Source organism: Sciurus vulgaris (assembly GCF_902686455.1).
Source record: "Sciurus vulgaris genome assembly, chromosome: 9".
NCBI lineage: Eukaryota > Metazoa > Chordata > Mammalia > Rodentia > Sciuridae > Sciurus > Sciurus vulgaris.
The window spans coordinates 85593627-85881984 of NC_136469.1; the positions used below are offsets into that span (position 1 = coordinate 85593627).

A 288358-nucleotide genomic window follows, 5' to 3' on the forward strand; every position below is an offset into this window, starting at 1 on the left:
CCCCCTGGGGTTGGCTGGGGACTCCATGGATGGAAGGCGGTTGCCAGGCGGCACTAGGGTTTATCTGCTGGCGTCTGATTGGTTGTTCTTTGGCCCACGCGGGCTGACTGATGCCCCGCCCCCATACAGCTGCTCAGACCTCCCCAACAGTTGGAAACAAAAATGAGAGCTTAGGCCTTAACAACAACAACAAAAAGATCTTCTACTAGAAGCCAGGATCGTATAGTAATCTTAGTAGTAAAGACGAACTGGAAAAAAATTAGGTCTCACCTTTTACAGTATAGAAACCAAGGCACAGAGAAATTAAAGTGACCAGGGTCTTGCAGTTACTAGTAGCAGAGTTGGTATTTTAACTTGGCCAATCTGACTCGGGAGCTGATGCTTTTTGCCACTTAACTACAAGACTAAGCCTGTATAATATTGACACTTGTAGGGAAGTTTTAAATTTACTCTTTTCCCTCTGAAATTTTGGCTATTTTAGTCAGAAAATTAACTCACTAGATAACAAGTAAAGGTACACATAAATTTTATGACATGCCAAAGCCTGGTAATTTAGATTCAAAGGGCAAAAGAGTTGGCCTTTATATAGTGCTTAAAGTGATTGGGTCTTGGACCTCTGGGCAGAAGGGAGATGATACAGGCTTCTTAGGCTCAGGGAGGACATGTAGTGAGCAAGGGTCCTTTTGCCATGCATGTGAAGTCTCCCAGGTTACAGTAGCCTGCCATAATCTGTCTGGGTCAGACATCAGACCTCAGTCTCTTCTTGTGGACAAATGCCTCCTAGGCAGAAAGGGGATATGGGAACAGAAAGTCCTTTGTCTGCATTTGCTATTTACTAATGTAAATGGATATAGACTTTTTAAATGAAAAGATAGCTTTTCAGAGCTATTCCTATGTCTTCAGAGATGTACATTTTTGTGAATACCCAATTGAAAACATGCCAAAGAAACATATTTGGGATGAAGTATTTTATTCTCTCCCATTTGCAAAGCCAAGAAATGAGCACAATTAAATTTCAGGCCAAAAAATTGATAACAATAATCTTAAGGGAAAAAGGAAATTCAGCAGCACATTGAAAAAATAATATAATGAAAGCAGATGTGATTAATTCCAAGGGTGCAAAGAAGATTTACCATTAGGAAAATTAATTTAATTCAACAAATTAATCAAGTAAGAAAAAATATAATTTTACAGATACTATATATTATTTTGATAAAATTCAGTATCCATTCCTGATTTTTAAAAATATTTTTTTCTAAAATAGAAATAAAGAGCTGGGCACAGAGGCTCACACTGATCCCAGTGACTCAGGAGGATATTGGGGTGGAGGCCAGCCTAGGGAATTTGACAAGAGCCTGTCTCAAAATAAAATAAAAAAAGAATGGGGATGTAGTTCATTTGTAGAGTTCCCCTGAGTTCAATCCCCACTGCCAAAAAACAAAAAAAAAAATAGAAATAAAAAATGTTTTTATTATAAATACTTAGATCAACTTAATGGTTCATACCTTATAAATGAAAAATACTAGATATAATCACATTAAATCTGAGAATGAGACAAATTGTTTCTAACTAGAATAATGATTTGCATTAGATGAAAGACAGAAATGAGGTAAAACATTTGAACAGTAGAAGGAATGTTATATTATTAATCAAGAAATCATTTTGGATATTTAAAAAGCAGAAGAACCATGAACAATTACCATCAAAGAGGTATTTAATTAAGATACCCCAAACCAAATTTTATGTAAAAATTGACTTTTTTATATAGAATCAATAGCCAATTTGAATATAAAATAAAGCAAAGGTCCAATTTACATTAAAAATATATATATAATATATATATATAATTTTTGAAGTACTGGGGATTGAACTCAGGGGCTTGTGCCTGTGCCCTGACACTAAGCTACATCCCCAGGCCTTTCCTAAATATTATTTAGAGACAGGGTCTCACTAAGTTGCCCAGGCTACTCTCACACTTTTGATCCTCCTGTTTCAGCCTCCCAACTAACTGGGATCACAAGTGTGTGCCACTACACCCAGGAACAACAATGATTTTTAATATCTCTGAATAAATTTAAAAAGAAATATTCAGGAGTTTTATGAACAAAATACCAAAATGCTTTTATGGGGATTAAGAAAAGACTTGAATCAATAGAAAGTGTACCTTAAACTTTTATAAAAACACTCAACATATTAATAATATAAATTCTTAATTTTCTCTAGAATAAGGCTATACATTTAATACAATAATAACAAAATAATTGCAGGTCAATTTTAAAAATAGATTAGTCATAATAAAGCAAAACAATCCAAAAAAAGTAGCAGTGTATAGCACTAAGTGAGCACTGCAGGCTGATGTTGAAGAATATGGATTACTCGGCAAGAATGCTGAGAAATTGGAATAGGCGTATAAAAAAGAAAACTACTTAACTTCTTCTACTAATGTTTTAGATGGACCAAAGGCTTACCATAAAAATGACACTACACAGATAGTACAAGAGAAGATAAAATAATTTTATTTAAAAAAATTTTTTTTCACCAAATGAAGGATTGAAGTGTGGACCAAAAAAAAAAAAAAAAAAAAAAAAAAAAAAAAAAAAAAAAAAGAGCGAGGGAGAGAAGAATGAGAGAGAGAGAGAATCATGTGTCCTGGAAAATTATTTTCGTAATACAAAGGTGGATAAATTCAGACGTACAAAATGCATCAGAAAACATCGTAAACAATTCAAAAGAAAAAGAAAATATTTACAAGTCCCCTTCAAAGCAAAGGACTAATTTTCTTTAGATAAAGCTTGCCTTATTTCTGATTAATGGGATGGGGCTTGCCTTATTTCTGATTAATGGGATGGGACTTTTGTTGACAAAGAAATGGAAATATTAGTACATTTTAAATACAGGGAAAAAAATGTGTTCCAGAAATCAGCAACTTCTAGGAAGTAGCAAACTCAGTTCTATGAACTTATCTTTTCTTTTTTTGAAAGTGAGAATTTTTATTTTGGTTGATTTCTCAATGTATACTTGAATATAGTGCCAGTCTTTAGTGGCAAAAATTTGGTTTTGCTGAAGCTCCATAATGCTACAGAGGGTTGCTACTCTTTCCAGGAGGTAGGTAAACAGCTGGAAAGAGAAAGCACAACTTTCTAGCAGCATACTAATTTGAAAGACAGACCTGAGAGGTCTTTACAGATATGCTTCCATACCTGAAACATGATGTACATGTTAGGATATTTCCTGCCACATGTTTGTTGTAATAAGAGGTCAGAGGCAATGTTAAATATCCATCATCACATCATTAAAGAGTAGCTAACTAATATGGTGAATTAACCAAGGCAATATTTCACAATTCTGTAATAAATAGCACAGCCTTGGATGTACTTATGTGAAAAATATACAAAGATATAGTTTTAGATTAAAAAAAAAAACCAACAACAAACAGTGCATGTAGTATAGCCATTTTCTTTTTTGGAAAAATATTTGTAATTTATTTGCAGAACATTTGCAAATTGGTTTCAAAATAATTTGAGGCCTAGGATAATTTTTTTTTTTTTTTTCAGATTTAATTTACATTGGCCTCTATCAGGAGCCTAGACTTATAATGTTAGGATTTCATTAGCCTAATTTCAAGCACTGGGGCCTTTGTAAGGGCCTACTTTTCTGACTCACCCTGTTCTTATGGTACAGTCCTCTGTGTTCCCACTCACAGTAAACCATTATTAGTTCCCTCCTACACACCTCACCACAATAGGCCTTGAACTCCAATCTATGTCCCCAAGTCCCCTGAGGCAGTCCAAGGATCTGCTCAACCACTTCAGCCTTCTGCTCTGGAATTGCCAAATGACACCAATAGGAAAAACAAACAAACAAACAATCAAAGAGAAACTCCAACTACTTCACTGGTTGTTGTTTCTCCTGTAATTCTCCACGTGTTTGAAAAGAATGTTTGCATCTTCTTTGTGGAACAAAATTTATACCTTTTAAAGTAAATTTATTAATTGTGCTATTCAAGTCTTACTTTTACCAAGGTTTTGTTTGCACAGTTTTTGAGAGATATTTTAAACTCTATGATTACGTGTTTGCTGATTTCTCCTGGAAATTCTGTCAACTTTTGTAAAGTTTGGGCATTACTTTTTTGTATCTTTAGGAAAAAATTCTTTAAATTCCAATTAAACCTTTTTTGACTTAAACTCCCTTCTGTTTAATATTTGGTATTATCTCTCTTACAGTGACAATCTGAAATTTAGGGATCTTCCATTCAGTTATTACATGTATCTTTTGTAAATAACTGAATTCCAAAATTTTATTTTTTATTCTAGTATTCTAATATCACTGACTTTCAACTGTTAACAATGAACTTAATTTGTAGGACATTTCAACTTATATCTACCATCTTATTTTTGTTTTCTAGTTAACATGATATTTCTTTCCATCTTTTACATTTTTTTTTCTTCTCTTATTGATCCCCTGGAACATTTTTATGTACTCTGCTCTTTTAGAAGTGAGATATAATATTTATCCTTAACACTTAAATGTTTAATGACATTATTAAACGTTAACAATATGTTTTACACTCATTCTTAATTGTTATTATTTTGTAACATGCTCTCTTTTTAGAAAATATTATCTATTTGAACAAAACTTGGCATACTTTAACCTTTTTTCCGAATTTCCCCTCCAAGCTTCCTTTTTGTTGTTGTCTACTATTTAATCTTTATTCTTATTAAATGTGACAGAATTCTCTGTTAACATTGGTTTTTCCTAAGCATTTTGTATATTTTTTACATTGTATTATGGCAGATGTATTTTCACTGATGGAAAATTTTCCTCCATTCTATTTCTTAGGCAATATATCTTTTTTCTTGTTGGATTTTAAGATATTTTTAACCATTGATATTCTGAAGTTTTATTGTGATTTTTTTATGCTTAGATTTTTTTTTTGCTCATATTTTGTCTACCTAAGACTAGATAAATATCTTCAATTAAAGATTCATGTCCCATTTTAATTCTAGAAGTTCTTAGTTTTATTTCTTTAGTATTTTCTTAATATTTAAACAGCTGGCATGAGTTATTATGAGTATCCTTCCTAGATAATTTTCCTTCCAGAATTCATCCTGGAATTATTTTTGGAAACCTTTATGCATTGTCTCTCTTTACTTCTCTGTGCTGCATTCTAGATGAATTCTTCAGATCTTTTTCCACATCTCTAATTCTCTTTTCAGCTAGATCTATTCTAGTGCTTAATCTACCTATAGAAATTTTTTAAACTGCAGAATATTTAATTCATTTATTTTTTAATTTCCTACTCTTATTTTATGGAATGATCCCTTTTTTGTTCTATTAGAACATTTTAAACTACCCTCCCCCTTTTTTGTACTAGGAATTAAATCAAGGGCCTCAGGCATGCCAAGTACTTGCTCTACCACTGAGTTAACCCCTGAATACTAAGCTACATTTCTTAAAAGGCTTTTTTTTTTAAAAAATTATATCTATTCTAATTACTTTGGTGTGAATTCCATGTCTCTTGGGTATGTGAACTCTCTTCTCCCTAAAATTGTTCATGTATTTTATGATTTTTGTTCACGAAGCCATCTTAAACTGGAAATTGTTCTCTGTGAGGCCACTACATTCCATTTGTTATGGAAACTTCTCTATAAGTACATTGGAAGTTTAACACTGCTTAGTTGCCACGAAGACCATTGATTCTGAATCTTTTATTTTATACTGGATTTCTCAGTTTGGAATTCATAAACCATTAAGTAAAGTGATTTAATTTCCTTTTCTTCAAGTTCTGATTGCATAACAATGTTTCTTTTTCTATCTATAGTCTTAAGTGGGTATCTTTTAATTTACTGAGACCTTAACTGTCTGTCTGAGGTAAATTTCTGGTCTTATACTAATAATTTATGGACAGCTTCATCCAAGCAACACACAGCAAAAGCAAGTGGATTTCAAAATATATTATCCTGCATATTGAGATTCAATTGGATCTATAGGATTTAATTAGGAAAACACCAAGAGAACACCACAAATAATACCAGGCATATACAGAATGTATTTTCTAGCCCAGGGCTCTTAATGTCTTCTCAAGAATTCTTAACATCCTAGGCCCTGAGACATGTCTGATACAGATATCAATGACTATTCTTTTCTCCATATGGCTTCAAATTCTGCCCTATGACTCTCTCTTAAAAATGTGAACATTTCTATTTTTTTCTTTTGAATTCAGTCATGCAGTAGCAATTTCTGACACTAAAATAATTTTCCAAGTTAAAATGTAAGCAAGAAAATATTATAACTATGATATCAGAGACCATAGAAAAAGATGTTTATAAAGTTATATTTGAATCCCAATAATGGCATCAGATTCTGCTGCTGTGCTAAGTAAGAAATATGCAAATTTGTAATGTACAGTTTTATTGTAAAAGAGTTGCATTTGTGGTGTGAAAAATTAACATTCTCACTGAAGTGATATTTATGAAATTCAAGCTATCTTATTTTGTACTTCAAAGTTTTCAATAGAACTGATATTTGAATATCCATCTTTACTTTTGTATAACTTTACTAATATCCACACAAGATTTGACATTGACATTTCTGAATATTGTCAGATAATGTCCAAATAGGGAACTTTTTTTCCCCCTCAGATAAGCTGGTGAGAATGACTATAATCACATTTATTATTTTTGTTTGGTGGTCTCAAGCTAATAAAAATCAGCTTATGAAGAACTTTATATAGATGACATATAATTTTAGCAGCAATAATTTTTTTGTGCTTCCTATTTTATTCATGCTGCTGTTCAACAAGCTAGAACAAATGTACTCACATTAGTCTGAAGCCAAGAGTCCACTGTGTTCTCCCTCAGCCCCTCACCCAGAGTACTGGAGAATGAACCTGGAGATGCTCTACCATTGAACTTTTTATTTTAGTGAGACAGGGTCTCACTAAATTGCAGAGGCTTGCCAGGAACTTGTGATCCTCCTGGCTGAGCCTTCCAAGGCACTGGGATTACAGGCATGCAATTCAGCTTCCAGCTGAAGCCAAGAATTTATTGTGGTTAAATTTTACATTAACATTCTCTCCATGTACTTTGAAGATGTTTTAAAAATAATCTGTTAGGAAATCTCACATGCGAAGGATTTCAGAATTTTCATATCTTGAAAACATAAATTTAAAAAGTGACGAGGTAAGAGTAATATTCAGCACACAAAGAAAAACGATCATTTTGCTTGATTTTATTTCTTTCTTCAAAGACCTCCTGATAGTGTCCTAAGATTGACGGAATTAAATATGATGTATAGTACTATTGAAAATATAAACTTCTAGACACTTTCTCCTAGAATTCTGATTTTCTTGATTTCTGTTGGAACCAAGAATCTTCATTTTAATAAAATTTCCTGGCACATGACTCCTGTATACACTGAATGTTGAGAACCATCAATACAGAGGCTGCATGTAAGAACATGGCAGTCAATATATCAAGAAAGGTGTTTGAAGCACCCACATTTCTGTGGAAGTTTGTCATTATATTGAGTACTTCCACGTCATACTCATGTATAGAAGAACAACTGATAATAGCAACTCAATGAACAGTTTCATCCAAGTATATGTGGCAAAGGCAAGTGGATTTCAAAATATCCTGCGTTGTTCTTCCAATCAATACCAAGGATGGTATTATTGAAAAGATAAACTCCTAAGCACTACTTCCTGGAATTCTGATTTTCTTGATTTGTGTTGGAGCCCAGGAATCTTCATTTTAATAAATATCTCCTGCATATGATTTCTGTATTCACCAAATTTTGGTTAGGAGAGTATCTAGAACAAGGACAGTATTTCAAGGAGAATGGCAACACAAAGGAACAAATAAATTGAAAGAAGAGTTTTAGGACCAAAAAGGGACTTCAGTTATAAATAACACTGATAATAGTTGATGAAAATTGCTCACAATTTCCTCATTGATTAGATTAGAAACACACAAATTACTAGGATCTGGAATTCAAGTAATCTGATTACTAGAATATCATTGTTTAACAAAGTACATAAAACAAAAGTCCCAAACTACACATAAAAGTATTAATCACAAAAGCATTTGCATTAGTGGATTTGAGCATTCAGTCTCAAAAGCATTATTTGTTAAATAAGCCAACTTTAAATATTATAAGCCATTGGTTCATTTTCACTTATTAATTTTATTTTCTAGATTATACCGTATTGATGTTATACTGTATTATTATTATTATTATTTGTATAGAAAACTGATTAAATTTTAGGTTTGAAGGTTGCTACACATCCATGCCCCTCTAAACCAACTGTTGTAGATTGGATCTGGAATCCCCTGAAGGCCCATAGATTGAAGGTGTGACCCCCAGTTGGCAGTGATATTAGGAAATGGTGGAAATTTTAGGAGGCGAGTCCTAGTTGGAAAATGTAGATCAAGGGGGACATGACTTTGAAGGCTGTATTTTGTCCCTAGACCCCTTCTCTCTCTCTGCTTCCTAGCTACAGTAAGTTGAGTGGCTCTGCTCTATGTGTACCCTGCCCTGCTCTGTCTTGCTCAAGGTTCAAAGTGAGAAGACCAAGTGAGTGAAAAAAAAACTCTGAAACTATGAACCAAAATATGTCTTTGATTTCCTCAGGTATTTTGTCACAGTCACAGAAAGCTGACTAATATACCAGCTTATTCATAGAATGTGTTTTAAGTCTTTTTATTACTTCTTAATTTCATCTTATTTTATTTAAAATTTGCTTAAAACAAAAAATTCAAACTGCTGTAAATTTTTGTTTCTTTTAATTAATTTTTATTTTCATAGAACTCATTGAGCACATTGAGATATTTCTAAAGCAAAATCTTTGAAGTAGGAATTAAGAGTACATTGTAGCTCATGTGGCTTTGATGTGAGCTACAGTACCAGAAAATTTTTGTGTCATAAATTGTATCATAAGTACAAATATTGTACTGTTTTCCCAGAGGATACGAAGGATGGGCAAGGACATTACTGATACATGTTGGTAAGCCGTGGTTATTGTATTTAAAATTTTTAAATTGCCACTAACTTTTAAGGTTACAAACTAGTTTTTTAAAAAAATCTATCTCTAAAGTCCTCATGGATACATCTAGAAAGCATACTTCATGGCACAGCATATGGGTTACTAAATGCAATGTTAATATGTAAATCCTCCCAAGATAAAACACAAAAACAAAAAAAAACAATTTTTTTCTGTGACTATATTGAATGTGCAAAATATGGGGTTTTGAGCTTGCATTCAAAAACAGGACTTGGATCTATAGATGTTATTTTTGGATCTGGAATATCCCCCTAAAGCTCACGCGTTGAAGTCTTGGTTCCTAATGTAGCAGTGTTCGAAGGTGGTAAGTGACTGGGTCATGAGCACTCTAACTTCATCCATGGATTTATTGCTCAATAAGCTATTGGGAGGAGAAACTGTAGGAGGTGGGGCCTAGTGGAAGGCAGTTGGGGCATGCCTTTCAAGGGCCTATTTTGTTTCCAGCCCTTTTCTGTTTTCTCACTACCATGGACATCTTTCCCCTGCCATGCCTTCCCACGATGGTGTTCTGTCTTACCATAGGCCCAGAAACAATGGAGCCAAGTGGCCAGGGACTGAAACCTCTGAAATCATGACCCAAAATACATCTTTACTCCTTTTAAATTATTGCAGGTATTTTGTCACAGTGATGGAAAACTGACTAACACAATATGGAAAAGTAATACTGTACATGTCTTAGAAAACTTTAAAGGAGGCTGAATTTTGGAACTTTGTGTGTGGTAATCCTTGAGTGAATTTGATCCTCTAGGAAGATGGCTGATGTTTAAGTCACAACTAAGTTTATCTAAAGAAGCCCAATGACAGAACTAGAACTTCAAAACCTAACTTGAATTTGGCTCCAACGATGTCACTGGGACTCTGATTCTCTTCCAATTCTCTATGTTGTACTTTTCACTCTTGAGCAGGCTATTGTGGTAGCACAGTTACCACATTAGCAAATCTAAGATTTTTATTCTGTTAATTTATCAATGCAATCTGAGTTAATCATCCCTCACCAAAGAGTTCCAATAAAAGTCCCAGAGCCAATTTTCATTTGATCGAGCTTAGGTAGAATGTCTGACTACCATTTACAGGTAACAGTTCATTGGGAGAGTAGGGTAATGCTCTCATGGCCCCTGGGATTCATGCTGAAGGACTACAGCAGAGGCAGGTGCAATGGAGGTAAAGGCAGATGATACTCTGAAGAAAATTTGGAGTGATCTTCAGTGAGGGCATGGATACTGAGAAGGAAAAAAAAAAAAAAAAACCGCTTACAACATGCTATACAGACACAACCACTGAAGGATTATCAATTCTGGTCAGGTTTGAGAAGCATCTGAAGGTATGCTCACTAACCTATAAGAGGTTCTTCAGTTCTGAAAGCAAATGGACTTCAGTTTGCATGAAGCACAAATATGCAGAGGAATCTGTTTGTCCAGCCCACTGAGACAGTCCTGAACCCTGACAGTTACATGTTTTAGGCTCAGGCTGGGAACCCTAATACATACCAATTCACTTCTCATATAGATTTCCTTTCATTTAATGGTTCCTTCTTTCTCTTAAATATTTAATTCTTAAACAAGTTCTTGCTGCTTGGAATATCTTTAATTTGGGTTATTTACTTTTCCTTTTGTGCTGGGGATTGAATCCAGGGTCTCATGTATACTAAGTATATGCTACACCCCAAGCCAAGTTTGGGTTAATTTTCTGGTTAGTACAGCCTAATGAAGGAGATCAAACTATTTTCCTCTGAATCATTTCAATATTTCTGATAAAAAATAACAGTTTGCTCAGAAGATCAAAATGAAGAGAGAAATAAGTCATCATGAGTAGACGGAGAATTAGAACTCTTCACAGTAGCACAGTAAGGTGATAATATTAAGATGAAAGTAATCTTGCAGTGTTAGTTTACCTAAGAGAAAAAACATAGCCCTGAGGATTTCTGTTCATTTATTGCTTGACAAGTGACAGAACAAATAATTTGATAACAAGAACTTGAATCCACAGTAATATGAGGCCTTGAAATTGTGTTCTTGGCACACTTGTTAAATTTTAGGTAGAGAAATGAGGGTTATGATACATTCCCCCCATCACCAGAGTCTTGAGTGGACAATATAATAGGAATATTTCTAATGCTTCATAATTATAATTAAGGTTTAGGTGTAGAAACCAAGATGGTGATAGTTTCAAGGTAGAGTCAGTTCTGTTTTAATGTGTGTTTTGAAAACATAAGTTTATTCTAATATAAAGGAACAATTTGCACGAATGTTGTATTACACATGATTTCATCTGAGAGAAACACTAGATGAATGTAGAAAACTGTCGAGTGGAACAGTGTGGGAATGCACACGGGACAGACGTGCACAAATGTTGAGCACATGCCAGCTACCTTGGCTCATATCTGTTTTAGGAGCTGCACCATCTGCAACTGCTGTTACAGTTTCCCATCCAATGTCAATAATCCTGCCTATCGTTTGACAATAATTCCTAAGCTACAACTTTGCCAATATCCACTTCCACAAGCAAATTGCAGGTCTTTTTCAAGATAAAGTGTCATATTTATTGTACCATTTATGTACACCTTAGCCATCTAAGTTATATAAGACTGTCATTGTTTTATTAAGTTTCCTTTCGCTTATTTGTCTTTAATGTATTACTGATGAAGTTTTTGAAGTTTTTCAGTATTGTCACCTTAAAATAAGATCAAATGTATTGAATGTCAATAAGAATTTCAAATATTTAATAATTAAATTATATTAATATTTATTGAATGGGCACTATGTTCCGGGTATTCTATCTATACTAGCTATGTGATTCAACGTAATCCTAAAATGAGCCTAGGGTGAATTCTCCTTGTTTTTTAATGAAAGCAACTGTGATATAGAACACATATATCAGAAGGGTTAAATTATTCATTCTCAATCACAAAGCTAACAACAAGTTGGAATTCCAAATATAGCTGTTTTGAAAGCAGATCCCACTTCAGACAACAATAGTCAAGCTCGGTGGAAGCAAAGTGCAGTGGATTCAGAGACTAGCTTGGCATGCTTTCCTTCCTGTCCTGGAGACCCTGGGGCTTGAAACTGGACAGCCTTGTGATCAAATCGAGCTACCACCACTAACTTAAGGTGAAGCAGTTACTTACACTTTCTAAATTTTAGTTTCCTAATCTGAAAAAAAAATATAGACAATTGCAATCAATAGCTGACATTCATTGAGCACTCACTGTTACCCTCAAAACATTCTATGAGACAAATACCATCCCTTCATCCAAATGACAAAATGTGGAAAAAAGTAAAGAAGTATGATTAAGGTTGGACAGATAGCAAGGAAGAAGCTAACCCTTAGTCAAACTCCAGACACTCATCTTGTTAACCCCTATTTGCCACAACAAAACCTTCCTCCTGGCTGTCTCTGAGGATTGAGAAAGATACAATATATAAATTTCTTAGCACTATGCCCAGTCTATGATATACACTTAACAAATAAAGTTGATGAGATGATGATGATGATGATGATGATGATGATTACTACCATTGGAAATTAACCAAGAGCATAAATAATTATAATACATGGCAGAATGTATGTACCATCTGAGGGGTACCCAAAAAATAAAAGATGCGAAGGGAGATCAAATGGCAGAGAGATGACATTTGTAAATTAACACTATTCTTCAAGGAGGAGGCAGCACTTGAAAAACATTGTGTAGGATCTTGACGGATACGGATGAGAGGATAATATGCATAGAGAGAACAGTGGAGACCCTAATACAGAGAAGGCACTGTGGAGTCTATTTGGGAGCATAAAGCATCTGTGAGCTGCCCCTGGTGCTAGGCATCTGGAGCAAGGAGGGAGACTAGAGGCTGCCCACCCTAGTCTCCCTGGAAGGACTTCTCGCTGCTGAGTGAAGAGTCCTTGCTAAGCATGGCGCATAATGGGAGGTAACCTGAGTAGGGCTGTGTGCTGAGAGAAATCTGGCAAGGATTCTAGCAGAGAGTGGCTGAGGGTGTGGGCAGTGTCTGAGTCATCGATGCCTCCCTGCCAGCTTTCAGGTGAGTGTGGGTTCTCCTCAAGAGCACATTCCAGGGCAACTCTTTGATCTGAGATTCATTTATGGCTCCTGAGGTTTGCAGTGCAATAGAGCCCTCTGCAGGCATCATCCTGATTAGACTCAGAGGAATTTAGATGAGGAAAGATCTTCAAATTAATCCAAAGAGCCAAGTTTGCAGGTTTTAAAACCCATAAGAATCCTAACTTGGCAGCCTAAGCAACTGAAACTGGTTGGTGCTGAGGACACACTCCTTTTCAAAGCTATGTGGGAAGATAGGGCCATTGTTTATATGATCTATTTTTCAAGGGAAGTTAGATTTTTATAGTCAAGTATCTTGGTTTCTAAATGTGGGCTTGATTTAAAACAAACACCATGAAAGTCAAAGGAAATAATATGACTGTGGACTGGATCTGGCTTCCAGGCTTCACATTTTCAACATACACCTTCCAACCAGGAAGGGAATGTAAAGGTCATTTTTAAGACTCTAAATTTTTCACTTAAACAAAAGCATCATATCCATAAATATATATGTATATATATATTTTTTTTAACTTATTATTTGCATACAAATCACTCCAGGTTCACAAAGAAATTAGTTCCCAGAGTGAATATTTCTCATAAAATGTTGGGAAGCATTATCATCTACAGCTTAGATGAGGGACTTCAGCATTGACTCTAACTCCTTTAGGACATGGCTGTGCCACTTAAAAGCTATGTGACCTTGAACCTTCTTGAAACCTCAATTATACACAGTTGTATATTAATCAAAATGATATAAACACCTTCAAACATTGTTTAAGTGCTCATAAATGGTAGCTCTCAAACTATTTCTTCAACTTGATATTTAAGGAACTTAATATTGAATCAATATTTTTCTTGCAATTTAAAAAACCTAGAGATGTCATTCTTTCCAAAAGATGTGAGACCTAATTCACATCTTCTTAAAGATCAAAAGTATTCATTTGATAGCTGCTGTCCTTTGTCTGAACCAAATTTTGATCGAGGCATTTTTTTTTTTTTTTTAATACTGGAGCTTGAACTCAGGGGCACTCAACTGAGTCACACCCCCAGTCCTATTTTGTATTTTATTTAGAGACAGGGTCTCATTGAGTTGCTTAGTACCTCACCATTGCTGAGGCTGACTTTGAACTTGCAAAGTTCCTGCTTTAGCCTCCTGGGCTGCTGGGATTACAGGTGTGTGCTGCTGTGTATGGCTTTGATCTGAGCAATTTATATTCCAATATCTGAGACATAAAAATGACAAAGAAAGGACATGAAGGTTTTAAATAAGGCCCGACTAATGAATCCAATTCTTGTTGTTATCATACAATCATTTTTGAGATGTTTCTTTGGAAACTTCAGGTGTTGCCTGTAATCTAGAACATTCATCATGTTTAGCTTTGGCAGAGGAGTGAAGTGAAATGATGGGACACATTTTTGTATGTTGATGTTCTCAAGAGCTAGCCTTGGAATTCTTAGATTAACTGCTTAGGCTCTTGTACTCTGGGCTGGGTATTGATTGACTGAATTATTATTAACAAATCTCATAGAGAATTTGGAAGATATGCTTCTGAATGTGCTACTGAATTGGTCTGCAGCAAAGGTTTGGACAGAAATGTGGACTTACCCAGATCAGCAGTGTGACAAACTAAATTTCAACACTTCCAGTTCATCTTGGCAGATGTTCACATCTGATGTCATGCAGTCATGATGTAAGCCAGAAAGAGTGGTATTTTGCAACAGAGAGATTTTGGTAACCCTTCCCATGAGTGTGGGTTGCAGGATATCAATATTTATATCACACACAGAAAGCATGTTACATTTTGTAATGCATAGAAGTTAGATGGCTTACTCATAGTCTTCTGTGTACATGAATTGTCCTTATGTTCAACATCAAAAGCTTAAATTGCTGATGTTTGTCTTGTTATTTTCTTAAGACATTTTTTCAATTAAATATAATGAACAAAAATCTTATTGATGTCGCCAAAATGGATATGTGAAAATTAAAGGATTAGATCTACATTGTGAAAGATGAGCTATGTTATAATTTCATCCTCTTCAAACTTCACAAATAATGATTGCCCAAAATGATAATTTGGGGAGAGAGGATACAATGACAAGCAATTATGACTTTTTTGGAAATTTATTGGCTCAGAGATGAGATTGTAATGTTTGTCCCCCCATTGTATTCTAAAATGTTAAATAATGATGCACTCCTCAATACTGATAATCTAAGAAAGTGCTCTCAAAGAATTGAAGGATAGACACAGGGAGGAGACAAAAAGGGGACTGTAAGAAGTTGATGAACCCCTTGGCCAGTTTGATTTAGTCTATGATGTCAGCACCACATCACCATTTCTTTCCTAAATCATCCACCCAACTTAATAATCCATGGTTGATGACTGAAAGTGGACTTCTGATGCAAGGAGTTCACTGGTAGACACTATCAGGGTCTTACTGCATACGGGAGAAAAAAATGTACAAGATGAAATAATTTGCAGATCATTTCGTATTTATGCATTTCCCCCATACAAGTCCTCTATGTGTGCAAATATTGCCAGGTGGAACTCCAGATCCAGGGAATGCTAGAGATTTCTTCCTGCAAAATTAACTCTTAGAGTTATGGAATCACATTTTTTTTCATATGACAGACCATAAACAGATGGCTTCATAAACCATTTTCTAAGTTTCTGTATGGTCTCACTGGGTGGATTTTATATTGTTAATGAATACTTTTCTATAGGTGAAAAAAATAATTCTGTATTAGCATTTTTTTTCATTAACACTTTGGATTAGCAACATTGGGAATTTTAATTGTGATATTATTCAAATTTCAATCTATTGTGTTTAAAAATGACAAGTATTTACAGACTGCAAATATTTGTTACCATTTAGGTTATCACTTCTGTAGAGTCTATCATTACTTCCTCTTTCCTTTCATTAAGAGGCAGTCTTAATTAATTAAAGACAGGCCTTCCTGGACTCTCCCTGGCAGTTTTACATCTTTTTGAAATGCTCAGGAAGAGCGCAGCTTTCTAGGTGCGGTGTTGGAGTTATGGGAGGAACCTTGGCTCCCCACCCCTTGGCATGACGTAACCCTTGCACACTGTGTGAAGGCAGGCAGAAAGTGCTGACCTGTGATTCATCTGCATTAAATTCCTTCTGAAGGAAAAAACAAGCAAGTGAAATTCCCTCTCCTCAAAGGAAAGCGGAATGGGAAGTTAGGAGCGAATAAAAATCTATAATTTAATGCAAGTGAAGGCTTATTACTAGGCTGCCACTGTACAAGCACAAGTTTGATTCTCTTTCAACCAATCTCATGATTAAAATTATTTTGTTTAACTACGTCACAATAGGAGTTCACAATACTAGATTGAAACTTAAAAATCATTCGTGTCATTCTTTAATTTCATTTCATATTGCTCTTAAAAATAAATTATTATTGTATAAATTGCACACTAAAATATACACTTAAGATAGTGTGTATCCAAACACACAGTGATGTGTTTGGGGCTTAGAGGTTGGTTCGATGATAGAATTGTCCCTTCTGTCTGTCTCTTGCAGAGCAGATAAAGAAAATTTCCTTCTTCTCTTACTGTCAAATTCTCGAACCACAACAGCCTTGTAGAAGACGAAACTAAAGCCCCAGGAAATTAAGGAGCCTGCACAAGACTGTTGAATTATGTAGAAGAAATATAGTTAAAAAGGAAGGACCTTCGTTCCCAAATAGTTATTTCTACCATTGCTTCATTTTTTTTTTTTTCTGTGTGCAAATCTGTTCAGAAATGGTGAAGTTTCCCCATGCTGTTGGCTGGTGAAAAAACTCTCATATCTAGTTCTTCAGTTTCTACTTCAGGACCAGTTGTAGACTTTTAGTCATTAGCAGAATTCTTGGGTTTCAGTTCAAATGGATGGTCACCAGTTAATTCCACTGATAATCCGTGGAAGTGACAAACAAGTGTATTTAGGGAACAAATAAGTCCAACAGAATATTTTATAATCCATATGGAAAAGAAATGCTTAGCCTACTCTGGATTTGATATCCAGATAGCTTTCAGTCCTGAGAAAGTCTTTTAGCTTATTCCATGTTTCACAGATAAAAGTTGCACGATATTGTCACAAGGTAGGTGTGATTTGTGTTTGTTTTGGTCATTCATTTCTTTTCAATGGTTTAGACTTAAAACACATGATTGGTTCACTCAAGATGCCATAACACTGATATCACCCTAAAAATTGAGATTAAACACCTTTAGATACCATAAAAACAGAATGCTTGGGATTAGGTCCATTGAGTGAACAGAGAGGCATTTAGGTTGTCCAAAAGCTGGGTAGCAGGCTGAATTTGGAATAGCTGTGGCTTGCTCCAAAGTTGACAGTTATTCCCAGGAAAACCTACATCTGATACGGTCAGAAGTATCAAACACAATTTTTCTGCAGTGAGAACAATAACCACACAACAACAAACCCAGATAAGGACTACAAACTTGACCTCTGCCTTTGTAATTCATTCTCTTGGCTTCCATGGATTCTAATGATGGCAAAGTCTAAAGACCAATATTGAATCTTTTCCTCTCATTTCACTGTGATCCCAACTTTCATTCTTTTCAAGTCTAGTCAGCTGGATGTTTTTGTTGTTTCAATTGAGGATTTCAATTTGGGGTCCACTGAGTTTCACGAACAACTCGATGAAAATGCCCACAAGGCCTCACAGTGGTCTCCCTCCAGAACAGATGTTGTAAGGTGACTTCAGTTTTAGACACCTAAAACAAAGCATTGATTTCCTTATGACTGTGGTTTGCACTGGTTATTGTGAATCACAGAATGCACTGGTGTAGCAGTTGCTCTTGGTGCCCTGCCCAGATCCCCTTCACCGATTGGTGGACCCATCCTTCAGTGACTGTGGGCATTAACAAGCTCACAGCACCATCTTTTTCCAGAGGATTGTCATAGTCAGTAGAGCACCCTGCCAGAAGATTCCTGGAAGATTACAAGTCCCTGCCCACCAGCCCATCATGAATAGCTTGTGGCCTGGTTGACTCAGGTGGTAAACTGAAAATAAGACCTCTCCCCTCCTTGGGAAGGTCTAGGATACCATTCACCTTCTCCATCTCCCTGTGGAATCAAGCTAAGAAGACAGCTCAAGCCACATCTTTGTTTAGCAGATTCTGCGTTCCTTATTTCATCACAAGTTTCACCTTAGAGCCCTCCCTCAACCTGTCACGTGCGCTACTCTCCTGTCAGAACCGGATCTCAAACAGCTAGCTTATTACCACCAACAGGTCTTTCCTCCTCCCCCGCTGCCTGCTCCTCCACCTTCTCCTTCACCTCTCCTCTCTTTCCTTTTCTTCCTCATTATTATTATTGGACTCTTACATAAATATGCGACTTATATAATGTAGATTTGATTCTCTCATAAACAAAACAAATTGTTATGTTTTGGGATGGGCAGTTTTAGTCATGTTTAAAATGATATCTTAGTAAAGTACATCAAGGGAAATGTATTTGCATTTTTTAAAATTACTGTATCTTACATGATATCTTGATTTTTCCTAGTTACACAGATTTAAGGAAAAGAATTAATGATAAACTAGAAATAAGAATGAATACTCATTTCTTGATTTTTTTTCATTCAATGAATATTTTTTCAGTGTTACTTTGTGCTAAGCACAAAAGTAGAAGCTAAATGTATACTTGTAAACAAGATACACTGGGTCCCTACCCACTTGAGGCCCGCCGTCCTCCTCATTTATAATTTTGACTCAAGAAGGAAAAGATAGGAAGAAAGGACATTGTAAATTTGGACTATCCTATTGCAACTGAAGGTAAACTTTTACACTTCTCTGAGTTTATGAGAAAGGATATTAAAAAAAATGTTATGGAGGAACTGCTCAGATTCATCTTCTTCTCTTCATTAAGAAAGCATATGTGTTAAAGCCTGTTATGTTATACAGGCTCAACAGATATTGTCAAATGAACACACATAAAGTAACTTCCTATTTTGTCTTTTTCATACCTTTTTCTTATGTAGCAGTAAAAAATTGCAAGAAAACCACTTAATAATAATCCAACACCAATCCCAATTGCAATGTATTTTTCATAAGAATCCACAGCATATGAAGTTAAGGTCAAGTGCTCACACCTTTCTCCAGTATAACCAGTAAAACACCTTTAAAAAGAAAAAAAAATGTTTTAAAGCCCACAATGATGGAAATACAACGACATATTTCAAAAAATGGGGGAAGAAAAGGAAAGGAAGTAATTTAAAGAGGCAAACACCAAAAGAAAGTAAATATGTTAAAGTAAGAAGTAGCTCGAATTTCCCAATAATCATCTCATTAAGACTTCATATGTTCCCCCCAATGGTAGACAAAAGGGTAATATGCTTGTGAAGAAGACTGAGCAACAAGGAGTGATATTGGTCAAATTACATTGTTTAATTGTGTGCATGTACGAAATATGTTAACAGCAAATCCCATCATTATGTACAACTGCAATGTACCAATAAAAATGTGGGAAAAAGGAGACCAACCATATCGATGATTATAAAATTTGAGAACTTTGCTTAAACATTTTTGCCTTGCTCTGTTTCATTTTATTCTACAAATCTGCAAAAACTAGGACTCACCTTTGCATATCATTAAAATGAAGATTCTGTTTTAGTAGTTCTGAGGTGAAGTGTAAAATTCTATGTTCCTAAAAAGCCCCACCTTCCACAGATGCCGCTCATCTGGTAACTATATTTTTAAATAATAAAGATTAAGCAGAAAAAAAAAAAAACCCTCCTTAGATAGTCAAGTACAAAGAGGACTGGCAAGTCACATTCAGATCAAACACCATTTTAATTAGATAAGAAAGAGAATGGCACCGTACTTTATAGAACAACAAAGGGATAAGTTCACCTTCTTCCGTCTCCAGGACTTGGAGAGTTCTTGGCAATTACCTGCAGATGGCTTTATCTAGCTCGTGGTGGAATGCACACACCCCATTGATGCAGTAGCTATTATGATCTTCCAGGCAAGGGTGGGAGAACCTCAAGGCTATGGGTCCTTCTGCATAGTCGTCTAGGAAAAGGAGATAAAATACTAAAAGATAAAGTGCATCCTACTTTATGACTTTCAACACATATGTAACAAGACTTTTATTTTAAGATTATTTGGGGGGCCGGGGTTGTAGCTCAGTGGTAGAGCGCTTGTCTAGCACATGTGAGACACTGGGTTTGATCCTCAGTACAGCATAAAAATAAAATAAATAAAGGTATTGTGTCCATCTACAGCTAAAAAATATTTTTTAAAAAAGATTATTTGGGGGGCACTTTGCCCTTTGAGCTATTGATTCCTTTGGTAGGTTGGTTATATTCACAAGGGTTGTGTTAATGTCATCCAGAAATGTAATTCATTATTTAGAGTGAAGATGTGTGTTGATTGTTCCATTCTTCAGCTACCTAATAAGGTATAGAGGCAAGTTTGCCAAAAGGTGGCAGCATTGGTTCTAATCTTAGCAGGTTATTTTGAGTAATGCTTCCCACTCCTGTGCCTGAATGCTGATAAATGTAGAATATCTCAGACAATGTTTGACTTTTTCTCCATTACACTGAGAAGTCAGCATGTAGGAAGGTCTGGATTTATGCTTGTGAGAAAATAAACAATTTTTATTCCTTCCCCAGAGGAAAAGCTGGTAAGAATTTCTCCTTTCTCTTAAGGAGGAGTTAATTCAAAAGGGGACATTCTCTCTAATTGATTTTAGAAGGAGTATGTGTTATGATCCATACAGGAAGCCAGAAACAACTTATGGCTCAGACTGAAATGTTAAATGACAATACCATAAAATATTAATTAAAATTTTAACTCAGTTAAGAGGCATTCTGAAGGAATGGTGAAAGCCATGAACCTGGGATTAAAAAAACCCAGGATTTTATTTCTAGCTCTAACACTATGCAATTGAACATGACTAGACACACTTTTTGCAGTCAAGTGTCCAGAAACCTCCTTGGGGGAAAACCCTCTTCAGGAAGATGTGTTCTGGCAGCATGCACACATCTCAGGATGCTTCTCCTCATCTTCTGATGTGCTAAAGACAAATCTAGACCATCCTTACTATTTATGCAACGGGAATGACTTTTGCATAAAATTGCAGATTTGATTCTTTTTTTGATATATTTTAGTTATCAACTTTTAAATTTTTCTCAAGCAGTTTGTGGCATTTTACTTTGTCATTGCTTTGAATAAATGTACCTCTCATTGTTATTATATGGCAAAACACCATATTTGCCTTGCTATTAAGGAGATTAAGAGAAACCTATTTATTCATTTTTAGGAAAAATAGATATGACAGACATTTTATATTGAAAATACTAAATCTTTAGGTATTCAGGTACCAACAGGATATTATGTTGTATCACTTACCTTCTATCATAAACACCCAATATTCACATTCATTTTGTTAAATGTGATGTATTAAACACAATTTACAATTTTAATAATTAATTCTGAGGCAGTGAGAATTTCCCATAAAAAACTGTGCTAGGTTCTTCTTAATTCAAGACTACCCAAATTCAATTAGCCAAGCCTAAAACAGGATTTGCTGGAAAATGGAGAATTGAAAAGAAGCCATTTCCAAAGAAAAGTTATAAGAGAGAGACTCATTCTTCCTCTAGGAAGAATATTAGTTATAACTTAATAAAAATTGTTCTGAGATCCTGGATTCATATTTTCAAGATAAATAAAAAGTGAAAGAAAAACTAAAGTTGTCCGTCAAGAAAGCAAAGAAAAAAATATAGAGATGACATATTCCATTCTACTTTTCCATTCCTATTGCCTATAATTCAGTTAATTTTATTTGCAGTTAACTATTAAGGAAGAAAAAAGGCAGTATTGGGAATATTGCTATGACATCAGTCACTGAGAGAAAACCACATTTCTTTAATTTTTCTATAGTATTATTGATCATATTCCAATAAAAATATTTTCTCTTTGCTCAAAGACTCAGAAGACATGAAGAATTTGCCTAAATGTTACTCTAAGACACACACTGATTTTGTTTTGCAAATTGATGCTCAAAAAATCAAATAGATAAAATATTTTCAGTTGTTTTAAATTTTTAAATTATTGGTGGAATGAGAACACTTAAATACTACTTCTTTCATATTTGAAATATTTGACTTCATTTTTATTTGCTGGGTTCTCAGAGTAAGATCCCATGTTTCCTGTTCTGGATCACATGACCAGCATTTACCTCTGGGGGCCTTATGTGATTTGCATGAGAATCATAACCACTCAGTCACAGGTCTTGACAGGCAACAAGCTTTCCAAGTTCACCTCTAGTTCAAACAGGTTTGAAAACAATGCTGATGCTCAACAGCAGCCAGAAGCCACTGCAATAATAATAATAAAATAGAAAAGAAAATACATCACCATCAATAATAAAAATCGGGTATAAGTGGTTAGGAAATGTGGCACATGCTAAAAAAACAAACGCCCCCCCCCCCCAAAAAAAAAAAAACAAAACAAAAACAAAAAAAAAAAAAAAAAACAGGAGAAAAGATCGTTCTAAAGATGAAGGAGAGTGCTTCATTTTGTCCATAATTTCTTTGGCTGCTAAGCTTACAGTCATAGATCAAAATATGATGTCCCATCAAGAATGCCATAATGGAAATGAGCTGTCACCGGACACACATGGGTTATTGGGAGCCAAGCAGAAAATATGGTACACTTCACATTCAGGACAGTAGCTGAAGACAACTTTTCTTTCTCTCCTTTGTTTCACTTCCTCCTTTTAAAAGGGCAATTCTTGGCTCACACATTTATCTGTCACTTCAATTTAATAGCATCTTGCTAAAAGTGTTGATAACCCTATAAAACATATAGTTAAAAATTTCCAATGTTGTTTCTATCATAATCCAAGTTTTTCTCAAAGGTTTAAAAGAAGTCCCGTAAAACAGAAAAATGAAAAGAAAATACCTTCGGTTTTGTTCACTGTCCAGTTACTCTGCTGGACTGTGCTTAGAGGTGTCACAATCATGGCTGCCTCTTCAGTCAGTGCTGTCATTGCTGTAGGAAGGGGAAAGCATCTTTAGCAGGTGTGCCTCTGTCCAGGTGCCAGCAATAGATTCAACGTCATTCTTACTGATTTTAATCCTATTTCCGTTCTGTTTTTAATTTATTCCTTGTGAAATCCAGAACCTGACTAGGGCAATTTCTCATCTGTCTTTCCATTGACTATATCATAATTATGGGAAACAGAAACACACACAATTTCTAAGAAAAAGTGAATGCATTTGTATATTAATTTAATCACAAGGATATAATACACTGGTATTGTAGCTAAATGTTATCAACTACTCTTCAATTGTATAAAGCAAACATTTTGGAGTTCTCAAAAAAAAAAAAAAGAGGAATCAAAATATACAAGGCTAGGAACATAGGTTTCATAAGAAACTAAATGAATCCACAGATTCAATTTTCTGATCTTTATCATGAACAGCTATTACAAACCAACGTCTCTCTAATTTAGAGAAAATAAATTCTATTAACATTTACATTATATTTTACCTTGGTACAAAGTTAATAAGACAAAAAGGAAATTACCTACCATTGAATAAAAGGCAGACTGATATTGGAACTCCCAAAGCCATATTCTGCAGTTGATTTACTTTCTTTCTCTTATCCTCCTAGACTGACGGGTGGAAGGCTTTTATTGAGCTCTCTGAGTCTTTCTTGCATTTATATTTCATGAAGCGTCATCTCGCAGTTCTTACCAATCAAAAAAATATGTACTTCTGGCAGCAGCATGAAGCCTTGGGGCGCTCACACACTTGTTTGGGATGCCTGTGTTATCTAGCAATGTGATCAAGTTTCCTTTTGAAACACTGGTTTCCTGTTACCTGTGGGCATAATCGTATATGTAAACGTACTTAAAACACCAAAAAAGAAAGAACATGAGTTCAGAAAAGTGCCCACTGGTGTGAACAGAACTACACAAGTTGGACTAGAAATCGATGAAGCATTCATTCTAACAAAGGGATCTACAAATTAGGAAACAGCATAACCTGTTAATAAAAAAAAAATTCTGATACTCTAGTAGTTACACTTTCTTTCATCACAGATTATGAGTTCCATAGTAAATCAAAATGTTTTGTTAATGTGGATGCAGGGTGGAATAGTGAAATTAGTATAAAAATAGGTTGAACATTCCATTTCAGGGGATGGGAATGCATACCAGTGGAAGAGCACCCACTTAGCATACATGAGGTCCTGGGTTCAATTCCCAGACAGCCAAAATAACAAATTCCATTTTAGTTTTTGTTACCTAGTTTTACTTATGACAAGTTCTGAAAATATATTTTTAATAATATAACATTTGCCTTTATGTCATTCTGCCATTTAATATTTTTCTGAGTGAATGGAATGAACTACCATATTTCAGGAACAACAGGGCTCAGGTCTGTGCCCTGATGATTAAGCTAGAGAGAACTGATGAAGTACCAAATATTAATAATAGTAATAATAATACAATTCTCCATTAAAGTAAAATTAGGATGACATTTAGTTTAGATATATCTAATGAATAGAAAGTCTTAATAATGAGAAAGCCTTTTAAATGTTAATTGAGTTATAGTTATTAAAATGCCACTCTCAAGGACAGAATGTGTAATTATTGCTCGTAACTGTTTTTATGTTTTCTGACTTTAGGGGCTTCCCATAAGTTTTCACTTGCCTGAAATTATTATTAACATATTTTTGCTGAAGTGCTGTGCCTTTCTGCCTGGAATTTCAATTGCTCATGTTTTCTGAACTTTGAAAATCTGTTCAAGTGAAGATAGGTTATCATTTTTATCTTGTCCACCCAGTGAGTTAGATTTATCAGAAAGGATCCCATTCTGTATTCAAATATGACTTTGGCTTTAGAAATCACACAAGAATGAGCTTGCTGTACTCATTATAACTTGGGCAATCACTTACCACAAGAGTCATCATTTTAAAGTTAAAAGAAAATGTAGCACTTGACTCACTTTAAATGTGCCTGCACTTTGTGTTTTTACTTTAAGTTTTTTTTAAACTGTTTATTTTGCCCAGGCAAGTAATATTTGAATTATAAATCAAAGAATCCTTCTAGCATTGTTGGTGAGAACTTAGAAATCATTTACAAAGGATCAAATAAACCATCACAAATCCATTTGTAGTTTCTGGAGGGAGATGCTAGAACTCACATTAAATGTCTTTATTTGCTTTTTCTTTTGTTGTTTTGTGGTGCTGGGGATCAAACCCAGTGCCTTGTGCATGCTAGGCAAGTGCTCCATCACTGGGCTACATTCCTAGCACAAATATCTTTATTTCTACGACTCAGATATGGAAGCATAATGATCATCTTTGGAGCTATAACAGTTCATTTTATAGATTTTCACACATATCTCAATTCTGTGTGTGTGTGTGTGTGGTACTAGGGACTGAAACTAAGGGTGCTCTACCACTGAGCTACACCCCATCATTTGAGTTTATTTATTTATTTTTTCATTTTGATACAGGATCTTGCTAAGTTACCCAGGATGGCCTCAAATTTGTGATCCTCCTGCCTCAGTATCCAGAGTTGCTGGGGTTACAGATGTGCCTCATCACACCTGGCCACATCATAAGTCTTTCTTTAGAAATTCTGGTCCATAAATGCAGTGCCAGATGTACACTAAATACTCAATGAACATCACCTGAATGGATAAAGAAATAATGGGGCTTATTTTAGTCTCAGATGACAAATGAGGAATGGAGGCTCAAAAGAATTAAGTAGCAGCTGAGGGTGTAGCGAGGTGATAGAAGACATGCTTAGCATTTGCAAGACTCTGGATTCAATCCCCAGTCACTCACAACACACACACACACACAAAGTGATTTATTGATCTGTCAACTGCATGCCTCAAAGTCAGGATTTCAATCCCATTTTTCAGATTCTTTTTTTTTTCTCCATTCTTTTAATTTTATTTATTTATTTAAAAAATTATTTTTAATTTTTTTAATTAAAAATCATAAATTTACATAGGGCAATGTTGTTTGATTCATTGTTATTTTTTTCCCTCCCCACCCCTCCCACCCCTCTTTTCCCTCTATACAGTCCTTCCTTCCTCCATTCTTACCACCCTCCTTATCCCTAACCCTAAACCTAACCCTAACCCTAATGCTAACCCCTCCTACCCCCATTATATGTCCTCATCTCACTTATCAGTGAGATCATTCGTCCTTTAGTTTTTTGAGATTGGCTTATCTCACTTAGCATGATATTCTCCAATTTCATCCATTTGCCTGCAAATGACCTCTCCATTTTTCAGATTCTTAATCAGCTGTCCTCTGATAGATGTTGGTATACTGATCTCAACAGAAGTCCCTTAATTATCTCCAAAAATCAAGTTTTAAATAAATTATCACATAGGAAACTAAATATTAAACCATGGCTTTCATTCATATCTGGGCTGAGATGGATGACTACCTCTCTAGATGTTTCTCCACTCTGGCAGAGATTAGACCATATCATATAGAAACCTATCTCCCATTCTGGTTTAAAGTTGAGACAGAAAATGGTTCTAAGTCATTCCACCTGCTTCTTTTCCTTTGGGGCCCGTACAATAAATAGTAAAGCAAGTTAGAGTGAGAAAAGAGGAGTCTCCATTACCACTTTCCCTCATTCCATATTTTTTTGTCTTTAATTTATTTATCTCTCTCCTCTAGTCATTAGTCCATCTAGAAGTTTTTTTCCATTTCCTTTTCCTTTTATTCCTTTCTTCCCCTTCCTTCCTTCCTTCCTTCCTTCCTTCCTTCCTTCCTCCCCTCCCTTCCTTCCTTCCTTCCTTCCTTCCTTCCTTCCTTCCTTCCTTCCTTCCTTCCTTCCTTCCTTCCTTCCTTCTCTCTCTCTCTCTTTCTCTCTCTCTCTCTCTCTCTCTTTCTTTTTTCCTGTTTTTACTAAACTAAATCAGAATCTGTAGCTGGTCATTGGCAAGACATGTCCATTCATCTATTGCTTTTCTCTCTAAATTTTTCTGTAATTGTCATAGCTTTAGTTGCTATGTATTCATTCATTTGGAAATTACTCATTGTCTACTATATCCCTGGCGCTGGGTGTGATAAGGCACATGTAGATAATGCATGTATTCTGACCTCAGAGAACTAAAGAGAGCTAGGGAAAGTACCACATGCCAACAGCACTGGGTAGGAAGTGATAAATGCCATCAGTGTGTGCATAAAAGGCCATAAGAATTGAGAGGTGGCACTTAATCAAACTCTCAAGGTGTTTTTCATGGGTAAGTTTCATTTGAAATGAATCTTTAATGAGTAGGATTTAGACATGTAGCAAGAGAATGGATTTAGAGATAGAGGTAATTGAAGGGAGGCAGAGAGAAGTGTGAAGAGTGACCTCTGACTTACATTATCCTAACAGACCTTATTTTAAATTCCAATTCTTACTTTACATGTGTCCTGAGCTGAGTGAGATGTTTTAATGACCAGGAGAGGCAATTTCTTCATGTATCAAGTAGAAATTTTTAATAAGGAAGAAACACACACACACACACATACACACACAAAGGGAAGTATTTGGCACATGATAGGTGCTCAGTTAAGGATAGTGGTTACTACTGAACAAGTATAGAGAGACACAGTATGTATAATGGTCACAAAGAAGGTCAGAGGTTTAGTGGCTATGATGTGGTAATGAATCCTAAAATTTCTCCACCAGCCAGAATTGCCTATCCTATTCCCAGACTGATATTACATCAGGACACTTATTTACATATTGTCATCACCTCAAACACAACATGTTTTAAATGGAACATATTATCTCTTCTCCAAAATCATCTCCTTTTTACAACTTCCTTATATGAATCCATGATAACATCTTCTCTAACTACAACTCTCATCACTCAGTAAATTTAATATAAATTTCGATTTAGCATGGTTTCCTGTAATCTATCTTTGTATATTAATCCAGCTGCATTTCTGCCACTTGGCACTTCACACTTTTCATTTTTATCTGACTGAGCCCCTTACTTTCATAAGTATATGGTAAGTTCCTTATCACCTCCATATATTTGTATTATTGTTAAATTCTCATTATTTCTCAAGGATTCTCTTTATAGATACTGATGGAATAGGAGAAGAAAATGTATGTCTCAAAGCTCCTCTACAAGTTCAACATATGTGTATATCTTATGAACTTCATATATGCTTAATAAAGACATACTATCAATGCATTGGCTTCATCTCTTTCTATGTGTTGACAAAGACTCCTTCACTCCTTACTTCATCAATCTCAGTCAGGTGCCTCTGGGCCCTCTTCTTGCTAAGGTCTTCTTGCTTAGCAAGAAATCCTATTAATTAATTAATTAATTTATTTTTTGGTACTGGGGTGCTCAGAGCCACATCCCCAGTCCTTTTTTATATTTTATTTAGAGACAGGGTCTTGCTGAGTTGCTTAGGGTCTCCATCAGTTGCTGAGGCTGACTTTGAACTCACAATTCTCCTGCCTCAGCCTCCTGAGCCTCTGGGATTACAGGTGTGCACCCAGCTCCTATTAAATCTTCATAAACAATCCTCCGCACCCTTCATGTCTGATCAAATTCCTCATCCCCTACCCTTGATATCAAAAACATTTTTCTGCTGTTATCAAAAATACTGATAAGCTAGTTTCATCAAAAATTTCCCTATCCTTGATATTAAATCCAGTTCTTTCTAATTCCCAACTACCAAACCCCTTATTTCTGGGCATTGGCTATAAATCCTCAACTCTCTTTGCTATGGAGAGAGTTAACTTCAATTTCTCTCCCCTATAGTCTGTCTTTATAATGTTCTAAATAGAATGGATTCTGGGAAGGCTGACTTCTGAATATAATTCCAAAATAACCTTTCTTGCACACTGTAGAGGAGCAGCTCGAAACCATATTCTGCATATTTTTCATGTACATGTACTTTTGGTTTGGGGAGTTAGGCTCCTTTTAAGTTTAAAGAAGATCTTTCTAAAATGTTGGCTTGCAAACTTTGAATTTAATTTTTTTGTCAGAATTGCTGCACAAAGATTGGTCTGGACAGGTTGTAGAATATGTTATACTGTTTTTTTTCTTTCAAGTTTATGAAACTTGCTACATTTTTCTAGTATGCAGTAAAGTGGGTAACAAAATATGAACAAAGAAACAGCTGTTTGTACAATAAAAGAACATATCTATCCTTCTTCAAATTACTTTTTATTATTTTGTTGAAATGTTATTAATTATAAACATCGTCTATTTTCACACAAATGGTCAAGAGAACATGCTGATAAAAACATGCATTGAATATGAATCATTATTTTTACATAAACATAATGGGATTTGCGCATGAAAACAGAACAACATTATATGGCTCCAGTATCCTCAAAATAGCCTTTAACTAACATTCACATGTATTTCCTAATTTGAATTGTGTTAGGAACATTACCTCTATTTTGAGAACAAAATGCCATAACAGAAGAGAGAAGAACTGAGAGAACAAAACAATAGAGTTTTAGTCACATCCAAAAGTTTTGTTTTGGCACACTGAAATGTATTACTTTTTCTTATTAGATTGCTGAATCTGTGAATAAGCATATCAGTTACTATTCTTTAATGATTGCTTCACTCATACAATACGTTAATTTTTGATACTTTATTTAGTTTTATTTTGATATTATTTATTTTTATATTTTTCCATCATTTTTTCAGTGATAGTGTGGTCCAAATATTTTTTATAGGAAGAAAGAATGATATATAAACCTAACACAATCTTCATATATTTTTATTATGGCAAGTAGTTATTCACAATGTGATATAATCCTTACTTTTACAAGTTGCAATGTACCTTTTGCCTTCCTTGACTACTTTTCTTAAAGAGAACTCCATTTCTCATTAGGGAGGCCTTGTAGGTTACATTTGGGAAGATTTTTATTTTCAGTATTCCATCTTTCTTTTATCATGTAAGGCCTTTCTCAGCATATGACATAAAACATGGAATACAGCAAAAATTGAGCATGCCTATGATAAAACCCAAATTACATTGTATGTGGGTACCCATTTGCCAAAATATTTGTTGAAAACATAGTGTGTGTAATAGTTAATTGTGTCAAAAATATATTTATTTATTATGAACCCTTTAATGTTTTAACATTATGAACAAATATCCATAAAATAAGAATTTGTTACCAAAATTTCACTGGAATTATTTTGGTTTTTCCTAAAACTCAAATCAGTTAGCAGGAAATGCACAGAGTTGCATGAATCATCGGATCAACAATGATTTCATCCATGAAAAAATAAATATAATGTAGAAATAAATAATTTTGTAGTAAAATATAAAGGTTTTTGCCCTATATCAAAGAAATACACTGCATGACATCAGTTGCTTGATTCTCTCACATGGTCTAGTAAATGATTTTTTTAGCTGCCAGAAGAGTATTTTTCAGAAGCATCGCCACCGTCATGGGTCCCACGCCTCCTGGAACTGGAGTGATAAAACTAGCTTTCTTCTTAACAGCTGGCAGAGGAAACAGAAAAGATTCTTTATTTCTAAATTTATCTGAGAATTTCACATTTCTAAGCATGCTGTACATAGTGGATTTTTCTGCATTACAAATATAAATTCTAAAAAACTCTATTTGTAGCATGAAGTGGGCTAATAACAAATACGTGCGCATTTAGACAAGCATGCCTGTGTATAATGTCTAATATGGATAGAAAAACATAATGGGTTCAAAACTGTTGGTTCATTCACTGCACAGCTCAATTAGCTTTACACAATGAAAATCTATAAGCCATGGTTGACCTGATTACCTGTAATTCTAGTAAACTGCTTCTAAAAGACACGATATTTTCTTTATCTATTATCTATTCATCCACTGATGGACGTCAAGTCTAGTTCCATAACTTGGCTATTGTGAACTGTGCTACTACAAACATTGGAATGGCTCTATTACTCTACTATGCTGATTTCAGCTTTTCTGGTCAAATTACAAGGAGTTTGTGATGTATATACACAATGGAGTTCTAGTCAGCCAAAAAGAAGAAGGAAATTATGGTACCTGGTAGTAAATGGGTGGAACTAGACAACATCATGCTGAGTGAAATAGAGACAAATGCAGAAAGTCAAGGATCAATGTCTTTTCTCATATGAGAGGAGTTAAAAAAACAACAACAAAGCTCTGCCTCATGAAAACAAGGGAGAACAGTAGTGCAGCAGAAGGGGATGAAGTGGGCCGGAGGAGTGGGAAAGGGGAGAAATGGCAGAATGAAATTGACTAAACTATGCTATGTGTACGTAATGAAAAATGTCACAATGAATCTCACTATTCTATATAATTATAATGTTCCAATTCAAAAATGTAAATAAATAGAAGGAAGACCAGTAGAATACAGGAAAGGATCAGGGGGAGGAGGAAGGAAGGCAAAGGAGAAATACTGGGAGATGAAATGGAACACATTATGTTACACATGTGTATAATATGTCACAATGAACTCCACTATTATGTATAACCCTAATGCACTAATAAAAACAAAAAGACATGATATTGATTACAAAGGGGAGGGTATATAGGCAACTCAGCTCACGCCATGCATTAAATTGATTAATGCTTTTTTATAACATAACTATCATCAAATATGTGCATAAAAATACTTTAGAGTCAAGTCTAATAAAACTCATCAAATATATTTGAATTACTGAGCACATTCACATAGTCCTGTTTAAAGAAATGAAGACTTTTTATTCAGTTAATATACTCCAAGGAAATGACAGTGAACTCAGAGCAAATTTTAAGAATGTGTTCACACCCACAGTATTAAAGGTGAATGGTTCCATGCATTCATTGACTTGATGGTTCATTCAGTTTTTTTTACCATGTGAATAAGAGCAATGCGATTTTCTCAGATAACTTTTAAAACAAAGTTAGCATAGACAATACTTATTTAATGCATAATTTGACATTATTAACTACATGCCACTTAGATATATTCCCTTTTGTACTGTTCATGTATACTTCTACATGAATCAAAACCAAGAGAAGTTTTCTACATCTTGTACTATTTTCAACAATTTACATTGCCTTATTGAAAGATGGTCTATACAATTTACTTTTACCTTGTATGAAGTAGAATGATACATTGAAATACTTCTTTAAATCATAGAAAAGCAAAGGAATAATATTGTTTTACTTGAAGAAAAGTACTAATAAGCTTAAATCTCTCTGTCTCTCTCTCTCTTTCACACATACACACAAATCCAGTTAGTATGTGTCATGCATTTTCTGATGGTATGTGCTATGGTTTGGGTATGGTTTGAGCATATTCCTCAAGTTTCATATGCTGGAAGTATGGTACCCAATTATTAAGAGGTGGTGAAAACTTTAAAAGGTAGGGCCGAGTGGGAGATAATCAGATCACTGGGGGCACTGTTTTGGAAGGGATTAGTGTAGTTCTCAGGTGACTTTGGCTAGTTCCTGTGATTCTGAATTGTTATAAAGGGCAAGATTAGCCCTTCCTGCTTTCTGATTTCCTATCTTACAATGTTGTAGTCTCACAAGTGTTCTACTACAAGACCCTCACCAGAGCCAAGAAGAAGCTGGTGCCATCATGCTCTTAGATCTAACAAAAAAAAATTTTTTTTTCCTCGAAAATCACTTGGTCTCCAGGTATTTTTTTTAAAGCAATGGAAAACAGACTAACACAATATATTATAAAGAAAACAACACTGTGACTTGGAAGGTAATAGTTCAACTTTCACAAAACCTCTGCGTACATGAATGAATCCTTTTCATTGTCATACTTCCATACAGTGTACTCTGGAACCAAAACATTAGATTGGGTAAATAGCCATTCCACAAATAGCTATACTTTTAAAATATTCTTTCTTTGATCTAGGTGTTCCTTCTATTTGAAATATTTTTCCACCTTATCCAAATAAGAAATGGCTTATTATTCTTTGAAATTGAATTAAATGTCACATGTCTATGATTTTTCTCAAAAATTCACACCTCCAAAATTGAATTAAAAGTTCTACCACCTGCATTTCCAGTTTTTTCTTTCTCCTTTCCTCCTTCCTTCCTTCCTTCCCTCCTTCCTTCTTTCTTTTTTTCTTTCATTCTTTCTTTTTTAAATGGAGATTGAATCCAGCAGTTTTTAACCACTGAGCCTTTTTATTGTTTTTTTTTGTTGTTGTTGTTGTTTTGTTTTTAATTGTGAAACACACTCTCATTAAGTTGCTTAGGGCCTGGCTAAGTTGCTGAGACTAGGAGCTTGTGATCTTGTTTCAGAGTCGCTGAATTACAAGAGTGCACCACCAGGCCCAGCATTCCTAATCATTTCATACCTACTACACTACAATGTCGGTTCCCTTATCTAGATGCCAGAAGTAGCCAAGTCATTGTGTTTGTTGTTTTTAATCTCAGAATTTCTCCATGCCCAGGTTAGGAAGGTGTTCAGGAAATCTGAGTAAATTAAACAGACTTATTTAAAACCTAAAATAAATTTGTAGAAATGTGTCAGTGCTTTTGACTGAATATAAACAGTGTCAGTATAGTTCAAACTTATTTACTGAAAAACTCAAGCATTCATTTTGCTTGAGGTGATAAATTGTATTTTTTGCTTTTTAATATGCTGACTTGATGGCATAAGCAATATCTTTCAAAACCTTTTCTCAAGGCATGGAGAAGTGATGCCTTTAAAACTTCAGCAGATTTTTAGTATTAATAGTATGTAAAATAATACATTTGTAAAGCACTAGGTTTGAAACATTAATGCACAATATTAAATACTATTGAATAATATGGTAAGTTAAGGATTAAGTTCACATTAAATTCTCATTGGCAAGCAAAATGATTTTCATTGAAATGAAATGATTTCCAAATCAAAAAGTTAAGTAAAATTAATGGAATATCAGGGAATCTATTAAGGTTATATAATTGTTTTTAAATAGTTTGGTTTTCAATTCTGAGAGGTAAAGTAGCTTAGATATTTTTTGTATATAGGAAAACAGTAAATAAATATAACTACTACTAGATGAGTATTATTATTTGTCAAGAATTTTATTTATGTATGTTTTTGAGATGAATCTCACAATGTTGCACAGGTTGATCTCAAACTCCTGGGTTCAAGCAATTCTTATGTCTCATGCTTCTGAGTAGCTGGGATTATAGGTATGTTCCACCACACTGGGCTTTATATATATTATTTTAATAATTTATTATCTATTTTAATTGATGAAAAAGTGTGGCTCACTGAAATCACAATGGCGCGTCACTCTCCTATAAGAGAGAGACATTCATTGTCAGATTCAAAAGATTATGATTCCATAATTCACCCTGTCTCAGTACAACTGTATTATCATGAACTGAACAAGTAGAAAAGTCCCAAGAATGACTCAAGTGCCAGAAATTAACTCAGTTTTTGCAAAGGATAACTTGAATATTCTGAGAGAGAGAGAGAGAGAGAGAGAGAGAGAGAGAGAAAGTGGTTCTAATGTATTAATTTTCCTATTTTTCTGTGAGTACTCATAGTTAATCAACTTTGAATGACATCTTGCTCTTCATATTACACAGCTGGTTTAGCAGTCTGGGTTGCTTTATTCTTGGGTGTCAGATCAGATAAACCATGGATCTTCTCAGGTATTATGATCTTCTTCCAAATTATGTTTTTTACAACATGCTTACTATTGTTAACATGCTCAAAAGTGGAGGAAGAAGGAATGAAAATAAGCTATTGGATGAATAAGACTTGCCTGAGTTTTTAGCTCAGCTCTGTCTTTTTGTGTACTTGACTGGTGGAAACCAACACATATTCATTCTGTCCTGCCTATCACTCTTCATAGAATTAAGTCTATGTGGTAGGTAATGGGCCTTCATCTGACTTGGGCTAAGACTTCTCTGAACAAGCATTTGGTAGCATCAGTGAAAATCCTGCAAATTATTTAGTAGACATAAGATTGTGATATCACTGTGAACATATCTGGTTATTCAAATATTTTATATTTTGAAATAAAGTATATGGATATAAAGATAAAGCTTGTACATGGTCTTGAAAAGTAGAATTTGAATAAAAATGGTGATGAATTTGAATAAAAAGCATATTGGGTCTCTATTCCTTTTGATGTGATTTTCCTGAGTAGCTATGTCTGAGGAAAAACTTGTTTATATGCTGGTAGGTGTGGTATTAGTGTATTCTTTGTCTATTTACAATAAAGATCAGCCTATAGAAGTAAGTGACTTTTCAACAAAAGTGAGGAAATATTAGCAAATGCCAATTGATATAGATACCAATGCTTGAAAAAAAAAAAAATCTCAGTCAGGCTAATTGGGAGGCCAAGGCAGAAGGATCACTTGAGCCTAGAAATTCCAGGCCAGCTTGGACAATATAGCAAAACCCTGTAATCTAAAAAAATTAAAAATAAACATAACAATTCTCAAGTCTAATGATTTTGCATAACCATTTCAAAACTATATTAAAATAAATGTGTCTATAAAGTACCAGAGGTGACTTATGAGCTAAGATTAGTCATGGGAGAAAAAGAAATTCATTGCATGATTGATGCCCTGAGAAGTTTCTTACCCAATCATGTCTGAAAGAGAGTAATTTAACAGGATTACATCACCAAATCATCTTCTCATTGGTTGATTTGTCCTTAAAGGCAGACGGGGTTGGCTTGTAAAGATGATTCTGTTAAGATTAATCTTGTGTGTTGGCAGGAGAGAGGGGGAAGGTGTTCTATATGCTTTACTGAACAGAAATATGGAAGCATTATAGGCAATAATTTTCTTCAGAGACTTATTTACTGTGGATGCAGGGTGAAGGTATATGTATGCATGTGTTTAAGGAAAATACTAAAAGTTCTGTATATATGAGAATCAGAAATTAGATCTTGATACTGACAATTTCACGAGAGGCTAAAAAACTCAGGAAAAAATCAGGGTTAGATTCACTTTCATAAAATCACCATTACTTTAGAGTTACCAGAACTGTTTGACAATGAAGGCAAATAAAACAATTATCAAATCCTGTTTTCTGTGCGGAACTTGCTCTTGGGCATGAGACTTCTGTGGAAATTACTTGGTAATATTTAAAGTAAGTTATTGAAAATAATAATATTTTAATGAAAGGCAATAATTATCATGCAAATCTATTTGAATGACCTTTCTGCAAACTTTAGGCTTGCAAAATAACTACCATAGATTTCCTTGAAGTTCCGTGCCTTCACTATCACTCTCTAAAATGTTAAAGACTGTGTATTCTATATATTACTCTCTTTGTCTAAAATGCCCTATCCTCACTTCTCTATCTGGTAAATATTTATTCTTCCTCCTCAGATCTAACATAAATGCCACTTCCTTTGTGAAGTCTGTTAATTCTTCAGGCTGAGTTAATATTTATTCACTGATCCATGAAAATTATAGAATGTTTTTCAATTTATAGTCACAGAGTATATTGGAATCTCCTATGAAATGAAGTAAAATACATATGCCTCTTCCTGCCCCAAGATTCTAGTACGTACCACTAAGTATCACTGCCTCAAGTAAGAGGTATTTCTAAAGGTGGGAAAAGAGTTTTATACATATAAACAAGGTATAGAAATTCAAAAACTGGTTGAGATTCACTGCTTCAGTAAGGCTGCTTCATATGGTGGCCTCAGGTTCTCAAGTCAAGTCCCAGGAAAATCTCAATGTGCAAATGATTTCATGCTCCGGCTTCCAATAAGGTTGATAATGTCTCATTGGCCAAAGCAAGTTTCATGGTGATGCTAAAAGTCAAAGGCTTGGGATAAGAAGAGTAGCAAAGTCACATTGCAAAGAGGATGTATGCATTGGGACAGAAAGAATGCGTGGCTATTTTTTATCATCTACTATAGTAGTCTTTTGGCTTTCAATCTATCACATCGATCATACTATCTGCTGCCAGATTTATTCTTTAAAACACAGATTTGATCATTTCAGCTTCTGCACACTTGATGGATTTTCACTGTCTCTAGGATAAAATATAAATTGTTTGTCATGGCCATCAAGATGTTTTATCATCTGTTCCAACATCTTCGTCTTTCATCTTTTCCTAACACTATACTTCATTGTCATTTTCCCCACATGTTCTACAAACTGGCCCAGATAGATTCAGAATAAATTTCCCATGCAACACAGACATAGATACTGTCTCTTGTAGTTTATAATCCTAGTTGGGGAGAAAGATGTTAAAAATACAATTACCTAAATAATAACTGAGTGATGGCTGTGGAATATATTTCACAAATGAAATGTTTATTATACTGTGAATAATTTGGAGAACCCAGATGAGTCTGAGTGTTGCTTAGATATATATGACATACCTATGCCTCACTTTTTCAGGTAAAACAGAGAGGTGGAGAATAGACAGTGTTCTTAGTGGTGAAGGGAATGTTTGTGATAAAGGTGTCAAGAAGTTTCCTTGGGAAGAAAAGCAGCTTGAACTCTGGGAAGCAGTACAAGGAGTACAGTATGGGTGACATATAGGGGAAAGAGCTGCAAAAGATGAGCTAGGCAGTGTTCAGCTTAAGGAGTATCTGGTATATCAGTGCAGACTCTCCATTGAAGATATTAACTTAAGAACAATGGTTGAAGTTTTTAAATACTTGGAAAAACATATCTGGAGATGGGATAAATCAGCTTGGAAAACTATCTGTTTTGTGTTTGTATGTTTCTGTAATGAAGTAATATGATAATATGGGGTGGAAGGAAAGAAGAGATGCACTAAGAGGAGAATAAATTCAGCTTCTTCTGAGAACACCTCCAAGAGGGAATGAAAGTAAGATATGTGGCTCATAGAAAGATTGAAAAATTACAGAAAACTTAAAACCTGATGGACACATGATGGGGGAAGAAAAGGAAGAGTAATTCAGACACAGGGAAAAGGAAGAGCAAAGGCTATTTGAATTTGAATTTGACAATGAAGCTGATGTAATGGAGGAACTGAGAGAAGTTCATTATTACAGAAGCACATGATGAAAACAGCAAGAAAGAGATGAAGCTGGGGAAATGGTCACGGCGTATGACCCTGAGGTGAGGAGTCAGGTAACTGAAGTCGAATAATGTAGCTATAGCTATTATGTTCAAGGTGAATAAACTTAAAGTCATTTGTGAATGAACTTAGTTATTTATATTTAGGAATGGGCAGTTTTGTAAAATGAGAAATATGAGAGAAAAATGAGCACAAATAAGTAATTTTCAATAGAGAATTAAAGGACAAATTCATCTTCTATTTTCATAAAGTTTCAGGCTCTTTTATGTCATTTACCCAAGAAATGTGTCCTGCCAGGAATACATATCTAACCTGATGTGCTTCACTATGGCTCTTTTTTTTTTTTTTTTTTAGGTATTGGCTTCAGATTTCTAAAGGGAAGAATGAAAATGAGCATGGTTTGATATAATTTCCCTTATTCTTACTTGAAGCAAATCAATTTTCAATTAATAGAATAAGAACAATACATATGGAGCAAAGGTTATTTCATGTTAAAACTGAGATGATGACAGGATGATGAAAGAAACTAGGTGTTCAGTCTGTGTGTGTGTCTTGAAAAAATTCAGTGGTGACATGTGGTCAGAGGGTGTGGAAAGATTACTCATGAAGGATACTAATAGCAACACCAGGAATATTTAAAATGCTCTATAACAACTTAAGTAAGAACAAAAGAAAGGTACAATCATTAACCTTTTGGCATCAGCAACCTATGCTTCATGACAGGGTGTCTCCAGCTTGTGTGCTCTGTGTCATTTACTTCCTCTGGAAACTTTATATTAAGTTCCCAGGACCTGGCACTTAATAACTCAAATTCTCATCTGAAATACTTTGTCTGAAATACTAATTCTTTGGCAGATTGTGAATTTCTATGTCAGTACATTGTATTGTACCCCAAGTCCCCAAATAATGAAATTTCTAGATGTATTTAAACAAGAATTGCTTTTTAAAATTTTATGTTTTAGAAACTGTATATTCTGGTAAAATCAAGGAAAATAGTTGTGCGCTATAAATCTATCTTTGCAAATGGAGGAAGAAGAACTAATATCTCAAGTTCTGTAACATTGTTTTATTTCTCTCTTTTGTCTGGTTCTCTGTCACCAAAAAAATTTACTCCATGATCCATGTCAGATTTCTCACAATGCTACAACTAATATTTTTTTAATTTTAATTTTTTTATTTTTACAGACTGCATTTTGATTCATTGTACACAAACAGGGTGCATCTTTTCATGCACAACATAGATTACAACTAATTTTTAAAAGAAACTTCCTGCCACCAAAAGAAGAGGTATGATTCCTTATCTGTGGCAAGGCAGCAGAACAAAAATTTCTTGCTTCTCTCATGTGAATTTCAGTCTCCTAGTATATATAATTGTCTAAATTAAATGCTTGGAGAATTTTCCCATGCTTCTAAATGCAAGCCATTTAGGCATGGCCTCTTAAACATATCCACTATAATGAAGGGGAGACAAGCTTCAGGAAAATGGAGTACAAGAATAACAACCAGAAAAACCTGAATGGCATAGGACTCGAGAAATAGATGACTCAGGAAGTAACATGGAAAACACTCTACTTTCTCATATGGCTGGTCTAAAAATGATGCACCAGGAGAGCAAAGGGCCCCTTAATAGGCGAACAGCTCAACATTGAACTTATGCAAGGAATCATATGATCCAGAGGCAAATTACTATGCTTCCTCTTGCATTTATCTGGTTGTATGATTCCTGAGGTTTCCAGAAGTTTTCTATATATACTGCATTAAGATATTATCATGGCATCCTGTGGGCAGTAATGGAACAGAGAGGATTCATGGGGTAGAAGAGCATGAGACTCTTATCTACATTTGTTTTACAAATCGTGTTGGCTTCATTAGGTGAATGAGCTAAACTTACAAGAACTTATTTGTAAGTTTTCTTTCTTTCCTTCTGATATTTTCCCTACTTTTATATTAATTCAATATCTCCATGTATCTGAGTAGCTGAATCAGAAATGTTGATAGTTTAAAAAAATACTTCTCAAAGCACTTAGGAAGCATTCAGAGCAACCAAAGGAAAAGACAATCTCCAGGTGAAATTTGAAATGGCTCTCTGTGAAATCTGGTTATCACTCATCAGTGGAACCTTCTTACTAACCATGTATGGTGTCAACTATCACTGTCAGTTTCCATTTTGATTGGCAGGAACACAAATATTGCTGTGCCATTTTTGGTAACTCTATGAAGAGCTGGGAAATGACTAAAAATACCTGTCTTTCCAGCTTCTTTTTAAAAAACAAAATAATCATCTCCCATAATCTTCCCTAATATGTTTTCTTCCCTCTCCTAATCTTTTTTTCTTAAGCCACTAAACATTCATATTAGAGTGGCAAATCTGTAAACCAGATATGCTGTTTGGAGTATCCTCCACATCTCTTGGCAGGGCCTTGACTCAGTTGTCTGACATAATCAACCCTAAATAAAAAGAGATAAAATTTCTTTTTTCATAGATATTTGTATCTTAATACCAACCCTGAGACACAACTATTAAAAAAAATTCACTGTGCTATAAAAAAGAAAGAAAACTTCTAGAGCTATCAGATACTTCTCTTGGGCCTGTGAATGTGAACTTTGTGCCTCAGCTTTAACTCCTTTCCATAAAAGTAGATCATTCCATTTCAAATATGCCCTACTAAATAGAAATTCTTCAAAGGTGGACTTGGTTTCAAAGATTTATACTTCACAATACCCTTCTTGTCCATGCTGTAAGCAACAAGAAGGCAGTTTACTCACTGACGGTAGGGATCTCATAGTTACCATCGGTAGTTCTACCTGTTTTATGAAACAACCTGCCTGGGTGTTAGAAACATAGCCTCCCAGAGAGGTTTTGCACTTTCCATCAACCTGTACCAAATGATCAAGATCGATCACCTCTGGGTGAGAGTAGTAGGTTCTCCCTTGTAGTAAAGCTGAACTTTTGAGCTACCTTATAGTCATCTACCACCAAAAGTCAATATTTTGAGTCAAACTGATCAACCATATCATCAAATTAAAAGATTTACACTGAAAACTGAGAGAGTGAGGAGTCACTTTAATTGAGTTCTTTTAATATCACAGATAAATAGTTCAGTAAAAGTGTTATAGTTCAACAACAGTCTTGTTCCCTTTGAATTGGTAATATGCTCCTACTTTCCCATGTGTTGGATACATGTGGGACAAAGCAGTACCAAAACCATATTTAAAAGAAGCTGACTTTGACATAATCAGGAAAATATAAATTCTAGAGACTTTGTCTGTCATGTATATGGCTCTATACCCAGTGGAGCTGTGAGTGAAGCAGCACTCAATTAGTGCACAGTAAATCAGTAAATGAATTAATGGATATATCATTCATTAATGGATGTGGATTGTTATAGTCTATTTACTTTTTTTGGGGAGGTGGTAGGGTTTGAACCTAGGAACTTGTGCAGATTGTTGTAGAGGAATATTGCCTTTGCTGCTATATTAAGTGGAAGTTGTGTTACCATTTAGGTGATTTTAGGGAATTGCTTCTGTAACATAAGAGTGACCCTATAGGTTTATAAGAACATAGGATGGTGATACAAATGGCCACTAGTATGATTAAGAAGGCTGAGACGTGGTATGGAATGAAAATTTAAAAAGAAATACAAGACAGAGGTTTACACTATGGAGGTAAACAATTTAGTTGGGGACAACTAAATAAAAGTGCAAGGTGGTATAGTAAAAAGAACAAAATAAGATGAAACCTGCTCTAGGAGTTTAGGGCAGATAGGAGTAAGCTTATTGCTTTCAAGTTGATTCACATCACTGGGTGAAAAACAAACTGAACCAGAAGAGAGCTGAGGACAGAAAAGTAATGAGGAGCATTGTGGCCACTGAAGGTGTGAAGTTCTAGACTTCTGAATTAGTGTAGTGGGGATGGAGAGAAAGGGGGAATAATGTTCACACAAACATGCACTGCTTTCTGCCAGCCATTATGCTCAGCAATTCACATACTTTAATTAGCTCATGTATGGTGATTATTTCATTTAATCTTCACAACAACTTTATAAGATAGGTATTATTATCTGTTTTTCAGATGATAAAATCGAGCCTCAGACAGGGGAAGTGATTTACCTAAGATCATAATTGTTTTAAGCTACAGGGCCAGAATTCAAACCCAAGTCAGCCTGAGCATAGTCTTTTCTGAAAGATTGGACATGACATTAGTAGAGCAGAGAGTGAAAAATAACTCTGAGGTTTCAAATGTAGAGCACTTATAGGAGAGAAAACAAATGAAAAGCATCTTTAAAAGCCCTCCTGGGGTTTTTGCTTTTCAATATTAGTTCCTTAGAAAAATGATATTGGGCTTCTGTATAATTCCAGACCCTGTTTTGTTATCATGTTGACTATTGGGTTGAAACTTTGAGGAATACTTCTGACCACATGGTGTCCTACATATTATATGGTCCCATTTTGGGAGAGATCTCTTGCCAAGTGGATATTTTTCTTAAAATTCAAGGTAAAACTCCAGCTATTGGGGGCCTGTTCCTGGCTTTAATAAATTATGTTGGGCTTACTATTTAGAGTATTTACATCCTTTTAAAATTCTTCCATCTGTCTTTATTTGCTGCTCTCTCTACTTAGAAAGAGCTTTTTCTTCCCTTTGCCCACTCTCTGCCTTAAATACGCATAACATAATTGAGTGAAATTGGCCCAAGAGGATTGTAAAATTGGCATCTCCACTCTTGCTTATTCCAAAACCTTTGGAGTCATACTTAATTCTTCTTTTTTCCTCATATTTAATCATTTAACTAATCATTCCAACTCTCCTTTTAAATTATATCTACCATCTAACCACCTCTTAACATCTTCACCCATTACCACCCTGGTCCACACCCCATCATTTCTTACTTAGATAATTGCAATAGCCTCTTAACAGGTACCCCTATTTACACCCTTACCTCTCCAAAGTCTAGGCATCATTCAGAGTGCTACTCTTAAAATCCAAATCCAACGTCATTTCTTTGTCCCAAATCCTCTAATGGCTTTCCATTGCACTTAGAGTAAAATCCAAATTCCTTTCTATGGTCTGTAGGGCCCTATAAGATGCGCCACCTCTCCTGCTATGTTTCTGACTTTTCCCCTACATTTTCTCCCTGTATTTACTGTGTTTAATTATAGAAGCCCCCTTGCCATTCATCAAAACCACCAAGCATGCCTCCCCTAAAGGTGAACTGCTGTGTTTGTCCAGAACGTTCCCAAGGTCTTTGCATTTACTGCTCTATTTGTTTGGAAGGTTCCTTCCTGGTATATCCACATGCTTCTCTCCCCCATTTTGTTAAGGTTAGCTGTGAGCCTTGCGTGACTACCCTTTCTAAGCAACTCTACCTCATCATTCTCTGGCTCCCTTGTCTTGTTTTGTTTTTGTAACACTAAACACTGCATAATGCATCACATGAATATGTGTGTATTTGTTTATTGTCTGTCTCCTCTAACCAAAATGTAAGCTACTTGTGGGTAAGGACTTTGTTTCTTTAAGTCACTGTTGTAATCCCATGGGTTATAACAATGCCTCACACATAGTAGTTGCTCAATAAGTTTGTGAATGAAAACCGAATGAATGAATCTAAATTGAAGAACTTGAAGTCACACTAAAAACATCAAGAGATCATCAGTAATGATCAAAAGATTGAAAATAAGTCCATTAACAACAGAAATATGAAAAATGAAAGTCATTAAGAAACTTGATACACTTTACAAAATGTCATAAGGTGGACAAAAGTAACCAATCTCTATTAATTATTTAATAATAAAGTGAGTTTATTTGTAACTGAAGACATTGAGGTGAGGGCTATACTATATATACAAATTCGTTGCAAAGCTATATACCCTTGATCTACAGAAAGTTCAGGATTAATGCTATAAGAATGAGAACAGACACTAGGCATCCAATTGTAAGAAGGTATTGTAAGTAAAGCATGCTTTGAAACCAACTAGACAATGATAAGATTGTCCCCTAAGATTTTCACAACTGAATTAACTCAGAATACATAGAGTAACCAATGTTTGGGTATTGGATAAAAATATCTTTCTTTTTTACTCCAAGCAAGAAATTAGTTTTTATGTTGTTATGTGTAGCGTGGATTATCATTCACCCAAGTATTGTCTCCAATCTAGAAAACATGGGTTCTACATCCCTTTCACTCTCATATATGACCACAGGTCAGGTCCACAGTACATTAGCAGAAGTGATGCATGAAGCGTCTAGTGCGATTTTCTTAAAGGTGGAGCTACCTGCCCTGCACTCTTTCACCTTCCCATGGAAGAGAATGTGAATGAAAAGGCATTTCAACTTCAACTGTATGGAGGACAATACTCAGGTGGAACAGTGTTATGAGCTGAACTGTGTCCTCTCAAAATTCATAAGCTAACTCCTAATACCCAGTACCTTAGAATGTGTCTGTATTTGGAGATAGGATCTTTAAAGAGGTAAAAAGGTTAAGTGAGGTCATCATAGTAAGATCTAATCCAATATGATGATGCCATTAGAAATAGAGAAAATCTGAATTTGGACACGTATAGAGGGAAGACAGTGTGAAAATACAGGGAGAAGATGGCAATTTACATAATGAGGAGAGAGAACACAGAAGATATAACACTAACAACACTTCTATCTTGGACTCTCTGTCTCAAAGATTGTGAGAAATGAATTTTTGTAATTTAAACCATTCTGTCAGTCATATTTTGCTTTGGCAGCTCCAGCAAACTACTGTAAACAAGATAGATCAAAATAGTATCCCAGAATGAACATAACTGCCCCACTCCCTTGACTAACTGCCTAACTTCCATCATTGATGGGAGAGGGCTAAATTACCTTGAGTTAATATATGTTGGTGACCCTTTGTTATAGCAGCTTAACCTGTATTCATGCATAAAACTTAAGAGGGAAAAATGAAAACTACCTACGTGTTTAAGAAGAAAGGGTGGAGTAAATCATGATAAACTCACTGAACATAACTATGCATTAGAGCCTTAGCATTGAAAGCACATAACTGCATAATTCATACAGTCCTCATACTATATAAAATATGTATATCTAAAATATCCAGAAGCAACTAGAGTTAAAAAAAAAAAGCTAATAATAATATTGGTCATGTTAGAGAGAGGGGTGGACGTTCTTTTCCATAAAATATGGCTATTATTTTTTTAATTTAAATCAATTTCACCAACAATATAAGGTACCTTTTGACTGATCTTTAAAATTTCTATTTACTATTCTATAACTTTAAAACAGTGCAGAGGGAAAATTCACTGTAGACATTAACCCCACCTATTTTGATTTTGAGAAAAAGGCCTATACATTGTTTCTCCCTTCTATCTCTTCGCTTCCTTTTCACCAATTTGCCCTGCATTATTTTTCCCCCTGTTTTCATTTAGACCAGTAGAGAGGTGTGGTCTGGATTGGAAGACAGGGAGGAGGGATGGTAGGTAATAAGGAGCAGACATTCCAGTTCTTTTTATTCCACCTCAATCCCTATGGAATGCATCATAAAACGGAAGCAAAGCTATTAAAGCTTCAAAAGGCTATAGAAACATTTGGGTGTTAGGTATGAGGTGTAAATGAGGCCCAAGAGTTCACCAGCATGAGGGAAGGCAACTGAACTAACAGCATGGGAAGTTATTAATTAGACGGTTCAGCTGACCAAATCCATTTGGTGAATTGCGGTTATAAAAACAATGTAATTATGAGCGTCTGAGACTAGCACTAGAGACTGCCTTCAGAAGAAGCTGTTTGCCACTCATATCATTTAATCTCTTATTTATTTCATAATTCTCCCTCTTGAGAATAAAGGCTTCTTTGTCAGAAATACTTAGTTTACTTCAAAGCTACAATAGAAAATGGTTCAAAGAAAGTATAGGTGAAAGTAAGTAGGTCCTACTGTTAAAAATTAATAATATATATAGCAAATCCAAATTTTTCAAAGAGATTATATATTGCATGATGATTGATAATGAAAAATGATTCTTAAGACATAAAAATAATTTAGTCACTGATGCTTTTAAATATTTTCTTCTTTTTTAAAAAAAAATTTTTTTAGTTCTAGATGGATACATTACCATTATTTTATTTATTTATTTTTATGTGGTGCTGAGGATCAAACCCAGTGCCTCATATGTGCTAGGCAAGCACTCTAGCACTGAGCTACAATCCCAGCCCCTGTTTCTTCTTTTAATGTCTTGAGTTGGTGGGGAAGATCAGGTAATTAAAGGTAAGTATTCATCAGAGACTGGAAGCAGTGATGAATCATTTTGAGATGTGTAATTGGGGATTAATACAAAACAAAATAGCACTGATTTAGGGCCCTATTTATTTCTCAAAGCACCCGGAGAGGCTTGACATTGCACAACAGGCCCAAGTTGGATCTATAGGGAGGCAAAGCACAAGCACTGATTCTCTAGGAAACTGCTAAACAACACTGAAAGTTTTTCTAGTGTGAAGTTTTAAATCAGCACCACTTCCTCTGGGACACCATTTTCATCCTTTTTGTCACAACCAATTTGTTCATTTATGTTAAATCATTCCCATAAATGTAATCTATTTTAAATGGGTTGCTTGGTTTCCTTTATTAATGAGCCAAACATTTCTGCAAGGATAATTTATTTCAACATTTGATTTTACCTACATCCGTTTTGTTTATCTTGGCAGTGGTTGTAGTGAAACTTTCATCGATACTCACAAAGCAGCCACACTTTCCCTGTGGCAATTTGCAGCCAAATGCTACCTGTGAGTTTTGTGGCATAACCCAAGTTAAAGCCCCTCCCTTTCAGCTGGGGGATCATCCCTTACCTCAGGTTAAGTCCTGTGAACAACCTAAAGAGCAACATGTCAAAACCTATCTCTTGCCTGCCCATATGGGTGGCTGAGTCACGGCCTCACTGGCAGGGCCTTCTTTACCAAGTCCTTAGACCTTAGATTTTCCTTAGACCTTTGGCTCCATGAGCCAACATGGCAGCGAGAAAAAATACTAGCAATCAATAGGTGTACTTTATGACAAGATCAGAAAATTCTAGCCTAAGAGTTTCTGTGTTTTTAAATGATAACTGGTAGTGTCCTGTTACATGTCTAGGATGTAGCAAATATTAAAGCTAAAAGAGACCCACTGATATTTATTAGTCCCCCTTATCTTTGGGGTTATGTTATGAGATCCCACTCTCCCAGCAGATGTCTGAAACTGCAGATACTAATTAACTCAATATATAAAGTTTCTTCTTATACATACCACCTATGATCAAGTTTTATGTGTAAGGCATAGTAAGAGATTAATAATAAGAATATGAAACAATTATAACATATACCTTAATAAATTACGGGAATGTGGTCCCCCTCTCCGCCTCAAAATATTTTGTGTACTATTCTCGCCTTTCTTCTTGTGATAATATGAGATGATGCAATGACATTTTCCTGGTTGAGCATGCCAGGAGAACAGAACTTTGGATAGGGGAGACTCCAGTGACACTGAAACACTGATGATCAGAGAGGTTGCAAAGATATCAAACAACAGTGGATGTCTAAAATAACCTCTTTGGTTCTCCAGTCCAATGCTCTTTCCTGTTCATTTTATATTGTTGTTTCTCTTAACCATTTTCTTTTTAAATTTTTATTAAATACTTAGGAACAGAGAACTACAATTTGATTTAACAGATATTACCAGGGTGAGCAATATGCAAACTTAAGTGCATATCTCTCTGGTCACTAAGCATATACACCCTCCCCCAAAAATGTTCATTTTATAATGTTTCAGCATACCTCCAAAAACAAAAAAACTATTCTTAGTTAAATGTACGAAAGCATGGAAATCATCTGAGACCACTGAAATACCCTATGAGAAAAAGAGTCTTTTAAAATATGAAGAACTGCTAGGTAAGCTTGCCCCACAAGCACAGTCAAGGTTGTAAACTGCAAACATTCTGCTTTTTTTTTTCTTTTTTTGATCTGGTTATCTTATGCTGCCAGTACCATCTGGGTGCATCGTAAGTGTGTGGTGATTTTGCAATAAACACATAGTAACTATAATGTTATCAAGAAACAGAATGACACTGCAAAAAATGACATGCCAGGTTTTAAAATGAAATGCATCGTTACTCATAAGAGTTGAGAAATTCAAATAAATTATTGATATCTGACTGGAATCACTGAATATGAAAGATGAAATAAATAAGTTCATTTCCTAAGAATTTCAGCATGTACATGCAACACACACACACACACACACACACACACACACACACACACACACACACTCATTCTGCTGGACTAGAATTCCATCCATGTCGGAGACCCTATGAATTAGAGCCTACAAGGGCAGTATTGTATTCTTTGATAAGGTCCATCAGTGCTTTGCTCTTATTCACCATTCTGTAAAAAGTATGAGGGTGCCTTAGGAAACTCCCAGGGCATAAGAGCTGCAGGTATTGGATGTGTGTCTCATTAGGTTTTCCTTTACCATCAAATTCAAATTGTTTACCTGGATCTAGTCCCTGTTACATCCTAGAATCTCATACATCCTAAGTGAATACCCTAGGACCCTTCTTACTGGCTGCATTTTAAAATTTTATTCAATGCCATGCTAAGACTTGGGTAAGCTATCAGCTGAAGACCAGGTTCCAAGTAAAAATTTAAAATCTGAAATTATGTTTCTCAAAATGCTTGACTAGTTTGTAATCCCATCAAACCTGTCTCTAAATAATACATAACAAAAGAGAGGGCTGGGGATATGGTTCAGTGGTTAAGTGCTCCTGGGTTTAATCCCTGGTACAAAAATGTAATCTTCATGTAGCCCTGCTTTTTTTGGTCAGAATGATCAATCTTTTACATAAAATATTTCCAATATGAAAATGTTTCCACTCACTTTACTGTATCTATATCTTTGCACACATTTAAGACTTATAGGCTATTATGAAAACCTAAATATAGGTTAGATTCTGTAAAAGATACTAGAAGCAAAACTGGTTTAGGGGTCCAGCATCATGAAACATATGTCTCTTAGGGCTCAGTTTTCTCATCAGTAGAAAAAAAGGTCATTTTGGTTAGAATTATACTATTTTACTACCACATGTTGACTGTCTTAAATCTATCACTGGCCATAGAAATATTAGTCTAGTTCCTCTTGTTTATCCTCTTTAAGTCACAAGTGAAGAACATTAAATTCAATTATTCAGACAACTGTGTAGATCTTACTATAGTCTGGATTGTCAAATACACCTTAAGATCCCTTTTTACTCTAAGAATAAATGGCTGAGTGGAGAACACAGATGGTTAAATGTAGCATATGATAACACTACTCTAAAAGATAAAAAAAAAAAGTACATGTCTATGAAAAGTCAGCTAAATTCTTCCACTAAAACTGCACAACAATAAATTTGATCTTAAAACCAAAGATTAGTGGTACAATTAGAAGGGAGAGAGGAAGGAAGGGGAAAAAAAAAAAGGGGAAGGACTGGAGAGAGGAAGGGAGGGAAGATGATGCAAGTATTAATACATTCATCCCTCAAAGAAAAGAGTTGTTGATGACTAATAACTTAATGATGTCCATACAAAACTGAAAGTTTTTCTTTCTACCTTAAAAGCATGCAAAGCAGAATTTTTTCCTTTCACTTATCAAAAGATGTTTGATTTCTTACCTTCAAAGTCCACATCTCCAACTAATTTTGTCTTTCCTGTTACCGGATCATGGACATAGTTGATACCCACATCAATTACAGCAGCACCTTCTTTAACCATATCAGATGTAATCAGCTTTGGAATACCTGAAAAGAAAATAGAGTTGTGAAACGCTCTAAGTGATACTCAAACTTTATTCTTGAGTTTAACAAAGGTTTGTACATCTAATGTTATCATTGAGTTTAAAAAATATGTAAAATATACCATTTTTAAGAGGCTGATTGCATTCTGGACATTTCTGATCAGGCAGAAGAACAAAGATGATTAAAGTGGCACATGGAGTCTTTTGAGGATGATAAGAGCTACTCTTTCACCTTGAAGATTGCTTACCTGACTTCTCCATGTGTATTCCTGTTTGAACAGCATCCTTTTGTATTCCATGTAACATAAATAGCATCAGAAGATTATGGTCATGAAACAGACTCTTACAGATATGGAGTGAAATGGAATTAAAACTACTCAGAAATTGGGGACAGAAGGAAAGAAGGGAGTGAGAAAATGGAAAATGAGGATAATAGTAAACCATATTCCCTAGAGTTAAGGTAAAGTGCCATTTATAAAGTGGCATTTTATCAACTCCAAACATGAAATGTTATCCTTTTTTTTCTTGGTTTCCTTGACTTATTACATATATTACTCTGAAAGATGTAAGGTACATTAAGCTCTCTTCACTATGGCTTCATTCTGGTTGAAAGGTAGAACTACACGCATCTTATATCATCATGTTTCCTATAACTATTTTCAAACTTTATTTCAAGTATAACAGTTTAAGCTAATGATGACTAAGGTTCAAATTTTTAAAAATAAGTGCTTTTACTAAGTCACCTTCAAAACTAGTAGATTAAAACACCAATTATCATCATGTCTCATGGTTCTGTGAATTGACTGAGCTTAGCTGGATCTACCTTGGGATCTTTCAGTGCACTATATCTATTGATGTCCATTGAGGTCTTTTAAGAGAAATATTTATCAGTGCCATTTTCAAAATTGAATGAAGAATTTGGAAGTAGACACTGACATTAGGATAGTTATTTTATCTTTGTCTTCCCCTAGATTTCTTTTTTTTTCTTTATTGTAAACAAATGGGATATATGTTGTTTCCCTGTTTGTACATGGAGTAAAGGCGTACCATTTGTGTAATCATAAATTTACATAGGGTAATGTTGTTTGATTCATTCTGTTATTTTTTTTTCTATTTTGTTCTGCTCTACTCTATGCCAAGGGTAGGGCTGATTCTTACAGAGATCTTATGTGCTTCCTGTAACTCTTTGAATCCTGTCATGGCCATGAGAACAAGCTCAAGCTAGTCCACTAGAGGTTACAAGTCCTGTGGAGCAGAGATGAGTCATTTCAACTGAGGGCACCTAGACTGATCAGTCTCCAGACTGATCACTAGCTCATGGTAAATGCCTGAATAATCCAAGAAAGAACAGTAGAATGAACCACGGCTAGCATAACTGACCAGGTGAACCAGAGACTCAGGAAAAATTCTTTTTAAAAGGTGGTTGACTAAGTTTGGGAGGTGTTAATTGTTTTTTAAAAATTCACATTAATAGTTGAATATCCCACATTTGCAAATGATATAAAATTGAAGAGGATAGGTATTAGATTGTCACTTTCAAATAATGGAATATAAGCAGCAAGAAGAATTTCAAGGGAAATAAATGCATAATTCTTACCAGCTGCTATACTTGATTGAAAAGTCACTTAAAACTAAGACAAATATGTCCAGATACAAGGGTATAATTTTTTCCTACTACATTTTTAGTAGATTCTTTCTGAAAAAGCTGGTTGTATTCCAGAGGCTGTTTTAGAAGAGAATGATTAGATCAGTTCATAGTTCATTTCAATTGTTCAACTGTTTGGTTCAACTGTTTATTATTAGTCTGTAGCAATATAAAACTTAAACCACAAGGAAAAACACTATATTCCTAAACATATTGTTTAATTCATTCACCTGTATTTTTTCATAGCAAGACTTTCACAATGAAGAAAGCAATATGTTGATTTATAGTCTTCATACATCTAAGTTCCCTACCTTGTAGTGGCCCCTAACATATAATTCACAGAGGGCAAGAAACAGTCACAGGCCACAAATAGTGCACTGACTACACACTGAATGCCTCTAAAATAGAGGTGTATTTGAATAAACTCAGGCTTTTGATTTCAGGGGAAAAAACATAAAAACAAAATAATAACAATAATTTTGGAAGTGTCTTCAATATGTTAAAGTGAATAAGGGATAGATTTACTCTCCATGGTTTCAAAGAGAGGAACGAAAGAAAGAAGGAGAACAAAGGAAGATAGTAGAATTTAAAGATCTTAAGGATAATAAAATATGCCACAAAGAGAAACTTTTTACAATCCTTATTCCTCAACAGAAACATTCAAAATAGGGTGAAGGAGCAATTGAATTGGAAAGTTAAGTTGTGGGGGACAGATTCCCCATATGACCTTGGCCATATCCCTTCCCACTTGTAATTCTCACAATATGCCAAGAGAAGGAGGAAATGTCTGGGACAACCCAGTCTATGTCTTCATCTCTCTGAGAATAGAACGTTCTGTGATGCTCGAGGCTCGGCCATCCCAGTTGTGTCCAAGGTACATAAACTCAGGGTGGAATGTTTTAGGGGTTCTTCAGCTGTGTCAAAGTGGAACATGCACAGAAGAGATTTCGTCTTCCCAGAGCACTTTTCCTGAGCCTTGGGGGAATGACTTGCCAACAGAAGCCTAGGATCTGTTTATTCTTACTGTCTTTCTGTAAGAAATAAATCTGCTTTGCTTGATTTATTGTGAGTGTTCTGTGTCCCCAGACTCCTAAAAGCAGTAGAAATATTGGGATATCTTCTGTTCAGCATGGCTGTCCTTTGGTGTTGGAACTTCTGCAGCAGCTGGGTCTCATCTAAGGTTCTGCCACATTTATGAACCTTTCCAGGAGTGGTAACTTCCAATTCTAAGCCTTAAACATTCTCCTTTGTCTTTTCAAACATTTTTTTTAAGTGTTTTCTTTCTCTTTCCAACGAATTTATTGCTGAACATTTGTAGAATTCTGACTCTATCATTCTACTTAAGAAGGGAGAAAAATAATATTAGTGTTATGTTTTGCATCATAAATGTTCCTCAAAGGCCCATATACTAATGGCTTTGTTGCCAGCCTATGACACTATAAAGAGATGGTGGAAACTTTAGAAAGTGGGGAGCTTCTTATAGTTTGACCTGGAATATAACTCAAAGAATCATATGTTGAAAGCTTGGTTCCCAATGCAGCAGTGTTCAGAGGTGGGGCTTTTGGGAAGTGTTTGGAACATGAGGGCTCTAACCTTCTCAGTGCATTCATCCACTGATAGGTTCAAAACTGAATGAGCTATTGAGAGACTGTGGAAACTAGAGAAGGTGGGGCCTAATTGGAAGAAGTCATTCATTGGCTCATTATTCTCTATGACTTTGAAACCTTTGCTTTAAAACTCTCTCCTGTTGTGCTTACCAACCCAAAACTTTTACATTATGATTCTTACCCAATTGTAATCAAGACCCCACTTTAAAATAAACTTGGCTTAAAATTAAATCCAACATCTCAAAAATATCCCAACTTGGCCCCCACATGCCAAGATTCTGGCTCTCTAAGAGGGGAAGGCAGGGTCCACAATTTGTACAATTGGATGATGTCTGTGATATAAATAGTTCTACCATGCCTATCTTCAATCTATGTGACATCGCTAAACCTGAAATAGGGAAGAGAGGCTCAGAATTAACTTTTGTAGGCTATTAGGAGCTGAGCTAGCACACCCCTGCTACCATGTCTGTTGAGGGAGTTGCCAGCCATGCTGGCAACCATAAACTCAAATTTGTCTTAGCAATGGATTGTTTGGGTGACATTTTGGAGGAGCCAGCATCCAACAACTTTGTGGATTGACAAACACCTACTCAAGAACTTCTCTTGACCATGATCCAAAACAAAGCCTCAACTTAGAAACTATGGATGTCTCTGTGGCCTCTCAAGCCTCTTTGAAGGGTCGGGGGGGCAGGGAAGCAGTTGGTCTGACTATGATGGTGAGCTAAGCCTTGTGTTGAGTCTGAACTCTAATTTCTTTTAATGGAAGCTCCTCACATGCTGAGTTTATTTATTTTTTCTATAAATTAAGAAAACTTTTTTGGAATCTTTAGATTATCTGATTAGACTTGAAAAATATTTTATTCTTGGTGGAAATCAGTTTCCTTACAGATAACACTATTCATCTCTGCCTCTATCATTTTTTGCTGTATCTTTATAAAAAGGAAGGTCACAGGAGGGTGATAAGTTGATAGGTGTAAGCTGGATAAATCCATTTCTCAGACTAAAACTGAGGACTGAGAAGTTCAGGAGTTTCTACTAAACTTCAGAAAATTGTTTGGTAAATTTTGCATTCATTTAGCAAAATACTTAGAGTACTTCTCTGTCTTGTTTTGTCTGTTATATCTTCCCAGAACTTAACTGTGTGTGGAGAACTGCAAATTAAGTCAAGTTTGTAGCTGTGGATGACTCACTATTAAACTGTGGGGAGCTGAGGCAGGAGTTAACAAGCAGCACTTTCAACTGATCATTCCTAGATTCTGCAGTATTGGCCTCTGTCTAAACCTAAGACCATTTCCCCTCTGATATGGACTTCTGTTTTTTACATATATTTACACCATAACCCAAATTTTTATACTCACTATCTTTATAAATGGCATAATTTCACTAAAGAAATTTAAAAATTATAATAGCCATTTTATTTTATTTTATTTTTACTGCCACAGAAAGTATTTATTAACTTTCAATCTAATTGATTTTTTTTTTTTCCATATAACTCTGGTGGGTTCATGATATATTATTACTTTTTTTATTATTTAAATAAATGGGATACATGTTGTTTCTCTATTTGTACATGGAGTCAAGGCATACCATTTGTGTAATCATAAATTTACATAGGGCAATGTTGTTTGATTCATTCTGTTATTTTTTCCCCTTACCCCCCACCCCCCAACCCCTCTTTTCCCTCTATACAGTCCTTCCTTCCTCCATTCTTACCACCCTCCTTATCCCTAACCCTAAACCTAACCCTAACCCTAACGCTAACCCCTCCTACCCCCCCTTATATGTCCTCATCCACTTATCAGTGAGATCGTTCGTCCTTTAGTTTTTTGAGATTGGCTTATCTCACTTAGCATGATATTCTCCAGTTTCATCCATTTGCCTGCAAATGCCATAATTTTATCATTCTTCATGGCAGAGTAATATTCCATTGTATATATATGCCACAGTTTCTTTATCCATTCATCAACTGAAGGGCATCTAGGTTGGTTCCACAATCTGGCTATGGTGAATTGAGCAGCTATGAACATTGATGTGGCTGTATCTCTGTAGTATGCCGATTTTAAGTCCTTTGGGTATAGGCCAAGGAGTGGGATAGCTGGGTCAAATGGTGGTTCCATTCCAAGCTTTCTGAGGAATCTCCATACTGCTTTCCAGAGTGGTTGCACTAGTTTGCAACCCCACCAGCAATGTATGAGTGTACCTTTTTCCCCACATCCTCGCCAACACCTATTGTTGCTTATGTTCTTGATAATCACCATTCTAATTGGGGTGAGATGGAATCTTAGGGTAGTTTTGATTTGCATTTCTCTTATTACTAGAGATGTTGAACATTTTTTCATATATCTGTTGATTGCTTGTACATCTTCTTCTGTGAAGTGTCTGTTCATTTCCTTATTTTTGACAAGAGCAAAGATGTTCATTTGAGAGGAGCCTAAGGACAATAAAGGGATAAAATTCCAGACATCCAATAGTCTGCATCTTTTAATTTGTTTGAAGAAATATCAAAGGTATTCAGATTCCAAAACTGTTCCCTTAACACCTTAACAGAGTCCTTGGCTAAGGCAAAAAAAAAAAAAAAAAAGTGAAAAACTTAATTTCCCTTTTAGATTCTTTCAAATCTCAACTCAAACCTAATGGTCTTTGTCCTTCAAATTCTCTTCTCCCACCTTGTTTCTCCATCTCCTTCCAACTTGTTCCTCTTACTTCTTGGCTAAACAAGTTCCTCAAGAGCAATAACCTCATAAACTTAAAGCACCTCACTGTTGATTTTAAGACATAGTCTTATTTTAACTAAAATTCCTTTTAAACATTTTTCCAAAGCCTACCTGCCATAGAACTTTCAGAGAAATAAGGATTAGTTTTAGACACATAATAATTCAGGCTTTTATGTTAGCTTCACATCACTACAATGAAATATGCAAGATAGAATACATGTAAAGGAAAGGAGGTTTATTTAGCTCAAAGTCTGAAAGGTTCAAAGTCCAAGAGCAGGCAAGCCCCATTTGTCCTTTAGTGAGGACCTAACAGCAGATGGCATCACATCATGGTAGGAGTATATAGGAAAAGAAGTATCACATCTCAACAGAAAACCAGACAGAGTGAGAGGGGAAGGACTTGCTCCTTTTAGAAACTCTACCTTTTGAAAAGTACCAACAGGTTACAAGAGAAGATGCACCTTAATACTTTTAGAAGGCATGCCCCCAGTGATCTAAGATCCTCTCATTAGTTCTTGCCTGTTGAAAGTGTTATCACTTCCCAATACTGTCACTCTGGAGACCAAGCTTTTAACATATGGACCTTTGGAAAGCATTGAAACCATATCCAAACCATAGTGGCTTCCAAATATCCATCTATTAATCCATGTGTTCAGGTGCAAAATAATTTCATGGAAAGGGAGAATTCAAATATTCAAATTTTATAAGAAAACAGAGGAACTTAGAAACTGTAGATTAATTAGACATCTTTTGGAAGGTATCTCCAAAAGCATTCCTATGAACATAGAGTAGATTCTGACTCAGTTCTGTAAGCAAAGAAAGACTTGATCCATTGGGGAGTTCAGGTATAGGCTATTTAAATCTTGATGCAGATAAAGGTCCAGCTCTCTAAACTTACCTTTAGTGAATGATTTTAAGCCAGAAATAGAAGGGTTAATTCACAAGAAAAACTAGAATGGATATCCATTATTACCCTGTTGAATATTTGAAAGGGCCTTAGCACAAAAACATAAGAAGACTTAGAATAAATTCACTGACTTACTCATAAAACAATTAGATACTCTCCATCATTAAACACAAAGGGGGAGTCACTTGAAGACATTTGTAGATACTGTAAATAGAGAACTATTTGGGGGGAAATACTTAAAACCAAAGACTGTAAGAATCAAAATGCTTTGTAGAGAAATCAAATGTCCAGTTTCTCATTTTACCCTTAAATTTACTAGGAGGAATTTCTCACAAAGTTAAAAGACAATCTTTTGACTGATGTGTGCACTATTTTATTAGTTGAAAAGTCTGCTATTATTAGTCAACATCTCCCTTAGAGTAAGCAAACTATGCAAGGGTGGTGTCTCTAAATCTGCAGACATTTCTGTCTTGGCCCTGAACAGAGGTATGATATGCGTAGGGAGACTCCTTATTCATAATAAGGTCACAGCTATGTTGGATAGTGATTTAAATTTATTAGTACCATAATGTCTAGGTGAAGCCTAAGTTGATGATCCCAAAGAGGTGCCAGAATTTTGGTGGGTAAAATTTTGAGGATGTTGACTGAGTTGACAAATTTATTGGGGTTGAACCTATCCATGTTCTGACTGACCTCTTTATACCTCTATCTAAATTTATGTGATACCCTCTTAAATCACAAGATAAAGTCTAAAACGAAGAGTGAACTTATTCTTAAAACACTCATTCTCCCTCTCAAAAAATCCCAAGGAATGGGGATATAGATTCATTCAGGGCCCTAGAGAGTCACACATAGAATATTCAATCCCTGCTTCCTTGTAGTGGCAAACTTAAATTCCGTTTTATCTTTGGCTTCCTGAGGCTATGTATTTTACAATGTTAGATGTGTACTTTGCTCTCTTTAGTGTCTTTCTAGATCAAACTAATGTACAATTGCCTTCTGGAAATATCAACACTATACCTGTGGTCCTTATGTCCTAGGAGTTTACTAAAGCACCCTCATACTTCTTAAAAAAATTTTTTTTTTTGGTACTCAGAATTGAATCCAGGGATACTTTACCACTGAGCATATCCTAGTCCTTTATATTTTTTATTTTAAGACAGAGTCTTGTTAAGTTGCTTAGGGCCTCACTACATTGCTGAGACTGGACTAGAACTTGATATTCTCCTGTCTCTGCTTGCTGAGCTGCTGGAATTACAGGTGTGGGCCACCGTGCCTGGCCTCATCATACTTATTATAAGTCCTTAATCAGGACCTGAATAATCTGAAATTTCCCTGTAATTCCACTCTTGCCATATTAATAAGGATTTGAGGTAGAACATTTATTTCAGCAGATAGGAACCAGCCTCTGAATTTGAAGTTTCTAAGAGTTGAAAATATTTTTATGTTGTAGGTCCATCAGCAGATGCATTTCTATAGTACATAGGTAATGAAAACTATTAAAATATAATGATCTAGCTATTAAACTTGATGTTGTAAATACCTGCTTTGATATTTAGTAATTTTTCAGAACTTTTATCAGTTGTCTGAGTTTCCGATAAAATATAATCATCTCTAAATTCTGGGTCACTCCATAACATATATTGAATTTTGACATGCTTATATCATTAAAAAAATCTGCCTTACAAATATAGTTATACATGACAGCTTAAGGTAGGTTTATATAGATAAATTTGTTGTATTTTCACTCCAAGCTAATTAGTCCATATATGATTTTTTGGCAGAAGAAAATATTTATTAATGTGAAATTGCAAAATTAATTTGGATAACTATATTAAGGTGAAATATTCTCATCAGAAAACTCACTAAGATTTACTGAAGATTTTTCTGATCTGGGTGAAATCTCTAATTTAGAGATAGATTAAAGAAAGTACTACTTCAAGGAATCACACCACTTGCTTTCACAATAGGTCATACAAATCTGTGATTTTATGATTCCTTATATAAAAATGTAAGAGAATTTACCAGGGTTGTCTTAGCAAAATATACTGAGCAAAGTAACATTTAAAAATGATAGCAATATCTAACCTTGGTTCTTGTACTCCTACGAAAGAAAAAGCCATGCAGGAGAAATTTATTATAAGTGAAAGTGAGGGGAAAGTAATGTAAAAGCAAAGTGAGGCTTGAACGCAAAGCACAGGAGGGTAGGGCAGAGAAAGAGAGAGACAAAGAAGACTGTTTCTGAGCAGAGTATGACAGAGGGGACAACAGTGCCTCCAAATGTATTCTGTTTGATATTGACCAGGAGAACTGGGGACACTTCTATACTCTTTGCCAATTATCCTCCTTCATGTTGGGTGGTGGAGTTTTTGACCTTAGTTGGTCCTCTCTGGAACTATGTGGCCCTCCTATTTTGGGGGACTTCACCTATAAGTCAAACCCATGTTAATTTGGGCACTGGGTCAACAATTGGTCAGAATTTACCTTGTGTACCTGAGCTACTAAAGGAATCTTCCTTCCCAGACAAATGGAGACATCTATAGCCATAATTCCTAGCTTCACATCAACATCAATGGACCCTGTCAAGAGTTAGTCCCATTAATCCTTTTCTTTTGATGTATTTTCCCATCAGTTCCTTTGTTTCTGTTTATTTTCTACAAATTAACTACCACCATTTGATTGCTCGTCCACTCTGAGGATAGTTTGAAACAGACCCTAAAGTAATTTAAAGAACATTTGTGACCTTACCATGCATTTCAGTGCTCATTGCTAGCTACTACCTAACATAGGCATTAAATTTCCTTTATATGAAGGTGTAACAATTACCTCTTGAGTGTGAGGCTCTATTCTTGTTCTCACCAATTAGAGCACCAAATGGGTATGTCAATTTGATAATCTTGGAATTTAGTTCACATGAATAAAAAAATTAGTCCCTTCCCTATAGATCCTCCTATCATAGTCATCTTTAAGTCTTTATGAAATAGCTCAATGAAGGCATCCTGATAAAAGGAAGCACCATGTTTACACATCACTTTAATTAGTAGAGTTCAAAGGACTGTGCAAACATTACCTAATTAAACTTCACAACAATTCAGTGAAGCAAGAGAAGGTTTACCCATTATCCTCATTCACAGAAAAGATTTTGAGGTGCTGAGAGGCTAAATGATTTCTTAGTTTCACAATGATGAGTCAGAGGTGAGTCTGGGAACAAGACCAGAGCTCTGGTTCAGATATAAAAGTAACACCAGGGAAATGCTTATTCAGGAGGATCACTCCTTCAGCTGGAATTTATCCTACTACTTAAATAATAAAAGTAATTGCAATGGAATTTATATGAATGTGTAAGTTTCTTTCTAGATTAGAAAAACTTTCTTCAGCATTATTTGCTTTGAAGACAATCATATAGTGGTTAAATGCATCCTAGCTAAATAGAGCCCACACTAATAAGGCAAGTATCTTCTCCCAGGGGTTTTCTTATTATCTCTAGGAAATCTCAAGAAGTGTTATAAACCAGAGTCAGTCGCAGTGTCCACATTATCTTTTAAAATTTTTTCTGGCTTTTTGGGTTCCTATGTGATACCTGAATGGTTGTGCACCTGTTAAGAGACTAATGTCCATGCCAAGGACAGCATGTGGTTGCTCCCAAAGATTTTACCTCTTGAGGTAATCAGAACAGTACTATGTTTCTTATGGAGAATGGACCAGCATGGTCCTGATCTGTGACATATTTGATCAGTTGGGAATACAGAATCTCTTTGTATTTAGAAATTCATAGAATTATTCTTGAATAGTTTCATCAGCTTCTTTCTTGAACCTTTTTTTGTCCTGCAATGTCAATAGACCTGTGGTGTCCAGATACATCCCTTTTCTCCTTTTAGTCCCTACAAAAAGATACTGATGCAATTGGGTTATGCATAGAGCTTGGAGGCTGTGGGGTAAATAGGTCAACGTCTATATTATCAACTGCCATGTTAATCACAGAATACCAAAGTAGAGTGGAATGGGTCTAAAACATTTTTAACTCTTTATTTAAAATAAATGTTTGCCAAGTTCAGGATATAAAATGACCGAAATAAGGAGAATTGCACTAGCTGAATAGAGGAGGTGATCTCAGGGAGCCCTGCAACCAGACAAAAGCCCTTAGGCTTCTTGGAACCCCATTTGAAAACCAATGAGTCCAATCTTTCTATCTTAAAGATGTAGCTCCTTCTACATCTAGTAATAGTTACAAATATGACCTGATATTATATACAAGTAATCCAGATACTCTAGGTAATACATACAATTAAACTAATTTATATGAAACATATAATTTTTATAATCCCAGTTAGTTCCTTCATATTTAGTGTTAGACCCTTCCTTCCACATCCTTGGAGCATTTCAGCAGCAGCTACAACATTATGTGCTCATTGATTCATAAAAGTGATACAGACAAGAAAGAGAGGTGTGGAGAGGGATGAGCCCCCTTCATTGGCTGATCCTGCAGCAATGACAAATCAAAGCCTGGGAAATATTTCTTGTCAAAGGCAAGGGTGTTATCAGCCTTGACTCTAAGTTCTGATGCTAACAGTTATCAGATGCCTCAGGACAATGTGTTTCATGAGTGCAGCAGAATATTCTTAGCACTGTAACAGTAGGATAGATGCAAAAAATGATTGTGGCTCTAACTTTTTAGTGCACAAAGAAGCCTCTGGCAACTCACAAGCCGTAAGCAACTTCCAGTGCCCTTATAGTTTAACTTCCTGATTATGAGACTCCATATAATAAACTTTTTGAGGTAGTTTTGGGTCACTGGTCCTCCATCAGAGTGCGGTGTCCCATCTGGCCCCAGCTTTACTTGACAATGTCTCTGTATTTTCTCGGTCTCTGTGTTTTTCTCCATCTCCAGTTGCCCCTACTTGAGAATCCTTTGTTAGGCTGCGTGGGTCACAGCAGAGAAGAAAAATCTTTCCAGTTTCTGGATTTCAAAAGTCTAATGCATTATAAGGACAAAAGAACTCAAACCAGAAAATGGAAGGGTTAAGTAAGAAAGATCAGGAGACTTGAAGAAGAAAAGGTGAAAGTTTCAACTCTACAGGTTCCCAGAGAAAGATATTCTATAGTCAATGTGCCCTGGGCTGTGTCTTGGAGAGTTAGCCAAATCTCAATATTGATTGGGGATATCCAAAAGCAAAGAGGTATTTTCCCTACAACCCACGCAGAAAAAAACACAGTGATCCCAAATAATAAAATGGATGGGAAGACAGCTTAGGCAAATGACTTTGATGCTTTCATAAAGTCTGAAGCAGAGACCCCATCAGACTCACAAACACACAAGTAAGTTAGTCAACATATAAATACAACAATAAATCAATAATGGATAAATGGGGACCAGATTAGTGTGTCAATACCCCACCTAACCACAGACTTATAAGTTATAGAGTTATAGTAATAATGACTGTTTTTTTAGCTACTATGTTTTGACATGATTGGCAACACCATGACAGCAACAAGTAAAAATTAAATAGTATAGAAAAATAGCATATAATATGACAAATAACAAAGAAATAACATAGAAAACAGAAAAAAATAAAAGGAAAGGAAATTCACTTATGTTACTACTACTTAAGTACATCCAATGGAAACACCTGGCATATTTGCTTCAAGTACTTTTTAAGTTTGTACTTCAAAAACGTTAAACAATTTAATGTAAATCTATTGCCCTTTAAACTATTAGAATTACAGAAAAAGATATAGCATCTCTCAAACTTAATTTAAATTCTCATCCTTTTACTAGATGTATGTATGTTCTTCTTCGAATTTTTCCTCATTCTTTTATCTACATCATGTACCCATAAAATATAAAATACATAAAAACAATGAGATGTTTTTAAAACATGGGAATGAAAAAAGGGAGAAGCACAAACATACCAGATGTAAGTTACTTGGAATATTCTAGTTCTTGGCGTGGAGGTGTGAGTACATAGGTATTCATGATTACATTTTTTTTTTTTTTTTGTATTGGGGATTGTATATATTTAATACACAACCACTGAGCTACACCCCGGCCCTTTTTATTTTTTGTTTTGAAACAGGGTCTCTCTCACTAAATTGCTGAGTCTGGCCTTGAATTTGCTGTAGCCTCTCAAGTTGCTGAGATTATGGGAATAAACCACCATGCCAAACTTCATGATCACATTCTTATATTGACCATATATTCTGCAAGCTTGCTAGACTAATTTATAAATTCTATTAGTTTTTTTGTAGATTCCATTACATTTTCTACAATCATGTTGCCTGAAAATGAAGATAAATTTTATTAGTTGTTTTCCAATCTAGATCCATTATATTACTTTTCTTTTTCTATTTGCACCAGATAGAACCTCCAATAGCAACGTTGGGAGGGGACATCTTTGTCTTGTTCCTGATTTTAGGGGAAAGCATTCTTTCTTTGCCATTAATATGTTAGTTGTAAGGTTTCCACAGATGCTCTTCATCAGGTTGCTTCTATTCCCAGGCTGCTGAGTTATTATTATTCTCATTTATAAATCAGAATAGATGATGGATTTTGTTAAATGTGATATCTGAGGTTATGAATCTTTAAAAAAATTTTGTTTATTTTGTTTTTGTTTGTTACATTAATTGATTTTCAAATGTAAGCTTAATCTTATATCTGTGGGATAAACATTAGTCATAATGTGTTATTATTTGATAAACTAGATTAAATTTGGATTAAACTTTTGAAACTACTGAGGTGTGACTGACATACAAAAAGACTGTATACATTTAGAGATAATTACATGTATTACCATAATCAATACCATAAACATACCTATTGCCTAGAAAAATTCCTTCTGAACTCCTTTTAGTTTTACTTTATCTTATATATTTTAGAAGGATAAAAACACTTCACATAAGGTCTGTCCTATTAGCAAATTTTGACCTGTGCAATAGTATTTTTAATTAGAGGCACTAAGCTGTAAGTGGTCCTCTTTCATTATATAAGTAAAATGTTACACCATTTGACAACCCTTTCCCCTTTCACCTGGCTAGCCCTTGGAAACCACCATTCTATACTCTGCTTCTGTGAGTTTGATTATTTTAGATTCCACATATGAGTGGAACCATGTAGTATTTGGTGCTCTATGTTTGGCTTATTGTCCTCCAGGTTCATTATTATTGTCACAAATAGTAAAATTTTCTACCTTTTATGGCTTCATAATAGTCTATATCCTTTCCATATATATATATTGCCATTCGTGCATCTTCTTTGGAGAAATGTCTGTTCAGTCCTTTGCCAATTTTTAAATCTGATTGTGTGTGTGTGTGTGTGTGTGCACGTGTGCACACATGTGTGGGTTTCTATTAAGTTGTTTGAGTTCCTAATATATTTTGGATGCTAATCCTTTATCAGATATATTATTTGTAAAATGTCTGCCCCGTTCCACAGGTTGCTTTCTTTATTTCTTAGATTGCTTCTTTGCTGTGCAAAAGTTTTCTGGTTTGCACTTGTCTATGTTTGCTTCTGTTGCCTGTGCTTTTGGTGTCAAAAAATGAGATTACTGCCAAGGACAATATCAATCAAAGATCTTTTCCCCTGTTTTCTCTAGGAGTTTCAAAATTTCAGGTCTTATATTTAATTGTTCAATCCATTTTGACTTAACTTTTGTATATCATTGAAGATAAGAGTGTAATTAATTCTTTTTTGCAAGTGGATATCCAGTTTCCAAAGAGGTCATTAATTGAAGATGCTATTCTTTCTACATTGCATATTCTGGGCACCCTCACCTAAGATCTGTAAATGTATAGGTTTACTTATGGGGTCTCCATTCTGTTCTACTGGTCTATTTCTGTATTTATGTCAGTACCAAATATTTTTTTATTATTGCATCATTATAACATATTTTGAAATCATGCTGGTAAAGGAAGGGGATCAGGGACAGGAAGGAGGGGGAGAAAGGAAAATACTGGGGATTAAAACAGAGCAAATTATGTGCATGTCACAATAAATGCACTATTATGTGTAATTTAATGCACTAATAAAAAAGAAAGCACATACCTACTGCTTTGTTTTTGCTCAACATTGCTTTGGCCATTTGGGGTATTATATGGTTTCTTGTGAAGTTTAGTATTTTTTTCAACTTTTGTAAAAAATATCCTTTAGATTGGGATAAGGATTGCACTAAATCTGTAGGTCGCTTTCAGCATTATGGACAATTAAACAACACTAATTTCTCTAATCAAAAACATGGGATATCTTTACATATGTGTCTTTAATTTATTTCCATTTAAATTGTTTCAAATGAGAAATCTGGTATTATCCTTATATTTCTCGTCTTTTTTTTTTTCTTTTTTTTTTTTTTTACATTGGTGTTTAACATTTTGCTTTTCTAAATCTTTTTTTTAAATTTTTTAATTTTTTTTTATTGTAAACAAATGGGATACATGTTGTTTCTCTGTTTGCGCATGGCGTAAAGGCATACCATTTGTGTAATCATAAATTTACATAGAGTAATGTTGTTTCATTCATTCTGTTATTTTTCCCTTCCCCCCACCCCTCCCACCCCTCTTTACCCTCTATACAGTACTTCCTTCCTCCATACTTGCCCCCCTCCCTAACCCTAACTCTAACCCTAACACTAACCCTTCCCTCCCCCCCATTATGTGTCATCCTCCACTTATTAGTGATATCATTCGTCCTTTGGCTTTTTGAGATTGGCTTATCTCACTTAGCATGATATTCTCCAATTTCATCCATTTGCCTGCAAATGCCATAATTTTATCATTCTTTATGGCTGAGTAATATTCCATTGTATATATATACCACAGTTTCTTTATCCACTCATCAATTGAAGGGCATCTAGGTTGGTTCCACAGTCTGGCTATTGTGAATTGAGCAGCTATGAACATTGATGTGGCTGTATCTCTGTAGTATGCTGATTTTAAGTCTTTTGGGTATAGGCCAAGGAGTGGGATAGCTAGGTCAAATGGAGGGTCCATTCCAAGTTTTCTAAGGAATCTCCACAGTGCTTTCCAGAGTGGCTGCACTAATTTGCAGCCCCACCAGCAATGTATGAGTGTACCTTTCTCCCCACATCCTCGCCAACACCTGTTGTTGCTCGTATTCTTGATAATCGCCATTCTAATTGGGGTGAGATGGAATCTTAGAGCGGTTTTGATTTGCATTTCTCTTATTACTAGAGATGTTGAGCATTTTTCCATATGTTTGTTGATTGCTTGTAGATCTTCTTCTGTGAAGTGTCTATTCATTTCCTTAGCCCATTTGTTGACTGGATTATTTGAATTCTTGGAGTACAGTTTTTTGAGTTCTTTATAGATTCTGGAGATTAGCGCTCTATCTGAAGTATGAGTGGCAAAGATATTCTCCCACTCTGTAGGCTCTTTCTTCGCATTGCTGATAGTTTCCTTTGCTGAGAGAAAGCTTTTTAGTTTGAATCTATCCCATTGGTTGATTCTAGCTTTTATTTCTTGTGCTATGGGAGTCCTGTTAAGGAAGTCTGGTCCTAGACCAACAAGGTGAAGATTTGGACCTACTTTTTCTTCTATAATCTGCAGGGTCTCTGGTCTGATTCTGAGGTCCTTAATCCATTTTGAGTTTAGTTTCGTGCATGGTGAGAGATATGGGTTTAGTTTCATTCTGTTGCATATGGATTTCCAATTCTCCCAGCACCATTTGTTGAAGAGGCTATCTTTTCTCCATTGCATATTTTTGGCCCCTTTGTCTAGTATGAGAAAATTGTATTTATTTGGGTTTGTGTCCGTGTCCTCTATTCTGTACCATTGATCTACCTTTCTATTTTGGTACCAATACCATGCCGTTTTTGTTACTATTGCTTTGTAGTAGAGTTGAAGATCTGGTATTGCAATACCCCCTGTTTCACTCTTCCTGCTAAGGATTGCTTTAGCTATTCTGGGTTTCTTATTCTTCCAGATGAATTTCATAACTGCTTGCTCTATTTCTGTAAGGTACGTCATTGGGATTTTAATTGGAATTGCATTGAATTTGTGTAGCACTTTAGGTAGTATGGCCATTTTGACAATATTAATTCTTCCTATCCAAGAACATGGAAGATCTTTCCATCTTCTAAGGTGTTCTTTAATTTCTTTCTTTAGTGTTGTATAGTTCTCATTGTAGAGGTCTTTCACCTCTTTTGTGAGATTGATTCCCAAGTATTTTATTTTTTTCGAGGCTATTGTGAATGGGGTAGTTTTCCTAATTTCTCTTTCTGAAGATTCATCACTTATGTATAAAAATGCGTTGGATTTGTGGGCATTGATCTTGTAACCTGCTACTTTACTGAATTCACTTATGAGTTCTAAGAGTTTTCTGGTGGAATTTCCAGGTTCCTCTAAATATATAATCATGTCATCAGCGAACAGGGATAGTTTGAGTTCTTCTTTTCCAATTCGTATCCCTTTAATTTCTTTGGTTTGTCTAATTGCTCTGGCCAGAGTCTCAAGAACGATGTTGAATAGAAGTGGTGAAAGAGGGCATCCCTGCCTTGTTCCAGTTTTTAGGGGGAATGCTTTCAGTTTTTCACCATTTAGAATGATATTAGCCATGGGCTTAGCATAAATGGCCTTTACAATATTAAGGAATGTTCCCACTATCCCTATTTTTTCTAGTGTTTTGAGCATGAAGGGGTGCTGTATTTTATCAAATGCTTTTTCTGCATCTATTGAAATAATCATGTGATTCTTGACTTTAAGTCTATTAATATGGTGAATTACGTTTATTGATTTCCTGATGTTGAACCAACCTTGCATCCCTGGGATGAAACCCACTTGATCATGGTGCACTATCTTTTTAATATGTTTTTGTATGCGATTTGCTAAAATTTTGTTGAGAATTTTTGCGTCGATGTTCATTAAGGATATTGGTCTGAAATTTTCTTTCCTTGATGAGTCTCTGTCTGGTTTAGGTATCAGTGTGATATTGGCTTCATAGAATGAGTTTGGGAGGGTTCCCTCCTCTTCTATTTTATGGAATACTTTGAGAAGTATTGGAATGAGCTCTTCCTTAAAGGTTTTGTAGAACTCGGCTGAGAACCCATCTGGTCCCGGACTTTTCTTTGTTGGTAGGCTTTTGATGACTTCTTCTATTTCAGTACTTGAAATTGGTCTATTTAAATTGTTTATGTCCTCCTCATTCAGTTTAGGCAATTCATATGTCTCTAGAAACCTGTTGATGTCTTCGAAATTTTCTATTTTGTTGGAGTATAGATTTTCAAAATAGCTTCTAATTATGTTTTGTATTTCCATCCTGTCTGTAGTGATATTTCCTTGTTCATTCCGAATTTTAGTAATTTGGGTTTTCTCTCGTCTTCTCTTTGTTAGTGTGGCTAAAGGTTTATCAATTTTGTTTATTTTTTCGAAGAACCAACTATTTATTTTGTCAATTTTTTGTATTGTTTCTTTTGTTTCAATTTCATTGATTTCAGCTCTGAGTTTAACAATTTCCTGTCTTCTACTACTTTTGGTGCTGTTCTGTTCTTCTTTTTCTAAGGCTTTGAGCTGTAGTGTTAGGTTGTTTATTTGTTGAGTTTTACTTCTTTTATTAAATGCGCTCCATGAAATAAATTTCCCTCTAAGTACTGCTTTCATAGTGTCCCAGAGATTTTGATATGATGTTTCTTTGTTCTCATTTACCTCTAAGAATTTTTTAATTTCCTTCCTAATATCTTCTGTTATCCATTCATCATATAATAGCACATTGTTTAATCTCCAGATGTTGGAATAGTTTCTGTGTTTTACTCTTTCATTTATTTCTAACTTCAATCCATTATGATCTGATAGAATACATGGTAGTGTCTCTATCTTCTTGTATTTGCTAACATTAGCTTTGTGGCATAATATATGGTCTATTTTAGAGAAGGATCCATGTGCTGCTGAGAAGAAAGTGTATTCACTCTTGGTTGGATGGAATATTCTATAAATGTCCGTTAAGTCTAAATTATTGATTGTGTTGTTGAGATCTATGGTTTCTTTGCTCAATTTTTGTCTGGAAGATCTGTCCAGTGGTGAGAGCGGCGTGTTAAAATCACCTAGTATTATTGTGTTGTGGTCTATTTGGTTTCTGAAATTGAGAAGGATTTGTTTGACATACATAGATGAGCCACTGTTTGGGACATAGATGTTTATGATTGTTATATCTTGCTGATTTATGCTTCCCTTAAGCAGTATGAAATGACCTTCTTTATCCCTTCTGACTAACTTTGGCTTGAAGTCCACATTATCGGAAATGAGGATGGATACTCCAGCTTTTTTGCTGAGTCCATGTGCATGGTATGTTTTTCCCCATCCTTTCACCTTTAATCTATGGGTATCTTTTTCTATGAGGTGAGTCTCTTGCAGGCAACATATTGTTGGATCTTTCTTTTTAATCCAATCTGCCAGTCTATGTCTTTTGATTGATGAATTCAGGCCATTAACGTTCAGGGTTATTATAGAGAAATGATTTGGTTTCCTGGTCATTTGGTTCATTTTTAAAATTCTGTTTATTTATTTGTTTGACACAACTTGTTTCCTCCTTTATTTGACAATTCCTTTAGGATAATTCCTCCCTTTGCTGATTTGCTTCTTTGTTTTTCATCTCTTCCTCATGGAATATTTTGTTGAGAATGTTCTGTAATGCTGGCTTTCTTTTTGTAAATTCTTTTAGCTTTTGTTTATCATGGAAGGATTTTATTTCATCGTCAAATTTGAAGGTAAGTTTTGCTGGGTATAAGATTCTTGGTTGGCATCCATTTTCTTTCAGGGCTTGAAAAATGTTGTTCCAGGACCTTCTAGCTTTTAGGGTCTGGATTGAAAAATCTGCTGATATGCGTATTGGTTTCCCCCTGAATGTAATTTGGTTCTTTTCTCTCACAGCCTTTAAAATTCTGTCTTTATTTTGTATGTTAGGTATTTTCATTATAATGTGCCTTGGTGTGGGTCTGTTGTAATTTTGTGTATTTGGAGTCCTGTAAGCCTCTTGAACTTGATTTTCCATTTCATTCTTCAGATTTGGGAAATTTTCTGATATTATTTCATTGAATAGGTTGTTCATTCCTTTGGCTTGTTTCTCTAGGCCTTCCTCAATCCCAATAATTCTTAAATTTGGCCTTTTCATGATATCCCATAGTTCTTGTAGATTCTGTTCATGATTTCTTACCATCTTCTCTGTTTGTTCAGCTTTGTTTTCAAGGTTAAATATTTTGTCTTCAATGTCTGAGGTTCTGTCTTCCAGGTGTTCTATCCTATTGGATATGCTTTCTATGGAGTTCTTAATTTGGTTTATTGTTTCCTTCATGTCAAGGATTTCTGTTTGGTTTTTTTTCAATATCTCTAACTCTTTATTGAAATGATCTTTTGCTTCCTGTATTTGCTCTTTTAACTGTCGATTGGTGCGATCAATCAATGCTTGCATTTGCTCTTTCATCTCATCATTCAATGCTTGCATTTGCTCTTTCATCTCCTCGTTTGCTTCTCTGATCATTTTAATTATGTACATTCTGAACTCCTTTTCTGTCATTTCTTCTGCCATGCTGTCATTGGGTTTCATTGATGTAACATCTAGATTTGTTTGCAGCATTTTCTTTCCTTGTTTTCTCATGTTGTTCAGATATCAGTGGACCGCTGAGATATTGCAGATTTCCTCTGTTGATTTACAATGACCCTGAAGATTTCTATATATATCCCCTCTTAGCCTTCAGTAGGCTGAAGTCTTGGAGGAGGTTGATAATGCGGTGCTCCACAAGGAAGCTGCCTCTCTAGGAGTGGTGGCCTTCAGGTGGGGTATATTCCCTGCTAGTGGGCAGAGGTGCCTCCACTTGTTGACCAATGGTCATCCAAAGGGGACCTAGGCTGTGGGCTGAGGCAAGGCCTGTTTGGGCCTGAGCCTCTGGTTTTACCGTCCTTGTGGGAAACCTCACCCAGCAGGGAAGACTCACCCGGTGGGGAGGTCTCGCTGGTCAGTTTCCTCCTAGAGGTTCCCCTCAATTTACAGCTACTGCCTAGGCTGGGCTGCCTTCCTCTGCAAAGTTTCCAGGGGCCCGGCCCTACCTCCTGGGCCTGGGAGCCTCACCCTTCGCAGATGAATCTCCTTAGGCTGCCCCTCCTCAGAGAATTTGCCCATAGGCCTGGAACCTTCGCTCCGCCCTAAGCCTGTCTCTGTGCGGCTCTTCCACCCAGAAGCCTCCTAGATCCTGGGACCCTGTTCTGCACCTAATCGCCTGGCTGCGTGGCCCCTCCTCTGAGCAGCCACCTGTGGCCCCGAACAATCGCTCTGAGTCCCAGAGACCCGCCACAGGCCTCTTCCTCCAGACAGCCGCCCAGTATGCCGGTGCGGTCACTAGGAGTCCAAGAAACTCACTTCATGCCTCCTCCTCCCACCAACCACCCGTAGCCCGGGGCAATCAATCACTCCGAGTCGAAGTGACCCTGCCCGTTCCTCCTCCTTCTCCAGATAACCCCCCGGGTGTTCAGGAGCAGTCCCTCTGAGTGGCTCTGAATCCACGTGACCCGCTGCACGGGTCCTCTGGGCAACCGCCCGGAGCTCTGGTGTGGTCCCTCAAGACCAAGCGTCCCACCACGCTTCTCCTCCAGGCAGCCCCCCTGTGTTCAGGAGCTGTCACTTTAAGACCAAACAACTCACCACTCGCCTTCTCCTCTGAGCAGCCGCCTGGAGCGCTAATGCAGTCACTGCGAGTCCAAAGGACCCGCCGCGCTCCTTCTCCTCCTTCTCCTACTCCTCCGGGCAGGCCCCGGGGTTCAGAAGTGGTCAGGGTCCAAACAGCTCGCCATGCAGCCCCTTCTCTGGCAACCGCCTGTAGTTCCCGTATAGTCACCCGAATCCAAGCGGCTGCTCCTCTTCCTCCTTGTCCTCAGGGCAGGCCCCGGTGTTCAGAAGCGTCGTTCTGATTCCAAACAGCTCGCCGCGCGGCTTCTCCTCTGGCAACCGCCTGCAGCTCTGGCGCAGTCTCTCCGAATCCAAGTGGCCACGCTCCTCTCCTCCTCCTCAGGGCAGGCCCCGGTGTCCTGAGTCCACACAGTTCTCCCCGCCACTCCTCCCCCGGGCAGCCGCCGGAGCCCCAGTGGCTGCTCCGAGTCCCAGCGCTGTGCCGAGCGGCCTCCTCTATGGCGCTCCAGCGGGGGGAGGGGCGTCTCGCCGGCAGTTCTACTTCACAAAGTTTCCTGCGTTCCGGGACCCCCGTCCCATCCGGGATGCCCCCCCAGGGGGTGAGAGTCACCCGGCTACTTTGAGTTGGTCCCAAGCGTCTCAATATCTCCTCTCTTGAATCCTGAGTTCTGGAGCAACACGTAATGCAGCCACCCTGTAGGCCGCCATCTTGAAAAACCCAATTTTTAAAATGTTCTACATCACTTAATTTTTACATTTGCTCCTTTATACTTCTTCGGGGGTTTCCTTTCAGTGAGCAACATTTCTATGCTCTTATTGTATTCCTTTTGGGGAAGAATCCAGAGTATTAGATAGAATGGAAAAGCAGTTGATATTTCTGGGCCAAGAGTCACAAACTGAAATGCCATCTGCATCATATATTAGGTAAGTCATGTCTACCTGTGACTACAGAAAGTTTCCTTATTTATTCTCTATTTGCTGCTGATTAAGTTAACAATTTCCTTTCCCCTCCCCCCAAAATTTTCACTTACACCTTCTGCCTCTGTAGTTCTAATAATCACCTTACTATATTATAGAAATAGTATGTTTCTATATCAGGATATAAGCACTACTTTTGGCAAATTAAAGTTCATGTCATTTAAAAGTGCATGTATTGTAAAAGGGAAATAAAGTACGCACATACTCTTCTATGTAGATTTATACAAATATGTGAGAGTCTAGTTTGACTAATGATTGTTGCTCAAGAGAGTTAAACTACAAGTGTGGGTTTCTAGTCAATGGTTTAATCTCCCAAAAGTCTTGTAAAAATGTTTTGCTCTATGTAACAATTAAAAATTATAAAATAAAACTGTATTTTATAAGGAAAAAATGACCCAATTCCATAAGTTGTCCTTTTTCAAAATAATATTTTTCTATTTTCTATTTTTATTTTTTTAAAAAAATCTATATACTGGGCAGTAATTCTTTATTAATCATGCTAATATTTTCTCCCAATGTTTGTGTCTAGTTTACCTGTGGATTTTTACTTGTGTCTGTGTATTTGTACCTTTTCTAAGAAAGTCTTATCTGCTTTAAATTCAGAAAGATATTCTCAATTAATCCTCCAAAAATTAAATTAAAAATTAAGCTTTACTTCCCCCCCCCCACCTAGAATTAACTTCTTTGTTTTGTGTGAGGTGGAGAGCTAATGAGATTATTTTCCTAAAAGGAAGTCAAATGTTTTAACAGTATTTATTGAATCATTCATTTTTTTCCCTCAGAAAAACTGTACGGAAATAATACCACTCTGAGTAAATACATGTGCATGTTGTACATGTCTGTATTTTTTGTTTTCTTGTGCCCATGCCATAATTTTAATTACTAGTACTTCACAGTATGAGAGCTAATAAATAAAGTACTACTATTTAGAAAATAACTAACATTTTCTGAGCAAATATATCATGTTAGTGTTCTGATTCCTTTAAGTGTATTATCTTTGTTAAGCCTTAGAACAATATATAATGTAGATGTTGCTATTATTATCACTTTAGAAATGAGGAAAGAGGAAGGAAGAGATTAAGTAACTTGTATTTAGGTAGCCAGGTTGCACAATTAGCAAATGGGAAAGTTGAAAGCACAATTTTAAAGAGTCTACTTCATTGTTTATTTTTTCAGTTATTCTTTACATTTACAAATAAGGTGATCATATATCTCATGGTCCAAAATGGGACAATTTTGAGACAATTATGGGGGTGCTGAAAACAAGTCCCAAGTCATGAAACTATTTCAAACAAATCATGATATATGATCAAATTATTCATAGTATATCTTTTCTTTGAAATGAATCTTAATTTTTCCTTACAAAATTGTAAAACTTTAGAGGATAATGAATTTATAGTTAATAGAGGAATAATCAACACCCTTTTGTGAATACATTCTCCCATTCTAAATCATCTCTATTTGTTCAGACTTTTCCCTTTGATTATGTTTCACACTTTGTATATTCTTATTTCTATTTGGTTTTATTCCGATGAATTTTACAACTTTTTTACTATTATGAGTGGAGAAATTGTTCTATTACATTGTCTAATTGATATCTGTGAATACTATTTAAATTTATGTTGTTATGTTCAGCAACCTTGTTGAACTTTATCATTAGGTCTAATATTTTATCATTTGACTTACTTAAGCTTTATAGGTTAACAATCATATCTTCAAATAAACTTCATCTTATCTTTCAAATCTTTATCTTCTAATTCAAATTTATGAATCAAAACATTCCTCCTTATGTGTTGATTATCTCAGGTGTTTTATTATTATGACAGTTCACTAATAGATGGAATACTCAAATGATCTACAGATTCAGGGCAATTCAGGTTATAATCTCAGTGATATTTTTGACTTGTACAAATTTATGATCTATACTTCTTCCTTGCAACCTGCTTTTATGCTGTGCATTGAATTTAGAGCATTGTACATGATAAGCAGGAGGTCTACTGCTGTGCTACACACTATCCCCTACAATCTACTACTAAAATTCATATGGAAAATGATAAATATGGGATATTTTTCACTTAATGAGTTCTTTTTTAATTCCCTATAACATTTTGATGTTTTTATTATAGAAGTGTTTTGATTCTTTCTCTTAAATTTATTCTGGAGTATTTTGTTATTTTTAGAATTGTTCTCTTAATTTCATTTTGAGATTTTTTTTATTGCTAAGATATAGGAATGCAAATAATTTTTACAAATTGTATCTTGTAGACTGGAATATTGCCGAACTTCTTTTATTAGTTCTAATAGTTTTTATTGAACTCCTTAGGATTTTCTATATATAAAGTCATGCCACATACAAATAGACATAGTTGTAATTCTTCTTTTCCAATTAGTATTCCTTTTATTACTTTTCTTGCCCTGAGTAAAACCTCTAGTTCCAAATTATGTAAAAGGAATAAGAATGAACATATTTGTATTATTCTTGATCTTGGGAGCAATGATTCAGTCTTTCATTAATAAACATGATTTTCATTGTGGGCTTTTTCAATGATTAGGAAAGTTGCCTTCTAGGTTCTGTTTATTGAGAGTTTTTAACTTGGAAGAATGTTGGGTTTTGTTGGCTACTTCTCCAAAGTATAATGAGATGGTCATGTGGCTTTTGTCCTTTATTCTGATGATTGTTCTATTCTATTGCATTACATTATTCATTTTGTATGTTAAAGAAATACTCTATTCCTAGGACAAAGTCCAGTTGGGTATGGTATAAAATACTTTTTACTTGAAGCTGGATTCAGTTTGTTGGGAATTTGTTGAAGATATTGAGATATATATTTTATAAAGGATTTTGGTCTATCATTTTGTTTTAGAATAATATTGACCTCCAAAAGTGACTAGGAAAATGCTCTGAACTTTTCCATTTTGAAAGAGTTTTGGAATGTGTTATACTAATTTTTTTTAAGAATATGGTAGTATTAGTTAGTGAAGGCATTCCAGCCTGGGTTTTTCTTTATTAAAGAAAGCTTATAAATGACTAATTCGGTCTCTTTACTTGTTATAAGTTTACTCAGGCTTTCTATTTCTTCTTGATTAAGTTTCACTAGTTTGTATCTAAGAACTTGTCCTTTTACCAACAATTATGCAACTCTTTTCCTTTTCATGAGATTGGGAAAAATGTATTCTGCCTACGAACTAAAGAAATCTGTGCTATTTAAAAAACAACAATAAGGATAAACTGAAGACATAGAACATACTGTGAAGTAAAAGATGACAAAAAATTTAAAAACTCCATAAAGCAGAAAGGAGATGTAAGGAGATAAATAAATTTAGAATATAACATGCTTCTCAAATTTTAGAGAAAATATTGAATTAAAGAAATTTGTAATGGAGCAGTAGCATATATCAAAATTTTGGGGGCAACTCTAAAAAAATACATGTAAAATTGAGGACTTAAAACTCTAGAAAGGTGATAGAATGAAATGAAATAAAATACCTGAATAATGCAAAGGAAGACAGAAATAAAGGGCGGGAGTACATGGTCAGGAAAGAAGATTCTTCCTTACAGAAGAATTCCTAACGAGTACAGTCTCTCCCTTCCTGAAGGTGATACTTCGTCCCCCGACCCATGTGAGTGTGGGAAATTTGCTTCCAAAGAAGAAATTAGGAAAAGGGGAAAATAAAAACATTACACTGGAGAAATGTGGCAGATACAATTTCAAGGCCTGTGAATGAATATCATGCAGTCCCTGACAGAATGTGACAGGAAGGGCACTTCAACTCCACTTAAATTCTTCCACATGATCCAGATTCCCAGTATAGTCATGAGGAAAACATCAGAAAAATCCAAATCAAGGACTATTCCATAAGCACCCAACGGATGTTCTTCTAAACTGTCAAAGTCAGGGAAAACAAGACAATATTAACAAATTGTTATAGATCAGAGGAGATAAAGGACATTGATGGAAAACTGGTGAAAGCTGACTGAAGACTGTAGTTTAGTGGTTAGCACTGTACCAATGTTGATTTCTTAGTTTTGACAAGTGTATTACAATTATGTAACATGTGAACATTAGGGGAAACAGAACAAAAGGTCAGATGCAGGAACTTTCACTAGTGCTCACACGAATATTTTGTAAATCTAAAATTATTCTAAACTTAGTACTTGATTTTTAAAAATACAGGGCAAATAAAATAGTAAGATAGCAGGCTTAAATGCAACTACAGAAAGAATGACAGTAAATTTAAATTAAATAAACACTAATAAAAAGTCAAATATTATGAGATTGTACTAGACATCTATGCTGCTTAACAAAATCCACTTGAAATATTAAACCCTAGGTGTCCTGAAATTAAAGAATTGAACATGCTATATTATGCAAAAACTAAAAGAAACCAAACATAACTATATTAATATGATAATTATTAATAGCTATGAATGTTATTAATGTGTTTACTAAGAACTGACCTATTTATGAAGGTCTTTGTTATACATTAGGCCTTCTGCAAAGAAGTAATCTTAGAAAGATTGATTCAGAATATATAGGAGGCAATTCTACAAGAGTCAAAACAATCATTAAATTTTATGAAATTAATAACATTATCAAACATACCAAACAAAATGGAGAGATCAAAAAAGAGCCATAGACAAATACATAACATTAGGCAAGGATTCTAACTCATTCAATGGACAAATAGTGAAAAAAAAATCAGTAATAGTATGAAAGAGTTAAGCAACACAATCAACAAACTTGGCTGTCTCTTCACCCAGAAATTGCATAAATCACATTTATTTTTTGAGGGTATCAGAACCATTTCTAAAAGAGATTAAAGCTGATGTGGTGCTCCCATCTGGAATCCCAGTGACTCAGAAGCTGAGGCAGGAGAATGTCAAGTTTGACACGAATCCCAGCAAACTGTAACAATCCCCTGTTTCAAAATAATAAGGACTGGGGATAAAGCTCAGTGGTAAAGAACCCCTGAGTTCAATCCCAGGATCAACAAAACAAAAGCAACCAAAAGAGTAGAAGAGACTATATATGGGCCATGAAGATTATATCAAAAATTTTTGAAATGTTGAAGTGTTACAGAGAACATATTCTGATCATCAAAATTTTATGATGATTTATAATTTTCCTAGTTGAAATGATATTTTTGCTTTGGTTTATAACTCATCACTCAACTTCCTGAATTTTGCTTTCAAAATATCAGTCATCATGCTGTTTTCACATCAGTATAACCATCTAGTATTGTGACAGGTTGACATATTTGACTCCATGGAAATGTTATAGGCCAGGCTATCTGGGCAATGACTAAACAGACTCCATTTTACCCTGAGACTCCATGTTATGTAGGAAATGCTTCTGTGGGAATACCCCACCTATGAACCCATAAACAGTTGCTTAGCACAGTATGTTTGGCAACACAAAATGGCAATTCTTATATAAAATTGCTCTCTTTTTGATTCCTATTTTTCTTAGACAATGTACCATGTCAACAGTGATTGTCTAGATGTTAATAACCATTCTTTAATTTGTACCCAACTCAGGTCATTTTGACCCACTTCCCCTTCTGCTTATGATTTTAGATCTCATGATGTTAGTTTGTAGTTTTGAATCATAGCAATAGACACGATTGACGCACTGACTTATGGTATAAAAACCTCTGTAATCCTATGATCAGGGTTGTTCTCCCAATAGCCATTTTTGGGGCATTGTGTGAGACAGCCAGCTGGCTAATAAAGACTCAAATTTGGACTTCACAGTGGTGATCAGTCTGTCCTTAAGTTGTGCTTCACAAAAGTATGATAATATTTTCATAGAGATAGTGTAATGTACAAAGCTGCTCCCCCTGACCTTTCTGGTGTAGCCATTTTCCCCGCCTCCCAACCACTTGTCAGTCTGTGAACACCCTAGCTAGCTATTGGTTCATCAGTCAGCTTGCAAGTATCCTTCTACAATACTGGTCCCCTGTTAGCCTGGCGGAATTCAATTACTTTACTGTAGCTACCCCGCCATCTTTCCTCATCTTTCTCTCCTCCTCACTTTCTCTATCCTCCTGGCTTTCACACTTTCTTGCGCTTGCCTTTCTCATTCTCTTTCGTTTCTTCCCATTTTTTCTCTTACCCTGCAGGGAGACACTCTGTTTGCTTAATAAACTCCCTTATGTGATTTCCCATGTTGGGCGTGGTTTCCGTGGGATTCCTTACAATGTGATTTCTCGTGTCTGGCATAGTCTCAGTGGGATTCCTTACAGATAGTTCCTCATTTACTAAAATTTTTTTGACATACTCTTGTGTAATTTTGGCAGTCCTATATATCTTGGATTACATTATACAAACATAGCACAATTTAACTACTCAATAGTAGATCCTCAAAAATTTTAAAAACAATCTTAAGAAAATGGAAATGCAAAGTTTATATTAAAAATTTGTTTTTTAAAAGTATCTTTGAATAATATCAATACCTAATGTATTATATGGTGTTCAATGTTAACTAAAATGAATTTAAATAATTAAAGATTGTTGAAGTCATTTGGATGTTCTTAGCACAGGAATTAAGACTTGCTATGTTGCAGAAGAAAGTGTGCAAATCGCGTATCAAAGAAGAATTTCTTTCTGTTTTGACTTTTTCCATTATTTGTCTTTTGCAAAACCTATCACAGACCTTTGTATGTTTTATGTGTCTCATAAATGTCTTTTCAATTTAACACCCACCACACCCTAATTTCGGTACTAACTTAAGCCTGTATGTTAACACAATATTCCACCTACCACACGGTAGATAGTCAATAAAGACCACCTTGTGGTCTGAGAAAGTGGATCATAAAAACATCTTGAGATGCAAGTGGAAGCTCCCAGTGGAAGTAACATCCAAGCCAACTGGAAAGCAGGATCCTGCAGGCACACAGCCTTCAGTGTTGGGGAGCCCAGCTCCCTACTCTTCCCAGTGCCCCCATACTCCTTCCCTACACAAGGACTTGCTCACTGGATCCTCTCCCTCTGAAGGTTTTCCATGCCTCAGAGGACCACATTCACTTGGAAAACTTCATTCTTTAAAGCTCACATAAATGATCTTCTATTCCAAGAGAACTTCTCTGACACCTCTCACAAATCCACGCTACAAGAGTTGTATTAGGAGTCCCATCTTCTCCCAATGCCTTGAGAGTAGTTTGTCGTGGTATTTAGCAGCTCTTCTAAAATGTGTTTCTACATTCCTGCGCCCTGCTGCATTGAGATTTTGAGTAGCAGTCTGTCTTAATCCTCTTTGTATCCATGGCAACTAACTTCATTCCCATGGTATAAATGCTGGGGACATGGTAAATGAAAATGCAGAAACAAATGGAGAAAGAAAGGAATTGAATTCCAGTTGAAATGCCTTTCTGATTAGAAAGGCAAGGCTCGCAGTAAGTAAAGTTGAGAATTCAATTCAATTCAAATTTGCTCAGTGAAAAAGGGAATTATTTCATTTCCCTATGAATGGAAAGTCTGATGAGTAGTAGGTAAGATAAAGCAGAATCCTGGAGTTCAAAAATGCTCTTTGGTGGTCAGTCTCAGTCCAGGTCTGGCTGCTTTCCTCTGTGCTGGCTTCAAGGTAGAAAGGCTCTCCTTAAGCATTGGCAAAATCCCAACCTTCTGTTCAACTGGCTATCCCCCAGCAGGAAGCAGAAACTTGTTTGTCCAACCATTTCCTGACAAAAAGGACTCCAGGGAATTCTGACTTGTACAGGATTAGGTCACTTGCCCACCCCTAAGCCTACCAAGATGGCTGACATTGGACTCAGACAGGAAGAACTGGCCAGTACAACTTGGAGTTGTGAGAGCCCTCCAGGAGCTTTGGAGGAGTATCACTGTCTAAACCCCAGATTGGAAGAAAGGAATGATGAAAAAAAAAAGAAGAAAAGAAAACCAGGGTTTTACTATCAGAAGTAGAGGACAGGGGCTCAAACCAGGCATAAATGACAAATTCTCTGCTCTAGAGATAGATCAGGGTACTCAAAATGCTTTGAACTGAAGAAGTGGATGTGTCCATGGATTTAATGCCGCATTCCGGCAGCTTCATCCTTCTGCCCTCAGTGTCGCAGTCGTTCACTATAGAAGCAGCTAATGCAACAAAACAGGGCTGGCAGCTGAGATGGCTTGACCCCCCACAGCAAGGCTGAGCAGAGCAGCTCTGCACCACCTGCCCATTCTTGTTGCTCCATCAGTGTGCAGGATGCAGCAGCAACTCTGGATTTAAAAGGTATATTAGATAGTGCTAATTATTGTACTCTTCAGATTTTCTGTTGTGATTCATTCTTGGTGGGTTGTATGCTTTTAGGAATTTATCCATTTCTTCTAGAACATTCAACTTGGTGGCATATAATTGTGCATAATGCTTTCTCATAGTATTTTGTAATTCTGTGTTATCCATTGTAATGCGTCCTCTTTCACTTATACATTTAAAAGAGCTTTCTTTTCCCCCTTTTTTTTTTTTTTCTAGTCTAGTTAAGTGTTTGTTCGTTTGACAAGGCCTTGTTCTGCTTCCAGGCTGGCCTCCAATTCATGATCCTCTTGTCTCAGTCTCCTAATTAGCTAGGATTACAGGTGTGCACCACCATGCCTGGATCTTTTTTTACCTCTTCAAAAACCAACTGTTAGTTTCAGTGATCTCCTCTACTATATTTCTAGTCTCTATTTCATTCATTTCTACTCTACTTTTGTTTATTTGTTCTTTCTTCTGCTAACTTCATTCTTAGTTTCTTCTTTTTCTAGTTGCTTAAGTTATAACGTTAGTCTGCATATTTGAGATTTTTTTTTTCTTAATATAGATATTCATCACTATTAACTTCCTTGCTAGAATTTATGTTGCTGCATTCCTCAAGTTTTATCATGGTATGTTTCCAATATCCTTTAGCTAAAGATTTTTTATGTGTGTTGGTTTCTCTTTCAACCCACTTGTTCAGAAGTGTGTCTGATTTCCACATATTAATGATCTTAGTCCATTTCTGTTGCTATAACAGAAGATCACATAATTTATGAAGAAAACAGGTATATTTTGACAGAGAGTGCTGAAAGTCTAGGGACATGGCACTGTCATCTTCTTGGCTTCTGAGGAGGGACCCATGTTGCTCCATGCCTGGTAGAAAGATGAAAGGCCAAGCTGGCACATGCAGAAAAAAGAAAATGGGGAGGAGTACAAACTCTCACGAGAACTAAGGCATTCCCGTGAGAAAACATTAATGTATTTTAAGGTTCCCTCATGATCCTAAATGTCTCTTAAAGGCCCTACCACCTCCCAACACTGTTACATTGGGAACCAAGTCTGAAAATGAATTTCAATGAGGAAAAAATCGTATACAAATCATAGCATTAGTGAAATATTAATTTTGCCTTCTGTTATTGATTTCTAATTTCAGACCATTGTGGCTGAAAATACATTGCTAGAATTTCAATCTTAAAATTTTAAGACTTTTTTGTTGCTTAATATGGTATACTCTGGAGAGTATGAGCAGTTGAAAAGAACGTGTATTCCTCTACTGTTGAGTGTAATGTTCTGTTTGGTGTACTATACTCAAGTTCACTGTTTTTATTCACTTTCCATCTGGATGGTCTATCCATTATTGATAGTGAAGGCATTAAAGTACTGTATTAGTATTGTTTTGATATGTACTTTGTCAGTTCTATTACTATTTATATATTTAGGTACTCTTTTTTGGTTCTTTTTAGTTATACATGACAGTAAAATCCATTTTGATATAATTATAAAAGCAGGGAATATATTTGTGTATGTGAATATAAATATAAACATATATATTTATCATTATCATATCATCTTAATGAATTGTCCCCTTTTTCATAATATAAAGACCTTCCTTGTGTTCTGTGACAGTTTTGACTCAAAGTCTATTCTGTTTAAGTAAAGCCAACTCTGCTCCCTTTTGGTTACCTTTTTCATGGAAGATCATTTACTAGCCTTTCAATTTCAGTAAATTGTGATAGCAATATCATAAAATGTGGGGGAAAGAGAAGTTAAAGTGCAGAGATTTTGTGTGTAGTAAGCTCTTATAGCTTAAAACACACTGCTATAACTATATTTTATGTAAGTCTCATGGCAACCACAAAGAAAAAGTACCTGCAGTAGATACACAAAAAATAAAGGGAAATGAATCAAATCACAGTACTATTAAACAAAATCAAATCACACAAGAAAACCAGAAAAGAGAAAGGAACAAAAGACTAAATAATAGTCAAAATGTTTTTTTAAATATTAATGTTAAATTCTTACCTATCAATAATTTCTTCAAATGCAAATGGATTAAACCCTTAAGTCAAAAAATATACAGAGGGTGAATGGATAAAAACCTATGATAAGATCATCTATCTTCTGCCTACAAGACACTCACTTTAGATTCAAAAGTTGATATATAGAAACAATTTACATGTTTTATATTATATATCCATTAGCCAATTATTATAGCTATAGTTACTTTGATACTTTAGTCTTTTTGGTGGAGGGTACTGGGGATTTAACCCAGAGGTGCTTAAGCACTGAGCCACATTCCTAGCCCTTTTTATTTTTTATTTTTGAAACAGGGTCTCACTAAGTTGCTTAGGGCCTCACCAAGTTGCTGAGGCTGGTCTCAAACTTGAGATCCTCTTACTTCACTCTCCCAAGTTGTTGGGATTACAGGCATGAACCACCATGCCTGGTTACTTCAGACTTTTATGCTAGAGTTAAAAGTAATTTATGCACCACCTTTTCAGTGTTAAAGTAGTCCTAATTTGATTGCATGTTTTGCTTCAGAGTGAGTTCTATACTTTTAAATGTTTTCATGTTGTTAGTGAGCTTCATTTCATTTCAAAATGAAATGCTCACTTTTGCATTTCTTGTAAAGAAGATTTAGTAGGAATGAACACCTTCAGCGTTGGTTTGTGTGAGAAAGTCTCTCTCTTACATTTCTTAAGGAGAGTTCTTCTGGGTATAGTATTTTCAATTGATAGTTTTTTCTTTTGGCATTTTGAAGATATCATTTGTGTTATATTTTCATTGTTGTGACAAAAGACCTGAAAAAAAAATCAATTTAGAGGAGGAAAGATTAATTTTGGCTTCTTGTTTCTGAGGTTTGTCTATGATCAGCTGGCTCTGTTGTTTTGGGCCTGAGGTGAGACAGAACATTATGGTGGAAAGGTATGGTAGAGCAAAGTTTTACACTAATGGCAGTCAGGAAAGAGAAAAAGAATGAGAGAGAAAGGAAGGGGTTGGAGATAAGATATACCTTTCTAGGGTCCATCACCAATGATCTCCTTCTCCCAACTAGATACCATCTCTTAGTTTCCACCACCTTCTTGTAATGTCATCAAATTGTTAAACCATCAATGAGTTAACTCACTGATGAGGGTTAACCAGAGATTCATCACTTTTCAAGATTCCCTATCTCTGAACACTGCTGCATTGGGAACCAAGCACTTAACATATGAGCCTTCAGTGGACATTCCAGATCCAAACCATAACATCATTTCACTATCAGATTGCAAGTTTTCCTAAGAAATCCATCCATAGCCTTATGTGAATTCCATTGTATGTAATAATTCATTTTTCTTCTGCTGCTTTATTTTTTCTTTGGATTTGACATTTAAAATATTTATTATAATGTGTCATGAAATAAATCTCTTTAGGTTCAACCTATTTTGAGGTTTTTATTATTTTGTTTTTTAAGATTTGACAAAATAATTTATTAAGAAAAACTATTCTGTGATTGTCTACTGGTCCATCAACCTTACAAAAATGGTGATTTACAATCACACAATTGTGCAAATCAGATATAGCGGAGGGAGAATTACCACTTTCTAAACAGTATCATTTGTGAATCTGGGGACAAGGTTCACTGGAGGGGAGGGGGCGCAAAGACAATAAATATATCTTAAAGAAGGATTAATGTAGCTTCATAAAATGAAAACTTAATAAATAATGGAGTAAATGACTTACTGTGTGATTTTATTTCATGTTACACAAATATTAAAGTTTCAGAAGATACACAAATGTTAAGTTCTCTAAAGAGGTTACATGTAAAGTCTTTAATTAACAGAACAGTTTATAAAAATGCAGGTGTGTAAGCCCAATTACAAATTTTAATTTAGTAGAACTGAGATAGAGTCTAGGAATCTATAAGTATTAAATAACTTAGTGACTGATAAAAGATAATGAGGTGACTGGGAGTTAAGCCTGTCTTTATTTCATGTTTGAACTGGACAAATAGATGGGTGATGAGTAGGACAGAATGAACATTATTAGTAAATCAAAGTAGATGCAAGAATGAGCAAAGGCATGGTAGCCTTTCAAATCCTTTTCAAATTATAAAAGACTTGAGAATCAAGCTAAAATAATCTGATAATTAGAAACTTGAAACTGAGGTTATAGAATAGGGGAATAATAATTTGACAGTCATTTTCAAAGAAATGTTGATTTGATGATGTGCACCAAAAGCCAAAAAGCCAGTGAGAATGTTTAGAATGAAATAATAAAGGTAAGTAAGTATTAAGGAGTTACTTCACAAAAGAAAATAAAATGTCAACAGAAATTTTGGTTAAAAAAAAATGTTGAACTCCCTCTTAACTGAAAAAAGTTGAACTTCCTTTACATATGTGAGGATAGGAAGTTAAAATTCACATTAAATATAACATAAAATACCCATTATAAACATAATAACAACATCAACAATAATAGTAGTATGTATAAAATAATCTTCAACAGGTTTTTCATATATTTACTTGCATGATTCTTGACACTGCGTAGGAGTTCAGTAGCAGTTTGAATTGCCTTCCTTTAATGGAGTTTTCAGGGCAAAATTTTCTTTACTTTCATGATGAAAGGCCTTTGAAGGTTCAAAGCGTTTGATACCCAGAACTTTATTCAATTCCTCCTGAAGTTTTCTCTCATTTTGTTTCTTTTTAGCAAGTTGAGATTGGAATTTTGACACCTCTGATTTGAGTTGGCTATTTTCATCTTTCAATTTCACAACATGCTTGATTTTTTGCTTCAGATTCTGATGACCCAATAATTCCACATATGAATCTCTTATTTTATTTAGCTGCTCCTGAGTTGCACTACGTTCACTCAACAAAGCCCATTTCTCTGCTTCAAATGCATCCAGTTGAAGCTGAAAAGGTTTTGTTTTCTTATATAGTTCTTCATAAAGGAGATGCCACTTATTAACTTCCTCAGTTAACTCTGCCATTGTATTTTCTTTTCCAGCTTTTCTTACTTCTTCCTCTTCCAGTTGTTTCTTAAAGTCTTCATCTTGTTGTTTGAGTTGGTTCTGCAAATCAGTTATCTTTTTAAGAGAAGAAACTGTCATTTCTTTGATTTCTACTTTCAATGCTGATCTGTTCTGTAGATCTACAAGCATCCTTGCATATTCTTGATTTGTGTTCTTAGTTGTCAGTATCTGAGGTTGAACATCCTTTGCTCTTTTTTCAGCCTTGGCCACTGTTTCCTGTAGTGATGAGTTCTCCAGTCTAAGATCTTCTTGCTCACTAATTATTATTAATGCTTTATAGTTTTCAAATTGAGCAGTAACATCTTCAAGGTTTTGCACTGTATTATTATACCTTTCCTGCAAAATTAGGGTGGCCTGCATATGAGCAGCACTATTTTTCTCCATTTCAGCTCTTTCTCTTTCAGCTGTTCTAGGAGTTTTAGTTCTTCAGCTGTAGTTTTTGTTTCCTCTTCCAACTGTTTGACCAGTCTTTCAGTTTGTTCCTTCTTTTGCTGTACTAGATCTAGTTCTTCGAGTGCTAGCATTAATTCTTCCTTAAAAAGAGTCTTCTCTTTAATCATTTCTTGCTGATAACAAAACAGCTTCTGCTGAAGACTAGAAGATAATTCCTTCTCTTGTTGGAGAAGTGACTCAATTTGCAACTCTTTTTGTTGTAGCTTTTCATGTTCTTGTTTTTCCAGAATAAGTTTCTCTTTTAAGTTTTGCATCGCTGCTTTTAGACTTTCATCCCTTTCTGTTTTCATGTTGAGAAGGTCTTCTTTTTATTTTTCAAGCAGCTGACATTGTAGGATTTAGGTCTTCCACTTGTTTAGTCAACGTAATATTTTCCTCAAGAGACTGCTTAAGGATTAAAATTTCATGACTCTTCTCTTTCACATTTTCTTCTAACTGGGCAATGTCTAACATATTTTTTCCACTTGATCTGAAGCACAACTAATTTCTTTGATATATTCTAAGAGTTTTTCTGTTTCAGATCTTTCATCAATCTTTTCTTTCTCTATTGAAACAAGTTTCCCCTCAAGATGTGCTATTTTCCCCTGAGACTCTTCTAGATTTTTCTGAGTAACCAGCAGCTTCATTTCCATGCCTTCTTGTTTAGCCATCATGCTCCTCATTTTTGTTTCTCTTTTTTTCCTAAGTTTCATCAGCTCCAGGCTTAGAATTCTTATATTTTTCTGGTTGCCATCTTCAGAAAACTTAGATTTTAGTAGTTCATTAGTTCTAGTTAATTCAATAAGCTGTTTTTCCTGTGAAGCATTGTTTGCAGAGAGAGATGTCTTTTCCCTGACTACAGCATTTAGCTTTGCTTCCATCTTCTCTAACTCAGTTTCCATATCCTGAATTCTCTTGTCCTGAGCACCACGCTCCTGGACAAGGACACGAATCTCTTTTTCTAATATCTTCAAATCTTTATCATTTTTTTGAGATTCCTTCTTTAATCCCAAAGTCTTAGCTTTTTTAGCTGTAGAAGGCATGGTACTATCTTTGTCAACACAAAGATTTTGTTGAGATTCTTTTTTGTTTTTTAAATCTTTGTGATTTCTGAAAGGACACTGGTCCTGTAGATATTTCTGAACTGTTAACATCATAAGCACCTGGAGATGGTGCACAGCCTCTACCAATATAGTCAATTAGCACACCAAGTTTCGGGGTGCTTTCAATAAAATTACCAAGAAATAGGTCGGGAGCGGTCGGCACCAGCAATCCCTGCGACTGGGGGGGTTGAGGTAGGAGGACCTACCAAGTTGGAGGCCAGTCTGGACAATTTGGCAAGACGCTGAAGGGTCACTGAATCGCTTCAGCCCAGCCTTAGGAAAAGACATGCTGACACCCAGCTTCACAAACCAAACTAAGATCTCCTCAGCAATTGCCAGCAGGTATTTTGAGGTTTTTGGTGGTTTCATAAAGATGAATGTGCATTTTTCTCTCCAGATTTGGAGGTTTTCTCTTATTACTTCTTTAAATACACTTTTTTGCCAACTCTCTATGTTCTTTCTGGCATTCCCATAATGCATATACTGATTAGCTTGATGCTTGGGTCTTTGGGCATGAGTCCTATAATAAAATGGGGGCTATCCTGGCATAGAGATTCAGTGGAGGCCTAGCATCTGAGTTCACAAGGTCACTTTGAAGCCTTGAACCATAGGAACAGATTTGGAGCCTGGGTCTTCAAGGGTGAGCTTGGAGCTTGAGACTGTGGGAGCAAGCTGGGGGCCTGGGAAAGAATGGAGTTAGAGTCAGCATAAACAGGCCTAAGTTTTGGCCCTCTGGTGCTAGCTTGGAGCCTGTGTGCACAGGGTAAACCTGGCTCAGGGTTCACTGCAGCAAAATTAGGTTCTCATTTCATTCTCTTTCCCCCATTCAGATGGGCTTTAGAGGTAGGTAATGTAGATAATGTTCTCATGTCTTCTCTACCCTCTTTAGTTTGTCTTTTCTTATATTTGTGTTTCCACCCAGATGCTAAAATCTCTCACCCAATTTTTTTTTGTGCACAGGTGAAGATATTTTCTTGCATGAATCTTTGTTTGCATTCATATTTCTGTGAGGAGACAGCACTGGAAACTCCTATTCTTCCATCTTGTTGTTGCCACTCCAAAATGAATTATTAGTGTTTTTTTATATGGTAAGTACTCTGACAAATATATGTAATTTGGAAAGGGGTTCACCTATGCATCTGTCTTCTACTACTATTTTCTGGTATCATTTTAAAAGAGGTAAAGTTTCTGAGGCCCTGTTTACCTAGGAATTTCTTTGTTTCACCATCACTTCTGAGTGATACTTTGGCTGGGTATAAAAACTCTAAATTAAAATGTACTTCTTCAAAATTTTGAAAATATTACTTTATTTTTTTGTAGCATCAAAAAATACTGATAAGAAATCCAATTTCAACTAGGAGTAGTGGTGTATGCCTATAATCCTAGTGGCTCAGGAGCCTGAGGCAGGAGGATCATGAGTTCAAAGCCAGCCTCAGCAACTTATCGAGGCCCTAAGTAACATAGGGAGACCCTATCTCCCAATAAAATATAAAAGCAAGTGTCTAGGAACATGGCTCAGTGCTTAAGGGCCTCTGGGTTCAATCCCCAGTACAAAAGAAAAAGAAAGAAAGAAAATCTGATTTCACAGATACATATTTTTTTCTTTTTCTTTCTTTTATTTCTTTTTACTTTTTGTAGATACTTTCCTTTTCCCTTGGAAATTGTAAGGTATTAATATTTTGAAGTTTTAATATATACATGTAAGTATAGCCAGTAATACACATCCACAGATTCTGCATTTGTGGATTCAACCAACCATAGACTGAAAATACTAAAAATATTGTGTCTGTATTGAACATGTATATACTTTTTTCTTGTCATTATTCTCTAAACAATAAAGCATAAATATTTACATAACATTACATTGTATTAGGATTACAAATAATCCAGAAGTGATTTAAAGCATATGAGATGTTGTATGTTATGTGCAAACACTATGCCATTTTGTATAAGAAACTTGAGCATCCTTAGATTTTGGTATCCACAGGGGTTCTAGACTCAGCCTTCCATGGATACTGAGAAATGTCTGTATAATCATTTTATTTTAATATTTCTCAGCATTTAGTGGATTTTTTCAACCTTAGTACTCAGATTTCTATCTTCATGAAATTATCAATATGAAATTCCCTTAGAATGTTATGTCCACATTTGTCCTTAGTATCCCCTGCACAAATCTTATTTTGGAATTTCTCAATTTATCTTCCATATTCCACATCATGTTTTCTAGATCTTTTTATCTCTTTGTACTGCTTTCTGGAACAAGTTCAGTTAAAATTCCAGGGATCTTATTTTTCATGGTGTCCATTCTGCTATTGTCTTCTTTTATTTTTAATTTGAATAATTATATTTTTATTTCCAATATTTCTAATTCTTAATAATTATATTTTCATTCCCAATATTTCAAATTCTTCCTTGTAATTATCCATTCTTCTTGTATTATATTATATTCTTGTTTAAAAAAATTTCATTCTTTTCTCATGACTGTAACCCTTTCTTATTTTTTCCTCTGAGAGCAAAAATGCTTAAAGTCCCTTCTGTTTGTGCCAACATGTCTATTTTACTCACTGGAAGGTTTCTGTTTGCCAAGTGTGTTGTTTGTCCTTCCTTTTCTTTGGTAAGTGGTATGTAGTTATGACCTACAGAATATATCCTCCCAGAGAATATAACCTTGGTCTCTTACAGCAAGATAGAGATGGCCTCAGTCCAACCACTGCTGGTAGTCTGGCTACAAAACAGCCTTGCACTCAAAGACTGTACTTTACACAGATGCATTTGTAGACTTTTTCTGGCCATGACTTAGCTTCAGACTAATTGTACGAACTGTACTTCAGAGCCCCAAGCTATATGGGAAGGAAGTGCTGCTGTTCTAAGTTCAGTCAAGAGCGAAAGGAAAGTAGGTAACACCTTTCCTGATATCTAGTTTTACATAATCCGTGCAGATATGGACATGAGCTTGTTTGTACCTTGTGTAGGCATAGAGATGCCAGCATTCACCTACTTCACTCTCCTACTGTGAACTGACTTCACAGCTTCAGAGTGTTCTGAACTTCATTTGTTCCCCATTTCTTAATTTAGGAGTTCATCCTTATTCTAGTCTATAAAAGCCTCTCTTTCTTTTTTTTTTTTTCCTTTAAAAACTAAGTTCAATAATTTTAAAAATATTTTACTCTAGAATCTAATGTGTTAGAGTATTGTTTAGCATGTGCTCAATTCAACAGTATCAACCAAGATTATACAAATAAGTTCTTTACATAAAATTCCCCATTCTATCTATTATATACAACATATATGACATATGACATATATCATAATATGTGCATAAATATTATTTATCCCTACTTAAAGAAGATGCATTCCCTATTGAGATGATAAGTTTTAAAGTCTATGAAAGTTGTTATTGAAGGTATCAAGTTGGAGAACAATGTACTGCCTTTCAATGAATCTAGCATGGCCAGGTGTCTCTCCAGGTTTCGATCACATCATAGTTTCTCTGGTTTACATCAATTGTAGTTGGATCAGGTTTGAGGACCATGTTGAATGAAAAGTAAATCACATCTTGCATCTCTAGACTTATGCACAATGAAGCATGACAACATGCAAGAACTGAGACTATCCAAAGGGTGAGCATATTCATATTTCCCATATTATGTTAACATTTGAGCATAACTTAATTAAGAGGAATGTCAGGCAATATAGCCTGCATTATTTAGAACATTAGTTCTTATTCTTTTTTTAACTTTATTATTGCTTTAAAAATTTTATCTAGGTTAAATGTAATTACTATGCAATTCAATTCCCCTTACTATGTCTTTTAGATATATTAGAGAACGTATATATTTCAAAGAAACTATTTGAGAATTTACTATGGGTCAGAAAAGACCTGTGGTTTCAACCATGAGGAAAGATAGCATGAACTATCTTAATTGAGTAGTACGATAGCTTAACAATCTCTTCTGACTAGTGAACTATACTCAGGAATGTGATTTCTCACCTATCACTGTCTAAACCATTAATAATCAACCAAATTTAATGCCAATAAACACAAAATCAACAAAAAATTCCTTGGCAAATTTTAAACAGCAAGAGAACTGAACCAGAAGGCAGAAATCCTTAGTTCTAGTACTAGGTACAAAATACCTAGTTGTATAATCCAATGTAAGTCATGTGACTCTCTATAAATCATATGTAGCATTAGAAATATAAACATCTAACCCACTGAAAACACCTCGAACATAAATATTTCATAATGCTATGGTTTAGAAGTTGTGTCCCCCAAAGCTCACAGGTGAGATAATGCAAGGTTTGGAAAAGAAATGATTGGGTCATAGCCTTAACCTAATCAGTGAATTAGTCCCTGATGGGATTAACTGAATGATAACTGGAGGAAGGTGGAGTGTGATTGGAGGAAGTGGTTCATTGGAGGTGTGACTATGGGGTATATATTTGTATCTGGCAAGCGGAGTCTCTCTCTCTCTCTCTCTCTCTCTCTCTCTCTGCTTTCTGATCACCAAGTGAGCTGCTTTCCTCTGCCACATTCTTCCACCATGATGCTCAGCCTCATTTCAGCCCCAAGGAGTAGAAATGGCCTTCTGCAGATAAAGATCTCCAAAATTGTGAGTCCTTAAATAAACTTTTCCTCTACAATTGTGCCGGTTGGATCTTTTAGTCATAGCAGCAAAAAAGCTAACAAAAACACATAAAATATTCACTAAATTTTTCTAACACATAATATGAATCTGTTCATTTATGCATTTCATAAGTACTTACTGATGATTTATTATGTAAAGCTCTGCTTTGGTACTGAAAAGTCTGAAATTAAAAAACAAATCCATGGTCTATTTTTAGAAGCTCATAGTCACAAAAGAGAGTCAGACTACTGCAACAGAGTATGGCATTATGTTATGCAAATGCCCCGATGAAGAGGAAAATCACCCAGGAACACAAAGCCCAACTTGTCCTAGTGAGTGCATATGTTCTAGAGATATTTGATGATTCTTGAGAGATGTCTTCAACTGAATGAAGTAAGAAAAGCCTTTCCAAACAGAGAAACCTGACTATATAAAAACAAACAAACAAACAAAAATAACCAAAAAACAAAAACAAAAACAAAACAAAACAAAAGGACTTTCAATAAACTGTGAAGGTTTAAGGAAACTGAGCAGAGTTTGAGATATCTAGAGAATAGGATATATATTGAGGGTAGTGGCAAGAGATGAAGCTGAAGTCTGAATACAACCACCAAATGATATAAACATTCATTTCCCACAAACACACACTTCACAGAAGAGAAAGGCTTTTAAGTCATCTCATTACAGTATAGGAATATTTGTAAGAGATTTGGTCTCTTCATTGAAAATGTCAGAAACAGCAAGTCTGACATTACACTGAATTCTTGTAAAAATCATGATTGGATTTCCACGATGATCTGGAAGTCACATTTACACATGATGGAAGTCCATATGATTGGTTTAATCCAGTACAATATTTATTACTAGAGGAGAGATGAGTCTGACTCCATCTTTCAGTTCATTAATAGGTTGGAATCTATTTCCCACTACCATGCAGTTTGTTTGGAGTTATAAAGAAGATGTCTAAAGAAATACAAGAACTATCTCCCTAAAAATTCTGTAGTATGTTGGTGTCCTCCTAAGAAAGAATACTACGAGGAAGACATATCTTCCTATTTTTCAACAGAACTCCCTGCAGATCAACCATGAGTTTGATCCACAGGGATATTTAGGATGGAGTGTGCAGTTAGTTGAGAAACTATCTGGTTTCAGTGGCATATGCTCTTGGCAGGGATAATAGAATTTTGTCTTAAAACACATCATTTTATGTGCTGTGGGGAGAAAGTAATAAAAGGGTTGAAGAAAGAAGGAGAACTCCAAGTGATAACTGACTAAATTTGTTAAGAAAATAACATTTTAATAATAATTTTGGATACTTTTCTTTGATTCTGCACCAAAACTTGCAAGTGATGTTTTATTAAAGGTTAATGGCAATGTGGCATTTGAGGTCATTTCAGTGAACTTCTTATGCTCTGTGATATTAAAATCCATTGATCTATCTTGCATTCTGAATAGATTTAAAGACATCTTGGATTGCTTATTTGGAAAGTATCACTTCATTGAATTACACAGATATTCCATAAGTTGTCTTATGTCATTATAGAATATAAAAAATGTATTCATTAATATCATCACTGATAACATGAGAAAAAAGTTAAGCATCAATAAGCTGTTAAGGGTTGGGATTGTAGCTCAGTGGTAGAGTGCTGTTAAGTTGCCTAAAATCAAACTACAGCCTAGTCCACAGGCTTGCTGAGTGCCTTGCTATCTTCCTTCCACTTTAAGTGCAGATCATCAAGCACTCTGACTCCTTTTTCTTTTTTCTCTTTTTGGTACTAGGAATTTAACCCAGGAATATAACCACTGGGCTATATCCCTAGCCCTTTATACTTTTTATTTTGAGACAGAATCTTGCCAAGTTGCTTATAGCCTCATTAAGTTGCTGAGGATGGCCTTAAACTTGCAATTCTCCTGTCTCAGCCTCTTAAACTGCTGGGATTACAGACATACATGACTGTATCTGGCTTATTTTCTGCAAAGTCAATAGAAGACCGTATGTGTTCTCTACCAGTAGACAAAGACCTCCATAACTGTCCAACTTTATGGTCTAAGAATTATACCACACTTCCTAGAAGATTTGAAAGCACCATAATGAATATAATGAATGATCTCACTTTTCATTTGAGACCTCACCATCCACAAACAGGGAGTGGCATTTTCTCCCACAGGCCCAAATATATTTAATAATCATGTTAAAATAGTCTGAAAAATTAGTAGCAAGAGGATTTTTCTGTCTTACCTATCAACAACCTGAATGGTATCATGTCTAATTTTGGTCTTCTCAAAGCATGACATAATATTATTATACAGAGTTTGGTGATATTTCACAGTACATTTTATCATAGGTGAGGTGGCTGTACAAGTCAAAAATCAAGAAAAAAATGAGCATTAAAAAAATCTCTTTGTCCTCCTAGGGATTTAATGGGTGTCTCTGTTACCTTGCCTACAAGATTTGTCTGTAATTAATCATCTTGCCTATATCATACTTTGTGATGCAAAGACCAAACTAAGAATAAAGGCAGTGAGTTTATGTTCATTCAGAAACACTGAAGATATGCAGAGAAAGAAACTCTGAACAGTCCTGAAATGAATTCATGTAAGTCAAAGAAATAATTTTTGAGCTAAAAAAGTTTATTAAAAACAAATGAATAAAAGAAAATATCTAAATAAGCCAAATGTGTGTCTTAAGAAATGAGCCAAACCAAATTTGGGAAATCTTCAAGACTCTCCCTAAAATTCATCAAGGATTTCCATGACTGACTTCTTATCCTACTATAACAATCTCTTCCCATACAGCCCAACAGACATACAATGAGACATTATGCTGACATTTGGAAACTAAGTATCACTGACAGAGTTTCTTTTCAGGAAACTTGGAAAGTACTCTATGGAGGATGATTGAAAAAAAAACTAAAATGCACTGTAATAAAACATATCAGAAGTCCACAGGTCACTGTCATAAAATGTATCATAAAGTAGAGGAGGGTGGAACATTTTCAAATTAAAAAAAAATACTTTAAAAACACTTTTAAAAAGTGCTTTAAGAAACACTTTTAATTTTTTACTTGAAATTTTAAATTTAGGGGTGATATCTTAGTGACTTAAAAAATGTACACATGGAGGAATTCATACTATTCTAATGAAATAATTTCACTCTGCCAGTCAACACATGTCCAGAAGAAACATTCAGCAACAACGCACTCTGCGTGCACCACAGGAATGATGACTTCACCTCCAGAAGGGCCCTACCCACACGAGAAAGTAAAGCAGTAGATTTTCTATTTTCTTCCCTGAAGTCAGTCATCTTCTCTCGGTTGTTTCTCTTTCTCCTCTCTACCCTACATTTGAACTCTGCAGGTGCAAGCTCTGAGTCAAAGGTGCTGTTGCAGTGAATGCCATATTAAGCCTTCATGAAGTGCAACAGTTCCAAACAAGGTGTTAAAGGGAATCTAAGGCTGAATGGGTCCTGAAGAGATTATTGGACACTATAAAGACACTCCTGACCTTCTAGAAAAATACTTAAACCAAGACAAGCACCTAACTTCTAAGATGGGCATTTATCCATTCGTTCAATGGTAAGTTGTCTGATGTCAAGAGGAAAGTTCTTTACTAGGTCTAAGAAATACCAAGATAAAATAAGACCTGTTCCTGGCTGCTGGAAATCATAATACAGTGGAAATCACTTCAATGCTGCCCCACTGTAACTCTTAGTACTCCCTACTAATTTATGCCTCAATTTTCCTCTTCAGTGAATGCCTAATTCTTCTCTTCAGCATTTTTTAGAGTCACTTATTGAAATGAGTTATAATGTTTAAGGGTTATATCCAGAAAGGGCACAAAGAACTTAAAGTAGATTTTCAATCATCTACTGATACAGTGGGAAAAATATAATGGCTTTAGGCACCATTCGCTATTCCATATGAATGAGATACTCCAGAACCGATCCTGTTTTCAATTCAGAGAAAATCATTTACTAGCAGGGTGGACAGAGAGCTTCCAATCCATACTTGCATGTAGACCCCAGTATGAGCGGCCAAAGAGCTTCCAGATGGTGGAATGGACAGAACAGGTGTGAAAGAATAAATCCACAGACAACAGACTGAAGAACCAGGAAAAATTACAGACCACATCCATAGAATGCAGAACCTCAATTAAACATAATTAGAAGCTATTTTGAAAATCTATACTCCAACAAAATAGAAAATTTTGAAGGCATCAACAGGTTCCTAGAGACATATGAATTGCCTAAACTGAACGAGGAGGACATACACAATTTAAATAGACCAATTTCAAGAACTGAAATAGAAGAAGTCATCAAAAGCCTACCAACAAAGAAAAGTCCGGGACCAGATGGGTTCTCAGCCGAGTTCTACAAAACCTTTAAAGAAGAGCTCATTCCAATACTTCTCAAAGTATTCCATAAAATAGAAGAGGAGGGAACCCTCCCAAACTCATTCTATGAAGCCAATATCACCCTGATACCTAAACCAGACAGAGACTCATCAAGGAAAGAAAATTTCAGACCAATATCCTTAATGAACATCGATGCAAAAATTCTCAACAAAATTTTAGCAAATCGCATATAAAAACATATTAAAAAGATAGTGCACCATGATCAAGTTGGTTTCATCCCAGGGATGCAAGGTTGGTTCAACATCAGGAAATCAATAAACGTAATTCACCATATTAATAGACTTAAAGTCAAGAATCACATGATTATTTCAATAGATGCAGAAAAAGCATTTGATAAAATACAGCACCCCTTCATGCTCAAAACACTAGAAAAAATAGGATAAAAAAATAGGATAGTGGGAACATTCCTTAACATTGTAAAGGCCATCTACACTAAGCCCATGGCTAATATCATTCTAAATGGTGAAAAACTGAAAGCATTCCCCCTAAAAACTGGAACAAGGCAGAGATGCCCTCTTTCACCACTTCTATTCAACATCGTTCTTGAGACTCTGGCCAGAGCAATTAGACAAACCAAAGAAATTAAAGGGATACGAATTGGGAAAGAAGAACTCAAACTATCCCTGTTCGCTGATGACATGATTATATATTTAGAGGAACCTGGAAATTCCACCAGAAAACTCTTAGGTCCTAATTTTAAAAAAAATTAAAAAAGTGAAGAAATCAGTAGCTGTTCCAAGAAATCTAGGATCGAAAACCATAAAGGACTGAGAAAACAATTTTTTCTTGCCTTAGAAAATATTCAAGTAATTAAACAACAGACATGAGAAGTACATGATTAGTAAAAACATACTGTGTTGTCCACAGATACCACAAAGGCACAACGGAGTGAGAATGAAGGCTGCCACAGGCAGGTCCATTGGACAATCTGGCCAAGCCATGCAACAGAAATCAACTGAAATGAGATAAAGGCAGTGAATGGTTTTGTCATGACAAATCTGACATGCATAGCTTGGAAATGCAAACACAAACAGAAAATTCAGGCTGTTAGAAACATTTATTAATAAAGCTTGAAAAGGCTTGAAATGAAAAAGCCTCAACACTCGTGAAGTTAATTCATCCTATTTTTAGGATATGAATTTGTCTCTATGATATACATTTTGGCTTAACAAAGATATTTTTCTCTTGTTATTCATACAATTCTTTCAAAAACGAAAAAAGCTGTGGGAAAAGTAGGGAAAAGCAGGTATGAAATGACAAAGCTTCAGAAAAAAAGCATTTTTTTTCTTACACAAAGAAAATGCTGAGGCAAAAATAGGCTATCTTTCATTGGCACTGATTATACAGAGGTGAAAGATAGTGCTAGAGAACTGACCACATCAACCAACACACTTCAAACATGTCAACCCCCACATAAACAAACCCACTCTACATGGCTCCTACAGGAGGGCAGGTGGCATGTGTGCCTAGGCAGTGATCCTGAGTGAGCAGACAATGCCCCATCTCCCTCAGCTGGTGGGACAGGGTGGCCTCGGACAGGTATCTAGGGCCTCCTCCATAGATACTATGCCTGACCTAAAGGAAGCCATGCCCTTGGCAGCTGGAACAGGCAAGACCTCTCTCAACACTATGCTCTTATATCTTTTTTTCTTACCAATTTTTTTGTTTTTACTGACTGCATTTTGATTCATTGTACACAAATGGGGTATATTATTTCATTTCTATGGTTGTGCACAATGTAGATTCATACCATTCGTGTCATCGTACATGTACACAGGGTAATGATGTCTGTCTCCTTCTTATCTACGACCCGGAAGAACTGCTCTCTAGGAACACTGAAAAACTGGCAAAACAGAAGATAGTAGAAAAAATTTGGTTGGCAGAGGGTGAAAGTGTGCTTTCCCAAGGCTTTAAATCCTATGAAGCTTTAATGAGAGCTTTGTTTTGCCCTCTGCCTCCCTAACGGAAGTTAATTATATGGACAGAAGGGGATGTGTACTGCTCAGCTGCCTCACTGGGAGTGTCTGCATGCTGAAAGCCTCAGAGGCAGCAGGAGACACAGAGCCTTCAAGGAACTGGTCTCTCACTGGAGCCAGTGCCAAGCTGTGGCTAGAACACTGCACTAAATCTTGCACTGGTTTTTGTGGGTGATCTTAGAAAAGTCAAATAGGTTATGAGTCACAGAGAGGATTCAGAACACATACAGCTGGTGGAGCAGTGCATGGCAAATAAGTCCTATACACACGCATGTTGTTGTTATTCATATGAGAAAGAACACAGCCTGTTCCACAAAGCCATGAAGGCCATAAAGGCTGAAACTGATGTGCATGCTTTACTGTAAGTAAAAGGGTAAAAGAGATAACATGGTAGAAGACACTACTATATAATCTTAAATTATGCTATCCCTTTAAGTTCAGCACTAATCAATCAAAGGAAAAAATGAAGACGGTTTGGGATGTATCATATAACCAGTGGAATTTTTGGCACTTCAGTAAAATTTCTTTATTAATGACAAAATAAAACCCCAGCTCTTCTTCAGTGAAAGAGTATCATGGATATGATTTCATCTATGCATTTTAAAAAGCATTGACTGGTTTATGGTCCAGTCACTGATATAGAAAAAAAGCGCCAAAGTGGCCCTGGGTCCTTTCATGACATCCTCAAAGCCAATAATTATTGCCATTGTTACTGAGCACTATGGGTCAAGCATCTTGCTAAGTCAAACTTATTCTAGATGGTTTTATCTGTGTTTCCAGGCCCACTGGATACTAATAACTTCTAAATCTATCACTACATACCAGAGCTCTCTCCCAACCACTAAATCCACGAATCTCAACCCTCTGCTGGACTTTTCATCTGAATATACTACAAGGATCTCAAACTCAGTAAGTTCAAGTTCGACTCATCATCTCCTCCCACACACTCATCTTGACTTCTAGAAAAACTTGCTTACGTTCCAGTGCTTGCTTATGAATGGTAACATCATATATATTGTCTCCAAAGCCAGGGTATCTTTCTAGACTGCTTCTTGTTTCTTCTCCTCACTTCCACCTACTCCTGTTTTAGTTTGGAACCACATCAATACTACTTCTGGTTTCATACCTGCCCAGAGGCCTCTCTAAAATTTAACTTAATCATATTATTTTAGAGCTCACAACTGTTTATAGGTTGCCTAGGACCTAAAGGATAAAATCCAAATCTCTTAATTATTGTGCTGTTTAGACCCTTCCTAAATGTTCATCTTCATCTTTCATCACTCACACACAGGCACCAGTAATTTTGAAAACAGTAATTCCTTGATATATTCATAGCCCTAAGTTACCAAACATCTCCTTCTCTTTTATTCTATCTATTGAATTTATGTTCATTATGTGAGATGGAATCTAGTTTAATCATAATATTTGTAGTCACTGGAATACAACCATCTCTGGTTCCACTCTCTTTGTTCTTCTCTCAATGGACACATACAGATCTACACACACACACACACACACACACACACACATACATATACACACAATATTTTGTTAGCTGACTTTTTATAAACAGTTTAAATAAATACTGTATAAATAAATGTGCATAAATAAAATGTGTTATACAGACCACATCTTGGACAATGGAGTATTACTGTGTTACAAAGAAGGATGACTTTATGACATTTGCCAGTAAGTAGATGGGTCTGGAGACTATCTTGGTAAGTGAAATAAGCCAGTTCCAAAAAACCAAAAGTTGAATGTTTTCTCAGATTTGTGAAAGCTAACCCATAATAAAGGGGATGGGGAGAATAGAAGTTCAGTAGATAAGACAATGGGGAATGGATGGAAGGGAGGGGAGATAGGACAAGGAAAGACACTGGAATGAATCTGACGTAATTTTCCTTTGTACATGTATGACGACATCACAGTAAATCCCACCATCATGTATATCCACAAGAATTAGGGCCTGTCTAGAATAATATACCCTATGCTTGTATAATTATATCAAAATGGATTCTACTATCATGTATTAAAAGAGCCCAATAATTAAATAAAAGAAAAAGTTAATAAAAATTAAAAATAAACAAATATGTAATCTAATTAGTTTATACATCTTTTTCCTCTGCTACTTTCTGAGCTTCTTAACCTCCGAAACTATACCTTATGCATCTTTGTTTTTCTACTACCTAATATACACTAGTGGCAAAATTAATATATGTTGAATAAGTGAATGAGCCCAAAGAGACACATATAACCTACAATACAGTAGTATTTATAATAGCAAAATAAATTGGAAATACATACATAAACAGAAAATGGATAGTTAGTTGAGTATTATACAACTAGAGACATGCATTAGCATGGGCCGATCTTCAAATCATAATGTTAATCAAAACAAAGCAAGTTTCAGGACTATACAGCATGTAGAGATGAAAAATATGCATATTCAGACCTGACAAATCTAGGTGGTGATTATATAGGTGCTAACATTCTTTACTTACTTTTATGCATATTTTAAACATTTCATAATATAAAATAGAACCATAGCCATAAAAACATACAAAGTGATAATGGCAAGGGCTAGTGACATCTTGAAAGGGACCTCACCCACTGCCCCATGACATACATATATACAATCAAGAGGAATTATGTTTAAACAACATTGCATTCAGTCATTTAAATACATTTCTAAGGAAATTTATATTTCTACATAATGAAAAATACTTGATCTGATTGTTTTTTATGGTGGAATTTCTTTTCAATATTGCTGTTGGTGCATATTGTACTCATGAAAAACCAGAGAAAAACCCCCCAAAAAACTACCTCTGCTCACTTGTACAGAGACCACAGAGACCACAGAGTGAAAACACTCAGAGATGAGATTTTTGACCCTCTTTTCAAAATTCCTGCAATTAGAACCAGTTGAAAAAAAATACAAAGTTTTTAGGCAAATGAAGAAGAAAAAATAAAACCTTGGAATGGTTCTTAGGTGCTCAGTTTTGGGAAATGCTTTTTGTTCATGAATCCAACAGGGTTCAAGGAAAAGAATGTAAAAGTTTAGAGTCTACATTACCAAAGTAGCAGTAACTTAATTAAGATGTATTTTGGTACTAGATAATAGAATTTCATACATTTTCATTAAAGCATAATATAATTTTAGACATAGATACAGTCCTGACACAATAGCGAACTGAAGGGAGGAAGAAAACTATATTCACTTAGAATCCATTACATGTTAGGTATTAATTCTTATTGGAGTTTGTAACACTGGAATTATTTCTTTCATTTTATAATAATTTAAAATAAAGCCCAGTGTTAAAATTGAAATAGAAAGGGGGTTGGGCATGTACCCCACAGTAGAGGGCTCACCAAAACAAAACAAAACAAAACAAAACAAAAAGGAAAGAAAAGGAAAAAAGCAAAGGAAAATTGAAACCAAAACTTCCTGACTTAGAAGACCATATTTCTTCTACTATAACACCCTCACGTTCAAGGCTCTTTCCCCTTATACACAGACTGCCATCTTCTCTTGGGTATCCTTAGAGTTTAGTGTACAAATCTGTAATAACAGGCCTATAGAATGGATTACAAATGACACACACCTATCTCCTATGTTAAAGTTGCTTAATAATACATACATGAGGTATGGAATATGACATAATATTTTATACACATATGTAGCCTTTGTTATACACAAGGTTTCTATGCTAATCTTGTTTTCGAGAATATAAGTAATCATTAATAAGCAAATAAAAAAGACTAAAATGATAAAATATACCACTTGTGCAAATAATCTTAGGTATTTTCAAAGATGTTCACAGTGGTTTACTGCATTATTCATTACAGCAAAAATCTGGGAACCATCTAAATATCCAGTAATCAAGCAATGAATGAATCAATAATATATCCATAGCATAGAATACTATGGACTCATTAGAAATCATATTTTAGAAGAAAGCATTTTATGAAGAAACATATACATTGAAGAGCTGCAAATACAAGTGGTATGTGCAGGGTAAAAGAAGTGTTTAGATACTTGGATTTTTATGAAAATATAAAACAGTGGAAAGCCAAACTTCAGTTAATCTCAGTTCACCTTTGTTGGGATTTGGAGTTTTTCTCCTCTCTATTGCCCATATTTTCTAAGTTTTGGCAGGAAGGATATATTGTTGGCATCAAGGTGGGAAAATCAAGGGTCAAGCTGCCCTCTCATACATACATTACATACATACATACATACATACATACATACATAGATTAACAAAAAAATCAGAAACGTTTTGCCCAGTCGATAATGGCTCTCATCATGGATTGTGGGAGCTGGAATGGGCTGGGGTAGGAAGAGGAGGTAGAGAGAGTGGGAGGGTAGGAGCAAGGGCTGAAGTCAGAAAGAAAAAACACTTCGCCTAAGTATGTCAACCTCCCCAATGCCCCCAAGGTCAGGTTGCTCCCAATGAGAGAGAGGCAATAAGGAGTTTATCCAGGTAACAACCAAATATACAGCTATGAACAAAAACTGATGTCATTCTGAGAAATCACAGTTTAAGTAAAAATAAAGTTTTCATACAGGTGGTCTCATGTTTAATTAACTTCTAGATTAATTTATTTATATGTAAGTATGTATGTATGATAACTTGTCAACTGATACTTTTTTTTTTTTTTTTTTTTGCAGTGCCAGGGATTTGAACCCAGGGCCTTGTGCTTATGAGGCAAGCACTCTACCAACTGAGCCATATCCCCAGCTGATACAATGTTTGTATCAAAAATATCCAGAAAGTATATCCCTTTAGTTATGTTGAGTTATAGCTTCATAGTCAGTTGATTTAATATTTCTAAATTATTATTTAAGTGTTCATATCCAATAACATAAGAATGACCAGCATATAACTTATTAGCACATCACATTTAATTAGAATTTACAACATGCAAGGTACTAAGCTTTGCTCTCTATGTGGACTGGCTAGTTTAACAACGCTGTGTGAAAGGTTATTATTCACCCCACCATATCAATGAAGTCCTGAGGTTCAGAGAGATGAGATGACTTGACCAAAGTTACCCAATTAAAAGTGATAGAGTTACAACTTAAATCTTAGAATTCTTATGTAAGCATGGCCTGTGTACTGCTGCTCTGGTACTGGTACTCTATACCATTAAAAATATTTGAGAAAGTTGAGATAAGTGACAACTTTAGGAAGGAAGGAACTCTAAGTGGAGAAGCAGATTTTAGCTAAAGGAGACAGCCAGAGAATGAGAAACAGGATATAGGAAGAACAATAGTATTAGTAAAGTCATGAAATGTGCTGGCATCTACTCAGAAAGTACCCGGGGCTGTAAATGAGCAAGTTCCACTCCTGGGTTGCATGAGCCCCAGAGGGTGAAGCAGACTATTTCCATGCCCCACCCCTTGGAATATCTCAGTGTCCTGGAATTTTGAACATTACTATCCTTTCTCCAAGGAGGGGTAAATCCACAAAAAGAAAATTCATTCAAAAATCTAGGATGATGTTTAATGGGAGTGTATCCAATACTTGATACAATGGAAGAAGAGGTGAAAGGAAGTTAGCTGGTCACTTTGTATTTTATGACTAGTAAGTATGAATATTCCAAATTATTCCACTGAATTGCCCATTTACCCTGTTTTATATTACAGTGTCTGTCATTAAAAGTGTTGCAATGGAGACGCTAGAGTTATGACTATGGAGGTTCACTCATCATGCTGGAGGGGACGGCTAAGTGGACAAAATGCCAGCTTTCACCACTGTGCCACTCCATGACTAGAAGTTCACATGCAAGTGGCACTGACTCAGCAGCTCATTTCCTGAATGAATTTGGTTCCAGAGAATTTACTCAAATGCATAGAGGTCCTTTGGACAATATCTATAAAAAAATCTTCCTCTCCTGCCTGAATAATGAACATTCTAAGAACTTTTACAAACTTGGGATATCCCCCAGTTCACTTGAAACATGAGATATGGTTACCCAGCATCTTCTAATGCAGTCTTAGAATTTATACCCTGCTCTAGCTAGCCATCCCTTCGTTATCCTTATTATTAGCCTCATACAAAGCTGATATGGCCTTCCCCTCAGCTATTCCTTTTCATTCAGCCCTGTGGTTAACTGACTTAATAGTCTTTACTCTATCTTCGTCCTTAATCTTAGCATCAAGTTGATCATCCACTTGATGTTCTGAACTACTCTTTTATGAACAAATATTTTACTTTTATGGCTTTATTAACTATTTTACAATGACAAACTAGGAATGTTTAGTAGTTCCTGAAAATAATGCTCCACTGTATAGATCAATAAATAAGTAGGATAATGATTCCATTTTTTAAAAATTGTAATTTTAAAACATATCATCTAAGTTTATATCAACTGAAGAAGAAACCCTTCTTCTAGTTACAATTTTAAAACCAATGTAGCACTCATTAATTGGGCAGCCACTATATGTCAGATATTATTCTAAGCATTACCAACCAACCTAAAAAAAAATCCTGCTATAGTCTAGTGAAGATGGCAGACAACTATAAACTGGTATTAAGTGTTATAATGTTGATTCATTAAAGTAGTATAGAAACTGACTAATTCTATGAATAGCTTGGCAGGGTCTAAATTTTAGATCTGAGCTTCTAACTAACATAGTCCAAATATCTATTTAAGGGGAGATGTTTGAAAAGTAAATGATACATAGTTAAAAATATAAGATTAGAGCCCAGCACGGTGGTACATGCCTCTAATCCCAGTGACTAAGGAGGCAAGGGCAAGAGGATCCCAAGATCTAAGACAGTCTCAGCCATTTAGTGAGATCCTCAGCAATTTAGCAAGAACCTTCTCAAAATAAAAAATAAGAAGTGGTAAGCATCCATGGGTTCAATTCCCAGTATAAAAAAAAAATAGTACTATGAGAAACTGGAGGGATGAGATTAATATTAACATAAGCTAATATTATTCATGCCTCAGGATCTTCTTGCTATGATTTCTTCTTTTACTTTGTTCGTCTCCAAGCCCATTGCAAGATTTCATCACCACATTCTTCACCATCATCTCTCAAACATTATCAATCTTTCTGACACATCATACACTCCTCCTCCTTTTACTCTTCCTGACTTCTCCCAGATGGGACTGCTTCCATATATGCTGACATTCCAGTTATGGCAGTGGTCCAGCCCTTCCTGTTCCAGTACCTCTGCCATTAGATCACCATCTCCCTCTTTAATACCCACTGCTAATTGTATTTGTTCATTTCCCACACATAAGCATGATGTGGTCATTTTGGTAATACTTTATTCCTATTGTCTGGTTATATGAAATCTATTTTTAACATCAATTCATGTTTTTTCTGTAATTTCACTTTAATTTACTAATGCCTATATTTTTTATTCTTAAATTTTCATGGCGATTATTAATGAAGTGGAAATCTAGTGATCTTTAGTTATTTCTCATAAAGTCTCAATTTTCTATCCTAAAATTTCCCATTAACCAAACATTTTCTTCTTCAGGATTATTGCAAGGCTATATACAGGGCTACATTCCAATATTTGGCACATCTTTGTATCTAGTAAGAGGCATTACAGGCGGAAAGCAAGGCTAAGAACAGGCCTTGTTCCTAGTTTTCCCTCTAAATGTCTTCTGACCAGGATCATGCTCTGGTGTGGCCAACTCGACTACTTTCCAAACAGCTGCTCACCCTACTAGAGCCCTCTGGTGGTAAGAGAATACCTACCCACAATGGGCTGGATGAAGCACAGAACCTCAACATGGTTACACCCAGGGGCCCCTAATCCTCCTGGCTCTTTTTGTACACTTTGGCAAGCTCAATTCTTACTTTACCTCCCCTCCCTCTGCTTTCCTTTGTTTTCCTTCACTGCCTTCTTTTTTGACACCATATACCCAATGCCAATGTAGGCCCATACAAAGGAATCTGTAGGAGAAACTCAAAGATGATGACAGCGCTGGCATCATAAATTGTGATTCAAGGCTTGAGTTAGTCAAAAGAGAATATCAGTGGATCTGGCAAGAGAACTGCAATCTCACATTTAGCATTTGTCATAATAATTAAACAAAACATGAGCATGGATGCAGCTGAGAGATTATGCTCCACTAGAAAAAAATTTCCATGCAATATAATTGATAAATGGGAACAAAGAGCAACTGTGAAGTATTCTTTACAAGTTGTTAACATTAGGGTCAAATAACACTTAAAGTATAATGTAGGCTGGGCACAGTGGCTCGTGACTATAATCCCAGCAGCTCAGGAAGCTGAGGCAGAAGGATCGTGAGTTCAAAGCCAGCCTCAGCAACTTAGCGAGGCACTAAGCAACTGAGACCTTGTCTCTAAATAAAATACAAAAGGTCTGAGGATATAGCTCAGTGGTTAAGTACCCCTGAGTTCCATCTCTGGTACCAAAAAAAGAAAAAAAAAGTATAATGTAAATTTCATTCTGTCTAAAGTTAGAGACTGAAAAATATTACCATTCAAATTCTTCTCTACTTCAGCAAATTCTCAGTTTTGCGTGTGAGGTATTTCCATGAAGAAGTCTCTCCGGATTGTATCAGTTGCTACAGCAGGTTTTACTTAATGCTGTAGTCTGAAAAAGTTTATTACCTCTCTAAACATGTTTTTCTCCTGTCAATTCATTCAAAATATCTGCATTTGATATCACTTGTATCTCTCAGCTATATCTGATATATTGGTGATATCACCTATATCTCAGCTACAATGAGGTATACCAGCTTACTGATGACTTATGGGAAAGGGAACACAACTATTTTTATTTGTGAGGAACAAACTACAATTCCTTGTGTTACCTCAGATATATTCTGGGTTCCAGAGAAAGACCTATTTAAAAATAAGAAATTGAATTAAATTCAGTTGAAACTAATTTAAATTATCATTTAATCTCTTCATCAAACGAAATTCCTTCCAGAACTTTTACTCTCCCTTCATAGTTTGTAAATAATAATCAATTCAAATTAAAAGTCTATAAATTACCAATATCTCATCAGCAGCAAAGTGATAAATGCTCTCATTCAAGCCTTAGCTAAAGTAAAATGTATAACTAGAAGAGAAATTACTGAAGGAATTTTACAGGGGTAAGTTCAGGTTTAAGGGAAAAATGGGCTGTCAAGATGCTTGAAGATTAGAAACAGGAGGAAGCCTTTACCATCCCTAAGCCTGAAAGGGCAGGGGGAAGAAACTGATTTATGGCCGCCCACTGAGAACCAGAACCCATCCCAGAGGTTCCCCAGCAGAAGGTTTGGGCATGGGGGGAAGGTTAGAAAGCAGGCAGAAATAGAAAAGAGAAAAAATATCCTGACCTGATCTTCTTCTCCTCCCTCAAATCTCCTAAAGGTACCAAGCCTTGCCAGAAGCTGTAAGGCCCCCAACAAGGAAACCCCAACTCTGTCCCATGGATCAACGGCAACCCCAATCAACCGCAGGAGGCGTCACTTGATGCAAACCGCAAGAGGTGTTTATTCCAGCGCGCTGGGACCCAACTCGAGGAGTCGAGTCCCTAGCAGAAAATCTTGTAGGTTTATAAAGGCAGAAACCACACATTGGGAGGGGTCACACATGAATGGGGGAAAAGGGGGAAAAAAAAGGAAAAACGGGGAACAAAGCTGCCAGGAAATTTCAAAGGGGGTCTGGGTTTGCTGACAACATGTTTCACAATGTTTTACAACAGGTGTAGATTCTGGTCAATAGTTTCTGGTAATCCTACTGTTTGAGCACTATCTGGCTATCAGGCTCAATTTACTCTTTTACTCTCTGTTTGGGGCTGTTTCTGGAACAGCTTTAAGGGCTTTGTTCCCATTACTGGGAGGGAAACCTTAGGGAGTTGAGATAAAACAGACAGCTTAAAAAAATGTCCATTCTTTCAAAGCCAGTAGCTGAGAAACACATTACTCCTCATTAGTCAGTCTCCCTGGGCCAAAGCAGGGAAGGGGAGAAATTGGACCAGAAAAGAAAATGGAGGAAGGCCAGGACAAAGGCTCTATTCAAAAGGTTGTCTCCTGAGAAAGATCTTCACTAATTAATCTATCTAAAATGGCACCCCATGCATACTCTACACTCCACCCAAATTTGTTATAGTACTTATTGCTACCTGATATTATATTGTATTGTTTGTTTATTTGCTATTGTTTGTTTATTTGCTCTCTCACTAACATATAAGCTCTACAAGGGCTGGGATTTTGTCATTTGTATTCATTTCTGCATCTCTACAATTTATGAAAACTACTACACAGCAAGTGTTCATTATTTATTGAATGAATGAATAAATTTAACACTCCCTTTGCTATTCAAAAGTATTTATGTTTAATAAAATTAGAAAAATACAATATCTCTAAAGATCTATAGCTGACTTAGTCATACATAAGACCTCTATAATGTAGTCCTTTCTAAACTCCAAAATATCTTTCTTGTTAATTTACTCTGTAGAACAACAAAAAATTTAAACATTTTTGTGATTAACAAATATGTATACACACATTATATTTCATAAATTTTATAGACAAATATAAAATACCAGAATCCCACAAGTGGAGAAAACATTAAAATTCCTAGCCCAACCCCACACTCAATACATGAACATTCTTGACAATGGTCCTCAAAGGACCATATCTTCCCCAGAAAACATACCTTCAAAATAATTACAGCTGTTTACATGTGATTTTAGTGATGATATTTGAACTATTAAATTTTAATGATGTTTAAAAAGAGTACAAAATATGCTTTATATTCAAAATGGGACAAGAGTATATAAAAAATTGGTAAATAATTCTCTATTATATCATATTTACATTTTTTATCTACCTGATCACTGAAGTGAGAGGAAACTCACTATCTCAAGAATTGGTAACTTGAAGCAGCTCTTATTATAATTAAGGTTTGGGTTCGAGTCTTTTCATCCTTATATTTAAAATAATAACAACAGAAATTCTATATCTAAGTCATAGGATTTTCTTTCTTGCAGACCAAACATCCACAGTTCATCCTACCACGCTAAGCTTCCTAGGTCATCTTTTATGAAAATGTCATCCCAGATGCTCTCTTTTGAACATGGTCTAGTCCATCAACTTTCCCCTTAGAGTTTTAGATGCCAAAATAGTTCTTTAGCCTGTTATGTGGCCAGTGCAGAATGGTGGTTGTCTATCTCTTCCTTGTACCTGGGCCTTCTATTTTCATTGACACAACTTGAAAGTATAGTTTTCTTTCATTTTTCCCCACAGCCACAATACATTACTGATCTTCATTGATTTTTTTCTATAAATGTTGTTCGATCACATTTGTCAAAGCAATTGACAAAGTGCACATTTGCTCTTGTGCTAAATCTGCCATTCTAAAGGTGTTTATGTTTCCCACAATGAAGTAACAAATGCTTACCTGGGCAAGATGGATCAATATGAGAATTGTAAAGAGACAGAATCCAGTTGATGGAAGTTAAGTCATTCACATATTTATGTACATTTCCCAAGAAACTGTTCTTTCAAATGTGCCACAATTAGGGCAGGAATTACTTTCCGATGACATTCTACCAAATCAGTCACTAGAGACTTACCCGCAGCTACTATGATAATATCCGCCAGCTGTGTATGGATCTTCAGTTGTTCTCTGGGAGTGTATCTGTGAGCTATGGTGACAGTTGCATCACCTGCAATGCAGAAGAGTTTCCATTAGTGATTATTGTGCCTTTCCAAATTTTATGAAAGCTCTAAACCTAGAGAAATTTTAGATACCAAATAAGAATAGAAAAAAGTGCTTTGACATGTCTAAATCACTTGAGAGAAGAAGGTAGATAGGATATTTGGATGAACCAAAATATTGTACCTTTCAAATGGACGCATGGAAAATCAAATGAGGCTAAATGAAGATAAGATCTGATTGTCATAGGAAAGCTATAAATCCTAAAAATCCAGGATTCAAAAATACCATGTTTACTATTTAATGCATTGGCACTGGGAATATTCATTTGCTTATTAATGATACATAAATAAATTCAGAAAACAATAAGATAAGAATTCTACGATTGGGACAACATTATGGAAGTAAAGTGAGAAATGAATTCTGCCATGAGGATGTGTCAAGGGAGTGTTCTTGGAGGAGGCAAAATATTTTAGATATTTTAAATGTGAGCAAGTGTATAGCAATCTGGAAAGGAAGAAAAAGACATTTCAAGCTAAATTTAAAAAGCAGGAAGAAAACAAAATAACTTTGAAATGGTGAAGAGGTCTAGAATATAACAAGAAGTTTCTGTACGAAAACTTTAAAGGAGTTATGGGTGAGTAAGAGAGGTAAGCAGCCTGAGGCATTCCAATGTCTAAAGTTTGAACCAGCAAGAGGAGTGAGGGAAAGGTGGTGATGTGGAGAAGACAAGAGAGGGACATCCAGTGAGAGTGTGGCTGTGTGAGACACTGTCTCAATTTTCTTTTCCTGCAAGTTGTGCAAATGCTACACAGTTAACAACAAAAGTGCACAATCTCCATATTTAGAAGAACTAGAAAACATATTTTCCACAGATTGCAAAAACACGTAAGAATAATCAAAAGCAGTAGTTAGTAGACACCACACAGGGACAAAAGTAGCAAAAAACACAGAATTCTGAGTAACAATAGATCTACAAAAATGACTGTCAAAACACTTGCTAGATGTGAAGTGTTTACATTCAAATGAAAAAAAAAAGTCTATCTTTTTTATTTATAGCAGAGAGAATAGAATTAAAGGCAGAAGAGTCCTCTCGGATCTCGTACAGTTCAAAGAGTGTGGTACCACAAGAATGGCACAGAGGAGCCATTCCAACAGGGACCATTGTGAAAGCAGAGGAGTCACAGCTGCCAAGCACCTCCTCCCCAACCCATGGTGGACATATTCTGCAAATAGCAGGTCCATGAAAATCTTAACTCATTCAATGATGAGTAATGAAAAAGCACCAATAGAAAGCCCTACATAAAGGCAAGCCCAGAATAAATTTGGAAAGTGAGGAAACTATTCTGATTCAAATGGTGACTAGTATAGTCATTTAGCAGATAATTATATGCACTTGTCCAAATGCATGCCAGAAGAAGTGAATTTTACTATATGCAAATTTAAAAAAAAATAAAATGATATATTTGAAAAGCAGCAGAATCAAGATAAAACAAAAGCAAGAAAATTTGTAAAGAATTTACCAATATATCAATAAACTAAAAAAAAATTGCGGTCATGGAAAACTTGAACATTATAAGCAAACATTATGCCAAAATATTTAAAAACTAAAACTCAAGATTATAAAAAGTGAGGAAAAAGAGACTGGAATCAATCCAAATTGACCTGTGATTGTCAACACCAACATAGTAAAGATCCTGGATTGTAAAGATTTTAAAAGAAGGTGGGGGGAGGTGAAGAAGGTAGAGCAGGAGGAGAAGAAGAAGAATACTCTGAGTAATCAGGCAAAATTTCCAATTTCAACATTCAATTTCAAAAATTATAAATCAATATTCACAGGAAATTCACATAAAAATATTGGAAGTCAAGAATTTTAAATAAGTCAAATCTGCCTCTCATTAAAAAATCACAAATGATTTTGAAAATGAAAGAAGTCAGGGAATATTGCTCACAAAAATTTTCCTCATGAACATGCTAAAATATGTACTTCAAATTAATTAAAATGTGTTTGAGGAAACTGGCCAAAGGACTATCATAAAGTTCTAAATATATTTAATTATATAATTAAGGTTTAAAACTATGTGAGAACTAAAGTGACAAACTACTTCGATTTGAATGTTTATCTCCTCCCTAGCTCATGTTGAAATTTAATTGCCATTGTGGCAATATTAAGAGGCGGGAACTTCAAGAGGTGTGTAGGTTGTAAGGGCTCTGCCCGCACGGATGGTTTAATGTTCTTATGGTGGGAGTGGGTTCATTACAAAAGGCTGAGTTCAGCCCCTTTTGTCTCACGTGTACCCTATCTTGCCCTTCTGCCTTTCACAATGGCAAGATAATGCAAGAAGGCCCTCACCAGATGCCAGTACCTTCATTCTGGACTTCTCAGTCTCCTGAACTGTGAGAGAATAAAGTTCTCTTCTTTATAAATTAGTCATTCTGTGGTATTCTATTATGCCTGCACAAGGTAGACTAAGACACAGGTGAATGTAAATGATATTTCCATTGAATATGTAAGAATAATGCAATTAAAAGAACTGGAAGGGAAAAGATGAGAAACTTTACTTATTGTCTAATATGTTATAATGAGAATCAACAAATATCATTCAAAAAGCTAACCAATAATAGGAGTATAAGAATGTTTAAAAGTATAAACACTTTGAAAGATAATTTTATTTGCAAATATCAGTTAACAAACAAAAAGAACTGGAGTCAGAGAAGGAAATACAAACATTTTATCACTTATATGAGTATCAATAGATACCACATAAAGAAACAGAATTAAGAGCACTATATGTTATAATTATTGAGATAAACAAAACCTTCCTAAATACTAGGGGAAAAAAGACAGAAAAGAAAATAATGCAAAAAATAAAAATCACAAACAAAATAATATGACGATAATGACCACATATATTTATCATAACAATAAATATAAATTGTTCTAACTCATCTATTTAAAAGAACAATATCTGCAAATTGACTCACAAAGCAAAATCATATTGTATACTATACTAATCATATATATATATATAAATAAAACATATTTAAAGTTACTCAGAATTCGGAAATGTTGAAAACAAAATATGGTCAAGTATACCAGGAAAAATGACATGCACAAAAAGAATGACGCTCTTTCACGCAAGAAGAAATTCAGCATTAAGTAGGACAAAGAGGTACACACTAAAAAGTATATGGGAGATTTAAATGGAAACACAGCACTGATAAATATGTAATTAACAAGCAAAAGATAAGTAGAATTCATAAGTCAAAATTACAGATGATAAAAATATATTTTATTTGCTGTATTTAATTCAGTCTTTTCAATTCATGACAGATAAGAATGTAGAAAATGTAAATAACATAATTAATAATATCTATATGATTATATTAAACTCTGAAAATAGATAATACAGTTTTATGTGTCCCCCTAAAACAATATGTTTTTTAAAATGGTCTGACTTTGGGTACAAAGGAAATTTTGTTTAGTATCAAAAACTAGATAATCATATAAGCTATAAATAATTTATTTAATCATAACTCATTAAAGTTATAACTACTGACAAAATCAGGAATAAAAAGGTCCTACTGGAAGTTAAAACAATCCTATTTCAAACAATTCTTGGGTCAAAATGGAAACACAAAATAATGTTGTAAAATGTTTCTAGGAAGAAACATTTATAATGACAGCACTTTATATTAGATCCTATATAATAATTATAAAGCAATTCTTAGAGGAAAATTCATAGACCTAAGTTATTATATCAATGACATAAATCAGAAAATAAATGAATCAATCATTTAGCTTAAGTTATATAAATAAAAATAAATTCTTAAGATTAATAAACATAAAAGTTAAAATGTATTGATAAAGTTAAAAATGAAAATATTATTAAAACATTAAAGAGAATTCAACACTTTTCCAAGGAAAAAATGAATATGCAGGCGTATATAGATTTCACATGTAACAACATGTTAAGAAGATATATTAAAAGAAACCCATTCTCATAGCTGTATAAAAGATAAAATATGGCCAGGCACAGTGGGGCACACCTGTAATCCCAGTGGCTCAGGAGGCTGAAGTAGGAGAATCCAGAGTTCAAAGCCAGCCTCAGCAATGGTGAGGAGCTAAGCAACTCAGTGAGACCCTGTCTCTAAATAAAATACAAAATAAGGGTGGGGATGTGGCTCAGTGATCAGTGCCCCCTGAGTTCAATTCCTGGTACCCCCACCCCAAAAAAGAAAAAATATAAATAAGCATAACAAGAAAGGTTAAAAGTCTATGTGGTACAAGAAATTCTCTAGAATGCCACCAAAGGACAAATAAGACTAAGGAACTAGAAAGATAAACCATATTTTTAGAAAAATTCAACATCATACTGATGACAACTCTTCCTATGTTTATTACAAATATAATAATACAACCCTAATAAAATATTTTTACTTTTTTAGGAAGCATATAACTTGATACTAAAGTTAATATGGAAAAAATAAAAGCTAATAATCAGGAAAGCTGTGAAAAGGGGAACAATGAGATATACATGATGACAGTCATTCTCATTTTAGTTAACAGAGCCACCTTCTGCCCAGTTACTTGGAGTAAAAACCTGAGTCTCCTTTGGTTTTACTCTTTCATTGACTTTAAAAATCAGCAAATGTAAAGTGTATATTTACATTCAGACCCAAACATCAAAATTATGAGGCCTCTTTCCATTTCTGTCTTAGTCCAGGTGTCCCCTATTCAGGAGGGTCCCCTTCATTCCCTTACACCTCAGAAACCCACTAGAGTATTCTCTAGTTCTAAATGAGGGCCTCCTGAATATTCTCTCTCTCTCTCTCTCTCTCTCTCTCTCTCTCTCTCTCTCTCTCTCTCTCTCTCTCGCTCGCTCAAATACACACACAATCAATCATTCAAAACAAAACCAGAATCTCCTGTTCTATCAGTACTGAAGATTTTAGCAGAAATTGAGAGTTACACTATTATCCATAATTAACAATCTGCAAAGTTTCAGGCAAAAGGAAAATTAATTTCAGTTTTCATGGAAAGATCTTTTAAGTAACCCTGCTCCATCTTCAATCATTAGTTTAACTTGAGTGAGTTGGGCTGGCACTGTCCATGGAAAATATCAAAGTCACTTTTAGATTTGATTGATTAGAGTTCATGACTACAGTGATAATCAAACCATTGAAAGGGAAAAGCTTTCAGGCTGCTATTTGGTAGATCTGATAATGTCAGCACAAGAGAAGTGACCCAAAGAAGTTAAAAGCAATGTGTTCCAATAATGCTTCAGACTCTTCTTGTCTTATCCTGGCAGTGAGCACCTTGGTACCTATTCCTGATGCTGGAACCTACCTTTCCTGGTAACTATATTCTTATTTAACCTGTTTTACTTGACATTGTATGAATACTTGTCATTCCTATTTCCCATTCTGTTCCCCCATTGACTTTCTTCAACTAATCCTCTGACTTGCTACATCTGATCCTTTCTTTCTCCTCAGGTTTTCCCAAAGGTAACCAGTACTAACAAGTTGCAGCAGCTACTCCGTAGAATGATGCATATCTCTGACCCTTAGAGGACTTTTTCCAACTCTTAGTTGTATCCTTGTATTGTATATATGATAATGCAAGAGCCTAATATTCTAACTATCACATAGACCCAGATTAAAAAAAAATTATAAAGCAAAGTTTTAAGTAACTATTTTGTGCCCCATGCTTTACATCATGTTTCTAAAACAGTAAGAATAAAACAGAAAGCCTCTCTTGTAATTTTAGTTTTGCAAGAACTCACTAATTAACTCGTAGGAAAGATATGTTTCTTAGTGCATAAAATCCACAATCAAAAATTGCCTACTGGGAGCCATCTGAGCAGTTTTCTAGGCTATCACTCCTCTATATGTGAAGACTGGTTGATGATTAACATAGAATACCAATTAGAGGAAAATGTTTGCATTAAAAAACAAAGCTAGAGCAAATAATATGATCTGCTTCATTTTTAAGTACCATTTTTTTTGTTAAAGTTAATAAATTAGAGGGGTTTTAAAGACATTTCCAGGTCATTGTCTTAATTCAATAATCAAGAAATAATTCCAAAATTGCCAGGCGCGGTGGCGCACATCCGAAATCCCAGCCACTCAAGAAACTAAGGCAGGAAGATTGTGAGTTCAAAGCCAGCCTCAGCAACTCAGTGAGGCACTAAGCAACTCAGGGAGATCCTGTCTCTAAATAAAATACAAAAGGGCTGGGGATGTGATTCAGAGGCTCAGTAGTTGAGTGCCCCTGAGTTCAATCCTTGGTACCAAAAGAAAAAAAAAAAGAAAAACAACAAAAACAAAAATAAATAATCCCAGAATCATGTGAAATGATGAGGATACATAATTCTCTACTATCATGAGCAAAACATGGAAATTGGAATTATAATATAATGTACTAAGTTCCATGTTAAATGGAAATATAAGCCATAACGTTGGCACAAAGCATCCATTATCTATTACATCTGAGAAAGACATCATGGCAAAGAATTTGCATTATATTTATGTTATGTTGTTATCAGTGTTATGGGAAGCCATGGATGCTTGAGGCCTACAATGTGGAAAATTGACTGTGTGGAATGGGACAAGGGTGGATGCAGGGAAACCAGTCCATAAATATTGTAATGTTCCAAGTGAGAGAGTGCAGTTGTCTGGCCTAGGATCTTAATTGGAGAGGTGGTGATATCACAGCTATATTATACTCCACTTACTAATAGATCAGACAAAGTGTGAGAGAAAGGGAGAAATCAAGGATGAACTCAGAAATTGGGTGATTTGATAGTGCCAGTTACTAAGATAGTATGTTAGTCAGCTTTCCAGTACTACCAAAAATACCTGAGATAATCAACTTATAAAGAGAAAAGGGTTATTTTGGTTCACAGTTTTAGATATTTTAGTCTGTGATCTGTTGGCCCCACTAATTTGGGCCAGTGACATATGTCATGGCAGGAGTGAGTAGCGGAATGAAACCTCTAGAAAGAAGAGACCGGGGTCCTGCCATCCCCTTCAAGGACATGCACCCAATGACCTAAAGATCTTCCACCTCCTACAGGCTCCACCACCTCCAAACAGTGCCTTCTGGGAAGCAAGTCTTTACCACGTGCATGGATCTTTGGAAGATGCTTAAGATACAAACTATAGTATATGGGGAAGACTATGGGGAGCAAAAGGAATGAAATTTTTATATGGTTAGTTTGCAATGCTTATTAGCCATGTTAGTAGGGTTTTCAGGTAGACAGTTATATGGTTCTAGAGTTTAGGAGGGATATAGATGGTATTTAGAGCTAAGGGGCTGCAAAGGTTCACCTCGGGAATAGCTAAAAAGGAAGAAGTTAAGTCCTGGGATCATTCCAACATGTTGAGCAATCATTTTCAATCCTGATCATGTTAGATTCTTCTATGGCATTTTCTAAAAAAATAATGATGTTCAGGTTCAACTCTTAAATCAGGTTCTGATTTAATTTTGTTGTGTGTTGAGCATAGGAAGCTACATTTCCTAAGGCCCCCTGATTATTCCAGGGGTAGGTAAGGCTGAGAACAACTGCTTGAGAACTTGAAAAAAGGCAAATGACTCAGAAAAAAAGAATTAGGAGAAATGTCTAGTGAAACAAGAATAATACATGTGAGTGGTAGCTTAATTTGTGCTTACATGATTTTAAAAAATCCTATAAGTATCCATTTTGTTAAATGAAAAGTATTTTATGAATCTTACTCAATTCATTATATAATTTTCTGTTTATAAGGACACATGGAAGAAATTACTTTTGTCTTAATATCAGAAAAATGCTTTCATTTTCCTTAGCATATGTTCATTTTTAATCCAAAAGATATTTACTTGGGTAACTAGTCATTTTTTTCCTGCTAATAAGCTCTCAAGATAAAATTAGTGACCCAACCATGACATGTGTAACTTAGACTTAATTCCTTCATCTCCGATATGTAAAAAGCAGTGTGTTTGACAGTGGCAATATATATATGGGGTTTTAATAATAGGTTTATATTTTTAGTATAAGTCTTATCTTTGGCTGTATAGTAGCTCCAGTCCTCTCTTCCCCCTTTTCTTCACTATTTCTCACTTGCATTTGTTTTATATATTGCCATGTGACCATGAGGTTGGAATTTTTAGTTGTAAGTATAGTCTTAGATAACATACAATTTAAAAATCCCTTTACAATAATAACATAGGTAGATCCCAAAACAGAGTATAATTTTCATATGCAATTGTAATTAGAAATCATTCATTCCGTCCAACAACTAAGCTTTTTATGTAAAGTTCTCCTCTCTTTTGAAGTAGTCTGTACAATTACAATTAGTGAATCACTGTTTAATGACTGTCTTTCCTACCAGATTTTAATCTCAAGAGGACAGAGCCCTGTCTGATTTATTTCACCACTGTTCTCCCCAAACTTAGCAACAAAGAAATCAGCCCCTGTATAAGAAAAAGCATTGCGAGTCAACAGCTTGAGGGGGACAAAAAGCCTAAAAAAATAGATCCTCAATGTTTTACTGGAAAAACACTGAGACCTCTTTCAAGAATGTCATTGGCACCAGCTTCCCTTCCTCTGCCATGTGTGCTGAGATCTCCTTTCCCCTTCCTGAAGGTCATGAGGCAACTTTCTCCCTTGTTGAATATAAGGTGACTCTTAAATCAAGGGGTATTTTAAGTTAAACTTTTATACAAATGCCTGTTAATTTAAAATATGAATAACTTGTGGGTGGTGGGCACATAGCTACTGACCACCTTCCGTTCCTTCTTGCACATACAGATTTTGTTTTCAATAAACAAAGTGACATATTTTAAATCCCTAACCTGTGGTCTTATTTTCTTTAGTGCTGGCATGGTATTTGGCACATAGAAGGCATAGTACAGAATTTTACTGACTGACTGACTCAATCCATTATTACACATGCAGCCCCATGCTTAATTCCAGCAATACAAAAAGCCTATGAAAACATTTGTCAATGAGAAGTTTACATTTACTATTTGTGTATAAGAAGTGAACAGGTAGGATAATCAATATGCTATTGTGATTGCAGCATACCCAAAGTACAAAAGTTAGAATGTCATCTAATAAGGGTGAGAGGTAGGAAGAAAGGAGGTAAGTGATGGAAAATGGGATTCCATGCAAAGGGAACAGGATATGTAACTGCAAATAGGTATGAAAGAGATGGTGTGTTTGAGAAACTGTGTAGTTTTATGAAGCTTCCATATACGATGGGGAGAGAGTGACAGGAGAAAAGTAGATAAAAGTGGAATACATATCATTAGTGGTGCCTTAAACATTAAGGCTTATAGACATTAGAGAAGGGATGCTTTGGGCTGGTAATAAAATAAATATCTAGTACTCTGAGGGAATAGAAAGAGAAAATGAAAGGGAAAGAGAATGTTTTGGATTTTGCTTTATATTTTAAATAAGATTTAATATTTTCAATAGTGTAATAGTCACAGTTGTCTGATGAGAATACCTATTTTCCAAGTATAGTGCTTTCCAGATACTAGGTAGCTGAATTTTGGAAATATTGAAAATAAAAACATGCTCCTATTATTCAATTTAGATAATGAGATGAGAACAAGCATTTGTGTTTTTCTACTAGATCAACTACTCATACTCAAAGTTGTAATTTAGTAGTCTAATCAACATAGAAGCATCACAAAATAAAATATTCCCAATATCTTGTTTTGAGTAATTTAAACCTTGGGATGGGAGTAGCAGAAACTAAAATGCCTGCCATCACCCCTGCCCCAGTTTGCAAATGGTTCCTTCCATACATGCTGCAAACATCCCACTTCACTCTACTGCCAATAAGACTAAGAGCCTCAGTTCTGGTGGTGTGACCACTTTGCATGACTCCTGCATTCCTAGGCGTTCCTATTTGGCTCTTCTCTTTGAAACCTAACAGTGTTTGGCCCAGCCTGCCACTGGGCAGAGCTTAATCACACATACCACTTGCATCACGTTGCAGTGCCTCAAGCATTCACCATCGAGTTACTACCTCTGTAGGTGGGGGATAATGCTTCTAGGCTGGCAAAAATATTCATTTTCACAACTGGAGTCAATTCTCACAAAGGAAAAGCATTCAGTTGGCAAAAACTCATGTGGTTTTCCATTTAGATAGTGTAACTCTTGAAGAAAAAAGCTTACAATACAGAAATCACGATAGAAGGTAGGCCCGACTGTAAAAATGGTTGCCAAGGCAAAGACAGTACTTGGAGAAAACATGCCTGCCAAGCATGAGTCCTGAAGAAGCAGCTTCGGAAGACATAGGATCAAGTCTTTTTCACTGCTGTATCCCATGGCAACTCACAGAGATTAGGTACTGGATAAATATCAGCTGAATGAAATCAAGAACCTCTTCAGCAGGTATGGTGGCATACACTGTAATTCCAGCTACTCAGGAGGCTGAGGCAAGAGAGTCACAAGTTCAAGTCCAACCTCAGCAATTTAGCAAGACCCTGTCTCAAGATCAAACAAAAAGGCCTGAGGATGTAACTCAGTGGTAGAATGCTTGTCTAGCATGTATGAGGCCCTAGATTCATTTCCCTAGTACTGGAAACAGAATGCACATTACCAGGCTCATAGGACTCAGCAAAATAAGAGGTTGTGCTTTGTTTGCTGGTCTTGCAAATAGTCTTTAAAGTGTTCCTGCACTGATGCCACAATCTTTTAGTTAAAGGAGGAGTATGTGATCCACACTGTGACCATTCAGAGGGACTTATTTGGATGAGGTAGCATGCATAAGAATAAAAATATGTAGAGAGGAATTCAAAATAAAATCTGAATTCCTCTGGTGACAATTAATAATTCCTTGGTCACTAGGTTACTGTGTTATCTTGAAAGAAGAAAAACTGTTTTAAAGAAATTTCATTTTCAAAGGTGAACTGGGTAGGTTACTTACTACAAAGAAATCTCAAGAACACAGTGATCTACTGATGGTCACGATACGATTCAAGTATTCTAATAATTAGTGGAGCTCAGAAGAGACTTTCCACTGTTGATCACTTTGTTCTACAGACACAATGTTAAGCATTTCAGCTCATGCTGTGTATTTCTTTGCCAGAAGAGATTCAAAACCGTAATCACTCATTTTTGTATGAAAGTCAAAGATAATTGCACTAAAAGAAAAATGGCCACAACATAATTTAGCTTGATTAATACATGTCTCCCTCTGGCTAGCTTTTTTTTTTTTTTAAGGTTTGATATTAAATATATGGACCCTCAGCTGTTTTGTGAGGGAAAACTTATTTTAATTCTGCTGGGGCTTGAAACATTTGAAATGAAGATGTGCTAAAATCTTGAAGTAAAAGGGTAGAACAAACTGACACTCAACCCTTCAAGGAAGCAAGGGAAGCAAGGACAAAGATTCCCTCCTGCTGACAACAGGCCATTTACAGAAAGATCTGTGGAAGAGTTGGCATTTGAACCATTATGCAGTTTAAGGCAGGAGGTAAGAGACGGTTTTTCTCCTAGAGCTGTCATGGTGGGGGTGATGGGGCATGAGGGGGACGTGATATAAAAGTAGGGGTAAATTTAAACTGTAGATATTCAGTGGCACAAAACAGAATGTTTGTTTAGAGATGTCCGTGGTTAACTAAACTGCTCTACCCTTTTACTTCAAGATTTTAGCACATCTTCATTTCAAATGTTTCAAGCCCCAGGAGAATTAAAATTAGTTTTTCCTCACAAAACAACTGAGGTCCATGTGTTTAATATCAAAACCTAAGAAAATAAAAATAGAAAAATTTTAAAACCTAGCCAGGGGTAGATACATAATAATCAAGCCAAATTATGTTGTGGCCATTTTTCTTTTAGTGCAATTATCTTTGGCTTTCATACAAAAGTGAGTGATTAGGGTTTTGAATCTCTTCTGGCGAAGAAATACACAGCATGAGCTGAATGCTTAACATTTCGAGTGTCAGTAGAACAAGTTCTAAAGATATGAATTTGCCAAGTTAATCCTCCTTCATTATCTCCATTAGTTAACAATGCATATGGAGTCACTGCTCATAATTACTGCTCTACCAGACACAGACACTGAAATATTAACTTTCCCACAGACTCAAAATCTTCAGTAAGCAGCTCTTGACAATTCATCACATTAATAATATGTGTCACCACACTCCTATTAAATATTCATGAGATTAAATACTATCTGATTTGCAAACCTTTTAGTACAATTTTTTGTAAAATTTGTTACATTTTAGATGCTATAACTGAAGGATATGGAAAACAACAACCGCCAGGGAAAAGGGGGAACAACTATCCCCAGGGAGAAAGGACAGTGGGTCCCAGGGAGCTGAAGGAAAACAATGGGCTTTACATTTTCACAATTTCACATTCTACAACTACTTTCCTGACTGTCCAACCGACACATTCTGCTATGATTAAGTGTATATGATTAAGTCTCACTACACATTCTGCCATGATGATTAAATCTCACTTAAACTCTATAAAAGTCAAACACCTCTTGTAACTAGTTGACATTTTCTCTCCTGAAAATGTGCCATTCCGCTGCTTAATAAGGAAAGCTTGCTGATCTATTGAGGTCTGTTCCCTGCTTTGGTTATTTTGCTTTCAATAACAGCACTTAGGTACCACTATAATAAAGTAAGTTTAACTGTCTGTTTATAACCAGCATTATAACTAAATCCACATTTATTCAATTTTTAATATGCCTTCAAATGAAAATATTTCATTACACAATGTATAAAGTGTTTTTTAAAGTAATGTTTTATCCTACAATTTGCTCCTCAGAGCTCATTACTACCATCAATTTGTAATCTTTCTTAAGTTTACATAGCTATTTTTACTACATAAGTATGTACCTATAAATGATCCATATATAATGAAATACTTTTGACATAAGATTACTATTGTAAAATTGCATTAAAAAGTAGTAAATTGATTTTCTTAGGTATTTTATAGGCAAATAAATAATTCTAAATTGAAACTGACTGAACAAGAAATTAGCATGTAATATAATGATGCTTATAAAAAAGTACACACTGTAAAAAATGGTATTTGGCATATTAGGATGTCATATTTCTAATCAAATACTTTGTAAGCTTTTATAAAGTCTAAATTTATTCAAATTACTACAAAAGCTAGATATGATCTAAAAGCATTAAACACAAAACTTAGCAGAAAAATAAAATAAAATTTCAAATAAAAGTAAAAATATATATCATTAATTTCAGATCATGTTATGCTACACTTTATGGCTAGAACGGTAACAGATTATTAAGCATATAATTGAAACAATAGCAACAGCTGCAGTTACTTGTACCAACTTAACTTACTGTGTGTTAGGCATTATAATTAGCACTTAACATCTATATCTCATTTAATTTTTTTCTCATTTAATTTTCACAATAACTAAGTGAAGTAGATAATAACATTATTTGCAGTTAACAACTGAGGAAAGTGGAGGTCTACACCAATTAAATTACTTGCCCAAGGTCACAAGCTTGGCAATGAAAGAATCTGACTCCAGGTCCACCCTGCTAACCATAAAGTCAGCACCAGCTTCCAACTTTGGACTCCATTTGCTCCTGTGTCCTTGGGCATGTCCTACAAAGTCTCTAAAGCTCATTTTCTTTAGGTGTGAAATATGAATAATGTTAATATATGCCAATTATTGAAAAGATGAGATAGTTTATAAAAAAGTACTGAGCAAAACATGAAGCTACACAGTGCTGGTTATTATGTTATTGATGACAGTAAGACAACACAATAATGTTGAAAATAATGAAAAACCTACTTACTGGCTCTTAGTCAAAATCCCCCCCCCCCAAAAAAAATAGTACACCGAGTTAAACATTCCTCATTATCTTACCTTCCTTAACTCAAAAATGACTATGTAAAAGCAACTATGAATCAATATAATTATTTACCCTAAGAGATAGATAAGCAGTAATAAAATAAGCTAGAAGTGAATAGTGAAGCTAGGAAAGCAGTGTTGAACATGGGCATCATAAAAACTGTTGTACTATCACATGTGGCCTTTTAGACAGCCCTTCAAAACTAAGTCTTTTTAAAGCTCCCTGGAGTCACTATCCAAACCTACCTTATAATGTCTATATACACATAGTGACTGCTAACAATATTTAAATCCTTAGCCCAGAAAGGGAAAATAATATTCAAAAGGTTCATTGTTCATCAATTTATTTATTTAATTTTTTATTATTTTTTTTTAATTTTTACATTTGCATTTTGATTCATTGTACACAAATGGGGTACAACTTTTCATTTCTATGGTTGTTCATGATGTAGATTCATATCATCTGTGTAAATAAATTACATTGGGTTTATTTTTTCATGGGGCTTTGTATTTTTAAAAAATATTTTATATGTATTATGTCAGCCAAGATCCGAAAACAAGTATCACAAAATTTTAATATTAAGAAAATGAAATTCGCCAAGGTTAATAACATTAAGAAATTTATATACCTACATATAGTATTGTGTGTGGTGTACATAAACATGTTGTCTCTATCACTCTGACTTAATATTAGAAAAAAATCCTTTCCTTTTTGGAATTAAACCAATGAAGTACTTATTACATCAAAGACTGGGGAAAAAAAGATTAGGAAAATAAGCAGTAAAGGAAGTAGTGAAAATCTCTTTACACGTACAGACCAATAACTACTTCTATTAAGAACATGAAATTGGTTTTTTATCCATGTTAGAACAAGATGCAGATTTTAACACACAGCAATGAGATGAGTAACCTTTTGTTTTCTGCCCACAATACTGACTCAGATAACCATGAACAATGCCCTATTACCCCTTTGTTAGATTCCTTTCTTACTCTATCCCTACCCACATCCCGGGGGAGCCACTCAGCATCCAGCTATCAGGATGCTTAAATAAACAAGGTCCTGGGATGATGGTGCAATGACCAGGCACCTAGAGAATGTAGCCCCACATTCTCAAACACCATTACATTTTGTTGGGCTTCCTTAGAGACTTGAGGTGTCACTATTCACAGTTCAATGACTAGTTGTACTAGATAATCAGTTACCCTTAAGCCTCAGATTCCTTGTCTGTAAAGTGAATCAACTAGCTGATTTGTAAAAGTACTAAAACCTTGCTATTTTAGGAGTTCTACATCAAACTTTCTAAGATTCTGAAAATTTTCTGAGGCATGTGATTTTTATGTATCTAGTGACTTTTCAGCCTTTCTTAATGTCTATAATGACTTAAAGTAGACCAAAAGAAAAAGAAAAAAAAAAAAAAAAAGGAACAATGGGGCCACATATTTTCAGCAATTCCTTTATTCACTTTCAAGGCTTTCACACCATTAGATAAGGAATAAAGGAAACCTTTAATTGCATATATCCACAAATTTTTACTCAATGATGTAAGAAGAAAGAATATCTAAGAACATAGGGAATCTGCAAGGTCCAACCTACCTCCTGGCCGTTCATGCTCTCCGTCAGTGTGCAAAAGCATGGCAATGGGCATGCCTACATTCTTGGATCGTCCAGCCACAACCACATTTTTCCCAAATGTTTCAATTCCTTAAAATACAGAATTTGGTTTAAATGCAGAATCAACAAGAAGAAACAAATTAAGCATCAGAACACGCAATTGAAACATTCCTTAAAAAGTTCTAATTAAATTTGGATTTACGCGGCTTGTCTCTAACATGCCCACGTTCAATTATTTATAAATATTTATTTTACACTTCTTGAATTTGTCCCTTCCCCTCTGATTTTGTCCTCATTTAAAAATCACAAATATCCTCGAGTTGTCATCAAATGAACTTTAAACATTGAGATTCACATGAAGAGTTAGAAGTGCAAAGCCTTAAAATATATTAACTTCTAATTATAAAATAAGCCCAGTACAACATTATCAAGCTTCACTGGTAATCAAACATTGAGTAAAGCTGGAATAAAATAAAGTGGAAAAAAGTATTTGTCACAAAGTTTATGTACTTTCCTCTATAGGAAGAAGCACCAAACTTCCATCTTAGAAGGATGAAAAAGATAAAGCTTGAAAATTCAATATACTTTACCACTTTGGGGCTCAGTTTCTTAATAAGTAAATAAAAGAATTGAAACTTAGATTTTTTCAAGTACTAACTATCTCAGAGTATGATTTAGGATCTGCTTTCTCTTGGAGATTTTTCTCTCAGAAAACAGCAGAATAAAGAAGATGCTGCCAGACAGAGAGGTGACAGTGGTGGCAGCAGGGAAATCATCAATACAAGGCAATCTGAGGTTAGTTAACATAGAGATAAATAAACATCTCTCCACATCCAGGCAGGCTGTGAGAGCAAGACTGTATCTGGCATAGTAGAAGGGGAAATGTTTACAATGAAAACTTAGGTCAATAGATATAGTTCCTATATGATCAACATGTTACTTTATTAATGGAAAATATAATTCATTTTGAAAGGTTTTCATCAAAATGCATGAAATTTATAGTTTAAAAGTAGGAAGACAAACTACAATTTGGAAAATTGACTCCCTACAATTTATAATGCAGTGCCCTGTAACCTGGCAGAGGTTCTTCATTCCCTTTTATTTTGGATTGGTCTTTGACTTATATAATTTTATACCTATCCACAAATTGAAGTTTTGTGACTTATCATTTTCTGTCACTTTGCAGGGTTAGGATAATTTTATCAAGGTAATGCTCAGTTCAGGACCTAATACCTCTGTTTGTCAGACCACAAGTTACCAACCTGTTCTTTTAATTATTTCCCAAACAGCACTGGCAGTGGCAGGTATGAGAGAATGCTGATCAAGGCACAGTCTTCCAATATTGATGATATGAAATCCATCCACATCTTTTTCTGGGGCAATTCCATTGCATATTGTTCGTTCATCCACGTGGTCTGAAAAGTAAATTAAATTGGTCTCATTTTTAAAATTGCTGTTTATGTGGAAATATGGAAAATGAAATATGGGGACCAGCAGCCAGATCACTATGGTTCAGTTCCAGGAAAGATGTAACACCCTTACTCTTTCTTTGCCACCAAAATGTAAGCAAAGGGGCTCTTGACTAATAGCTGTTATTAATGACTGTTAAGAGTATATGCCATTATAGGGTCAGAAGTGGCTGGATTGATGAAAGGGGAAAATATGTGAAATAAAACAATTCTGATAAGATCTGGGAGCAGCCAGGTATTAAGTCTTTGCCTCAACAAGTTTGCATATTTAAAGTGTTTAAATCTACTTTACTCCAATACAGGTTTCTATTAAATACTTAGAGCACTGCAGATTAAAAGGGCTATATAGTTGTGTTAAAAAGAGTCATTACATGATTAGTTCAAGCTTCCTCTTAAATTACATAAGGAAAACACAAATGTCAAACACACACTTTCATAAAGCATTAGCACATTGAACTCTAAAATATCACTATGGCTTGCTAAATGTAAGGAAAAGAACACAACCTGAGTAATGAATTAACCAAATGATATATGGTATACTAATCATTTCATTTAAAAAGTAAAGAAACATAAAATAAGTTCTTACTATTTTATGCAGAATCATTTATGTTACCATTATTAATTAACTCATAATAATTAATAACCCTAATAATTAACTCATGTGCCTAATATATTTGATATGTAAATGCTTCTTTGTCTATTACAGAATGAATACCATTTACACATTTATGTGTGTGTGTTTGTGTCTATCTGTGTCCTACTAGGGAATCAAAATCAAACCCAGGAACTCACACATACTAGACAACTCACACATATTTTTTCTTTTTTTTTTTTTAACCTAGACATATTAAAAAAAAAGAATTATAAAAGCACAAATCCCAACTGTATTTAAAGAACTAGGTCTTGTTTCTGACATCTTTGTTTTCTAAAGATGACCACTGCCACCTTACTTGAAATATATCCAATTTACCATGATCGAACTATAAAACTCCATGAAACATATAAAAGTAGTCACTTGAATTATTTTCAAATAGAAACTAGGTCTTTAGGATAGCTCTCCCATCAATACTTTTTTCATTTTTCATAATTCATTCTAAAAGGAGCAGGGCAAACCTCATCTATTTTCTCTAAAGCTAGAAGATCATTATAGAGTCTATTAAAACTTTAAAATAATTACATGGTTAATTTACTATTTGAGGACAAAAATCATGGTTCTGTTTTGTTTTCCTAAAATCTGGAAGACTATGATTATGATGATGGTGATGAGTCTTTTTTTAGTCATACAGAAGTTTCATGATATGGAATTTTTTGCAATAAATCAGAGGCTTTGTAAATGAAAAGAAAAACAATTATATGTGAAGTTTTCATTTTCTAGTAAGGGCCAAAGTTAGTTCACTTTTAAGTATAGAATCTACTAATGTATGTATGGGCTGATCCATTAATTAAAAGAACTCAAAAAGGGCTCTTCTGTAGATTTTAAGAGCTATTTTACCAATAAGCCTGAGGTACATTGGTTTTTAGCACTACTGCTTTGTACTGTCACATTCACTTAAAAGAACACTGAAAAGACCTGTCCTCTTCCTTTCTTCCTCTCTCCTGCCCTCCTTCCCTTTCTTTATCCTTCTTGGTTTTGTTTATGTTTTTTTGTTGTTGTTGTTGTTGTTCTGAGTTTCGTTGTTGTTGTTGTTGTTGGGTTGTTTTGTTGGTCCTGGACATCCAGCTCAGGGTCTTGGGCATGCTAGGTAGATGTTCTACCCCTGATTTACACCCCCTACCTCTCTTTTGTACTTCTTGTATTTTTTTATTTTTTTAAATCATGGGTCACTGATAAAGAATTAACAGGATTAGGGAAATTACTATGGAAAAAAAGGGATTTTTACACAACCCACAAAAGTAGATTCAGGACATATTAAAACATTAAAAATTAAGGTTTATAACTCAAATTTAACAAAATATCTTTATGCTATCAGGGTCCTCTTGTATACTTCTTTAACTTCTACTCACATCGTAACTTAGATTACTCCATAACAATTTGGTCTCGAGCAACTTAAGAGTTAATAGTTTAAAAGACAGATGTGTGGACATTCAAATGATATGACACAGGATTCTAAGAACTAAGGTTATTTAGTCTAAAAGGAAGGATCTCATATGAATAGAGGAAAAAGAATAAGATCACAAAAATCAACAAATCCAATTCATATATCATTTTTATGAAATTCTGTGTTATGTCAGCAGTGGATTAAATTTCACATACATCCTGTGCCAGGAAAGATTTACTTTTTTATGTAATGTGGCATATATAGTAATAATTTGAGTTAGCATACTTTACATTTAAATAGTGCTTTATAATGACCTTCCTAGTTACTGGGGACTAAGGAGAGAAGGTTAATTATTTTGAAGATGAAGTTCAAAGACTTTGAGATTCAACCATCTTAAATAAGTACTAAGAGGAGGATCCAGATTCCAGTATATATCTTTTTGCTCTAAAGTCAGCTTTTCCTTCTATATCATACAGAAGTCATAAAAATGCTAATCATACTAAATACCATTCAAAGAGTAAAGTCAGAGAGGCCTCTCCCACCCCAACTCCTAGTAAGACATGATAACCCTAACATGTCCCAAGAAATTACTGTTTCATCTAGAACTCCAAACACAACACTATCCATGGATTAAAGGATATATGTCTAAATGCAAGCAAAAAAGCATCAAATATTTTGCAATTAATAATCTTATCTTTTGATATTTTTATTAAGAGAAAAAAATACATTTCATGGTTTTGACTGACTAACTCAAAGTTTCCTGGAGTCATCCTTAGGACACATAACTAGAAGATTCACTAATACAGGTTTGGTCACAGTATTTATGAAACATTTTTGGTTCTCAGAATACCTGATAAAGACTTAATCACTCATATTCTACTCAAATGAATGAGAAAACTGGCATCGTTCACGTATGTTTATTTGTATTTTCTCCCTTTCTAGTTCAGGTCATGAGAAGTCATGCCAGGAAAAGAAAAATCATCAAATTAAAAGCATAATTCTGTAATAAAATACCTCAAAAAATGTCTTTAGGGAACACTGTAGAATTACTACACTGAATATACATTTTTATGATTTATTTACCAAAATATTTAGTTGCCTATAGTCAATAAACAAAAAATAAGAAATAAACGAATTACTAGTTTTTTATCCTAAGATTTTTACATTACTGTTTAAAAGTACCTCCTACTTTATATATCCTGGAGATTGATGCTATATCTGAGGTGCATATGGAAAGATTTTCTCCCATTCTGTAGGTCCTATCTTCACATTATTGATTGTTTCCTTTGCTGAGAAGAAGCTTTAGAATTTGAATTCATCCCATTTATTTATTCTTGATTGTACTTCTTGTGCTTTAGGAGTCTTGTTAAGGAAGCCTGGTCCTAAGGCAATATCATGAAGATTTGGGCCTACTTTTTCTTCTAGTAGGCTCAGGGTCTCTGTTATAGCGCCTAAGTCTTTGATACAACTTTGAGTTGAGTTTTGTGCAGGGTGAGAGATAGGGGTTTAACCTCATTCTATTACATGTGGCTTTCTAATTTTTCCCAGCACCATTTGTTGAATAGGCTATCTTTTTTCTAGTGAATGTTTTTAGCACCTTTGTCTAGCATGAGATAACGGTATTTACATGGGTTTGTCTCTGAGTCTTCTGTTCTGTACCATTGGTCTGTGTGTCTATTTTGGTGCCAATACCATGCCATTTTTGTTACTATGACTCTGTAGTATAATTTAATGTCTAGTATTGTGATGCCTCTTGCTTCACTCTTGCTAAGGATTGCTTTGACTATTCTGGGACTCTTATTTTTCCAAATGAATTTCATCATTTTATATATATATATATATATATATATCTCAAAAACTTAACACCAAAAAACCAAATAACCCAATCAATAAATGGGCTAAGGAATTGAGCAGACACTTCACAGAAGAAGACATATATTCGATTAACAAATATATGAAAAAATGTCCAACATATCTAGCAATGAGAGAAATACAAATCAAAACTACTCTTAAGATTTCATCTTATGCCAATCAGACTGGTAATTTTCAAGAATACAAGCAACAATAAATGTTGGTGAATTTGTGCAGCCACTATGGAAATCAGTATGGAGATTCCTCAGAAAACTTGGAATGGAACCACTATTTGACACAGTTATCCCATTCTTTGGTTTATAACCAAAGGACTTAAAATCAGCACACTACAGTGGCAGAGCCACATCAATGTTTATAGCAGCTCAACTTACAACAGCTAAACTATGAAACCTAGATACCCTTCAACAGATGAATGGATAAAGAATATGTGGTATATATACACAATGGAATATTACTCAGCTTTAAAGAAGAATGAAATTATGGCATTTGCTGGTAAATGGATGGAGGTAGAGACTATCATAAGCAAACTAAGCCAATCCCCCCAAAAAACAAAAGCTAAATGTTTTCTCTGATATGCAGATGCTAATTTACAATAAGGAGGGGGGATTAAGGAAGAATAGTTACTTTGGATTAGTTAAGAGGGGAGTGAAGGGAGGGGAGGAGATGTGGGGTTGGAAAAATAGTAGAATGAATTAGACATTATTGCCCTATTAGAATATATAACTACAAGACTGGTATGATTCTACATCATGTACAACCAGAAGAATGAGAAATTACACTCCATTTATGTATGATGTTTCAAAGTGCATTCTACTGTCATGTATAACTAATTAGAACAAATAAAAAATATAAAAGTACCTCCTTCTACTTCCTCCATGCCTGTTGGATAAATGTAATCTCACAGGCATAGGAACTAATGAGCCCTTTCATTCAATTATATTTTTTCCTATAGTTTCCTCTGAGGGCTCCATCCCTTTTAGTCACAAACCCTCCACTCTAGTCATATCAGAGTGTGTCCCATTCTACGAGTCCTTACCATTATTTTTGCATTGCTGCTGCTTATGATAGTTTTTCCTTTAATGATTCCCTTCCTCTCAGTTTTTTCACATCCTATTTATTCTTCATACACTGATCGATTGCCACCTGTTTCCTCATCACAAACTGACTATGTTTTCTCTATTCCAGACAATTGCTGTTAAAAGTACATAGCACTTTTCAGTAATTGGATCAAGTTAATCATCTCTCTCACAAATGACCTTATCTTATTAAACTGATTCACCTATAGTTTTCTCCATCAGTTAATGGCAATTTCGTTCTTCTGAGCTGCTTGCCAAAAAATCTGGAGTCATTTTGAAAACCTCTATTTCTCTCACACCCAACATCCAACCCATTGGAAAATACACTCAACTCTTTATAATATATCTAGCACTTTACCAGTCTTACCACATCCACTAATACTACTCCAGTTTTAATGGACATTATCCCTTTGAATTCCCAAAATAACCTCCCAACTGATTCTTATTTCTACATTTGCACCCATACAATATATTCACACAACAGCAACACTTTGGAAATGCACATCCAATCACACTGAATTTCTCAAAACCCTGCAATTTTATAACCTTACAATGGCAAACAAGATCCTCATGATCTCTACTGATCCAAACCCCAGCTTATCTGTCTGATGTCATCACTGACTACTCTTCTCTCAATCAATTAACATCAAACTGGTTTCCCTGTTTTTCCTCAAAAAAGTCAAGCATTTTTCCACCTTGGCTACAGCTTTCTGTTTGCATGGAAGTTTCTTCCAAAAACAAACAAACAAAAACAATCAAAGGCTATCACCTTAGCTAAATTATCACCTTCATTCACATATTTAGTTATATGCCCACTATTCTGATCACACGATTTTAAAATATATGATCTACTTCTAATAATAGTAAAGTGGCTTATATTAAATCAAACTTCTTATAGAAAACAACTACAGTCTTTGGAAAAATCATTAAAAAAAAACAACTATCTAAAAAAATGGAGAGTCAATAAAAGCAGACATTTGGAGAAAGTGGACAATTGCCAGAATGGAAGGTCACTGAAGGAATTTCCCATTTTGGAGATTTTTATAGCTACAGGATAGCTGCAATTTGTATAGAAATTTACAGTTATACTTGATTAAGTAATCAAAGGACGAAGTTTGGGGCTACTACCCCAGTGGAAAATGAAAGAATATATGTAGTAAAGGAGAAATCACACAAAGGAGACCTAATTGTTGCATATAAATTCTGCCAAAATCTCTGACAGACACATACAGAAAGCAAACTCTTAAAAATCCATTTAAAGTGAACAGAACTACATGAACAGAGGTTTCAGCTTGACCTACAAAAGAGAAAGTTTAAAGTCTTCAATCTGATATAGGCATTTTCAAAAAAAAAGTACTGAAACTTCTTGAAAATCAGAAAGGATGAGTATTCAGTCCCATCATTTCTATTTAATGTTTCACTGGAGACCCTAGCCAGTGCTAACAAGATTAAAGCAAAAGACATAGAGTTCAGAAAGAAAGAAGAAAAACTCCAGGCACAGATAGCATAGTTGTTTGTGTAGAGTATCTTACAAATTTTATAAAACAGTGACTAGAACTAATAAAGTCAGTTTAGCAAGATCACATTGTACAACCAATTATATTTCTGCTCATAAGCAGCAACTCTCAGAAAATAAAAATTTTAATAATACTATTCACAATACTATCACAAATACTATTTACAATACTAATCACAAATGCTTATACATTTATTAATGCTTGCAATTTACTAATTGCCTAGGAATAAACTTTTTTAAATTTGAAGATGACTTTCATGAGAAGAAAAATACCGCACATAGTTGACCTTAATAAATGCAGGGTGTTCTATGTTTATGGATAGAAGACTCAATATTGACCTATGCTTTCACTGCAATATTGATCATAATCCTATGAGGTTTGTTATTAGATTGTAAACTATAAATGAAGATGTAAAGAATTTAGAATATTCAAAAAAATATTGAAAATGACCAGAGTTAGAATAATTACAATACTTTAAGACTTGCTACAAAGCTACAGTTATCAAGATGGTGTGGTACTGGCATAAGCATAGACAACAAGAACTGTGGAACAGAACTGAGAGTCCAGTTTTAGAATTACGTTCATGAAGTCATTTGCTATTTTACAAAAGTACCATGGTGTGTTAATCTGCTTTTCCTCACTGTGACAAAATACCTCCTAGTAAGACAATGGGATGGAAACCGAGCCTTTAATACATGGGAATTTGGGGGACATTAAAGACCCAAACCACAGCAGTTGGCAATTCAAATTATTTTCAAAACCAATAGTACTTGAACACCTGGGAAGACATATTGGTGGGGGGAACTAACCATGATATCTGCTTCATACTATACAGAAAAATTAACTGAAAATTGATTATAAACCTAAGCATAACAGCTGAAAGTTACATAGTTATTGAGTGAAAATTAGAAGAATATCTTTGTGGGCTGGGTGAAAGCAAAATTTTCTTAGAGTATAAAATGCATAAAGCATAAAAGAAAATAATCACTTAGACTTTAGAAAATTCAAAATTTTATTTTCATCAAAAGATTTCAAGGTTCTGTTAAGAAAATAGGACTGGGAGAAATAGTAGCAAAATATATGTGACAAAGAATATGTATTCAGATATATAAAAAAACTTCCAAAGCTCAATAATTAAAAGATAAGTATCTTAATTTCTTAAAATGAGGTAATACTAAAATGGACAGTAGCATGTGAAAAAATAAGATTACTGGTTATCTTAGGGTGCGGATGGAATGTAGGAAGAGAGATTAACTGGGAATTAGCATGAGAATACTCAGTTAATAAAAATGTTCTATATTTTGATAGAGTTACATAAGAGTTAAAATTACATAAGAGTTTAAGTTACATAAGAGTTTACATTTTTCAAAACATATGGAACAGTAAACTTAATAGTATGTATTTCCATACATGTAATTTCACATAAAAATCTTAATGTTGAATACAGTTAATGATATGCATACTGAAGTTTTAGTGGTACATTAGTGTGTTCTGTCCTTTAAATGCTTTAAAAATAAGATGATTGATGGGTAAATAAATGAGTGGACAGGAAATGGCAAAATATTAACAACTATAGAGTCTTGGTTGATGGTATATAGGTGTTCATTATACCATTCTTTTATTTTTCTGTATGTCTGAAATTTTTCATAATAAAAAGTTAGAAGGGGGAATAAAAATACAACCATCCCCCAACATCCTGATCCCTCTCACCACAAAATACTCTTTTTTCCCATAGTATAACTTCTAAAAAAATATAGTGGCTCATTTATGATGTTTAAGTTTCAATCTGTCCTGCTACATAGTCACAAGGGAAGAAATTTTTGTCTGATACATTCCTACCACAAAGAACAATGCCTGGAAAACAGGGGGCACTCAATAAATATTTATTGAATAAGTGACTACTAGTATCTCTAATTTACAGATGAAGAAACTAAGAAAAACTGGTGGATAACTGGGAACAATTAGAATAGCAGACTACCAGGAGGAAAAGATGTGTGATACTTCCATATACTTTGACATCCTTGTTGTAAAAATATAAATAAAAACCACGGCGGGGGTAGGTTCATGAGAATCTTGATTTATTGTTCCTGTATATATTTTTTAGATATCTGGCACTATTATATTCTACAATATAAATTTAAGGTGAAAGACCTTGTGTTTTTTGTTTTATCATTTACTTCTACCTTTCAGGACTTGAAAAATAAAAAATTCCAGGCAAGTTTTATGCTAATGGGTTAAAAAGTCCATACTCTTAGCATATATATAAAGTCCTTGAAAATTCACTCATTTATTCACTCAACAAATATTTACTGAGTGTCTTCCATGTGCCCTGTGGGGGCTGAGGATAATAAATGAGCCAAGAGACAAAATTCTTGTCCTCTGGAATTTATTCTAATGGAATAAATATCTACTCAGACTATTTAACTATAGCCTCTTAATGCGTTATTTTCTAGAAATAAATAAGAGATATAATTCAATGTTCTTAAGCCAATGAATATTATCCTGGGTTCTATATCAAGGTTTCAAGACAGAAAATACTTATCTAGTACCTACCACTTGCCCAATACCATTTAATAGTTGTTTCATCATCGAGAGGTAGAGAAACAGAAAAGGAATGAGAAGTGACTCTAACTTGCCTGGGCCACTCCACCTCCCAATTGGAAAATACTGTGCAGCTTGGAGGTGGAGTGGGAGTTGTTCCCTAGGCCAGCAAAGGGTTCATCTGGCTCTCCACCCTTCCTCAGCCTCCCTCTCCTACAGCCACAGAAAATGCCCAGGATGTTCCCAGACAGGCTTACTTCACAGGCTGTTTTTAAAAAGTTACAGAGGTTGGAACTTACACATTCTGCAAAAGTTGCTAACTTTTGCCCTACATGATTCTCTTGGGTGAGCTATATGTACATGGAGATCCCTAAAATTGCCTTATTCTTCTAAAGCTAAGTTGAAAACACTTTGGTTTATTAATAAGCCCTTGGTCTCCTAGGCAGTCTACATAGTAAATTCAAATGCACAGTACGATCCTCAAAACCATGTATATTCTATAGAGGAAAAGAATAAATGAGGAAAAGACTTGAATAAATGAACACGTTTGTTCCAAAGATCTTTTTGTAAATAAACAAGATAAAAGGAAAAAAATGATGCATTCTGGAGATCTTGTATGCAAACAATTTAAGGACAATGAGTTAGTCTCAATTGTTTCCTAACTATCTTTTCCCCCTAGCACCTCCCAGAGAGTTATATAGATTGAATTCTAGGTAAATATTTGTTGACCCGGTAAACAAAGAGGATCAGAGAGCTACCATCTAAACAGATCTTTTGAAAGTCTTTCTTTAGAGAAATATCTATTATTCAAAGGGATTTTTTATTTTAGTAAATTCTTATTAGCATTTCAAGCTGAATATACTCAAAAACAGAAGAGGGTTTCATGATAAAGAAAAAAACATAACATGAAAAAGAAAAATAATAACTACTGCTATTTAAGAAATGCCTGAGAAGCCAGTCATTTCAAGTTAGATGATATAACAAGTTTGTAATGCAAATGCTCAAAAAACATAGTTCTATAGATTTGAGCAACTAAAACTCTTAGCATGGTTTCCACCTGGCTATGAACAGCAAGGGACGTAAGAGGCTACAGAGACCAACTAATCCCACTAATATGCAAATTATTTCAGTGATTTACTCATCCAAGGGTATAAATCCTTAACTTTTCTGTAAGAAAGAGAGAGGAACAAAGGAAGGAAGGAAGGAAGGGAAGGAAGGAGGGAGGGAAGGAGGAAGGGAGGAAGGGAGGAAGGAAGGGAGGGAGGGAGGAAGGAAGGAAGGAAGGAAGGAAGGAAGGAAGGGAGGGAGGGAGGGAGGGAAAAAAGAAAAGTAAAATATTTACTCAATGCTGCCATCCTGTGGCTCTACAGGCAGTTGAGCTGTCTTCTATTTGCCTTTTGCTCTTAAAATCTGTGACTAATCTGTCTTCCAGCCTCCAGAACTGTGAGAAAATAAATTTCTGCTGCTTAAGCCACCCATTCCATGTTACGGTCTTTGTTATGGTTATGAGATAAGGTGGGTCCCCTTTTGCTCCTGTGTTTCTCAGGAATATTCAGGGGTAAAATGATTAAATTGTGAGAGTTGTAACCTACTTAGTACATCCTAGTTTCAATGTGCTGGGTGGTAACTATGAAGGGGGGGTGCGGCTAGAGAAGGTGGGTCAATGGGGGCATGCCCTGGAAGGGTACATCTTCCCTCTGTCCCCTCTATTCCTCTGCTTCCTGACCCTGCCATGAGCTGAGCATCTTTCTTCTGCTGGGCCCTTCATCTATGACGTGCTGCCTCATCTTGGGCCCAGAGCAATTGAGTAAGCCATATTTGGACTGAGACCTCTGAAATCATGAACCCCAAGTAAACTTCCTCTTGTAAGTTGATGTTGGGTATTTTGGTCACAGTGATGCAAAAGCTGACTAAAACAGACTTATGACATCTCAAGCAGACTAATATATCATTGTCACTATATACATTTGCATTTCACACAAAGGGAATCATGTACTCTTCTCTAGATAATTCTCAGTATAATTATTTTAGAAGATTCACCCAAGCTATATCATTTATCAATATTTCCTTCCTTTTATTACTAAGTAGTATTCCATTTTATGGATATATTTATCTATTCACAACTTTATATGGATATATATTTCCTTTTCTTTTGTTAAATATATAGTCATAGAATAGTTGGACCAAATTTTATATTAAGTGCCATTTTGCATACCAGCAGAACATGAGTGTTACTGTCCCTCCACATCCTAACATATGATACAGTCTGTTGTTTTTTAAATTTCAGTGATTCTACAGATTTGTAGCAGTATCTTATTATAATTTCCATTTGAATTTCCCTAATGACAAATCTCAAATGTTCAAATTTTTTGGTCATTTTTGGTATTTATTCTTTTATTCTGCTTGGCATTCTCTGAAGTTTGGTGTCTGTCATTAGTTTCACTTTCAGTCACTTTACTTCAAATATTTCTTCTGTGCTGTTCTCTCTTCTCCTTTGGTATTCTAATTGCACATTTACACCTTTTGAAAATGTCCCAAAGAACCCTGATTTTAACTGGGTTTGCCTTGAATCTATAAATAATTGAAGGAAAACTGATATCATAATGTTGAGTTTTCCAATGCACAAACATGGTGTCTTGACTCATTACTTTAGGCTGATTTTAGTCTCTCTCTAGACCATCCTTTAGGTTTTTTCCATGCCTGGTCAAATTTATGTCTAAGGATTTCATATTTTAATGCTATTTTGCATATTTAAAAAAATTTAGTATCTGATTATTTGATGCTAGTATGCTGGCATTGATTTCCGTATACTAATATTGCATCCTCCAGTCTTGCTATACTCACTTATTAGTACTAGTAGGTTTTTTGTTTTGTTTTTTGTAAATGTCATTGATTTTTCTTCATACACATCAAGTCTTTTATTTATTTTTTTCTGGACTTATTGCACTAGTTAGACTCTCTAGTCAAAGTTTAGTAGATGGTGAAAGCAGACATCCTTGACTTCTCCCTGACTATAGCAGAAAAATATTCTTTCAAAACCAATTATGATGTTAGCTTCAGATTTTTCAGAAATGCCTTTAATCAGTTTGAAGAAATTCTCTTCTATTATTAGTTATTTGTCAGCCTTTACTGGGAATTGATGATGGATTATTATCAAATACTTTATCTATATTTACTGAGATGACAATATGATTTTTTAAATTTTTATTTTGTTCATATGATGAAATTCATTGCTTTATTTCCAAATATTAAAATGATGTTGTATTTCAATCCATTTGATCATGATAATTGATCCTTTTATAAATTGTTGGATTTAATTTGTTAAGGTTTTGTGAATATATTTTACATCTATATTTATGAAGGATACTAACCTATGGTTTTCCTTTTTTCTTATGTCTTTTTCAGGGTTTTGGTATCAGGGTAATAATTGACTAATATAATGATCAGGAAGTATTCCTTCCTCTGTAGTATTATTATTCCCTAAATATTTGACAGAATTCTACAGGGGAAACCATCTGAACATAGACTTCTTTGTGGAATGGTTTTAACTACAAAATAAATTTTGGTAGTATTTAAAGGTAAAGCAGAGATTTTTTTATCTGGAATCATTCTTTTCCAAGATAGGCATTTAGTGCTATACATTTTTCCTTAATAACTGCTTGAATGGCATCTCATAAATTTTGATATGTTGTTTGTGTCTGTGTATTCATAAAAAGTTTAAAATAATTTCTAATTTTCTTTTATTCTCTTCTTTGACACAAGGGTTATCTAGAACTACATTATTTAGCTTTCAATTGTTAGGGTTTTTCAGATATTTTTCTGCTCTTGATTTTTAATTTATTTCCATTGGATTCTGAGAACATGCTTTATGTGAGATGAGTCCTTTTAGATCTGAGATTTGGTTTATGGCCTAGAATGTGGTATGTCTTGGTAAGTATTCCATATAAACTTGAAAAAAGAAAAGTACTCTGATCTTTGGGAGAAAGTGTGATACAAATGTTAACAGGGTAAAATTGGTTGATATTGTCCTCAAATCTCTTGTATACATATGATTTTCTGCCTACTTTATCTCTCAATTATGGAGAGAAAGGTTTTAAAACTTGTGGTTATAATTTCAGGTGTTTCTTTTTCCTTACAATTCTATTGGGTCTTTGTTCATATATTTGAAGCTTTCCTATTAGGTATTTAAAATAAGATTGTTATTACTTTTTGATTAGCTGACATCTCAAGTATTGTGGAATGACCTCTTGATCCTTAGAAATATTCTGAAATACACTTTCCTTGGTATTAATATAAGTACTTAAGTTTTCTTTTGATTAATGTTAGCATTCTTTTATTTTTAATCTCTCTGTTTTTATATTTGAAGTATCTTTCTTATAAGTAACATATAGTTAGGTCTTGATTTTTATTCAATTTGACAACCTCTTATGTTTATTGGGTTACTTTCATTACATTTTACATGTTTAAAACTGTATTATTATGTGTCTTCTTTGTTGTCTTTTCTCCATCTTTATTCCTTTAGGGTAGTTGAATATTCATAATTGTAATGTACAAAGCTGCTCCCCCTGACCTTTCCGGTGCAGCCATTTTCTCCGCCTCCCAACCACTTATCAATCTGTGAACACCCTAGCTAGCTATTGGTTCATCAGTCAGCTTGCAAGTATCCTTCTCCGATATTGGTCCCCTGTTAGCCCAGTGGAATTCATTGGCTTTACTGTAGCTACCCCGCCATCTTTCCTCATCTTTCTCTCTTTCCTACTCACTTTCTCTATCCTCCTGGCTTTCACACTTTATTGCACGGCCCTTTCTTGTTCCCTTTCTTTTCCTCTCATTTTCTCTCTTACCCTGCAGGGAGACACTCTGTTTGCTTAATAAACTCCCTTATGTGATTTCCCGTGTCCGGCGTGGTTTCCTTGGGATTCCTTATAATAATAACCATATTTATAATGTATTTTATGTCTTTTATTAACATATATTAATATGATATTAATTATTAATTCAAATAATATAATATATTAATATAATATTATAATATGATGTATTTTTGTCCTTTATTGGCTTATCAGTTATAAATATTGTGGTTTTTGTAAGGTCGGAAATTAGGCAACTATAGGGGGCAAAGCTGAGCAGCTGGAACAAAGACCAGCCTGCCAAAGGTGACCAGAAAGTTCCCAGCAAGGTGGATGGAAAGTTCTACTGACCTTTCACACCCACCTGTCACTCAACAGGACCCCATCCTATCCCAGTCTATAGAAACCTTGGGCAGCCAGGGCCACGTGCGATTTTCTCCAGGTCCCTATACACCTGGGGGGTCTGGGAATTTTGCCCAAGAGCCAAATTCCAATAAAGCTTGCTCTGGCCACTTTCTGTCCTATTTTATTTGGCCACTAACTGTGCCCGCCGAGCCCGCCAAGACCTGCCTGACCATACAATTTTTAGTGGTTGCTTTTTGTTTCACAGTGTACATCATTAATTTATCACAGTGTATCAACAAGTGATATTGTATCACTTCATGTATAAGAACCTAACAATATTCTACCACTTATTCCTTCCTGACCTTTATGCTATTTTTTTCATACTTTACTTTTACATATGTTACAAAACACATGATATATTGTTTTTAGTTAAACATTATCTTCTAAAATGATTTGAATAGTAAGAAAAAATACATATATATTTTTTCACACATATAGTTAACATTTCCAGAGCTCAACATTCCTTAGTATAGATCCATATATCCATCTAAATTCATTTCCTTTTTCCTGAAGAACACCTTTAATATTTCTTATATTAGAAATAAAATGCTACCAATAATTAATTATTTTAGCTTTATCTGAAATACCCCTTTTCTGGTATATCTGGGGAAAAAAAATTTTTTTTTTTTTTTTGCTTTTTTTAAAAGGTTTTTACACTGGGCATAGAATATCTTTTTGATCTCTTTTGTTGCTGTTTTTTCCTTTCAATACTTTGAAGATAAAGATGTCCCATTGTTTTCGCTTGAATTTGTTTCTGACAAGAAATCTGCTATCATTCTCTTTGTTTTCCTGTAGGTTACATATCTTCCCTACCTTTGCTTCTTTTAAGTGTTTGGGGGTTTTGTTTTTCTCTCTACCAGTGGTTTTGAATAATTTGATTATGGTATTCTTTGATGCAGTTTTTTTCATATGGCATGGGCTCAAAGTTTGTTCAGTTTCTTGGATTTTTAAGTTTTATAGTTTACAAAAAAAATCTAAAACTTCGGTCACTTATAAAAGAGCACCAATTATTTATTCATGTGAAATCCAATAAACCACTGCCCAACTTCTTGTAATTTACAACAACCTGTGACATCCAGCCTCCAAGATCACTGAAACAAAAACAGAAGTAGGAGAGGGCCACAATTCACCAACCCATCTCAGTCCAAAAGTGCCTCAAAAAGTCACTTCACCTCACACTCCAGTAGCCACAAGTCACATGGCCTCAAGCTAACTTTCAAGAGAAGCTGGGAAGTACAAGCAGATGTGAATATTTGGAAAATTTCATTTGCCTCTGTCACAGAAAAAAGCAATTCTCAAATAGATAATGAGAACAAAAATGACTTCAGTGGAGGAAGCCTGAGAAGTCCTCCCTGAAGCAATGACATTTAGGCTAAGACCTAAATGGAAAGACTGAGCCCTAGTACATTTGAAAGATAGCCAACTTAGTCAAGGGGTTAGCAGCTAAATCCTTATTAAAGTAATAAAATGTGCATTTTCTTAGTATGCACTCTACATAATAGATACTATAGCAGTAAATTTTCAAGTATATGTGGGTATGAGAGTCTCATCAAATCTTAAACAGTGACATAGCTTACACACTATTCTCTTGGATGTAGAAACATACAGAAATATGAGACTTATGTCAATTATAAAAGAAACAGTGACTGAGAAACTTCAGGGTTCATTCATTCCTTCAATAATACTGATTGACTCTGCCATGCTACTGGATAGATTTCAGGGATAAATTGTTGACTGCAATTCTCCCTATGTAGAATTGTCCTGAACACTAAAACAGAATTTGGATTTCTCCCATTAAAAAAAAGAAGAAGAAAATGCTAGAACAAAAATCAAGTTAAAATTTAGAAGCCATTTATTTAGAAATAAATTAAATAAGTGACTCTATATACATGAAGGAGTCCAGGATGATTAAAATGTATTGCTCTGACCAAGAACTTTAAAAATAGAATAGTAAATATTCTGCTTACATAAATTCAATGATTACTTGTGAAAAACAATTATACCAAGACTTTTTTTTCTTCTAAACAAAAGATTAAGTTCTACACCTCTCTCCACAATTACAAACTGAGTCAATATCCACATTTTAATACCTACTAATTATTAGAATATTTTATTTGTGTTAAATCCACAGAATGAACTCCAGCTTCTAACTTGCCCCCTTTCAATTTAATCTTTTAATCCTGTACTTCATTCTTATTTCTTTTTTTATAAACAAAATTCACATTTTATTTAGATTGAGATAAACTATACAAAATTGATTTTCTTCACCAAAAATAACAGCAGTATTTTCTATATTAGTTCTAGATAAACTGCAAAACATTTATTTTGTAGGTTTTCCAGGTTTTGCTTATAAATCAAGATGAGGCAGTATAGTCATGGAAAAAGAAAACAGACAAGTTGCCTCTATCAACAGCCTCTGACTCTGTCTTGACCATGAAGCATAAGTGTTCAACATTTACCTGCTAAAATGAAGGTGTAGGCTTATGAAGATGTAGGCTCAACAAAGGAATGTAAACAGCAACAACCAGATGTGGAACAATGGCGGGCTCTCCACTCAAACTGTAACTTGTTCTTTAAGTTCGTTTGATAAAGATAAAATCTATACTGAAATCTGTTTGGTGAGCTCACAACTCTCTGGTTAATTCCCTTAAGTGTCCATTACAGATTTTAACACACTTAAAACTAATAGTCAAAGGTCAACAGTATGCTTCATTGTAACATTTCATAAGATGCATTCTTTTCTTATATCTCCTCAAAATTTATTTCTTCAAAATTGATAACAATACCTGGCAATGGATCCATGGTAATAATACATATTATACCTAAAAGACGTAACTAGAACAATTCCAGAGTGCTACTGGCAGAGGTCACACAGAGGTGAAATGTGGTACTTCCAATGCTGTCTTCTGGAAGAGCAGACAAGTTTTCAAAGCATGAGAGCTCAAACAAGTGCCATGTATACAGGCAGATTACCAATGGCTAATGTATTCATGAAAGGCCTGTAAGCAGATATTCAGTGATTAAGTGACCTACATACACCTTACGGCTTTTCTTCCAAATATCAAAAATAAGAGAAAGCCCATTTTAAAAGTCTTTTAGGTATTTTCAACAGTTTCTGAATTATCTGTAGGAAGCTCTGACTTAGTTGTATATAGTTTGATATATGTGTCTGCCATTAAATCCAGATCATGTTTTATATCAAAGTTTATGTTAAGCAAAGTCAAGTTACTTGACCTTTGGTCTGTCAAACTGTTCCTTAAGTATGCTTTGAGACGCTTTCGTCCATTTTCATAGCATTCATTCTCAACCTTCATCACAGGAAGAATACACAGGACCTTCAGCAAGGCATATACATTAGGAAAAAACTTGATATCAGGCAGATGGAGGGCTTCATAAATGGTGGATGGAAGCTCTGTATCTTTCCTTCTGTGTTTCCATTTGATTCTCCAACAGTGAAGTTCAGCTGAAAGTGTGTCAGGATTAGGCAAGTCACTTCTGTACATGTCAGCATGGTGCTCCTCTGATGTATTGAATTTGAGCTGTCCCATGACTGAGGGTACCAGAGATAAGCATTTAAGAGCTTTGAGGTGCTGTTCTGAAAATAGATCTTTAAGTTCCTGGATGATGTGCTCCACTGTTGGAACACTGAGGGTTTCTTTATAGTAACTTTCAGAGGTTAGCTGAGATTCCAGGTTACCCTGCTGAGCCCTACGAAATTTCCCAGGGAGTTTCATTTGGATATCAAGTTTGGTTGCCAAATTTGTTGCTTCCTCAAACCAAAACTCATGATAAACTTCAATATTTTCCATTACTTCATTGAGTGAATGCAGCACTTCGGTCAAGCTACTGGCAGCAAAGAAGACATCAGAAGTTTGTCCCTGGAGATTTTTCCCAAAGGCTCTTGTAAAAGATAAGACATTTTTAAGAACAACAACGGTAACAATGAAATCAAAATCTGTTACTGCACTACAAAGTACAAATGCTCAACCAGTTATACAGTTATTCCATCTAACATTTGTGTCACTATTTATACCATCTAAACATAAAACAAGTGCTTGCAGGAGATCCACTAAAATTTCAAAAGCGTCATGCCTGCCTGTCCAGTGTGAATGGCAAATTTCCTTCAGTTCTTTACCCCTTTCTTCACTGTTCTGAAAAAGAACAGAAATTACATTGTCAAGTTCTAACAGCAGTTGTAGTGATCAATGGAAAAAAGAACAAACTTCCTCAATTGTTCCTAATGCAACAGACACCCCCATCACAGGCACTGATTTTGCCAACCGCATGTTTAAGGCACAGGAAGAGCAAAGTGTGTAGATAGCTTGGGGATATTTCTCTAAAAGTCTAGAAGCAACAACTTTCATTTTGGAAGAGAATCCACTAGACACGATGTAAGCCTGGCCACGACAATACTCCATATTTAGTCCCCACTTCTCAGTTATTGTAGTGTGAAATTTCACAGCCAAAATTTCTGCATTAGCTTCATAAGGCAGGAAGCCCACAAATTCCCCTCTCAGGTTATGAGATTCATCTAGGAACCTCATCAACACAGGAAGGTGCTCTTCCCCTGCTATGTCTACCACATCGTCAGTGATAATGGAAAAGAAGTGCGAGTCTCTCACTTCCCTGAGGGTTTCTTCCCGAATGCAGCTCTCACAGATCTCTAGCATCTGTTTCTGCTGTGTTTTTGAACAGAACAATGTGTTAACTGCTGTGGTTTCAAAACAGTTTTCTCAGGACCTCTTCATCAGAATTTTTCCGGCACTCTAACAGGGCCTGAAAGTTATCAGGAGTGAAGAGACCTTCTGGGATTTCATCAGCCTCATGTCCATCCAGAGGTATGTTTTGTTTTCCCATAAGAATCAAAATTTCAAATAAAGACTTTTAAGTATTCTTTGTTTTCCTTCTCTTCAAGGATTAAAGGTAAAATATCTTCATCCTGCTCATCACCCCCTTCTTCTGCACTGGGGTTCTGAACATTGCTGTTGTTTGTTTCTTTATGTTTTTGTTCCTGTTCAGAAGTTTCATCAATTTTTTTTTTTTTGTTTCAGTGTCCTGATTTCATCTTCACTCAATTCTTTTATTCATTTTCTGTGTCTACTATGTGGATTGTTCAAATGACTGGTAAGATCAAATATTGTTGGTATTGCATTATCTCGAAGAACTGTCCTATAAGGACTCTCCCAATGACTTCACAAGTATCTGCTTCAATTAATTTTGAGAAATAAAATAACCCAATCATTCTTTAGTTTTCTGATGCCTCTGCAAAATGTATAGTTCTACAAATCATAGAGGTCTCGAAGTGTTTGGCACATAATCGATCATGTTTATTGAGTTGATCAGGTGTTTTATCTTCCAGGTCAGCTCTCCTACAATTCTCTACTCACTTCTGGCATCTGGCCTGATCCCGCGGGAACCTGAAGAAGGCCAGGTCGGACTGCGTGCTCTTCCGCATGCAGTTGCGGGCAGCACAAAAGTTCAGCATCGTTGCCCACCTGCCGGCTGGCCCAGCACTCCCCTCCCCGCCTCCTCAGGGCAGCCGCCCGCCCCCGTCCGGGCCGGGAAGGGGAGCCAGGTCGGCCAGCCAGCTGGGCAGGGCTGGTGCGCGGGCTCATTCTTATTTCTTTGTTCAGTTCCCTAACAGTAATCAAAAGATTTTAATTCTCAAATGTTTGAAACAAGAAAACTAAAGGAAATACTTGAAAAATTATTGTACTGAATGGCAATATAGAGTAAGTCTTCCCATTCTACCTAATTGTATTTCAAGAAATAAGTAAGAAGTAAGCTTCTCAGAAAGTAAGCAGATATGGAAGAGTGAGCAAGCATCTCCAGATGACCTGCATTATAGGCTCTATGGTGGCACCAGGACTATGGTCAGAAGCACACTGTAACCAGTTCTTGTGGTCACACACTGCTACCCCAGCCTCTGTGAACTTATAGGTTACTCATTTCCCTCAGTTTCCTTAACTATAATCCACAGGTAAAAACCGACCCTACTGGTGAGTGTTGTGTTAAATGAGTGATTATTGTTTCCTAGGCTTAGATATAAATGCTTTCACACAGTTCACATAATTTAAGCCCTGTTAAACAAAATTCACTGTGCACTAAATCCCCTACTATGATAAATGTTCATAACAAAATTCCACTGTGCTTCAAGATTGTGGATAGTATAATTTCCCTGTCATTAGCTTGAAAAGGATGTCACTGCTTCCTGGTTGTAAAGGATCATTAGTCCACTTTTTAAAATTCTATATGCAGATACATACTTCACAAAAGATTTAACTTTCAATAGAACATCAGAGTAATAGATATAACTTAATAAAAGTTATAAGCAAATAAAATGTCTACTTTATGAGAAAAAAAGGAACATGAATAACGGACTTCTTCCTCATCTTAAAATTATCACTGATCACTACCGATAGAATCTATACACAATCAGGACAAAGGAAACACCTACATATGGTCTTTTCATTCCTTCCTAGCTTTAAGGTACAGGAAAAACAGCTAAGCTGTAATTACCATGGGCATACAATTATAATCTGGGTACCGCCAATCCTGGCTAAAGTTGCACAGCTTCCAAACACAGATAGGAGCTTAGCCTGTGACAGACCTAGTACTGTTAAGCAGGACATTGTTCTATCTCATTTCTTTGCTTTTACCCTTATACAGTCCATGAAAACTGCTTACACATTCTGTTTAATCCTTATGCAAATTTGTCTTCTAAGCATTAGAATTATAATTGTAGTTTGGAATTTCTTTTATTCAAGACTTCACCCTAATTGTGAAAAATAATCTCAGATTTCTATGATGAAATAACCAGGAATCCATTTTTATTATTACATTAACAGATACTTCTTTATATTGATTATTTTATTTAATCCTCAAAAATCCTTATTGTAGGAATTATCTTCTTTATTTTATATATAGGGAGATTAAGACACAGAAAAGTGAAGTAAACTGACCAATATTCCAATATTATCTTTTAGTAAGTGGTAGAACCTAGATCCAAACCCAGGCCATGGATCTCTAGAGTGTGCCTTTTAAAAACATGTTACATTAGACTGTCTCTCTCAGAACATTATAAGACATAACACGAACACATACATTTCAAACAATCATCTTACTGACTTGTTAATACTGTTAAACTGGTAAGGGCACCAGAGATGGCTAAGAGTATTAGCATGTGGTTCAGTCTGCCTGGATTCAAATTCCAGGTCAATTACTCAAAAGCTCTGTGACCTTGAAGGAAGTTACCTAACCTTTCTGTACCTCAAATACCACATCAGAAAATTTTACATGACTTCAACTCCACAGGATTATTGTGAGGACTCAATGAGTTAATAAACTGCCTGACATAATAAATGCTTAATGTAATAAATGTTCACCATTATTATTCTGTGTATATGTATGCATGTAGATATATATAGAGAGACTTTTCAGTGGTAGAAAACTGCCCTTGCTCAGAGCATCCAGAATTTGCTATGTTCCCTTTGATTGCTTCTTACTCTGAAATGAACACAGAAATTCAATTTAGTCTCTAGTACAGATGGATAACCAGTGCCATCTAGTGGAAAATAAATAAAGTCACCAAAAAAGAAGGTTCTCTTAGAGGGGTAAAATTTCTAGATAAAAATTTGATTTTATTAAGATAAATTAAATCTAACACAGTTAGAGATCCCTGAGAAATTACATAGTTTATAAAATAACTTTTATTTTTTTTAATTGAGAGATGAAAATTACATGTATATGTGATGTACAATATGATTTTTTGTTTTTTGACGGAGCTGGAGATTAGAACCCAGGGCCTTATTCATGCTACACAAGTTCTGTACCACTGAGCTACATTCACAGTCCATGATGTTTTGAAACATGTATACAATTTTATAGAATGGCTAAATCAAACTTATTAGCATGTCAGATCTACCACTTTTTGTGGTAAGAACATGCACAATCTACTTTCTCAGTAATTTTTAGTACACAATATGTTGTTAACATTACAGTTACCATATTGTTCAACAAAATTTGTTCATCATGACTAATAGAAATTTTGTGTCCTTTTACCTATCTACACAAACACACACACACACACACTCACACACACACACACACACAGTCCCCATCCCAGTAACCACATTCTACTCTGTATTTCTATGGGTTTGACTAGTTTTAGATTCTACATCTTAGAGAGATCTTGCAGTAATTGTCTCTCCTGCCTGGCTTATTTCACTTAGCATAATACACTCTAGATTCTTTCATGTTTTCACAAATGGCAGGATTTTCTTCCTCCCATGGCTGAACAGCATTCCATGGTATAGTCACAATATTTTCTTTATCCATTTATCCATTGATAAATATTTAGGTTGATTCTATGTACTGACCATTGTAAAAAATGCAGCAGTGGACATGGGAGTACTGATGTATCCTTGGCAAACTGATTTCATGTCCTTTGAATATATAGCCAAAAGGGGGTGTGCTGGATCATATGGTATGATTATTTTTAACCTCTGAGGAACCAACGTACTGTTTCCTATAGTGACCATACCCATTCACATTCTCAAGAAAAATTAATAAGAGTTTCCTTTTCTCCTCATTCCTATGCCCTTTCTGCCTATCCTCATCAACAATTACCTTTTGTTTTCATGACAGTATCCATCCTAACAGGTAGGAGGTAATATCTCATCATGGTTTTAATTTGCTTTCCCCTAATGATTAGTGTGATTGAGCATTTTTTTATATACATGTTAGCTATTTTTATGTCTTCTTTGGGAAATGATTATTCAGTTTATTTGTTCATTTTTTAATCAAGTTAATTGTTTTCTTGCTATTGGGTTATTTGAGTTGCTTGTATTTTGGATATTAACTCCTTTTCATATGTGTGGTTTACAAATATATTTTCCCATTCTATAGGTTGCCTCCTCTGGTTGTTTCCTTCTGTGTGCATAGGCATTTTAGTTTGATACAATCCCATTTGTGTATTTTTGCTCTTATTGCCTGTATTTGGGGGTGATTTCTAAGAAATCAAAGCTCAGAATAATGTCAAGAAACTTTCCCCCCAAGTTTTCCTCTTACAGTTTACAGTTTCAGGTCTACATTTAAGTCTTTAATCCATTCTGAGTTAAATTTTGTATAGGGGTGAGATAAGAATCTATTTTGATTCTTCTGCATGTGGCTAAACAATTTTCCCTCTACCATTTCTTGAAGAGACTGCCCTTTCCTAATGTGTGCTCTTAGCAACTTTGTCAAAGATAGTTGACCTTAAGTGTGGATTTATTCCTTGGCTCTGTTTTACTGACCTATGCAAGTACTTATTTGTGCAAGTACTGTGCAGGATTGATTACTATAGCTTTGTAGTTGATTTTGAGATCAAGTAGCATGAGGCCTTTTTATGTTCTTTTTGCTCCAAATTGCTTTGGATATTCAGAGTCTTTCATAGTTTCATATGAATTTTAGGACTGTATTATCTAATTCTGTGCAAAACACCACTGAAATTTTGATAGGGATTACAATGAATCTATAGATCACTTGGGGTAGTATGAGCATTTTAAGAATTAATATTGTTGGGGCGTTTTTGAGATGGTGGACTAGAGGGTGACTTCATTTCATGTTACTCCAGGACTCAGGATTCAAGAAGATGAGGTATTGAGAGACTCAGAACCAACTCAGAGACACCACGTGAGTCTCTCCTATTGGGGAGGTGCCCCGAACGAGGTGGTAGTCCCAGAACACAGGGAGCTTTGTGAAGTAGAGTTGCCCAATGAGACTCCCAACCTGCTGGAGCGGTAAACTCGGACAACGGGGAGCGCTGCAGAGGAGGGCTGCCCAGCCAGATGCTTGGGCGTGGAGCGACAGCCCTGGGACCCTCAGTGGCTTCTCGGAGGAGGAGCTGCCCAGAGAGATGCTTCAGCGCAGAGCGAGGCTCCCTGGCACAGGAGGTAGGTCCGGGCCCCTGGGAACGTTGCAGAAGAGGGCTGCTGAGCCCAGGCGGTAGTTCTGGATCACGGGGAACTTCTAGGAGGGGAACTGACCAGTGAGACATCCCCACTGGGTGAGTCTTCCCTGCCAGGCGAGTTTTCCCACCAGGGTGGTAGAACCAGATTCTCAGGCCCAGACCAGCCATGCCTCAGACGGCAGTTTAGTTCCCCTTTGGCTGACCATTGGTCAACAAGTGGAGGCACCTCTGCCCACCAGCAGGGAATATACCCCACCTGAAGGCCACGACCCCTAGAGGGGCAGCTTCCTTCTGGAGCACTGCATTATCAAGTTCCTCCAAGACTTCAGGCTACTGAAAGCTAGGAGGTGATACATTGGAATTCTACAGGGACACTATAAGTCAAGAGAGAAAATCTGCAAAATTTCAGCGTTCTGCTGATACCTGACGAATATGAGAAAACGAGGGAAGAAAATGTCCCAAACAAAACTAGATGCTACATCAATAAAATCCAAAGACAGCATGGCAGAAGAAATGTCAGAAAGGGAGTTCGGAATGTACATAATTAAAATGATCAGGGAAGCAAACAATGATATGAAAGAGCAAATGCAGGCATTGAATGATCACACCAATCAACAGTTAAAAGAGCAAATACAGGAAACAAAAGATCATTTCAATAAAGAGTTAGAAACACTGAAAGAAAACCAAACAGAAATCCTTGAAATGAAGGAAACAATAAACCAAATTAAAAACTCCATAGAAAGCATAACCAATAGGATAGAACACCTGGAAGACAGAACCTCAGATATTGAAGACAAAATATTTAATACTGAAAATAAAGTTGACCAAACAGAGAAGACGGTAAGAAATCATGAAAAGAATCTACAAGAATTAGGGGATACCATGAAAAGGCCACATTTAAGAATTATTGGGATTGAGGAAGGCAGAGAGAAACAAACCAAAGGAATGAACAATCTATTCAATGAAATAATTGAATAGATTATAGAAATAGAAACTAACCAGAACAGAAAATAACCAGAAAATTTCCCAAATCTGAAGAATGAAATGGAAAACCAAGTACAAGAGGCTTAAAGGACTCCAAATACACAAAATTACAACAGACCCACACCAAGGCACATTATAATGAAAATAACTAACATATAAAATAAAAACAGAATTTTAAAGGCTGCAAGAGAAAAGAATCAAATTACATTCAGGGGGAAACCAATATGGGTATCGGCAGATTTTTCAATCCAGACCCTAAAAGCTAGAAGGGCCTGGAACAACATTTTTTAATCCCTGAAAGAAAATGGATGTCAACCTAGAATCTTATACCCAGCAAAACTTACCTTCAGATTTGATGACGAAATAAAATCCTTCCATGATAAACAAAAGCTAAAAGAATTTACAAAAAGAAAGACGGCATTACAGAACATTCTCAACAAAATATTCCATAAGGAAGAAATGAAAAACAATGATGCAAATCAGCAAAGGGAGGAACTATCCTAAAGGAATAGCCAAATAAAGGAAAATCCAAGTCGTGTCAAAAAACAAAAATGAGCCAAATGACAGGGAATACAAATCATATCTCAATAATAACCCTGAATGCTAATGGCCTGAACTCATCAATCAAAAGACAAGGACTGGCAGATTGGATTAAAAAGAAAAATCCAACAATATGCTGCCTGCCAGAGACTCATCTCATAGAAAGAGATACCCACAGACTAAAGGTGAAAGGATGGAAAAAAACATAGCATGCACACGGACACAGCAAAAAATCTGGAATATCCATCCTCATTTCAGATAATGTGGACTTCAAGCCAAAACTAGTCAGAAGGGATAAAGAAGGACATTACATACTGCTTAAGGGAAGCATAAATCAGCAAGACATAACAATCATAAATATTTATGCCCCGAACATTGGCTCATCCATGTACGTCAAACAAATTCCTCTCAATTCTAGAAATCGAATAGACCACAACACAATAATACTAGGCGATTTTAACACACCTCTCTCACCGCTGGATATATCTTCCAAACAAAAATTGAATAAAGAAACCATAGATCTCAATAACACAATCAACAATTTAGACTTAACCGACTTATATAGAATATACCATCCAACAAAAAACGAATACACTTTCTTCTCAGCAGCACATGGATCCTTCTCTAAAATAGACCATGTCTTATGCCACAAAGCTACTGTTAGCAAATACAAGAAGATAGAGATACAACCTTGTATTCTATCAGATCATAATGGATTGAAATTAGAAATAAATGACATAATAAAAAACAGAAACTTCTCCAATACCTGGAGATTAAATAATACACTAATATATGATGAATGGATAACAGAAGACATCAGGAGGGAAATAAAAAAATTCTTAGAGGTAAATGAGAACAAAGTTACATCATATCAAAGTATTATATCATAGTCTCTGGGACACTATGAAAGCAGTACTTAGGGGAAAATTTATTTCATGGAGAGCATTCAATAAAAGAAGAAAAAAATCAACAAATAAACGACCTAAAACTATAGCTTAAAGCCCTAGAAAAAGAAGAACAGAGCAACACCAAAAGTAGTAGAAGATAGGAAATAGTTAAAATCAGAGCTGAAATCAATGAAATTGAAACAAAAGAAACAATCAAAAAAATTGCTAAATAAATAGTTGGTTCTTGAAAAAATAAACAAAATTGATAAACCCTTAGCCACACTAACAAAGAGAAGGAGAGAGAAAACTCAAATTAATAAAATTCAGCATGAACAAGGAAATATCACAACAGATACCAGTGAAATACAAAACATAATTAGAAGCTATTTTGAAAATCTATACTCCAACAAAACAGAAAATATTGAAGATATCAATAGGTTTCTAGAGACATATGAATTACCTAAATGGAACGAGGAGGACATACACAATTTAAATAGATCAATTTCAAGCAATGAAATAGAAGAAGTCATCAAAAGCCTACCAACAAAGAAAAGTTTAGGACCAGATGGATTTTCAGCCGAGTTCTATGAGACCTTCAAAGAAGAGCTCATTCCAATACTTCTCAAAGTATTCCATGAAACAGAAGAGAAGGGAACCCTCCAAACTCATTCTATGAAGCCAATATAACCCTGATACCTAAAGCAGACAGAGACACATTGAGGAAAGAAAATTTCAGACCAATATCCTTAATGAACATTGACGCAAAAATTCTCAACAAAATTTTAGCAAACTGCATACAAAAATATTAAAAGGATAGTGCACCACGATCAAGTGGGTTTTATCCCAGGGATGCAAGGTTGGTTCAACATCCAGATATCAATAAATGTCATTCACCATATCAACAGACTTAAAGTCAAGAATCACATGATTATTTCAATAGATGCAGAAAAAGCATTTGATAAAATACAGCATCTTTTCATGCTCAAAACACTAGAAAAAATAGGGATAGTGGGAACATTCCTTAACATTGTGGAGGCCATCTATGCTAAGCCCATGGCCAATATCATTCTAAATGGTGAAAAACTGAAAGCATTCCCCTTAAAATCTGGAACAAGGCAGGGATGCCCTCTTTCACCACTTCTATTCAACACTGTCTTTGAAATTCTAGCCACAGCAATTAGTAGACAAAAGAAATTAAAGTGATACGAATAGGAAAAGAAGAACTCAAACTATTCGTATTTGCTGATGACATGATTATATATTTAGAGGAACCAGGAAATTCCACCAGAAAACTTTAAGAACTCATAAGTGAATTCAGTAAAGTAGCAGGTTACAAGATCAATGCTCATAAATCTAATGCATTTTTATACATAAGTGATGAATCTTCAGAAAGAGAAGTTAGGAAAACTACCCCATTCACAATAGCCTTAAAAAAATAAAATACTTGGGAATCAATCTAACAAAAGAGGTGAAAGACCTTTACAATGAGAAATGCAGAACACTAAAGAAAGAAATTAAAGAAAACCCTAGAAGATGGAAAGATCTCCCATGTTTTTGGGTAGGCGGAATTAATATTGTCAAAATGGCCATACTACCAAAAGTGCTATACAGAATCAATTCAATTCCAATTAAAATCCCAATGACATACCTTACAGAAATAGAGCAAGCAATCATGAAATTCATCTGGAAGAATAAGAAACCCAGAATAGCTAAAGCAATCCTTAGCAGGAAGAGCAAAGCAGAGGGCATCGCAATACCAGAACTCCAACTATACTACAAAGCAATAGTAACAAAAATGGCATGGTATTGGTACCAAAATAGACAGGTAGATCAATGGTACAGAATAGAGGACATGGACACAAGCCCAAATAAATACAATTTTCTCATACTAGACAAAGGTGCCAAAAATATGCAATGGAGAAAAGATAGCCTCTTCAACAAATGGTGCTGAGAAAACTGGAAATTCCTATGCAAGAGAATGAAACTAAACCCCTATCTCTCACACTGCACAAAACTCAACTCAAAATGGATCAAGGACCTTGGAATCAGACCAGAGACACTTCATCTTATAGAAGAAAAAGTAGGTCCGAATCTTCAAAGTGTTGACTTAGGATCAGATTTCCTTAACAGGACTCCTATAGCACAAAAAATAAAAGCAAGAATCAATAACTGGGATAGATTCAAACTAAAAAGCTTTCTCTCAGCAAAGGAAACTATCAGCAATGCGAAGAAAGAGCCTACAGAGTGGGAGAAAATCTTTGCCACTCATACTTCAGATAGAGCACTAATTTCCAGAATCTATAAAGAACTCAAAAAACTCTACACCAAGAATACAAATAACCCAATCAACAAATGGGCTAAGGAAATGAACAGACACTTCACAGAAGAAGATCTATAAGCAATCAACAGATATATGAAAAAATGTTCAACATCTCTAGTAATAAGAGAAATGCAAATCAAAACTATCCTAGGATTCCATCTCACCCCAATTAGAATGACGATTATCAACAATACAAGCAACAATAGGTGTTGGAGAGAATGTGGGGAAAAAGATACACTCATACATTGTTGGTGGGGTTGCAAATTAGTGCAGCCACTCTGGAACACAGTGTGGAGATTCCTTAGAAAACTTGGAATGGAACCACCATTTGACCCAGCTATCCCAGCATACTGCAGAGATAGAGTCACATCAATATTCATAGCTGCTCAATTCACAATAACCAGATCGTGGAACCAACCTAGATGCCCTTCAATTGATGAATGGATAAAGAAACTGTGGCGCATATATATATATACATATATATATATATATATATATATATATGTATATATATATATGTATATATATATATACACAATGGAATATTACTTAGTCATAAAGAATAATAAAATTATGGCATTTTGCAGGCAAATGGATGAAATTAGAGAATATCATGCTAAGTGAGATAAGCCAATCTCAAAAAACCAAAGGATGAATGATCTCGCTGATAAGCAGATGATGAACCATAGTGGGGGATGGAAGGGGGGCAAGAATGGAGGAAGGAGGGACTGTGTAGAGGGAAAAGAGGGGTGGGAGGGGTGGGGGGAAAGGAAAAAATAACAGAATGAATCAAACACTATTACCCTATGTGAATGTATGATTGCACAAATGGTATGCCTTTACTTCATGTAAAATAATATGTATCCCATTTGTGTACAGTAAAAATACATTTTTAAAAAAGAATTCATACTGTTATATATCTTATAAAACTATTTAAATATTGTAAAAATGCAAGTGGAGGAAGTTTCAAAAACTGCAAACTATAAAATGATTGCTTTGCAAATACAGTGCCAAAAGTAGACTTTTATATAAGCCAAACAACTGCCAAACACCACCAAAACTTTTTGGGCAGATTTACAATGTTAATAAACTTTCAATCTTCTCTAAATCTCATTTCTCTATTCTATGAAATGGGAATACTGAGTGTGTTGAATTCTTCACCTACTTTTAAATGTGATATAACACTATAATAACATGAAGAAAATACAGCATTATCTATCACAGAATTTTTCTCAGAAGGAAACCTTGTTAACTTCTATGTTCCTTTCCAATTTGGCCATTTTTTAAGTGCCACTAGATTGGAGGAAAATAATTAAAAGTATAATTTTTGGTATAATTTAAACACCACAAAATGTATAACATATACTAAGATGTTAAAGGAAATGTAAAAACATCACATTGCTTTACTTTCTGCACATCATAAAATTGTTGATCAAAACTTACATAACGCAAAACTACTCTAACCTCTATTATACTTAGCAGTCCTCACTTAGAACAATTAAAGTATGCAAAAATGTCAGAACCTCAAATTAAGTGATACCACTCCTCCAACAATATAGTTCAAATTTCAGCTATCATTCCATATTGACTAATTTTATAAAAGCAACTGGTTCTTCAATCCACAATCAGTATTTTAGTCAGCTTCTTCACCGCTGTGTCTAAAGGACCCACCCAGAACAATTGTAGAGGAGGAAAAGTTTATTTAGGGCTCACAGTTTCAGAGGTCTTAGTCCATAGAAAGCAGGCTACATTCCATGGGGATCGAGGTGAGGTTGAACCTCATGGCAGAGGAGTATGGCAGAGGGAAGCAGCTTACATGATGATCAGGAAGCAGAGAGACTCCACTCTCCAGATACAAAATATATACCCCATAGCCACACCCCAATTCCCACCTCCTCCAGCCACACCCTACCACTTCAATTAATTGCATCAGGGATTAATTCGCTGATTGGATTAAGACTGTTACAATCCAATTATTTCTTCTCTGAACCTTCCTGCATTGTCTCACATGTGAGCTTTTGGGGGACACCTCACATCCAAACCATAATAACACTATGTAAATAAACAGATCAGCATCAAGATCACTGACCAATCATAGCACTTCTTTCAAAGACCACTAGAGATTGGGTACTGCATGTTTTTTATTCAGTTAAAACATGGAGAGCAAAATACACTATTTCCATGTCTCCCAGACAGATAAACTCATGACATTTTACAAAGTGGAAAACTAACAGAGGGCATTAGCCTATAAAGATGAAAGTTCAATGATCACTCATAACATGATAATGCTAATAAAAGTGAAATGTATATGAGTAGATTTGAAAAATGGTAACAGCAAGGCAAAGATAGGAAGGACTGAGGCCTGCATAAAGTGAAGGCAAGAACAATATTGAAAAGCCTGATAATATAAAAACAAGATAAAGTTACTTCCACAGGGTTCTAATTGAAAGCAAATGGAGTCAAAGGAGCTGACTGAGAAATGCTGACATTGCATCCTTTGCAGAGATTTGATTATGCAACCACAGGAACTTAGTGAAGGTGAACTGATTCACATAAAAGCAGCAAGTTGTTGAAAAGGATGATAGTGTCCCAGAGGAAATGACACCTGCATAAAATTTCACTTTAAAGGAATTCTCAGCAATATTTCATGACATTGAAAGTACAAAGGATAAAATGTTGGAAGTTGATCCAAACTTGGAAAGGAATATGACAGTTCAATTTACCCTGGTATTGAAAAGATGTTTGCTCCATATCATAAGTTGTCTAATGAGAAGGTAAGTACTATTCAAAATTCAAATTACTATTTTTTGTTTTTTCCAGTACTGGGGATCAAATTGAGGGTCTTGTACATGCTAGGCAAGTGCTCTACCACTGAGCTATATCCCCAGCCACTCTTATTTTAATTTTGAGACAGGGTCTCACCAAGTTGCCTAGACTGACCTCAAACTTGCCATCCTCCTGCCTCGACCTCCATAGTAACTTGAATTACAGACCTGTGTCACCATGCCAAGCTCACACTATATACTACTCTTTACAACAAAAACAAACAAAAACAAAACTTTAATTCTCAATGTTGCTAATGTTTTTAATTAGTGTATTGAATAAATATTAATTTTATTTTTATTTCACTATTTATAAACCATACTAAGACAGTTTGTAAGGTTTTAAAACATTTTAAAAGGTCATAGAAACATTATTATATTTCCTATTGATTATCAAGATTATGCTGCCTGATTTTAGCGTGTACAGTCATTTTTATGGTTGTACACTATTGTGAAAAGCAATAGTATGAGTACTGCTGTACTGTACTAAATTTTTCTTTTGTAGGTTTTCATCAACATAACCATGAATGATTCAGAAGTTGTCACCTATTACCTCACTATTAGTATAATAGCTAGTCTCCTTCTGAATATATTGTTTGATGATATTTTATTGAAAGATACCCTTTATCCTAGACAAACCAGATATATGGAAGAGCGTTACGCACCTGGAAGTGGTAACTGAACTAATATACCACTGACTCTTGGGTCCATGTTCAATTGATCAGTTATATCCAAAAGTTCTTCCTGAGAAACATCCTTAGGTTTTAGAATGAGCTCACTATAGATACCTGGAAGAAAAATAAGCAGAATCACTTAACTAACCAAAATGTGGTTTTTCATCAATGGTATCCTACTGAGTGTGTGATTCATTTCCTATGCACCTACCCCACTGGAAGGAAAACCCCTCATACAAAGACAGTGTTCAACACACCATGAGGTAGGATTTCTCAAATACATCAGGTGTTTTCTCATGATTCACATGCATTCTTTGGTTAGTATCCCAGGCGACGACTTGCACTAATTTGATATAACCTACTGTTAATATATTTAACCAGAGTAAAAATACTACTACCACCAACACTATTAGGCCAACTTGGATAGAGTAAGTGAGGTTTAGTATTTCATTAAAGCAAATGTAATAATATGTAGGTCCTTTTAATGTAAAGTATTCTTCTCACATCTCCCATAAAATATGAAATCACACTAAATTCATTCTATAAAAAAATCAGAAGAAAATTAGTAAGATTAACACAAACTTTGGTAACTGAATAATCTCTAATAACAATGATACATGTTATTCACATGATACTTATTTAATAATCATCATTTATAATTATCGCACTTTTAAGTAAAAACAAAAAATATATTTAGCAATAATTACAATTAAAACACATACCCACCTACTGCTGAGGCAGCTTTTATCTTGTTCCTGACATATGTATGGCTTGCTGGGTTGTCTCCCACTAAAATGATACTGAGGTGAGGTCTTCTGTGCCCAAGGGCAATCCATGATTCCACACCTCGATGTATTTCTTTCTGGATTTGTCTTGCCATTTCAATTCCTGAGATGATGATAGCTTCATATCTATGGAAAATGAAACAATAAGTTGTAACACTAAAAAGACAATAAGGAACATTCATTCCACTGCATAAATTTAAGGTACAAGAATGAAAAAAACAAGGATGAGCATCTAAAATTTGATTTTCTCAATTATATTCAACACTCATTCTTCAGATTCATAATTATATTTGTAATTTTGTGAAGGATTCCAGTTCTACTTTTTAGTTCTACTTTATAATACATGTGCTATAGAGAGACTGTCAGTCTTTCTCCAAAATTTATATGTTGAAATCCTAAACACCAATGATAAGGGATTAGGAGGTAGGTCATTTGTCAGGTGATTATGTCAAAAAGATAGACACAGAATAAAGATGACTATGTATGACTATGTATGAATCAAGAAGCAGGTCCTTAACTAGATATCAAATCTGCTGAATATCTAAACTCGGACTTCAGCCTTCAGAACTGTGAGAAATAAATTTCTCCTGTTCATAAACCACCAAATTTACAGTAGGCTGTCTTAGTAGCCTAAATAGATTGACACTATTTTATACATTTTTTTACAACTTTCATTCATATATATTTTTTAATTGCCAAGCCATATACTCAAAATCTGTACTATAATATTGGCTATATTATATATTTCTTTCTAAAGAGACAAATCATCAGAGCTCAGTTAAAATTGGCACCTAACTTTAAACTTGTGCTCCATGTTGTGTATAAGTAGCCCCACCAGCTTGTGACCTCAAGGCTGTTTAATACATCCTGTACAAGATCCTGAAGCCATGAACACCATGCTACACAACACTTTTAACTTCCCCAAAGAATAATTTTATTTCACCACTCTGATCAACACCCTGACTTTAGCTGTCAATCTTGTCATGCTTCTTATTGATAATGGTAAAGACCAGGTCAGTAAACAGATGACTTGATTGCTGCCCTATATGAGTGTGTCATTTCTAATAGAAAAACTTTGTACAAAACATTATTTCCCGACAGTTTATAAGTACTTAAGAAGTGCTACACTTTGATAGATGACAAGAACTATCTATAGAAATGCACAGAGAAATGTATTATAAGAATGCTTTTTTGCTTTTTGTGATACAAACTTGAGTGGTAAATTATGTGCTCTTGATGTGTGTTTACTGTTGAAGTTACCTGATAGAGTAGAAGATGGTCCCTTTTCCCTTTTTCCCCCTGCCCTTTCACTACTGAAAAGCCTGGTGAAAGTATGGTCTATAGCATGTAATTACACAAAACACCAAATTGTTGATCAACAAATGTTGTGAAGAAGAGAAAAAAGGAAGAAGAAAGGGATAAAAGGAAATCCTTATAAAGCCTTAATTCTTCCTTCTAATAATGAGTACATCATTATAATTATAGACTAAATCAAATTAAAATAAAATACACTTAATTTTGAGTTTTTATTTTTCAAGATAAAATGACAAATTTTTTCATTATGAATTCTTGTTTCCCATATTTTATGAATTTATGAAGTGGCTTTTTAACACTAAAATAAAAATGATTTTCTATATTAGCAAATACTAAGGTTTGCAGACATGATAACTAATTATAGCACTGTTCGAAGAGACAGTAAAAAATAAACACTTCATAAATTAATTTGTGTCAGCAATATTCATTAGGATAAAACACTATTACAGAAGAAGGTTTATCTGCTAACAAATTAGAATTCACTCTTACAGTAAAGAACACGTTTTAATTTTAAAATAAAAATTCCTCGGTCTCTGTCCTATGTTTTATAGCATATATATAGAAATGGTTCTATTGATGCTATTATTAATTGGTTCTCTGTTAAACATAATAATTTGTTTATAGACTACTAAGAAGCTGTCAATCACTGAACATAATCCAGGGCAATCATGGATTAGATGCTACAAAGACATGTGACCTGGAGAATGTCAGAAATGACAATGGCATAAACTAATTCCTAGCTTCCAAAGAGACAAGCCAACTACTTATAGAATAAATTCAACTGCACCTTATATGTTAGAGTATGAGAACATGGAAGGGCATCCTTTACAATAAAGCACTAAGATGTTAAATCAGATTGCTGCATATAACTAAAATGATATAGCCTACTGGTGTTTGTGAGTAAATTAGGAATTGTGACTCAGAATTTTCATCAGTAACTGGCCCTTTGCATTGACTTCTTCAGTCACTTCAGAGCCCAACCAAACCTACTTCTGTAGGAAACAATAAGAAACTAAATAAAGTTACCCAGAATTAGCAGAGGACCCATGAGAGAATGCCTGTATCAGGCTATAAGCTGAAAGAACTGAACACATACATTACCTGGCTCACAGAATCTAGTGTATAAACAAATGAGATTTTTCAATATGCACGCTGTTGAAAAGCTAAAAGGGTAAAGTATCAGCAACAACTCAAAATGTTCAGTCACAGAAAAATACAGGCTCCCAGGAGAACTCGGGGCTCAAACCTTGATCCCCTTTAATTCATTTTCCACAATGCAACCAGAGTAATTTTTCCAAATTAAATTGTTATTTCCCTAATTAAAACTCCTCACTATATGCCCATTGTTTATTCATTTAATAAAGACAAAATTTTCCAGGTGCCAGTCTTTATTTTAGATACTGGGAATATAAACAGTGCACCAAACAAATTGCCCACTTTCATGGAAACTAAATTCTAGTTAAAGAAGACATACGCAAATTTTAAGTAAATATTTTGAATTTGCTAAATATTTTAAATTTTTAAGTCAATATTTAACATATCATGTGTGACATAATGGAGGGAATGGACACATTTGAGGGCCAAAATTATTTCATATTAGTGATTAAGGTGACAATCCTAAGAGAGGTGACATTTGAACAGAAATAAAGGAAATTAAGTAATAAGTACTGTGGGAGAAGAATTCTAGGCCTAGGGAAGTATATAGCATAGCATCTTTTCAGGTAGGAGTGTGCCTGGAATGTTTCAGGAACAGCAAGAGTTGCTATAGGGCAGAAAACAAATGAACCAAGAAGAGAGGAAGTCAGAGAAGTAACTAGACATGAGATCATACAAGGCCCAGCAAGTCTTTAAAAGGAGACTGGTTTTTATTGTGAATGAGACAGGCAACCATTTGGAGATTTCGAGAATGACATGATCTGACTTTCTTTTTGAAAATGAAATCTAGTGAAAATATGGAGGGTAAATTTATAAAATCACAAGGAGAGAAGGAGATGCCCACTGAGACCAGTGTATTCCAGGTAAGGGATGATGGTGGCTTAGACAAGGCAGTAGTAGTGGAGGTACTAAGTTGTCTAATTCTCAATCTATTTTTAGGGCATTTACTGAGATTGGGTGCAGAGTTTGAGAAAAAGGACAGAAGCCAAAGATGACGCCAAAGTTTTTTTAACCTCAAAAATGAGTAAAAGGGAGTTTTTACTAAAATGAAATCCCAAATCTTACAAGCCTCTGCATAAGGTTCTTTACACTCACTACTAAAGAACACTATGCTCACCAAGTTCTAAACTACACACCAGCTGTATTGTAATTCAAATGATGTATGTTCTGATTTCTGGGCCTTCACATACACTATTCCTGCAGCCAGGCGTTTTCTTCTCTTTCTCACCCCTCCAGTCTCCCTGGCAAGTCTGCCCAGCCACATTACTCAAATCTCAGCTTAGAAGTCACTCTATACCATAGAATTGCCTCTGGTAGGGACTGGCACAACAGTCTGTTCTTAAACTTCAGTACTATTTTAAATTCTTATTAAACTTACTCTAAGCTTTCCTTAATTCTCTTGATATTGTCAAGGTTTTAAACTTTAATCAATTAGCTAAAAGGTATTTCATTGTGATTTTGATATACATTGCCCTAATTACTAGAGTCTGGATGTCTTAGAAGTGCATTGGCCATTCAAAGTTCTTCCTTTGAATACCTGTTCTCTTTTGATCATTTCTCTGTTGGATTGTGTTATTAATCTGTGTCTATGTTTTAGTAGTTATTTAATAGTATTTTAGTAATTATTTAGAAGTAGGCATATTTTAATTTATTATTCTCCACAGCTTTATTAAAGTATAATTTAAAAAGAAAAACTATATATATATTTATATTGTATAACATGTTTTGATATATATATGCATTGTAAAATGGTTAAATAAAGCTAAGTAACCTATCACATCATATACTAATCACTTTTTTGTTGTGAGAATATTTAAGCTCTACAGTCCTATAATATTTAAGTATGAAATACATAGCCACTATGCAGTACAGATCTCAAGAACCTATCCATCCTGTCTAACTGAAACTTTGTACCATTTGATCAATATCTCCCTAGTTTGTTTCTCTCACCTCTCACCCTCAGTGACCACCATTCTAATTCTGAGTTCAACTATTTTAGATTTTACATGTAAGTGAGGTCATGTGGTATTCTGTGTCTAGCACATTTCACTTACAAGGTCCCCGAAGTTCATTCGTGTTATTGCAAATGACAGGATTTTCTCCTTATGACTGAGTAATATTCTACTCTATATAGTCAAATAGCAGATTTTCTTATTCCTTTGTCCATCAATGGACATAGGTTATTTCCACATCTTGGCTGTTATGAATAATGCTACAAAGAATATAAGAGTATAGATATCTCTTGAACATATTGATTTCATTTCCTTTGGGTATATAATCAGAAGTTGAATTGCTGGATCAAATGGTAGTGCTCTTTTTAATCTTTCTAGAACCCCTACATTATTTTCTGTAATGTCTGTTTTAATATACATTCCTACCAACCCTATACAAAGTTTCCTATATCTCTATATCCTCAACACTTGCTGTTTATTAACTTTTTGATAACAGTCATCCTAATGGGTATGAAGCAATATCTCATTATTTTTTATTTGTATTTCCTGGATAAATGGTATTTAACAATTTTTTCATAAATCTATTGGCCATTTTTATTTGGAAACGTGCATATGAAGGTCATTTGCCCATTTTTAAGTGACTTACGTTTATTGAACTCTTTTTTTATATTAACTCTTTTTAGGTGTTAGGTTTGCAAATATTTTCTCTCATTTTGTATATTGTCTTTTGACTGTCAAATATTTGCTATGTGTAAACTTTTGAGCTTTATGCAATCCTATTTTTGTTTTTAGTGTCTATGCTTTTGGGCTCATATCCAAAAAAATCCTTTCCCAGACCAATGTCAAAGAGTTTTTCTTATATTTTCTTCTTGAAGATTGATGATTCTGAATTTAAGTCTTTAATCCACTGAGTTTTGTATATGGTGTGAAATAAGAGTCCAATTTCATCTTTCAGATACCAATATTGCTTTCCCAAAACCACTTACTGAAGAGATTTTTTTTTCTCTATTGTGTCCTTTCTCCATAATCAATTAAACATAAACGTGTGGGATCTCTACATCTGTTCCATTGATCTATATGCTTGTTTTCATGCCAGATTATTATAATCTGGTGTACTTGGTATTATATTTTGAGATCAGGTAGTGTGATACCTCCATCCTAATCTTCTTATCCAAGACTGTTCTGGCTCTTAAGGGTCTCTTATGGTTCCATGTAAACTTAAGGATTTTTTTTTCTATTTCTTTGAAAACTGCCTTTGGAATTTTATTAGAACTTACAAGTTATCTGTAGACAACTAGGAGTAGTATGGATGCTTTAATATTAATTCTTCCAATCCGTGAGCAGGGGATATCTATTTGTTTTTTCAGTTTCCTTAATCAGTGTTTTATAGTTTTCAGTGTACAGTTTTCATCTTCTTGGTTAAATCTATTCCTAAGTGCTTTGATTTTTATGCTGTTATACAAAAAATTATTTTTTTCTTTTTCTGGTAGTTTGTTGTCAGTATATAGAAATGCTACTGATTTTGTATATTTATTTTATATGCTGCAACCAAATTAACTTATTAGCTTTTGATAGAAGTTTTAGGGCCTTCTATATATAAGATCTGGCCACCACCCGAAAGAAGAGAAAGAGAGAGAGAGAGAGAGAGAGAGAGAGAGATGAGAATTGACTTTTTTTTTCTTTTTTAATTTGAATGTTTATCTTTTTCTTGCCTAACTTTTCTAACTCCAGCTTCCATACTATATTGAATAGAAGTGGCAAGAGTGGGTATCCTCATCTTGTCCCCAATTTTAAAGGAAAAGCTTTCAGCTTTTTACCACTGAACATTAGGTTATTTGTGGATGTGTTAATGTATGGTTAATACGTTGAGGTAGACTTATTTGTTGAGAGGTTTTATCATGAAAGAACATTGAAATTTTTCAAATGGTTTTCACTTAGTGAGATGATCATAGGATAGTCATTCTTCATTCTGTTAGAGTATCATACTTATCTGTATATGTTGGCCTATTTTTCCATCCTAGTGATAAATTCCACTTGATCTTGGCATACAATCCTTTCAAAGTACTGAAAAATTCAGTTTGCCGCTGTTATTTTTGCATCTATTTTCATCAGGGGTATTGACTTGTAGTTTCCTTTTCTTGTGATGACCTTGTTTGACTTTGGTATCAAGGTAATTCTAGTCTTGTAAAATGGGCTTAGATATGTTCCCTCTTCTACTTTTCAGAAGAAATTTAAAAGGGTTAGTATTACTTATTAAAGTTTGAGAGCATTCACCATTGAAGCCATCAGGTGCCCAGGCTTTTCTTTGTTGAAAGGCATTTGATTACTGAGTCCAGTCTTTTACTATTGGCCTGTTCATACCCTGCATTTCTTCATGATTCTCTTACTAAAGTTGTTTATAGGAATTAATCCATTTCTTCTAGGTTATCCCCTTTTTTGGTGTATACTTGTTCATAGGAGTTTCTAATGATCCTTCATATTTCTGTGGTATCAGTAGCAATCAAGTAGTATCTCCTCTTTAGTTTACAATTTTAGGCTTCTCATTTTCTTTTTTCCACATATTTGTGAAATTTTCAATTTCATGCTCATTGATATCTAGTTTCACATCAGTGTTAAGAAAATACTTGATTTCAATCATCTTAAATTTGCTAAAACTTTTTTGTAACCTACTATGATCTATCCTATGTATTTGAAAATAATGTGTATTCTTGCGGTTGTTGGATGGAATGTTTTGTATATCTGTTAGGTTAACTTGGTCTATACCATTCCAAGACTGCTGCTTTTGATTTTCTGTCTGGATTATCTATTTTTGAAAGTGGGATATCGAAGTTCCTTATCATTATTGTATTGATCTCTACTTCTCTCTTCAGTTCTGTTGATATTTACAACCATTGTATACTTTTGAAGAATTGACCTTTTTTATTATTACATAATGACCTTTTTTGTCTCATTAACAGTTCTTGACTTGTTTGTCAAAGTATAATTACCCCTTAAGTATTTCGGTTACCATTTTTACGTAAGGAGTATCTTTTTTTTCCTCACTTTACTTTCAACCCATTTGTGTACTTAAAACTAAAGTGTGTCTCTTGTACTTCAATCTTGTTTTTTATTCACTTAGTCACTGCATGTTTTTTGTTTGAACAATTAATTCATTTGCACTCAAGATTATTATTGATAGGTAAAGAGTCACTACTATCATTTGTTAATCATTTTCTGGCTGATTTGTAGAACTTTTATTCTTTCCTTTCTTGCTTTTTTCTTCTCAAGCTGGTAGCCTTATGGAGAATTCCCTTGTATATGAGTTGCTTTTCTCTTGCTGCTTTCAGAATTCTCTCTTTGAGAATTTGATTATAATGTGTCTGTATATTTAATCTATTTGGGGTTCATTGAACTTACTGAATTATTCTACACATTTGGGAAGTTTTATGTTATTATTTATTTAAATGAACATTCTGCCCTTTTATTTTCTCTGTTCCTTCTGAGACTCCCATAATTTCCATATTGGTTCACTTAACAGTGTTCCATAAGTACCAGAGGCTTTCTTCACTTGTATATCTCTAGTTGAGTAAATTTGAATGACCTGTCCTTGAGCTTACTGAGTCATTCTTCCGTTTGATCAAGTTTGCTCTTGAAGACTTCTTGGAATTTTGGGGGTCTGTTTATTTCAGTATTCCAGAAAGTTCAGTAACTCTAGAATTTGAATATATATATATATATATATATATATATATATGTATACACACACACACACATGCAAACATATATATGCACATACATATATTTTATATGCACATATATGCATACACATATTTTTATATATTTTATTATGAATATATATATACACATATATACATATATATGCATATACATATTTTTTTTCCTATCTATGTTAGCTTTTCTGGGACAAAATATGGATTAATCTATTGATAAGGTCAGAGCTCTAATGTCACAAAATACAAGACTCACAATTGATAAAACAGACTTGCTGGGATATTCTATAAACAGATCTGAAAATCTCACAGTGTATTATTAAGCTGGTTCTACAAAACCCCAGTTAAGAACCTCAGATTTAAGCCCATTACTCTCAAAGAAGGAATTCTCTAGTATTAGTGATAGGAGGTCATCACCTACTTTCAATATGAAGAAAATTATGATGCATAAATATGCTTGAAATTGGTCATGAAATACATGCTATCCATAAATGTGTGCAAACAAGGCACAAGTTATAATCTTTGACCAACTGAAGTATAAATCTGTAAAAAAATTAATAAATATTATATATATAAACATATTTACTGTGGCTAAATTTAAAATTAGGTTGAAAAAATTTATAAAAAATATTTTCACCTAGAAAGTACTCTCTTCTCTTTGCTGCCTTACCAAGTTTTAGAAATAAGAATATTTAAAAAAAAAACTTGTAAATCAGCCTAAAAGGTCTAAAATTACTGCATTTTGCTTAAAATCTGTTGGAAATGATTAATCCACATATTGAGCAAACAGATCAAAAAGAGAAAATGGCTTTTTCAGATTTGAAGCTTTAAGTGAACTATAATCAGTGAAACCAAAGCTGACAAAAGAAACATCCTTTCAAACCCAAGGAAAGACCTGAACTAATTAAATGTTAGCTCAAGCAATGTATAAATTATTTTGAAATTCTATTGAGTTAAATTGTGCCCACCTCTTCAAAACATATGTTCAACTCTTAACCTATGATACACACTACCTTATTTGAAAATGAGGTCTCTGTATATGTAATTAAGATGTAAGATGACATCAAACTGGAATACAGTGGAGCCCTTATTCCAATATGACCTCTGTCCTTTCGAGAAAAAACAGAGACACACACAAGTACCCTGTGAAAACTCAGGGGGAAGACAGTGATGTAACTACAGAGGCTAAGATTAAAGTTATGCACTGCAGACTAAAGAATATTAAGGACTGCTGGAAACAAAAAAATAATAAGGAGAAAGAGCACAGCCCTGAAGATAACTAGATTTCAGACTTCCGGCTTCGAAAAGTGTGAGAACAGAATTCTGTTTTAAGTCATCCACTTTGTGGTACTTTGACACACAGCCTTAGTAAATGAACACATCTACACAGTAGATGCACTCCACTGTCACCTCTGAAGAAAGGCAGACTCCACATACTTTCTCTTCTCTCCACTGCTAGGTTTGCTGCTAAATGAGGCTTCAAAAGAAAAATAAATCATAGCAGAAGGAGTGGAAGGGAGTATTGGGGAAGTACTATGCAGTAAAAATTGTTCACCTAAAGTCAGATAGCATCCACCATCAGCAGCCATATTATTAGGTAAATCTTATCGCTGCTTTCAAAGGCAGGTAATTCCCTCATCTGTATAATGGGAATATTTTCTGTTGACCTTCCCTAAGAGGATTTGGCTAAGAACTGATTGATTTGTTTTCAAACTACCTCTCTCTCCCAGTTTCTATTTAATAACAGAGTCTATTCAGATAACCTGGAACAATATAAAAATAATCATCAGCACTTAGCATTATTCCTATGCACTTATTTACCTATACTTCCAGATAAACTGTAACACCTTAATCTATGGACCACAACCCAAAATAGTATTTAATAACCACAGCAAAATAATAAGAAAAATAATCACTTTGTGAATCAGTAAATCCCTTCACAAAATATTAAAATATTAGTAAATAAAACTTAGCCAAATCAATAGTACATTTAATTTGTACAGGTGACAAGTCTTACACCCTCTTTTCAATCTTATTTTTAATCAGAATTTGAATAAGAGTTTCAGTGAACTGTTTTAGGATCAATAAAGCTGAAAAAAACTAACAAAATCATTAGCAATGCAAAATTCTCAGCAGTTTCTAACATAAATGTTAAGTATTTTCTGTTTTATGGCATAACTTGAATATTTTGATTTCAAATTAAAAACACCTGGAACCAGAGAAAAAATACATTTGGAATAAAACAAATCACAAGTACAAGGGAGCCTTTTAAGATGTTTTTAAAGTCAATAAATGCCAGTAAATGTTAAGTTTATGGGTGGTTTAAAAACATTTCATTTCATATTCTAAATATACCTTCAAGTAACTTTACTAAAAAAAATGATAATTTGTAAGTCAATAAAAGAGAAGTCAAGTTTTTATTATTCATGAGTATTTTTATATTCAATTTTCTTATATGTTCATTCAGGACCCTAATGTAAATTAGAACATCAGTAACCACCTAAACATAATGTGTGCTTTTTACAAACTAACTTAACTAGGAAGAAATTAGATGCTAAGATTTGTGCTGTGAGAACTCCAGTTCATACACTGAAACTTAAATATTCTCAGAATAACTGTTTTAAATGTTTAAGATAGAATATGTAGGATTACAAGGAAATACAGGTTTTTTGATATACTGTAATCAAATTCTTTTTTTAAATAAAGCACTAAATAATCAGGATCTAGTGGCAGGTCTTACAACTACCATAATATCAAACTAATGATGAATATAGATGTTTTTGAGGTATTTGCATCCACTCTATGATATTAAAATATTTGTGCTTTTTATTACTTATATTACAAGTACTAACAGTATTACAGTGATTTGCTGCCAACATTTACAATGGAAAAAATGCTGGATTTATTAAATGTTAGTGACCTCCCATTTAAGTTTATGAATTCCCTATATTTTATCCATGGAGTCCTAGATTAAGAATACCACATTAAAAGAATCTGACAAAATAATTTTAAGATTCATATGCAAAATTTGTTTTCTCGATTCATAAAAGTCCTACAAGACTTAGCTATTTTCATAAAAAAAGTGAGATAAGACAACAGTTATAAATTACATGTAAAGCAGAACATTAGAGAAAATGTTCAGAACAGTAGAGAAAATATTTATTTATGGTGTTAAATTGGAATAAGTTGCTTAATTTCTCTAAGTCAATTTCCCAATATATTAATTCGGGATAGCAGTAGTGCCCACTTCCATCAATTGTTGTAAGGATTTAAAAATACACCATAGGTGAAAAATCTTGGCAAAATGCTTAATACTAAGGGTTCCTTATATATTAGTAAAAATTTATTTTTCAACAATACAACTGGATTTCTTAAAGGCAAGATGACATTCATTGCAAAGTTATAAAGAGGGAAAAAGAAAAGGGGGGAGCATCTATTTTAAATCACATATATGCCCTCACTTTAGGATAGTCTTTTCATTCAAGACACGTTTTAATGAGTGTAATCATAGATCATTAAGTGAAGAAACTTGACTGGTATGATGTTAACAAGTACATGACCTGAATCTTAAGAGTAAATTACTTCACATTTTACAAGAATTAAATATTAATAGCAAGATGGCTAGGTAAGTGATGGACAAATGATTCAATGTAATGTCATTCACAAATTAAAATGTTAAAAAAAACAAACAACACATAAAAAAAAGTTCAGGATGTAATGTTAAGTAGAGCAGTCATAAGCCTTCTTGGATGTTCACCAGTAAAATCTTCTTTGGCACTACTATTATGTCAGTTTGGATTATGATTAATCTGACCACAAGGATTTCTAATGTGAAGGTAGTATTTTCTTGGATCTAATTTACATTTTTTAGTAGAAAATACCATTAGTTACTAATTGTTCTTTCAACTTATCCTACTTATTTACAGTTCAAATTTCATCTAAGCTATCCCTGACTCTGTAGACAACTTCATCATCTCTAAGCCAAGCTATTTTAAAAACTTTATTTGAGCTCCATATGACTCCTTAAACATATAGTCATGAAAGGTAATCTAGTACTTTTGTTTATTTGAGTCCTCCCCCCTGCTTTTTTTTTTTTTTTTTTTATCATCCTATCAAGGATATTAACACGAAAAGATAACATAACTTCAAAGCATTTCAAAAACAAAGATTCAGGTCATTAAAGATAATGCTAAATTATTACTAAGACCATGACTTACAAGATCTAAGATTAACATCAGTCCCATTTTTTCATGTACTCATCCATTTTTACCAAAAACTTGGTTTTAGAGATACACACTATCTCTGAACAACTGGACACAGATGGGATGATTAAACTAAAGCATGAAATACCAAATGGTAAGACATTTAGTTTTTAAATTTAAGACCTAAGAACTGCTTAGAAATCAAAATTGTAGACAGATGGCTATTATATCTCACTTCCACTAGAATAAATGATGTAGTAAGATAGGAAAACCACACTATATTTGTCAACAGAATATGATTTTGAGAAACTGCATTGGACTGCCTTTAAGATGAACTCTACAATGGCTGAATCAGTCAACAGAACATCAACTTTTATAATGGTCCTACCTGCAGTCTGAGTCCTTCAAAGGAGGACAAAAGGGTCTTTAAATCAAATGATAACTCTACTGCAGAGATAGAAATACTGAGTAAGTACTAGAGAAAAGTATCTGAAGAAAAATGAACAGTATTACTGCTAAAAATCTCTTTGTTAAATGATTAAAGTCATCTACCCACTCAAAAAGACATATTTAAGTAGCATAGCATGTTTACTAACTCCAAAAATAACTGTGTGTGTGTGTATATATACACATCCACATTATCATATGCATATATACATTTTTAATGTTGGTCTAGGTGTAAAAATTACAGCCTTTGGCAGTGAGACATACAGTAAGGTGAGGCTTTAATAAAAAGCTGTAGGGCTGGTACACAAAAGTTTACAGATGGTCAAAGAAATAACAGTATTTGTAAGGAGGGAAAAAAGAGAATCTATCAAAATAATGATTGGAGAAATCACTAAGCAGCAGGATAAACATGGAACAAACACATGGGATTTTCATTTACTTATTGAAAATGAGTAGTTCAGGTAGAGTGATCTAAATCAGAGTTTGGAAAGTTCCTGTGTTGTAGGATACCTATAAATCTTCTTTGAGTTTGAACATTAATGTACAATGTCTACCCACATGGGATAGGCTATTGCTGGGCTCCCTTCCTCCACTGAAAAGCACTAACCCAAAACTCACATGATGTTTACAACCCAGGATACTTCAAATTTGTAAACTACTTATAAGCAAAGCATGTGTAGGTAATTTCAAGAAATAAGAAACTACAATAAACAGAAGGGTTTATTTATTTAATGATAATTAATTTTCCCCAATTAATATCTAATTTTTCATTAATAAATGGGGAAAAAAACTCATTGCAAATTTCACAGGGAAAATCACTAAACATGTTAAATAATACCTTGAGATTTTGATTTTCCCAAGTTCTAGCAAATATTATTTCTTGAAATTCTTATTTAAAAAACTTCTGCATTTAAAATGCTTTTAATATATCCCATTATTATAAATGTCACAAATTGTAGTCACAAATAGAAAAGAGTAATCAAAAATATTTTTCATTTCAGGCTTTAGAACACTCAAACTGGTGACAAATCCGTTCATTTAAAAGTCAGTATCACTGGGGAGTTTATCAAACTCAAAAAAAATTTTCAAAATAATGTTAAGCTCCAAATTTCTATCAAAAGGAATGATATTAAATACAAGTGACATTCACTATGCAGAATTGGATAACTAATGTGTCAGTATACATTTTTTAAAAGATGACTGAGGATAGGGACAAGTGGGGAGGCAGACAGTGGCAACCTCTGGAGGATGGAATCTCTTCTCTCTGCTGGTCCTAGAAGAGAAAAGAGACACCAATAAGCATCAACACACTGTCCAAATTCCTCCCCACCCGAGATCCACCAGTCCACAGGTGTTTCTCAACCTTACAGCCAACCTCACCTTCAGATATGGTAATCAGTGCCAAAAGAATGTCAAAAACATCTCCTTATCCTAATTTTATTAGTTCTGTCTTTAAAAAATAAAACTTTCAAAATATCATTTACTTTTGCATAGGTATAATCTGCATTAAATGGTACAGAAAGCAGCCAGGCTGAAAGTAATACCTCTTATCATTTATATGAATAATAGCTCTCCAAACCATTCCACTAAATTATTTTAAATTATAAGGAGGCTATTAAATAACATCTATTCTTCTTAAGTGTGTATGTCTATATATGAAACATGTAGCTACAACCAAATATTTGGGTATGACTATAGTTTATGACCTATTCAAAGGATGGAGAGATGGAAGTGTTAACACTGAGCTGATGACAAGAAATTAATCAACTTTTACAATTTGAAAAGGGTTATCTACACTCTGGAAAGAAGCCTTAAAACAACAGAAATTCAAAGAATGATAATCTAAGTAACTAATTTAGAGTGACAATATTAGATGACTCCCACAATTTTGTAATACAAATAGCAAATAGAATGTTACAGAATTTTCTTTTTCTAGGAAGTACAGCTGATTGGTAATTCCAAACCTCAAGTTCTCAGACACCATTTACAGTTTACACAACCAGTCTTCTGAAACACTTATTTTCTCACATATCCCTGTGGAAGACCTAGTTACTAGAAACCATGTCCAAAGTAAACACTATAGTAAATAATTTTAAATTCAGTCACTCAAGACTATGGTCCAAATGTATATAAGTGGGGAATGAATTAATTTAAATTAAACAGCATCTATGATTACATATTACTTTTTTCCAAGTAGCGTACTAGGCATTGGAAATACAGAACTACAGAACAATGTTTGGTCGTGTAAAACACCTTTTTGGAAGCCCTGAAAGTTTGAAAACAGAGGCTCCTCTGGACTCTGGTTCTGAGTTAAGGGAACATAATTTTAGCTTAAGTTGTATTTTCACTAAAATAAGTGAAGTAGGTGAATTGCTCCTGGGTTCCACTGTGCATCTGCTTTGTACTAGCAGGCAACAAAGTCAGAGGGATATAATAAATCTAAGACTGAACGCTTGAGAGAGGTTCCGGAAGCGCCAGAGAATTAGGATGCATGTGTAGCATTGTGAAACCATTAAGAATTTTAGATCTGGACAAGAGCTCAGTAACACCGCAAACAAAAGAATTCACACGCTAAAATCTGACAACTCCTACGAAACACAACAGTAACCAAAACAAAATCAAGTGTTTGAACAAGCAGACCAGGCTTTTATGGCACCTTTCCTGAGCTCCACGTGTCTTAAGTCACTCAACTGCACCTGCTGCAAAGATGCAACGTTCTGGTGCGGGGCCCAGGGCGGGGTACGTCCCAGTGGCCGAGGCCAGGCAAAGGCCGCCAGCCCGCAAGGCCATGTTCACCGCCAAAGCGGCCTCACCCCTGCCACGCTTCCCACGCGGCTGCGGCTCCCACGCGGCTCGGGCCCCATGCGCCGCTCTCGCGCTGAGGGCGCCAGTCACCGCACCCCATCGCCAGCGGCTCCGCGGCCCGCGCCCGCAGCGCCCATACCTCACGCTGCAGCTCCGAAAGCCAGCGGACGCGCGCCCGGCCGCTCCCGGGGACACCACGCGGGGTGCCGCGCTCCCGCCCAGCGCCGGCCCTCGGCCCAGCAGGCCACGGAGGAGCGAGGAGCCGCGGGCCAGCACTGTCATGGCCGCGACACCGGCTTCCCACCCCGGGTTCCACCTCCCGCAGCTGGAGTCCTCTCCACAGAGGCCGGCTCTGCCCCCACCCGGCCGGGCGGAGCGAGCGCATCTGCAAGCTGCCGGGTTCTGGGTCGCCGCGCCGGGCGGGGCCAGGAGCTGAGCCCCAGCATTGGGGGGTGGGTAGGGCGGGTGGGGGATGGGACCGAGAGGAGCCGTGTTCTCAGGGGCGGGGCCAAGAGGAGCCGGGTTCTCAGGGGCGGGGCCGAGAGGAGCCGGGTTCTCAGGGGCGGGGCCCGGAGCCGATACTCGGGGCGCGGAGGGCACCGAGTGCGCCGGAGTGCAAGACCTCGGAGGCTTGCGGTTCCTAGGCGGTTGGTCTCTCCGCCCGCCCACTTTCCGCTGACGTTCCCATAGTGAGGGCTCAACGTAGCCGTTCAAACCAGTAACTTCAGGCAGCCCTCCTCCCGCCCCGACCCCGAAGCCAGACTCCCTACTAACCGTCCCCATGGTTACGTGAAATTTGACTTGGAGCAGTAAAGTAATAGGGTCTTTGTCTCCCACTCGCTTTAGGTGACCTTGGGATAACTAGTAGAAAGAAATCTAAGGAGGTAAAGATTTAAATATGTGGAGAAGGAAGACCTCTTTGAACAAGGTCTGGACCCTAGGATATTCTTAGTTCTACCTTATTATCATTTCCACTTTTGGAAGGAAAAAATGACCAATGTCCTTCTTTTTCCTGAGTCAGTGATTTAAGTTAACACAAGTTAGGAACCCTGCACTGTGCCAAGAGTTACTAGTAACAAAGCAAAGTTCCCTACAAAGAGATTTTAAAAAATACATATATATGTATGTATATAAATCATATCGTACACACACACACACACCAGACCATCCATGTGTCAATTAAGACAATAAGAGCCACAGACAAAACTAGCTGCAAAGTTAACAGGAAATATTTCTCCCTAGGACCGGCTGGGCTGGCTGCAGCTGTGAAGAGTCATAACAATTTCTTTTCAGCAGTGCTTTTTCTACTGAGAAAAAAATGTGTTTCCAAAAGTTACAGTCTGTCAGAAAACTTGTTCTTTAAAAATCATATCAATAAGAATGAACATCCCATTCTTGTGCCTGGATGATATGTCAATATGACACAGAAGCAACCTAGAAGAAAACTAGATTTCAGGTCTAAATTACAATATATTTTTAAAAATCCATTGAATCACAATGCATGGTTTTGAAAAAAAAATTTTTTACTCTTGTGCAAAAAAGCACTATTAGGAGAATTAGAAGTCACAGACTGGAAGAAAATATTTACAAAACTTTCTGATAAATGTTTTGTACCCAAAATATACAAAAAAAAGAAAGCACATAAAGAAAAATATTTAAAACATTTAATATTAAGGAAATGCAAATTAAATACCATAAAATACCACTACATCCTAGTAAAATAGCTAAAGTCAAAAAAACTGATAATAGCAAAAGTTGACAAAGATATGGAGCAACATTCATTGTTTACAAGAATAAAAAAGTGATTCAGTCACTATTAGTTAGCTGTCAATGACAAAAGAGATGATTAACTTAAAAAGAGGAAAGGTTTATTTTTGCTCGCAGTTTCAATGGTTCCAGTCTATGATCAATTAGCCCTGTTGCTGAGGGCCTGGAGCAGCACATCACATCATGGCAGAGGACACTGGTGTCCATCATAGCAATCAGGTCAGGGCTCCAATATCCCATTCAAGTTCAAACCCCAGTGACTTAACTTCCTTCTACTAGGCTCCACCTCTTAAAAATTTCACCATCTGCCAACTGGTCCTTAGACTGGATACCAAGTCTTTATTAACACATGGGCCTTTGGAAGACATTTAAAGATCCAAACTGTAATAGTCACTTTAGAAGATAGTTTGGAAAACTAAAAAAAAAACTTCTTTCAAAGCTAAAGATAGTTTAAGTGTGTTAAACAGTATTAAACTATGAGAAGCCCATGGTTTCTAGCTATTTACACAATTGATTTGAAATTTATATCCACACAAAAACCTTCACATGAATGATAGCACTTTCATTCATATTCTCCCAAAACCAAGATGTTCTTCAATAGGTGATGAATGAACAAATTGTGGTGAAACCTCACAATGGTATATTTTTCATCCATAAAAAGGAGTGAGCTCTCAAGCCATAAGATGATGCATGTGAACTTTAAATGAATATTGATAAGTGAAAGAAGTCAGTCTGAAAAAGCTACATAATGTATGATTTCAATTATTTGATATTCTATAAAGGGCAAAACTATAAACACAGTAAAAAATCAGTGATGCCAAAGGTTCAGAAGAAGAGAAGGTTAAATAGGTGAAGCACAGGATTTTTAGAGCAGAGAAACCATAAAACGTTTAGAACTTCACAGCACAAGGAGTGAAACTCGTAGATGAATTTAAAAAAAAAAGAAAATCACTTAGGAAGTTGGTGTTTTCCAAGAAGGAATGCAGACTGTGACAAGATAATGTAACTGCATTACAAATATAATATAACCTCACTGAAAGGGGTGAGGAAAGCTTCTGACCTAAGTAACTTTGGGACTGAATGGAGTCTTTAAAACTAACAGCAAAAGAAACAGCCTGTAAGCATTATATATTAGTTAATAAAGTTGGACATATAGGTTAACAGTTCTGAAATAGTATGCATATACATTGAAAATGAATAGTTAAGTAAATAAATGAGGGATGATGGGAAACGGGTTTCTTGATGTTGGAGAAAGAATTAACATAAGCAAAGGGAGGAGAATAGAATAATCCATACACCAATGAATTAGAGTTGGGACATCTTAGGAACAGATGTTTGGCATAAAATAGATACAGAGAGTTATATACAGAAATATTTATAGATGTGTGACTATTCAGGAGTTAGTATAAACACTTATTTCTCTGCTTTGTCTGCTGAGACTGCCTAAAAGAGACAATACCTAGCAACAATCAGTACACTTAGAGCCCAGATCTTACTTTAATATCATTCTACAATAAAGAAACCAGGAGTCTGTGTAGAAAAGACTGATTCTAGGACTTGCTCAGAAAATATAAGACAAGCCTAACTGTTACTACAGAAAGTGAGGTCTTGCTCAAAGGATTTCACTTTTATGCCAAAGACAATGAGCTAAATGGGTTCTTCGAGGCTAAAGCTGGAATAATTTGAAGGGCAAAATAAAATAGTATGGTATTACAAGTCATTGTAAAAAATTAACAATCATGATGCCATACTCATATAAATACATAAGTCATTGGATAAGTAAATGAATGGAAGAGAAGAGAAAAATGTGTGCAGATTCTAAAAATTTATACAGATACTCTACCCCCAAAGAGGAAAAGAAAAACTCTTCCCTTCTTAAAAGGGAACTGATCATAGTGACTTCCTTTCAAAGACTATAGTTTGGAAAGAAGAAAACAGTGATTTAGTAGAAAAACCTCACAAACACTTGCTCAGCCATGTTATTAATCAACATCAAATGACAGACCATGTTGATGCCACAGATACCTGATAAAATGAAATAAGATTTATACTTTACCTCTATAGTCTTTTTCCAGAAACTCATAAGTCTAGTATAATGAGAAAAGCAATTTTAAATAATCCCAAGAGAGGGACATCCTAAATATAGCTGACCAGTACTTGTCAAAATTGTCAAAGTCATCAAAAACAAGGGGAGTCTGGAATACTGTCACAACCAAGTGAAACCTTAAGAAGACATGACCAAATGTAATGGTTCTGTTTCCTGAAACAGAAAAATGACATTACAGGAAAGCTAAGAAGTATGAACTTCAGTTAATACTAATGCATCAATACTGGTTCATTAATGATTTAATATTAATAATAAGAGAAACTGGATATGCATGGTACATGTAAACTCTTGATACTATCCCCTCAATTGTTCAGCAAATTGATAATTGTTCTAAAAACTAAGATCTTTTTTATTCAGTCAGGGCAAGTCTCTATTGGAATCAATACCAGGAGGGGATCTTTAAAGTGGATTTTATCCAAGTTGTATTTATTGCAATTTTTGATCCTAGCCCCTTCTGGACTAGAAATTTTAAGGGTCAATGCCTCAAACTGCACATTTGAACCTTAGAAATCAGTGAGGGGCAATGGGGATTAAGAAAGACCCACAAACATCCTCTGATGGAGGAACAATGACCCAGAGCTAGTACAGCACCCCTATTATATAGATTTTATCATCAAAAGGTTATTTGTGAGAAAGTTTCTCCAAAGCAGGCAGGCTTGAAGTTCACAGCACTTGCAAGATATTGTGGTTATCTTGTTATGCTCAGAATTCTCTATCCCCAGCAACTGGTATCCGAACTCAAGGTCAAGACATATAGTTCTGTACCTTTGCACAGAGCTTCCTCAGTCAGGGCATCATGATAGCACCTGGGCAATCTTGTCCTGCAACTTTGCAAAGAAAGTTCCCAGAACAAGCCAAAGCCATGAGACAGAGACCAAGATCCAAGTCATGGCTTTCCACATCTTCCCAATATTTTATTTTTAAAATATAACTAATGAATGTCTACTCTTACTCTGAAGTGCTTGAATTTATATCAGATGAACTTGCAGCTGATTGTGAGAAAACAACACAGAATTTAGAGTAAGGAAATAAGTTCAAAGAGATACCATGCAGTATGTTTTAGCATATTCCAAAGATTGAAACCATTCAGGTCATCTAAGAGTTTTTTTTTGTTTGTTTTGTTTTTTTTTTTTTTTTTTTTTTTGTAAAACTAGCAGGACATAACATAGGAATCCAACTTTTCATGCATAACTTGGATGTAATGGTGCAGTGGCAAGAGATTTAATCTAGCATTGTTATGATCCCAAATTCCTAATAGATGCACCTTTATCTTTTCCCAATCCCATTGGGAGCGATTGTATGGAACAGGTGTTACACAAATACACTGATAAGTGACATGACATCATAATTGTTGTCTGACCCCTGAAGACTTGGTATCTGATCACCCAGGCCCACTACAGTAGCCTCTAAGGCATTCAACTGAGCTTCAAGTTCATTATCAATAACCTCCTGATTCTAGAGGGCTCTTGAAGTATTTTATTCCAAAGCATTGATGATGGGGAGTGCTATCTACCCAGTTCCTTCCTTTTTTATTTATTTATTATTGTAATCAGCTACCTGTCCTTTGTCCTGGTCTCATTTTTTTTTTTTTTTTCCTTCCGAATAAGGGAACCCTTACTGCTCTAAGGGGAAATGGGCAATGACCACTCTGGCTGCTTAAGGCTGAGAGCGGGCAATGCAGGGCAAGCGGTTTGGGTTTTCCTTTTAGGAATGTTTCGACAGTCAAGGGGTCCGGGGTAAAAGTCTAATTCAGAAAAAAAAAAAAAAACAGGTTTTAAAGTCATCTGGGAAGTGGGTGCTTCTATGAGAGAAACAAGAAGACATGAATACTGGAATGAGATTAATACAAAATAAATTAATATGATGATGATGATAGAGACCAGCAATTTTTTTTTTAATCAGGAGGTGTAAGAGCTAAGAAGTGATACTTCTGTAAAGCACTAAGAGACATTAGTTATAAAGTTTACAAGGAAAACATAAAATGAAGTTAACAAGAGTGTAAACATATTAAATTACAAATAATAGTTATGAACCAAGAAACATAATTTTTATAATCCCAAATCTTTGCTTTCAATGTTCCTCCAAACCTGATACTTTAAAAGTTTGTATACTTGGAAGATATGAATACATCTAGTAAACAAAAAAGACAGTAAAAGCCATGAGGCAGTCAGAAACCATGATCCAAGTCACAGCTCTCCACAAGCTGATATCATTTTTGTTTATTTTTTAATCCTCAACGTTACTCTAAAACTTGCTCAACACCTATCAGCTTCATTAGAATTGAATCAGGGATGATAAAAAGATTAAAGCAAAAACAAGTTAGGCACTAGAATACCATAGAGAAAAATGTCTTCCATGATTATTGCAAATGTTTCAATGAAAACTTTGGAAGTTGCTTTGAAGAATGCAGTGCATTTTCATGTCACAGAGAAGTATATTTTCATGTAATTATTCACAGTATCCATGGCGCTGCTTGGGACACGTGATTTACCTGCCTCTGTTTAATAGCTTATGTATTTAATCCTCAGTACAAAAAGCAAAATGATTCTTAGAATGCAAACAGTTAAAAGTGGCATCAGAAGCCAGCAAAATAGGGCTAAATTGCATCAAGGCAAGTAGAGTTGGTACTGCCTAATGATAGGTGTGGGAGCTCACTCTGAACAGAGAAGAACAAAGAGAAAGGTTGGTCATAAGCTCAATGAAGAACTTAGATGTGAAAGAAAAAAACTAAAATCAAGGATTAAACAAGATATTAGAACCAGGAGTGATGCCCAAGCAATAGCCAGATGAATACACATGGACTGAGAGGAAGCAGCAGCCCAAGGAGCTGAACAAGGTTGTCTTGGCAATATCAACCTGAAGAGCCAAGATTCAGAGCATATTTTAAGATTATTATATATTTTTTTAGCCTAGAATGGTTTTTAACTACAAAGTGTTGTTTCCTGCTTTTCTCTAACTGCTCCTTAAAAACAACAACAAAAAACTTCATTGAATTTAATTTTTTCAATTTTAACTATTTTGAAATTATTTTGACTCAGACTCAGTAATTATAAGCATTATAAACATATGGTATATAATGTGATATTTTGGTATATAAACCTTGTATCATCATCAAAACAAGGCAATTTGTATATCCATCACATTTATATCTCTTTGTGTTGGGGATATTCTAAATCCTTTCTTGTAGCTCTTTTGAAGTATACAATAATTACAATCATCCTGCTATGAGACAGACGCCAGAACTTATCCCTCTTATCTATCTGAATTAATGTGCCCCATAACCAACCTCTTTCCATCCCACCCTCCATTCTACTGTTCCCAACCTCTGGTAACCCGTATTTCACACTCTCTACACTATGAAATCAACTTTTTTAGTTTTTGCATATGAGCCAGAGCGTGCAGTAGTTTTCTTTCTGTGCCTGAGTTGTTTCACTGAATATAATGTCCCCCAATTCTAATCATGTTTCTGCAAATAACAGAATTGCATTCTTTTTTTATGAAAGAGGACTTATGTCCAATAATATTTTATTATATATAAGTACCATATTTTTTTAAACCCATTCATCCATTGATAAACATTTCAACTGATTTCATGTCCTGACTCTTGTGAGTAGTACTGCAATAAACATGGGAATGTAGATGTCTCTTTCATTCTGATTCCATTTCTTTGACTGTATACCACCTAGTGGGATAGCTGGATCACATGGTAGTTAATTTTTTTACTCCCAGTGATAGGGAATAAGTAAATGAATCTCATTCTTTGCAAGGTTTTGAATTAGCAGATTTTTAAAAAAATTTGGCTAATATAATGGGCAATAAATAGGATTTACAGACATCTTAATTTACTTATTTACTTACTTTTCTTCACTGTTAATGTATGGAGCATCTTTTTCTGTTTTTAGTCTCCATTTTAGTTTTCTGTTCTATGAAATATGCCTTTTTAATGTTTTTCTTTGTAATTGATATGGGATTTATGTTTAAATGTCAATTCATTTTCAGTCTCATATGTAACAAGTGTTTAAGTTTGTGACTTTCTTTTTGAGATTTCAACACATGAAATTTCTTAATTATGGTCTAATTAATCGGTCTTACTATAGCGTTGAAGGAATTGTTTCCTACTTCAAGATTACACATATATATTCCTGCTTATTTATTCTAGAGCCTATAAAGTAACTTTTGATTTTCAGATTCTAATATGGATTACAATACCCAACATATGGATTATATACACACAAGAGATTGACCCAGGGGTGCCTAACCACTGAGCAACATCCCCAGTCCCTTTTTATATTTTATTTAGAGACATGGTCTTGCTAAGTTGCTTAGAACCTCACTAAGTTGCTGAAGCTGAACTTGAACTTGGTATCCTCCTGCCTCAGCCTCCCAAGTCACTGGGATTACAAAAGTATTTTTATTAAATATGAACTAGAAATTGTACCAACAATATTTATTACTAATCCATTCATTTCTCTTATTTGCAACCTCACATTTTCCCCCCATACTGAAGGTTGAGCCAAGGGCCTCCCACCTGCTAGGCATACTCTCTACCACTAAGCTATATCCCTAGCCCATTTTATGTTGAGACTGTGTCTCATCAAGTTTCCCAGGTTGGCCTTGAACTTGTGGTCCTCATGCTTTAGCCTCTCAAATAGCTGGAATTACAGTCTGTGCATGGTGCCAGGCTTCACTTCTTTCTTATGTGAAAACTTGTATAGGCATAAGTCTGCCACTGTCCTCATATTTCTAAATTAGTTAATGGCAGATTGATGTGGGATAAATAAAGATTAGTGAACCCGAAGACATAGAAATCATCAAAAAAGAAATATGTAGAATTAATTTTATTAAAATGGATATATTACCAAAAACAATATACAGATATAATGTAATCTTCCTAAAAGTACCAATGACATTTTTCACAGAATTAGAAAAAAAACAGTCCTAAAATTCATTTGGGAGAATAGATGACTCAGAATAGCTCAAGCAATTCTAAGCCAAAAATGCAATACTGAAGTCATTATAATATCTGACTTCAAGTTATACTACAGGGCTATAGTAACAAAAACTGCAAGGCACTGGCATAAAAATAGACACATAGACCAATGGTAAAGAATAGAAGACAGAGATAAATACACACAGATACAGTCATTGAATCCTTGACAAAGTTGCTAAACATATACTGGAGAAAGGCAACCCTTTAAACAAATGGTGCTGGGAAAACTGGTTATGGGCATGTAGAAGAATGACACTGGGCCCTTATCTCTCACCCTGCAGAAAAATCAACTCAAAATGGATCAAGACCTAGGAATTAGATTACAAACTATACAACTCCTAGAAGAAAACATAGGGACAACACTCCAGCATAGAGACATAGGTAATGATTTTCTCAATAGGACCCCTTAAACTCAGGAAATAATACCAAGAGTTAATATATGGGATGACAGCAAACTAAAAAGCATCTACACAGAAAGGAAACAATTGAGAATGTGAAGCGAGAATCTACAGAAAGAGAGAAAGTCTTTGGTATGGTAGCTACTCTTCTGACAGAGGATTAATATCTATAATACATAAATAACTCAAAAAAATTTAATGCCATAAAAAACCCAATTAATAAATGGACAAATGAATTAAACAGATACTTATCAAATGAAGAAATACAAATGGCCAACAAATATACAAAAGAAATGTTCAACATCATTAGCTTTTAGGGAAATGCAAATCAAAACAGTGAGATTTTAGCTCACAGAAGTCAGAATGGCAGTTATCAAGAATATGAAAAATAAATGTTGGAAAAAATGTGGAGAAAAAGGAAGACTTTTACACTGTTAGTGGGATTGTAAATTAGTACAATCACTATGGAAATCAGTACAGAATTTCCTCAGAAAATTAGGAATGGAACTACCATATGGACCCAGTTACACCACCCCTCAGTATTTATCCCAAATAATTAAAAACATCTTATTGTAGTGATACATGCATACCCATGTTTATAGCTGCACAATTCACAACAGCCAAACTCTGGAAACAATCTAGGTGTCCATCAATAGATGAGTGAATAAAGAAAATGTGGTATATCTACACAATGAAGTTTTAAGCAGCCACAAAGAAGAATAAAATTATGTCATGTGCAGGAAAATGGATGGAACTTGAAAACATTATGTTAAGTGAAATAAGCCAAACTCAAAAAGTCAAGGGTCATGTGTTTTCTTTCCTATGTGGAAGCTAGAGAGAAAAAAGTAAAAGAAATGTGGGAAGATTCCATGAAAATCAATGCGATCAGTAGAACAGAGTAAAGGGACCAGGGGGAGGGAGGAGGGAAGGGAAAGGGGAAATAATGGGGAATGATATTGGCCAATCTGTATTTTTATATTGTGTGCATATACCAATATGTGATGACAAATCCCATCATTTTGTACAACTATAATGTACCAATAAAAAAAAATGCGGGGCTCGAAGTGGTGGTGCAGGCTTATAATCCCAGCACTCCAAAGGCTGAGGCAGGAGGATGGCAGGTTTGAGGCCAGCCTCAGCAACTTGGCAAGACCCTGTATCAAAATAAAGAGAAATAAAAAGGACTGGGGATATAACTTAGTGGTAAAATACCCATGGGTTCAATGTCCAGTACCCACCCCCAAAAAAGGGGGAGGGAGGACAGAGAGAGAGAGAGAGAGAGAGAGAGAGAGAGACCAAAGCTAAAAAAATATTAAGTCATCAACAAGCCAGGGGGTAACCAATTTAAGACACCAAGTACAATGTAACTGGAGTTCCCAAAGAATTATGCCCCTGAATTATGTTGCCTTTTTTGTTGTCTAGCCTCAAAAGTAATGAAACACATTGTGCATCTGATTGACTTGTTCATAAAGCAAAATGGAAAAACAGAGAACAATGGACTCCTAATGTGAACTCTGGGGAGAGCTAATCAAATTACGATTGTTAGATGTTAGCATTGGCAGCAGGAAAAAGTACAGCAGATAGGCATCACTAAGACTAATGGAACTTGATGTCCCAGGGCAGGAGGCTTGACAGAGCTGGCAAGGAGCAGTCTTAGACAGCCTGGTGAATCAGATGCAACTCATGAAGGCACTCATAGAAGGCCTATTTTTTTTTTTATTTTTTATTTTTTGTTTTTTCTGGAGACTTTACATCTCAGTATTCCACAGAGGCTGGGTGTAACTGGAGTAGAGTTGGGTACTGCTTACTGATGTGGAAATAATGGAAGGAAATGGAGACAACAATCCTGGCACTAAGCCTTGGCTCTGCCATTAGTAGGTTTTATAACCTAGGACAAGTCAGTTCATTTCTCTTTGCTCATTTCCTTTCACTAGCAAATCATAGTTAAGTGAAATGATTGTTACCATGACACTTCTTTAGCTAAATATACTTGAAAGGTTCAGGAAATGTCTCTTGGAGGAAGTAATTTATAAGCTAAGAGTTGAAGAGTAAGTAAAAATTAACCAGATGGATGGGCTAAAGGTTAGTGAGGAGCTGAAAGATGTTCCAATTAAAGGAAACAGAATGGGTAAGGTCCCTATCCAGAACAGAATATAGTCATTTCAGGGAAGAAAAGAATGATTTTATATAACTAGAGTATAGAGTTTCATAGCTAAGAAATTAGGAATCCTAAATTATTAGCAGCAAAAGAACTTGCTCAAGGTCATCTGGCTATCAAGGATCTGATCTGTGACTTGCTCATGTCTGCACTAGCATTTTAACAATTAATTATACATAACTTTTCTACTGCACCATGCAAACAAGAGGAGATCATTGCTTAGGATGTTACAGGTACAATAATTTTCAGTGTGTTCTGGAGGTCACATTGTGAATATTCTCTAGAGTTTAAATTTAAAAATCATAGTGAGAAAATATTGGACTGGGAGGGAGTCCTTAGATATATAAAAAGAAGCTACAAAGATGAGGAAGTGAAACTGAGTCAAATAAATCAATAGATAAACTATTAACACTTGTTTCTACCATAGTCCTCTAGAAATACAGAAACCATCTCAAAGCAGAGTTTGTGACTCAGACAAAACTTTGATGTTTAGTTCTGTATTGTAAACTTACATAAACAGAAAATGAACCTGAGCCAGGTGCGGTGGTGCACACCTATAATGACAGCATTGGGGAGGCTGATACAGGAGGACTGCAAGTTGAAAGTCAGCCTCAGCAACTTAGCAATACCCTGTCCCAAAATAAAAAGTAAAAACGACTGGGGATGTGGCTCAGTGGTTAAGTGCTCCTGAGTTCAATCCCTGGTAAAAGAAAAAGAAAAAAAGAAAGGAAAAGAAAGAGAGAGAGAGAGAGAGGAAAGGAAGGAAGAAAATGAACCTGAAAATTCATGCTAATTGTATTTATTTTAAAAAGAAGAGGGAAGCCAGATCAAGTCATATTTTTATAATGAGTCAATTACATTTATGTGAGACTGAATGAATTGATTTGTCCATGCTCTTGAGCAGGACACCGACCAATAGTAGATTACATTAATTTATTATAAGATCTTGTTTATGTCCTCTGTATTTTGATGTCTTATTTTTATTTTTTATTTATTTATTTATTTTTTGGAGCCAGGGACTGAACCCAGCGGCACTTAACCACTGAGCCACATCACTAGCCCTTTTTTATATTTTATTCAGAGACAGGGTCTTGCTAAGTTGCTTAAGGTCTCCCAAAGTTGCTTAGGGCCTTGCTAAATTGCTGAGGCTGAATTTGAACTTGTGACCCAGCTGCCTTGGCTTCCCAAGTTGCTGGGATTGCAGGCGTGTGACTGGCTGATGTCTTACTTTGAGACGTCAAGGTGTGCAATTATTTTAATTTGCCCTGCATGTAATTTGTTGGGATTCCTGAATATGAGGCTAGTTATCTTCAGTGGCCATGAAGTCACATCATTCTGATCTGATCTTCCTCTTACACAGCCTACTATAGGAGCTCAGCTGATGGTCCACAGTGTGAGGGCAGCTCGTTTAATAGTGCACCCTCTCTTGTCATTGTTTACTGTCCACTTCTCTGCTATGCTTCCCTGCTCCTCCCAAGCACATAAGTACACTTCAATCTTTGTCTCAAGTTCTGTTCTTATTACCTATTTTCTACCCAATGATTGGCCAACTGTGTTTGAACTTGACGCTATGTTGGAGATAAAGGATATCCTCTAAAGAAGAAAAAAAATATTTTTTTTTCAAAATTGCTCTTAGCTAATATGTCTGCTTGATTTGTGTAAGATCTAGGTGCTGAACTTCATATGACAACTCATCACTTGTATGTTCAGGGAAATTTAAAACATAGGTCACTTTGAATATCCTGCCACATGACATGAAAAGTATAGTCCCATCCATTCAAATCTAGAGCAGAGATTTTGTTTTAAATAATAGTCTACTTAAGAAAAAAATCTGGGTCAAATGCCCATTTTTTACAATTAAAAAAAAATAAAAATGAAAAAAATCTAGCATCAAGATGCTTTGTCATTTTCAAAGGACAAAAATTACAACAATTTAGTTTAATCATCTTAATTGGCTCTATTTTCAATGCTAGAATTAGGTGACAATTCATTCCATAAAACAGAATAGAGCTCTGAACAAAAGATTTGGGTTTTCTAGACAGAAAAGGGCTTGAAGGAAACGAACAAAACAGAAAGCTGATTGGTCATTTCAAAGTTGCTTTCTTTGTAAGGTGGGGACAGGGAGACAGAACAATAGGAAAATAACAGATTGATGAACATTAGGTTATTTCAGGTTACTTATTTCATGTACGAATTAAAGCAGAAGGAATTTCATTATCATACCAATTAAAACGGGCCTTTTTGGGAAATTTGGCTGCTCCCTCTCTACTATGATGTGGTTAAACATCCCCCAAAGACCCCATGTGTTAAGGATTTAGTACCCAGCCTGTGACACTGTGGTAGAAATTTTCAGAGGTGGACCTAACGGGAGGTTTTAGAACACTGGTGTTGGGGGTTGTGCCCTTGCAAGGAATCCTGAGACTGTTCTTTTCCTCTCTCTCTTTCACACCTAACCATAACATGAATGAGTTGCCTCTGCCACATGCTCCCATCAAGATATACTTTCCTGCCACCAGCACAGAGAAATGGGGCCAATAGGTCATAAATCTCAAAACTGTGAGCCAAAATACACTTTTCTTCTTTATAGTCGATTTATCTCAGGTCCTTGTTACAGTACTGGAAAGCCGATTGACATACTCTAATCCAGATTTCTCCAAAGATCAAATGAATAGCTTAGTTTCAGCTTAGTGACATGACACTTCAGTGTGAATGAATCCATTTTTACTCTTAGCATGACCTGTGCTTACTCCAAAATAATGGCCTCTTGTAATTTTTATTTAACTTCATGTATTGTACTTCTCTTTAATCTTTTCCATAAGGATCATTACTTATACATCATCAGGAGCCAAAGAAAACTAAATTTTCCATCGGTCAATGTGACTCTAAAAAGGAAATCATTTGGAAAATTTAAAAAAAAAAAAAAGGAGTACTATCTGTTAAAAAATGGTTCATTTAAATCTAACATGTTTTAATAGTATGTATTTTTAACGACTATATAATACATATATTTCTGTTAAGGTGCTATTCCAATATCCAATATAGTCTCTGGGTCCTTTTGAAGCAAAGACAAAGAATTTATTCTGGCCAGGGCTGAGGGAGCAGAAAGCAGACAGTTCTGCAGCCTTTGACTCCGAATGCAGATAGAGAGCAGCTTAAGAACAACAAAACAAAACAAAACAAAATCAAACAAACAGAACACAAAGAAAGGGGGCAGGAAAGGCAATTATAATCACAAGATACATTTTATAAAATGGAAAGAACATTCTCAGAAATTGCACCTTTTGTACATACTGAGGAAGGCAAGTTTGCATTAGCTCCATAGTTTAAAGACATTGTGGTCAGGGGGCAAGTGGGTGAGGGTGGAGAGAGTGGGCTCATGAAGGAGGGGGCCCAATTTCATAGGGGGGGGGTGTCAGAACAAAATGGGGTCAGCCTGACCTAATTTTTAGATCAGCCCATAACATTTCAAAATGTTTGTTTCAGATATTATTCTATCTATATATTTAGGATATAATTTTCTAAATGCATTAACCGTGATTTCTGTCATTGCCTATGAATAATGTCAGTTATAAGCTACAACAGGAACATTTTAGCATCAAACTGATTAGAAATCCTTTATTACTATGTATAAGGTTCTTTGTTAGGTTAGGTAATCTACACAGTATTTCCCAAGTTACCAACTTAGAACACATACCATATATTGTTTACCATTATGTCTCTGACAGTTTGGTCACTTGTTTGTTTTATTTTTAGAGTCTAATTAAAACCTCATTTATTATTGGAGAGATACAACATTCATTGTCCAGATCAAAAGGAAAGTGTTCTGTGTTCATTTTTTTAAGTTCCCATTTAAGTTAATTCTGAAGCTTCCATTGCTTTTCACAGAGCACAGGACTCTCCTTAGATCTTCAGGATTCCCCAGAAATTTATTAGGTGTGAGCTTGACCATCTTTGAATTAGGAGTGGAAATTCTAAGATTTAAAAATAAAATAATTCAATATTAACTTATGACTTGAAAAGAAAATTAAATAAGGTATTCACAGCAGATAGCTTCCTTTACCTCAAAAAGGCAATAGAACACTAATAAATATGACACTTGGTGGTGAGATGGTTAGGAGGTTTTACTTAGAACAAAACAAGAGAACCTGTTATCACACTTCCATTCAAATGTGTACTAAAAATTTTAAGCAGTACATCAAAGCTAGAAAATGATATAAAAATGTATGATGAATGAAAAAATAAAACTGCCATTAGTAGCAGATGACGTAATTGGCTATGTAGAAAAAGCAAAATTACTTAGAGATACATAATTAGAATGTTAATGAATACAAAAGCAAGAAAATACAGTTTTTAAAACACCATTTACAATAGCAAAATATAAAATGCAAGTTTCTAGAAATAAGTTCAAGGAAAAAGTCCAAGAAGAAAAATGTTTAAGTATCATTCAAAGATCTCAAATTTATAGGTATATCAAGTTCAGAAATAATTTAATATTCTAAAGATGCATTAATATTTCCCCCAAACTGACCCGAAAATTCAATGCACTTTCATTCAAAATTTCTATATTGACAAGCTCATTCTAAGTTGTATATGAAACAACTGAGAAGAACAAGCACTGCTAATGAAGAAAAACAATGCTGTGAGACTTGCCTTTCCTGTCATTAAGAATTTTTATAATTTTATAGTAATTAAGATAGTGCTGCACTCCCGCAGATAGGACCTATTGACCAACTAGGGAAAAAACAAAGTCCAAAATCAAACTACACTGGTATGAAATCTAGATTTATGACAGAGACTGGAAATTAATAACCTTTCCAACACTTTGTGCTGGGAAACTGGTTATCCATATGTGGAAAATAAAATTGAATATCTACCTTACATTATAGAGAAAAATTGATTTTGAGTAGATAAAAGATCTAAATATAAAAGACAAAACTATTCCTTTACTAGGACATTTCAAAATAAGTTTGTTTCAGATATTATTCTAACTGCATATTTAGGATATAATTTTCTAAATGCATTAACCGTGATTATGTGATTATGGTTTTGAGAAGTCTAAGAGAAAAATTAGACTATAGAAAATTCATTTCAAAAAGCATTACAGAGGCAATTTTATGTCACATATGTAAGTGATGAATAATTAGTTACAAAAAATTTGTTTTAAAAAAAGTTTTTATGAAATAGCTAATAGCAAGCAGACCAAGTGGGCATTATATCGTTATTTGGCAACAATATTAAAAGTCTGCAGTTCTAAGGAATGGCCAGTAGGTGGAGGAAGAGGCACTTTCATGAATTGCTTTTGCGCATGGCAAACTAGTACAACTATTTTGAGAACTGCATTATTTGGTGAAGTTGAAGATATGCATACCCTATGAGCCAGTGATTCGACTTCTACATAGATATTTTAGAGTATCTCTAATACACATGTTGTGGAAACCAGTACAAAAATTTTGAGAGCTGCATTATTGATAGTAGCAAAGTTATAAGTAACCCAAATTTCTAAACAACAGTGGACCAAATAAATACATGTTGGTGTTATCACAAAGTGAAATGATATTCTATTAAAATGAATCAGCATATATGAAATTCTATAAAAATGAATCTACCTTATATAAAATTCAGAAACATGCGGTTGAATGATAAAATTGCCATATTATAGAACATTATCTAATTTATCCAGAGTTCAAAGACGAATGATAATAAAGATTTTTTTTTAGAATTCCACTCATAGTGGTAAACGTGTAGACATAAGTGAAAAATAATTAACACTGATTTCAAGATGAGGGTTAAGGTGAGGTCATGTCAGAGGGAGAGAGAAGGATTGAGACTTGGGAGAGTACAGAGAGTGCTTCTGGTATTTCAAGATTGTTCTGTATCTTGGTGTTAGAAATGAAAATAGTTATTTTCTTACTGTATCTAAAACTATATACATATACATATAATATACATATGCAGGTATAAAATGTTCTGTTCAATTTTTAAGACTATTTATGTAAAACACACATTTTTGTGTTTTATATAATGTTTTTTACATTATCTTTTATATCTATGATATATTGTATAACTTTAAAAAACATTTAAACCTAAAAAATCATGTTGCATCTTTTGAATATTTTTTATTGAAATGTATAATAGACTTCCGAATAATCTAGAAATTATCCACGTAACCTTATGTTTACCATGCACCTTTGCCTATGGTAGATATTCACTGACATCAAAATAAAGTCTACACATGTCAATTCACATCTTACTTGTGTTCTCAGAGTGCCCCCTCTGACCCCCACCCCGCCCCCCCTTTTTTTTTTTGGAGCGGCTACGTGGCAGTTTTTCTAGAATGGGACCTTGAAGACTGAACAATTTTTCTTTGTGCACCATATTAAAAAAATGACCAATATCTCAGTTTCTTATATTCTTAGCCTAATGAATTTTAAAGCATTTAAACTCTGAAAACTCCACTACCAGAGGCCCTTATTTTCCCCTAATGTTTAGTACTTGAATGGTTTCTTTTCAGCTACAGTAAGAAACTTCAAGTATCAACCGGACATTTTCAATGAATTTGGGAGAATTAAAATATCTTTGAATATGTTGTCATTGCAACTCTTGGTTCTCACAAACATTAGGTGTGTGCAATAAGTATCGCAAAAGTCAGTTACACTTTTATATATATGTGGTGGTATATGCCTGTGTTCCCAGTTACTTGGGAGGCTGAGCAGGAGGATCACAAGTTCAAGGCCAGCCTAGACAACTTAGTGAGGTTCTGTCTGAAAATAAAATTTCAAAATAGTTGTGCGGCTCAGTGGTAGAGCACTTGCCTAGCATGTGCAAGTCTCTTGAGTTTAATTCCCAGTACCTCAAAAACAACAAAAACAATTTTAAAAGCCTTAAAAATAAACTCCCAAAATACAAAGGGTCTGAGTGAACATAAAGACAACCATATTACCTAACTTTAATATTTCAAATCAAAGAAGCAAGCCTCTGTGCTGGATCAACAGTTCAACATTGAGAGAAATAAACACAGAAAAATCACAAAAGACCAATTATTTGTCAATATTAACAACATGCATTAATTGGACTGCATCTATGGAATAGTATGGGGCATACTGGAGCAAGGATCCATTCCTTAACGTTGTTATTTTTATCAAGACAATGGCCTGTGTAAATATAAAAAAACTGCTCAGCCCAGTGAAAATTTTGAAGATGATAGCCATGAGATATCAGTTGAATGTAATAATTCCATTTACTTAACAAATAGCCTAAGATGACAAGCAGTAATTATACTGTCATCCCTAATAAGAGGAGTTCAGATGCTTGTAGTCAGAGGCTCCAAGTAATTAAATAGATTTTGTTTTGCTCATAATTGGACTTTCATACTTGACAACCTGCATGAACATCCTGATTTAATTTTAGATATTTCAGTTTTTATTTTGCTTATAGCCAAAAAAAAGAAAAAAAAGAAAAAGAAAATAAAGCAATTCTTTTGATCTGGTTTTTCTCTTATGAAAGTTCCAATAGATAAAAACCCAAGGACAGACAGCAGAACAATGTTGGTGAGGTGCCAGTAGGCAAGTTTGATTTCAGACCTTGGTAGATTCAACACTGGTATTTCTTATGCACCACAATCTCAAAGAGTAATTTTGTTGCCTTCTTCCTTGTTGAAGAATGAAAGGAGAAGCTTATCAGATACAAGCCAATAAGGAAGTAGAATATTTTTTCCCAATTTGTTTTCCTTGGGAGGGATGAGAAGTAGAGCATGTAATAAATCAGTTAATAAAAACAGAACATTTTGCCATATTATTTCCTGGAGATGAACCAAAGTAATTTCAAAGTATACAATGGCACTTGCAGTTAATCATGATTTAAAGAACGCTGTCATGAGAAAGTTTTTTGTGTTTCTAAAACTTTAGTTTTCTAAAAACCACTTGGGTATGAAGGAGAAATTAAGATAACTTAATTCATCTTTTCATTTTATGTTCACTTGCACAATATAATCTGGCATCTTCTGATAAACTATTAGGAAAATGGAATTTGGAATAAATTGATATATTATTTTTTGGTCAGGCCCAGAATGCTAAGCCCCAAATCTCTTAAAACTGAATTATTAAAAATGAATTGTGAGCTCAAATTCTCTGGTTTGTAAAATAAACTTGGCTATGTGATATTTAATCCAATTTTTTCATCAACAAATCAAACACTTTAACTGAGTAATCAGTAAGATTTTTTGGATATAAGACTTTACACATAGCCTCAAAAATCAGAGTACCTTATTTGCTTTAACAGGGAGAAATAACACTGAATTTTGTCTTAAAAGATAAAACAAAGCCTTGGTATACAGGGAAAAAAACTGAAAAAACATTGCAAACAGATGCATGCTCCAAGAGGCCAGTTTTATGACAGTAAATGGGATCTTAGGGGAAAATCTCAGCATGCGATAAAATTGGAGAAAAATGTAACATTTTGCTGAGTTATTGGTCTTCTCATCAGTCGAAAAACTATCATAAATCAGGAATACTCTCCAGACACAATCTTAATTTTCTTATTCTCATTTCTCTAAGAACCACAGAAGGGTGATCAAATTGTGCTTGTCAGTGTTTGTAGCGACCAGGATGATAATAAGGGAATAAATAAGCACACTTGGTCCACAGTGCGGTGAACTTAATGAGAGGTCCGAGAAGAATCCTGGGAAGAGGAAAACTGTGGCATCACAGTGTGCAAAAAGACAAGCTTCTTTGATGGGTCCTGAGAACTGTCAAAGGTTTTGAACGACTCCTGGACTAATGTTCAAATACCTTGGTTCTCTTCCTTGTTTTGTAGTAGATGGTTCTGTGAGGGGATTGAACTGGGTGAGTATGTGGGCTTATCTCTGTGCAGGCTACCCTGAGCTCTAACTTGGTGCCATGGTACCAGGTTCATCTGATCTGTTCATGACTCCCCAGATCATCTCATTTTATTTTCAAAGGACGGTTGAAAATAAGAGACAAAATTTTGGTCACCTGTCACTATCGCTCTTGAGATAAAATGTTTCCACAGGAATACCATACACCCAGGTGAAGTACACTTCATATCCAGAGGTGGGCTGGTACACTTAATAAAACTGTAACCTATGCCTTGGGTTCTGCTTTATTGGAAACCTAAGATAAAGCAAACCCTTAACTTGTAAATTTTATGCTTCAGCAGGAAAAAAAAAAATTGCCCCATTGTCTTAGTCAGATTTTGTGTTGCTGTGACCAAAATATCTAACAAGAACAACTTAGAAGAGGAAAAGTTTATTTTGGCTTACAATATGAGAGGTCTCAATCCATAGACTCCATTGCCCTGGGAGAGACAGAGAGAGAGAAAGAGATTGAGACGAGATAGGCAGGAACGGGCCACAGGAAAGAATCACCCTTCTTCCAGGGCATGCCTCCAGTGACCCACTTCCTCCAGCCATGTTCTACCTGCATACAATCACCACCCAGTCAGTCCATTCAAACTGGGGTATACCAATTAGGTTACAGCTGTTGTAATCCAATCATTTCACCTCTGAGCACTCCTGCATTTACACCAACACTTTGGGGGCACACTTCATATCCAAACTATAATACCCATGCTGCTATTGCAGAATTTTCATCTTTCCTTTCTCTTACATCCTACCAGCTTCTGGAATTCTCTAGAAGACATCTCAGGAAAAGCCTGAAGTAAGTAATCATAAACCCAGAATGGAGTCATCCCTCATCCCTCCTCTTCTGTTCTGGCTTTTATGCCTAGAAAACCTCAAGTACTGCTGCCATTGCTGTTTCCTGGTAGACTCTGAAATTCATATGGCCACTCTGTTATAGTGTTCTAAGACTGATCCTTGAATGCAAAGAACATCCCTTTCCTGCCCTCATTGCCCAGTGACAATCCCCTGAAGTATCCCTGTGCCCTGCTCCCTGCCTTGATGTTTCCAGTGGAGGTCTGCTTTGTACTCAAAAGTCTTACAGATATTTTAATGTGGTGTCCACCCTTGACTCTTCTGCTTGATCCAATGAGTGTGTCAATATCTATGGGACCAGATACTCAATAATAAATGTGGAACCAGGGAATCTTTCCTCCCTCTTTTTCTTCTAATCTTCCATGAGTTCCCACTGATTATGCAATATCTTTGTTTATTTGCTTTGAAGTTTAGAAGACACTGGACTGGAGAATATACCTAAGTTTATATTTATTTAATATAGGAATATTTACAATAGCTTCATTGCTTGAACATAAGCAGTTCTGGAACCATTTTAGTTCCTCTCACAATCTCAAGTTTCCCTACTTATGTGCATTTTCTTAACCTAACAAAAAGTACTTTTAATGCTGACCTCAGGCCCCTGTGATAGGCTAAATAATGGCCCTTAAATATGTTCAGGTCCAAATCTTTAGAAACTGTAGATATGTTCTCTTACATTATAAAAGGGACTTTGCATAAGAGATTAAATGAAGGATCTCAAGATGTAGAGATTATACTGGACTGTCCTGGATGGACCTGATATAACTGCAAGTAATTTGTAAAATGGATCCAAAAGGAGTCAAATAGAAGGCACCAGGGACTAGGACGAAGGACAAAAAGAGAGATTTGGCAAAGCAATGCTTTTGGTTTTGGAGTTGCAGGAAAGGGGCCACGTATAAGGGGACATGTCCTCTGGCAGCTAGAAAGATTAAAGAAGCAGATTCTCCCATAGAGTATTTGGAGGAACCAGGCTCCAGTAAAACTGATTTTGATCTGCTGACACCAAACTTGCAAGAGAATAAATTTATATTGTTTTAAAGCCACTAAACTGTGGTAATTTGCTATAGCAGTGATAGAAAACAAATACTCTGTCCCCATCTTCAATCAGAAGGTGACTTCTCCTTTGTTCTGGAAATCCGAAGTTACTACATTCTCTTAGGCACTGTTTATCTCTTCATTCAAATCATAACTCATAAGTCTAGTGTTGTGGTTTGAGTGTGAGATGTCCCCTAAAAGCTCACATTTGAGACAATGCAGGAAGGTTCAGAAGAGAAATGATTGGGTGGTTAAGAGTCTTAACCCAATCAGTGGATTGATCCAAGATGGGATTAATTGAAGTGGTAGGGTGTAGCTGGAGGAGATTGACTTTGGGGTCTATATTTTGTATCTGCAGAGTGGAGACTCTCTCTGCTTTCTGATCACCATTATGTAAGCTACTTCCCTGATGTTCAGCCTCACATTGAGCCCTGAGGAATGGAGCCAGCCTTCCATGAACAAGACCTCTGAAATCGTGATTCCTAAAATAAACCTTTTTTCTTCTATGATTGTGCTGGTCAGATTATTTATTCACAGCAGTGAAAAAACTGACTAAAACATCTAGTAACCACCACAAAACATACTGTAGTAGTTATGTTATGGAGCTGGGGCCTTCTGAGAAACTAAGGCAGCTCAAAGGCCTCCTCTTCAAAACCCGATTCTTACAACCAAGTCAGAAAGATTTCAGACATGTGACTCAGAGTAATAGGAATGAGTTTATTGTAGGGATAGGGGAAAGGGAAAGGGGACACTCTCAAGGGAGAAAGTGGGTCCTCTCAGACAGGAAAGGGACAGAGTGCTTCTCCTGCACTCCAGTTTCAATGGGGATCTCAGAGGAGTTTCCAGAGAGTCTCACCGAGGTCCACCTCTTGACTTTTTACTGATAGCAGGGTGATATCAGACTTTCCCACTGTTTTGGTAACTCTAAGTCACATAGGCCCATGCTGACTGGTTCTAATTAGATTCTTAAGCATACATTCTTACAGATTCTATGATCAGGAGGAACTATCCTTTCCTCCCAGAGTTTCAGGATCTGGTCACAAAAATCTCCTAGGTTCCTCCCACTGACACTATCTTGGGCCTACATTTCTCCTGTAGTTAGCAGGTGATTTGCCAAGGAATGTAAAATATCCTGTCCACTTAGACAAGGTAGTGCTGCAGGTAAATTGCTTCTTGGAAAAGCAAGCATCACATGGGAGTCAGCACTGTAAGCCCATTTTATAGAATAATTCTCTTAATCTTCTGTTCCCACCATTCACATCTGCCTGTCCTCTAACAGTATTATTGTACTTCTCTTCTGAAAGGAGAAAATGAAGTTTAGGTTTATCAAGAAACTTGACTCAATATCACAGTTACAAGGAAGTAGAACTAGAATCTACTCCCACATCCATCCAATTCTTCATAGCCTATGTTGAGCTGACTATATCTCCTTTATCTTTTTTTCCATACACCCAGTTAACAAGATCTATGCTGGGTTTTTAACCTTTATAATTTAAAATTTTTATCCTGAGTGAACATACAAGATATTCTGAATAAGAGACAGATTTCTTATTGAATACCTCACAGAAAATAAGCATGCCACATCCTAGTTGCCTCAGGCCTTATCCCTGGGCAATGGAATAAAAGTCACATCCATTGTCTTACACTAGTAGCCAGACACCCCACACAGCAGTAATGAGGAAAAAAAAAGTTTACTTGCCCGAAAGAGGGCAGAGGAGGTGTCTCATTCCCTGAGGGTCTCCAAAGAACCATAATTTGTCTGAGTCCTACCTCCAACATTTTGATATGTAAATAAAGTCTCTCCAAGAGCCAGATAGCCCCGTTATCTCCCCTTTTAAGACTCAGAGAAGTTGCTAAATTCTGTGGCTTCATCTCTTTTGACATGTAAATAAATAGAGAGATAGCACTCTGATCTTCCCCAGGACCCAGCCCTTAACTAATGACAAATGACCTTGTCCTGGATATAACCTTTGGGCCTTTTGAGTGTGACAGATTAGAGATGTTCATCCACTAGGATCAGAGCAATTAACTAGACAAAAGCCTACAGATTTAATTCTCACAGAATGTGAAGTAGAAAGGGCTTTTTACAAGAACATTGGTAAATCTAAGGAAGTGTTATTTCCCACAACCTAAAACACACATCCCTGACCTGACATTAGGGAACTATTGTATTTTGGAAGCCTCCAGAACGGTTTGCATTTATTCACCTCTGTACAGTTCAAAATTGTCATTTCACCCTATCTTATTCATTCTAAGCAATAACACTGGAGTTATGAAAAGACTGCTATACTTACTTTTCAGGGGAAAAAAAATGAATAGTCAAATAGTTGGTTCTTGCCGCTGTTACCCATCTGCTTAGAGTGAGCCACTGGCCTGGCCCAGCCCTCTACCCACTGTGGAGGCTATAAATTAGGATTTGAAATTCAGGAACAGGTTCTGTCTCAAGTCACCCTCTTCTTCCCCTTCCTTTCTTTTCTTCTGGTGCACACACTTCCTCCCTCTGGGGTCAGAGAGTATTTTCCACTGAACTGGGATCTTTCCCTAATTGGAGATAACCACCTTTGTTTCTTTGGTGGAGTCTCAGTAATCTCCTGTCATTTTGTGGCAATTTAAATTCAAATGTGCAGGCTAGAAAGCATTTAAACCATTATCATATCTGGGAGGCATTGGAATAGCAATACGCTTAATGATATTTTCTCCCTGATGTTTAGAGAATGAAATCTTTCTTAACTAGTCCTTTTCACCCATAAAGTACTCAGCTACTCACTGTTTCTGCTTTTTCCCAATTGCACAAGTTGTTTGAGTCCTGAGGAAGAAGCCACTTTACTACAAGTTGATTCTCAATTCATTAAGTGGAAAAAAGAATGCATAATTTTTTGAAGAAAGTTTATCAAATTAATTTAAACAGGAGCTCTTTGAAAAATAATTATTAAAATTTCAAAAATGTTAAAACTCTAAAACTGAAGAGCAGATTGTTTATAATGAAGCAAAATTAATATTTTATGTAAAACAGGGTTTTTAAAGGTGGGAGCCTATATGGACTTTGAAAATGCATCAAATATGCCTTCTTGAGAGAAACAAGGGACATGCCAACTAGTGGAAGCCACTGTTATGATCTATGGTCTCCTCTGAATTCCTCACACCTGGTGTACTTGGGAGAAACAAAAGCTTGGACGTATAAAACAAACCTAAGCATGGAATTTTTGTAAAAGCTTTATTTTCATGTTATTTGTAAAACTACATCAATATATAAACATCTCTATTCCAAGATCTAGAGACACATTGCATAATCAATGCTAAATAAAGGCATTGTGCCTTACATAAGAAGACATTAATGTCCAAGGGATAAGTAGAACATTACAGTTCTTAAAGCATCAACATCAGAAATGTTGACCACATACTGTGAAAGTGTTACAATAAATAGCAACGGACATTCTTCCAAATAGTTACAAAAATAGATGTACACACATTCCCCATATCTTATCAGTGATGTGACCGTCTTAGATCTCCCAGTATTTATCCCCAATCTCCATTACAGTGGCCAAAAATTTAATGAATTAAACTGAACGACAGGACTGAAACAACTTTGATTTAACATTTTAAAAAATGACTTTTTAAAATATCAGTACAGTGAACTACCAAACATACTCACATCTTTAAATATCAGAATAAACATTAATATACAAGCACTGAAAATAAATAAATACATACATATATAAATAAATAGAAGAACTCTCACAGAGAATAGTCAAACATATCAGGCACAGTTCAGTTGCCCCGGAGGTACTATTTGTTTCTCTCTTTTCACTTTCAGAATCTTCTTCAGAATCAATAGTAGACAAGCTTCCTTCTTCTCTCCAGATCAGTTGGTGCTGCCTCTGTGATGAAAAAACAGTTGCTGTTTGTAGGTACTTAAAAAACTGATCGCATGGCCTTAATCCTTGATAGTCTAGAATTTTTCTAAATGTGGCCATTCCCTAGCCTTGCACCAAGTGGTTACTACCCATAGCATTGCTGCCCTGCACAGCAAACAAGACACCAGGTCACTGTATGTTTAATTAGGAATAGGGGACCTGTGATCATCATTGTATCATTAGCTTCAAACAGTCAGAATAATATTACAATGACCTCATTTAGGCTTAAGAGGTAACATCATGAGCAGCTATTTCTCATTTAACTGTGACTCAGGATAATAAGAGGTGGGACCTAGACTTAAACAGGCAGGTGTCACTCCACCCTCCTCTTCAGCAGGAAAGCTTAGAGGCTCATATTGCCCCAGACCAGGGGTTCCACTGTTCAGGACTTGAGCCCTTGGGGGACAGAGACATACATTGTTCCTCAATAGATAGAAGGAACAATTGTTTTTGTTTTGTTTTTTAGCATCACTGGCCAATTCTTAGTCTTTTAGGAGAACACATTTACCCGCATTTATTTAAATAGAGCTTTGGACATTAGAACTATCTTTATGTACCAGAGACTAATCATCTTAATGTCCCAATTATTTTGTGAAAATAATCCTAATTTCTAGTCCGTCAGCTTCCCTGATAAAATTTTAGAAGGTGATGTCAGTATGACCCATGACTCCATTCACATAACTCACTTGTTCAGCATCTTATGGATGATTTTCTTGACCAAGGGGGCTTCAGGGTTCAGACAAGCTTCCTGTCCATTCTTGAGAGTGGCTCTGCAGAAAGAAGAGAGGGGTCTCCGTTGAAGCTGGAGGTTCAGCTGGGAGTCAGAGGTGGGGAACAGCAGAAAGCTCAGACTGCCCAGGCGGTAGTCTGAACAGCAGCAGCAGTGGTGGCATAGGGCAGGACTTACATGACTTCTGTCTGGGCGCAGTGGGGTCCTGGAGGCGTCACCTTCACACTTTGAATGTTCTTGAGGTGAATTCCTTGCATCGTCTGCAAGCACTGGCAGCGCAGTTCAGTGACCACGGGCGCCCCTGCGTTGAGAAGAGACCGGGTGAGCGGGGCTGTCTCCATCTTGGGCACCCCCACCCTGTACCCGCAAGCCCGGGTCCTACCTGCTGCGCGCCGCCAGGCAGTCACCAGGAGCAGCAGCAGCAGCGCGACCTGGACAAGCCGTGGAGTGCGGGAGACGGCGGTGCGGGCCATGGGACTCAGCGGGAAGATCGCGGCGGAGCCTGGAGTGCAAGAGCTGGCGGCGAGGGGCTGCTGTCCTGGCTCTGTGGCTCTCCAGCATCCACAAGCTCCTTTTATGCATGGTTGGCCGGAAAGGCCAGAGCCCCTGGCCAGGGAAATTCCCGGAGCTCCTGGTGTTTCCCCGAGTGCGGAAGGAAGACGTCGTCCGGTCGCCGGCTGGAGTCGTGGGGTGGGGGGCACACTGGTGCCGCCCTCCTCGCCCTCTTGCCTAACTCCCGGGGACCCTGCGACCCCGGGATGTTCTCTTTCAATCCCAGATTCCCGAAAGAAAGTGAGTGGCCGCCGGCGAGGGACTGTGGGCGCCCAGACTCCCTCAGGAGGCGGCGTCATCAGCTGACACTGGACAGTTTGAGGAATGTCTGTCATCAGGATTGGAGGAAGGAATATGGGAAGTGGAAGACCCGCTTTTCTAATTGTTCTACGCCCACAAATATCTTCTGACTGAAGATTTTACTTAGATCTGCATACACTCTTTTGAAATTTATCATTCTCAGATTACACATAAGAGTATCTGTCTTGTTCCTGGTACTTCAATAAATCGCACTTTATGTCATATCTTTCCACAGCCCAGGGAAAGGACAGTGTCAAAAGTTTAATTCGATAATTAATTTAGGAAAAAGTGTTGAGATCTTACATAACTTCCTTTCTCTGTGCAATTCTGGAACTTCCAAAATTGGAGTAAGTCAATGAGTACCACATTTTGGTGTATGAGGTAGCTGATGAATCCATAAAATAATGACCTATTAAGGGTCCTGGAGCTGTTCTCGGGAGAGATTGTTACGTTGGACTTGAGGGTGCTCAGTTGCTAGGTTTGTCCAAGCGCCTTAAAGGTCACAGACATCAAGAGCGAATGTCCAGGGTGAATAGCACCCTCTGGTTATCTTAAGTGGCAAAAGGATGTGTTCTTGTGTAATATACATATGCTGGTTCATAAATCTTGTCCTACTTTGCTTGATGAAGACAAAATTCATTTCTTTTCCACCTTACATGGTCTTTCCTGCCTCAGGTAATTCGATTTCCCTTACAGAAAAAACAATTGTCATAGTTTGCTTTCACTGATTTCTAATAAAAAATAGAAATAACAGAAGACTTTGATTCAGTAATTCCCTTTTCACTCTCAATTTTAATGTGCTGAGTCAGTTTACAGGTTAGTTTCAGATGGTTTAGGGATGGTTCTGGATGTAGATTTGGGAGGTGTGTGAGGAGGGAGGGGATGTTGCAGAGCTGTTAGAGAAGCACAGAACAGGACTCCGCACCAGACCACCCGGAGAGGAATTTAACTCTGCCAATTACTGGGACATGATTGTCTACTTGCTGATGTAAAGATTCTTATCTGTAAATTGACATTGTTGTTTTGAGGAATATGTGTATTAACATATGTAAAAGTGCCAATATGTGTTAAATGCTATAGAAAATTATAAATCAATAAAAATTGATTTTTTCCATATCTCTTATGACAAAACCCACCTGTGGATAAAATCCTTATATCCAGAAGAAAGAATTTTTGAAAACAAAACAAAAACCTATCCAATATAAACTTTTTCTATTAGCTTTTTTTTTTTTTTCTTAAGAGGAAATAGGATGAATCTTGTTGTCTAGTTTAATTGGTGGTTAATTTCTAATCCTAGTTTCAGTAGTTTCAGCTGCAAAATACGAATAAAAGTAAAATTGCCCCCTCTCAATTACTAGAAAAAATTTATGAATAACTAGATTCTGTCTTTACATTTTCCTTCATAGATTTTCAGTCCAGTCCAGTGTAAAAGAACAAGAATTTATAGAAGATTATATACTTTTAAAAAGTGTAGGAAGTGAAAGATAAGCTAAAATTTATAAAATATGACGAATGCATCAATAACTGAATATTTGTGCCAATACTACTGTTGTTATCCTTATTTTTCTGGGATTTTTAGTTGGAAATATTCTGTTTTCTTGAAATAATCAGTAGTTCAGAAACGTAGTAACTATTCTTTTTCCTTTTTCCATATTTTAATTGGTGCATTATAGTTGTAAGTAATGGTGGATTCATTGTTACCAATTCATGTGTGTGTGTGTGTGTGTGTGTGTACACACAATATAACAATACAACTTGGCAAATATCATTTCTGAGTATTTCCCCCATTCTTTCCCCTCTTTTCTCTCACAGGTCCCTTTCCTGTACTTTACTGATCTCCCTTTGATCATCATGAGATTCCCCGCCTCGTTCCCACATCTTTCTTGTCCATTTTCTTTTCTAACTTACACATATGATCCTTGTCTTTCTGAGTTTGGTTTATTTTGCTTGAAAGAGTGATTTTAAATTCTATTCATTTTCCTGAAAATGATATAATTTCATTCTTCTTTATGGTTGAATAAAATTCCACTATGCATGTATACCACATTTTCTTTATCCTTTCATCCATTCATGGACACCTAGGCTGGTTCCACAGTTTTAACTATTGTGAATTGTGCTGCTCTAGACATGGGTACACACATATCACTATAATACGTTGACTTTATTTTTTAATTTTTATTTATTTATTTTTGGTACTGGAGATTGAACCAAGGGGTGTGTAACCACTGAGCCACATCCCCAACCCTTTTTTTATATTTTATTTAGAGACAGGGTATTGCTGAGTTGCTTAGAGCCCTGCTAAATTGCTGAGGCTGACTTTGAACTCGTGATTCTCCTGCCTCAGCCTCCTGAGCTGCTGGAATTACAGGCATAGGCCACCGTGCCCAGCCTGACTTTAATTCTTTAGGGTAAATGTTGAGGTGTAGTATAGTTGACTCACATGGTGGTTTCACTCCTAATCTTTTGAGGAACTTCTGTACTAATTTCCATAGTGGTTGTACTAATTTACAATCCCACTAACAGTGTAAGGTTATCCTTTTTCTCCACATCCTCACCAGCATTTATTATTGTTTGTATTCATGACCACTGCCATTCTGATTGGTGTGAGATGAAATCTTAGTGTAGTTTTGATTTTCATTCGCCTAATTGTTAATGATGTTGAACTTTTTAAAATAGTCATTGACTATTTGTATTTCTTCTTTTGACAAGAGTATGTTTAGTTTATTTGCCCATTTATAATAGCTATACTTTTTAAGTTAAAAATACTTTTATTTTTCTGAGTATAGATGCATACCTGCTTATTGCAGAAATAATTTAAAGGGTATAAAAGATGAGGAGATTGTTTAGTAAGCTTTTTAAACTTTAGTGTAAGCAACGAACTTTAGCAGATCTTTTCTTTTGTCTTCAATGTCCCTACTGACTGATATATTTTATGTGTTTATAAGATGCCGAGTAAATGTTAAAGTGTTATCATTCCTAACACTTTGATACGACGGGCAATGTTTTAATCTTAATCTTCTTAACTGACTCATAAAGTCCCCCCTACTCATATTGAAATTTACAAGGTAATGGAAGAGAGGGAAATTGAAATAATTTGTCCAGGTCTCATAGCTGATAAAATTCAGAATTTGAGTTCCAGGCAGCATGGCTTTAACAACTACACACAAGAAATATTTTTCTGAAATAAGCGATTCATAACTTCAGGAGCATTCTTTAATTTTTGTGTTTATTATCTCATGGTTCAACTTTACCTTTCTTAAAACTTAAGACTGGTGAACTGCTAAAATATTTCCAGTTTTTATTTCTCAAACAAAGAGAATTTTTGTGGCATATGCATACATAATTTAATAAAATCTACGTCCACTTATTTATTTACCTTCTTTTCAAAATTAATATACTCTCCTCCAAAAAAAATTAGGTCAGCAGGAATGAATATTCTACCCTTGGAGCTTTCTAGAAGGGAAAATAAGTATTTTTGTTGGCTCTTATTTGCTGAGATAACATTCACAGTGTTCTGCTGAACCAGTTTGAACACTTCATTGTGTTTTAATAACTGAAATATTTTGCCTTCAGCATGAAAAGGGGGTTACCCAGAACTTATTCTCCTTATGACTTAAGAAAACAACATATTTGCTTTAATAGTTTCCAGATTCAGTCGAAAGTACTGTCATAAGCAAACAATCAGAGAAAATAAACATCAAAAAATGTATAGTAGTTGCCAAAAGATGGAACACTTCAAGAAGTAGCCTCATATTTGCAGAATGATCTAAAACTTTATACCTAGACTTGTGTGATAAACAATTGGTTACAAAATGAGATACTAAAGAGTTTTTTCCTTTTACAATATACCAGTTCTCATAATTTAATCCCTTAGAGCCTTATTTGTTTTTTGTACCAGGGATTGAACCCAGAGGCACTTAACCACTGAGCCACGTCCCCAACCTTTTTGTTTTTTTTTTTTGTTTTTAATTCTGACACAGGGTCTCACTAAACTGCTTAGGGCCTTGCTAAACTGCTGAGTTTGCTTTGAATTTGCAGTCTTTCTGCCTTAGCCTCCCAGATTGCTGGGATTACAGGCATGCACCACAAGGTCCTGCACATTATCTTTTTTAAAAAAGAAAAGAAGCAATGGTGATGTGCTAAAATAATCCAAACTTTTTTTTTTTAATTTTAATAAGTGTCTTCCTCAGCCAATTATTTATTATACAAGCTAAATGAAAGGTTTAATATGTCAAAACTTTAAAGTCATACAATCACTACTCTGAAAGGAATAGCCATTACTAAAATAAAAACATTGGCTTATAATTCCTTTTTAAGTTATCATATTTATTATATCTTGCAATTTTTATTTTCGTTATCTAAAACACCTTTTAAATCCAGAGTTGCTGCTGCATCCTGCACACTGATGGAGCAACAAGAACGGGCAGCGGGTGCAGAGCTGCTCTGCTCAGCCTTGCTGTGGGGGGTCAAGCCATCTCAGCTGCCAGCACTATTTTGTTGCATTAGCTGCTTCTACTATAGTGAACAACTGCGACACTGAGGGCAGAAGGATGAAGCTGCCGGAATGCGGCATTAAATCCATGGACACATCCACTTCTTCAGTTCAAAGCATTTTGAGTATCAATGTCATTCACCCTGATCTATCTCTAGCACATTTGTCATTTATACCGGTTTTTAGCCTCTACCCGCTACTTCTGATAGTGGAACCCTAGTTTTCCTTTCCTTGTCATACCTCCCTCCCAGTCTGGGGTTCAGGCAGTGATACTCCTCCCAATCTCCAGGAGGGCTCTCACAACACCAGGTGATACTGGCCAGTTCTTTCTGTCAGAGTCCAGTCCCAGCCACCTTGGTAGGCTTAGGGGTGGGCAAGTGACCTAACCTGTCCAAGTCAGAATAATTCCCTGGAGTTCTTTTTGTCAGGAAATGATTGGACAAACAAGCTTCTGCTTCCTGCTGGGGGATAGCCAGTTGAACAGAAGGTTGGGACTTTGCCAATGCTTAAAGAGAGCCTGTCTACACTGAAGCCAGCACAGAGGAAAGCAGCCAGACCTTGACTGAGACTGACCACCAAAGAGCATTTTTGAATTCCAGGATTCTGCTTTATCTCACCTACTAATCAGACTTTCCATTCGAAGGGAAATGAAATAATTCCCCTTTTCATTGAGCAAATTTGAATTGAACTTTTTGTTACTGACTCCACTTATTGCTAGCATTACCATTCTAACCAGAAAGGTATTTTAACTGGAGTTTAATTCCTTCTTTTTTCCATTTGTATCAGCATTTTCATTTACCATGTCCCCAGCATTTATACCATGAGAATAAAGTTGGTTGCCATGGTTACAAAGAGGATTAAGACAGACTGCTACTCAAACTCTCAATGCAACAGGGCGCAGGAATGTAGAAACAGATTTTAGAAGAACTGGCAAATACCATGATAAACTACTCTCAAGGCATTGGGAGAAGAGGGGACTCCTAATACAACTCTTATAGCGTGGATTTGTGAGAGGTGTCAGAAGTTCTCTTGGAATAGAAGATCACTTATGTGAGTTTTAAAGAATAAAGTTTTCCAGGTGAATATGGGACCTCTGAGACATGGAAAACCATCTAGAGGGAAAAGATCCAGTAAGCAAAGTCCTTGTGTTGGGAAGGAGCATGGGGGCACTGAGAAGAGTGGGGAGCTGGGCTTTCCAACCCTGGAGGCTGTGTGTTTATAGGATCCTGCTTGCCAGCTGGTTTGGATGTTACTTCCACTGGGAGCTTCCACTTGCATCTCAAAGTTCATGATCCAATTTTCTCAGACCACAAGGTGACTTTATTGACTACCTACTGTGTGGTGGGTGGAAGACTGGTTTAACATACAGGCCTAAGTCAGTACCAAAATTAGGGGGTGGTGGGTATTAAATTCAAAAGACATTTATGAGACACATTCAACATACAAAGGTGATAGGTTTTGCAAGAGACAAGTAATGGTAGAAGTCAAAACAGATAGAAAATTATTCTTTGATATGTAACTAGAACATTTTCTTCTGCAACATAGCCAATCTTTTCTGTAGTAATTCCTGTAGTAAGGACGTCCTAATGATTTCAACTATCTTTACTTATTTAAAGTTATTTAATTTTAAGTTTTTAATTAAAATTAAAGTTATTTAGTTATTTAAATTCATTTTAATTAACACTGAACAGCATCTACTACATTAGATTTGGGTGTTATTCCATGATACTTTACAAAAACAGATTTTAATATAAACTTTGCAATTCCATTTTCTTAAGATTGTTTTTAAAATTTTTGAGGAAGTATTATTGAGTAGTTAAATTGAATTGTTTGTGTAATGAAATCCAAGAAATATAGGAATGACAAAAATTATGCAAGAGTATGTCAGCAAAAATTTTAAGAAATGAGGAACTCTTTCCATGGAAATATTATCATACTAGTTGGTTATACACATGATGAGTTTGATATTTTGAAAGCAAAATTTAGGAAATTGAGTGATGAGTTATAAACCACAGCAAACATATCACATATATGGATATGCACATTTCAAATAGGGAAATTACAAATCATCATAAAAAGTGATGATCAGAAAATGTTCTCTGTACATTTCAACATATTGAAAATTTTTGAAACAATCTTCATAGCCCATATATAGTCTCTTCTAGTTTTGTTTTGTTTTTTGCTTTTGTTTTGTTTTGTTGATCCTGGGGATTAAACCCAGGGGCTTTTTCAACTGAGCTATATCCCCAGTCCTTTTTATTTCGAGACAGGATCTTGTTAAGTTGCTGGGACTGACCTCGAACTTGCCATTCTCCTGCCTGAGTCACTGGTATTCCAGATGGGGGCCACCACACTAGCTTTAATCTCTTTTAGAAATGTTCCTGATGCCCTCAAAAAATAAATGGGATTTATGTGGTTGCTGGGGCGAAGTGTCTATACATCAGTCAGTCCAAGTTTGTTGACTGGGTTGCATCACTCTTCCACACTATTTCTGACTTTTTTACTGTTTTATCCATTAAGTAGTGAAAGAGTTAGAAACATTGACTATTGATATGAATTTTTCTATGGTTCTTTTTGGTCTCTCCATTTTGCTTGATGTTTGATAACGTTATTCATTTCATAAAATTTAATGGTTATTTTGATGCTTGTAGAATAAGCCTCCTTTATATTTTGAATCAATCTTCTAAGATTACTTCTTTGCATAGTCCTAATATATAAAACAAAACTTTAAAAGTAGATTAATTATTAATAAACACATTAATAACATTCATGGCTATTAATAATAATTAACATATTAATATGGCTATGCTTCTTTTTTAGTTTTTGCATTATATAGCACTTTCAGTTCTTTAATTTAAAGATACCTATGGTTTAATATCTAAAGTGCATTTCATTAAGCAATATAGATGCCTGGTACAATCTCATAATCTTTGGTTTTTAATTGAAGTGCTTATGTCATTTAAATTTACTGTCATTCTTACTACAGTTGCATTTAAGTCTACTATTTTACTATTCTATTTGCTCTGTATTTTTTATAATCAAGTATTAAATTTGGAATAATTTTAGATTTACGAAGTATTTGTGTGTGTAGTACTGAAAGTTCCTGCATCGGGCCCTTTGTTCAGTTTCCCCTTACGTTGACATTTTACATAATTGTAGTACACTTGTCAAAACTAAGAAATTAACATTGATACATTGCTAACCACTAAACTACAATCTTCATTCAGATTTCACCAAATTTTTCATCAATGTCCTTTTTTCTATTGCAGAATTCAATCCAACACATGTATTGCATTTAGCCCTCATGCCTCCTTTGTCTACTCTGATCTGTAACAACTTATTAATATTGTATTGTTTTCCCTGACCTTGACAGTTCAGAAAAATACTTGTTTTGTGTCTTGTAGAATGTCCTTCAGTTTGGATTTTTCTAATTTTTTTCTTATGTCTGCACTGGGATCTGTATTATGTAGAAGCATTTAAATGAAGTTGAAGTGCCCTTTCCATCATATTCTATCAGGAGCTGCGTAATATTCATTTACACGCCTTGACAGTTAACAATAATCTTGATTACTTGGTTGAAATTGTGTTTGCAAAATTTCTTCCCTCTAATGCTTTTATTTTCCCTTTTTTTAGAATTCCTTCTTTGGAAGCAAATTGCCCACACTCAGATGGGTACGGGAACTAAGTGTCAGTTTCAGGAAGGGAGAGACTGTACTCGTTAGGAATTCTTCCATAAGGAAGATTCATCCTTTCTTTTCTGTCCCATGTATCCCCCCACCTTTTTCAACTTTCTGTCTTCTTTTGCATTATGGAGATGTTTTATTTCATTTCATTTTATCTCCTTTTCAGATTTTTAAGTCCTAAATTTTGCATTTCCCTTTTTAGGGTCACCATAGAAATTACAATACATGTTACTGCTCCATTACAATTTTCCTTAATTCAGTATTTTCTCTAAAAATTGAAGAAGTGTGTTATATTTTAAATTCATTTATCTACTTACATATCCTTTCTGCTTTCTTATCACCTATTTTACTTTATAGTATGTACATATGTTATGGTTTGGGTGAGACATTTCTCCCAAAAACTCACACGTGAGACAATGTAGGAAGGTTCAGAGGAGAAGTGACTGGGTTATGAGTCTTAACTCAATCAGTGAATTAATCCCTGGTGGGATTAATTGAAGTGGTAGGGTGTGCCTGGAGGAGATTGGAATTGGGGCATCGCTTTGGGGTATATATTTTGTATCTGGAGAGTGGAGACTTTCCCTCTCTGCTTCCTGATGATGTGAGCTGCTGCCCTCTGCTACACTCTTCCGCCATGATGTTCTGCCTCACCCTGTTCTGCCTCACCTCAAACCCCAAGGAATGGAACTGGCTTTCTATGGACTAAGACCTCTGAAACTGCAAGCCCTCAAATAAACTTTTCCTCCTGTATAGTTGTGCTGGTCAGATCATTTAGTCCCGGCAGTGAAAAAGCTGACTAAAACAACATATCTCCACAGGTCGTTATTATTGCTATTATTTTAAATAGCACAGATTTTTCAGTTCTTAGGCAGAATCTACTTTTCCATCTCTTACTCCCAACCTCACCAACAGGGAAAGAATTGCATAATTGTTTGTGAAACCACTTACCAAAGAGCATGTAATAGAAGCTCTTGTTAAAATATTTATAAAAATCCATAAGTTTGTAAAAAGCTACTTTTTAATAAATAATAGACCATTGTAAAAACAGCAATATTTTATATAAAACCAGAAGTATCACAGTGGTTGGAGGAGGGTAGTGTGTACTTTCTAAGAGTGTCAACTATTCATTCACCAGTAAGAGAAATTTAAGGAAAGTGCCAGCCAGAAAAGCAAGAATGCAGTTAGATATAACTTACAGACGTGAAGGAAAATAATACAAAGGGTAGGCATGCTATTTTTCAGTAAAATTTTATTTTGATGTCATTTGTAAAAATATGACAATAATTGTAAATTCTCTGTTCCAAGACAAAGAGAAACAATTCATAATAAATATTAAACAAGGCATTATGCCCTACAAGCAAGACATAAAATGTCCAAGGGAAGCTTCAACATATGAATGTTGACTATGTAATGTGAGAGACTTTTTAAAAAAGTACAAAAATAGATGTGCACACATTCCCTCACCCTAATGAACATTGATCTCCACTCCACTGTCTTCTATAACAGTGGATGACACTTCTCTCCTAATAAATATCACTTTAATGAGACAGTTTAAACCCATCATCTTCAAGTTAAACAACAATCAAGACAGAGCTATGTTTCATGAAACACATTCACATCTTCAATTATTAACATAAATATTAAAATAGAAGTTTTGGGAAAAATAAATATATCCATAAATAAATAGAAATCTCCTAAGAAATCGTAAAAGGCATTAAGCTCTTTCCAATTGTCCCCAGCAGCTGGCTGTTCTCTTCCATTTTCTGGTCTCCTAAGGCAGGGACCACCCTGCAGGAGCCACCAGGAGAAGCTTCTTCATTCCAGGTCAGTTAGTGCTGCCCCTGTGATGAGAGAGGTTAGGGTTAACTGGTGCTGAGGGAAGCTACTCATCTCTTAGTTGGGTCCTAGAGGGTGGAGGGATTTCTGCATTGCAGTCTCCTGTCTCTCCTAAACCCAGTGAAGGTCTGACCTTACCCACTGCCCTGAATAGCAAAGAACTTGGGCTCCTGAATGTTTTTATAGGGGAAAAACCAGGAGGTGGAGTCAAACATATCATTGGCTCAAAAAAGGAAAAACATACTAATGTTACAGTCTGTCACACTGGATTAAAAATTTTCATGTGTGACCTCCCTTAAATTAAGCTATATCCCAAGCCTATGAAATAGCTATTGTTATCTACTTTTTGCTAAAGCTCATTAATGCAGGGGAATCTCACTCAGTGTCCTTGCTCTTGACCAAGAAGACTTAGAGGCACACCCTGACCAAAATCAACCAGGGGTTCCACTTTTCAGGTATTGAACCCATTAGACACTGAAGCAAAGTTGGTTCCTCAATAGTAGGAGACTTTTTAGCATCACTGCCAATTCTACTTCCTCCTTTAGGAGCACACATTTACCTGCATTCACTGAGTAGGGTTTGGGCATGGGGATGGAGGACATTGAAAATATTTCTGGCACCAGAGAAGATTCATCAATTTATGTAGTACAGTTAAGTATGAAAATACTGATCGTAATTTCTAGTCTTTCAGCCACCCTTGAGTTTTTCCGGAAATAGTTTTCAAGGGGCGGATGCCAGCACGACCCTTGTCACATGGGTAAATAGAAACCATAACTCACTTGTTTAGCATCTTATGGATGATTTTCTTGACCAAGGGGGCTTCGGGGTTCAGACAAGCTTCCTGTCCATTCTTGAGAGTGGCTCTGCAGAAGGAAGAGAGGATCCCCGTGAGGCAAGAGGTTCGGCTGGGGAGGAGCGGGAGGGTCAGGGTGATTTAAGTCATAGCCTCAAGTGGTTCAGAGCAGGACTTACATGACTTCGGTCTGGGCGCAGTGAGGTCCCGGAGACGTCACCTTCACATTTTGAATGTTCTTCAGGTGAATTCCTTGCACTGTTTGCAAGCACTGGCAGCGCAGTTCAGTGACCACGGGCGCCCCTGCGTTGAGAAGAGACCGGGTGAGCGGGGCTGTCCCCATTTTAGGCGTCCCCACCCCGTACCCCGAAGCCCGGTCCAGTCCCGGGGGTCCCAGAGCGCGGGTCCCACCTGCTGCGCGCCGGTCGGAGGCCACCAGTAGCAGCAATGGCAGCGCCACGCAGACCAGCCGCGGAGCGCTGGGGACAGCGGGTGCTGTGCGGGCCATGGGACTAGCTGGAAGATCGCGGCGGAGCCTGGAGTGCAAGAGCTGGCGGCGAGGGGCTGCTGTCCTGGCTCTGTGGTTCTCTGGGATCGAGGAGCCGCTTTTATGCATGGTTGACGGGAAAGGCCAGAGCCCCTGGCCAGGGAAATTCCCGGAGCTCCTGGTGTTTCCCCGAGTGCGGAAGGAAGACGCCGCCCCGCCTCTGGTTGGAGTAGTGGGGTGGGGGCACACTGGTGCCGCCCGCCTCGCCCTCCTGCCTAATTTCCGGGGACCCTGCAATCTGGTCCCGGGCCCTGAAGGGGAGTGAGTGGTCGCCTGCGAGGGAGGCCTAGGGCGCCCGAACATTGGTGCGCGGGGTGTGGTGGTCAGACCCGCTATACACACGTAGGGTTGGCACTAAGTTATTAATGGAGAGTTACTTCTCTGCAAGAAACTTCATTTGGGATAGCAGTTAGGGGGAATGGCTGCCTCTTTACCCTCTCCTCTGGCTCTATTCTTTTGGATTTCCATTTATCTCTGAAATAAACACACACTATAAAATACATCTGTCATCTCAAATTACACATGAGAACGTTTGTCTTTTTCCTAGCGTTTCGTTATCTGAAATCACATTTGAGTTATGTTTTTCTTTAGTGGAGATGGGGGTAAGGTGGGGAGTAGTACCAGTGTCACAGGTGAATTCAGTGTATTTTGAAGGTCCACGTTCTGATCTCCCATCTGTCCTCCCCGAACTTTTGGAGCTTCTGAAACTCTAGTACTTTTAGCAGCATCGCCATTTTGTTCTTTTGGAGGCTGTGTTTTCATTCATGAAAAGCCTTTGTGGAGCAGTGAGGCATTTCTGTTGATTTCAAGAGGCCCACCTTTTCTAGTAATGTCCTGGACAGTTGTTTGAATTTACCTGCATTGTACGATTGATTCCCTGCTGATAAACAATTATTGACATACTTTTTGTCCTTAAAGAATATCAATAAAGCATTTTCAAGTCTGTTCAGCTAATGCCTTCATAGTAGGCAATTCACTTTTCACCATCAGTTCAGTATCAATGTTTTATTTTCTGGTTTTTTTTTTTTTTTTTTTTTTTTTTTGGTACCAGGGATGAACCTGTGAATCCAGGGTGCTTACCCACTGAGCCACTTACCCTCTTTTTAATTTTTTTATTTAGAGACCAGGTTTTCTGAAGTTGCTTAGGGTGTCACCAAGTTGCTGAGGCTGACCTTGAACTCCAGAACCTCCTGCCTCAGAATTACTGGGATTACAGGTATGCACCACTGCACCCAGCTTCAATGTTCCTTTTTTTTTTTTTTTTTTTTTTAAGTTGAACTTAGGTGGACTGCATTGATTCTCTAGGATGGTGGCAGAACTCCTGCACTGCTGTAAGAAGGGCAGGGAGGCAGCTGGATGAAAAAAAACTGTTGTCTCCAGGAACAGGGTGCTCCTTAGATGAAGAGTTAAAATGATAAAAACTGTCAGGGCTAAAATTCAGCAATCCTATATCCCTTCTGCACCAAAGTTGGCAATGTGTCCAACTTCCTTTTGCTTATGGTTCTTTTTAGTAAAAGAGAGCTAATAGAAATACCTGCCTCTCAGGTATTGTTAAATATGCTGTATTTATGAACCATCATATGAAGTGCTAAGTAAATATTTGTTAAATAAACAAAATAGAAATGGTGCTTTACAGCCTTATTGTTAATAGCCTATTTGTGTCCCCCCACATGTCAAAACCCTAACCTACAATATGATGGTATTAGGAAGCAGAGGTTTTGGGAGGTAAATAATTAGGTTTAGGTGTGGTCATGGGATTGGGAGAAAACACATGATGGGATTAATGCCCTTATAAGAAAAGACCAGAGACCTTCCTACTCTTTCTCTTTTTTTCCCTCTTTACCCACAGCATAGCAAGAAGGTAACCATTTGCAAACCAGAAAGCCTGCCTTTGCCAGACACCAAATCAGCCTACACTTTGAGTTTAGACTTCTTAGCCTCCAAAACTGTGAAACAAATTGTTATTTAAGTCATTCAGTCTATGGTTGTACACAGTTAGGAGGTTAACTTAAATGGAAACAGCCTATGGTAAATCCTTATGTAAATAGAACAAAAAAAAATCCATGTTTCCAAAGAAACATCTGCTAATTAATCTTTTAAATTTTTGGCATTAGAAATTTTGAAAGAAGAGTGTATCCATATTTTTAAGGGCTCTTAATTGTTTTTTGTCCATTACTTGTTTGAAATTTCAGTTTCATAACTTCCCGTATAAAATGGCAATGAGAGTAAATTCTTCCCTCCCCATCTATTGGAAGATTTAAGACATGACTATCTCTTTGTCATTGGCATTAACAACTGACTATCCAAACTTTTCATCTATTTCTTATATCTAAAGAACAATAGATATTATTAACTGAAACGATTCCACATCTGTGTAAGCCAGCTTTCCATTACTATGACAAAATAATCAGCTTAAAAGAAGGAAAAATTTATTTTGGCTCACAGTTTCAGAGGTTTCTGTTCATGGTTGCTTGGTCATATTACTTTGGGCTCATGGTAAAGCAGCATTTCATTGTGGGAACTCATGATAGAGAAGTCCTGTTCATCTCATGGCAACTAGTAAGCAAAACAAGAGAGGAAGGAGTCCTTGTTCCAATATCCTCCTCAAGGACATGCTCCCACTAACCTAACTTCCCCCCACTATACACCACATCTTAAAGTTTCTACCATTTTCCAAAAGTACCACAGGTTGGCAAGCAATTCTTTAACACAGGAACTTTTAGGGAATGCTTTCAAATTGCAGTAAAGTTCAACTCAAGTACTGATATAAGCAAGTTCTCAGGAAGAATAGAATTTCAATATATCTGCTATAGTTGTCAAGAAAAATGAGACATGTCAAGAATCAGCTTCCTAGGGACATGTTTAATCAAAATCATTTGCTTTCTGAAAGGAAGTAGAAAGATTTTTTTCTTTCCCATTATTCTGCTTTCTGCTCTTTAACTGATGAAAGTCTCATGTGATGCTTCAAAAAATTTCAAGAGCACCAGTGTTTGAAGTCTACTGTGATAAATGCCTTCTTGTTTTAACATATGCTGAATAGCACTGTTAACATGCACAAGCTGTAATCTCATGCAATCACTGACTTAATGAAGTTATCCTTAAAATAGAAGCTCATTTTACTAAGTTCCATTTTACCAGTAATTTTTATAATATTCTTCAGATTTGATTAGTACATCCAATAGGCTTGCAGAATCTAGGAAACGGCTCCATGCTGAACTCTGGCATTACTATTTGGGCAGCAAGAATGAGTGATGTGGCCCTTTCCCCTGACTTGCCTTGAGGACTATGTTGACATAAATGCCATCCTTTCTCTCACATTTCCTAATATCCATAGCTCATTATGTATTATGGCTCTGTTCTGGAGGGGCAAATGAAAATGTTGAACAAATCAATAGATTACAAGATCTACCATCCCTATATCCAAGGGCACTCACTTGGTTTAGTATCAGTGTTAACTTCCTTTCCAATATGTATTTTATTCAGTCTCCAATCTCTAAATTTGTCCCTGATACCCACCCTTCCACTTTCTTCTTAAAACAGAACTCTTATTTTCTACCAGAAATTCTTACTGCTGCCATTATCAGTTCCTGTAGTAGTTAAGGTGAGATGATTACCATTATCAGTTCATGTGGTTGAAGTGAGGCAAATGACAAACTTGGTTAAATTTGAGACCATGCTGGTTATACCAGAAGAAAAGGAATTGAGAGGCTCTTGGTGCTTACTTGAATTACTAAACTGATGGCTATGAAAATGGGACTTGACATTGCTTGGGAGAGAATTCCAAAAATGGATCAAGCACAGAAGAAAGGCCTGACCTACATAGACAGGGTTATTGGGGTCATTGCTGAACACCTGAATCCAGCTTTACCTTATCTAATCCATTGACCTTCATTGTTATATAGTAACAGATGCTTTTATTAAGACAATTTGAGTTCCATCACTCATAATTAGAATCATGACGAAAATCTTCCATTTTTCATGTTGCTCTAACATCTTTCTAACACAGTTTGATTTTTCTACTATTTAAAGCGTTTCCTTTCTTTCTCTGTTCATTAAATCAGCATTTATGAATTAGGAATCAGGATAGCACCTAGAAACACAAAAAAGGTATAAGATGGATTCTACTACTACCTAACTACCAGTCTAATAAGAAAGACGGATGTATTAACAAGATATACAAAACAGCCTCTTAAGTTCCATAATAGAATATGACCTGGGTATTATAGAGCAAAGAGGTGGTCCTATAATAGCCCTGTTTCTAAACTTGTTTCTCATGGGAGTGGGCAGAATACTGAGAAGAGTTAACAGAGGAGCCTCTCTGGAAAGTGCCTCTTGAGTTGAGTCTTAAAGGATATGCAGGATTTTCCCAGTAAATGGGGAATTTGAAAGGTGAGGACAAAGTTCCAGAAGAAGGTAATCAAATAAGCAGAGGCATTGAAGCCAGAATAAGCATTGTGCATGCTTGGAGCAGATCATATATCTAGAGCTTAACCTGTGAAATAGGGAAAGGGAATAAATGGAAGTAAGAGAGGATTGCAGAACCTAGTCACAGAGACTATGCTGGCAAAGGTCCTCTTGCTATCATCTCATGGAGAAAGACAGAAGGGCAAGCAAGCATGTGAGAGAGAAGAGACTAAGTAAAACTCATACCTTTATCAGGAACTAATTCTTGCTGTAACCAACTCACTCCCACAACAATGACATTAGTCCATTCATAAGAGAAGAGTTCTCATAATCTAATTACCTCTCTAAAGTTCCATCTCTTGGTAACAATAATTAAATTTTAGCATGAGTTTTGAAGGTGACATTCAAATATAGTATATGTGTACACATTCTTTACATTTCATCTTATGCATATTCTCATGTTACATGACTTTCATTGGTACATTGATACTTGTCTTATTAATGAATTGTTTGGGTACAAGTGATTGAAACCTTATCAAACCAGCACAAGAGAAAAATAAAAGGTACGTAAGCTGGTGGTAGTGGTGATGGAGGTGGTAGATGTTGGGTGCATACAAAAGGCCAGAGAGAAGTCAGTGGATTTCTAGGGCAAGTAATAGCAATAGTCATTGCTCAAGGCTGGAACTTAGAAATAGAAAATTAGGAATATCACTTATTTTGTGTTATAGTTTGAATGTGAGGAGTCCTCCCAAAACTTACATGTGAGACAATGCAAGAAGGTTCAGAGGAGAAACGACTGAATTGGGTTGTAAGAGTATTAATTCAATCAGTAGTGGTAGGGTGTGACTGGAGGAGGTGGGAGTTGGGTGTGGCTAGGGGGAATATATTTTGTATCTGGAAAGTGGAGTCTCTTTCTGCTTCCTGATGATGTAAACTGCTTTCCTCTGCCATGCTCTTCCACCATGATGTTCTGCCTCACCTTGAGCCGCAAGGAATGGAGTTGGCCTTCTATGGATTAAGACTTCTGGAACTGTGAGCCCTCAAATAAACCTTTCCTCCTCTATAATTGTGCTGGTCAGATCATTTAGTCGCAAACATTTTGTTTCTCTTAGATCAAGCATTTCTCTTTGATTCCACCAATTGTCAATCTAAACATTTATATTCCTTTTAAAGTCTTGAAAATAATTTTCATGGAATTATTATGAGAATAAATCAGTTAACATTTATAAAAAGTGCTTAAAAGTAAAGCTATACACAATATTTTTAAGTAAAGAAAAATAATGAAGTAGATAAAATTATCTTTTAAAAGTAAAAGGAAGCCACCATGGTGGTGCATGTTTGTAATCCCAGCGACTCAGAAGACTGAGACAAGAAGATCAGAAGTTTAAGGCCAGCCTAGGCAACCTATTGAGATACTGTTATCAGAGTTATAAAGAAGGAGTGGGGAGCTGGGGATGATGTAACTCAGTGATAGAGCGCCCCTGAGTTTAATTCCCAAACACACACACACACACGCACGCACACGTACATACACACACACAAATGGAATAACCTAGATACAAAAGGTAGAATGGTGATTGTCAGGGTGAGATAAAAGTAGGGAGTTAGAGTTATTTTAATGGATAGAGAATTTCAGTTTTGCAAGATGAAAGAGTTCTGGAAATGGATGGTGGTGATGTTTGTACAATATTATACTCAATTTCACTAAAATCATACTTAAGATGATTCTGTGGCATGTGTATTTTACCATAATAAAAAGAAAGCAAAATAAAATAAAAGTTAAGGGACTAAGTCATACATAAATTTGTAATTCCGTAGATGAAGTTGTTTTTATTGAATGCTTCTACTTAGCAAAGAGCATCAGGGTGGGGTAATATTTTCTCAATATAAAAAAAAAGATGCTACAGAAAGATGTTGAAAGTGAAGGCAGGTGACTCCATGGATCATTATTGTAAACCTAGGGGTTATTTATTGAATGATCAGAATAATGACAGGGCTGTGTGTTTGAGAGGAGTAGATAGAATTTTGGGCCAACAGCTGTGAAAGTCCAAAGGTAGTTGACATTAATGAACCAAAGGATTGCAAAATATCAGAGAAAGCATTGTACTATAGTGATCCCAATTCACATGATTTCATTCCTCCAGTAAGATTTTGTAACTTGAGGACAAAAACAGAAAGAAGAAGACAGAGTGAGCAAGGGTTAGGGATAAGCCAGGAATGAACTGTAAACAGAGTAATTTGCAGAAATGACTACCTGTAAGTCCAGGCCAGGATGAAAGGTGGGTGAAATAAGAGAAGATATGATAGATTGGCAAAATGGAGCATCTCTGAAGGATTTTCATTTCTCCATGTGATGTTGAACATGTTTACTATAAATTTGTGACTGAAATAACTAGAAGAAGAAGTTGTGGGCAAAATGTTGTGCAAAGGGCCTTTCAGTATCTGTGATCATGGATGTGATACCATCCTGAAGATAATGATGTCAAAGGCAGGCTTCTACTTGTTAGGGATTGAGTTAATGTGTCATTTGAAGGTACAAAAGTGGAGGCTAAAGAGTCATGAAATCCAATTAGGACAGGCAGAAAGTAACTATGGTAGAAAGTAGAAGGAGGAAGACTTAGTTATGTGTCACCTCTGACATAACTCCACATTAAATGTAGATATATGCATTTAAATCATTTAATAAACACATTTTGTAATATTGCATAATTGTTATTGGAGTATGTGGATGGCCAGATGAAGAGAAACTGTGGCAGGGCCCTGAAAGTTCTTAAACACATTCTTCTTGTTGGAATTAGAAACATTGCTCTTGGTAACAGCATAGTTAGTGAGTATGGTATTTGTAAACTGTTATGAGAGAAGAGACAACGATCATGGCAGTAATAAGGTACTTAGTGGTAATACTGCTCTTAATAAGTTCTTAGTTGGGTTGCTTATCTCAGCAATAAAATAGTCCTTACTCCCAAATTTCACATTAATGGCATTATTTTCCTCCCTTGGATGAATATTTGAAAATATTTTTAATATCTCCTGAAGTTGGCATTTTTTTTCTAGATGTTAGATACACTAGGGAGTATAAAGTTTTCTCCCCTAGAGGAAGATAAACACATAATTACAACAGATCGTAGAGAGAAATCTGATGGGGATTTTAGATATGGTGCTTTGGAATTATAGACTACAAGACAGATTAGTCAATATCATTGGTAATTATACTTTATTAGTTCTAACTTTGTTCATGCCTAGTGACTGCTTTCTTTCAAGTTTTGCTGACACCCATACCAAACTGAATAATGGTATAATCAATCTCCTTGTTTTGTCTGCCCTGGTGAAGAAATAGTCGACCCTGGATTACCTATGTTTGTTTCTTCTTCTTCATGTTTCACTAAAGAAAGAGTTAAGATTGTTTCTCATTAATAGACATCTTGAGTACTTCATTAAATTAACAAACATAGGGGTTTGTAAGTTGCGTGCTTTTAAATTTTGATTTTCTGCCAAATGTCATTTATATTTATTGTATCAAGTTTACTGACTATAGCACCTCAGCATTGGATTATGGTCCTGCTGAAGGAAAATCCTTCCTTACCTGTGATTACTTAGTAGGTGCTCAAGATTGTAGCCACAGCTGATTGAAGTATGTACTCTGGGTGTAAAGCACAAAGAAAAGAGAAGGAAAATCATATCTATTTGGTAGGTTCCAGTTCTTGATCAATGAATCAATGAATTCAATGCCTGAGTTATTTATAATGTTTAATAATTTCACAAACACTAGGAGGTTCATATGATTCTCATTTTGCAGTGAAGGGAACTAGAGGATAGGGTGTTATTGGTGGAGTTATATTTAAATCAAAGACTGACTCAGAAGTCTATTGCCTTAAAGCCAGTCTTTCTCTAGATAAGAAAAGAAGTGACTGGGAAGAAAAGACAAGATATAAGAATCTTAAATCTATGGAGTATACTTTAGAATTTTTTTTTTCTTTTCAGCAAAGCATTAAAAGAACTTAAATCCAGTTTCTACTAGGAACCCAACAGAAATGGGGAGGTGACACTTGCACCAAGATTCTCAATAGCCAGAGACACATCTATGATTTGAACATCTCCTTTGAAGCTCATGTTGAAATTAAATTGTTACTATAACAGTGTTGAGAGGTGGGACCTTTAAGAGATGATTTGGTCATGAAGGCTCCACCCTCATGAATAGATTATGCTGTTATCTCAGAAGGGGTTGGTTATAGCAGGAGTGGGTTCCTGATAAAAGCATAAGCGGGGCCAACTTTCTGTTTTGTGTGCTCTCTTGCTCTTCCACCATGTTATGATGCATCCATCAGGAAGTCCCTCACCAGATGCCAGCACCATGCTTTTGGACTTCTAACCTCCAGAACTGTGAGACACAAATTTCTTTTCTTTATAAATTATTCAGTCTCTGGTACTCTGTTATAGTGACAGAAAACTAAGATATTCTTGCTTACTTTACCATCTCAACACCAAATGCTGTACACATGAAGTTCCCAGATTCCCTAACACTAGGTCGGGATATGATATTGAGATTGGAAGCAGATGTTAGGTAGGGTCTAATTGAATCTTACTTATACTGCCACTCAAATTATCTTAGATGGCACTAATAAGAAGGTAGACTCCAAAATGACTGTAAAAACTTGGCTCTGTAGCCAAAAGATGAGAGCAATACTTTATAGCTACAAGCCATTATCCATTAGGGATCATAAAACCAATTTTTAGATTATAACCAGTTTTTAAAATATAATGGAATAAAATGCAATGGGATAGAATATTTTTAGAAGAAGATTATACTATAAGGTATCACAATTGTTAACAAAATATAATCACTAAATATTATATTGTGATACTTCTTGTGTCTTACACACATGGGTAACTCTGTAACACTAAATGGTTGATGCAGAAGATGTAGGAAAAAGAAATTTCCAGGAGCAAAAATGTGTCTTCAGTGATTTTTTTTTCCAGCACTGTATGTTGAACTCAGGGTGCTCTATTGAGCTACATCTCTGACCACTTTTGCTTTAATTTTAATTTAATTAATTAATTTGTTTAATTTTATGTTTTTGTTTTTTTTTTTTGTATTTTGTTTTGGTGATGGGGATTGAACCCAGGGCTTCCTGTATGCTAGGCAAGCACTCAGTTACTGAGTTACATTCTCAGTCATTTCAGGGTCTCACTAAGTTGCTGAGGTTGACCTAGAACACTATCCTCCTGCCTCAGCCTCCCCAGTTGCTGGAATAACAAGCATGCACCACAGTATCCAGTTTTTGTTCAATGATTTTGCTACATTGATCAAGCTGTGACTAAATAATGAGTTGTTTGCTTGTAGAATTTATCTACTGAGAATTTCCAGTAAAGGAAAAAGAAAAATAATAAAACACATTCCATTCTAATTTCATCATTCCCTGAGAGTTTTCACAACAGAGATCTACAGTAAAGTGTTGTATAACCTGGACTTTTCCGGGCAGGAATGCTTGCTTTTGATGTTCTTGCTGATAAGAGCAGCAACTTGGCAATATTCTAAGCAGAGTTAAAATATTAACAAGGCACAAGCACTGATTGACTTACCAAATTTGTTTTTGTCCTTTGTTCAATTGGTTCATACCTACTAAGCATTCAATCCAACTAAGAATATTGGTTATAGTAGGTATAAAAGGGAAATAAAGGAAAAAGTAAAATCTTTATACCTTATCACTATGACCCACTTTCCAGTGTGTTAATTTTTCAAACTATCAATTGATGTACTCATATTTCAACATTCTTTGATTTCTGCCAAAATGTCCTTGCTAAATGTTTAATTTAATCTACCAGACTGTCTTTGATAGCATAAAAATAACAATATAAGTATGATAATTGTATTAATAATTACTAACATTTAATGAAGACATACTTTCTTATACATTTTATATCTAAATTAAGACTGAAATTGTGCATGCATGTGTGTTTATAACATCTTCTGACAATAATCCAAGAAATAGACACCAAGCATGTACCCATTTCACAGATTTGAAATAGAATGCATGTGCCACATTAAAAAGTTTGGACCTTACACCATGAGCAAAAGAGAAATTTTGAATGTATGCACGTGCATGATATTGTATTTGTGTTTTAACAAAACATTTCTCATGGCATTGAAGGTAAGATATAGAGAAAACTCAAAAAAGCAGTAAAACTTTCTGAGTTATGGTATCTATTCCCTCTTTAATTTATCTCTGCTCTACCTCCTGTGTGTACTCCATATATTCAGCATAATGAACTTTTCTTTAATAATTTAATGGCCATTCAGGTTTCAGTGTGATTTCCCCTCTTGTAGCACTTCTGTTCTTTTGACCATTAGTGAATCCCCATTCTTCTTTTCAAGACCAAGTTCACCTGTTATTTGTAATAATTTACATATCATTTTCCTGTATTAATAATATTATATGGAAAAAAAATCTGGGAGCTGTGAGTCAGCCAGATTTGTTCTGCTTCTTGCATGTCATATGGCCTTGAGCAAGTTCTGTAAGGTTTTTGAGATTGTTTTCTAAGTTGTAAAATGGGAATATTATTACCTACCTTGAAATGAAGTGTGGATAAAATGCTTAAGATTGCAGATGGGAAAGCCACATGCAGGATGAAAGGTATTATTTTGTTGTTGGTGTTCAGGTATAATTTCTTGACCTGTCAATAGAATGTTATGTTAATTATAGCCAATTTTATTAGTGCATTTTAATTACAACAAGTAATGGGCTTCATTGTGGCATATTCATATATGCATTTAACATTATTTGATCATATCTACCCTCCCAAATACTCTCCCTTACCCTCCTGTCTATCATCTCCTTGATCCCCCTCCTCTTCTCTAATAGTCTCCCTCCTACTTTATTTTTTGTTTGTTTGTTTTTAGTACCAGGGATTGAACCCAGGAATGTTTAACCATTGAGTCACATCCCTAGCCCGATTTATTTTTTATTTTGAGACAGGGTCTCACTCAGTTGCTGAGGCTGGCTTTGAACTTGTGATCCTTCTTCCTCAGCCTCCCTAGTCTCTGGGATTGCAAGCATGTGCCACCATGCCCCAGTTTACTTCCTACTTTAACTTTTCCCCACTAGATTCCACATATGAGGGAAAACATGATCCTTGTCTTTCTGAGTCTGACTTATTTCACTTAATATCATGATCTCCTGTTACATTCACTTTTCTATAGATGACATAATTCATTCTTCTTCCTTCTCATCTCCTTATGGATGAATGATACTCCATTGTGTGTGTGTGTGTGTGTGTGTGTGTGTGTGTGTGTGTGTGTATACACATACCTATCATACTTTATTTATTCATGAATCTGTCCATGGGCACCTGGACTGATTCTATAACTTGGCTATTGTGAATTTGCCGTGAGAAGCACGGATATGCCAACTTCAATTGCTTTGAGTATATCCAAGAAGTGGGATAGTGGGATCATATGGTAGTTTTATTTTGTTTTTTGAGGAGCTTCCACACTGATTTCTATAATGCTATACTAGTTTATATGAAGTTTCCTTTTGCCTGGCATCCTCCCTAGCATTAATTTGTGTGTGTGTGTGTGTGTGTGTGTGTGTGTGTGTTCTTGTTGATTACCATTCTGACTGGGATGTGATGGAAACTCAGTGTAGTTTTGATTTGCATTTCCCCATGGATAAAGATGTTGAATTTTTTTCATTTAATTATTGACTGTTCATACTTCTTTTGAGAAAGTGCCTTCTTGGTTCATTTGCCCTTTTATTGTTTGGATTTTGTGTGTGTGTGTGTGTGCTTTGAGTTCTTTATATATTCTGGATATTAATCCTTTGTTGGAAAATATTTTGCTCCATTCTGTTAATTGTTTCCTTTGCTGCACAGAAACTTTTCAATTTGATGTAGACCCATTTGTTAATTCCTGCTTTCATTTCCTGAGCCATTGAAGTCCTATTTAAGAAGTTGTTGCCTGTTCCTAATCCTGAAATTTTCCCTTGTTTTTTCTTGTAGCAGTTTCAAAAGTTTCAGGCCTTCCATTTAAGCCTTTGATCCATTTTGAGTTGATTTTTACAGGGTGAGAGCTAGGCATCTAGTTTCAATCTTCTACATATAGATATCCAGTTTCCCCAATACCATTTCTTAAAGGGGTTATCTTTTCTCCGATGTATATTTTTGACATCTTTGACAAAGATCAGATAGTTGTAGCTGCATTGACTTGTCTTGATGTCCTCTATTTTATTGCTTTGGTCTTTGTTACTGTTTTTATGCCAGTACCATGCTGTTTTTATTACTGTGGATCTGCAGTATATTTTGAAATCTGATATTGTGATGCCTCCAGCATTGTTCTTTTTCCTCGTGTTTGTTTTGGCTATTTGGTTTCTTTTTTTACTTCCATATGAATTTTAGGATTTTTTTCTAGTTATTTGAAGAATTTTCAGTATTTTGATGGGAATTGCATTGAATCTGTGGTTTGCTTTTGGAAATATGGCCGTTTTAGCAATATACTTCTGAGATCCATGAACATAGGAGGTCTTTCCATCTCCTAAGTTGTTCTCCAATTTCTTTCTTCAGTATTTTAGAGTTTTCATGGAGAGGTCTTTTACCTCATTGATTAAATTTGTCCATAAGTGTTCTTTTGAGGTTATTATGAGTGAAATTGTTTTCCTGACATCTTTCTTGGTAAGTTCATTCTTGGTGTGTAGAAAAGCTATTTATTTTCGTATATTGATTTTGGATCATGCTATTTTGATGAATTTGTTTATCAGCTCTAGAAGTCTTTTGGTGGAACCTTTAAGGTTTTCTACATATAAGATCTGATCTGCGAATATGGATAATTTGACTTCTACCTTTCCTATTCGTTTCTGTTTTATTTTTTTCTCTTACCTAATTGATCTGGCTAAAATTTCAAGTACTATATTGAATAAGAGTAGTGAGAATGAACATTCTTGTCTCTGTAATCAGTTGTTGATCAGATAATACAATACTTCATCAATAAGGGAAAATTATTGTTGTCTTGCCCTTAGTGGTTCCTCAAAAATATCCTTGAAATGTGTGCACTAGAAAGTAGCCATATTTTGTACAGGGTAATAACTTAATCCATTTACCTTGCCTGTTTTAAGAAAGATAACTTGATCTACTTTTAAGCAACTATCTTCCATAATTAAAGTAAATTCAGTTTATTGAAGTACTAGAATATATTGGAATTTCAAAAGCAGCAAATTCATTTCTCAACTTGCTCTTATAATGTAAAAGGCATCAAATTGCTCATGAATTAATAGGCTGACAGCCACTGTCATTTCCTGTGGGACACTTTCACAGTTGGGGCAAGAGAAGGTTGAACACCAGCTGCAGTTCAATATGTGATTTGGAAGACATTCCTGAATGTCTGAGATTTGCATTGAATTTATGGGAACCAATGCCATAGATCTGAGTGGGGAGGAATCCATCCCCTAGAGCAAGGCTGTGGAGTCAGATCATCTTGCCAAGTGTCTGCTGTGCTGAACCTTTAGCTACTGCTTGTTTCTCACATGCACTCACTCAGGAAATGCTGCTTCATGGGCTGTAGCTACTTGTCAGGCTTATGACTCAACAAACTGAAATATTAGCCAAATGAAATTTTGTTTCACAACTCAGGCTGCTCACTCATAGCACATGCGATTGAAATATGATCGTCAGCAGCCTGAGATGTACCAGTCTTCAGTCCACTAAGAGGAGCAGAGATGAAGCAAGAAGAGAGACAGCCTGACCTTGGCCGCAAAGGGCAACAGGATGCCAAAGATGCAAGGTTATGCTGTTTCCCTCCTATTGAAAGTCAGGCCCATGACAAATTTATGCAAATATAACATGTCTTGAAGGCGACTTCTTTGTGCCAAGTGTCTCTGGTTTTCTTTGGCCTAGTCTATGGATGATACTAACTTTTTTTAGAATCTGGTTTCCAATATTTCTGCAAGCTGGGGTCAAGGGACATCCATTTCACAGAAGGCCAAGGTCTGAGATGCAAGGCTGGGAATGAGTTCCAGAGCAGGGTGACAATGGGAGTCGGTTTCACTGACTTCCTATGACTTCCTACCCACAACTCCCATCTCAGAATGACCATGGTTCACTGAAGGAGTAATAATTATCATATAAACCTGGGAATAGAGGAGCCTGGCACTTGTGTGAGGGGTACCCCTTCTCTTTATCCAAGCTCCCAGTCAAAAATATCCTGTGGACTAACAGGATATAAACACCAACTCCCTAAAGTAAAACAGTGACAATTTCTTTAAAAGAAAAGAAAACCCTAGTAAAAGTAAGTATTCTGTAACTGGCGAGTCATCACTCCCAGGGTCAGGTTGCCTTTTGTCCTTACTGTGCTCAAGACAGTTCATAAGAGCTTACTGTTAAATTGTCAAAACTTTGTTAGCTAATTAACTATGGGTAGCAGGAATTTGTCCCAAGTGGGAGTGTTTATTCCTTGGAAATCAGCAAATGCTACAAATCTGGGTTATTTATTTATTTTTTCTCTATCTTCTTTTCTTTCTTTTTGAAAGTTAGTCTGCCAATACACTATTGCTTATAGATCTGATGAACATGATCTTGATGAACAGGACTCCCCAGTTCCCCCTCTGACTATAGTTTCTGTTCTCTATCCCCATCATCCTATGCTTGGATCCCCTGTACATTTTTTCCCCTTAGCTGATTTTCTCTTTCACTTATTGATTTTTTTCTAACTTCAACATTAAGGCAACTCTTACACACTATAGATTCTCAGGAGTTTGTTCTCACTGGACAGATCAGTGTGTACTACTTTTGGGCCCAAGTGAAGGTTCTAGGAATGAAATACTACAAGATGAAGGATTATTTTCCTCAAGGATCATAAATCTGGGCATTCCCTGATACATGTCCTGGGGCTGGGGAGGTATTCTTTTGTTCCCCAAATTACTATTAAGAGACAACAAATAGAAATACTCAGTGACTGGCTCTCCTAGTCAGCTCCAATCCTCTCACTTTTTTTTCTTAAAAGTAGAAACTGAAGCTGTATGCCACAGCATTAAAGTGTGTATTTTTCAGGTGGCTTAAATATTCCTGAGAGAATGGAAAAAGGGTGTATTTTAGAATTGAACGGAAGAAGACAACATTGCCTCCATAATTTGTGTACATTTCCAGCAAAACACACATATCCTAGAATGACAATAATTGGAGGGTGTTTGTGGTTTTAATCACAGGGTTTAAAATAACTAAACAACATTTTAAGATGGGAACTGTTCCGGGAGTTGAAGCTATAGACAATTTCCTAGAACCTTTTCTTTTTTCTATTAGAATTAAGACTGTGTCAGCTTGTCAACTCCATTCCAGGAAAATTCTTACACAGAAATAAGCCTGTAATTCAATGGAAAACTTTACTGCTTGCTTCAGGAAATTCTTGCACATCAGTTTATCTAGGTCATCAAAATTCTCATCTGGCCTAGTACCTCAGTTGTCAGAGAGAAGTTTGATTAACAGCGTCCCTGTCAAGACCTTCACTTCTCTTGTCCACAAATCCTAAACTGTTGTGTCAGCAACTTTGCCCAATTCCAGTTAGTTCCCTGACTTTTGAACCTAGATCTCCTAACATCCTCTGAGACATTAAGACTGTCAACGCACCCTCTTTGTTGAGTAAATCAAACTTTGCTTTTCCTTAACAGAAGATTTTTGTTGTTGATATTTCTGTCAAGTTGACAGTTGACACATTCCACTGGAGAATAGACTGTAAAAATGAAGAAGATTGTATCTATAATGAACTGTTTGGGTATAGTTAAGATCTCTCTGTTCCATAGCATGCAGTGACACATTTGCCCTGGAAATATCTGGCTGTGTGTTGTTCTGCAAGCTTGGTGCTATTGTTTTGGACATCGTTTGAATGTGTTGCCTAATTGTGTACGTGTTGGAGATTAAATTTTTTAGTCTGCAGTGTGGTGGTATTGAGAGGTGGTAGGACCTTTAAGAGGTGATGCTTAGTGGGAGGTCATTAGGTCATTGCGGGCATGCCCTTGGAAAAAGGGTTAACAGTTCTCATGGAAACCCAGTCTCTCTCTGGCTTCTTGTTTTGCCTTGTGCTCTCTCTGTCTTGAACACATTGCCACCATGATGCCACTCTTCGTTAGGTGATTCATCCACCAGGGCCTTTGCCAAAGGTAGTGCAGTGATGTTTGGACAGTCTCCAAAATTGTGAGTTAATAGGTCTCTTTTCTTTATAAAGTATTCAGCTTCAGGTATTTCACTATAGCAAGAGAACAGAGATTAATGCCCTTGCAAACACACATTTTATCTTCTATAGCATCCTGATTTTAAAATAATTTTATTCTCCAATGTATGCCCAGGTCTGGATGTCCCTAGTGGTATTTTTTCTCTGGGTTTTGGTGCTTCACAGTACTCTAAATAAACCAGATGCCTGAAGCAAGGTGAGTCAGACAACTGGGATGAAGATCTGTTTTGAGAAGTAAGGAACAGGGAAGGAAAACAGAAATGATTTCCTCTTGTCATTTTAAATCTCACCTTAGGTTTTCCTGTTGAAATGTTCTAGGCCAAAGTAATAATTCATGAACCCAGCACACTATCACTTTCTCAAAAGAACTTTTTCTTGGCCGTTTGATCTGGATACTTTGCAAAAGTCTGTGGAGAATGGATAGATAGTTTGCTGGGTCTAGAGTCTGGAGAAGAAATCCACTGTTCTTTCATTGTCTAGCTGTATGACCTCAGGTGAGCCAGTTAGCATTTCCTTTACCAGTGAAAGGTGATTTTGAAAACTTCAAATTGTTTTGCAAATGTGTGAAATTATTAATATTCACATTAATGTCTAGGTTTGTAGGTCTTTAGGCTACAGCTGAGCAAAGCTGCAAAGAGACTCAGGAGACCGAGGCAGGAGAAGCATGAGTTAAAGCCAGTCTCAACAACTCAGCGAGATCCTCTCTCTAAATAAAATACAAAAAATGTTTTGGGGATGTGGCTTAGTGGTTGAGTGACCCTGAGTTCAATCTCTGGTACCCTAAATAAATAAATAAATAAATAAAGTAACCAAAATGAAAAAAAAAAAAAATATACATGGAGGGTCTGTTGTGGGCCAGGAGGTATCCTGGCTTTTCTATGCAGGAATTAATTTGATTCTCACACTAACTTCACAAAGAAGTATTATTAGCTCTTTATGGATGGAGTAACCAGGACTCAGAGAGGCTATTCTGAATCACAGGCAGTAAGTGGATGAACTGTGGTCCTAACTGGGAGGATTTTGATTTATGCCAATTCTCTTTTAACTGGTCAATCTGCTGCCCTTACCAACTATGTGGCAAGATCACAGTGTTTATTGAAATACCACTTCCCTGAAATAAGAAATTGAAGACATTTTTCTCTCCAGAGGGAATTTAGTGGAGGCTTTCTGAAAGCATTGTTCTTCAAATATTCATAGTTTGGAAAAATTACTTTTTAGTTACCCTAGTTATTTTCATATATGAGAGACTACACTAGAAGTCCCATTAATGGATTTGAGATTGCATTTATATATCACCTTAATAGATGTGAGTCTAGCAAAAATTAAGATTACTTTATGTGAAAATTATGTAATTGAGTTTTGGTGGCACTTTAATAATCAGTGCTCTCATTAATTCAGTATGTATTTGTTAATAAATACTGGACTAGGTGTTTTATGAAAGTGTATCTTAAGTAGTTAAGTAGTCCTAACTGCCTCTTTTCTGAATTTCTTCTATTTTCCTGGTTTTTATCACAAGAAGTGAGGAGGAAGAGGGGAGAGAGAGAGAGAGAGAGAGAGAGAGAGAGAGAGAGAGAGAGAGAGAGCAAGGCCACACAGTGAGTATCGTGGAGAGGCGGGATTTAGATTCAAGTAGGACTGCCTTGTGTAGACCCCACTCTTCCATACCTTGAGAGGCCCTGCTGCTCTCTCTGATATTATGTAAGGGGACAAAGATCACCCTACTGAAGACAGACCTGATTGCAATGGAACAATTTGTGCATGAAACTTAAAAAATCACAAGTCTTATCTAAATTTCCTAGGGTCTGAAGATCATATCCACGCAGGGCCTCTCTTAAAGAAAGAATACAAATGACAACTCCAAATTAGGTGCAGAAAGAACACTTTGAAAAAGAAAAGTGACAATAGCAAATTATAAATTGATAAAGCTGAAAAATATCACAAATGTAAAATCCAAAAAAAGAGCGTGTTTTCATTAAATAACTCCCTGTGTGGTGTTTTCACATCAAGAAGTTAAAGGTGATATTTGAATTAGAGTGTTGGTACATTTAAATAATATTTTGGGTCTTTTTAGTAAATGAAATCTGAAACTAAAACACTGATATAGCAAATTAGATACCTCTGAGATGAGATTAGAAAATAGTGTTACAACAAGTGAGACTTTCAAAGTGATTGTCAGAGCTACTATATATTCTCAGTATTGTTGTAACTTTCAATGATAATTTAAAAAATGCAAAATTAGAGATATTAACTTTTTCCATTTCAAACTTTTAGTCATTATTTCCAAAAGAGACATTTGAAAGATTAAGAAGAGCATGGAGGTAAAAGACATGCTTGATTTTCAAAGTCCTGAAGAGATTACTGAGTTAAATTGTGAGTGTGAAGACATAAATGAGATTGTACAGAATGGTCCTCCATTTATGCTGAGGAATGATCACAACACTAATGTTGCCATAAATTTGGATTAACTTTAAGAAATTTTTTAAAATAGAAAATGTATTGCTATCCACAATGTACCATTCACAATAGTCCGTTTGTGTAAATTGGATTTTCAGCAACAACTTGATGAAAAACAAAAGGCTCAGCAGTGAATGAGATCAACACCTATCCCTGTCTTTGTGTGCTGTACCTTGGGATGAATGGAAGAACAGGAAAGTATACCCATAATAGTAAAATCACTCCAAAGTTTTATTTATATCAAAAGTTATTTGCTGTGTTGAATTTAAATGTTAACAAAATTATATTAGATGTTTAAGAAGACTGTCCATACCACCTCTAAAATACTTCTACTCTACATTTTTGTAACATACTTGTGGTTTCCTTTTTATATAGCAATGGTTTTTAAAATAATTTTTAATAAAAGGAGTAGAAAGATTTTTTAGTTTTAGAATATCTGCTCAAAATTAGTTTTTATCATTAAAAAAAAAAAAAAAAAACAAATAGCTGCCATTATTATCGATTAAGGGTGAAGAAAATTTTCGTTCTAGGTCCAGACGTTAAAGTGGAGAATAAAAATCATAGCCATCCGTCTTCCATAGGCATTACGATTATGAGTACCTCCCAAGTCAGCCAGCAGCTCAACTTTCATTTGTATCCTAATGGGACATACAAGTTTAGACAGAGCAGATGACCACCTATGTTGGAAAATGGTAGGAGATAAAGTGGGTGATTCCTCCACTGTGGGAGAGCTCTGTCCATGCAAAGGTGCCTTCTGTTGATGGAAGTCAGGAATCCACTGACTGTCAATGGGGAGCATCTTGCTTTTGTTTCAGAGAGCCATTTCTCAAAGTTTCTCTGTTCCTCTAACGGCATTGCTATTTGTGTCTCTAGTGTCTGTTAATCTGTAATGTAAAAGAAATGCTCCTGTGCATTATTGATGTAAATTTAACTTATTAAATGACGTTGAATTTTATCAATGAAAAAATTAGCTATTATTAATTGTTGGATAAATAAAGCAAGCAATTTCACATACAGATTTACTCCCTGTGTGTCCATTCTACTACAGGAGCGTGCTCTGCAAATACAGGTCTTCTGATAGATTCTATGTAACATGATCAAATTCCAGTCAAACATGATTCTTTCAATCAAATGGGGAAAAGTATAAAAACATTTATAATCAAATTATTGAGTATATTTCTGAATTGGAAGGGTTATTTCATCTAGGATTGATGCTAGCTCAATACTCTGCTTACAAATTTTCACTCTGATGACTGAAAGAATTTTTCCCATACTACCTTCCAGCTAGCTCTACTGCAGCCTTGTTTCTTCCAAGTCATTTTGGAGTGTATGCCCTAGGGCCCATTCTGAGTTCTGCATCAGGAAGCTGGGTGATTGCACACAGTGAACAAAGGAGTACTCCTAGAAGCTATTCTCACTCTAGGATGTAGTAAAAACAGACCCAATCGTAACACGACTGTGAACCCATAAAATACATATCACTAAACCCAAACCAAATACCAGTATCCTTAACTCAACTTCCCCTTAGCCTTATCTCAAAAACATAGCTACTCCAGTGTCACCGGATACAAGGAGAAATTTGAAGAAGGGAACTGGGAGAGAGAGAAAAAGCAATCCTAATCAATTTGCTTAAAATATATGACTTCAGTAAATTTATAAAAGGATATGACCACATGAGCACATTACTAGGGCCCTTCCAAAGTCCTTGACAAACCTCTGAACTATAAGGGTTAATCGGCTTCATGGTACATTCATTATGACTGTAATAAATTTTTGATTCATCAGATTGGCAGTTCTTCCTTAAATTATGTAAAAATGTTCCTTCTTATGTTTTGGTTAGTAACTGTCACCTTAGTAACTAGTCACACTGACAAGCCTAAGGAGATTCTGTTGTATGGCCAAAATGTGAATCATGCCTACCTACGTCACCGTAATGGTATTAAGCTTCCGTTAGCTTAAGTTTGAAGAGCCTTTTCTTTACTTGGCACTACAGTGGTATTTTGAACTAGTCACATAGATTTCCTTCTCTCTTTCTGAATCTCCAACTCAAACCAATTTCCTGTCTGCTATATTAAAATTTTGATGTTAAGTTTTATTTCATCAAATGTGTAAGCCAAGTCTATTTGATTTCCTCTTTTGTAGCTCCTTAAATCAAAGTTCTTGCAGGACATATTTGATTTATCTTTAGCCTAACCATGCCTGATTACTTTTTATTCTCTGGAAGCATCTGTGATGGAAATGCTTAGGGAAAGGGATTTAAAAGGGAGATTCTGAAATCCTTGGGGAATTCCATAAGAGGACAGAGCTTTGTAGCATGTCACTCAATGACATCGACCAGGAATTAGTGAGTCATGTGTCAGGCATACCAAGGTCAAAATAGGGCCAATAGAAGGAAACTAGCCTCGGACACAGGAACTCTTGGCTGCTGAGCCAGAATGACTGTGAGAGACTAACTCTATTAAGCAGATTTTTCTTGAATGTTCTCTATTTGTGAGGTGCTTGAGATTCGGGTGCAATTTCTATTTTTAAGGGGTAAAACTCAAGAAGTCACTTTGGGATAAATACAGTTGGCTACTGGAGAGTTCCCAGGCTGGAGAGAGCAGACCTTGTTATATTAACCTATGTGAGGAGGTGGAGGTTGAATTAATGAACTCACAGGAAGTAATCCAAGCAGTGACATTACCTTGATTGAATTATAAAGATTATATTATGCAAAGAAGGGGAAGTATATTCCACATAGAATCAAGATGAGCAAAGACTCACAGGTAGGACAATTTGATAGACTAAAGCTGAGGGTGGGTGGAGAGACAGATAAATTCAGAGAAGAATCCACAGAGGTCAGGAGGGCCAAGTAGAGAAAAACTTTTATCAGGATCAGGATTACGAACTTTGTCCTAAAGAGAATGGCACACGCATAGACCCTAAAGGTTAAAGCTAGGGAAAGGCATGGCTAGATTTGCACTGTAGAAAATTCATTTGGTAGAACTGATCAAACAGTGGAGGTAGAAAGCTTTGAGGTTAGACCAGCTAAGAAATTTCCATGGTGATCAGGACAGAGGAAGGCGGACTTGGCTTAGCACATGGAGCCAGATACGGGGAAGAACTTCACTGAAAAATTGAAAACAAAAAATAAAGACTAGGTAAAAGTACATGTTGACAAAACTTCTCAAACACAAGTAGAAGTGACTTGATACTTCATACAGTGTCAATCATAAAGGAGAACTACTGAATGATAACAATCTCAGACAACACAGTAGAAGGTAAAATAAACAGGACACAAAATTGTATGTATGGTAGCATTCCAATTTTGTAGCCTAAAACAACACTCAAGACTGAAAGGAAATACATCAAAACCTTAATAGCCATAATCTCTGGATGGTAAGATGACATAATTTTGTTTTTTTTTTTTATACTTTATACTCTTTGTAAGGAACTGTAAGAAAAGTTAAGAAGAAAAGAAGGATGGAAGGAAAGGAAAACTGGGATAAAGGAAAGACGAAATAAAGGAGATAGATTTGAGAAATGTTAAGGAATCATGTTCAATAAGAATGGGAACCAGGGATCCTTCCTCAAAGAGAGGTGGAGTCATGATTCCCCCAGAAACACTTGGGAGTACAGGAGAGGGCGTCAGGTTTGTTATATTGTAGTGGGGATGGGGTAGACATGAATTGAGGACAGAGGTAGGAAAGTAGGTGAACTGTGTCCTTTTGATGGGCCTACTCTTGATTTGGCTGCTGACATGACAGAGGGGAAATGTGCAGGATAGGAACGCAGCAGGCTTGGAGTCTGATTTCTTGGATAGAGGCTGCCTACTGAGGTCAGGCCTATAACTGGCTGTCCAATGCCTATCCAGCCCTAGTCTCTGCTTCACTGACTCAGAAGTACTTGAGTAGTGCCCTGGCTATTGTATTTGAATGTGTGAAACAGAGTTTTGTGGAAACACCCAGTCATTAACTGCCTTGGCAGTTGCTTATTTTTTTTTTAAGTCTTTGAAAATGAACAGTGGTAGATCATTATTACATTAAGAATAGTAATGACAGTAATGCTTAAAAAAAACAAAACAAAACAGGCAATACCATATATTTGCCAGAGGATCTAGATATAAGATTGATAGCTTCACTGAGTGAAGGCTCAAATATTTGGGATGACCTTTCTCTAAGAAAAGTGAATAAAAGATCTGCCACTCCATGCAAGGACTTATCTCACTAGAGCTACATCTGCAGCAAGCCCAGAATTTCTGAGGGGCAAAAAATGTGGGTCCAAAGGCTAGGAATACTGGTCTTCCTTCTGTCATATTTACCTTTTAATAACTCTATGCTCAGTTTCTAAATTGAGTCCTCCAAGACAGGTGAGAAGTCCTGTCCATGTACTCCTATGAGCCCTCTGCCTGTGCTGTAACATTCCATTCACTATATTTTACTTGTCTGTGCATAGTCTCACTGGACTGCAAGATCTACAAAGGAAGAAACATCCTATTCACAGTTATACTAACAACATGAACAAGTGTTGGAACATCATATGCTGAAAACTGTTTACTAAATTATTACTAACATTCATTTTATTAACTAACGTTATTGAATTAGTGAATAAATGAGGTTCAGAAAAAAATTAAAAACCCAAAAACATTAGGAACTAAATAGAGAATAAACCTTTGCTTTGATTTACTCTTGAGCAAATTAATAGAGATTTTAATTCTCTCTACCCACCTCCACTCCACCCTATGTCCACATGGCCTCTCTGAGCACCTGTTCATTACTTGAGTCTGGGAAAAGAGTAAAGGTGCTGATAAAAATAAAGTATTTACTGATTGTAACTACTTCAAGGTATCTTCTGCTTATCATACCCAGATTCTGAAGCCAACCTTACAGAACAAGATGAACAACAGTGGTTCATCTTTGGGCTGAGCAAAGGAGATTCACTTGGTGTTATGGACAGACCGTTTTACCCTAAAAATTCATCCATTGAAGTCTGAACCCCCAGTACACTTAGAATGTGACTGGGGAAGTAAGATCTTTAAAGAGGTAATTAAGGTTAAAGTAGCTCACATGGGTTGACTTTAATGCAGTCTGACTGGTGTCCTTGTAAGAAAAGGAGGAGGCACCAGGATGCATGCACACAGAGGGTACAACCAGAGACAGCTCTCTGCAAACCAGGGAGAAAGCCCTCAGAAGAAACCAAACCTATCAAACACCTTTTTCTTGGACTCCAGAATTGTGAGAAAATAAATTCCTATTGTTCAAGTCACCAAGTCTCTGGTATTTTATTATGATAGCCTTAGGAAATTAACATTCTTACCAATTGTTACCCTCTTAGAGTATAAACTAATATTTTTATGTTCTATTTCTTGGGGGGAAGTTCCTTTATCTGTTCTTTTTGCATGTGGAAATAGGAATACAGACTGATACAACTCATTAAAAAGAACACAGCATGGAGCCAGGCAATGTGGTGCAAACTGTAGTCCCTGTGACTCTCAGAAGGCTGAAGCAAGATGGATCACAGGTTTAAAGCCAGGCTCAGCAATTTAGTGGGGTCCTAAGAAACTTAAGGAGATTCTGTCTCAAAATAAAAAAATAAATAAATAAAAAGGTCTGGGGGTGTAGCTCAGTGGAGCATCCCTGGGTTCAATTCCCAGTGTAAAAATAAATAAATAAATAATCATCCTGTGGTTATTTATAAATGATTTATAAATAATATCACTGCCCCAAACAAATCATAAAGAAACATCAGACAAATTCAGATTGAAGATTTGTTCCAGAATAAAGGAGACTAAAGAGACGTGACAAATAAATTCCATATGTGATCCTGAATTGAATTGTGGAATAGCTCATCCCCTATCTTTATCTGTCTATCTATCTATCTATCTATCTATCTATCTATCTATCTATCTACCTACCTACCTACCTACCTACCAGGTCATTTATCCATTCAGCTTTCCATCCATCCATATAAGGGATATTGATGGGAGAGTTGTCACAATTTGAATAAGGTCTGTAGATAAATTAATACTATTATACCACCATTAATTCACAAGTTTTGATAATATTACTTGGATTTTATAAGAGAATTTTCTTGTTCTTAGGAAATGCTTCGAAATCTGGGTGAAAAGTATTCTGAAATTTTTGTCCTCTTCTTAAACTTCTATAATTTTAAAGTTATTTCAAAATATAAATATTATTAAAATTAAGGATATAAACTATAAAAACAATCAAACTGGAGATATGTACATTGAACAAATTGGTTAATATGATACTAAATCAGGTTAAACTTTAAGCTTGTGAAAAATAGTTAAAAGACCATGGAGCACTTAATTCTGTCAGGGTATGTTTGGATACAGGTGCAAAGTTCAGGGTGCATATTGTATTTTGAATAATTTCCAGTAATGAAGTGCAAGGATGAAGTTCCACACACATTTAGTGTTGCAATCATGTAAAGTCTCAGGAGCACTCCAGCCTGCACAGTTCCCACAAAAAATCAAGCAGCAGACCTGTGTCTAGGGGCCGAGGGAAAATTGGCAAAGAAAGGATCCAGCCTAAGGTGACTTCCCAGACAGCTCCTGCTCTATTGCTCTCTTGGTAGTTTCACACTGTGTGAGGCAGAACAACATTCCAATCAGTAAGTTTTCTTTTGCTAACAATGATTTGCAAAAAGTAAGGCTATCCAAAATGCTTGGAGATTTGCCTATTTAAAAAAAAAAATCTCTATTTGTATTCATTTAATGTTGGCAAGACTGCAAAATGCAAAATGACTTCTGTGGGTCGTGGATACTTTTACCTTTTACCTTTGTGGGACCCTTCTACCATAATACTTCAGCATGGTTTTCTCTGTTTTAGGCAAAATTTAGGAGTTTTTATGGACCCTAAAAGTTTTTCTTTTTTCTGTTGTGAGACAAAATCAAGCTCTCTTTGATTCAAAATCTTTCTTTTTTTCCTTCTGATTTTAAAATGAATTAAAACATGTTTGCCAGGTGCTGTGGCACACACCTGTAATCCCAGCAACTCAGGAGACTGAGTTATTCAAAACAGTTAGTAAGAAAGACAATTAACATCAAGGGCTGGCCCAAAGTTAGGTCTGCTATTTGTAGTCACTTGTTTCTTAAAATTAAGACATTTCCCAGGATCCTCAAAATCATCATATCTGAGTCTAAAAAATATCTAGAATTGTGTCCTTTGGTAAAATTCATCTCTAATCCCTTACTGTTTTCACTACTACTCTTGTGCCAAGTATGGGTATAGTCTTGTATTCAACACCAGAGCACACATTCTTCATACCTTTTCATGCCAAATTTCATCAAAGAACTAAGAATAATTCAGAGTGGATCAGACAGACTGTAAACATCAAGATGTCATGTAAATGCTATCAAAAGTGTCCAGTTATTTTGCTCCTGCAAGTGTAGAATAGGTGCCGAGTATACAGTGGTAAAACAACATCTAGATAAAATCTCTGAGAAATTTAACATGGTACTAGCATCCATCTAGCTATCGTGGCCCCCTTGTTTCTGAATTTTGGAGCAAACATTCCGTTTATTTGATATAAGCAGATTTTTGAAATATACTCTGCAGAGCTGGCTAGTCTCACATTCTGTGAGTTAAAGCAATTAGAGAAGTAGGAGAAAGTTTTTAAAGTGATGACTAAATCAAATTGAGAATTACTTCCAGTGAAGCACATCTAGGTGCATGTTGGCTGACTCTAGCAATCTGACTCCAGGTGCCCTGGGAACCCCCTTCACTGTGATACCTGGATCCACTGGCCTTTGGCAATATCAGTACCCGAGGCGCTGAGAAAATTGTGAAGAAATCCTTTTGAGATCTCTTCAGTTTATCCCTGTATCAAAGGACCATGCTTTAATGGCAAAGGGAAATCTTAAACCAGATAAATTATCAATCGCAACAGTCTCTTTCTCTTTTTAGTGTGAAGCTCATTCATGAAGAGAATTCTGCCTGGACCCGAAGGCAGAAGGTTGCCAGATAGTTCTGAGGGGGTGAGTTTATTTTCCTCAATTGAAATTCTTCGTAAGGGAATTAATAGAGAAGATTAAGAAAAGTAAGCTCAACAATTTTACATGTGGGATCTCTATACCTTTTTTTTAAATAGAAAAAAATAGCAGTGGCAATTTTGCTTTTTAAATAACTGGAAATGTATGTAGGGCAAAGCAGTAAACCTCAAAGAGTAATAATTTCTCAATAAAAGCATAATAAAAATTTCTTTATATTTTCTTTTTTTTTAATTTAAAACAAATGGGATACATGTTGTTTCTCTGTATGTGGAGTAAAGGCGTACCATTTGTGTAATCATAAATTTACATAGGGTAATGTTGTTTGATTCATTTTGTTATTTTTCCCTTCCCCCCCACCCCTCCCACCCCTCTTTTCCCTCTATACAGTCCTTCCTTCCTCCATTCTTGCCCCCCTCCCTAACTCTAACTCTAACCCTAACACTAACCCCTCCCACCCCCAATTATTGTCATCATCCACTTATTAGCAATATCATTCGTCCTTTGGTTTTCTTGAGATTGGCTTATCTCACTTAGCATGATATTCTCCAATTTCATCCATTTGCCTGCAAATGCCATAATTTTATCATTCTTTATGGCTGAGTAATATTCCATTGTATATATATATATATACCACAGTTTCTTTATCCACTCATCAATTGAAGGGCATCTAGGTTGGTTGCACAATCTGGCTATTGTGAATTGAGCAGCTATGAACATTGATGTGGCTGTATCTCTGTAGTATGCTGATTTTAAGTCCTTTGGGTATAGGCCAACGAGTGGGATAGCTGGGTCAAATGGTGGTTCCATTCCAAGTTTTCTAAGGAATCTCCTCACTGCTTTCCAGAGTGGCTGCACTAATTTGCAGCCCCACCAGCAATGTATGAGTGTACCTTTCTCCCCACATCCTCACCAACACCTGTTGTTGCTTATATTTTTGATAATTGCCATTCTAATTGGGGTGAGATGGAATCTTAGGGTGGTTTTGATTTGCATTTCTCTTATTACTAGAGATGTTGAGCATTTTTCCATATGTTTGTTGATTGCTTGTAGATCTTCTTCTGTGAAGTGTCTGTTCATTTCCTTAGCCCATTTGTTGATTGGGTTATTTGTATTCTTGGTGTAGAGTTTTTTGAGTTCTTTATAGATTCTGGAGATTAGCGCTCTATCTGAAGTATGATTGGCAAAGATTTTCTCCCACTCTGTAGGCTCTCTCAGTTTCCTTTGCTGAGAGAAAGCTTTTTAGTTTGAATCTATCCCAGTTATTGATTCTTGCTTTTATTTCTTGTGCTATGGGAGTCCTGTTGAGGAAATCTGGTCCTAAGCTGACATGTTGAAGATCTGTACCTACTTTTTCTTCTATAATCTGCAGGGTCTCTGGTCTGATTCCGAGGTCCTTAATCCATTTTGAGTTGAGTTTCGTGCATGGTGAGAGATATGGGATTAGTTTCATTCTGTTGCATATGGATTTCCAGTTTTCCTAGCACCATTTGTTGAAGAGGCTATCTTTTCTCCATTTCTTTATATTTTCTTAATTCACAATTTTTTTTTGTTTTTAATTGTTTTTAGGGATAAGAAAAAATGGATAATTTAAAAATTATGAGGGTATTTCTTCCATGGTTCCCCCAAATTTCTTAGTGAATATGCTAAGAAAATTTCAAGTAAACAAAATTCAGAGTTGTAGCCTCTGCTATTGTCCCCCATACATTTCGCCCCATCTGTACCTCTTCAGCACTCACTGGTTCTTCTTCCCAGGACGTTCTCTATCCACCAGAGTCCATTATACAACCAGGGCCACCGGATGAAAATTCTGGGAAATTAATTTCCTCAAAAGCAGGCTTTAACGAATTACCCACTGGAATAGTGTTAAATGTCCCAGCTCCCTTCCTCAGATGGAACAATGCTGAGACATGTACTTAACATCTCCCGGGAAGCTCTGATTAACTCCCAGAAGTCCCTGGCCTGATGTTTCAGACTTTACTGATTGCCTTCTCTTTCCATCACCATAACACCTGTCATGCTTTCCAAAATTGCTTCCAAAATAGACAGCTTCTACTGTAATCCATAACTGGTGGCTTTCAGGAAGCACCAAACCAAGAAAATAGCTTTGACTGCTTTGTGGAGCTGGAAACCAACCTTGAGTTTCTCCTGCATTTCTGAACCAAGATCGAAATGTGGCACTTCTGTCACAGAGGAGTATTGAAAGGACATGTAAAAGTGTTTCTGAATTTTTTTAAACAGTCATTATAAAATATTAGTTTCAAATGCAATTAATTAAAAAATTTACAGCACACAAATATAGACTGCTGATATAGATAAAATAGAAAGAAAAAATTAAGAAGATATTTTAATAACCTGGTGGAACATTTATATTTATTTTAGACACTTAATGATGTTATATTAGAGAACTTTCAATGCTGTTCCTATCTTTTCTCTGCTGGTACTTTGTTCACTCTTCCTTTTGTTTTTACTCATTTAAGACTTGAACTGTTAGACGCTGTGCTAGAGCAGCATCCCTATAATAGCTTCATTGGATTTGAAAAACAAAATAGTAAAGACTACCAACAATGCATTCAGTGTCACTATTGGTCAAAATTATTTCAAATGTATCATAGATTATTATTATTTTATGTAAGTGAATGCTTTATCAAAACCAAATTTTATTTATTCTACTCAATAAAATTTCTTCCAAAGAGAAATTCTTTCTCCCCTACCATTTTGGAAGTTTGGAAATAAACATGTTTGTTCTATGTGCTCTCTTGCTCACTCTTTTCTCCCTTCCTTCTTTCCTTTTTCTCCTGGTTAATACAATTTTTTTTTTTGTAATCACTTCTTATGCTATCAATCACATTTTGACTTATGAAATTTAAAATTATCTATGGATTTTTATAATCTTTATGTAAAAAATACAGAACTTGTACCAGAATGAATTTAAATACTTGAGTCTCTGAGTGGTGAAATATTTTCTCAAGTCCTTGTCATCAAGTATTAAAAATAAAGTGTTTCAGAGTTAAGGATTTTGTTCTTAAGGCCGACTTCATACCAGGTCAACCAATGACCTGTGCTCAGCAGGAGTTAGCTCTTAGGCTCTCAATGAAAAGGGTAAAGAGATGCAAATGAGAATGAGTTTATGAGCCAGATATAAGGAAACAAAATTTACACATGAGGTCAAGAAAATCCTCTGGTTATAAGATCCTTAAGGCAAATTTACTGGCTTTTTTTTGTGCATTTAATTTGTGTCTCATAGTTTACTAATTCTCCATAATAAGGCCATAAAGTAGATTGTATTCTCATTACTTACCATTGAACAAACTGAGACTCAGAGAGGTTCAGCAACTTGTTATCTGAGTAGTAGTTGAATAGTAAAGCCATGCAGAAGCTCAAAGGAAAAGTAAGTATTGAGTATACTTGGGATGTTTAGTTCTAAACACCATGCTGTTATCTTGCCACCTTCAGGACACCTGGACTGAAATGTACTGATTGCAAGTTGGTATGATGTAGACATCTGAGGTTTAGACTAGGAAGGATATTGGTTGTGCTGGAGATTCTGACTACCTTGGATCCATGGCACTTGAAGAATTGGTTTTCTGCACTGCTGCGTCCTGCTGCTGTTTATTTTAAGAAGGCTTAAGATTATATTTATGGCTAACCAGTGTTTAAAACTAGAGCCATGTGGTAACTTCTACTGACAAATGGGCTTCAAACAGATCACGTCTTCTTTAGATCTGACTCCTCTTTATTTTGATTATATACTTTCCCTAAAGCTTGGGGCAGATTCTTGACCTTGGGAAAGGGTATCATTATACACTTTCTTTCAGATAAGATACTGTCCTATGTGGATTGGATGGAAAAGATGAAGAGGATGAAAAGAACAATACTTTTCTTCATAAATGCTTTTCATATCCTAAAGATAAATTAACATTTCCATAGGTTGTAAGAGTGAATACTGTCATGCTTTAAGGAAATATTGATACCCGTCTTGCAATCAGGATCAGGTACTTGTTCCCCCAGTGTTGAAGATTTGGTGACTTGTTAATACACTGCTGTTTTCTGGAGGAAGTTTCTATCAAGGACTATTCACCTTCTCAATCCACTTTTTCCACACAAGTCCTGCTCAAAAGCATATCTGCATTCTTGGCCTAAGCACCTCTATTCAGGGGCTTTCTTATTAGGGACAGTGGCTGAGGTTCTTTGTTCCATTTTGACTTTGACTTTTCCATTCTTAGCCTTTCCCCCTCGTTGAAACGGTAGAGCACTCTACAACTTATTACTTATAACTAGTATATCCCCACTATCAAAAACTGACAAGAACTGTCCCTAGCACAGTGGGTTTTTGTGCTTTGTACCAAAAGAATCAGGCAGAGGAACAGCATAACAGGAAACAGGCTCTTTGTTGGAGGACTCAGCTTGATCCAGAAGGGAGACAGCAACCAAGAGTGTCAGGCCTGCTCAAAGTGCAAAGGTATGCAGCTTTTGTGGCATCTGCAGGTGGCAGGGACTCAGTGTCCTGATGTCATCACATGGAGAGGTGGGGTTTTAGGTGCACCTGTGCTCTTCATCATGCTTCTTCATATGCCCCCTGCGTCCCTCCATCTTAAGTCTCTACCTAAGGGTGTGTGTTTCATTACTCTAATAAGGTAAAGGTGGCTGTGGGTTACTTGGGTGACCATGCCCCTTACCATCTGCAGTGGCTTCTTATCATCTGGGAAAATCCCTCATATTATTTTCAGAACAGGGCGGACTGTTTTCCTGGGTCAGGCTTTATCTTGGTGATTTTGCTTTGCTTGATGCCAGCTTCTTGATATTTCTGCTGAATACATCATCTCAAAAGCTGAGCTAACTCTCAGCCTCCATCTTCTGGAATGTTATCTTATTCCTGTAGCCCGAAGACTGGTCAGCTCTTTCTGGCATGGCTGTTAACACCATAAGACTGAGAGCAAGCTTGGTTGTGTTATTTCCCCTGAGAGATTTTTAATCCCTTAATCCTAAGGATCTGTTTTTTTATGAGGGTCCCTGACTGACTCAGAACTGTTTCAGAAAGGAAGCTTTCAGGTGAATCTCTATTATAAAAATAAGTGCACAATTTATTTAAAAATACAGCATTGAAAAACTGAAAATCAGTAATTTAAAAATATGACAAGCAATGTAAGATTGATTTAAGGTGTGAAAATTGTACGATATAATTTAACATGATGAAATACCAATGAAAAAAATGTCTAAAAACATTGAATAAATAAAACTCCAATGTAATTATAATGGTTGACCTTACTTTATTATATATGTGTGCATATATGTACATATATATGCAGACATGTGTGTATATATAAATGTAACACTTCTAATTAAAATTATCAGGTTGAATTTTGGTGGGAGTTTAGTTGAAAATATTTGAATAACCTGGTTCTGTGGCTTAGTGGATTGCACACTGAACTCTAAAATACTTGAAAATGTTTTACTCCTATAAAGCAATTATGATGAATCAAAACTGGTTTCAAAGATACATCTCAAATAACATTTTGGATTTTTGAATCAAAGCTGAAATGGAAGAAAATTCCCAAGTATTTTATTTCTTGTATATTATCATTACAAATATTTAATTTTGAAGTTATAGAAATACATATTTGCTATTTTTAAATTGTCTGAAATTTTAAAATTTATATATAAATGTGTTAGATACCAATGCATAATATGTATAAATTTATAAGAAATATGTAGATCATATGAAATTCACATAAATATGAACATTATTATATAATATACAATCAAAATGTACAGATATTAATTAAATAAATGTATATAAATCTATTTCTTTGGTTGATGCTAGAAAGTTTTTGCTACAGGCAGTGAAGGTAAAATGGAAAATTTGTCAAAGTGTGGTCACTAAATTAGTTAGGAAAAGATGGAAGTTAAATGTTTTGTAGAAACAATTGGATTGAGAATGTTAAATGAACACTTTATACCTATTTTTGATATTAACAATATGAATTTAGGAGAAGGGGGAGAGAGGCAACATTAGAAGCATATTAGACAAACAAAACAGTACTACACCATAAAGTCATCTCTGAGGCCCTGGTCCTGGTGGGAGGCACTGAAATGAGCATAGACAACAGATTAAGGTTTTGGGATCATGAGTAGTAGGGTTCCTTTCGGGTCAAGCCAGTCTTGTACCCATATACACTAAAGGCCCATTGAAATGCACTGAATTACTGTCATCATCATGAGTAAAGTTACACAGCCATCTTAGAAGCCACGTTAGTATTTTTGATAAAAGAAAAACTGTCAGTGCGGTATACAGAGTCCAAATGTTTTAAATGTGAAGAAGGCACCTGGTATTGAACAATGCACAATAGACACAGAGGATCTCTAGTTCAGTGCCATTCAATGTGGTTGGTGGAACAGCAGTATAAGGATACCTGGGACCTCATTAAAAATAGAAATTCAAGGCCTGGGTTTATAGCTCAGTTGGTAGAATGCTTGCCTCAAAAGCACAAGACCCTGGGTTCAATCCCCAAAACTGAAAAAAAAAAAAAAAAAAAAAAAAAAATTTCAAGAACCTACCCAGATCTATGGAATCTGAATCTTTGAAGGTAGGATCAAGCAACCTGTATTTTAGCAAACTCCCCAAGGTTCACTGAATTTTAAAAAGTCTAATTTCCTCTCTAACTAATAGGTCCATGGGCACATGTAGTAGATAAGTTAGAAGGAAAGTAAAATTTTGCTATATTAAATCATGGATTGAAGATGAATAAATTGTAAAGCCTTTTTATATCAAACATTTGATTTTTCTATACCTCAAGTCCTGAGAGGACAACTTTGTACACAGCATGTAATATAGGAAGTGTCCCATAATTATTACATGATTGCATAAACAAATGAAGAAGTAATGAGAATAACCTCTCTGTTGTAAGTCCCAATGTCTATTATGCAAGAAATAAAATTCTTTAAGTGGACTATGGAACTAAGGAACAGACGAACTGGGTTACTTTGGATCTAACAGATACAGCAGGGAAGAGGGGAATTAACCAAGACACTTTTTATTCTCTTTAAAGTCCTGTAATTAGTGTCACAGCAGGCTAGTAAGAATTAATTACCTACACAGAAGATAAGGATGAGGGTGAAAAAAATGATGCCTACTCTTTTTCTCTCTTGGGCATCATTACCAAAAACCTTATAAACTGGAAAAATGCAGGTTTTATTTAGGGGAAGCTCTGGTACCCGGGAAACAAAAGGGCAGATTGAAGGGTAATATTGCTGCTAGGTTCACAGTATATGACCCTCGTGTACATCCAAGAATGCTGAATGTATACGAGGGAAGCAAGAGACCATGACATTGAGTAACTTAAGGTAATTACAGAACCTTGGAGAATTGTTTTCTTAGAGATCCCTGATCTGAGAGCATTGATTAAAGAACAGTAGGCCTATATAATTATTATAGAATCTCATTATCAGAATGTTTTACAAAATTGTCAAATTTTTCCTGAGAAAAAAAACAGGATCAACTGTGAATCTCCATACTTCTGCTGGACAAATAGGGCTGAGAATGTTTAGCTGCCATGCCATGAATGTTTAGCTCCCCCACAATGAGTTGTTCACCTTGCTGAGAAGCCAGTTGTATTGGTCAGGGTTCTCCAGAGGAACAGACCCAACAGAATGTATAGATAATTATAAGGATTTATTGCATTGTCTTTCACATTAAGAGACTGGATAGTCCCATAATAAACATCTGCAGACTGGAGAGTTGGGGAAACCAGTAGCTGCTCAGTCCAAGAAACTGGATGTCTCAAAGTAAGAGGGACCAATGATGAGGCCCCAGTCCAAGGATGGCAATCTGGAAACCCTCTAGAGATTTGCTGCTGTGAGTCTGTTTTCAAAGACTGAAAAATCTGGAGTATATTTTCTGTGGGAGCAACAGAAGAATTAAGCATGCATTCCCAGGTAAGCTTTCCCCTCTTCACCTTTTTGTTCCATGTGGGGCCCCAGCCTATTAGACAGTGCTGCCCACAATCAGGGCAGATCTTCCCCTCAGTTCCCTCACCCACATGCCAATTATCTATGGAAACACCCTCACGAATACACATAAAATTGTGTTCTACCAATTATCTAGGCATCTATTAATCCAGCCAAGTTGACAACTAATTCCTATTTACTTTCTTTGAGGTCTAAAAAAACCTAAACCCTTAAGAGAAAAAGAGTATGATTATTGCAAATCCTAACATATTTTATCATCACAATTTTTATCACAGTCTTGGCTAGTATATTGCCACAAAAGGAGAGAAAAACTTCAAAACTCTTGAACAGGGATTTAGATCAATAAGTAAAATACTGTCACAGATTGGGTCTTCAAGAAGATTATGAAATGAATTTTGGTGTTAAAGATATCAATTGGAATTAAAACCTAGGAAAAAGAAGGGAAGACTGGGCAGAGAATAGTGAAACTGTAATGTAATTCTGACAAAGACCACCCAGGGCAAATACTGTTGTCCTTAATAAAGTTGAAGTAACTAGTCTTATCCCCTCACTGGGTAACAGGCAGACTACCCCAGGAAGGAGGTGACCTTGGGCAATACAGCTGTCTGCTGCTGAACCAGCAGAATCTTCTTCAAAAGAGGATCTGGGCAGTGGAACTCCTTACTACCACAAGAAATAACACTGGAAATAAGTGCAGTCGGGAGTACTGCAGTACTCCCAGTGACTTGGGAAGCTGAGGCAGGATTCCAAGTTCCAGACCCACCTCAGCAATTTAGTGAAACCCTATCTCAAAATAAAAAATAATAATAATAATAAAGGGCTGGAACTATGGTTCAGTGGTTGAGCTCCCTGGGTTCAATCCCCAGTACCCCTCCCACATGCAAAAAAGAAATACAGAAGAATACACAACAGAAAGGAAAAGTAGCAATTTTACTTTTGAAAACATTGCTTGATATCCTCAAAGGAATAATTAAAGGATGTGTGATTCAAGGAAGATTTCAGTATTCAGTTTAATTGGATAATATCTAGTTGTTTTCAAACACAAAACTGAAAAATTCTTTTTAATATGACATAGTTAAAGGTCTAGAGTAAGATCATAGATGATATGGCTTGAATTTGTACCCTAAAGTTCAGGTATTGAAAACTTAATCCTACTTATAGGTGGAACGTGTAAGTGATAATTAGATCATAAGAAATCTGTTTTCATGAATGGATTAATGCCATTATTGAGGTAGTAGTAGGCTCATGATGGCAGGAGAGGCATCCTTTGAGCCTTCCTCAGATCTTATTTGTTCTATGCATGAGCTTGACCAAATTGTTTATTCTCTCTACACCTTAGTTGGTATTATGGTTTAAATAAAAGACTCCAAAGGCCACATGTTGAAATCTTGGTCACCAGACTGGGAAAGCTATTGAGAAGCAGTGGAACTTTTAAGAGGAGGGGCCTAGTGGAAAGAAGTTAGGTCAATGGGGGCAGACTATTAAAGAGGATATTCAGACCGCAGGACCTCCACCCCCATCCAGCTTGCTTCCAGGCCACCATGAAATCACCACCATGTGCTCCTATGAGGTTTTGGTTTTCCACAGGCCCAAAGCAAACAGGCCAGGAACCTACAGACTGAACATCTAAATCCATGAGCCAAAATAAATTCTTCATATTTTTCATCTTAGGTAATTTGTCACAGCAATGGAAATCTGACTAATATTTGCTTAATATTTAAAATGGAGATATGGTGACACCTCATAGAATCATTCCGTGTCAAATGCTGTTATAATGTTAATGTATGTTGATGGCTTATTGGAATGATGGCACATAGAAATAAGTCACTGTATTGTGATAAAATCAATCACCTTTTCATTTTTAAAAATCAGACATCACCATATGTTAACCACATGTTTTGCAAAATATATTTGTTGAAGCATAACATGCTGTAGGAAGGGAAGCCAAAAGTCTAATCTTGGAGATCAGGCTCCAGGACTTTTCCAAGTCTGTCACAAGGTGGCCCCAAATCCATATTCTTCACTGCTCTGTTTTCATGGAAATGGAATCAAAAAGCAAGAAGAAGACACTGCCACCCAAATCCATGGTGACAATGATTCAATGTGTAGGCAGTCCACTTAATAAGCACTTGTTCACTTGACTAGAAGAGAGAAATCAATCTTTGTATGTTTGAAATGGACAAGAAAGCTGTTAAATGCATTCACATCTTTTTCTTCAACTAGTTTCAATAAACGTAGTGAATAAATCATCCCCTTGATGGTCAATGCTTCAGTTAGTATACAGACCAGTAATATGCAAAGTTGGCTGAGAAAAATCCATACATCCTTACCTTTTCCCTCTTTTAGTGTAGCAATTATTTAGTTTTTTATTTTATTTGAATACTTATAAAAGTTTCAAAACCCTGTTCTCTTTATCCTCTTCTACCTGAAATATAAGGGGGAAACTGTAGATTGTAAATCATATAAGATCCTGTCAGAAAAGCCTCAGATTATAGGTCTTACAAGATCATGACTAATTCATTACTTCTTCCTCTTATCTCCTAATCCTTGAAGTCTTAAGATAGATTCTCAAACATTTTTTTTTTTTTTTCTCCAGGGAAAAATGCCTTCCAGAGAAGTAATACAAGGCTAGAAGAAACACTTGAGTGATTGCAACTGATAGACACTGTTTGAATAAATGGTAGAATAATTCATGTTAATGGTTGATATTCTGCCTTAACTCAATGGTAGTGTAGTTTGGGCAAGTCACTTCAAGATAATTATATTTTCTTCATGGATGTGTGGGGTGTGCATGTGTGAGAATTGGGATAACATGAACATTGTTTGCTTAATGCTACATTTTATTATCATCACTGCTTTCACTCACAATGCAATGAAATAATGGAAATAATTAATTTAATTTTCAAAGGAAAGATCCAAACAAAGTTCTGGGGATATTTCTTGACTTATTCCGAATTGGGATTCAATACCAGCTCTAAATGGTACAGCATCTTCCAAGTCTGCCTGGTGGGAGAGTGGTCAGAAGGGATAGCTCAGTTCACCTTGGAACAACACAGCCTGGAATTTAGTAGAATGGTCTGAGAATGTATTTTAACCCCAAATATAGAACATTAAAATTTTTGAGTGTGTTCGTAGACTTAAAAGTAAACAGGGAGCTAAGGATGTAGTCAGTGAAGAGCTCATGTTCAGCATGTGAGTCTGTGTTCAATCCTCAGCACCACAAAAAAAAAAAAAAAAAAAACCAAAATAAAAAAGCACAACAGAGATGCTTGGTTTGACTGTGTATATTCTACTATATATTTTGATTTTTATCTCAGAGAACAGAAGCAGAAATAACATGGAATTGTTGAATTTAGTAATCTTCAAAAGTCTTTCATGCTTCTGTTTGGAAAATAGGAAGGTAAGATTAGACCATCTAATTATAGTGTAGAAAATCACAGCTCATAATCAACTGACTCACCTAGTGCTCAACATTTCCAAGTTATTGTTAATTCAGACTGTTAAAATGTTATTGCCTGGTCATGAAAGGCAAGGGTTTTTAACAGCTATGTCTTGAGACCAAGGTCTTAGAAAACATTTGTAAAACTAGAAGATCACAGGTTTACATACATTTTAGAGAAAACTGTGAAGTTCTTAGTTTCCAATATAAATGTGTAGTTAAGCCACGACGACTTTCATCAAGAATGTGTTTATATGCTTGAAATATTTCAAGGTGGAGTTGAATGTCATATTCATTCCTGAGCTCTTGAAACTCACCAAAAGCTAAATTATACTCTTAAAGACTAAAAATTGGAAGACAATTACCTAAGTGGTTATATACTTACCTTTCTGAATATATACATAGTGATTGAAATATATACATACCTACATACATGATATATATGTATATGGATATGGATATATACAAGCATGGGTGTATATATGGTTGTTATATATATATATATATATATATATATATATACACACACATGTGTATGTGTGTATATATGTGTGTGTGTGTGTATGCCCTGTTGCTTTTTTTTTTTTTCTTCAGTATTAGGGATGAAACCCAGGGCCTTGGGCATGCTAGGCAAGCAGTCTCCCACTAAGCCACCTCCCCACTGAGCTACATTCCCAGTCCCGTTTCACTTTTTATTTTGAGACACAGAGTCTTGTGAAGTTACTTAGTGTCTCATTAAGATACCGAAGCAGACCTTGAACTTGGGATCCTCCTGCCTCAGCCTCCTGAGTCACTGGCCATCTAATTTTAAGAGCAATTTCATAACACAAATACTGTTTATCATCCCTATTTAAAAGGTGAGGTACCAAGGGATTGATACGTTAATCAGTAGTTTCCAAAATGTTTGAGCAGGTACTGTTTTATTATGCAATCATTGATGATGCTGAAGAAATGCTGAAGAGGTAAAGGGTGGGGCACAGTGAAAAGCTCAATAAACACAAATGCCCACCACTGCACTGGAACGCGGTGTTCGCCAGTGTTGGTGAATCTTACGAGCTCCTCCACTATTTTGTCCCTCTGAGGCTGGTCAATTTAATTATAATTCCAAACTTTGACTCATTAGTTCTTGAGAAGCATAGCTATTTCCCTAGCAATTTTTATATAGTAATGCTTTGATTTCCAAAAAACTACCTCAATGTTTTGATAGTCATAGATTTAACATTAACAGTGTTATCATAATTCCCACGTATTACACTTTCTGCTCAGTTGTCAGCAGCTGTTGTGGTTTTAATTTAGTAGTTAATCATGATTTCATAATACGGACTTTGTGCTGACTCAATCGAGAAAACTCAATTTAGCTTTATATACTAGAATTTGTCTTAAAACTGGTCAATATTTGAGATTGAGCAGGATTAACATCCAATATGCTTTCCCGTAAATTTTTACCACTTCATTATGTTGCCAATGGGAATGTTGGAAAAGGTAGTAAATGTAAATTTTTTTTTTCTGCTATTTATCTCAGAACTAGCAGATTGCAAAAATATCTTCAGCTTTTATTTTGTTTACACTTGTGATACACCTGCCATTTGCCAGGCACTAGCATGTTATATATCATTCAATATCTCCCATCTAAATTGTTCACAGAATTGCTAAGACAGCCCTTTCTTCCTTTCCCTAATCAAATATTTATTGAGAACCTACTAAGTGCTGGAGACTAAACTCTGATCTGTGGCTTTACATACGAAAGAATACGATACAGGAAACCAGGACACCACACAATGTTAGGAGTACACTCAGCAAAGTACTCAGTGTGATAGATTTCAAGGTGAATTCAAATGCAATATTCAGAATCTGTTTTCTATTTTGAAAGGATCCCACTTGCAAGTGTGTCAGATTCATCCACTAGCACATTTATAAAAACAAATGGATGACTCAGGAGGCTGAGGCAGGGGGATCGCAGGTTCACACCCAGCCTTGGGAACTTAGTAAGGCCATAAGCAACTCAGGACAACGTGTCTCTAAGTAAAATACAATAAAAGGGCTGGGGATGTGACTCACTGATTGAGTGCTCCTGAGTTCAATCCCTGGAACCAAAACAAACAAACAAACAAACAAAGAAAAAGACAAAAAAGAAAAAAAAAAAACAAAACAAAACAAATGGAGTCCTAAAGGTACTTATGTAGGCATTACGGGTTCCTGGAATTCTGGATTATGACCCTTTGCATTAAATGGGCAAAGAAACTGAACAGGTACTTCACAGAAGAAGAAATACAAATGGTCAAAAAAATTATGAAAAAAATGTTCAATATCTCTAGTAATTAGAGAAATGCAAATCAAAACTACACTAGAGCCCATCTCACCCTAATCAGAACGGCAATTATCAAGATGTTGGGGAAAAGATGCTGGTGGGACTGCAAATCGGTGCAACCACTCTGAAAAGCAGTATGGAGATTCCTCAGAAAACTTGGAATGGAACAACCATTGACTCAGTTATTCCACTCCTCGGCTTATACCCAAAGAACTTAAAATCAGTATCCTACAGTAATGCAGCCACATCAATGTTTATAGCAACTCAACTCACAATAGCCAAGCTATAAAACCAACCTAGGTACCCTTCAACAGATGAATGGATGAAGAAAATGTGGTATATATATATATATACACACACACAATGGAATATTACTCAACTGTAAAGAAGAATGAAATTGTGGTACTTGCTGATAAATGAATGGAACTGGAGACTATCATGCTAAGTGAAATAAGCCAGTCCCCAAAAACCAAAGACTGAATGTTCTCTGTGATATGTGGTTGTTAACTCATAACAAGTGAGGGTAGAAAGAAAAGTTCATTAAATAGACAAAGGGGAATAAAGGGAAGTGGGGGGATGGGAAGAGGAAAGACAGTAGAATGAATTGGACAACACTTTCCTATGCTCATGTATGAATACACAAACAGTATAACTCCACATCATGTTCAACCACAAGAATGGTATGGAAATTGTAATGGGTTTCACTCTATGTATGTATAACATGACAGAATACACTCAATGTCATGTATATCTAAAAACAAGTAAAAAAAATGAGTCATATCTGCATATCTGCACATGTGGTTGGAGGAGCAAATGCTGGGCGCTTCATGCCCAACTTTCCCATGTCATCACTTACGGCTGACAATATGCACATGCTGAATTATGCAGGAATACAGTCCTTTGATGAAGGCTTGAGAGCAGCTGAAGAGAAAGTCTGAGGTGAGCCTAGAGTAGCTCCTTATGCTAGAAAGTAAGGAAGTGCTCAAAAACCGAGAGGGATATGTCAAAAGAGATACAGGAACCAGCTTGACAGAGAAGGGAAATGTGAGCAAAGATGTCAAGGGATGGAGAGAGTAGTCAGGTAGATACCTGGTGAAAGAGAATTCTTGGAAGAATAAAGAGTCCTACATGGAAGCATGATTCCTGTGAGTTTAAGGAATAGTAAGGAGCTCATAATGGCTGGGGAGAGTGAGCAAGGTACAAAACTCAGTCAAAAATGATGCCAGAGAGGTAATCGGGAACCATATCGCACAAGGGTTGTGACTTACTTCCAAGGGCGTGGGCAATAACTGAGTGATGGGGGAGTCCACAGTGGATTCTGAATAAAGGAGAGTCCCGGTCCTATTTTGAAAGGACCCCATTGGCAAATGTGTCAAGAGTAAACAGAAGGGAGCTTAGGATACATTGAACAGCTATTGCAACCCTTCAGGTGACCAAAGATGGTGGCTTCCAGTAGGAAGACGGAAGTGCCAATGGTTCCATTTTGGAGGTAGAGCCAATGACATTCCTGGCTGGATTCAATCCATTCCTGGCTGGAGTGTATGAGCAAGAGAGGGGCTAAGGGTGGCTTTGTAGTCATCCTATATAATGTTCTGGGCAACAGATACATAGATGAAGACAGTGGAATTAAAGAGCTTGGTTTGGATTCAAAAGATACTGGGAAGAAAAATTAATAAGAATTGGTAATTAAATTTTTATTTTAACTTAAGACACATGTATTTATCAGTTTAGGGAATGCCTTAGAAAGTTTTCCATCTTATGTTAAAGGCAGCCTCAAAATCCTCTCCTGTGAGATAATCTTGAATCAGCTCTCTCATTTCTTTTGTTCTGAATCATCAAATTCTTGATATACTGCATATTAATTAACTAAGAATGAGAAAGTAGAAAATAAGCTTAAACACTCATCTGTGCACATGTGTGTGTGGGGAGAGGGGGGGTGTAGTAGTATCTAGAGTTTTTCTTCTCTAGCTCCTCTAATTCCTTTCTCTCTGTTTTTAGTTAGGAACCATATTTGACTACTTGACGGGGAAAAGTGGGGTGCACTGGTAGTGAGGAGTTTTGTTGTCTTCATACTAACCTGAGCAGGTTCTTGTAAGTGTTCTTTCAACAAAATTGCAAAGCCACCAATTGTTAAACAAATCTTCATCTTGTCATCTTCTGCTTTCACTTCAAAGTTCTTTTTTTTCCTCTCCTCTCTGCTCTCTGGACGGTCATCGATGGTCACCTAGAGCCTCCATCTCACCTTCCTAAAATGAATGACTTCCTATCCATCTCCAACGTTCATTTTTACTTCATCTTGCTGCTGCAGACAAAATAAGTCATTGATCTGGTTCTAGTATTTTACCCTAAATGAAGGAACTAAAGATTTATCAAAGAATTTAAAAAAGAATTTGCAGAACTAAATGCTACCACTAATAGGAAAATAGATGGGGTTATATTCTTACTTCAGGCCACTCCTTTTTTATCATGATTTTTAATACATATTAACTGAACAAATCAATGGGTTTATTGATATTTCCATGCATGCTTATACTGTCATTGATCATGTCCATCCATCCTTCTTCCACCTTTCCCCTCACTTCTCTTCCTCATTACCTTCTGCTTTTCCCTCGTCCCCCAACCCCTTCCTAGTTCCTAATGGTCCTTCTACTTTCAGGGGTATATTTGTTTTACTTTGTTTCCACTTATGAGGGAAAAATGTGAAACTTGTCTTTCTGTGTCTCATTTTGCTTAACATAATGTCTTCCAGTTTCATCCTTTCTGCGGCAATTGACAGGATTTCATCCTTCTTAATGCCTGAATAATACTCCACTGTATATGTATGCATGTACATATCTAACTATCTGCACACACACATACACACATACCATATTTTCTTCATTCATTCATCTGTTGACAGGCATGTAGGCCAATTCCATATCTTGGCAATTGTGAACAGTACAGTAAAAAATATGGTTATGCAGGTATCCCTGTTGTATGTCGAACTCTTTTTCTTAGAATATATGCTCAGGAATGGGACACAGCTGGATCATACAGCAATTCTAGTCTTAGTTTTTTGAGGAACTTCATATAGGTTTTCACAGTGGTTGTGATCATTTGTATTCCTACCAACAATATATAGAGTTCCCTTTTCTCTACATTCTAACCAGCATTTGTTATTTATTTATTTATTTATTTATTTAAATAAGAACCATTCTAACTGGGATGAAGTGAAATCTTATTGTAGTTTTGATTTGCATTTCCTTGATGGTAAAGATATTGAGCATTTTTTCCCCACATCCTGATTGGTCATTTGTATTTCTTCTTTTGAAAGATATTTTGCTCATTTTTTTTTATTGGATTGCTCATTTTTTGTGTGTTGTTCTTTTTTTAGTTCCTTATAATTTTAGACATTAACCCTTTCTCAGATGAATAGTTGGCAGAGTTTTCTCCCATTCTAAAGGTTGTCTCTTCACTCTGTTTATTGTTGCCTTTTCAGTACAGATAGTTTTTAAACTTTATGTAGCCTGAATTATCAATTTTAGCTTCCATGCCACATGCAGACTTTGCTCCCATACCTGCTTCCTCTCTCACACCTGCAGTTTTGTACATGACTTCAGTGCAGGAGGTTTATTGTGTTCTAACAGTATACCAGTAAATGCCCTTCCATGTTTCCTTGGAGTGTTCTGTGGATTTATACATTGTTTTATTGGAAGAAATACACCCTGTAAAATTTGAAAGCAACATAATATTGATAATATTGGCTTGATCAGGATGGGGTTCAGAAAGAGATATAAAAAGCTAAGGTGACCTTCAGTATTTTGAGAAATGATTTTCTTTCCCTCACTTAGAAATGTGTTAATCTCTTTGTGCCAGAATTCAGTTATTAACTGGAAATACAAAATATCATTTTTTTTTATAGTTCAGCATATTTTTAATCACCTCAAAATATAGCCACTAAGAAATGTACTTTAGATTTCAAACACAAGAAAGTACAATGGAATTAGGCCCATCCCTGATTATTGAAAATGCTCTTAGTGCTGTTGACGCTGCTCCTTTATTCTGGGATACAGAGGAGTGCCTTGCAGCTCCATTACAGATTGAGAAACCACCTAGGGAGGGTCAGAGGTTTCCCAACACATTGAGCATGATCATAAAAAGGAATCAAGGGTCTCTGACTCACTGTCTGGTGTTTTTAAAGGCAGACCACACTTCGATGTTTAAATTCATAGCCAAATACCTCCAAACACCACTAACCACAGGGACTGTGAAGGGATCAGGCCACTTGGAGGAAAAAAAGAAGTGTACCCTCCCTCTTGAGCAAGTGTTAAGTGTATCCCAGAATTATGATGGTGTCTTAACTTTGTTTACTGTAACACAAAGCTAAGGACGGTGAGGGCTGAGCTTTGGGGGGTTGTACTCTCAGCATCTGGTAACTAAATGAAAAGCAGCAGTGGGAGATAATTGGCTATTCCAAGGAAAAAATAACATGGAACCAAAGAAATGCAAACAAAACATTTTAAATGGTGATTGAAACATGGAAAAATAAATGTTTATATCATCTGTAGTACACCCGGGGGGGGGGGGGTGTTTCTGTGAGCAGAAGACCTTGTGCCTCTTTGTGTTTTCAAGAGCCACTGTAATTTTCACTCTTCTAAAATCAGAATCTGAGACAGGATTTGGATATTTGACTGATGAGAGGATCCAAGACACCCACCTGAGGGACAGGAGAAGTGAAATGGAGAGGAATGGAGTTCATTTTGCTGTGTTTCCCTGAGTTGCCACTGTGAGTAACAGAGTCTCTACTTCCCTGGGAGTCCCAGGCAGCACACAGAACACTAGAGTTGTCTTGTAGGCCTGGAGTCTGCAGTCTGTATCCACCCTTCCCTTCACCCTGTGGTTGAGGACTGCCCTCAGCGGATTACCTCTCACCACTTCTTGTCCATCTTCGTGCACACAAGTCAAGCAGCCTCCCATGCTTTGAAGAGGCTCCGAGGCAGAAAGCAGAAAGACGCGTGCGCTTGAGGTGGGTGGCTACCAGAACAAGGTGAATCTGAGGCTGTGTGGAGCAGGGATCTCCCCTACAGTTGTGACTGAAGTCAGAGATAAGTTTGGAGTATGTGAGGTGAAGACCAATAAGTGGATGTCACAGTCTGGCCTTTGCACTACTGAGGTTCACTGAAGGGCGGTCTTGAGATTTCTTGGTCATTGAATCTTAGTGAAGCAAGTTACTGTCACCACTTCTACAGCTGGTCCCTAAATCATCATCCCAATTCGTCATCTCTCTCCTTCACTTCCATTCTAGATCTTCATTATCTTTGGTTAGAAGCTGAGCTGACTTACTTTTTTACCTGACAGGATTACCTAGGCTTTCAGTTCTGAAGGGTTGAGCTACAGCTGGTGAAATTGCTCATGGGCCGTTTTCTTATACATGAAAACATCGTGAGTTCCATAAGAGTCAGTCATCCAATTCCTCATGAATTGACTTATAGTCAATTATATCACCTAATATAATAAGTCTTTATGTATCTGCTGGTTCATGAACAAGAGAAACACAGTCACCAGGTGGCACTTGTTGCTTTAGATTCAGTGGAATAATTTCCGTGCTTCCTGGCACCAGTGTTCTTCTCTTTGGAACCAGAACCTTTGCATTACGAGTGCTGACATTGTGGGTTTTGGAAGCACATCTGCAGGTGGATCACTGGACATGTGGTCAGACAGGTCAGTACTTTTTATTTGTCTTGTTTCCCAGACCCATTTGTATATTCTGGCACCATATAGTGGCCATTGCTTGAATGCAGATACCACATCCTAAAGGACAGTGTCTAAACCTTGGAGTGTCACACCTGAGCAGGTGCAGTTTGGCTGGAAAGTAATGCTAGTACTTGCCAAAACCTGTCTACAGTATCACAGAGGAGAATTACATGATTTGGGACAGAGAAAACTGGTGGAAGTCTACCTCAGTTTGTTATCCCTCTAAAACCTCCCAATACTCTCTTCCCTTCAATCAAAAAGCTTAAAAATCAAAAAACTTTAGTCCTGGCTCATTTAACTTTCTTTTCGATTCTTTTATCCATTCCTTCCTTTAACTTTTGACTTCAGTTGACTTTTCTTGGATGCACCTTCTAGTAAAAGTATTTTCCTATATTTTTAAATGAAATTTAATGTAGGTTTTTGGCTCCTTCAAAACCTCTCTACACTCCCTCCTGGGAATACTCTAACTCCATCCAAAGATGGAGAAGGAAGCAAGAAACATGGAGACTATTCAGTAATGTACTTGTTCTTATCATGCCTTTTACACTGAAAAAACTCAAATATATAGTGAATTCTTCTGTATTTCTAATTCCTCTCTTCCTGAGGAGAGTGCTGAGCCCTCTTGGGAGTATCTAAAGGAGTAGCCCCTAGGCTGGCTCTGATCCTTTCTGAATGTTCTGTGTTGCTTTTTTCCCACACTACCTCTGTAGGTAGATCTAGCTTCCGCTTCCAGGCCAATATTTAATAATCCTTGATAATTCTTTTTTTAAAAAAAATGATTATATACTTATTAAAAGATCAAATTTCAACAATCACTTATTGAGTTAAGTCTTTATTATTGCATAGCCTTGGAATGTTTTGCTTCCCCTTCAATATAATCTGTAAAATATTACACAATACTTGTTATTGTGGAAAACAGTGATGTGATTTTACAATCCCCCTTTTATCTAGTCCGCACTCTCTTCCCAAGCTCTGCTGTGAGAATTCTCAGTATCATGTACACATAGAAACAAGCTAGCCAGAAACCTTAATTTCTACTGAAGTACAAGTTGGAAACATTCTCTTTTCACATGCTCATATTCTTTCCCCGGGTCACTATTATTAAACAGCTTCTTTGATCAATATTTAGGGTTGTTACCTTTTAATTCTTTCATGCCCAACTCTATGGGTTATACTCTTACACATTGCATGTATTTTTATTCCCTAGAAATTGTATCACTTTACTGATATCAGAAAAAAATATATAGTTGTCCTTTGACAGTGATTCTTACCTTGTAAACATTCACATGAGATTGACTTAATAATGATTGTTCTGCAACATCACATTTCTCTTCTAAACAAGTACTTGAATTCCAGGCATCATGTGACTTCATTACAAAGAACAAAGTGGGAAAAGTCAAAGGAAAGGAGAAAAGTAGAGTGAGAATGGAGGGCTCTGTGACCCACTCTCTGCACCCAGATGTTTTCCTCCTTCGTTAGGCAGCTGGAATATGGGAAAGGACTCTAAACAAGATCCAGAGAATGGGCCTGAAATGAATGTGCACCTCGAAGAAACAGCTAGCTATTCTGAATGTTTTTTTCTTAGTTATTATTCTCTTTTATCAGGGCATTCGCAAATTTTTCACTTTGAAGAAGCCAAAGTTCATTATCCTAATCTCTTTGAATATTTTAAAATTTAAAAACTTCTACAGTAGAAAGATCCAAAGTATTGCATAGTGTAGTAGTTATACAGGCCACTTCAGTTGTTCCATGTGATTGTGTCTCATCGCTAAATTCAAAATAGTGGCTACATGCAGAATCCAATCAGGCAGGGTCCTCCAGGGCTTCAGCTGTAGTGCTAAGAGTTTACTTTTTAAAGAAGATGGTGGACATGCAGTTATTTATTAGATTATTTTTATACTATTTTAATTTCTGAAATATTTTATAATAGATTTACTACTTGATTAATAAAGGATTATGACTATTTACCTCTTAATACTGAGGTTGTCTTATTTGCTTTCTATCCACTTATAAACTAATTAGTAAAACAATACAATAGTTCTGATGGGGTTTCTATGCAAGTTCTCTTATCCATTTATTTAGCAGAAAGGAATTTTTACAGGTCATGAAAAAGTAGGACTATTATGGAAGATTTTTTATTTCTAAGTTTTTGAACTGGGGATTGAACCCAGGGACACTTTACTGCTAAGCTGCATCCCCGGTTCTTTTTATTTTTTATTTTCAGACAGGGTTTCCCTAAGTAGCTGATGCTGGCCTCAAACTTGTGATCCTCTTACCTCAGCCTTTCAAGCTGCTGGGGTTAGAGTTGTGCACCATAACATCCAACTATGGAAAGATTTAATATAAATACACACACACACACACGCATTTGTACACACACACACACATGAGTGTGTGTGTGTGTGTGTGTGTGTGTGTGTGTGTGTGTATTTACCAATATTTGCCTTCCCCAGGGTCTAATGTGATATGGCTCCACAGGGCATTGCAAGAATTTAGAGCCCAAACAAAATACTTGAAAGAAGTCAAGTTAGAAAAGGGAGCTTTTTCTAGAATAGTAGTTCTCAATAGAGGTGATTTTGCCCATACCCCCACCATCGTGGAACATTTGGCAAAGTCCAGAGACATTGTTTATTATCATGAGTGGAAGAGAGCATGCTATAAGTACCTATTGTGTAGAGGCCAAGGACTCTGCTAAATAGCCTACAACATAAAGGAAGTCCCCATTCCCTCCCAACAAAACATAGCATCTGCGCAAGATGTCAGTAGTGCTGAGTTTGAGAAATACTGTTGTGAGATAGGAAGTTTTTTTGGACTGGGTGTGATGTGAATTGAAAGGGAGGATCATGACAGGATAAATATTGGTATATTCCAGATAAAGTGACCCTATGCCTTCTCTCTGAAGAAGTGGGGAAACTTGAGCAACAGCTGTGGGATGTGGTAAAATAATTACTAGAGAAATCTGTGCAGAGACCTCAGATGGCCTCTCTGACTATGATTAGTCCCAGCAATACATGGAAGAAACACAATGATCCTGTTGCGGGAGTGTGCCGAGAGCTACTCTACATCAGGAGTCCAAGTGTAGAGAAAAGGTCAAGTACAGATGACATCCGAGGAACATCTCCACGGTCTCAGACTTGTAGGAATTTTTAAAAATGGAATTGTGCCATTTTCAGGAAATTGGATGGAACTCGATACACTTATGTTAAGCAAAATAAGTCAAACTCAGAAAGTCAAGAATTATATCTTTTCTCTCATCTGAGGAAGTTAGAGAGGAAAAAGGAAAAGAAAGGTGTGTGTGTTGGTGGGGGGTCTTATGAAAATCAAAGGGAGATTAGTAGAGGAAAGGAACCAGAAGGTGGAAGGCCAGGAGGATGAGGAGGTGCTAGAGAGTGGTATTGGCCAAATTATTTTGTTACACTGTGTGCACGTACAAATATGTAACAACAACTCCCATCATTATGTTCAGCTATAATGCACCAATAAAAATATGGAAAGAGGAAGTAAATACATTTTCTTGAATTAAAAAATAATCATCAGAAAAGGAAAGAAGCAAATCTCAAGAGAGACTGCATCTACTACCCTGGTAGAATAGGGTTTAGAATAGGAATTGATTTGAACTACAGAAAAATAGAGGGAAGAGTTCATGCATACAAGTGATTATGGGTTGAAATTTTTATCAATTTTACCATAAATTATGTAACCAAATTTATATTTTAATTGGAAATCAAACCAATACTAATAAACTATCTGTACTCAAGCAAACATTGCCTATATGTTTTAGCTGTGCCAAAGACCTCAGCTCTACCATTCTCTGCTGGGTGTGGGGGTAACAAGTGAAGGGAATGAGGTTCCATAGTTCCCAGCAATTATGTTCCCACGTGAGACCCTGCTGTGAGGAAATTCTATTTTCCTTTATTCTTTTATTACCTAATTTCATCTAAACATGGTGCCAGTGAATTCGGTCTTTATATAACCCATTCTGGCATTCCTTGAAGTTCAGAGAGGTGACATGTTCATCTCCAGAATAAAGCTGACAACAAGTTTTGAAGATCACAGGAAACCGTAGGTCATCCTTGATTTTAGGAAACTAAAATTTATTCCAAAAATATCTTGATGAGTATTCTTAAAATTAGAAGTAAAAACTTATGCCTTGGTAAGACCCTACGTTGTCTTACCAAGACAACGAAAACAGAAAAGATGTAGAATCCTCCCTTTTATCTTTGTCTCACTTTTCAGCAACAGGTTATTTTATTATTCCTGTTTTTTATTTCTTAGTAGATGGACATGTGCTTTAGACCATCAGTGTATAGTTAGGTTTTTGTCACTGTGCCTGAAATACCCTACAATAACAACTTAGAGAAGGAAAATTTATTTTGGCTCAGGATTTCAGAGGTTGAGTCTATGGTCACCTGGACACCAAGGTGAGGTGGAAGGTACTCAGCTCATCACAGCCTGGAATCAGAGAGGGGGAAGAGCGGGCCACAGGGAAGATGAACCCTTCCAGTGCACCTCCCCCTATGATCCACTCCTCCAAACACCTTCCTATAGTTACTATCCAGCTAGTCCCTCTAAACCAGGATGAACTGATTAAATTGCAGCTCTCAAAATCTAGTAGTTTCACTTCTGAGTGTTCCTGCTTTTGGGGGACACCTCCTATCTAAACCATAACAGTCAGGAAGTTGGTGTTCATATTTAGAGAACTTTACACTTACTTATGCACTTATAGCCTTGTTGGTCAACTTGAATTGCCTTTAGCTACCTACAATATATCATAATCATTGCGCGCACACACACACACACACACACACACACACATACATGCATGCCTAGAATATTGTCTTGATTTCACTTTGCCATATTTTATTATCTTAGTCATGGTGGGATGTCTAAATTCCACTATCTCCAATTCATAATGTGAAGCTGATAATGTACAACAAATAATATTCTTCCCTAAATTACCTCTTTTAGAAATATTTCTCAGAGAACAATGCTTTAATTGTAGAGCATTCTAACATAATATGTGTAATACACTTTTAGAATCTCACTCTCCCTGACCTTTGTCTTTGTATTATCATATAGAAATAAATATTTGACTGCCATTTATTTCAAAGTTATGCTAAGACACTTAAAACACTCCTTTTAAGAGAGAAAGAGAAAAAGAGAGAGTGTGTGTTAACATGGATTTTAATTGCAAACAGCAATCAAAATTTCTTTCTTAAATGATTTCATTTACCCCAAATGAGATGCTTGATAACTATTAACATTGGTAGAGTCCGTTTAAATGAGGGTCATCTTGTACATTGAATTATAGAATGTAAAGGAAATCATGGACTTTACTATTTCATGTTTCTGCTGTAATATCAAAACACATTCCTGAACAACATAGCATTTTCATAAGCCAATGAAGTGATGACTTAGAAGGCTAAATACCCTAGGCCACAGACCAATTATATATGAAAGGTTTAAGGTTATGTCAAAAATACATAATCAGAAAATATTATGCAAATGTCACTTATTCCCTGACTCATCTTGAAATGTCTCAAGGCAATTCACTAAATTTAAGAAATGCCATTTTAAAGATTATTGAAGTGGTACAAAGAGATTTATTGTAACAACTTTGAATGTTCTCTGGTATTTGCTTTCTTTGCTTTCCTAATGCAGAAAAGAATGTACTGTGAGGACATCTTGCTACTATGCATTCTATTTTATTGTGTACAAGTCGCTGACTATAAATCCCAACGTATCTGACTCCAATCATGTTTGTGGGCTCTTAACTAGGCTCCTCAGACTGTGGTCAGTCCCTTATTATTCCCATTGTCCAGTGGTTTGTTCAAATTTCCTTGAGTTCAATTTGGTTTATTATGTGGAGACAGGCCTTGAACAAAACCACGTGAAAGGACTGGACTGTGTTGTTGCTGAGTAGATGGGCACATGAAAATAGCAGAAAGTGATGAAAACACTAGATCAGCAGTGGGGATCTCACGTGACAACATAATCCACACGCTCATGTGAAGTCTGTGTTGGGTATCTTGATAACTACCATTGAACTCTGATCTCCCAGTGAGGGGTTATATACTATAAATGATGAAATTAATCCATTTCTTTGTAGTCACTGGAATATTAAGTGAAATAAATTTCTATGTTTAGTGTGGTATTGATTTCCACACCTACTGAGGCAGAAAGTGTGTCTTTAGAATGAATTTGTTGTGGGGCTGGAGTTGTAACTCAGCGGTAGAGCACTTGCCTGGCATGTATGAGGCACTGGGTTCAATTCTCAGCACCACATATAAATAAATGAATAAAATAAAGGTCTACCAACATCTAAAAACTGTATATATATATTATATATAAAAGAATGGATTTGTTGCACCTTTATGCAAGCCATGCAAACCTGGGAGTACATGGGTATGGTTTATGTCATTGAATAGTTCATAATCTAGAGAGAAAGAGGCATTTTATAATACAGATTCTAATAGAGGTTTAAGGAGCTTCAAATTTAAACTAGACTTCACACTTATTAGCCTCTTTAAAAACCGTGAAAATAACATTACCCAACACTTAAGGCTGCTGTGAGGATTAGCTGCACTGTTGCATGAAAAGTGCTTGACATATGTAAACTATTGGCAGCTCTTAGCTCCTGTTATCATTATGGAAATTTCTCTCTTCCCTTTTCCCTAGTGGTTAGATAATAGTAGCTGCCATTTAAATGATGCCTACTACATGCCACATATTTTACCCAAATATTTTATTTAATCTTCCCATTAACTCACAGAAGTAGCTTCTGTTCGTTCTGATTTATAGGTTGGAAACAATTTTCAGAAATTCAATCATTTACCTAATTTTATGTCTAGTAATTCCAGAGCCAAAGTTTAAACTCTACTTCTATACTAAATTGTACAGGCTTATGGGTAGACACAACTATGGAAAACTGAGATTCCCACTGCTTTTTCTCCAACTCTCCTCTGCAGGATTTGCTCTTTTATCCACTCTTCCCCTTTGGAACAAAGAAAGACACAGAAATAGAATTACTTCCTGTAATTTGCAGGGCATTGAAAACATATGCAAAGTCAATTCAATGCAGTTTTGTAACATTTTCTCTCTTCAGCTGATTTAGAAAGAGAACAAGTTTGTGGCTTCTGTGAATGGAAAAATAAACATTTGAGTGTTATATTTCCTGAATTGCAGAAGAATCTATATTTTGGGGGTGTGTCATGTCATGTTTGCGATCTTAATTTATTCCAAAGTACTAAACATTCAGGAGAGAATTGGACAAGTGTTGTTCTTATGGAACAGAGATGGATGAACTGTGCGAAGAAGGGTGCTGAACTCCAACGGGGTCTACACTTACCTCCTTCATCAACATGCCCTCATTCTTTACCAAACTAAACCAAGTATGATTAAATTGAGTTGCCAACAATACTCAACTGTCCTATTGAGTGGACAACTGTGCTTTGTTTTATTGTTTTATGATTTAAATATTTATTTGTGTGATGTACTTATTACTTTTTCTATAAAAGAAGTACATGGCTAAAATTTATCAAATGGTTAACCATGTGCTAGGACTATTCTAAGCACTTTACATTATTTTACTTTATCTTTAGAGCAGCTCCTTGAGATAAGTATTATTGCTGTCCCAGGTCCACAAATGAGGAAACTGAGACCCAACGCTTTTAAGTAAAATGTCCACAATCACAAAAGTTAGTAAAACTGAAAAGCCATACAGCCAACTATGGATCTTGAATTTTGGGACTTTGTTTTATAGTGCTTCTCATGCTCTTTCAAAAATTTGAAAAATAACTGAGAAAATAAATGTCACCTTGAAATACATTGCTAAAAGGTAACCATTACCCATCCTTTTAAAACCCTGTGTGCTTACAGGATATTAGGCCAGCTCAGCATATTATGCTTTTCACTTACTATATCATGAAAAAATTAAATTTTTAAAAATTCTTAAAATATTATGATGATTTCTTTTTCTATGGTATATCATCATTTAACTATTTCCTGTTTTTAAGGATTTAAGTTGCCCATTTTTTACAACTAAAATACTACATGGACATCTTCATTTTTAAAGTCATTTTTCTTTTTTTTTTTTTAAGTTTCCACTTATATTTTATTAGACAAACCTAATCGGTGGTCTTTCAGACTGAGCTGTGCAATCGTATTGCATATCTAAAACAAGGAGAACCAATACATTGACAAACAGTTCTAATTGCTGTGGTAGTCACACATTTATTTAGTGATAAGAGGTAATATTAAAACTCAGGACCTAACTCCCAGTATTTCTATTACCTTAAGTATCTGTATTAAAATTATTTAAGGTTATCTTTAGGAATATATTTCTAGAAGCATAATTCCTATGCCAATGGCATGACTTATTTTAAAGTTCCAGTGGTTTTTGAATAAAAATTTATTTAGAATATCTCATGAGTCTATTTTTTATGATTAATGACCTCTTATTTACACTTCTGTGGTGACTTTTTCTTCCATAAGAATTTCGAGTTTCCAGGTATTTAGAGGAAAAGTGAATTTCCAGAGATCTGCTGCTATTAGTTTTTTAAACAAATATATTTTTAGTTGTAGATAGACAAAATACCTTTATTTTGTTTATTATGTGATGCTGGGGATTGAACCCAGTGCCTCACACATGCTAGGCAAGTGCTCTACCACTGAGCCACAACCGCAGCCCTAGTTTTACAAACTAATGTTGTGTTGGCAATTTTGGGGACTGTTTTCACCCAAGCCAATCGTTTTACTCCTTAAGCATAGTCTTTGGGTTCTTCAGTGCTTTCTGAATGCAGAGTTTTTTCTGTACTGCCATTTACTGCAGCCAGAAAGTCAGATTCTTCTTGGATTCCCTCCAGTTTAGCTCCTCCAACCTTCTTCAATACTGCCCCAGTATTATTCAAATATGGCTTCTACCTCCTGGTTCAAGCTATTTTGCTTTCATGGCTTCTCTGGTTGCTGAAAAGCTGCTTCTTTTTCCTGGACCAAGAGACCTTGCATTTGAGTTAAGCTGTTTTCCACACCTCTTGTTTCCCCTGCCTCCCTTCCCCTTTGTGCTAGGCTGTTACTTGGAATTGTTGAGTAACATATTATACTTGCGCATGAGGGAGCAGGAAAATCTTCAACCCACAAAATGTCTCAAAGGCATAAACTGAGAAGAATTTGAGATCTGGAGATGAATGGAACTGAGATTCTTGTCATCAGACCACTTAAGGTCTACTTTTCAATTGCACAGTTGGTGATAAATCCACATTGCTAATAAAAATAAATCAACAGAAATTACTTAGCTGGTAAATAACTTGACTTTTAACGAAAGACCAGGAAGAGCTCAATGGGTTGCCTGGAGACCATGGGAGCCTTAGGAAGCCCATTAAATATCTACTATTATCCATGATAGCTTCCTGTTTAGGTGAGACATTGGCATTGGCCCTAGGAAAATAGGAATCCAGAGGAGCAGAATCAAATTTAGGAATAGCAGACAAGCATCAGAATAACTGGGGTCAAATCCCAAACTTGACAATGAACTTAAATGTTTGGACAAGTGACATTAACCTTTATTTTTAATAGGAAGTACGAGTTATGAGGAAAGTACATAAATTACAAAGATATCTATCCAGGACAAGTTCTTCATCTGGAGAAGTCACCATTTAGTTTATATACCATATCATCTTTTAAATGAGAATGTGTGTGTATTTTAATATTATTATTTACAGAATTTGTGGGAAAAAATGCAAAAATAATCGCTATATCCTAGCATATGACATTTGGAACCATTTTAAATGTCTGCTGCATGGTGAAGGCATTAACTGGGTCAGTCTTGTGAAAATATTAATTGATGATATTGTGTCTCATAGATTTTACTTCCCATAAAAAGAAAAATACCAACTCATTCTATCAATCATGTGTTGACAGAATTTTGGAACCATGGATGGGAAAGGGAATACAGTTTTTTTTTTTGTTTTTGTTTTTGTTTTTGTTTCTTGCTACTGGGAATTGAACTCAGGGGCACTTTACCACTGAGCTACAACCCAGTTCTTTTTACTTTTTATTTTGAGACAGGATCTCACTAAGTTGATAAGGGTCTTGCCATATTCTAAGGCTGAGATTGAATCACTGGGATTACAGTGTGTGCTACAATATCAGTGAGAATATAGCCTTTTGCAAAACATTGAATCACTAGTAAATTTCTTAGCAAAGAAAGTATCCTGGCTGGGGACAAAGAGATCAGAGAACACAATAGGATGGGGTATTCAAGGAACAGTTAGTTAAGAGCTTGGAATACTTAAGAATTCACTGAAATAAATGTGACTTGATCGACTATAACAAAAAACTTGACTTCAGACAATAAAAACTGCAATATAAAATGAGCTTAAATATGAAACATATTTGACTTTAAAGTCAAATAGGCTATAAGTAAAAACATATTATAAACATAACTTTGTAATTAGATATTGTGGCAGGAAATCCTTTGGAAATTAATGCATCATGAAACTTACCAAAGTCCATGTCATTAATAGAATTTTTTCACTTCTAGCACAATAACTGTTACTCTTATGTAAAAGAGAAAAAAGATTTATCTTAATAGATCTTTAAGGACTTATTAAATGAGTGCATGGAAAAAATGTGCTGAAAAGGAAATTCATAACCTTTTGCTTATCAGGGAAATAAGGTAATAAAATATTAGATGGTAGGTCAAAGGTTTGCATTTTATGTCATCAGTTTCCAACTTATAACTGGAACGTATTTTAAAATTTTATTTCCAAATTAATTTGTTAGGATTTGGAATGTTCAGAATGGTGGGATTATTTCATAGAATAACCCTTGTGCCAACACACACACACACACACACACACACACACACACACACCCTCTGTTCTTTAATCACAAATGTGTAGCAATATATATATAGCATAGCACAGGTTTTGGTGATAGAACTTGGTGATAACCCATCAGCAATGGTTTGGGGCCAAATTAGTGGTCTTGGGAAATCTGTTTAACTTCTATTAACTTTATTTTATTTATTTGAAAATGAAAGTAATAACTATCTTACAGAGTGGTTGTGAGCATTAAGGCAATGTAAGCAAAAGTCCTTTTTTGCACTGAAATATGCCCAAAACAAAAAACAAAAACATGTTAGGCATTCTTGTGCTCTAGCACTTTTCGGTTCAGTTATTTTTTAATTAAATCACTTTTGCAAACCTTCGTGTAAACTAAGTGCTATTCATCATGTCTATATGCAGAAAATTCATTATGTAGCAAGAAAAGACTGCAGTAGAGGAAGAAGTACAGCCCCAGTTGAGGTGTTGCCAGCCAGCCCATCTGGCCAACAGAATATTTCTTAATTGTCTCCCGTCCCTGTAATTTTAGGGCAATTCTGTGCCCAGCAAACAGGAGGAATTAGATTATTCATGCTACCAGGCAGTGATGGCTGTTTCCCAAAAGGCAACATTTATCAATTCTAATTCTTATGGTGGACCCATGTAATGTTTGTACCACATTATCTTTCGTTTTCTCATAATTGCCGGCTCTCTAATCTTCTTGTTTAATGCATATTAAAGAAAAAAGCATTCAGTGATAGTTGTTAAAAACTGTAAGGCAGTGGACTGGGGATATAGCTCAGTTGGTAGAGTACCTGCGTCACAAGCACAGGGCCCTGGGTTCAATCCCCAGCACACAAAAGAAAAAAAGAAAAAAAAAAAAACTGTAAGGCAAACCAGTATCTGCCTTGGACAACCTCTGTAAATGTAGGGAAATGGAAATGGAATTTTGCTGGTAGAATAGAGATTGGGCCCAACTTAAGCACAACATGGGTAAGTGGAAATTCATAGCCAAAGAGCAGGCTGAAGATCAGTGGATGGGAAATTAGAAAGACTAACCCTCAGGAGTCAGGGGGATTCTGGCTAAGTTGACCTAACAGGAGACAGACCAGAGTGAACAGATATCACAAGAGAAGTGAAAGAGGAATGAATTGGACATAACTGATCAGATATGGTGTTGCTCAGACAGAGGGTCAGGAGGTTCTTGTTAGACTAATTTAACAGGTCCTTGGCTAAAAGTGGATTTTTGCAAGGATGTGCATAGATGGGCACAGGAAAATGTTGAGGAGCTTGACTACAGTTTGTCAAGCAAAGTATGTTTGTCAATATGGGATTTGTTTCTTTAATTAAATTCTAAACTGGTTGGAGGTGAAACCTGTAGTTTTCCTTTACAGACTCAGAGTACTCAGCACAATTGGGTAAAGAGTGGGTGCTTGACAACTGCTAAGTACAGGACAGTACTTTCCAGGTGATGTTATCACAAAGCCAGAAGGTGAAAATGGGTTTGTTTCTTCCCAGGGTTATTATCTAGATTACAGTAAGAAGGAAAGGAAGTTGAGATCCAAACCACACTGAGGAGTGGTAAGGCCTAAATGAAAGATTAAACACCAGCCAAGCCTGAAGGCCCTTGAGAACAAGTCACTTGACAAAGATTGTTAATGAGAGTAGTTCCTCAAGAAAGAAAGAAGTGCTACGTGACAAGAGGTGAAGAAAATTAAAACAAAAAACGTAGAATCCAACTGGAAAGCCATTATAGGTAAAGTTATTTTAGGGCAATTCTATACCTAGCAAACATGAGGAATTAGATTATTCATGCTACCAGGCAGACACCTGATTCATCTGGGCTATACCACCTATGATAGATGCATGACTATCTTTGCTTTCTTTATTTTGATCTGTGTTGACAGCCAAAAACTTAAATTGCAGTTACAATAGCTAGTACTTTCTAACATGTGCTCTGTGCCAAAATCTTATTTACCTTGTATGGATTATAAGATATTTAATAATTGCATTCATGTAATGATTTAGGTACTATTGAGGAAACAGTGGCTCAGAAACTTTAAATAACTTACATAAGATTACGCAGCTCACAAGGCAGGGTTTGAAGTGAACAGACACCATTTCTAAACTACTTTTTATAACCACTATGTTATAAAGAGTCCCAAATATGAGGAAAGCTTATTTATGGGCAGTTTAATTCTATATGTTTTGATAGAAAAAGTTATACAATGCTCTCACAAATCAATGCATATACTGAACTTCACCTGGAACCATTAAAACTACCTCTTGTATTTTCAACCCCCAACTGCCCTCTCTGTTCTCCCTTCCTTTTCTTCTTTTTCTTCCAAGTTTTTGCCAGTTGAAGGCATTGCGCAATGGCTCGCCCGCTTGCTAGTGGTCAGTCTGTGCCTAATTTTGGTTAGCCATTTGTGGGGTTCTGATTACAAGAGGTCTGGCAAGTGAAGGAGTAGGGTTAGTTTGGCTCTATTTTTATTGTCTGTCTGAGCTCGCAGCTAATGATTTGAAACAGTACTTATTCTCTGCTTGCAACTTAACTGAGCTCTTCAATAATCTTGCCAAGGCTAGACATACAGAGGCTGAGTTGATGTGATTTTTCATCTCCTAGAGCCAGCATGAGATCAAGGTGGAGGAAACAAAAAAGGAGTCATCTACCAGTGCTCGCTGGGCACCAGTCCAATACTTTGTGTAAATTGTTGCATGCAATTGTCACAGTTGCCTTTTTTATTATTATTTTTTAATTTTTACAAACTGCATTTTGATTCATTTTACACAAATGGGGTATATCTTTTTGTTTCTATGGTTGTGCATGATGCAGATTCATACCATTCATGTAATCATACATGTACATAGGGTAATTATGTCTGTCTCATTCCACCATTTTTCATACCCCCCCTCATTTCCCTCTACATAATCCAAATTTCCTCCTTTCTTCGCTAACCTCCCACCCCCCCACCCCCAAATTTGTGCTCTCTGCACTATGTCAGTTGTATGGCAAAGACCAGGAGTTAATCCAGAGGTAATGAATTATGAGATTAAAACTCCTTAAGTGAATCATTTTTGATAGTAGAAACCACTCTCTTGTGAGTGATCACTATGTGTTAGACTCTTTGATGAACACTTTGCATGTGTTATCTAATTTAATCCCTCACAACTCTATGAAATACATAGTTACTATGTGTAATTTACAGAAAAGGAAATAGAAGCTTAGAAAGATTAAGAAGGAATTTATCTGCGATTGGACAACAGGTAGTCTTTCTAGATCCCTCACTCCTGCCCTTCAACTGCCCTTTATAGAACTAACACAAATCAGGTGTTTTGTTTCTTAATTTCTTCCTACTTTGTTCCCTTTTTTGCCAATATAGATTATGAGTGTGTGTGTGTATGTCTGTGTGTGGGTGTGTGTAAATATTAATGTATGCTTTAAAAATGTCAGGCACTGTTTTAAACCCTTGACGTAAACCTAATTTGATCTCCACAACAACCTTAAGGACTACTCTCGCTATGATCCCTACTTTGGGACAAGAATGGGACACATGTGGGTTAATCACCTGCTCAGTACCATAGTGTCAAGGGCAGGTGCACTCCAGGGACAGTGTGTCTGTGCTCACTGAACGCAACTGTCCTATACCTTCCTGTGGCCACCTGAGCTCTTCCTAATAATACTCAGAGCAATCATGTCCACCCCACTGTCAAAGACCGCCAATAATTTACTACTATTTATAAAACAAACGCAAAGATATGTTTCCTCACATTAGAGGCCCTTCACAATTTGCTTCTCTTTTAACATTCCATTTTCACTCATCAATTCAATTGATTCTATCTACTCTAGACTATGTCTCACCCCTAAACTCACCACAATGACACCCAGTTATGCATGATTTTTCTTGACTGGAAGATTTTTCTTTGCCTTTTAGAATCCAAATCAATGTTCAAGTTCCCTCGATGGTTCAGCCCACAGAATGTTCCTCATTTTCTCTGTACAAACAGCCCTCAACTTTCTTCTATGTTTATTTAATATCTAAATAATATCACATCTTTCACTCTGTCTCATACTGTGATGTTTGTCCTCTCCCATCCAAATGACACCCACAATCTCTTGAGATCAAGGGCTGTGGTTCATCAACATTGTCAAAGCACCTGGCATTTTGTACAGGTTGTTGATAATCAGTGAACATTGTTGAATAATTGAGTGTGTAAGTGAATGGAAGTGTTGAAGGTGTTTTTAGCTTTAAGGGGAAAAATGTAGAGGTTCTATGAATTATATATATATAAATGTATAACTTCTATGTTGCGTATATGTTTCAGACAAGAGTGTACAATATGAAACCCAGATTCTCTGTGTGAACCTCCAGGTGACCTTCCTGTAGAAGTGCAATTTCAAGCCCACTGTTTAAAGACATTGTCCCTAGGTGTCCAACTCTCTTTCCTTCCTACTGGCTGGAAATGGTTATCATAGAGCAACTGTAGAAGCCATAGTTGCTTCTATGGAAACTGTGGAAGATTCCAGAGCTTTCCCCACCCCCCAGCCCTGATCCCTAAATATTTTTATGGAGCAGCACCTGCCTGCCTACCTGCTCTAAACTATTAAGCAAAAGAGAAACTTACAACTCATTTAGTCACTAAGCTTTAGGGTCTCTTTATTAATCAGTACCCCAACCAGTATAGCCCTCAACACCTTTTACCAGTAATAAATCCTGTGTGTATTTATGTCTTAGCTTAAATATTCCTTCCCACAGAGATCTTTTCTAACCTCTCATTCTAAACAGTCTTCCTTATTGATTTCTATATTAGGATTCAATTTTTTTATAAATCTCATCACTATCTATACATCTTATTTATTTATGTGATTGTTTATCTCTCTCCCTTCCTTGATTGGAAACTCCATGATTTCGGGGACAGGGAGTGTAACCTCTAATCCACCAGATCCGGTATACTATGTGGCACATAGTTGGTTCCCAATAAATACATGATAAGTAAATATAGCTAATAGTAATGTTGAGAACAATAATTATCACTATATACAGTATTTCAGGGGTTTCACCAAGTGTGTTATGTTCTGTACATTATCTCATTTGATCATCTTAATAACATGCAGTGAAGCCATGAATCATATCATTATCCCATTTTATTAGGAAAAAATAATTTTACAGAAGTACAATTACTCTCACCAAATCACACAATCAATGTTTGTATTTTCAGGTCAAGACTCTTCTATGCTTACCTATATCTTGAAAATATGGTTAGCAAGATCAAGCACATAATATCCAGATATTCTACTAATTGACAAATCCAGATCCTGGTAAATAATGATGACTCTTAGGCAGGCCAGTTCAACGAGAGCATGTCTGAACACTGGGCCAATTTTGCATGTAACTGCAACCCTTACATTTTTTGTCTCTAAGTAAGTGCCACAGAAACAAAGCCTAATGTACTGTTTATAATTTTAAAACAACTTTCAAAATCTGTGCTGTTAATTAAAAATGAAGGATGAAGAAATTCTTTTGAAGTCTATATAATTCCCAAAGCAGCAACTGCACGAGTTTTGCTTGTTTTTCCCAAGTGTTGTATTTGAAACTTACTCATATTTCAGAACTACGCATGATAATTCTCTGATTGCGTGTTTGTGGTTAAAAATCTCCCTCACACCGCACAAAACTTCAGCTAAGAGTTTAATAGTTAGTAGAAGAAAAGTCTCCTTTTAACTATAAATACACTTGTGTTAAAATAATGGGGACAATATTAAGTAAGGAGTCAGGGGACTGAGGATCTGGATCTTCATGACCAATGTGGTAGGCACAGTTCACAGTGGCTATTTCCGTGTAAATTTAAATTAAATAAAAGTAAGACTGAGTTCCTCGATTGCACTAGCTGCAGGTTAAGGTGCTGGACAGTTGAGTGTTCTAGTGCTACTGCGTGAGAAAGTGCAGAAGAATGGAGCATTTCCATTGCTACAATAAATTCTACTGGACGGCACTGCTCTAAGCAATTATTCTCAAACTTTTTGGACTTAATATACATTGAAACTCCTAAAAAGGATCAAAGACTCTTAAAGAACCTCTTTCAAAATATGAATATTGCATTCATCAATATTTACTGTCATGGAAATTAAAACAGAATATTTAAAATAACAACTCACTCCATTAGCTGTCAGCACACTGACATCATCACATAGAGAAAACTCTTGTGGAGGGTCGGGGTGAAAAAGAAAAATGACAGCTTCGTGTTAGGAAAAGTGTTTGCCTTCACAGGCCCTCTGAAATTGTCTGAACCTCCAAGACCCCTGCGCCACACTTTGAGAACCATCCATTTAGACCCTACTCTCTTACTAACTAGTTTCCTTTTCTTTCTAAAGGCATGTGGTACCTTGCGTTATTTTGTCCAGAGATTCTGCCAATTTTTAAATGTTTGGCAATGTAAAATAAAACATTCTTAGTTCTTTACCAAAGTTTCCCTTTGCAAGGGAGGGAAGTAAAATCAGAGACTACTTTGACTGAATTGAAATTTTATACATTTGAATTAGGGGAGGCTTAGTGATTTCTCTGCTTTGGTCCCAGTAGATTTTTCCTAAGCGTGTATGAAAATCACAGTGGCTCAGGCTGACCAACCTAAGACAACACCTTGATATTTTTACTTAGAATCTCCCAGTATCATTTTTGCTTACTGTGGCATCAGCAGGTTAGAAGGGAATTCTTAAAGATCATTATGTACACCAATGATAGGTTCCAAAAATATCAAGACCACACCACATCAAAATTATTTCAGAATGTTTGGTTTTGGACTATGTAGTTACAGTTATGTAGTTACAGAATCTTTTTACTTGTTCCTAAAATTGTGAAAAACTTCCATGATGCTATACGATGTATTGAATTTTCAGAGGAAATACTTTCTCTGTTAATGTACTATTCCAAAAGGGAAATATATCTACATCTTTATCTATACCTTTATCTATATATATTTGTTCATGTATATATTTATATAAGTATATATATTTTTTTGAGTAAAATTGAGTAGCTGAGAAAGCACACTGTAATGGTTAAACCATAATAACATTTATAATGATAGCTTTAACAAAAATGGCTTTTTTCTGGGAATTTGTAAATGTCCATTCTTGTAATGATCTGAATCTGGATGAGTTTGAATGATGAAAATTCCAGAACAATTCCATCACTTGTATAATATTTGTGATTCACGTTGGCCCTTTACTAGAATGGCCTTTTATGTGAGTACAAGATATTGGAGATCCATAAGTGAATGAGGAAAGGCAAAATTCTCATGGCAGTGGCAAAAGGTAGACCCTACGTGGGAAGATGAGTGATCAAGGCCAATTGTCACCTCTTCTCTCCTAAAGACCTTCTATTTATCATTGCCGAGAGACCTCACTCTCACATCTCTTCACACTGAATGGCCAAGTCCTGTTTCCTTCTTGTCTTTCTAGATGATACCAGCTCACTCTTCAACCTTTCAAAGATGTTTTCTAGGTGAACCAAATATGTAACCTGAAAAAGGGTGACCTTCTCGATTAACAAAGCAAGTTTCCTAAGTGATGTTGGCTGACTGGGCTGCTGGACTGACCTGTTTTCATTTCCATCTCTACTTCTTCTCAGGGCTTGAGCTAGGGCTCTGACTGAAGGCAAAGTTTGAGGAGGACCTCCTTCACATGCAGCCATAAGAGAATGAAGTCACCTTGGAGATTCAAAACATCCTGAGCTATTCTCCTTTACAAGCCTAGACTTAGAACAAATCTGTAATGAGCACCATTATTCCATCCCTGATCTGGAGCTCATCTAGTTACTTCTCCAGCTTTGTTTTAGCAGTTTCGTTCATGAAAACCTCATCCATGTATCTACTGTTATTATGCCAGAACACACTATATTCAGTATCATATGATGGTTTGATCAATCAGATTTGGAGAGAAAAGGGAAAGGCTCTGTAAAAGAAGTTGCTTGCATTGAAAAATTTTATCACTGCAAATGATCATGTTGAAATGGATTAAATTTTGAAAGCATTGTTAAATCTTCCAAAGAACTCTAAAATATTTTTAAGATTACTGCAAGTAGAATCTAGAATCAGTGTTAGGCTAAAATTTGCCTGGTTTTAATTTATATTCAATATATGCCTGACTCTTCCTTTTTTTTTTTTTTTTTTTTTTTCGGTACCAGATTGAATTCAGAAGCACTCAATCACTGAGCCACATTCCCAGCCCTATTTTGTCTCACTGAGTTGCTTAGCACCTCGCTTTCACTGAGGCTGGATATGAACTCTCAATCCTCCTGTCTCCGCCTCCAGAACTGCTGGGATTATAGGCGTGCACCACTGCGACCGGCCTGACTCTTCCTTTGATACTTAATTAAGCATACAGTTTCTGATTGGTCATTATTATATCTCTTTATGTTAGAGAGTTACATAATCTTCTTTCCTTAAAGGACAGTGACTTTTTATTTCAAAGATATCAGGACATCTTGTTTTCTCATCTCCTTCTGCATTGCTCAAAATTCAGTAGCCCTGAATGTTATTCTGTCCTCTGGAGGAAGTCCAGGTTTCATCACGCTTCCTCTGATTTTCAGAGGTGGAACCTCTGCAACTTCATCCAGGTACCGAGAGAGGGATAATGCTTGTTTAGATGCACTGAAGAATTATATGCCCCGTAGGCAGTACAGAGGAGAATTTATCAATTACCTTACATCCTCAATACCTATGGGTGGTACCAAGGGGTCAGCTGCTTCTACTTTTGGGTGCCATCATGTCAGAGAAGCTCTGGAGCACAAAGCAACAGACATAGAGTATAGCCAGGACCACGGTGTGCTGTCTGGTTATACTCACACAGAGCTAGCTGTTTGCTACATGCATGGCTGGGTGGCACGTAAGTTGAAGATGAGGCAGGACCAAACAAAATATAGTAAGTAATTTGATGGTTCTCAGTGAGTCAATATGTGATCATTAGGGGGTCTTTAGGTAATATGAGTTGCATGCTCTTTGGTTGGGTTGGACCAGTGCCTGGGTTTCCTACCCTCATGGTGGGGCAAAAGGAAGGCAGCCAAGTTCATCACAGGTTGTCACTACGGTTCTGGATAACAAACGCAGGGGCTAATGGGCTGGGGCAAAGAAGAACTGGAGAAGCCTGAGATGTGAGAACAAAGGTGTGGTCTCCTCGACAGATACAAATACAGAATTAGGCTGGGTTGTGATCGTGATTATGTCAAACAGGGTGGGAGAGGGATAATTACATGGCAAATCAAACAGCTCAATGCCACTTTTATCATAATTTTGTGTTCTAGTTCAGAGGCCTGCCTGCTCATCAAAGCCAAGGACGGATGTGCCAGTTGTTCTTTCAGGAAACCTACAAATAGTATTCCTTACTCCTTGAATCTTGATCCTAATGAGACAGGAAGAAACTAAATTAGGTAAGAGAACAAAATATCACCCCTAGTATAAAAAGCTTTTATTAGAGACTATTTACATAAAATCTACAACTGTACCTGTGGGCAGGTGAACTAACCCCAGAATCAGGCACTTACCTACCTGGTCACAAGCTGGGCTGGAAAAACTCAGTTATCCCCTGTGGGGTAAAATACTTTCACTCTTGCAGAGAACAGAGCAGACTGTTTGCTGTAGGTGGACAGGTGTTTCTGGGAGAGGGGTAAGAGGAAGATATTGTTAAGTTACACAAATCCAGTAGATTATTACAAACCTACCTGTCTAAATGAATCAGTCTTCATTAGAGAGATAAACTGGATTAACTTCACAGTACACCTCCTTCTCCCTACATAGACATGTCATGAGGGGATAGAATGAGGGAATAGAAGCAGTCTGCTGGAAACGTCCTGCTCTTCTCAAGCAGTGCAACCTGCAGCCCAACCTGCACAACTGCCCTGTGATCTGTTCTTCGTGGTTAAGTTGGAGCTGGATTCTTGACCTTCCTGTATCTATTGCAGTAAATTATGACTTTGGTGTTGAGAGTGATAACAAAATGAGGAGGAAATTGACATATATGAAGAAATTATATTATACCCATGTATTTACTGAATGTAGAGATAGAGCTTCATAGATGTTAAGACACATACCATCAGTGATTTTAAGAAACATTTTCTTTCACATGTTAACATCTCTGAAATTGTAACTTGGCTTACTACTGATAGGGATCATAGGATATTTGGCTGATTCTCCCCCTCTCCCCCGTCTTCCTTATTGGTAAATAACATAATGATGGTGTTTTCTAATCCGCATTATCTCACATTCAATAAGTAGCTAATAAATAACAAAAGTAGAATTTGTCACCTGGGTTGTATGATTCCAAACTTCAGGTCATTTTCTGGTCAACGATGATTTTTACCTGAAATATCCAAGCAATTAATGCAACATGTGTCTTGTGCTCTTTGAAAATTATTTCCTTCTTTCCCTACATCATTCCATGTATTGGCAAGCAGTTTGGGATTTTGTATCTTGCTTGACCACATCTGCACAGGATTATGCTCCTTGGGAGCCAAATTCCTTCTTTCCTTGTGGGCTGAGACTACTTTATGAGTTCTGTGAAGTGGGCTGATGAAATATGTTTATCACAAGTTGAAATGAGTAGTGATTGAATGTTCCAGCAGCTGGGTTTTATTAGAAGAAGAACAAACTGGGTCCATTCACATTTCTTTATGTAAACTCAGTACTGAAGTGGATGTGAAGGGAAAAGTCTTGGGAACTTTTTTATTGCTCAAGACTATTCCTTGTTGCAATTGAGAAATGTGGGAAATAGCTGAGGTAATATTTTGATTAATAGTTGGTTTCTCAAGCAACACTTTATTTAAATTTTTTTTATTCAAAAACCTTAAGTGTCTACTTTTTGCAAAGTGTGAACTAGATACTTCAGCAAATGAGATCTTACCTGATGTAAAAAGGGAGTCACTGAGTTCACTCATGACAAGTCATAGCAGAGCTAGTTAGGTGACACGGGGGTTGAGGAAGGAAGAAATCCCATGTATATAAAGTCTTCAGGTATTGCTTCTTGGAAGCAAAAGCAGGGCTTTGGAAGCTTTGGGAAAAAAGTCTCTACTTGTAGAGATGGGATTGATAATTCTGGGTTCCAGTAATGGCATGCTAGGTTATTTTGAGTTGTACTCCCACAGAAAACAACTAAAAATGGTTTGTGTGCTATTTTTTTATTATATCTTAAAAATGAAAAATGAAGTATTATTAAACAAAATTTGAAGAAAACCAGAAATTGTTATCAAAATGGCACATGAAATTCCTCCTTGTGCCTCAGGACATTTGCTCACTCCCTTCAATTTGACTTTAATTTTCATCATCTATGCATAAATAATAGAAAATTGCCTTTGATAAGCATATTACCCAGAAAGCTGCTTAGACAGGATAAAGAAGAAACAGGTGAACAACTGCCTTCAACCATATTTCTTATTAGATAAAAAGTCTAGGTATTAGTAAACCTGAAACGTTAAGAGTTGACATGTTCTTGTCCTGGTAGTTGTTTGAAGCACAAATTAACTTGAAGAAAGTCAATAAGCAGCATAAGAGCATCTATCCTCATCAATTTCAATATGTTTTATTTGTGGCCATTAAGAGTGAGACCACAACTCTGCAGAAACTGAGAATTTGTACAGATCTGCACGTGGTATGCGTGTATATTTTGGTGGCATTGTAAGGTGACAGTTTATTCATATTGTTGCCTCTTTTTTTAGCTGACAACTTTAATTACAAGGAATCTGCCTGAAAGTATAGTTTTCTCAAATTCAGAAACTAGATTCATATTTAAATCAAGATTTTTCAGTTCAAGATTTTACCTGTTTATCTTTTTAGGATATGAAATAGTTTATTTTATTCTAATAATATTGAATACTAAATCATTTCAAAGAATTTCTGCCTTCAACATATACTAATCATAGATCAGTGTCTTTTGAGAACTTATAATAAGCCAGCTTCTCTCAGGTGGCACAGTGTACTTCTCTCAATTATCTGAACAACTGTAAGGTGTCACATATTAGGTGCACTTATTGTGTCATTAGTCATTTGAAATGCAAGTATAAAATCCAAAACATTTGTATTTTTCTTTCTGAATCATCTTGAACTTTCTGACCACTAAATGGTAGAGTATGCCTATCCTATGACCTCTTCTCAACTTTGTCTACAATCCAGAGTTAGCCAACTAGTTCCATGATTTTCCTAATCATCCCTTATGCCTCCATGAAATTTCAGAAACATGAATATACTGTATGTCTGTTCAATTATGTACTGTGGCCTTTTGGGAGGCCACAAGCTTTTGTAATGTTTAAGATTATTCTACTCTCCAGGAACCAATTGTTGTTTGTCTCCATAGGAACAATATCATCCTGATAGAGGATACATGTCTTAATGTAAGTCTATGTTGTGTTCTCAGTTCCCATTAGAAGCATCTGTAAACTGTAACACACACAGAACAAACAAACAAACAAACAACAACAACAAAAAAAACCCAGGTGATTAAAAAGAGTTTCACAAATGTCATCTAAGATAAACTGGGAAAACACATTCTCTACCCATAAGTGATATGAAGTTCTTGTTCTTATATTTGGAAAAGAACAGTGTATTATTATTTATGCATGCATTTCAAAGATATTTATGAAGTACTTTCTATGTACCAGACCCAGTTTTGGATTGGGGATGGAATCAGCAGCACCAGATACTGACATCTTCCCTGAACAGAATTCAAGCAAAACTCCAAGATTTTTTACCTGAACCATTAGAAGGTTGGACTTGCCATCAACTGTGATGCAAAGATTTAGAGATTGATGAGATTATTGGGGGAATGATAAAGTACTCATTTTTAGATATTTTTTACTTTCAGATGAATATTATATATTCAAGTGGAGAAGTTAGTAGGAAGTTAAATACATGAGTCTGGAATTCAGGAGAGAGTTCAAGGGTGGAGTTACAAGTGTGGGAGTCATAGCCACATAGATGATATTTAAGGTCATGATTCAGTATGAAATCACTGAGGTCTGTTGTCTTTCTCTACTTTGAAATCCTCTTCTCCTCCTTTTCATTCTGCAGCTTCTCTGTTTTCCAGGGTCAGAAGAGAGATAGAGTGATATCAAGGAAGAGGGCAAAAATTCTTTTTATTTAATCGGTACTGTCCATTGCTCTTTCTTGGCTAATGCTGGTTGATCATGCATTATTTTATTACAAGCTATACATGTTAGCTTTTTTGGACATATTTGTTAGTTCTTCAGACACTCCTACACAAAATACTCTGCGTCATTTCTTTCTCTGATAGAGGCAGGATGGACTCAGGACCATACTTCTCTCAAATTCTGCCCTGCCAGTTTTTGCTCATTCTTCCTGCTGGTAAGAAAGATCTAACAGGAGACCCCTGTGTGATCTCCCATAAAGATGACTTACATCATTCTATTTATAACTATGTAAAAATGTGTATACATGGAAAAATAGACTACATAAGATACACTAAAATGATGGCAGTAATTATGTTAATATTGGATAATTACTTTCTCATCTATTTTCCAAAATACATTAGAGTCTGATTAAATTTATTTTTCAATAAAAATTATAGATATTACAAATACGGTATGTTTGTATTCAAATATACATAGTATATCTTCTGTACAAGTATGTAATATATAATTACATACACAAAAATCATTATATACATGTATTTAATACAAATGCATTATGTACATATAACTTTTACTAAATATATCTACATATAAAAACATACCCATATAAGTACATGCATATGCATATCACACACATCTTTGAAGTTTAAAATTTTCTTTATTATTTTCAGCAGATGACACTACCAAAATACAGATGGTGTCCTAACTTATAATCATTCTTTTTTTATGAGTTTTTGACTTTATATGGAGTGAACATTATAGACATTTCAGAGAAACCAGACTTTGAATTTTGATCTTTTCCTGGGCTGGCAATATGCAGTATGATATTCTCTTGCAATTCTACATAGCTGCAGCAAGCCACAGCTCCCAGATAGCTATGTGATTATAAGGATATACAACCAATATTCTACAGTGTACTGGTGCTAATCTGTGACATTTGGTAGGTTAGGTGTGTTAAATGTGTTTTCAATTCATGGTAAGTTTATCAGGACATAGCCTCATTTAAGTCAAGATGCAGCTGTACACTGATGATATAAAGCATCTATCAAGTGACATTAGTAAGGTATAGGGCTACAAGCTCTTCCACTTCTATTTCCCCATGGTAACAAGAATTGGGCAACTATTTATGGACAAAAGTGCTTTGTGGAAGCTTTGGGACCCAGGTATGAGACTGAAAATGATGGAATGTTTTGAAAGGGCAGGCCCATACCCAGGAAGCAGGCTCACCAACTGGTACAGTATACAGACCCAGCGATGAACCTGTCCTCTACAGAACTAGCTACAAACTCACTTAGGATTGGTCCTGCTACAAGAACCACCTTCTAAGACATGACCTGATAAGAGTCATATCTATTGGTACTTTGGGTGAAAGATCCACCAAGTGTAGTATTGGCTATGGACACTAAAATAGCTCTGTAATTTGCCTCCAGGTTCTCTCAGTTCTTGTCTGAGAACAGTCATGCCCACCCAGAAACTCACCAGGAGTTATACCTATCCATACCCTCAAAGGTAGTCCTGTTGTCCTTGAGTTCTTAAATGGTACCATAACTCAGTTCCATCACCATTTGGCCACATTCAAGGGGTAAATGGTGCAGGCAGAATGGAAACCTCAATTTTTACTGTGGATTCTAATGCAATGCTGTAACCCAGTTCTTGCTGCTCTGGGCTAAGGTCAAGGATAAGTTCTACTTTCTTAGACATTTACCTGGTGACCCAGCAAAAGCCTTCCTGGACACTAATAGGAAGCTTCACTTGCCCATGCACTAGTAACAGGCCTACCATTTGCAGACCAAACTGTGGAGCCTAAAACATACCTTTGCCCTAGTGCTGGCCCTGTGGACCAAGATTTTGGTGGCATCCCAGTTGACCAGGTTCCATACAGGATTCATGCCTGCTCATCTTGATAATAAACCCATCAGTTGCAGACCCCACTGTGGATCCATCAGTAGTCATATAACCCACCTTTATTCTCCTTTGACTAAAGGCAATCCCATTAGTTTGGAGACCCAAAAAGAAGAGAAGGTATTGACCTTTTCAAACCTGTCTACAAAGACTGAAGGAGATATCTGATCCCTGAAAATCACAGACACCAACATGAGACTATACAAATAAAAAGAATCAGGCATACATGACTCCATTAAAGGAAACTAAGAAAGTTTCCTTTAATTAACTAGTAATTAACCCAAGAAAATGGAGATCTACAAACTACCTGATAAGGAATTCAAAATACAATTATCATCTTGAAGAAGCTTAAGACAATGTAAAAGAACACAAACAACTAAACAAAATCAGGAACATATTGTATTAATAAAATTAGAAATTTAATAAAATAGAAATCATAAAAAAAGAAACCCTGAACTGATAAATACAATGATGCATGTAGAAAATATAATAGAAAACATCAATAACCAACTCAGTAATGCAGAAGAAGAAAGTGTCAGTAACTCAAAGACAGGTCTTTTGAAGTTAGCCCATCAAAGAAACAAAAAAGAAAAGTAATGAAAAAGAATAAAGAAAAGAAAATATCTTCAATAAATGGTACTGTGAAAACTAGACATCCACATGCAAAAGAATTAAATTGAACCATGTACAAAATCTTTCCTGTGGGAAATGATCCTTATCTAGCAGGATCAGATGGTTCCCTGTCTAGTTTCCCTGATAAAATGGCTCCCCTAACTCCACCCTATCCTGTCCATCACTAAAGAAGCTCCTCCCAGTCTTGGCCCTTTACCTGTGTGTTATAAATAAAAGAGAGTTGGTCTACTCCATGTTGGTTCTTTGAAAAAGTAAACAAAATAGACAAACCCTTAGCCACACTAACAAAGAAAAGGAGAGAGAAAACTCAAATTACTAAAATTCGTGATGAAAAAGGAAATATCACAACAGACACCACTGAGATACATAACATAATGAAAAGCTACTTTGAAAATCTGTATTCCAACAAAATAGAAACTACCGAAGATATTGAAAAATTTCTAGAAACATATGCTCCTCCCAAACTGAAACAGGAAGACATAAACAATTTAAACAGATCAATATCAAGCAATGAAATAGAAGAAGCCATTAAAAACCTACCATCCAAGAAAAGCCCAGGACCAGACAGATTCTCAGCCAAGTTCTATGAGACCTTCAAAGAAGAACTCATTCCAATACTTCTCAAAGTATTCCAGGAAATAGAAAAGGAGGGTACCCTACCAAACTCATTCTATAAAGCTAACATCACCCTCATACCCAAACCAGGAAAAGACACATCAAGGAAAGAAAATTTTAGACCAATATCCTTGATGAATATAGATGCAAAGATC

At 35.8% G+C, this 288358-nt stretch overlaps 4 protein-coding genes, 1 long non-coding RNA gene and 1 pseudogene across 11 annotated transcripts; 1 reads left to right on the forward strand and 5 right to left on the reverse strand.

Moving 5' to 3' along the window:
• Positions 1-16481: 16481 nt before the first annotated feature.
• On the reverse strand, positions 16482-23803 carry EPGN (epithelial mitogen). Its single transcript, XM_079152764.1, has 5 exons — positions 23679-23803; positions 23048-23137; positions 20032-20152; positions 19105-19257; positions 16482-17851 (listed from the first exon to the last, which is right to left on the reverse strand). The coding sequence occupies exons 1-5, from the start codon at positions 23719-23721 to the stop codon at positions 17797-17799; spliced, it is 462 nt and encodes a 153-aa protein (XP_079008890.1). The 5' UTR covers positions 23722-23803; the 3' UTR covers positions 16482-17796.
• Positions 23804-23820: 17 nt separating this feature from the next.
• On the reverse strand, positions 23821-175991 carry MTHFD2L (methylenetetrahydrofolate dehydrogenase (NADP+ dependent) 2 like). Of its 2 annotated transcripts, XM_079152760.1 has the most exons (8): positions 175704-175991; positions 159921-160105; positions 159186-159308; positions 126512-126664; positions 125232-125339; positions 109710-109802; positions 49756-49881; positions 29286-30607 (listed from the first exon to the last, which is right to left on the reverse strand). In XM_079152760.1, exons 1-8 carry the CDS (start codon positions 175844-175846, stop codon positions 30495-30497), a joined length of 1044 nt encoding a protein of 347 aa, XP_079008886.1. In that variant the 5' UTR covers positions 175847-175991; the 3' UTR covers positions 29286-30494. The 2 variants fall into 2 exon arrangements, with proteins under 2 accessions (XP_079008885.1, XP_079008886.1); XM_079152759.1 differs by lacking the exons at positions 29286-30607; positions 175704-175991 and adding an exon at positions 23821-23970 and having other exon boundaries at positions 159921-160178.
• LOC306668990 (hyaluronan mediated motility receptor-like) lies at positions 82733-87205 on the reverse strand (annotated as a pseudogene). The gene has a single exon. The product of its transcript is annotated as a hyaluronan mediated motility receptor-like (transcript).
• A 24955-nt stretch (positions 175992-200946) lies between the features above and the next one.
• Positions 200947-203197, reverse strand: LOC306669009 (growth-regulated protein homolog gamma-like). The gene is made up of 4 exons (XM_079152761.1): positions 202776-203197; positions 202571-202694; positions 202350-202433; positions 200947-201627 (listed from the first exon to the last, which is right to left on the reverse strand). Exons 1-4 carry the CDS (start codon positions 202864-202866, stop codon positions 201612-201614), a joined length of 315 nt encoding a protein of 104 aa, XP_079008887.1. The 5' UTR covers positions 202867-203197; the 3' UTR covers positions 200947-201611.
• Positions 203198-212652: 9455 nt separating this feature from the next.
• On the reverse strand, positions 212653-215049 carry LOC306669010 (uncharacterized protein). Its single transcript, XM_079152762.1, has 4 exons — positions 214461-215049; positions 214229-214352; positions 214036-214119; positions 212653-213261 (listed from the first exon to the last, which is right to left on the reverse strand). Exons 1-4 carry the CDS (start codon positions 214897-214899, stop codon positions 213246-213248), a joined length of 663 nt encoding a protein of 220 aa, XP_079008888.1. The 5' UTR covers positions 214900-215049; the 3' UTR covers positions 212653-213245.
• Positions 215050-221216: 6167 nt separating this feature from the next.
• LOC306669018 lies at positions 221217-285497 on the forward strand. 5 transcript variants are annotated; one of them, XR_013765995.1, is made up of 4 exons: positions 221217-221279; positions 241570-241640; positions 281220-281345; positions 284565-285497. It is a non-coding gene; the product is annotated as an uncharacterized lncRNA (long non-coding RNA). The 5 variants fall into 5 exon arrangements; XR_013765996.1 differs by lacking the exon at positions 221217-221279 and adding an exon at positions 222412-223380; XR_013765998.1 differs by lacking the exon at positions 221217-221279 and adding an exon at positions 239306-240274 and having other exon boundaries at positions 241367-241640.
• The last annotated feature ends 2861 nt before the right edge of the window (positions 285498-288358 follow it).

Bases quoted from the DNA above. Each gene is read 5' to 3' on its own strand.
- EPGN (XM_079152764.1), bottom strand. From the start codon at position 23,721: ATGGCTTTGGGAGTTCCAATATCAGTCTGCCTTTTATTCAATG. The intron at 23,138-23,678 runs GTAGGTAATTTC...CCCTTCCTACAG, and splicing joins AGTCTGCCTTTTATTCAATG to CAATGACAGCACTGACTGAA. The intron at 20,153-23,047 runs GTATTTTCTTTT...TCCTTTTCCTAG, and splicing joins GACAGTGAACAAAACCGAAG to ACGACTATGCAGAAGGACCC.
- MTHFD2L (XM_079152760.1), bottom strand. From the start codon at position 175,846: ATGACAGTGCTGGCCCGCGGCTCCTCGCTCCTCCGTGGCCTGCTGGGC. The intron at 126,665-159,185 runs GTGCGTAACGCT...TTTACTTTTCAG, and splicing joins AGTTCAGTTACCACTTCCAG to ACCACGTGGATGAACGAACA. The intron at 30,608-49,755 runs GTAAGAAATCAA...TTCCTCTGCCAG, and splicing joins TGGAGATGTGGACTTTGAAG to CTGTTAAGAAGAAAGCTAGT.
- LOC306669009 (XM_079152761.1), bottom strand. From the start codon at position 202,866: ATGGCCCGCACCGCCGTCTCCCGCACTCCACGGCTTGTCCAGGTCGCG. The intron at 202,695-202,775 runs GTAGGACCCGGG...TTCTCAACGCAG, and splicing joins TGCCTGGCGGCGCGCAGCAG to GGGCGCCCGTGGTCACTGAA. The intron at 202,434-202,570 runs GTAAGTCCTGCC...TTCTTTCTGCAG, and splicing joins TGCGCCCAGACAGAAGTCAT to AGCCACTCTCAAGAATGGAC.
- LOC306669010 (XM_079152762.1), bottom strand. From the start codon at position 214,899: ATGTTCGGGCGCCCTAGGCCTCCCTCGCAGGCGACCACTCACTCCCCT. The intron at 214,353-214,460 runs GTGGGACCCGCG...TTCTCAACGCAG, and splicing joins CTCCGACCGGCGCGCAGCAG to GGGCGCCCGTGGTCACTGAA. The intron at 214,120-214,228 runs GTAAGTCCTGCT...TTCCTTCTGCAG, and splicing joins TGCGCCCAGACCGAAGTCAT to AGCCACTCTCAAGAATGGAC.